Below are 288,358 nucleotides of genomic sequence, written 5' to 3'. Positions count from 1 at the left end.
GCTAAAAATAACATGGTGTTAATAGGTAGACATTCACTTTAACTAACAGTGTGTGAACAGGGCCAATGAAACGAGCACTGGCTTTCTGTGAGAGTTGTGGCTTTTGGCATCACATGTTGGAATGAATAAGATTTGGTGAGAGATGTTGGAACGCATGAGAAATCTTCATCCAGTGAATACTGCCGAGGACCAATAGAAAATAAGAGATAATTGGAAAACAATGTACTGTACTGTATTTCTACCGGGATGAGACCCCAACTATTTTATTCAAAACAAGGAAAATGATGGTATGAGGACAGGTCTCTTCCAGGCTATGTTCTCACATCTTCTTTTTAGATGAAATAACTAGAGATGAGCTAATCGCTTTGTTTGATCAGCGATCCACTGATCGAGCCCGCCAGCTATCAGTGCAGTTCTGCTCCCTGACGCTCCTCCCATTATGCCAGGAAAAGCTGGATACAATCCTGGAAAACTTCTTCCAGTTTCCCAGGATTGGAGCCAGCTTTTTGCAGCAGGGAGTGGAGCAGCACTGAAAGGCGGCGGGCTGGATCAGTGGATCGCTGATCAAACAAAGCGCTTTGCTTTGTTTAGATGAGCGATTCTCTCAACTCTAGAAATAACAGCCGTTGTTTGATAATGACAGCCGTAAATAATAATCACGGACATTAGAAGCGGCTGGAGTTTTTTTTTTGCCTGTGAACATAGCCTCAATCTGCTTCTTGTTTTATTATACAGTGTTCTGCAGTATGGCAGCATACAGCAGCATCCATTTTTACCATGTTTACCATCTATTATTCCATTTTTTGTTTATTTTTTTCCTTTTTAGGCTATATTCACATGTAGTAAAAGATTACCTAAATATGGCTGTAATTTTGAGTAAAAATAAAACAATATGTGAACAGGTGGAAAAAAAGGCACGCTCAAAATCACAAATGATTATGTTCATTAGTATATAAGGTTTGTGCACTGATGCTCAATTTCTCATTGACTTCAATGGAGCGCATTATTACATTATAAATACATTTTAGTAATTTTTTAATTGCCTAAAGGTATACATTAAACGGAAATACAAATGCACCTAGCCTAATAATAATAATGCTTTAAGTTGTATCCTCCTAGGTTGCTCTAAGTCCATGACCTGACAGATCCACCTTAAGAGTTGGTGACCCCATATAAAAGTATATATTCTATCTGTATATAAATCACTAGAGGGTTATTATCACATGATATAAGACTCTCTTGGGAGACTGCTTGGGGGGTTAAGATGACATTTCATCAGCAAGGCATTTTTCATCATCCTTTCAAGCTCCTGCGTTTCGCTCTGGGCCGCGTACTGAGTTACTAACATATCCAGGGTACATTTTGGCACGGCTAATGGAGTGAACTACTGTATTATGATGATTGCAAAAAAAAACCTCTCCTGTTCAACTCTTCCTAATTTACTGAAACGCTTATTCATCAACTTCTGTCAACACCCGATGACCGACTCAACCTACAGCACTGAGGATGAGGAAAACCGGGCTTCATCACAGCTCACAGGAAAAGTAGCATGAAGTCCAAGCTATAAGCTTCAAGTTTGCTAAGATGTGCCACCAGATTTTGACAATTTGCCCCCTTCACTGTATGTAAAGCCTCACCAGTGCTAAACTCACCAGTTATAACCCACTATCCACGCCATCCCACCATCCAAGCATTTGAACACCGAGGTATTACTGTACTTCAAGACTGGGTGCCGAAAAAGTGTTCGAGAACTGAACAAGAGTTTAAGATCTGAAGCAAACAGTAAGTGACATCACCATGGTATCCAGGAAGTGACATCACCATGGTATCCAGGAAGTGACATCACCATGGTATCCAGGAGGTGACATCACCATGGTATCCAGGAAGTGAAGCCTGAATTCAGTAGTAAGTGCAGGGAAAAAAGCACTTTATAAGCATTTCCTGTAATAAGTGTATATTGGTCATTGGGGGGGGGCAATACAATACTGCTTCTGTATATACTGCACCAATAAATTAAGCAGAATTCTACTAGGTGTGTCCCGGTATCCATTCTTCTATTGTTCTGGGACAAGTCCTACCATGAGCACCACCCGCTCCGCAGAGTGCAATCCTTCACAACTATACTACGGTATCCAGGAAGTGAGATCACCATGGTATCCAAGAAGTGGCATTACCATGTTATCCAGGAAGTGAAGCCTTGATGCAGTAGTAAGTGCAGGGAAAAAAGCACTTTATAAGCATTTCCTGTAATAAGTGTTTATTGGTGATTTGGGGGGCAATACAATACTTTAATAAAAATTTTCACCGGACTTCACATTTAGAGGAATTAATTCATTATACAGAGATAATTGCAGAATCTCTTAAATTTTAATCAGTAACAATGAGGAATGGACAAGTGTCTCTAGGGATGGAAATTGGAGGAGCTAATCGCCTAAAACTATCATCCGGCCCTGGGCCCCATGTGTCATAATCGGATTCCCAGATAACAGAACAGAACACGTCCTGCTTCTTTTGCTAATGCACCTGTATAATTCGGTCTGACATCCAATATTACTAATCACATATATCTGCAATATGTGAACAGCCGTGTCACTTTAATTTTCTTCTGAGTGAACAAGGATTGTAGTGTTCCAGCGTTAGATGCCGGCCTCATCACCCCGAGTGCTACAGACTAAATATTGCAGGCCTAGTTAATAACTGAACTGTGAGATGTGGCGTAAAGCCACTTACTGCTCTTTTATGTATATATTTTGGCTTGCTGCTATAAGCGCTTGGTGTATATTACTGTCTATTAGACGATTTATTTGGTCTTTTAATAGTATACGATAAAATCCCACTTCCTAGCAGACACCAAACTTCAAGCGCAAAAAAACACATTTGGCCAACCAGAAACTGTGAAGACGGATAAAAGAAGAAATGTAGAAAATAAACGAATTTTTTTTTTTTTTAAATACATACAATAACAGTTTGTGGTTTTCTATAAATTATCCCCCAATTTGTACAGACCTGCAACAATAAATGTAAAAAATTTACAATTTAAAAAAAAATCCAAACCTTTTTGGAAACAAAAACTATCCTGAAAATGTAAATAAATGTTGGGAGTATTTCACCCGTTTACTCCAGGATTGAAAATTTAAACATTTGCATACAAGATCTGATCAGTCAAGGAATGACCACTGGCTGATTCATCTGCTGATCGCTGCCCTTTTACACGGGGCAGTAATTGAAAACGCTCCTATGTCTGATGTCGACCAGTGTATGGCTATCTTCACACTATGCTTGAAAAAAAAAAAAATGACGGACGTCCAATGCACCTTGTGTATTAAATAACAGATGTTGTCTGCACGGACGTCAAAATAATTGTAATGACAACTATTTTCGGACATCTTTTTTTAACAGCGGATGTTATTTTTAAGTTGTTCATACGCAGTTCTTTTTTATCGTTTTTACTATTAAATTCAATGGACTTTTCAATTAAAGACACACCCAATGGATAATTAGTCCACCTAGACTAGAATAATTGCACTGCCGGCACAAAAATAGTGAAATGAAGGACGTAATTCTTTATTTTCAAAAACGGAGAGGAAAAAAAATAGTGTGAAGATAGCCTAAAAGGGATTTGACAAACACTGCTAAAATGTACTGTAAAATTTCTTATAAAAGACGATTCGGCCAGAGACCTGCCGTTCCATGACCCGGCCGGGTCACGGAATGGCCGGTCTCATACGACGTGTGAACTTAGCCTAATAGTGCAAATCCTATTGGCTAAACACAATGATTGACAGGGACCATACTTCCATTTAAAACTTTACCTTGAATTTTTTTACTACGCAACAGCAATTTTTTTCCCCTGAATTTAATAAGGCCAACGCACTGAAAGCTCGCTCAAAGCGGTTTAGCTACGCAACAGAAAGTTTGCTCAAAGAATTTTTTTTTTAACTGTATATGTTGAGCAACGAGATACACTGAATACGAAAGAAGTCCCGCAGTTCGTGTTCTTATTGTAAATCCAAATTGATTAAAAAAAAAAATTATAATAAATGATAAAGAAAGCTTGGAAAACGTTAACATAATAGGATATATTGAGTGTGAACATTTATAATATTCATAGATTGCGTACAAATATAAAAGGAAAAATACGCCCCCTACCAGAGGCAGAGAGAATGAGAAAAAAACATGACTCCCCCCACCTACTTAAACGATAATCTCTTGTTCATCGTTCCGTGCAATCACCCTGAAGCGAACGATCAACGAGGTCAGGACGACCGCAAGAACGACTAGAATTAAAGGCCGTCGTTCCACTGAATTGTGTGAAGCTCACTAAAGCAGTCGTTTGAGATCGTTTATCGTTAACGATTATCCGAACGATAATCGTTCCGTGGAATAGGGCCATTAGACTGAAACTCAACTGGCCCTAGGATGCGGGGGGCTGCCCCAATATAATCAATGTCCTAGGAAAAGAGGAAAAATATTGATATCCATCTGATAAAATTCTAGAAACATCTCCTGAGCAGGAGTATTCATTCTGGGTATAAACCAGATCCCTTTCTTGCAATCTCAGACAAACCTCCTTTAATTATTTTTTTTTTTTCTGTTATATCCTTTTTCCTTTGTATTTTCCATGATTGTTACATTCCCTAAAACTCCCTTATCCTCTTCTTCAAAGGCCGGACCATTTCTCCGTGGTTTAACTCTCCTTGGAGTCTGTCCATGTGGTTTTTCCTGTCTGCCATACAAAGCTCCCTCCTAAGAAACTCTTTACATCGAAACATTTTCCAATCATCTTTACATGTATTTTTATACTTCTTGAAATCTTCGGTTCACATCTGTTCTATGTTTTCTTTTTTTTTTTATTCAGCTCTCCCTTCTTTTTTTTAACATAGCCATCACTTTAAAATTAAAACTTTGATTTTGGGTACTTAAGGATTGTTGATATTTCCAATTGTTCATGATGTCTCTCTTCTATGCTACCCAATCATTGGCATCTTTTTGGACTATCTCTCGTGGATTTGGTTGTTTTTGTGTTTTTCTTTTACGTTTCTGGTATAGTTTGTGTTTTCTCCTCTCGTGTTGAAGCTCCACCTCTCGTTTTCTCTCTCTTTTCTCTCTCCCTCTCACTACCACATCCTTTGACTCTGGATGGCTGCCATATATCTTAGTCTCTCAGTGGTGGAGGATGCCAGTCGCACACACTGAGTTGCTATATATAGAAGCTCGAGGTTTATGAATTAATAACTGATTTCTTTACCCTCCAACAGAAATTAGTCACTTTAGAATGTCTCCCGGATTCTGAGAAGCAGACACAGGGTTGGCACCATTCCTTCTCACAGCTCCATGAATATATTACAGTGCAGCTCGGGTTCCGACACTTAGTTCAGGAACAGATTACAGGGCAGGGTCGCAGCATTTGTAGGATTATCCACGTACTCTCCTTTGGGGTCAACCTTAAATCGAATTTAGAACTTTTTGCTGAATATTCAGTTTCTAAGTTGTCTAAGCGGAAACAGAGTAGGTTTAGATTATAGGATAGACATATATCCTTATCAAAGCTGGTATAACAAGTTACTATATACCCCTCACCTTTTCAGAGCAATAACTCTTTTATTTTCCATATGAGGGCTTGTTTTGTTTTATTTTTTTTTTTTTTTGCAGGACGAATTGTACTTTGTAATATTCCCTTTTTCCATTTTACCATGAAACTGCATGGAAACTAAAAAAATATTATTTGTAGGGTGAAATTTGAAAACGAAATTAGTAACTTTCTGGTAACGTTCTGTTATTAATCGGCGCACTTTACAATAAAAATTACACTTTACTTTGTAGGTCAGTCTGATTACAACAATGTCCAGATTTGTATTACTTTATGTTTCTACTTTTTAATTTGCGCTGTTCACCATACAGGATCAGTAGCCTTATATTTTACTAGTTTGGAAAATTTCGCATTTTTTACATTTCAAGTTGACTAATGGGAAAAGGGGAATAACTAGATTTACTATTGGGGTATGCTTTTTTATTTTTAAAAACTTTTTTACACTTTTTAATTTCCCCTATGGAGCTTTTATGAACAATCATTGCTTATACTGTTCAATGTTATGCTATTGCTAGGCAGACTGCATTAGCAGATCACTCTGTGGCCAACGCGGAGACCTTTAGAAGGAGGTACCGAATGGTCATTTAAGGAGTTTACATCCGACATCAGCGTGATCACTGATGTCGGTCATTAACTGCAAGTGTTGGCTACAGCTGCTGAGCTTGCTTCATAGTGTATCAGTAGCTTCTTGAAGTACAGTTACGGCATAGTATGCCAGGGTCCTGGTGCATGTGCCATAACAATATTTCATATGTCCCCAAGGGGTTAAAGGGTTTTTTCCTAGATTATCACCTTTGCACAGGAAAGGTGACAGCTAGAAGACTGGTGAGAGTCTGACATCTGGGACCTCCATCAATCAAAGCAATGGAGGTCGCTCGTCCTCTAAGCCTCTGCTCCATTTACTCTCTTTGGAACATCAAATACAGCCTTGAGCTCCCTATGGAGAGTTTATAACTTTTAATCCAGGAATAATCCCTTTAAATTTCATAAACTAGAAACATAGTTCCTTGTGTGCACCCTTCCCTTGGGTCCAATGACCTCTCATGCAATGCTTTGTGATAATGCAGTAGATTTCTTAATAATTATATTACAAGGGTAAAATGAGGGGAATTAAAACCAAGAAATGTCGACTTCCCTCATCCAACGCTGCAGCAAAAACACATCCTCAAGCTTAATAACATTGAAACGTCTCCAAATCAGACATCGGTAAATGGTCACTGTCCTTTCCACAAACTCTGCATAAATCAATAGTGCAAGCAAAGCTGAGAAACTGCAAAACTTACAGAGGAAAATGCTTTTATTGCTGAGCTTAGCATTAAAGGGGTACTCTGGTGGGAAATAAAAGGTTTTTTTTTTAAATCAACTAGTGTCATAGTTATAGAGATTTGTAAATTTCTTCTATTAAAAAAATCTTCAGTCACCCAGTACTTATCAGCTGCTGTATGTCCTGCAGGAAGTGATGAATTCTCTCCAGTCTGACACTGTGCTCTCTGCTGCCACCTCTGTCCATGTCAGGAACTGTCCAGAGCAGGAGAGGTTTTCTATGAGGATTTGCTGCTGCTCTGGGCAGTTCCTGATATGGACATAGGTGGCAGCAGAGAGCTTTGTGTCAGACTTCACAGCACTTTCTGCAGAACATACAGCAGCTGGAAGACTTCAGGTTTTTTTTTAAATAGTTTATCTTTTCTCTGGAGTAGCCCTTACAGGCACCAAGTTTGCTTTAAACAGCTTTCCCATCCTAGATTAATACTGCTGGCTTAGCCTGTACACTTCTTTTCGACCCTTCTACCACTACACTGTATAGAGAAGAGCTCCGCACAGTGACCATATGACATCATTCCATCGATCCATTGTTACTAGTGTGCACAGGACAGGGTCATACATGTGATGTATGAAGAGAGAAGGGGACGCCATGTACAATCATGCACCAATGCTCACATGCTCTCTCGCAGGTTTCACTACTCCTTCAGCTAAGCCAAGCTTAAGAAGAAACTATTCTTTACGCCCCCATCTCTTCCCAAAACAAATGCATTTATGGAATGTGACTTTAAGGTCATGTAAAGCATGCTAAATTGGAGGAAGCAAAAATTTCTGTCTATTTTCACGCCTCACATTGCAGAACTAAATTAGTTACATTATAAAGATTAACGTGTTATTCCTCCTGCCAAAACACTGTGACCGCACGCAACATCTAAACTATATATATTTAGGAAAGATTCTCTGGGATATAATGAAATTTGTATGTATCAAATTGTGTTCCATTGTGGTCACTTGCAACAATATTACTATCTATGAGTCTGGGCCAAAAATCTGCTCCTAATAATCGACCGCCAATGTGTAGACTTAAAGGAGAAGTCCGGTGCGCCGTACCAAAAATATGTAAGATGGTGTCTGAATTTGGTTCCTTTTCGGGATTAAAAATGAATTGGGAAAAATCCTCTTTACTGCCTCTAGATGGAGATCACGACTCCCCGTGTCCTCCGGTTCATGTGCTGGGAGAAGGGGAGACACTGGAGTATTTGGGGATACGCATATCGACCGAAGTGTCCAGATTTAAAAAAGATAACTTAATTCCCTTCCTTAACAGGACGGAAAAAAAGTGGACTTTTGGTGCAAACTGCCCCTGTCTATGGCGGATAGGGCAGCTATTATTAAAATGATAGTTCTTCCACAAGCCCTCTTCTATCTGCACGCCTCTCCTCTCTGGATTAGCAATTTATGGTTTAAGAAGTTGGCGGTTTTACTTAATTTTTTGCTTTGGGGTCGGAAAAGGGCAAGGATTAAATATAATGCATGGACACAGTTGATGGGTGAGGGAGGGCTCGCCCTTCCGGATTTGCAGTGCTATTATTGGGCGCTAAGGGCACAAGAGTTAAAAAAATGGAACTCATCTGTAGTTCTTGTATATATAATGAAACAGCTTAAGTTTAAGTATAAGGATATTTTTGAAGCAGTTGAAGCGGGATTTGGGGGGAGCAGGTGTGCTACTCACCTCTATATGTATTGCAAAGTTTGGAAGGCACTACAGAGAATTTTTGGAATTAAAGGTAGTTTCACGTTTACCCCTTTGTGGGGGAATATGCATTTGAAAGAATTTGTTGGGATGCCTGAAACATCTTTTTGGGGAAATAAAGGTATTCGGTATGTAGCACAAATGGTGAATAATGGGAATTTGCGATCCTTGGCAGATATGAAGGTCGACTATGGTGAGGGTGGTTTTCACTTTCTGAGATATGGACAAATAAAAAACGCTTTTAGGTGTACACGTAATGTAGAGATTTGGCACATAAGTCAGCACGTTTTTTTTTACTATATTAGGGAACCTCCAAGGGGAGGTAAGGTTTTGAGAGGTATATATAATCAGGTAATTAGGGAGAGGGGAGGCGTGCAGTTGAGAAGGATTAAAAGCAAATGGGAACAGAAAGTAGGGTCGATGGGAGAGGGGGACTGGGAGTTGGTCCTCAGTAATGTTAGAGATGCTACAGTCTCACAGACTCCTCGAATAATCCAACTGAATATCTTATACCAACTCTATTACTCCCCGAAAGGGTTGTTAAATAGGGGTTGTAGAACTGATGCACTTTGTCCTAAATGTGGGAAAGATGGCGCAGATTTTATGCACTTATTATGGGACTGTGATAATGTTCAGATCTTGTGGAAGGGGATGGTGGAATTTCTTAAGAGTAAAATTAAAAATTTATTTGGATCTGGACACTTGGAAACTGGTCTTGTGTGGATTCCCGAATGATGGGGGGGGAAGGTACTCTTTGTAATAAAGCTTGTGTAAGCTTGAAAGTCATGATTGCTCGGTACTGGATGGGGCCGAAGGTGGCGGTGATAAAAAAAAATGGTGGTCCCTTATGGATCTGGGGAGGGAATATGAAGAAGTGCTGGCCAGAAAGATTTCTGTTAGAGCAGTTGGAAAGCATCGGAAGATCTGGGATGGATGGCAGAGTTTAGAAGGCTAAAAGATCTTAAAAATGGATTCCTTATCTCGGTTATTTGACTCTCCTGTTTTTTTTATACAAATCACGGTATGCAGGAAGTGACATCACCATGTTATCCAGGAAGTGACATCACCATGTTATCCAGAAGGTGACATCACCATGTTATCCAGGAAGTCACATCCCCATGTTATCCAGGAAATCACATCACCATGTTATCCAGGAAGTGACATCACCATGTTACCCAGGAAGTGACATCACTATGTTATCCAGGAAGTGACATCACCATGTTATCCAGGAAGTGACATCACCATGTTATCCAGGAAGTGACATCACCATGATATCCAGGAAGTGACATTACTATGTAATCCAGGAAGTGACATCACCATGTTATCCAGGAAGTGACATCACCATGTTATCCAGGAAGTGAGGCCTTGATGCAGTAGTAAGTGCAGGAAAAAAAGCACTTTATAAGCATTTCCCGTAATAAGTGTATATTGGTGATTTGTATAACTTTTAGGGGGCAATACAATACTTTATTAAAAAATTTTGCCAGACTTTTCCTTTAATAAAGCCAGTGCAATTAGGTAAAAATTGTATGGAATGATTTGTTAGTAAATGGCACTAATAATAGGAATCCATGAGATCTACAATACATAGGTGTTGTTATTTTAGGCATTGCATATATAAGCAGTAGTTAGAGGTATAATGTTCATTTTGCATTGGAACATACACAGAGACTCCCCAAGGGATTCCTTGCTAAGGGCTTAAAGGGGTTGTTCAACAAAAAAAAAATTCTTTCAAATCAACTGGTGCCAGAGATTTGTAATTTACTAATGTCAAGTCTTCCAGTACTGATCAGCTGCTGTACATCCTGCAGGAAGTGGCATCCTTTCCAGTGTGGAAATCAGGAGCGGTTTTCTATGGGGATTTGCTGCTGCTCTGGACAGTTCCTGACATGAGACTGGAGAGAATACATCACTTCCTGCAGGACATACAGCAGCTGCTAAGTACTGGAATACCCGAGATTTTTTAAATAGAAGTAAATTACAAATCTCTGGCACTTTCCGGGACCAGAAACATTTTTGGGTAATCAACCCCTTTAACCATATGAAATTCAACATTCACTAGTATGTGACTATACACAAAGCTGGGGCTAATCTTACATTGCACGGGGTCCTATGTTGGTGTAGGAAAAACTAACTGACCTTTGTATTATAGCGGTTCTGCTCTTTTTAGGGGCTATGTTGACAAGCTTGCTGACTGTTTCCACTAACAACCCGTGACTGCAGCTCTGGAGTATAATAACGGCCGGGAATCGGGACCAGGGACGTAATGTTTTTACTAAGTGACTCAGCTTTTTAATGTAGATCAATTCGATGTGTAAACTGTAAGATGGTGTCCAGAGACGCTCCAGATTTTACAAGTTCCCGTTTGGTTATTACGTCTGCGTATAAAGTCCCGGCGCACCATAACTAGTCCTAGTTTGTAATACATAATAGTATTGTACAATGGTGGTCGACGCTGCCAGTAATCCAGCAGTTAGCACATTAAGAGAGGACGAGAGGACCGAGCTGTCAGTGAGGACAATATGATGTGACAGCCCGCACCTTCACCCTTGTGCAGCCAAATACTCTCATTCCTACCCTGTAAATACTTACAATTCCTTTCTGGGATCTTGTTCTACTTTACTGAAGAAAACACTGTGAGCCGGAGAGAGTTACTAGAGGAGAAAAAGACCATGGAGCGTCCAGCCGGGGCACAGGATTGCATCTCCATTGGAATCCCTTATGTGACTGTGTTCCAGCCCTGGAACAGTGATGGCGGTCTATGACTCAAAAGCTCCGCTCACACACATCTCTAAGAATTGGCGGCCAGTGCTGACCTTACATGCCCTATCACAAATCACAACTATTCTAAGTAGGAATCTAAAGACTCTAATAGTATGTGATTAAGTTAAAGGGGTACTCCAAAGGTAAAAAAAAGTCAGAAAGCTATACAGACCGGTAATTTACTTCTGTGTAAAAAATGGAAGTCCTTATCAGCTGCTGTATGTTCTACAGGAAGTGGTGGATTCTTACAGCAAGTGGTGAATTTTTACAGGAAGTGGTGTATGATTTCCAGTACTTATCAGCTGCTGTATGTCCTGCAGGAAGTGGTGTATTCTTTGCAGTCTGACACAGTGCTCTCTGCTGCCACCTCTGTTCATTACAGGATCTGTCCAGCGCAGACCAGGTTAGATAATTGTTATCTCCTTTATGTACAGGAATAATTGCAGATTGATAGATGAGGTTATAATTATCCAACCTGGTGTAATAACACCTATCGCCTATATAAATGGTAACCACAAATACCCAGCTGGCCTTCTCACTGATGGGCTCCAGTACTGTTTCTATAACATCTGTTCATTACCCTAAGACATAACACTGTGCTGACAGATGGGGTTACATTATCAGTAAGAAAACAACCACTGAAGATCATATCCCTTCTCCACACTATTCCCTGATGAACCCATAAACATAATATGGGGGAAATGCGTCTGAAGGAAGTAGAATAAATCTTTCTTCAAATAGCAGTTATATCATCAACATAAACACTAGTTTTGTCTCTAATATATGAATGTGTCTATCTTCACTATTGTCCTGACTAATTCCATCATATCTCTGACCTCCCTTCGATATGACAGTCTCCGGGTGTAAGTGTTATCCCGACTAGTGTTGACGACACCTGACCCGGCGGTCCCCTAGTTTGATATAGGGCGACACCTCAGACTACCAGGGTCCCTACTCCCCCTACAAATTTTTTGTACCTACTGCATCTTTGCTCTTTACATACTTTTGCTGTGTAAATATATATTGTAATAATAAATATAGTTTTTTAACCCATAGCTGCACCAGGACGTTACTGAACGTCCTCATGCCGCTATGTAGCCCGGGATCGCGGCTATTAGCGGGCACGGTCCGATCGCCGTGCCCGCTAATTAAGTACTTAGAAGCAGCTGTCAAAGTTGACAGCTGCTTCTAAATACTTGCTCATATCCATCCCTGGTGGTCTAGTGGGGGGATGGCGTAATGGCGCTGATCCCGGCTCGGCATTCTATTGCTTTTGGCTGCAGCAGCCAAAAGTAATAGAACACCGATCTCATGGATTCATGCAGTATAACTATACTGCATGGATCTCTATGAGAGATCAGAGTGCATATACTAGAAGTCCCCCAGGGGGAATAACCCTAACCCCTGGGAGAATAACCCTAACCCCAGGGGGGCTTCTAGTATATGTGTAAAGTAAAAGAAAAATGTATTTTTAATAACACAAAATCCCCTCCCCTAATAAAAGTCTGAATCACCCCCCTTTCCCCATTTTATAAATAAAAATAAATTAATTAATTAATAAACAAACAAACATGTTTGCTATCGCCGCATGCGTAATCGCCCGAACTATTAATTAATCACATTCCTGATCTCACACGGTAAACGGCCTCAGCGCAAAAAAATCCCAAAGTGCAAAATTGCACATTTTTGGTCGCATCAAATCCAGAATAATTGTAATAAAAAGCGATCAAAAAGTCGTATATGCGCAATTAAGGTACCGATAGAAAGATCACATCATGGCGCAAAAAATTACACCTCACACAGACCCATAGACCAAAGGATAAAAGCGCTATAAGCCTGGGAATGGAGCGATTTTAAGGAACATATATTTTCTTTAAAAGGTTTTAATTTTTTACAAGCCATCAAATCAAATAAAAGTTATACATGTTACATATCGTTGTAATCGTAACAACTTTAGGAACATATATAACGAGTCAGTTTTACCCCAGGGCGAACGGAGTAAAAACAACCCCCCCACCCAAATTAAAAAAAAAACATTTTTTTTTCAATTTCACCACACATATAATTTTTTTCTGGTTTCCTGGCACATTTTAGGCAAAAATTACATCTGCCATAGCAAAGTACAATTAGTTGCGCAAAAAATAAGGGCTCATTTGGGTCTCTAGGTGGAAAAATGCAGGCGCTATGGCCTTATATACACGAGGAGGGAAAAACGCAAAAATGAAAACTGGCTGTGTCCCCTAAGGGTTAATACACTATATTGTGTGTCCACCACGTGTGTCATTCCCTTTTTAGACTAGTTTATTTGAAAACTATTTTTATTTACCCCTTTAAGTTAATGCAGACCATCAATATTTAAAATATTAGGAGCCATCAATGCTAACTATAAGAATTGCACTATTGGGGAATAAAGTGACACCGTACATTACACTGTTTTACATAGTTGTATGGCCTAAAGATTATACAGAAAAGAAAATTGCTCAATAAGCTGACTGTAAAACCACCTTTATGGCAGAATGTCCTGATAACATTAATACTTAAAGAGAATGGGACACCAGAAAGTGACATATTGGTTAAATCCAATTTTTGAGTAAAATTTTAAGAATTTGTGAATTTTAGTTGAACAAGTGTTTCTCGTGAAATGACCTCTCCAAAGGTCACAAAGTATGCAAAGTAACACTTCCCATTCATGTCAAGGGACAGCTTTATGAAAGTGGTCTTAAAGGTGATATTAGAAGAGTCATCTCTCCATTTCAAGGGGGTAGGAACAGAGTTATATGCCAGTAGTACACACCCAGGGCTTCCTTTACCTTGCTTCTGTAGCCAATCAAAGCCATGACATAGTGCTGGACTGAAAGGGTTAACACTGCCCTGTGAGATGACCTGCACAGTACAATACTACAGATGGCATGTGGAGAAAAAAAGTGGCTTACTAATGCACAGGGTGTGCTAGGTGCTATGTAAGAATAAAAGAAATAGCAGCATCACAGCAAGGAAAGAGTTACACTTAACTCTGAGCTGCTACTGTTGCGGCTAAGGAGCTAAAGGGAGAAGGGAGGATTACACTGCAGCACTGTGGACATACAGCAATAATTGACTGGTATTTATACAAAGGCCAGCTGTGCTGAGTTTATGTTAGGTGGGAGATGAGAGGGAAGCCTTGATTTACCTTTGGGGACAGTGAAGTTCATCTAGAGCGGGCACACTGACTCAGCTTGCAGGTACACAGCACAGGCTGTGGCCAAGACTTTGGAGTTGCTCTAGGGCAAGGAATCATTTTTGGAAAATTAATATATATAAATACACTATATATATATATATATATATATATATATATATATATATATATATATATATATATATGTCACATTGGCTATCAAACCGAGGGATGAGGTTTGCAATACTAGTGACCTTTTACTGTTTTCAACAGTTTTTCCCTTCCTCTAAAAGAAACCAACCCTAAACTACAAGGTCTATGACTGGATTTACATGATTCCAGCTGAGGATGAAAAACATGACCTCACAATGCTCCTTCTCCGCGCAATGTAGCCTTCACATGGGCAGGCCAGAGGAAACAATATGTTTGAATGTTTGTGGGAAACGCCTAAAAATAGTTGATATTACAATAAGAAAAAGAGCGGAAACCCCAAAGCATAGATAAATGAGACTAGTAATGATTCATACAGCTCTGTGAGAATTGCCTTGCTTCCAGAAAGCGAACAAACCTTCCAAGGACACCCACATAGGTTATATGTGAGTGATAACTTGTCTGCACTCAGTTATTAATGAATGAATACGTCCGGAAACAGGTCATCCCCAGCTTGTCCCATTCAGCCCCACCAATCAAAAACTGATGAATTGTCCATCGAAGTTAAATTTCCTGAAACCCCTTTAATATTTATCATTTAAAGGGATTTAAAGGGAAATGAAAATTGTCTTCACCATGTATTCTCTTCAAGATATTAACAAATGCTGGTGGAATGGGTGGTCCAGCCCTATAGATTATGTGACCCACCCTGCTAAACACATACATCATAACAGGCATAATAAAATTTTGGAGTACTAGATAAAACGTATTGAAAAAGTTTTAACTACTTATTTTGGGGTGAAAAAAAGCAATTAGATTCAAAGGGGGGAAAATGCAATTTGATTGTACAATTTTTTTATTTTTTTTTGGGGGGGGGGTTAGATTTACATTTATATTCTTTCAAGTTTTACTTTTTTGCAAATATTTCATTGCTTTAATTCTGGGTACATTGGACCATTCAGTTTCTTTATATTCCATTTTTGGACAGGTTGGGCAGACAGCAATTCTAACATTGTTTTTGATTAATTCTTACAGTAATAGCGTTATAGCTCAGGTTATGATGGATTGAACAATGCCAATAATACGTGAATTTAGAATAAAGCCATTTTTGTAATGCACATGTCAGCAAAAAGTTGCACAAGATGTATCAAGGCTTTTGTACCTAATGATAATTTTGGCGCAAAAAAATTAAAATTTTGGGAAGCCTATAAAAAGTACTACCTGCTGAATAACATGCACAGATGATTCATCTCCCCTTATATGTTTTATATTCCTTATTCTTTAATTGTTTTAACCACTTTCCATTCTTTTTTATCCTAATTCTCTGTTCTCATTCATGGCTTCCACGACTGCTATGACCGATTTCAGTGACTTACCATGGCATCAGGTTTCCTCCAATATTCAGCACAGCAAATTATGCTATTTTGGTCATCAAATACAGTGTATCCTCTGGAAACAAAAAGTGCCAATGTAAATAGAGCCTAAACTATCCCTCGCCATCTTCTCATGGCTTTACCATGGTTTTATTCCATTACATTCGGCAGTATGTAATATGAACATAGTCATAGAGAGAAATTATTTTCCTGTCACTCCATTATAAGTTCTCCCATCCCATAGATGAGTGCCCAGGACTCAAACACGGACGGCTAACTTTTTCTGATATGAGGTAATGTGAAATATATAATTAAGGTTTCGGACTGATGCGGTTAGGTGTCGCCTGACTCATTAGGGTCAATATTGGTTTTGTTAAACTGTTTTCATGTTAGATTCATTTATTTAAAAAAAAATCATAATATTATTGCTGGTAACTTAGTCCAAACCAATAGGATCTGCGTGAGAGATAGCCTGTTCTATGACAGGCCATAATAAAATGAACCTAGTGGGGGCAATAACTCTTCCTGAAGTGTCCCCCCCCCCCCCCTCAAATAAATCAGATCGAGAACAACTCGAGAACCTGTCATGTTGAATACAGGATCTGAGCTTCAGGCATCATGTTATGGAGCAGATTGATATATAGTTGTGCGGGAAAAGAACTGTAGAGCTTGTAATGTGCGGTGCTGTACAAAAGATTTAGGCAAGTGTGGAAATTTCTTTTATTTTTATACAATTTGTGTCATATTATGTAGGACTTCTAAGTTCACTTGCGGACAGCTCACTTGCTTTACTGTAAGCAATCGCCTATAGACGACTTTTGTCAGTGTACAATTGTAAATTTTTTGCACTTGTGAAATATCTGTACATTGTAAATAGAGACAATGTCATAGAGACATGTCAAAAGTCTTGATCAGTACACCATACTGATGGCGTGAACGATTGAGGAAACTACTGCGCTGCAGCGAGGAGCACTCCCAACTCTGTGTCAGTGAAAAGAGTCAGGCTCCATAGACCTACATTAGGAGCCCTACTCATCATGTTAGACAAACTCCTTCATTCCAACAACAGGATGCTGGGCGCAGGTCCAGGTAATCAGGAATCAATAGTGTATATTTAAAAAAAAGAAACACATATGAACTAGTCTGGTCTCTTTCTCAAGTGTCAACCCTCTTCTGAATACTCAAACCCAGACCAATAAAAACATCTCTCTATGACATGTCAAAAGTTTTTCATGACAGGTACACTTTAACCCTTAGGCGACCCTGGACGTACCCTTACGTCCAGGGCCGCCTCCCCGCGTTCAGAGCGGGGCCACGCGGCGGCCGCGCTCTGAACCGCCGCGATCCCGGGTGCCTCATGTAGCCCGGGATCGCGGCTGTTAGCGGGCACGGTCCGATCGCCGTGCCCGCTAATCAGGTAATCGGAGGCAGCTGTCAAAGATGATAGCTGCCTCCGATTACCGGCTGCATATGATCGGTGGTGGTATAGTGGGGAGATCGCTCCTTCGGGACGTTGTCCCGGAGGAGCGATCTCCGATACTGAAGCTGGCCGGGGACCGCTCCAAGATGGCGCCGTCCCCGGCTCGGCACTCGTTTGTTTCCGGCTGCAGCAGCCGAAAGCAAACGAGTGCCGATCTCATGGATCTCTGCAGCATATCTATGCTGCAGAGATCTCAATGAGAGATCACAGTGTATATACTAGAAGTCCCCTAGGGGGGCTTCTAGTATATGTGTAAAAAAGTAAACAAATAAATAAATAAACAAACATGTTTGCTATCGCCGCGTGCGTAATCTCCCGAACTATTAATTAATCACATTCCTGATCTCGCACGGTAAACGGCGTCAGCGCAAAAAAATCCCAAAGTGCAAAATTGCGCATTTTTGGTCGCATCAAATCCAGAAAAATTGTAATAAAAAGCGATCAAAAAGTCGTATATGCGCAATCAAGGTACCGATAGAAAGAACACATCATGGCGCAAAAAATGACACCTGACACAGCCCCATAGACCAAAGGATAAAAGCGCTATAAGCCTGGGAATGGAGCGATTTTAAGTGACGTATATTTGTTAACAATGGTTTGAATTTTTTACAGGCCATCCGATACAAGAAAAGTTATACGTTATATATCGTTTTAATCGTAACAACTTGAGGAACATATATAACAAATCAGTTTTACCCCAAGGCGAATGGCGTAAAAACACATACCCCCCAAATAAAAGAAATGTGTTTTTTAATTTCTATTTCACCACACCTTGAATTTTTTTCTGGTTTTGCAGTGTACTTTATGCAAAAATTCAGCCTGTTATTGCAAAGTACAATTAGTGACGGAAAAAATAAGGGCTCATGTGCGTTTCTAGGTGGAAAAATGCAAGTGCTATGGCCTTTTAAACACAAGGAGGAAAAAACAAAAATGCAAAAATTTAAATTGGCCGGGTCCTCTAAGGGTTAAAGGGGTACTCTGGCAAAAAAATTTATTTCAAATCAGCTGGTGACAGAATAGAAAGTACGCACCCATTCCTTTAAGGCAAATAGCTGAGACTGGAGATGTTTGAACAGAAGTAAATTACAAATCTAGATACCTTTTTGACACAAGCTGATTTGAAGGAAGAAATATTCAACGGAATATTCCTTTTCTAAAAAAAGAAAAAAAAATGGGCAAGGAATGACCAAACTCTGCTACAAAGGTTAGGTTGTGAAAGACAGTCTCACATTACAGGTCATACATCATGTGAAGACTGAGTACAACAACAAGCCGCTCTAAGCAGACTGGAGATTCAAGATTGGTCCAAGCTATTTTGTAATAGAAATAAAAGTGTTCAGCCGAGGAGACTGCTGCAGATCCTGCTTAATTCTCTTCAAAATCAGAACATGTCCAACAATGCTATCAGCACAGAACTAGGAATACATGAAGAAACAAGCCTATATCCAAAGAAGACAAGCGGTTAGTTCTCCAAGATGTTGGGTGTAAGCTGTCTGCAGAGTCATTCACTGTGTGTAAGTTACCTTGAAGGGTTGATGCTGACCTGAGACGGGCTGATAGTTGCCTCCAGTCCTCAGAGCGATAATCGTCTGAATTGGCCTGATTTGGCCGATTATCGCTCTGTGTAACAGGGCCCTAAGACAAGGGGTGGCCACTGGTGTTAAACTCTCTTCTGCTCATCCACTGTGCACATTGTTAGTGGATAAAAGTAAACTATTAATGGTCACCATACGAAGACCTCTAGGAATAAATTACCCTGAAGGTATGGAGCAGAGTAAAGAAAAACCATCGAAAACCAGATGAGCAACAATTCTCTCCAGTCGCTGCCCCTACCTTCAGCTAATGTGTGGCGTGGAGACCATCGATTTCTCACATTTACTACATTTTGTGGAATGTATAACGCTGTAAATTTTGGAAACATTTTTCTTAAAGGTATTTATCCCGCCCCTGAGTCCATGCTGTATTAACCTACTATCCATTTGAATGTTTTTAGGGAGAGATTAGTAGGAATGTTTTCGGATGTGATCATTCCGGATGTTTACCGAATTCTATTTCTATTTTCTATATTAAATGCTTCAAATACCTCTGCTGCAATCCGTCATGTAACAGTTCCACTTCTTGGCTGCCTCTTATACAATATAAATCTTTCGGCTGCTGTTGGCCGGGCTGCCCTGATGAGATGCTGTCTTGTAAGTAGCTGTATGTCATTGGGGACATCTCAGGAATGTACAGGATAAACAGCACATGTTTTATATAACCCAGGTATGCCATTTCATCACCTACACTTAAAAAAACACCTCTCACCTGCACAAAAGGAAGGCATAATAATAGCTATAGTAAAGTATAACATTAACTTTACCATCAGAAACTTTTTTTAATCAAGTCTTAATGTTAAGCAAATTTTTTTGAGAAATTTTGGTGGTTTTTCTAATTTTAATATTATAAAATAATTTAGAAATTTAGCAAGTTTTCCTTCCTAGTAATAAGCTGACACTTCCTGTTCTTGGTAGAAAATTTTTAAGCAACCTCCTTCCTATAATTATGGGCAATAAAAGGGTCACATAGATGAGATGGGGTGCAGCCATTCACAATAGGTATAATAAGTTCTACACAGGTCATGTAGTGTTCCTAGAACACTCTAACATAGGGTTAGCACCAGTCTGTTGCGCCTATTTCCAAAGGGCTTACTATAAAACATATCTCTAAATCCTGTTAATCGCAGCTCAGGCAAGATGGCTGCCCCCAAAATAACACACTAAATATGAAATAAATATTGAAATCAGAAAAAAATTATTAATTAGTATTTAATAATTATAATTATTAAATACTTTCATTTTATAGGAGTCTTCCAGGGATAAGCTCAGACAAGATGGCGGCCCCTATAATAATGTACTAAAAAAAAATACTAAAAAAAATGAAATAAATACAAGCAGAAAATAGAAACATTATCTTGCTCTAATAAGAAAATATATTCCCTTCAAAGGAGTCGTCCAATGAAATAAAATTCTTTATAAAGGAACAAGTATGTATTGCTTACCCTTAATATTTCATCTAGCTAGAAAATCCCTTTAATACTTTTAAAGTGGTTATCTTAGCAGGCTCGCCATTCTCCTACATGGACTGTACAGTCCAGCCAAAGTTAGATAAAGCACAAGTACATAAGCGAGGCACATCTTAAAAAATTGCAGATACTTTATTATGACTCTAGACAATCCCTGGGCAGAGAATGTACATATACTGTATGTCTGCAAAGTCCTAAAATTAAGAGAAAAAAACCTCTTTGATTCTCAAGAGTCATATTTCTGCTAAAGCACTTATCACTGGAGATTAGCGTACTTAGAGGACATTCCAGTTTGTCCAAACCCGAGGCATTTGGTTACCAGTGATTAAAAAAGTGCCTGTAAAATGGATACAGCATCCTACTTCTTCAGCCACCGTCAATCAGATGATGTGCATTCAGATGAACCAGAGCATCTCTCCTCGCTCATCTGTACTCATGGCCTATGCACTGGATAGTTGATAAATGCTAGACTTATGAGGGTTCAACCACTGGGACCTGACCACTCACACTCTGACTGGCCAAATAATACCACAACATAATGACCACATATTACCACCCCATAGTGACTAAATAATATGACCAATTTTACAACTAGACAGATAATACCACCACATCCTGACCACATTACCATTGCCTAATGAAAAATACCACCAATACTGCTACTGAATAAAAACCACTTCCATGTAGTGACAATATTGTTATTACAGTGCAGTTACATCCAGTAACTCACTGTGGCCGTCTTCTCTAGTCAGTCGTTCACTTTCCTTTTCTTCTCCATTCAGTCTGGGCCATCATGAAGACTTCTTTTACCCATGACCCACGTCCCTGCAGCATCTATCCGACAGTCATTTTAGGTTGCACTTTTCCAGCACCCTTCTCATCCCTATACAAAGTCCCCATCCATAGTTTCCTAAACATGAATAGTTTCAACTATTTAGGACCCATACAGTTAGCCCCGTCTGTTTCTCCACGCAGTAAATACCTCTCTTGTGTCCCCAAGTAACAATCGCCCCCCTCCTGTGTCCCCAAGTAGTAATACCCTCCCCTTGTGCACCTCAATCAATAATATTACTCACCTCTTTGCACCCAAATAGATATAACTACCTCCTGTGCCCCCAAAACTGCAATAATCCCCGCTCCTGTGCCCTAAGTAATAATAACCGACCTCATGTGCCTCCAGGTAGCAATAGAAATAACCCCACCTCCTGCGCCCTAAGTAATAATAACCGACCTCATGTGCCTCCAGGTAGCAATAATCTTCCCTTCTATGCCCCCAATTGACAAAAATCCCCACGTATTTGCCCCCAAATAGCACCTATCCCCTCTCCTGTTCTCCTTAGTAATAATCCCCCTTCTGTTTCCCCAAATACTAATAATCCCCCTTCTGTTCCCCCAAGAAGTAGTAATCCCCCTTCTGTGCCCCTAAATTGTAATAATCCCCTTCTGTCCCCCCAAGTAGTAATAACCCCCCTTCTGTTCCAAGAAGTAATAATCCCCTTCTGTGCCCCTAAATTGAAGCAATCCCCTTCTCCCCCTCCTGTGCCCCCAGGCAGTAATAACCCTTCTCCTCTACCCCAAAGTAATGATATTTCCCTTTCCTGTGCCCCCCAAGCAGTAATAATTCCCTCCTGTGTCCCCATCTTCTATATGTTTTATCAGTAAATTAAAAAAAAAATCTACTCACCTCTTCATTCGCTTCTTCTGTGTCCACTTGGACTCTGCCTGGTACAGGCTGGATACCAATCTGACGGAGCAACCTGTGCAAGACAGACATTGCCAGCTGCTAGATCTAGATCAATTCTAGATCACAGGTCTAATGCAGGCCACGGTCTAGAAGAGAAAGACATAGCGGAAAGCTGATGGCTTCCCGCTCTGTGCCTCCTGTCAGCTTTGTCTGCACCTACAGATGACAGCGATGGTGCCCGGTACAGGAGTAGGGAGTCCAGCATGACACGTGAGTCCCTGCTTACTGGGATAATTTGGGCCAGTCTTACAATTACATATACTACCTTCTTTGCTAGTCATGTGAACATGAAGTTACATAATAGGATCTACACATTGCTTCCATCACAAGGTTTGCTTACTGGAAAACTATCGTTTGTTAATAGCTAAATATCGGTAATATTTTCCAATCTACAAACCTATTTGGGTGACAAGATATTGTTAGAGAAAAAAAAAAGAAAAGAATGAATGGGGTAAATAAGAGTATTTTCCATCTGGCTTTGCTCAGATACTGCTTAATAGTATTTACATCTCCGCAAGTGCAATCCTTCAGAAGATGACGTCTTAAGACTTTATTATAAATTTTAGCACTAACCCAATCGATCAATGTAAAAGGATTACCTGTCTTGTCCACCACATACCGTAAGCCTGTACATAGCAGTCGATTATGCAAAGTTCAAAACAATATGTCACCGTGTACCTACACAGAACTTATTATAAGTATAGGAATACACCACTGGGAACAATGTGCAGGGTAAGGATGAAGATAATCTAGTCTAAATAATATATTATACATATAACATGTAGCCTTGCGATAGGTCAGCCCGGACTAATACATTACTTATATGATAAATAAATTAAAACATACTTTGAGGATTGTGATGACATGATTGGTATGTTTGTATATATATGTATATATCAGTCAGCTCATGTTCAGAGGTTGTGCCAGGGAGTTGCTGCCATTTTACAGCATGCAAGCCTGCTCCCTCCTCCACCCCTCCCTGCTTTCACTAGTAGCCGACCGAGCCTTGAACATCTATCAGCCAAGACAGGGAGGTGTGGGGAAGAAGGAGGTGTGTATCCTGTGGCTCGGCACAGTCTCCATGACGCTTGAACTCTAAGCATAATGTAGAGCTGATAGGACATCTATAGCTGATCAGGAGGGTGTCCACAACCGATACACCTGACATCCATCTGTTCTGCACAGCCACAGCACCAGATGTGAACACCGTGCAGAGATAAAAGCTCTAGTTCCATGCATTATGAGGTGGTGGTGGCGCCAGGTTACTACAGTGCGAATCCCATTGACGTCAATGGGAGTTACGCAGCCATTATTGGAAAATGTAGAAAGACCTCAAGGCTCCTGGCTCCACACACTGGGGGGAATTTATTAACACTTGTATGCCAGTTTGATGACGTAAAAAAAGTTGCTAATTTTTTCGGTGTTTTGAGCAAAAATGTAACGCATTGTAAATATTTTTTGTGCTAGTTTTCTGGTGTAGGCATTGATAGATGCCATTCACTGCGGTTACGTCCTAGGCTGTTGATGTACAGAATGCTACCAATGTTTTTTTCCCCTCGAATAAACCTTTAAACCCAAACTTTTTTTTTTTACTGATTAAAGCCAGATACATATCAATATTCTTTTTTCTGAGTTGTTTATTTTCCGATTGTAATTGTTCTGTTATCAGCAATTAGAGATCTGTAGTTATATAGACATAAGTAACAGCAGACTGTAGAGAACTCACTGACTTCTATGGGCGAGATTTCTAGGCAAACTCTGTGACCTGTGCAGGGATGCCTGTGATGACCATGGGGGACCTGCTAAGCAGATATTTCTACAGAGAAGAAAGCTTTCTTATTATCAGGCTTATTGGCCACAAAGAAAACTACGAGATTCGACAATTACTTTAAAGCAATGATAGAATGGAAAATGGTAAACTAAAAAAATAACATCACCAAAAATGTACAAAGATTAGACTAAAACAATTGGTCATTGTCCTTTTTACCCCGGGAGATCAGCAAGAGCTGTCAGGTCAGCGCTTGCTTGCTCCTCGTCCCCCGCTCACTGCCAGTGTTGTTAGACATATGTATAAGTGCAAGTGCAGGGAGCTGCGGGAGGGGCTTCCCGGACAATCTTCAGAACGTCCAGGGAGCCCATGGAAGATAGCAGCGTTCTGCTGCCGCAGCTCCTATTACGTAGAGCGACAGCAACAGATAATTGCTATCATGGTCATTAGTCTTTAAACATGTTGAAAGACAACGATCAGCCAACATCGTGCATGTCGGCTGATTGTTGCCCATAAATGGCCGATAATCGTTTATGTGCGGACGATAATAGGGCCTTATGGGACTGGCAAAGATAGCCATGCACTAAAAGATGAATGAAGTGACAGCAGGCACCATTCATATGAAGGGACACAGGACCCCCATTCATGTGAATGCTAAGGGTCCTATTCCACGGGGTGAGCAGGGCCCGAGCAAGGATGTAAACGAGCGCCGATCTGCTAGATCGGCGCTCGTTTACTGGGCCTATTCCACAGCCTGAAAATCGTTAGTGAGGGCTGCAGGGACATCGTTACCGATGTCCTTGCAGACCTTGCAGCATACATTACCTAGCAGGTCTTCTCCTCCGCTCCGTCTTCCTGCCCGGGTCCCGTGGCGCAGCATCAACTCCGGAGTGGCCTGACTGAGCTGTCAGACCGTTCAGCCAATCACTGGCGGCAGCGGTCCCGCCTCAGTCAGGCCGCTCCGGAGTTGATGCTGCGCTGCGGAACCCGGGGAGGAAGAAGGAGCGGAGGAGAAGCCCTGCTAGGTAATGTATGCTGCTTCTCAAATCGCCGGTCGCCTGCCGCGCACCGCTATTCCACAAAGCGATGCACGGTGGGTGACCAATGATTTGAGGTTTGGGCTTAAATAAATGATCAGCTGATGACACGATCATCGGCTGATCGTTTTCTCTATTCCACCGCGCGATAATCGGCCGAATCGACCCGATTTGTCCGATTATCGCTCCGTGGAATAGGCCCCTTAGGCTCTCAAGGATTAACCCACCAGATACTCATCACTTATCCACAGGACAGGTGATCAGTGTCCCTCCTGGGAAAAGCCCTTTAAATATTTCAGCAGAATTCCCAAAGAAATGAGGGAAGACGAAAGGCAAGAAGTCTGGGTAATGTTCAGCATATGCCTATGTCTTATGTCTCTCTGTCTACACTAATGTATTACCTACTAAGAACATCTCAGCAGCTTTACATCTGGAGACACCCCTCCTTCAAGCTAAGAGGCCCTCATATTGGTAGATATGCCTCCTATATCCCTTGAATTTTCCCATCTCCATACCAGGGACAACTGGGACTGCAAGACGTTATAAGTCCCCCTGCTGGTAGGTGCCAAGTATACAGTCTGTTTGTTGTTTGTTTTAGGGGATCTTTCCCCTTGATGTTGCATTGCTTTATATCCTCTTTTAACCAACACATGTTTTGGCGAGTTGCAACCACTGGAATCCTTATTGTTGAAACATAAAGAACACTTGAAGTATCTGACTCGGGGCCAGAAAAGAAAACTAGATCTGTATGACCTTTCTTTCTATTGTGCTCAGAAGTCAACACAGAAGCTGAACAGCAGGGGGCACCCCGACTAAACATCTAGGGTATGACTATGGGAACAAGGTTCAGAAGAGAAAAGCCATGAATGGTATACAACCTCCTCATGCCTAAGTAAGGCAAGACGGTGTTTGGCTCTCTTGGTTTTGACAAATTGCATGTTTCTTTACAATAAAGTTCTATCAATAAATGAGACAGTAGAAATATGCTTGCCTTTGTATTGATCACATGCACGGGACACAATGGAAAATAGAATACTACTTACAAAGGACTTCTACAAAGATGATAAATGGGGGCTCTTAATATTAACCATCAGCCTGGTGAAGCGACACTAATATAAGTCAGATTTCCTTTATTTTCGCTGATAATAAAGCAGAAACATTTAATTTTCCTTAACTTTCCTACAAGAGACATTGTGGGTCCACAACCTATGTCTAGGACCTATGAAGACCTATGAGGACTAGAGTCTATGTGTCTAGAACCTATGAAGACTATTTACAACAGGGATGGCAAACCTTCAGCCCTCCGGCTGTTGCAAAACTACAATTCCCATCATGCCTGGACAGCCTTATTGTTGCAAATCCACTTAAAGGGGCTGTCAAGGCTTAAAAAATATGGCCTTTGTCAGGTAGGGTACTGGAAAGACACGTAGACAAGTGCAGCCCTAGATTGGCACCCGTCCCAGCTGTCCCTACCTACTTGCCACAAACAGTACTAAGAATTACTGCGGACAACTGGTCGACAAACCTTACACTGAAATAAGTGCAACATAAAACAAAACAAGACAAGCAAACACAATAAGGGATAGTCAGGAAACTAAGTTAGCAACATCCGGGCAGCAAAGGTACAAAATCAGAATCCAGAAAGCGAGGTCAGGGTACGTAATCCAAAAGGTCAGAACAACAACAATAATCAGTCCGGAACGCTAGGTCAAGGCACAAGGCGAACAGGAACCAGATACTGACAACTGTCAATCACAATCATGGCAATAACACCTAATCCCGATCGGCTGGGGGTGGTGAAGCCCCAGCCGCGGCTACAATAAAATCAAAACAAAAGTTCAGCAGGCTGGTCGTTAGGGATGCTGCCCCAGCAACCAGCCCCGCTCATCACCACGGATGCCATTGGCGTCTCCAGGGGCCGTACGGGAGGCGGAAGTGCAGGGCCGCTGCTAGGGACGCCATCGTGACAACCCCTTTCTTGCCTGTGGAAGATTGCAGGTGTGGCTTTTGAAGCTCAGTTCCTTTGAAGTGAATGGAGCTGAGCACAGCGCCACGTAGAGCCTGAGGACAGGGGTGGCGCTGTTTTTGCAAGAAAGTAGTAGTGTTTTTTTCTAATCCTGTATAACCCCTTTAATCCTGCAAAGATTTTAATTTAAATGCACAGAAAAGATGAACAAGTTTTTTTTCCCGTTGGTCGTGTATACACACAAAAAAAAAAAAACAACTCTTGATATGTGTCTATAATATTGAAAGTTTGACATGATGGTTACACATGTATCTCAGCAAGGTCTAATTCTGCTAATGCACGTACGCCCAGAATTGTAAAGTGCGGCGGAATATGACGGTGCTTTATTATTAATACTATAATTTTTAAATATCGATCGTGAACATTATTTGTGAAAGACGGCCGTCATTTTTACATTGTGGGAACATAAGGCTATGTTAAAATGTTTGCGTCATGGGTTTACCGCGTTTTGCTGTAAATTACCAAAATTACAGCAAAAACAATACATGTCAACACAGACTAGCAGAAACCTGTCCGAAAATTCACGCTGACCTTATGAAGGGTCCAATGTGTGTCAATGCTGAAGTTCCACCAACAGTTGTGCTCAAAAGTTTACGTACCCCGGCAGAATTTTTGCTTTTGTTCTTTTTTGTCAGAGAATATGAATGATAACACAAAAACTTTTTTTTCACTCATGGTTAGTGGTCGGGTGACGTCATTTATTCTCACACTACTGTGTTTTCTCTTTTTAAATCATAATAACCAAAAACATCCAAATCAAAAGTTTACATACACCAGTTCCTAATCCCGTGTATGACCCCCTCTAACATTAATGGCAGCTTGAAGTCTTTTGTGGTAGTTGTAGGTGAGGCTCTCTATGTTCTTAGATAGTAAAGCCACCCATTCTTCTTGGTCCCTGTAAATTCCTGGCCTGTCTTGTATGAACTGCGCGCTTGACATCTCTCCATAGTGGCTGAATGATATTGAGGTCAGGAGACTGAGATGAACACTCCAGAACCTTCACTTTGTTCTGCTGTAGCCAATGACAGGTCCTTGTATTTTGGATGGTTGTCATGTTGTCACGTAAATAAACTTTTAATCAGGGTTATTTGGATGTTTTTGGTTGTCATTATGATTAAAAAAGAGAAAACACAGTAATCTGACAATAAATGGCTTCATGAAATCACTGACATTTAGTGGGAATTTTTTTTTTTTATGTTATTCAAATTCTCTGAAAAAAGGACAAGAAAACCAAAATTCTGCTGGGGTATATAAACTTTTGAGTGCAAACAATTCCAAACAAATTTTAAACAATGCCAAATATCACCAGGCAGAGCACATAATACCGCCTAGCAGCACCAAATACTATAGTGCAGTACAAAATACCTCCTAACCAATGCTAAACAACACTACTCCACCAGTACTTAAAGGGAACCTGTCACCCGGGACAAGGGCGCAGAGCCCGCCCGACCCCCCGGTGCAGCCGCGGATACTTACCTTTTCCTGCAAGTACCGCTCCTGGAACCGTCTCCGGGACGAAGATATCCCCGTCGGAAACTGATTAGTGTCGATATGTCCGTCCCGGGACCGGTTCCAGGAGCGGGACTTGGGGTCGGACAGGCTCTGCGCCCGCGTCCCGGGTGACAGGTTCCCTTTAACAATATTCACAGTGCAGCAGAAACTATCTCGCCACCAGTGCTAAACAAATCCCATATTACAGCACAGAATACCCGTCCTACAGTGCCATACAAATCCCATATTACAGCACAGAATACCCGTCCTACAGTGCCATACAAATCCTATATTACAGCACAGAATACCCATCCTACAGTGCCATACAAATCTCATATTACAGCACAGAATACCCACCTTACAGTGCCATACAAATCTCATATTACAGCACAGAATACCCACCTTACAGTGCCATACAAATCCCATATTACAGCACAGAATACCCATCCTACAGTGAAATACAAATCCCATATTACAGCACAGAATACCTGTCCTACAGTGCCATACAAATCCTATATTACAGCACAGAATACCCATCCTACAGTGCCATACAAATATCATATTACAGCACAGAATACCCACCTTACAGTGCCATACAAATCTCATATTACAGCACAGAATACCCACCTTACAGTGCCATACTAATCCCATATTACAGCACAGAATACCCATCCTACAGTGCCATACAAATCTCATATTACAGCACAGAATACCCACCTTACAGTGCCATACAAATCCCATATTACAGCACAGAATACCCACCCTACAGTGCCATACGCATCCCATATTACAGCACAGAATACCCATCCTACAGTACCATACAAATCCCATATTACAGCACAGAATACCCACCTTACAGTGCCATACAAATCCCATATTACAGCACAGAATACCCACCCTACAGTGCCATACAAATCCTATATTACAGCACAGAATACCCATCCTACAGTGCCATACAAATCCCATATTACAGCACAGAATACCCACCCTACAGTGCCATACACATCCCATATTACAGCACAGAATACCCACCCTACAGTGCCATACACATCCCATATTACAGCACAGAATACCCATCCTACAGTGAAATACAAATCCCATATTACAGCACAGAATACCCACCCTACAGTGCCATACAAATCCCATATTACAGCACAGAATACCCACCCTACAGTGCCATACAAATCCCATATTACAGCACAGAATATCTCTCCAGAAGCACCCAATAAATCCCACGGTACAGCACAACATACTTTTCTAGCAAAACCAGACACAATGCAGTTCAACATACTTCTTCAGCAACACCACAAAAAAACACAATGCAGCATAATATACCTCTCCAGCAGTGCCAAATATTAGAGTACAGAATAAAACCCTGATTTTCACCTTTTAACTCCCACCTATGAGGATGTGGTCCTCATTGCAGGGGCTGCATGGCTGCTACCTCTAGGAGTGGTCCTGGTGTAGGTGGCATCTGCCCCAAAGGGCCAAGAGACACCAGTGCAAGGCACAGAGGGGGCAGTTGAGGGCAACTCCAGGTACTGGCCGAGGTCTTTAGCTGGCAGTGTACATGCAAGGTCAGAGAAAGGAAAAAGGTGAGGATGGGCAGCACAACTGGTTTCCACAGGATGGTGATCACATTTACCTATTTATGAAAGTAATAATTATTATACGAGCTTTTCCTAAACTCTGTTACCTCTGAGGAAGTAGCCAGGAAACTGCGATACACGTGGGATTGAAAACATAAAATATTCTCTATTGGACTATATTTATTCCATCTTTATATTTACTATATTGAGGGATTTTTACCATATATGCAGTTTATTTGTACATGTTTGGGTTTATATATATAGATATATATATATGGTCGCACTTTATTGATGTGGTAATTTTTACAAGAATCTTTGATATATTTGGAGTATAATGTATTTGTATGTTGTCATTTCTAATGTTGTAATGCAAACATTTACATTCAATGGGTTCGCACAGGTGGAAAACCTTCTTGGTGGGGCTGGCAGGTGGTTCATCTCGGCCCAGTAGTGTCCTGTGCTCTCCAGATAGCTGCACTGCCCCCTAAGTGTAGGACCTGTGAAATCATGGTCATGTGACCATGATATCATCTCAGGGCCTCTACCCAATCTAACCAAAAAGCCTGTCCTAATAATTCCAGGCTGGCGTTATCAGTGCAGGTTCTGCTTTGGAGTCCCCGCTTTGTATCTGACACAGTTGTCAGGTACCTTGCACCTCACCAGAACATGGTCTTGTTTTGGCATTTTACAGGTCAGCACACCTTGTGGTTTGAAAAGCACAGCTTCAGAGAAATCGTACTTTTAACACTGGCTTTTGGCCAGTGCTAAGTGACAGGGTGGTAGGAAAGTGTCTGCCGGGCAGCTTTACCTCTGACATCTTACTATCCATCTCAGCATTACTGACAGATCTCTAAACAATTGACTTAGGGCCCTTTTCCACTGGACGATTATCGGCCAGATTATCGTTAAATCGTTCGAATCTAAATGATAATCGTTTGGTTGAAACGACCAAATGAGAAATCGTTGATCGCTTTATAAGACCTGGACCTATTTTATCGTTGCTCATTCGCAAAACGTTTGCAAATCATTCGCATTGAATAAGACGTTGTTCGCAGTAAATACGAACGCAATAGCAAGGAAAAAACTATCGCAAATACGATCATAAGTAACGATTATCGTTCCATGGAAATGAGTGAACTTTTTCAGGTCTTTCGCAATAGCGGTCGTTTGAGATCGTTAATCGTCCAGTGGAATAGGGCCCTAATTCTCTTTAACCCCTTGACTCAAATTCATGTACATGTACATCCAGGATTGGTGCCCTTAGTGCAAACCCCACATAAATGTACGTGAATGAGACAGTTGAGTGACATCGTCAAGTGGTGAGGGGTGATGGCATCCAGCCAGGGACCTATCAACAATCAACCTATCTAAGGATTGCTTTACAAGTGGACAAATAGCAGTGACAGCTCTCCTGGCCCTGATCTCCTCCTGTGTGTTTCAAATCTCCTCCTGTGTGTTTCAGATCTCCTCCTGTGAGTACAGAGTCGCAAGAGACCAGCAGTGTCACCAAAGTTATAGTAAAGTATAACACACACATAAATCCCTTCCTATCCCGACTGTTACCCCTGCCCTGTTGCTTCCCCTAATAGTGTTTCCTGCTGCTTGTTGCTTTGCCTGATCATCTAACCAGTCCCCTGTTGTTGTATCTGAAAGTCTTCATTGTCTTCCATTACCGTGCTTATAGTCACTCCTGTTAAGGCTCTATTACACACACACAGATTTATCTGATATATAAATCTGTGTGTGTAATAGGGCCCTTACTTTACCTGATATTTGTTCCTGTCCCTGTTACTGTATGTAACCGTTGCTCCTGTTACTATACCCGATTGTTGCCACTGTTAAAGCCCTATTTAACGGGTCGTTTAGAGGAGCAAACGAGCGCTCTCAGCGCTCGTTTGCTCCTCGTTTCCCGCTCGCTGCCGCCGCTATTCAACGTGGCTGCAGAGAGCGGGTGAGTGCGGGAGGGGCGGCGGGAGCTGTGGGGGGGCTGCTCGGGTGATCGCTGATCGTCCGGGCAGCCCATAGGATACAGCTATTCAACAGAGAGCGACGGCAGCAGATCGTTGCTATATCAGTCGCTTGTTTTTCAACATGTTGAAAAACAAGCGACTGCAACGATCAGCCAACATGAACAATGTCGGCTGATCGTTGCACTGTATTCCACGGGACGATTATCGTCCGTAGCGGCCGATATCGGCCGAATACGGATGATAATCATTCCGTGGAATAGGGCCTTTAGTGTACGTGAAATTTGAAAAATTTGCTGATAAATTCTAAGCCCTTCAACATCCTAAAAAGTAAAAAGACCTTTACCAACAATTGCCGATGTAGAGTAGACATATTTTACATGTGTTCATTTTAGAGTTTTTCACAAAGAAAATGTTAAAGGGGTTCTCCAGCGCTTTAAAAACATGGTCACTTTCTTCCAAAAACAGCCCCACTCTTGTCTCCAGATTGGGTGGGGTTTTGCTGCTCAGTTCCATTGAAGTGAATGGAGCTTAATTGCAAACCGCACCTGAACTGGAGACAAGAGCGGCGCTGTCTCTGAAAGAAAGTGGCCATGTTTTTGTAGCGCTGGATAACCCCTTTAATGTATTGACCAAAATTTACTACTAACGTGAAGTACATTTTGTCACAAGGGGGCATGGTTTCATGTTGGCTACTTTATTAGCCAGATTTATCACGTGCAATTTTTTAGTACATTAGCACATTAGTACTTCACTCTTACCCTGGTGTAGTTTTGTTAGCCAAAAAATTGCCAAGTGCACAAAAAATGTGCAAGATTCGTCAAGGCCTGTGCACCTAATGATACATTTTGAGCAAGGTCTGAGTTTTGCACAGCACAGACAAAGGGCCACATGTATCATCCGGCGAACGGATGATTTTCGGCGGAAAGTGCCGATTTGCGTATTATTTTATACGCAAATGGCCGATTTGCGAATAAAATATTCGCAAATCGGCACTTTCCGCCGAGTACGCCAGGGGGGCGGAAAGGGGGCGTGTAGTGGGCGGAACGGAGGGCGCGGACTCAGAGTCCGCGCGATTTCCCATCCGTTCCGCCCAAATATACGCCGAAAACCTACTCCAGTCCTCAGCTGGCGTAGGTTTTCGGCGGTGCGCACCGGCACGCATGGGATTTATGTAGAGGCAGTCCGCCTCTACATAAATCTCCGTAGCGCCGGAGCTGCGGGGGCATTTATAAGTCCGGCGTAAAAAACGCCGGACTTAATAAATGCCACCCATACTGTGCAGGTGCAAAAAAATATTACACAGATGATAAATGTGGTGATAAAAATGTTGCAAAGTTACTAGCAAATAAAATGAGACTGGTCAGATATGAAAAATAGAGCCTGGTCCTTAACACTAAAAGTGGCTGTGGAGGCAAAGGAGTTAAAGGGGTATTCCACTCAAACATAACTTTTGATATGTTGCTGCCCATGGTGAGACTAATAATTCCTTCCATACTTTTCTATTACAAATTATCTGTTCAGTTTCTATTCAGTCTCCTTCCCCCAGTTCTCAGCTGCTGCTTTCTGCTGAAAAGACAAAAATCTGTGTGTGAGCTTTTCTCTCTGTCTCCCCCCCCCCTCCCTTCTGAGACGACTGATGTAAACAAGTCCCTGGCTGGCTTTATCTGCAACATTGTAGCTTCTTTGTGCTGGACTACTGCACCTGCAACCTCACACAGCACTACTGTTCTTTTCAAGCGCAGTGCCTGTGTCGCTATTTCTGGCCATGTGACTACCCCAAAACACCAGGGTCCACCAGCTGCCAACACAGCTGCCTTCAGTATAGAATTAATTGTTCGTCTCACCATGGGCAACAACAAATCAAAAGTTTGGGTGGAATACCCCTTTACAATGAAGAAAGAAAATTATTAAATATTTCAGGATCCTCATCTCATCAGATTTGAAAGCAGTATGAAAGAGTGTCTTCCACATGTGTCTGCAGTGTTATCCTGGCTTCCACTTGTCTCGCTCTGTTTGTGCCCTTCTCTCATCCGAGACGTGAATCATGTGTCCTCCGTCTCAACAGTAGGACGGCTTAGTTACTTGCAAGCCAGCCCACTTCCGAGACGGAGAAGTGGAACGAGTTATTAAATATAACCCTGCCTACATACAAGATGGAGCTGGATGGAGGATGAAGGAATCACAAGGCAGAGGGAGGAATCACTATGAGAGAAGGGGAGGAATCAGGTGGAGGAGGAAGGAATCGGATGAAGGAGGGAGGAATCGCTATGAGAGAAGGAGAGGAATAAGGTGGAGGAGGAACAAATCGGATGAAGGAGGGAGGAATCGCCATGAGAGAAGGGGAGGAATCAGGTGGAGGAAGGAATTGGATGAAGGAGGGAGGAATCACATGGGGGATGGAGGAATCGCTATGAGAGAAGGGGAGGAATCAGGTGGAGGAGGAAGGAATCGGATGGAGGAGGGAAAAATGGCTAGTAGATGGAGGAGGCGCACTGCATAATAGGAGCTGTGGTCTCCTGGGTTGGGTCATTTGCATTCAAAGAAACTTGATCCGAGCAACGAAGGGTTTAAAGTTTTTTTAAGTGTCCATGATGGAATACCCCTTTAATGATAGAGTGGCACATTATTAGTTATGACTATTCTGATCTCATGACACGGCTTCTCCAGACTAAATCTTCAAGCTTTGAGAGATGACAAAAGGTATGTGAGAGAAAGTGAAGTGGAGACTAATAATGTATTACAATGAGCAAAGACAAACCGTAGCTCCCTCTGACCTAATACTCTGTGGCATGGAAGAAAAGGAATGAGATTTCACAAGACACAACAGCCCCTTGAGAAACAGACATGCATATCCTCTGCCCTAAAAGATAGGAAATCAGTATCAGTATCTGGCTAAAAACAACATCATGAAAGGGTTTTCCAAAAGTTAAAGTGAAAATCTACCTTTAATATCCTTCAAGGTATCCCTGTAACAAGAAAAATTATTAAAACGTCACAGGGATATTCAGTCCTATAAATCCTTGACCAAACTTGGCTCTATCTAATGGCTGTATTAGACTGACTGAGCCCATCTGTAAGGGCCAGTTTGCACAGAGTAAAAGAGGCGGAATTAAGCGACGGAACTCTCCACTGGGGAGGGGCCAGATATTTAATATGGGGGCGGGGACGTGTTCCTGATGGTGCCCCAGTGCTCCTAACAGTCTAATTGTGGAGCTAACATCTAACTGGACCGTAACATCGCTGAGGATGAAGGTAAGAGACATACCCTCATCCTCAGCATCTCCTACACAATAGGGGGCTATCAGCAGGTTACATTCGTCTAACCTGTAGATAGTTCCCCTTTAACTGTTGCTAAATCATTGTTATGCAATCAGCCGCACATCCACTATTACTCAGGGAGATGTTTGGGTGACATCCGAGGATTTTGCAGCAGGTTTCGGTCAGCTGATGAACAAGCGTCTGCCTATTCTTCGGCTTATCATTAGCCCTATTACACTTAGTGATATTGGCCTGTTCAGCCAAAAACTGTCCTGTGTAATAACCTAACGATCACTGGGATCTGTCAAAAGTGACAGTGCTTATTTACAAAAACATTGTAAACCTGTCAGAGAGTAACTGTCTCCTGCACAGTCATGTCACATGTGGTAAAGAACATAAAACAATAGAGATTTAGGAAATTCAATTATACTAGTTCTTATGACTTAAAAAATAATCACTTCATCACTTCAGTGAGATTTCACACTTAGGCTAGGTTCACACTATGAAAAAAATTATGTGCGGCATTCATAACAATGGCCGTCATTGTGAAAATAACATCCATTATTTTTAACATTTTTATTTACACAAGGCCATTGTTATGAAAGACGGACATCATTTTTATATAGTGTGAACCTAGCCTAAGGGTGCATAAGACCTAGTATAATTGGATTCCCTAAATCTCTCTATTGTTTTATTTGTCATGGCTGTCCAGAAGCTAGTTACTTTCTGACAGATTTAGGCTAAGTTCACACTATGTATAATTTCATTGAACAACGGCTGTAGCTGCAGTTTTGAAACCACGGATGTTATTTAATGAAATTACCGATCACATTAGAGTCTATGCAATTCCAAGCAGCCGCACAAAAAGCTGACGTTAGTTTTGTGCGGCCGCTATTCATTGAATAGCAGCCGCACAAGACTGACAAAGAACACAAGGTAAAGTCCGGCTCCCGCCACACTTTACGTAGTTGGCTATAGGGATTTGAAAGGTGGGCACAACGGAACGTGCCGCATTCCAAATCTAAAAAAATGAGGTTCATCTGGCTGGTACTGCAGTACCGGCCGGGATGAACTTTGCTGACACCAGCCATTCTGTAACACAACGTAGTGTGAACCCCGCCTTTTGCTATGTGCACACTAAGTATAACACCGGCAGTTCTGTGACCCGGCCAGACCACAGAATGGCTGGTGTTACTGAAGATCATCCCGGACAATACTGCAGTACCAGCTGGATGAATTTGCTGGATGATAAATTCACTGCTGCACACAATGGAGAGTGCGACTGGAGCCTCACGCTCCATTGTGTGAACTGACAGGTTCTCTGCTGCGACATGTCAGTTTTTCATGCGGCCGGATGGAATCTCGGCCAGAGTGTATACTATGTGTATATGCTCCGGTAGGGATTCCATTCATTACAATAGAAAGTGTGTTTTGTATAAATCACGGCCGTTGTTGCAAATTGCAACAACGGCTGTGATTTATACAAAACATACATTGTGTGACCATGGTCTTAAACTGTTTTTGTAAATAAGCATTGTCACTTTAAATTGTCCAAATAAAACTTTTAAAAATAATGGAAGTTATTTGCACAATGACAGCCGTTGTTATGAAAGATGGCCGTCATTTTTACTTAGTTTTAAACTTACTTAGTACTTTACATTTCCTAATGCCATGCACATTAGATCTGCTCTTTATCATCCCTGTCTGGTATACACTCCTTACAGACATTCGGAGATCATAACCTGGAGAAATATTTGCTGATACACATGTATTTTCACACTTTAGCTAAAGTAGGAATCCTCCATGCCACCTCCCTGTATGTGCAGTCTGGAAAACAGAAATGGGTGTTTTCCCAAATTTTGTAATTCACTTCAGTAAGGAAATTATGTTGCCAAAGCATCAAGACATGTTCATACTGGCAGCAAGGCTTCCACTTGATGGATATGACAGATCCATTGCCCATCACCAGCATGCTGTGCTATTCTGGTCTTTCACAAGCAGTACAACGCATACATGTGAATAGAGCCTTAAACTATTATCAGTGGAATTTTGCTGCGGATTCTGCTTTATGGCGAGGTTTTGAGAAGAAGACCATGCAGATCTTCAATGCTTTATTGATCCATTTGAAAATAAACTTGTTATTTATTCATGTAAACATTGGCTCATTCTGGGCTCAGTAGTCATGTGGGTGGTCCTGCTCAGTGATAAACAGATATCTTTACATAAGTACATTTAGAGAGAGCTGTCGATCACTGAATAGGACCGCCTACCTGACTCCATCATAGATTCCATTCAAAGATGAAAAATGGAGCTGGATGTTGGAACAGACACCAACAGATCCCATTGAATATCATTGAGTCGGTCAGGATTCTGTCTGATGTACGCTCATTTAGCAGGATTTGACCAAACAAAAAGAAAATACTTTTTTTGGTCCAGTTTAGTCACTTCTTAAAGGGAACCTGTCACCACAACTAACTTGTCTTTTTTAGTAACTGTATGTATTCCCTGGGAAACAACATATTAGTGGTGTAGGATAGTACCAGAACACTAAGCATCTGTGAAATATTCCTCCCCTTCCTAGATCAAGAATTACAAATTGTGACATCAATCTATTGCTTTTAAAGCAGAAATTTCTAGATTTCAGAGAATTCTTACTAGGTCATATAATTTCTTTACACCGGCCCTTCTTCCTTCCTTCCAAATGCACAGAGTGTCCAAGATTCTCACACCCTGTTCAACAAGAAGGACACTGATAATGAAGTTCAAGATACTAAATTGTGTAGAATCCTGTGTGTTGCGTTGATTAGGTCATAAAATTAGTGACCTCACAGAACTAGATAGTGCTGTATTGCTGCTATAATGTTAGAACCATTTACTGGTAACCAAGCAGCTTCTTACCAGCTTGGACATTATAAGGAAAACTTTGCTGTTACATGTTCAGCTATTCAGCAGATTGCAACAACGGCCGTGATTTATGCAAAACATAAGTTGTTTGAACATAGACTAATCCTGTAAATGCTGATCAAACAGCTAATCAGTACATACAGCTTTAGGCTATGTTCACAGCTTTTTTGGCCGTATTTCAGACGTCTTTTTGGCTGGCCATCATTCTGATGCAAAAAAAAAAAAAAAAGTATAACGTTAATTATGTCTGTAATTTGCATAATAAGGCCAAATTTCCGATTCATAATTATGGCCGAAATACAAGCGTGGAAAGAAGTTGTGTTTACATGACCTAAAAGAGGATTTTACTTTAAAATTCGTACAGTTATCAATTAACCCCTTCAAGGCAGAGCCCATTGATGCACCGATGTCCGGGTCAGATTAATACAATGTTCCTCCCCGCCTTCGAAGAGCCATAGCGCTTTTATTTTTCCACGTACAGGGCTGGTTGACTTGAGGTGTAATTTTTTGCGCCATAATCTCTAGTTTTTATTAATATTATATTGGTGTAACAGAGAAATTTTTATTAATATTTATTAATTTTAAATTTTTATTAATTTTTTCTGATATATAATTTAAAAAAATTAGCAATCTTGGTGTGTGTGTTTTGTTTACGCTGGAACAATACTGTTATATCTTAATAGACCGGACAATTCCGCACGCTACGATATACAGTGGGGGAGATTTATCAAACACGGTGTAAAGTGAAACTGGCTCAGTTGTCCGTAACAACCAAATTACACCTTTCATTTTCCAAAGAGTCTGTGAGGAATGAAAGGTGGAATCTGATTGGTTGCTAGGGGCAACTGAGACAGTTTCACTTTACACCATGTTTGATAAATCTCCCTCAATGTTTATTTTTTTTGTAATATTTTTATTTTTATGATGGGCAAGGGGGTATTTTAAACCTTTATTGGGAGGGGGGTTTATAAGGTCAGTGTTATCTGCGATCTATGGATAGAGCCTGCCTGAGAGCAAATTTTATGCATGGATGGCCGATCCAACAGGACAGAGGTAAGTGACTTACCCCCGCCCGTCGGTACAAGCGATCGGGACTCCCAATCACTCAGTGACAGGAGCTTGTCCTGTCACTGAGTAACTTAAACGCCGCAATCGCTCTAGATTGCGGCGTTTAAGGGGTTAAGGGATCGCAGCTGCCTCTCATTATCCTCAGCCCCGGACACACTGATGTGTGCAAGGCCGCTTTCACTGCAGCGGTCACACACACATCAGTTAGCCCCTGAAGTCAGACGTATATGTACATTCCTACTGCATGGGGTATGTGCAGTAGGAACTTACATATACATATTACTGACGTGAAGGAGTTAACAAAGTCTATAGTCACATCTTATACTTTTCTGCTGTATACAGTATAGTTTCTGACTCACGCGTGAATAATGCATTGAATGATATATGACAGATTTACAACTTTTAACGGCGGGATCCTGTACACTTATGTCACCTTCAGTATCTCACTGGACTGTTAAATAACATTAGAAATTAATATAAACTATAAATATATATATATACTTTACATGAATTTCTATTGTTTTTTTGCAAAACTGTGAGATACTGAAGTATGACATAAGTGTACGGGATACTGCCATCGGAAGCTATAACTCTGTCACATATCATATATCATATCATATGTCATATATCATTCAATGGAGCAAGAATTCTGGCTTTGGATACATATTACATAAAGACTACAGAGTGGCATGATTTGTTATTTCTTTGTGCATTTAAAGGGATAGTTCACCACCAAAAAATTCTTTCCAATCAACTGGTGCCAGAAAGTGCCAGAGATTTAATTTACTTCTATAAAAAAAAAAAAAAAATCTCAATTCTTCCAGTACTTATCAGCTGCTGTAGGTCCTGCAGACAGTCTGGAGAGCAGGAGAGGTTTTCTATGGAGATTTTCTACTACTCTGGACAGTTCCTGACTTGGACAGAGGTGGCAGCAGAGAGCACTGTGTCAGACTGGAGAGATTACACCACTTCCTGCAGGACATACAGCAGCTGATAAGTAGCGAAAGACTTGAGATTTGTTTAACAGAAGTAAAGTACAAATCTCTGGCACTTTCTGGCACCATGAAATTATGGTTGAACATCCCTTTTAATGTCCAAGAAGCTCCTCCTTCTCTACACTCATTACCTGCATTAATTGCACCTGTTTGAACTCGTTGTTAAAAAAAACCAACTAAGGGTACTAACACACACAGCAGATACGTAGCAGATACACAGCAGATTTGATACTGTGTTCAGTTATTTAGATCTAATCTGCTGCGTATTGCAGCAGTAAATACGCAGCGTATAAGCCGTGTGTGTTTGTACCCTTAATGTCCACACGCTCAATCACACTCCAGCCTCTCCACCATGGCCAAAACCAAAGAGCTGTTTAAGGACACCAGGGAAAAATTTGTACACCTGCATAAGGCTGGGATGGGCAACAGGACAATAAGGAAGCAGTTTGGTAAGGGGGCAACAACACTTGGTGCACTTATTAGAACATGGAAGAAACACAAAATGACTGTCAATCTTCCTCGGTCTGGGGCTCGATGCAAAATCTCGCCTCATGTGGTAAGGATGATCCTTAAAAAGGTCAGTAATCAACTGAGAATTACACAGGAAGACCTGGTCAATGATCTGAAGAGAGCTGGGACCACAGTCTCTAAGATTACCGTTAGTAACACATTATACTGTCACTGATTAAAATTCGTCATCACATGCAAGGTCCCCTCTGCTCACACCAGCACATGTCCAGGGAAGTTTAAAGTTCACCACTCACCCTCTGGATGATCCAGGGAGGCATGAAAGAAGGTCATGTGGCCAGATAGGAACTTTGCTATCAATACCACTCACTGTGTGTGGAGGAAGTAGGATGAGTACAACCCCAAACACCTAGTCCCAACCATAAAGCATGGGGGTGGAAACATTATACTTTGGTCGTGCTTTTCTGCAAAGGGGACATGATTACTGCACCGTATTGAAGGGAGTATGGATGGGGCCGTGTATCGCAAGATTTTGGTCAACAACCTCCTTTCCTTGGTAAGAGCATTGAAGATGGGTCATTGCTGGGTCTTTAAAGGGGTTATCCAGTGCTACAAAAACATGGCCACTTTCTTCCAGAGACAGCTCCACTCTTGTCTCCAGTTTGGGTGGGGTTTTGCTGCTCAGTTCCATTGAAGTGAATGGAGCTTAATTGCAAACCGCACCTGAATTGGAGACCGGAGTCATGTTGTCTCTGAAAGAAAGTGGCCATGTTTTTGTAGCACTGGATAACCCCTTTAAGCATGACTATGACCTGAAACACACAGCCAGGGAAACTAAACGGCTCTGTAAGAAGCATTTCAAGGTCCTGGAGTCTCCAGACCTGAATTCAATAGAATTGCCCAGTGACACCCCAGAAACCTAAAACATCTGGGGAAGATCTCTATGGAGAAGGGGGACAAAATCCCTGCTGCAGTGTGTGCAAACGTGGTAGAAAATTACAGAAAAAGTCTTATATCTGTAACCGCAAACAAGGTTTCTGTACCAAACAGGAGGTTCTGTTTTTTTCTATTATATTTAATACTTATTTCATGTAATAAAATGCAAAATAATTATTTAAAAAATCAATGTGATTTTATGGAACTTTGTACATTCTCTCTCTCACAGTTAGTGTACCTATGATAAAAATTACAGACCTCTTCATTCTTTATAGGTGTTAAAACATGCAAAATCGGCAGTGTATCAAATACTTATTTTGCCCACTGTGTGTGTGTATACATACACTCACCGGCCACTTTATTAGGTACACCATGCTAGTAACGGGTTGGACCCCCTTTTGCCTTCAGAACTGCCTCAATTCTTCGTGGCATAGATACAACAAGGTGCTGGAAGCTTCCTCAGAGATTTTGGTCCATATTGACATGATGACATCACACAGTTGCCGCAGATTTATCGGCTGCACATCCATGATGCCAATCTCCCGTTCCACCACATCCCAAAGATGCTCTATTGGATTGAGATCTGGTGACTGTGGAGGCCATTGGAGTACAGTGAACTCATTGTCATGTTCAAGAAACCAGTCTGAGATGATTCTAGCTTTATGACATGGCGCATTATCCTGCTGAAAGTCGCCATCAGATGTTGGGTACATTGTGGTCATAAAGGGATGGACATGGTCAGCAACAATACTTAGGTAGGCTGTGGCGTTGCAACGATGCTCAATTGGTACCAAGGGGCCCAAAGAGTGCCAAGAAAATATTCCCCACACCATGACACCACCACCACCAGCCTGAACCGTTGATACAAGGCAGGATGGATCCATGATTTCATGTTGTTGACGCCAAATTCTGACCCTACCATCCGAATGTCGCAGCAGAAATCGAGACTCATCAGACCAGGCAACGTTTTTCCAATCTTCTACTGTCCAATTTCGATGAGCTTGTGCAAATTGTAGCCTCAGTTTCCTGTTCTTAGCTGAAAGGAGTGGCCCCCGGTGTGGTCTTCTGCTGCTGTAGCCCATCTGCCTCAAAGTTGGCCTTACTGTGCGTTCAGAGATGCTCTTCTGCCTACCTTGGGTGTACCGGTTTGCTATTTGAGTCACTGTTGCCTTTCTATCAGCTCGAACCAGTCTGCCCATTCTCCTCTGACCTCTGGCATCAACAAGGCATTTCCGCCCACAGAACTGCTGCTCACTGGATGTTTTTTCTTTTTCGGACCATTCTCTGTAAACCCTAGAGATGGTTGTGCGTGAAAATCCCAGTAGATCAGCAGTTTCTGAAATACCCTTCTGGCACCAACAACCATGCTACGTTCAAAGGCACTCAAATCACCTTTCTTCCCCATACTGATGCTCAGTTTGAACTGCAGGAGACTGTCTTGACCATGTCTACATGCCTAAATGCACTGAGTTGCCGCCATGTGATTGGCTGATTAGAAATTAAGTGGTAACGTGCAGTTGGACAGGTGTACCTAATAAAGTGGCCGGTGAGTGTATATAAAGACGAGCGAAATATGTACCAAATGTATATAACCTGGCAAGATTCTATACATACATGAAATATTATAGAGCAGTATAGGTGTACAGAATGTGTACAGAGATACAATGGAGGTAATATGACCTCAGGGTGGTTTGTGCTTATCTGTAGCGCTCCCAGGTATGACCCTGCTCCTATTCTTATCTCTTTGTGCTATTTCATGTCACCGGAAATATGCCCTATAAATATCCCATTGTATGTTACTGGTGACTATACGGGCTATGCAAAAACCACCACCAGATCATCTGACATGAATACGAGATAAAGAGAGGTCCTATTTGGTTAACCTCATAAATATATGACACAATTACCTACCTCTACTTATATATATATATTTATATTTACCTAATTAAAAAAAAAATACTTTACCTAAAAAAATCTCTCTATCAGACATATATAATGTCCTCCAAAATGTATGTATTATACACACTTACCTCCCTGTACTTATCTACCATTTATTGTTACATTTAGGCTAAGTTCACACACCGTCAAAATGACGGCCATTTTTATTGGACGGACGTCATTTAATGGCATAACAGCCGTTATTATATATTAACGACCGCTCTTTGTATAATGGCCATTGTTATACCATGTGTACACTAACCTCAGCTGTTCTTACCTTAAACATTTTCTCTCATATAAATTAACCTTTATGTTTACCTTATATACACTCACCTAAGCTGAACTTACCTTACACATATTCCACATATATAATGGATCCCTATATGTTTACCTTATAAGCAGTTACCTGGACTTACCTTACACATATTCCACATATATAATGGCTCCCTATATGTTTACCTTATATGCACTTACCTGGACTTACCTTACACATATTCCACATATATAATGGCTCCCTATATGTTTACCTTATAAGCACTTACCTGGACTTACCTTACACATATTCCACATATATAATGGCTCCCTATATGTTTACCTTATATGCACTTACCTGGACTTACCTTACACATATTCCACATATATAATGGCTCCCTATATGTTTACCTTATATGCACTTACCTGGACTTACCTTACACATATTCCACATATATAATGGCTCCCTATATGTTTACCTAATAAGCACTTACCTGGACTTACCTTACACATATTCCACATATATAATGGCTCCCTATATGTTTATCTTATATGCACTTACCTGGACTTACCTAACACATATTGAACATATATAATGGCTCAATATATGTTTACCTTATAAGCACTTACCTGGACTTGCCTTACACATATTCCACATATATAATGGCTCCCTATATGTTTATCTTATAAGCACTTACCTGGACTTACCTTACACATATTCCACATACTGTATATAATGGCCTCCAAAATGTATGCCTTATATGGAAGTACTTCCACTGTACTTACCTCACATATATTCCAACATATATAATGGCCTTCTATATTCAACTTACCTGATATAAACACATATTCCTCATATATAATGGCCTCAGAAACAGACACAACACAACAGATGAGTAAACCCTACTGCGTATGGGGCACCGAAGCAGATGGATGGTCACTGCCCCTCTGCTTATGAAGTTGCATCAGCAGAAAAGCCCTCAGTTTTTATAGTCCAATCAGAATTAAACCTCCAATCATAGGCAAATAGTTATCTGCTTCACCAAATGAACAGGACGTTCTATGGTCCATTCTTCCATGTGGAGGCACTCTAAATCAATTTGGATATGAATCAATACTTGCAGATCACGTACACCCATATATACCGGTTTTCTTCCATAGGGCGGAAAGGATCTTCCAGCAAGACAATAAAACATATCACATGGCTAGAAAGGTCTGACTTCACAATACTACTGTGGCCCCCAATTCCTCAGACTTATTCCCACATATAGTTATATACATGATTTACCTCACACCTATTCCCCTCATGTACTTATATACATGATTTACTCCACACCTTTTCCCCTCATGTACTTATATACATGATTTACCTCACACATATTCCCCTAATGTACTTATATACATGATTTACCTCACACCTATTCCCCTCATGTACTTATATACATGATTTACCCCACACCTATTCCCCTCATGTACTTATATACATGATTTACCTCACACATATTCCCCTAATGTACTTATATACATGATTTACCTCACACATATTCCCCTCATGTACTTATATACATGATTTACCTCACACATATTCCCCTCATGTACTTATATACATGATTTACCTCACACATATTCCCCACATGAGTTTACTTTCTTCACATATATTGTTATATACTTAATCTACTTCACATACATAATGTACAAGATATTCTTCACACATAGTTATATACAGGATTTACATCACATATTTTATACATCACATATAATTATAGTGCGTGAAAAAGCAATATGGGATACATTTATCATGACTGGAGTATACATACGTTAGTCTTGGATGAAGCCCCGTCTCCTTTTCCCAGTCGAATTTATTAAGAGGTGCATGCCTCTTAGTAAAGCCGGAGTAGGCATTGCAGAAAAGTCTACACCTGTTCTGGAGCTGGTATAGATTTTTGTCTGGTTTACGCCTTTTTCTAGGCAAGCAGGGGTACTGTAGGCGTACGCCAGGGAGAAGGCAAAAATCTGCGCTTTCTCTGTAGTGTACAACAGGGGCACACTATTAATAAGTCTTCCCATATATTGTAATCCCTTTTCTTCTTCTTCTCCTGATTTTCAGAAGTTAATACAGCCCAAACTACTTTGCAAACAGACTCAATTCAAACTGCATTTTGAAACCCTACAATGACAGAAGTGCTATATATTTTTTGATTCAATGGGATTTGTCTTTTTTAAGAGATTTATGTTTAAAGACCAAAAATTTCCCCATAGAAATAAACGTTGGAATGTTCACAAATGCAAGAATCACACAGTACAGCATTAACCAGCCGATCACAGCACACATTAAAATAGCTAAAATGTAGCAGCCAATAGAAACTCACAGGTCCTTCACTCAATGCCTGACAACATCCACGCAGTCACATGTCCCTATTGGACAATATATGGTAGGTCCTTAGGATTTTGCCTTACTGACATAAATACAGATTTCCACAAGATTTTCATGGTAACTGAGCTATTTTCTTTCCTATTACAAGGCAGCTGTGGGATGTAACTGTTAAAGGGCAGGTATCAAAGTCGCTCTTAAAGGGTTGGCACCAAAGTCGATCTTAACCCTTTAATGACGGAGCTCATTTTCGTTTTTGCGTCTTCATTTTTTCCTCGTGTTTAAAAGCCCATAGCACTTTTTTCCCTTACAGACCCACATAAGCCCTATTTTTTGCGCCAATTTTACTTTGCAATGGCAGACTTAAATTTTGCATAAAATATGCTGCGAAACCCCCCGCAAAAAATTATATGCACGGTGAAACTGAAAAAAAACCCGCAATTCTTTTTATTTGGGGGGGGCTTCGTTTTTACGTCGTTCGTCCTATGGAAAAACTGACATGTTATATGTGTTCCTCAAGTCGTTACGATTGAAACGAGATGCAACTTTCATAACTTTTATATTATTTGGTCGCTTTAAAAAAAAAATAAAACCTTTTGCATAAAATAAACGTTCCTTAAAATTGCTCTATTACCATGCTTATAACGCTTTTATGTTTTGGTCTATGGGGCTGTGTGAGGTGTCATTTTTTGCGCCATGATCTGTACTTTCTATCGGTACCTTGATTGCGTATATGTTCTTAAAGGGCCTTACTGCATTTACTCTTAAAAGACCAGTACTCAATTCACTCTTAAAGTACAGGTACTGAATTAGCTCTTAAAGTGCAGGGTTAAAGTTTCTGTTAAGGGGGCTGTCTGGAAGTTACTGTTTATGGGGCACACTTTTTATGCACTATGGGGGAGATTTATCAAACATGGTGTAAAGTGAAACTGGCTCAGTTACCCCTAGCAACCAATCAGATTCCACCTTTTATTCCTCACAGACTCTTTGGAAAATGAAAGGTGGAATCTGATTGGTTGCTAGGGGCAACTGAGCCAGTGTCACTATACACCCTGTTTGATAAATCTCCCCCTACGTATTTTCTCCTGGAAATGCACATCTTGTTATGCACAGGATTTATTTTACACATGTTTTATATACAAATAAATATATGCCCATGTTCCCTACATTTAGTTATATACTGGATTTATTTTACACATGTTCTCCACATGTAGTTATATATACGATTTACGTAACGCATGTTATATATACAGGTTTTCCCTCACACATATAGTTATATACCTGATTTACCTCACACATATAGCAATACACAGGATTTACCTCACACATATAGGTATATATAGGACTTACCTCACACATATGGTTATATACAGGATTTATCTCACACATATAGCTATATACAGGACTTACCTCACACATAGTTATATAACTGATATACCTCACACATATTGTCATATACCTGATTTATATAATATATTATAACATATAATTAGTTTACTTTACATATATTGGCCTATACAATGATTTAACTAATATATATCCCCCATATATATAGTAGCAATATAGTGATTTACCTCAATCATATAGTTATTTACAGGATTTACCTCACACATTGTAATATACCTGATTTATATCACACATGGTATATACAATGTTTTACCTCATATATATTGGTATACAGAATAATTTTCCTCAATTATATATCCCCACATATACTTTAATGATAAAGTGACTTACCTCACATATATTGTCCTATACCTGACCTATATCACACAGTTTACCTCACATATATTGGTATACACAATGATTTACCTCATATATATTCCCCACATGTGATATAGTAATTTACCTCACACATTGTAATATACCTGATTTATATCACACATATAGTTAGTTACACATAATTTACCTCACATATATTGGTATATACAATGTTTTACCTCATATTGGTATACAGAATAATTTTCCTCAAGTGTATATGCCCACATATACTTTAATGATAAAGTGACTTACCTCACATATATTGTCCTATACCTGAGCTATATCACACATAGTTTACCTCACATATATTGGTACATACAATGATTTACCTCATATATATATTGGTATATACGATTTCCCTCAATTATATATCCCCACATATACCTCACATTTATTGGTATATAGTACAATGATTTACCTCATATATATTCCCCACATGTGATACAGTAATTTAAGTCACACATATTGGTGTCTACCTATAGTTATATACATTGTTTTACCTCACACATATAGTTATGTTGAAAATTTCTCACCTGTAATTTTCATTTCCTGGAGTCCGGAGGCAGCACACCAAGGGGTTAACTGGATCTCATCCACCCGGATAGAAGAGTAATTATTCCTAGCAATACAAGGAGAATAATTAATTATCCAATTAGAATAGACCCTGCCCTATAAGGGTTAGCTAGGACCTCAGATATACGTACAGTTTGTAGCAATGACATCATGGGGGGGATTATTGTGCTGCCTCCGGACTCCAGGAAATGAAAATTACAGGTGAGAAATTTTCAACTTCCTGATCGTCCTTCGGCAGCACACCAAGGGAATGCACAGCAATGACATAGAGGTGGGTCACACGGATGCTGCACTTTGGATCACTCCTTTACCAAAGGCTGATCCCTCAGCAGCAAATGTGTCGAGCCTGTAGTGTTTCATAAATGTAGTAGTTGAAGACCAAGTGGCAGCTTTGCAAATTTCTTCCAATGGGATGTTGGCTCGTTCTGCCCAGGAGGTTGCTGTAGATCTTGTAGAGTGTGCTCTAATGGATAGTGGACACTCCAATTCTTCTGTAGCATAGGCAAATTTAATCAGATCTTTAATCCACCTGGATAGTGTTGGTTTACTAGCTTTCGCACCCTGGTTAGCGGCCGCAAATTGGACAAAGAGCGCCTCAGATTTTCTACAGGTCGCTGTCTTTTCTAAGTAAACAGAAATAGCACGTTTTACATCTAATAGGTGTAGATTCGAGTCTTCCTTTAGAACTGGTAGAACAATCTCCTGATTTAAGTTGACCGTCGAGGAAACTTTAGGGAGGAAGCCTGGCATAGTCCGCAGTATGACAGCGTCTTCCAATACACGCAGATATGGTTCCTTGCAAGAAAGAGCCTGAAGCTCAGAAACTCTTCTGGCGGACGTAATGGCTATAAGGAACAAGGTTTTCCAAGATAAAAACTTAATATCTGCTGACTCCAATGGTTCGAATGGTGATAGACATAGAACTTTTAAGATCAAAGATAAGTCCCAAGATGGTACTGGGTTATGAAAACATGGTCTTAACTTTGCAATGGCCCTTAGGAAGCGTGAGACTAAGGGTACTCCTGTGAAGATACCTTCAAGATGAGCATTTATCGCTGTGAGGTGTACCTTCAGGGTGTTTAGCTTAAGCCCTTTGTCGTAACCATTTTGAAGAAATTGGAGAAGAGAGCCTACTTCGGTAGTGGATCTTGAAGAGTCTCTACACCACGAGGAATACAGTGACCAGACCCTGGAATATACTTTTACAGTACTAGGCTTTCTAGAGGCCAAAATAGTATTGACTACCTCTTCTGATAAGCCCCTTCGTCTTAGGGAGGACCTCTCATCCTCCATGCGGTTAGCTGGAGGTTGCTCACTCTGGGATATGTCATGCCCGCTTGAAGTAGTAGATCGTTGAACTGTGGAAGTTTCCAATATTCGCCTTTCGATAACTTCAATGCGAGCGGAAACCACGCTCGTCTGGGCCAGTGGGGTAGGACAAGGATCGCGTCTACCTTCTCCTGCTGGATCTTCTTCAGGATCCTGGGAATCATCGGAAATGGAGGGAAGGCGTACACAAATTCTCCCTTCCAACTGATCGAGAGGCCGTCTATGGCTACCGGATTCCCTTGCCTGAAGAGGGAGCAGAACCGTGGCAGTTTGGTGTTCTTGTGGGTCGCCATCACGTCTATCGTTGGTGTACCCCAGCGTCTTGAGATCAGTCTGAACACCTTGGTGTTTAGCTCCCACTCCCCTGGCAACATGAGATGTCTGCTCAACCAATCCGCTTGGAGATTTGAAGAGCCTTTTATATGGATGGCTGAGATCGATTGAACATTGTTCTCTGCCCATGACATTAGAAGGGCACACTCTGTCTGCAGCTGCGGACTCCTTGTGCCCCCTTGCTTGTTTATATAATAAACAGCTGCTAGGTTGTCCGATTGTACCTGAACATATTGGTCTTTGAGAAGATGACTGAAGTAAAGTAAGGCTAATCTGACTGCTCTGAGTTCCTTTAAATTGGACGACAGCCGGGTCTCTTCTGTGGACCATCTGCGTTGTACCCAATTTGTCTCTACATGGGCACCCCAGCCCCAATCGGACGCATCCGTCGTGATCACCATCGGAAGATGATGAAGGAGAGTCCTGCCCTGGCGTACGTGGTGAGAGGAACGCCACCAATGGAGACTGCTCTTGAGGGCTGGAAATATGGGCATCCGGTGATCCAGACCAAATGGAGACTTGTTCCAGAAATGAAGAATGTGGTTCTGTAGGACTCTGAAATGGGCTCTGGCCCATGGGACCGCCTCTATTGATGAAGTCAAGAGTCCTAGGATCTTCATCGCCACTCTCACTTTGCACACAGTGTTGTTTTCTAAGTATTGTACTGCTTGTGTGATCCTCAATACTCTTTCTTCTGACAACCGCAGAGTCATGTTCCTGGTGTCTATGATGTAGCCTAGGAACTGTATCCTTGGTGATGGTATTAGTGACGACTTCTTGTAGTTTATTAGAAAGCCGTGTGTAGTCAGACACTGTATGGTAGTCTGAAGATGTTGAGAAAGAATCTCGCTGGAGGGGGCTCTGAGTAGCCAGTCGTCTAGGTAGGGTGTAACGAAAATTCCCTTCAGTCTCAGAGCCGCTGCTAGTACTACTGTCACCTTGGTGAACACCCGGGGTGCTGAACTGATGCCGAATGGTAGGCACGTAAATTGCAGATGAATCACTCCCTGATGAGTTTGAACCGCTATTCGCAGGAACTTCCTGTGTGACTGGAGAATCGGGATATGCAAGTATGCATCTCTTAGATCTATCTTTGCTAGAACGTCCCCCTGCTGTATGGACATTGTGGCCGACAGAATAGACTCCATCTTGAAGTGTCTTTTTAGTATGTAGTGATTTAGGTAGGTCAAATCGACAACTAGACGCCAATCTCCTCCGGTTTTCGGAACTGCAAAAATTGGGGAGTAAACCCCCCTGCCCCTCTGGGATGTTGGAACTTCTTCCAGAGCCTGTTTCTGTATGAACTGGTGTAGTAAGTCCAAGATCACAGGCCTGACGTTTCTGTTCACCATGAAACGATTTGGAGGCATGTTCTGAAATTCTATGGAATATCCTCTGGTCACTGTTGATGTCACCCAAGCATCTTTTGATGTTACTGACCAGAGATTGGCAAAACTTAGAAGTCTTGCCCCGACCGGAGAAGTGGATGTGGCGTCAGAGATCGGAGCCCTTGCCATTAAAGGGCTTCTTCCTGGAGGTGTTTTGCTCCTTCTTGCTCTTGTAACGATTTTGTCTATTGTAGGGGCGAAAAGTACGCTGTCTGCGGGGTGAACTTCTCCCTCTACTCTGGTAAGTTCTAGTGGGTTTCTTTTTATTTGCCGCGGGAAAATTTATCCCCTTATCCTCATTGAGAGATTTAAGGATATCCTTCAGCTCAGGTCCAAACAAGGAAGATGGGTTGAATGGTAATGAACAAAAATTATGCTTGGAGCTTGCGTCTCCGCCCCACTGCTTCAACCAAATGGCTCGTCTGGCTACATTTGATGAGGCCATGACCCTCGAGGAGAATTTGAGACTGTCCATATTGCTATCACACAAAAAATCTGTGGCTAATTTCATTAAATAGACATTTTCCAGAAGATCATTTCTACTCACTTTTGATTGAATATCTTCCGTTAACTGACTCAGCCAAATCCTGAGAGCCCTGGCCACTGGAATCGAGGCTGAAGCTACCTTGGCCCCAGATGCTGCAGAGGTAAATGTGCGTTTCAACATGGTGTCTGCTTTCCGCTCCATGGGATCAGGAAGAAGTGAGGAGTCATCTGCGGGATAAATAGATTTTTTAGTCAAACGAGCCACAGGTAAATCTATCTTTGGTGTTTGATCCCAGTCCTTATAATAATCAGGCTCTAGATTATATATTGATTTGAATTTAGAACCTTGTTCAAATCTCCTTTCTGGCTTATTCCAATCCTTCTGTAGCCAATCCTTTATGATGGGGTGAGAAGGAAACGTCTTACTTGTACTGGGAGCAAATGTGAACAGCTGCTGCCTTTTGGAGTGACCCGAAACGTCCGCATCTGTTTCCAGGGTGTTTTTAACTGCAGAAATTAATTTCGGAACTTTGTCTCTATTAAACAGATATATATCATCATCTCTGTCTATTACTATTTCCTCGTTATCAGAGTGAGAGAAAGGCACTTCATCCGCCGAGGAGACAGGCGATAACTGATTAGGTTGGGAGCGAGAATGACCTTGCTTAATAGAGGTTTTAACCTCAGCAAAAGTATCCAGTAATTGACATTTAAACCAGGATAAGAACTGACTGGTTTCTGATTGCGGTGGTTGATCTTGCACTCTACAAGCATCACATATATCCTGCTGACATTCATCTGGTAGGGGTTGCTGACATGATGAGCAAATAGCATGCCTTGCTTTACGTTTTCGTTTAGAAGGAGGGCTCGACATCTAAAAAAAGAGCAGACATACAACTCCCTAAGTATTGCACCTCAGACACACACACACCGTACTGAACGGATACAATGACCATTCTGGAGGCCATTACTCACCCTGCACGCCTGAGGGATCAGCTGCCCAGGTAAGAGCAGCCCCCCAGACGTGCACGCCGGATCTTATCCTCTCTCCTCTGCCGGTCAGCGCGGCTCGATGGCGTCGCGTCACTTCCGGCGCTCGGGTTCCGTCACTTCCGGCGCCCGGATGACGTGACTTCCGGCGCCGGCGTCATGCATCGTCCGGAGCCGCCATCTTGGAGGAGGCAAGCCTGTGTGTGTGTCGCGGAGCGAGCGGGTAAGCCGGACGTGAAATCTGGTGGTGGGGGGAATCTAGCGCTCACCACAGCGAGTTAAATTCCGAGGTGGCGGACCTGAGCCCACACAGTGCATTCACCACGGCAACCATGGGAACAAGCACAAGGGCACTTTCCGCAGGCTGTTATAAGTCTATTCCTTAACCCCGTGTCAGCAGGGCAGAGGGAAAACTGGTCCGGACCAAACACCTGGTCTATAGCCACTAACAAAACCCCACAATTTACCTGTGAAGACAGGAAAAGGGTAAAAATATACATATACTTAAATAAATAAATAAATCAATAAATCTGTTCTGCCACAAAGTGGCAGCCCTTCTATCCTGAGAAGAGAAAAAAATACGTATATCTGAGGTCCTAGCTAACCCTTATAGGGCAGGGTCTATTCTAATTGGATAATTAATTATTCTCCTTGTATTGCTAGGAATAATTACTCTTCTATCCGGGTGGATGAGATCCAGTTAACCCCTTGGTGTGCTGCCGAAGGACGATCAGGAAATACAGAATTTCCCTCATGCATATTATACACCCATGTAATACAGTGCTTTACCTCACACATATGTAGTTATATTGATTTCTGGCACATAGTTATCTGTATACAGGAGGATTACCTCACATACATGGTGGTCTGCAATCGCTCACACTCCCTCACAGGGGAAGCCCGGGCCACTTTACTTGAGAGGGGTCCAGGACACGTATCCCAGCAACCCAGGAAATTGGTCACGTGACAGGACCTGGACACGCCCCCTGAGCGCTGAGCGCGGGCTCCCGGCTGCTCCTGGGTGTTACTGTCGTCTCTCTGTGAGTCTTGGTCTGGGGGCGGGATCTTATATAGCGGGCGTGGTTATGTGGGGGAATGTGATATGAGAGATTAATTAGATAGCGGCCATAGTGTTAATACAGATCTGAGATGGGTAATTGTATGGCTATAGATATGTGATAGTATAATGCTAGATGACAAGATAGATAAACAGCTGCTAGACAGATCTGAATTCATAGATAGAGGGGTGTATAGGTAGATTTGTAGATAGGAGATAAGTGATGGATGGATAGATAGATAGATAGATAGATAGGAGATAGATAGATAGAAGATAGATAGATTGATAGATAGATAGATAGATAGATAGATAGATAGATAGATAGATAGATAGGAGATAGATAGGAGATAGATAGATAGATAGAAGATAGATAGATAGATAGATAGATAGATAGAAGATAGATAGATAGATAGATAGATAGATAGGAGATAGATAGATAGATAGATAGATAGATAGATAGATAGGAGATAGATAGATAGATAGATAGATAGATAGAAGATAGATAGATAGATAGATAGATAGATAGGAGATAGATAGATAGATAGATAGATAGATAGATAGATAGGAGATAGATAGATAGATAGATAGATAGATAGATAGATAGATAGGAGATAGATAGATAGATAGGAGATAGATAGATAGATAGATAGGAGATAGATAGATAGATAGATAGAAGATAGATAGATAGATAGATAGATAGATAGATAGATAGATAGATAGATAGAAGATAGATAGATAGATAGATAGATAGATAGATAATAGATACATAGATAGGAGATAGATAGATAGGAGATAGATAGATAGATAATAGATAGATAGATAGATAGATAGATAGATAGATAGATAGATAGATAGATAGATAGATAGCTAGATAGGAGATAGATAGATAGATAGATAGATAGATAGGAGAGATAGATAGGAGATAGATAGATAGATAGATAGATAGATAGATAGATAGGAGATAGATAATAGATAGATAAGCGATAGATAGATTGTTGTACTTTCTATGTGTGATTCCTAATGTAGATATATTGTGATACGACTGCTGTGCCGCTTGGGCTATTTCCCATACTCTCTTTTCTTTTTGGTCAGGAGCCTATGCAGATGCCTGATGTAGATACCGTGCACCCAGGTAATTTATCATGTAGCTATGTATACACCTATTAAGTGCATAAAGCGCCTAGTCACTATTACATAGGCATATATACAAACATCATATACCATATTGTGACCTTGTACAGTGCTGTAATAGAAGGAGCTTATCACCACTCATCGCTGCTGTAGATAAGAGCCGACCCACGCGATGACGTGGTAAGTGTGAGGTCTCTGCTGGTGCGCCAGGGCCGGGCCTCACACCTCCAGTGCATGCGCTTTACAACCTGCATATTGCTTAGTGACAGGGGGCGTAGATTTGTTCTTGGCTTGTACCAATCACACACTGTGCAAACAATAACGTTATACACGCTTCACCACGGAATCATGGAGGGCACTACCAGACAACGAGGTCATCTGAAGGTCACAATTTGCTATAATATGGTTGTATATATGCCTATGTAATAGTGACTAGGCAATTTATGCACTATACTATGTTTTTGGGACACTTTGACAATAATTATTGATTGATACCACTTGATGTATAGATATATCTGTGCGCTCACCAGTTTGACGCTCAAGAAAGATTCATTGTGCAAATAACGTCCGTTATTTTTAAATAACAGCCATTATTTGCACAACGACAGCCTTTGTTATGAAAGTCGGCCATCATTTTTACATAATGTCAAACTAGCCCAGGAGAGTGCTGCAATATTTTGTCGAGTGCTGTTAGAAAAACCTGACCACTTTGTTATCTCTAGTTCAGGTGTAGTTTGCAATTAAAGGAGAACTCCGGGCTGGGGTGATTTTTGGCAGAGTGCTAGGGAGAGGAAGGATGAAAGAAGTAACATGCTCTCATCTCCCCTACTCTAGTGCTGGTGCCAGTATCCCCCATCTCTGATCCCGGCCACTTCTGGGTCTTAGTGGGGACCTGGGATGTGTTGTGCCAGGCCTGCTCAACCTGCACATAGCAGCAACATGTGAAAAGGAAGAAAACAAGAAAATACATCTACACCGACAAAACAGAATCAATGTTTTGATCTTTTGACTTTCGGGCTCCATAGGTCGCCATCCACTCTGAACATGAGACCACCCACCATCATTTTATATCGCTATCTCTTACATATCCGCATCTGCATTGGTATTGTTTTCCTCCCGGGGATAGAACAATCTTTTTCTTCTTCTATATTTTAAATCACAACCTGTTCTCACATTCCCTAATAGCTCTCTGTGTTATTAGAGTGATTCCCAAGCCAGAGGTCAGAGGCCAGAGGATTCCCCCCCCCAAAAAAAACCCCCCAAAAAAACCAAACAGTGCCATCCAGCTCATGAATAGCGGCCCTTAAGCCAAGAAAATCGCCATACTGCATCATGTGAGCGCCATGACAGTTAGAAGAATATGAAATGAAGGCTGTCCAGGTGGATGTCCAGGCAACGAGGTCGAAGGTGAAGAAGCCTTGACTTCAATATTGTCAGAAGAAGCGTTAGCTGGACATTGGTGACTTGGAGCGATACAATGAAAGTCAATAGACTGGGCTCTCATGGGTGCAAATGGGTCTTGAAGAATCAAGGGAAAAGGGGGTTAATGGATCAAGAAAAGGTGAGACTATAAGTGAAAAGTAAAAGACTGCAGCACTACAGATAATGTAAAAAAAAAAAAAAAGTGATATGTGAGTGTATTTACCCATAAGACATGCGACGTCTCAGCCCGTTTAATGTGGACTTTTCCCAAGCAGTGAACACACACAGTGGATTCACATGTCACACACACTCACACATGGTGTAGGGGACATAATTATACAGTCAGGATTATAATCATTAAAAGTATCTCCATACAAATGAAAAAAAGACTTCAAATACATTCAGTGCCGAATACTCCCATATTGTATTCTATATAAAGTCACCAATCGTGTGTGGCCACACTCCGTTTACAAAGCCTGTCTCCTAGGTGTACATCAGCAATAAGGCGCAGAAGAATTTGTAGAAACTGGCCACCCCAGACATAGACAGGTGATGGAACCCCTTAACGGTAGTTACCCCTCTTAAGGGTTTTAGCAGGGCATAATCCTGCTGAAGATACTTGTTAAGATAATAGTCTTTTGCAGGCACAAAATAGTTTTTTTTTTTTGAAGAGCCAGACGCTGAGGTAGCCCTCTCTTGTGCAGCAGACTTGTCAGGAACACAGCCATTAATCAATTACCCCTTAGACTAAGCAATACCCTTTATATAAGAGCTACATCTGTGCTAATCCCCTATTAGTAGAGGAACTGTGAGGCACCTTGATGTCCCACTGGTGGGAACTTTCTAGAAAAGGCTTCTAATAGGCTAAGGCAGTGAGATGTGGCTGGCAATCATACTCAGGCACTATAAAACAGCCTAAACATAGGATACAACATTCCCCAATGGACTTTTAATGGCCTGGCTTTTCAACATGGAAATACTCTCTGATGACATCTTGTGGTCAAAAGTGAATGCTACAGTTCTGAGAAACACAATACAGGGAAGCATTGGAACCGTCTAGAAAATACCTCAGTGCTGACTGAAAGAAACTAAAGCATAGTAGTGAAACATTGGTGCCGGGACACTACATATGGACTCCATTTTCGCAGTGGAATGAAAATCCGTTAAAATAATGGAGCGCCGTAGAGTTTAATGGTAATCAGATTCTTAACGGATTTTGCTGTGAGAAACTTTTTTTTTTTTTTAAGGGAGGCGTTATCTATTTAGATCAGAGTCTTAAATAACTATCCAATAGCAAGTGGTAATTCTGGATTCATATAGGGAAGCTCAGGTGTGTTAAATGGGGGGCATGCAGAGGTCATGTCCCCCTTCCTGTGACCTTGGCATGTTCACACCCACCCACGAGTATATGAAAAAATATATATATTTATGCAAAAAAACCTAGAGTAAAAATATAGCTGTGTTGTGTGCAGGGGCAGATTAACTTTACCATAGGCCCCGGGCTGTTCACCAAGCCTGGCCCCCCCCCCCCCCACCCCACTGTAACTATGGCAGCACTAGCCTGGCGTTCATAGTACAGGATAGATAATGTCATGATGTCCTGATTTGTGCAAAATTGCCATAAAAAACAGTGATTTTTTGCAAATCATGACGTAAGTGTAGCCAGGCGACAGTACACCACTGAAAGTATAAGTCTTTTTGGGTGGTCATGGACCCCCCAGGAGCTCAGGGCCCCGGGCTACCGCCTGAAACGCCCCTATTATAATCCACTACTGGTTGTGTGGCATATTGCTGAGGGAGGGCCAGCAGCCACAACACACCGGTCGTAGCGGAGGGTTAACCAGTTACAGTCCATAACTGTCACTAAAATCTGCGGGGCGCATTTACTAAAGGTGCGCCCCTGGCATACGCCACGGAGTAAGTCTAGATTGTGGCCTTCTCCATGGCATACACTTACCGTAACCCCCCGATGGGCGGGCAGGTGCGGAGCGGCAAGATGGAGAGGAGGTGGCCTCCTCCCGCACCTTATTTATTAAGGTTTATGCCTGAAAACAGACTTAAATCAGGCAAAAAATGACACCTGCTTCGGAGTGGGTGTAAATTTTTGCACAATTTTTGCCCCAAGCACAGGTCCTGCTGGATTCCCCTCTTAGTCAATCCACGAAGGTGAATGGGGGGGGACTTTATCGAAGACACATGACTACGCCAGTCTGGATAAATGTCGCCCTTTGTATTGCAGTCAGTGCTAGAGACATGGCATTTCTCCGCACATGGTCGCTGGTTGTTAATCGCTCTGTGATTGGTTGGTCGGCTGATGTCGGTATAATGGAGCGTTTGACCCATTATATCTATCTAGATATATCTATCTATCTATCTAGATAGATAGATAGATAGATAGATAGGAGATAGATAGAAGATAGATAGATAGATAGATAGATAGATAGATAGATAGGAGATAGATAGATAGATAGATAGATAGATAGATAGATAGGAGATAGATCGATAGATAGATAGGAGATAGATAGATAGGAGATAGATAGATAGATAGATAGATAGATAGATAGATAGGAGATAGATAGATAGATAGATAGATAGATAGATAGATAGATAGATAGAAAGATAGATAGATAGATAGATAGATAGATAGATAGATAGATAGATAGATAGATAGGAGATAGATAGATAGATAGATAGATAGATAGATAGATAGGAGATAGATAGATAGATAGATAGATAGATAGATAGATAGATAGATAGATAGATAGATAGATGATAGATAGATGATAGATAGATAGATAGATAGATGATAGATAGATAGATAGATAGATAGATAGATAGATAGATAGATAGATGATAGATAGATGATAGATAGATAGATAGATAGATAGATAGATAGGAGATAGATAGATAGATAGATAGATAGATAGATAGATAGATAGGAGATAGATAGATAGATAGATGATAGATAGATAGGAGATAGATAGATAGATAGATAGATAGATAGATAGATAGATAGATAGATAGATGATAGATAGATGATAGATAGATAGATAGATAGATAGATAGATAGATAGATAGTAGATAGATAGATAGATGATAGATAGATAGATAGATAGATAGATAGATAGATAGATAGGAGATAGATAGATAGATAGGAGATAGATAACAGATAGATAGATAGATAGATAGATAGGAGATAGATAGATAGATAGATAGATAGATAGATAGATAGATAGATAGAACATAGATAGATCATGATAACTCAGGATCAGTAATGTATGTACACAGTGACCCCATCAGCAGAATAGTGAGTGCAGCTCTGGAGTATAATACAGGATGTAACTCAGGATCAGTAATGTATGTACACAGTGACCTCACCAGCAGAATAGTGAGCGCAGCTCTGGGGTATAATACAGGATGTAACTCAGGATCAGTAATGTAATGTATGTACACAGTGACCCCACCAGCAGAATAGTGAGTGCAGCTCTGGATTATTATACAGGATGTAGCTCCTTGTACATCTTTTGTAGATTATATCTATATATGTAATGCTGGACGCTTGAAGTTATATGAATAATGTGAATATAACATTTTGTGACGGAACATTAAGAAGTAAGAATCTATAACTGTCCTATGATGGTGTGCGGCCGCCTGGCTATCTACCAGTGTTGGGAATGGCCGGGTGCCAGGATGTAGTTTTTATTTCTGTTAATATTTAAGGTCTCTTTTCCTTTTCATGAATCCAGTTGTGGTGGCAGCGGCCGGAGCAGCGGGATATGATGGATTCCTCTAATGTTTCAGTCTGCACTCTGTGTCTGCTGTACCAGAGATGTCCCCAGCGATAAAGACCGAACCCTTCAGAGATCAGAACAGCAAGTTTCCATGTTATTTACTGCATGAGCCTCATCCAATCCGTGCAGCAGTATACGGGACTGTATACACCACTGGAATCAGTCACAATACACACAAAGCTATTCGGACATATACAGCAGCCTGTCCATATACAGCAGCATGTCCGTATACAGCAGTACGTCTGTATACAGCAGCCTGTCCATATACAGCGGCCTGTCTGTATACAGCAGCCTGTCCATATACAGCAGCCTGTCCATATACAGCAGTACGTCCGTATACAGCAGCACGTCCATATACAGCAGCATGTCCGTATACAGCAGCACGTTCGTATACAGCAGCACATCTGTATACAGCAACACGTCCGTATACAGCAGCACGTTCGTATACAGCAGCACGTCCATATACAGCAGCATGTCCGTATGCAGCAGCACGTTCGTATACAGCAGCACATCTGTATACAGCAGCATGTCCGTATACAGCAGCATGTCTATATACAGCAGTATGTCCGTATACAGTGGCCTGTCCGTATACAGCAGTATGTCCGTAAGGTTTAACAGACCAAATCAAATCTTTTTGTGGTTAAAAGTATCGTTTTTATTTTTTGACTACCCAAAGAACCGCTCTGTCTCACTGTGGGTAGTGACTATCTATGTGGGCTGTCCCGGGACCCGGAGACACCATTGGATGGCACCATGAAGGCAACGGACAGGTAAAAATTACTTTTTTATTGTTGACCTGCGGTAGCCAGATGGTGTTAGTTATGTCAGGTGTTGGTGTACCTCTTCAGTACTTCTAGGTTGACTTGTACAAAAGATAGAGAGATACCAGGAGGACCTGTCTAGGCATTTCAGAACTCTGTCATGGTGACCATAAGACGTGAATCTTGATAGAAGAACACCCATACTCACAGTTTAGAGAAGAGATCATGGAGTGACAGATTTAGGAACATGAGCCCTGGGCTTTATAAACCTGGTGAAGCTAATCCCTCAAGGCAATTCAGCAGTAGACAGCGGGGTACTTCGGCTTTAGCCGAACACGCTGGGGACAGTTCTGGTCAGCTGAAGAATTTGTAGAAACTGGCCACCCCAGACATAGACAGGTGATGGAACCCCTTAACGGTAGTTACCCCTCTTAAGGGTTTTAGCAGGGCATAATCCTGCTGAAGACACTTGTTAAGATAATAGTCTTTTGCAGGCACAAAATAGGTTTTTTTTTTGAAGAGCCAGACGCTGAGGTAGCCCTCTCTTGTGCAGCAGACTTGTCAGGAACACAGCCATTAATCAATTACCCCTTAGACTAAGCAATACCCTTTATATAAGAGCTACATCTGTGCTAATCCCCTATTGGTGGAGGAACTGTGAGGCACCTTGATGTCCCACTGGTGGGAACTTTCTAGGGAAGGCTTCTAATAGGCCAAGGCAGTGAGATGTGGCTGGCAATCATACTCAGGCACTATAAAACAGCCTTAACATAGGATACAACATTCCCCAATGGACTTTTAATGGCCTGGCTTTTCAACATGGAAATACTCTCTGATGACATCTTGTGGTCAAAAGTGAATGCTACAGTTCTGAGAAACACAATATAGGGAAGCATTGGAACCGTCTAGAAAATACCTCAGTGCTGACTGAAAGAAACTAAAGCATAGTAGTGAAACATTGGTGCCGGGACACTTCATATGGACTCCATTTTCGCAGTGAAATGAAAATACGTTTAAAAAATGGAGCGTCATAGACTTTAATGGTAATCAGATTCATAGTGTATTTCACTGCAAGAAACTTGCTGCGTGAAATCTGCTGTGATCCAGTATTGTTACATATCCCTAATCTGAACTACTTCTATATAATACTATATTTCCCTAGTAGAGGGCATTGATATCACTACTTAGATCAGAGTCTTAATTAACTATCCAATAGCACGTGATCATGCTGGATTTATATGGGGAAGCTCAGGTGTATTAAATGGGGGGCATGCAGAGGTCATGTCCCCATTCCTGTGACCATGGCATGAGCTGTGAAAAATGGGTGTTTGGGGTAATTTTGCTACTATTGTGTGCAGAATGTTCGCACACACCCATGAGTATATGAAAAATATATATATTTATGCAAAAAAAAACTAAGCACTATATTAAAGGGGTATTCCGGACAAAGAATACTTTTTGAGAACATAACAAACAGCCTACTCTTTCCATTCTGTGCTCCCCCAGTGTCCTCCAGCATCATTGTCGGGTCCCCAGCTTAGTGATCCCATCTTCACTTCCAAGACAGACTAGTTTGGCGGTAAGAGACCACCCAGTCAATCACTGGCCGCAGTGCTTTCCTGGCCGCAGTGCTTCTGTCTCGGAAGTGAAGGTGGGACCACTCAGTTGGGGACCCGAAAGTGATATTGGAGGACACTGGGGGAGCACAGAACGGTAAGAATAAGCTGTTTGTTATGTTCTCAACAGGGGCAGCAACATATGAAAATTTTATTTTGGGCGGAATACCCTTTTAGCATTGTCACATTGAATTACATAGGTGTTTTTTTAATGTAAAGTTTGTTGGTTTTATTTTTATTATAATTTCAATTTAAGGAAAAGTCCATTCCCGGCAGATGATATATATATATATATATATATATATATATATATATATATTTTTTTTTTTTTCTTTTGCATTCTATAAAGGTGACAAAATCTAGAAATCAGTGGTAAGTATTACCAGAAGAGAGATTCGCCACTCATTTTTCCCTAATTCCTCGCGACCCCATAAATCCACCCACACCATAAATTCCAATGTATCCTGCATGTCGGAGGCGATCCCCAGATACCAGGCTGACAGTAGTTTAAAATTTTTAGCTATCTTCATGGAGTCAATGGAATAATCCTTAAAGGGATCATCCACCCGTGTGCCTGTGCAGCTGTGCGATGCTCTTATAAGGGAAAGTCACTTATACCGGGATGGGGGTCTTTTTTTTCCTTCCTTTTTCCGAATACACATTCTCCGCCTCACAAGAAACCTTTATTGAAGTGCACGCGTTCTTATACAGAAGGGAAGGGGGGGGGGGTCCTTACGAAAACCTTTAACACTCCTTGTATATGGTTAGGCGCTTTGAAGACCTGTGGTACAGTGGTTATATTGTTGGTCTTAAGAACACACGCTTGTGGTTGTGTTCTATCCCCAGCCACTTTGCAGCGTGACCACCCATCTGCCACAGGCAGCAAGTTTGTGGGAAGTTCTGCAAAGTAGTTGTGGTGCTGTAGAGGGAGGAAGGGCTGGCTGTAAGGACTCGCTCCCTCCGGAGAAGACCCACCTAAGGAGGGGGTGAGGGTGACAGGTGAGGCTCTGGTCCACTCCCCCTCCCTGCACCAGCTTCATACACTAGGTTAAAAGGGGTGGTAGTCACATGTCCCAACATCAATGAACCAAACATGACTGTTTAGCTCGAAAAGGGGAATGTGGTTTATGATGTCACAGTTTTGTCTTTATTAAGAGCTGACTGAGAAGGAATCCAGTTCTCCTCATACACAGCCAAAGGACACAGCTCCTTCCTGGAGTCCTGCGCTGCTGCATCGTATCAGTACTGGGATTACTACACACAGGACGCAGAGCACCAAGAGGAGCGGAGCACCCTACAAGTAAGTGCACAGGCTTCTACCCTGCAAGACCGAGTGCAGGAGAGCTGCCCCTCATTATAGGGGGTAGTACAGGAGAGCTGCCCCTGGGTATAGGGGGTAGTGCAGGAGAGCTGCCCCTGGGTATAGGGGGTAGTGCAGGAGAGCTTCCCTTGGGTATAGGGGGTAGTGCAGGAGAGCTTCCCTTGGGTATAGGGGGTAGTGCAGGAGAGCTGCCCCTGGGTACAGGGGGTAGTGGAGGAGAGCTGCCCCTGGGTATAGGGGGTAGTGCAGGAGAGCTTCCCTTGGGTATAGGGGGTAGTGCAGGAGAGCTGCCCCTGGGTATAGGGGGTAGTGCAGGAGAGCTGCCCCTGGGTATAGGGGGTAGTGCAGGAGAGCTGCCCCTGGGTATAGGGGGTAGTGCAGGAGAGCTTCCCTTGGGTATAGGGGGTAGTGCAGGAGAGCTGCCCCTGGGTACAGGGGGTAGTGGAGGAGAGCTGTCCCTGGGTATAGGGGGTAGTGGAGGAGAGCTGCCCCTGGGTATAGGGGGTAGTGCAGGAGAGCTGCCCCTAAGTATAGGGGTTAGTGGAGGAGAGCTGCCCCTGGATTTAGGGGGTAGTGGAGGAGAGCTGCCCCTGGGTGTAGGGGGTAGTGGAGGAGAGCTACCCCTGGGTATAGGGGGTAGTGGAGGAGAGCTGCCCCTGGGTGTAGGGGGTAGTGGAGGAGAGCTGCCCCTGGGGGTAGTGGAGGAGAGCTACCCCTGGGTATAGGGGGTAGTGGAGGAGAGCTGCCCCTGGGTGTAGGGGGTAGTGGAGGAGAGCTGCCCCTGGGGGTAGTGGAGGAGAGCTGCCCCTGAGTATAGGGGGTAGTGGAGGAGAGCTGCCCCTGAGTATAGGGGGTAGTGCAGGAGAGCTGCCCCTGAGTATAGGGGGTAGTGCAGGAGAGCTGCCCCTGGTCATAGGGAGTAGTGGAGAAGAGCTGTCCTTGGTTATAGAGGGAGTAGTGGAGGAAACCTACCCGGCATCTAGGGGGAGTAGTGGAGAAAAGCTACATTCGGATCCAGGGGGAGTAATAGAGCAAAGATACCTCTGCATCTAGGGGGAGTAATAGAGGAAAGTTACCCCTGCATCTAGGGGGAGTAATAGAGGAAAGTTACCCCTGCATCTAGGGGGAATAATAGAGGAAAGTTATTCATGCATCTAGGGGGAGTAATAGAGGAAAGCTACCCCTGCATCTAGGGGGAGTAATAGAGGAAAGTTACCCCAGCATCTAGGGGGAATAATAGAAGAAAATTACTCCTGCATCTAGGGGGAGTAATAGAGGAAAGATACCTCTGCATCTAGGGGGAATAATAGAGGAAAGTTACCCCTGAATCTAGGGGGAGTAATAGAGGAAAGTTACCCCTGCATCTAGGGGGAGTAATAGAGGAAAGATACCTCTGCATCTAGGGGGAGTAATAGAGGAAAAATACCTCTGCATCTAGGGGGAATAATAGAGGAAAGATACCCCTGCATCTAGGGGGAGTAATAGAGGAAAAATACCTCTGCATCTAGGGGGAGTAATAGAGGAAAGATGCCTCTGCATCTAGGGGGAGTAATAGAGGAAAGTTACCCCAGCATCTAGGGGGAGTAATAGAGGAAAGATACCTCTGCATCTAGGGGGAATAATAGAGGAAAGTTACCCCAGCATCTAGGGGGAGTAATAGAGGAAAAATACCTCTGCATCTAGGGGAGTAATAGAGGAAAGATGCCTCTGCATCTAGGGGGAGTAATATAGGAAAGTTACCCCTGCATCTAGGGGGAGTAATAGAGGAAAGTTACCCCTGCATCTAGGGGGAGTAATAGAGGAAAGTTACCCCTGCATCTAGGGGGGGGTAATAAAGGAAAGTTACCCCTGCATCTAGGGGGAGTAATAGAGGAAAGTTACTCCTGCATCTAGGGGGAGTAATAGAGGAAAGATACTAATGCATCTAGGAGGAGTAATAGAGAAAAGCTACCTTTGGATCCAGGGGGAGTAATAGAGGAAAGTAACCCCTACATCTAGGGGGAGTAATAGACGAAAGCTACCCCTGCATCTAGGGGGAGTAATAGACGAAAGCTACCCCTGCATCTAGGGGGAGTAATAGAGGAAAGTTACCCCAGCAACTAGGTGGGGTAAAAGACCAAAGTTACCCCAGCATCTAGGTGGGGTAATAGACCAAAGTTACCCCAGCATCTAGGTGGGGTAATAGACCAAAGTTACCCCTGCATCTAGAATAAGCAGTGGAGGAGAGTTAGTTCTGCAGTTACACTAAGTGACTATAAATAACTAAGGACATGAATTGTTGCCAATGTCATAGTGATGTATGTGGATAGCGATGATTATGATTTGGTTGTTGCATTGTCTGAAGTTTATTTTGTGTCCTTCAATGGTGACAGCGAAAGGGCAGCAAAGCAAAGTATATACATGTACTGTTATATAAGGAGAGTTGGAATATGCTTAATATCTATCATCTATCTATCTATCTATCTATCTATCTATCTCCTATCTATCTATCTCCTATCTATCTATCTATCTATCTATCTATCTCCTATCTATCTATCTATCTATCTATCTATCTCCTATCTATTTATCTCCTATCTATCTATCTATCTATCTCTCTATCTCCTATCTATCTATCTCCTATCTATCTATCTCCTATCTATCTATCTATCTATATATCTATCTATTTATCTATCTATCTCTCTATCTATCATCTATCTATCTATCTCCTATCTATCTATCTATCTATCTATCTATCTATCTCCTATCTATCTATCTCCTATCTATCTATCTATCTATCTATCTATCTATCTATCTATCTATATATCTATCTATTTATCTATCTATCTCTCTATCTATCATCTATCTATCTATCTCCTATCTATCTATCTATCTATCTATCTATCTATCTCCTATCTATCTATCTATCTATCTATCTATCTATCTATCTATCTATCTCCTATCTATCTATCTATCTATCTATCTATCTCCTATCTATCTATCTATCTATCTATCTATCTATCTATCTCCTATCTATCTATCTATCTATCTATCTATCTATCTCCTATCTATCTATCTATCTATCTATCTATCTATTATCTATCTCCTATCTATTTATCTATCTATCTATTTATCTATCTATCTATCTCCTGTCTATCTATCTATCTATCTATCTATCTATCTATCTATCTATCTATCTATCTCCTATCTATCTATCTATCTCCTATCTATCTATCTATCTATCTATCTATCTCCTATCTATCTATCTATCTATCTCCTATCTATCTATCTATCTATCTATCTCCTATCTATCTATCTATCTATCTATCTATCTATCTATCTATCTATCTCCTATCTATCTATCTATCTATCTATCTATCTATCTTTTATCTATCTTCTATCTATCTCCTATCTATCTATCTATCTATCTATCTATCTATCTATCTATTATCTATCTCCTATCTATCTATCTATCTATCTATCTATCTCCTATCTATCTATCTCCTATCTATCTATCTATCTATCTATCTATCTATCTATCTATCTATCTATCTCCTATCTATCTATCTATCTATCTATCTCCTATCTATCTATCTATCTATCTATCTATCTATCTATCTATCTATCTATCTCCTATCTATATATCTCCTATCTATCTCCTATCTATCTATCTATCTATCTATCTCCTATCTATCTATCTATCTCCTATCTATCTATCTATCTATCTATCTCCTATCTATCTATCTATCTACCTATCTATCTATCTATCTATCTATCTATCTATCTATCTATCTCCTATCTATCTATCTATCTATCTATCTAACGTCTATCTTTCTATGAATCAGATAGATATCAGAGTATCGGAGTAACTTTATTATTATTTCCGTATTCCCGGTGAATTGACTGGTTTCGCCCGCCCCCCCCCCCCCCCCAGCTGTCATACAGTCGGTTCTCAGGTGCCGCGGTTTCTGTAGTGAATTTGGGGTCATAACTCGAGCCGTCTGCCCCCTCTCACCTCCCCATGGAACACGCACAAACCTCAGTCTGATCCCGTTCCATGTGCAGTCGGCATCCAAAACTCACCAGTTTTCCAGGCTAAAATAATGATTGTTTTTCATGTGCAGATTATAGAACTATTTCGCTGTCCTCCCCCACGCGAGCCTAACGTCTGGAGTGCAGATACAGCGTCTATCACATATAGATCGGGGCTGGGGAGGATAAGAGCAGATACAGCGTCTATCACACATAGATCGGGGCTGGGGAGGATGAGAGCAGATACAGCGTCTATCACATATAGATTGGGGCTGGGGAGGATAAGAGCAGATACACCATCTATCACATATAGATCGGGGCTGGGGAGGATGAGGGCAGATACAGCGTCTATCACACATAGATCGGGGCTGGGGAAGATAAGAGCAGATACAGCGTCTATCACATATAGATTGGGGCTGGGGAGGATGAGAGCAGATACAGCGTCTATCACACATAGATTGGGGCTGGGGAGGATGAGAGCAGATACAGCGTCTATCACACATAGATCGGGGCTGGGGAGGATAAGAGCAGATACAGCGTCTATCACATATAGATCGGGGCTGGGGAGGATGAGAGCAGATACAGCGTCTATCACACATAGATCAGGGCTGGGGAGGATGAGGGCAGATACAGCGTCTATCACACATAGATCGGGGCTGGGGAGGATAAGAGCAGATACAGCGTCTATCACACATAGATCAGGGCTGGGGAGGATGAGGGCAGATACAGCGTCTATCACACATAGATTGGGGCTGGGGAGGATGAGAGCAGATACAGCGTCTATCACACATAGATCAGGGCTGGGGAGGATGAGGGCAGATACAGCGTCTATCACATATAGATTGGGGCTGGGGAGGATGAGGGCAGATACAGCGTCTATCACATATAGATTGGGGCTGGGGAGGATGAGGGCAGATACAGCGTCTATCACACATAGATCGGGGCTGGGGAGGATGAGGGCAGATACAGCGTCTATCACACATAGATCGGGGCTGGGGAAGATAAGAGCAGATACAGCGTCTATCACACATAGATCGGGGCTGGGGAGGATAAGAGCAGATACAGCGTCTATCACATATAGATCGGGGCTGGGGAGGATAAGAGCAGATACAGCGTCTATCACATATAGATCGGGGCTGGGGAAGATAAGAGCAGATACAGCGTCTATCACACATAGATCGGGGCTGGGGAGGATAAGAGCAGATACAGCGTCTATCACACATAGATTGGGGCTGGGGAGGATGAGGGCAGATACAGCGTCTATCACACATAGATCGGGGCTGGGGAGGATAAGAGCAGATACAGCGTCTATCACACATAGATTGGGGCTGGGGAGGATGAGGGCAGATACAGCGTCTATCACATATAGATTGGGGCTGGGGAAGATAAGAGCAGATACAGCGTCTATCACACATAGATTGGGGCTGGGGAGGATGAGGGCAGATACAGCGTCTATCACACATAGATCGGGGCTGGGGAGGATAAGAGCAGATACAGCGTCTATCACACATAGATTGGGGCTGGGGAGGATAAGAGCAGATACACCATCTATCACACATAGATCAGGGCTGGGGAGGATGAGAGCAGATACAGCGTCTATCACATATAGATCGGGGCTGGGGAGGATGAGAGCAGATACAGCGTCTATCACACATAGACTGGGGCTGGGGAGGATGAGAGCAGATACAGCGTCTATCACACATAGATCGGGGCTGGGGAGGATGAGGGCAGATACAGCGTCTATCACACATAGATTGGGGCTGGGGTGGATGAGAGCAGATACAGCGTCTATCACATATAGATTGGGGCTGGGGAGGATGAGGGCAGATACAGCGTCTATCACACATAGATCGGGGCTGGGGAGGATAAGAGCAGATACAGCGTCTATCACACATAGATCGGGGCTGGGGAGGATGAGAGCAGATACAGCGTCTATCACATATAGATTGGGGCTGGGGAGGATGAGGGCAGATACAGCGTCTATCACATATAGGTCGGGGCTGGGGAGGATGAGAGCAGATACAGCGTCTATCACATATAGATTGGGGCTGGGGAGGATGAGAGCAGATACAGCGTCTATCACACATAGATTGGGGCTGGGGAGGATGAGGGCAGATACAGCGTCTATCACACATAGATTGGGGCTGGGGAGGATAAGAGCAGATACAGCGTCTATCACACATAGATTGGGGCTGGGGAGGATGAGGGCAGATACAGCGTCTATCACACATAGATTGGGGCTGGGGAGGATAAGAGCAGATACAGCGTCTATCACATATAAATCGGGGCTGGGGAGGATGAGGGCAGATACAGCGTCTATCACACATAGATTGGGGCTGGGGAGGATGAGAGCAGATACAGCGTCTATCACACATAGATTGGGGCTGGGGAGGATGAGAGCAGATACAGCGTCTATCACACATAGATTGGGGCTGGGGAGGATGAGAGCAGATACAGCGTCTATCACACATAGATTGGGGCTGGGGAGGATGAGAGCAGATACAGCGTCTATCACACATAGATTGGGGCTGGGGAGGATAAGGGCAGATACAGCGTCTATCACACATAGATTGGGGCTGGGGAGGATGAGAGCAGATACAGCGTCTATCACATATAGGTCGGGGCTGGGGAGGATAAGAGCAGATACAGCGTCTATCACATATAGATTGGGGCTGGGGAGGATGAGAGCAGATACAGCGTCTATCACACATAGATCGGGGCTGGGGAGGATAAGAGCAGATACAGCGTCTATCACACATAGATTGGGGCTGGGGAGGATAAGAGCAGATACAGCGTCTATCACATATAGATCGGGGCTGGGGAGGATGAGAGCAGATACAGCGTCTATCACATATAGATTGGGGCTGGGGAGGATAAGGGCAGATAGAGTGTCTATCACACATAGATTGGGGCTGGGGAGGATGAGAGCAGATACAGCGTCTATCACACATAGATTGGGGCTGGGGAGGATAAGGGCAGATAGAGTGTCTATCACACATAGATTGGGGCTGGGGAGGATGAGAGCAGATACAGCGTCTATCACATATAGATTGGGGCTGGGGAGGATGAGAGCAGATACAGCGTCTATCACATATAGATTGGGGCTGGGGAGGATGAGGGCAGATACAGCGTCTATCACACATAGATTGGGGCTGAGGAGGATAAGAGCAGATACAGCGTCTATCACATATAGATTGGGGCTGGGGAGGATAAGAGCAGATACAGCGTCTATCACATATAGATTGGGGCTGGGGAGGATAAGAGTTGTCCTACCTGTTGGATTATAGTCTGTGATTGAGAAAGTTATAAGACTATAGAACTGCCAGACCTGGCCAGGACCGTCAATACAGTTATATAGTATGGGAATTGTCATCAGACATTGGCTGGTGGAGCACTGACCGCCCCTACGACTCACGGGCTCCTTATACTAGTAATGATAGTATATAGCACTACCTCCCGGGGGGGGCACGTACTTTAGCTCCAATGTCCACCTAGACAGGACAGGGTCAGGTGAAGACTGCGCAAAAGATTCCACTACAGTAATCCTCAAGCTTAAAATCATGCTACAAGGGCGCCCCCAATGGGCAGCACATGAGAACAGTCTAGGCCATAAAATGATTGCTATATGCTGCAAAACTGTCCGACCCGCAGCAGAGTCTGTCGCTGACTATACCTCAGCCCTGGTCACATAGATGAGTGGACGCTGGGGGTGGTAGTACCAGTTGTATACGTGGGATAGTAATATAATCTTCTCTGTCTTTTCAGGTTCCTTCTATTTATTCTGGAAAAAAATAAATTATCACATTGATAGGAAGTGCGGGAAATATTCAACAGGTAAGAGTATACGGCTGCATAGAGTATACGGATATATATATTCCATCCATTGCTTTCTGTTATCATATCATATACGGCTGTATACAGTATACGGATATATATTCCATCCATTGCTTTCTGTAATCATATCATATACGGCTGCATACAGTATACAGATATATATATATATATATATATATATATATATATTCCATCCATTGCTTTCTGTTATCAAATCATATACGGCTGCAGTATACGGATATATATATATATATATATATATTCCATCCATTGCTTTCTGTTATCATATCATATAAGGCTGCAGTATACGGATATATATATATATATATATATAGATTCCATCCATTGCTTTCTGTTATCAAATCATATCTGGCTGCAGTATACGGATATATATATCCCATCCATTGCTTTCTGTTATTATATCATATACGGCTGCATACAGTATACGGATATATATTCCATCCATTGCTTTCTGTTATCAAATCATATACGGCTGCAGTATACGGATATATATATCCCATCCATTGCTTTCTGTTATTATATCATATACGGCTGCAGTATATGGATACATAGATTCCATCCATTGCTTTCTGTTATCAGCCACTCCACAAGATGGCAGTAGTGTCTTATAGAAAACAATTGTCGGAAATCTCCTTTTCCTCCAGTATGCCCCCCCCCTAGACATTAGCTGCTCCTCTTATTACACTCCGCCACTATTATAAGGTTTATGCTTCTTTATCATGTGGTTCACCATAATTTCCCGTGGTGTTTAGATTCCGCCTATCTAACCGGGAGGGGGGGTAGTTGGTGTGTTAGCGGACAGACAGCCACCATGGCTCGGAGGCCGGTGTGGGGGGTCCGGCTCTTCCATTAAGAGATCAGACCTGTTGTCTGTAGTGCGGCTTGTCTTCGGGGTTCCTCCATAGCCTGTGATGTGGTTTATGATGTGCCGGCTTGTCTCCCCTCCTGACGGCTCTTCTCTTCCCGGCAGGTCTCGGTTATTCTCAGGATGTTGCGGAGCCTCCTACCACATTGCAGTTTGGCGGTGTTCATCTTAAGCTGCTCCTTCCCCGCTCACGGGAGACCGACGCAGGGGCTCAACGGCCGAGTGTAAGAGACTGGCTCTGTCCACATTACTTAGTGTATATATACAGTATACGGATGTCTGCATGTGAACGGGCAATAGTCCGCCTGCCTGCCGGCCGAGAGATGAGCAAGTAACAGAATCCTATTGTATGAACCCTTATCTGCCTCAGTCATAGTGTCACAGCGTGTCCATGGAAAGTATACGAGTGCTTCAGTATTACGTCCACGATACAGAGATACTGGACGTATAAAACGTGCATAATAGACGGAGCACAAAGGGTTTGCTAAGATTTAAAGGGATTTTCCTTTCAAATAAACTGGTGTCAGAAAATTATACAGATTTGTAATTTACTTCTAATTAAAAATCTCCAGTCTTCCAGTACTTATCAGCTGCTGTATGCGCTACAGGAAGTGGTGTATTCTCTCCAGTCTGACACAGTGCTCTCTGCTGCCACCTCTGTCCATGTCAGGAGAGGTTTTCTATGGGGATTTGCTACTGCTCTGGACAGTTCCTGACATGGACAGAGGTGGCAGCAGAGAGAACTGTGTCAGACTGGAAAGAATACACCACTTCCTGCAGGACATACAGCAGCTGATAGGTACTGGAAGACTGAAGATTTCTTAATAGAAGTAAATTACAAATCTGTATAACTTTCTGACACAAGTTGATTTCAAAGGAAAAAAAAGGTTACGTGACCATATGAAGATCGCATTGTCGCATTGTGACATTGCATCTAATGATTGTCACTGCGGTCACGTTGCTACTTGGGATAGAAGGCGAAAAGTTGCAGGTGACTTTGTCATCATTGACGTCAGGGCAACTATTTACTAATATCCGAATCGCAATTGCGGGACTGCAAGTCACATACAAGGTCACATACAAGTCAGACTCAGACGAGAGTTACTGTTACCCGACGTGTTTCACTTTATAGCTGTAAACTTATTCACCCTAACAGACCTGAGTCACCTCTAACAGGAATCCTACCATTCACTGACAGCAAGCAGAGATCTTAAAGTATATTAGAAAGTTGCTGGACCTTTTGTGACACGGCGGTGAGGTCACCGGTGCCTCAGCCGCTTTTATAGGCGCAGACGTTTTACGATGGTGTACGTACGATTATCGACACGTGCATAAAGCTTCCACATTATTATCAACCTCAGCCCTCTGGCGAGTCGGAGTGACACCCACATAAAGGGACTCATCCTGCCAGACGGATGCTACCGTAATTCTGCCGACAGGAATCAAGTGAGCACATGTAACTCCTCACGGGAGACGTGTAATTACATCTGCACAGCAGACAACCTCTCACTTTACACCACGGGGCAGGAACCCCCCCGGGGGCAAATCTTAGATAAATGCTGGATTGTGTGTGCCGGCTTCTTGGAAGGGAGGGAGAGGGTTTTCCAGGAGCCCATTAGTGCCGCACTGCCTGGGCACTACCCCAAAATCACCGCTCAGTACTAAAGGAGTGTCTACCCTCAGACTGCGTGGAATTATTTGGCTATACCATCCTGTAATTTGAGGGAGTGGAAGGAGAAAAGGTGTTGCAGCAGCACGTTAAAGTTGCATGAAGGTGAAAAACTAACTTTTATAAGGTAATAAATGCGGAAAAAAATGACTAGAATATAGTTATTAGCCAGTGCTGTGTCTCGGGCAGTATGCCCCTACACGCAGAGCTGTCCCCCCGTGCCCTATTTACATGGTAATCACTTGGCACACGGAGCAGACATCCAAGTTTTCTGCCTCTATAAACAATACTGAGTCCTGCAGTTCTGCCTTTTGGCCAGTAGAGGTCAGTGCACTAGTGTTGTTTTAGGGTATGTATATGAATGGGGTCGTTTCAGGGACAGTTGCTTTGACACTTACAATTTATGATGCATAATCTGAGGTGGGACAGGGGTGTAACAATGGCTACCGGCAGACTGTATATGGGATGCACAGGGGTGTAACAATGGCTACCGGCAGACTGTATGGGATTCATATGGGATGCACAGGGGTGTAACAATGGCTACCGGCAGATTTTATATGGGATGCACAGGGGTGTAACAATGGCTACCGGCAGACTGCATGGGGTTTATATGGGATGCACAGGGGTGTAACAATGGCTACCGGCAGACTCGATGGGGTTTATATGGGATGCACAGGGGTGTAACAATGGCTACCGGCAGATTTTATATGGGATGCACAGGGGTGTAACAATGGCTACCGGCAGACTGCATGGGGTTTATATGGGATGCACAGGGGTGTAACAATGGCTACCAGCAGACTGTATGGGGTTTATATGGGATGCACAGGGGTGTAACAATGGCTACCGGCAGATTTTATATGGAATGCACAGGGGTGTAACAATGGCTACCGGCAGACTCGATGGGGTTTATATGGGATGCACAGGGGTGTAACAATGGCTACCGGCAGATTTTATATGGGATGCACAGGGGTGTAACAATGGCTACCGGCAGACTGTATGGGGTTTATATGGGATGCACAGGGGTGTAACAATGGCTACCGGCAGACTGTATGGGGTTTATTTGGGATGCACAGGGGTGTAACAATGGCTACCGGCAGACTGTATGGGGTTCATATGGGATGCACAGGGGTGTAACAATGGCTACCGGCAGACTGTATGGGGTTTATATGGGATGCACAGGGGCGTAACAATGGCTACCGGCAGACTGTATGGGGTTTATATGGGATGCACAGGGGTGTAACAATGGCTACCGGCAGACTGTATGGGGTTTATATGGGATGCACAGGGGTGTAACAATGGCTACCGGCAGACTGTATGGGGTTTATTTGGGATGCACATGGGTGTAACAATGGCTACCGGCAGACTGTATGGGGTTTATATGGGATGCACAGGGGTGTAACAATGGCTACCGGCAGACTGTATGGGGTTTATATGGGATGCACAGGGGTGTAACAATGGCTACCGGCAGACTGTATGGGGTTTATATGGGATGCACAGGGGTGTAACAGTGGCTACCGGCAGACTGTATGGGGTTTATTTGGGATGCACAGGGGTGTCCTGAGGTCACACAGACATGGCTGCACGCTCAGACTCTCCAGGTATTCCTTTTCAAGATGTGCATGTCAGATGTGAAAACGCTTCGTCCCACATTAACATTCCTGACATCCGGGACCGTCCAGATCCGGGAGCTGCTGCTAGATTTACTCTCACTACAGCAATTCCTTAAAGGACTTAGTCACTTCGCAACTTCCTAATATACTTAACCTTTCGATTCCTCAAAATTTTTAAAAACTTTGCCATCAGTGAATGGCGCTGCTCTTGGCCTAGTCCGGCACGCGAAGATATAGCCATCACCTTGGAATCCCGGACTGGAAAGAGATTAGATAGTAAGATGTGATAGACACAAAGAGACCGAATCGGTGGATGGTGTGGTACCATAGCTGAGCGAGCTGCGGCCACCTTAGAGAGTGCTTACTCAATAGTGTGTGCACTAGGCCTTGCTCTATGGTGCACTGTGCCCCTATAGATTGGGACCTTGCCCCTGTAGGATGGTCATTGTCTGTGTAGGTTCTAGGTCATGATGGGTTCCTCTTTGTCTTTACTAGGTTTGTGGTTCCTTGATTGACACCTTTTGTTTCTATCTTTTAGGCGCCGGGCCGTCTCGGAACATCAGCTCCTCCATGATAAAGGCAGAACGCTCCAAGAACTCCGTCGTAGGATGTTCCTACAAAGCCTCATAGAAGGGGTGAACACAGCAGAGATTCGAGCGGCGCCAGATGAATCGCCGCGTCCCATCCCCAGCGTCAAGAACTTTAACTCCCTGCGGTTGGTGGGTGAAGAGGAGGCAGTCACAAGTCACTTGACTCAGGAGACACACAAATCTCTGAGCTTCAAGGATCCCCCACCCAAGATTCCTGGCAAGAAGAAGAAGGGCAAGCCAGGAAAAAGGAAGGAACAGGAAAAGAGGAAGAGGAGAGAGCGGTCGCCATTAGAAAGTCTACAGGACCCGCCCGGATCGGAACTTTGGTGGGAGGAACTGGGAATTAGGTCAGTACTGAGCACTGGGCATAATGGGTACACTGGGCATGGGTTTGATGAGATTTGTATTTATTACTGTCAAAAATTTATGTAAGGTGGATTTGAAACATAATAGGCCTACTAGGCAAAGGTTTGGTGGGAGGTCTGTTATGTGTAGAGTGGAACCGAAACGTTATGGGCATGCTGGGCAAGGGTTTGGTGGGAGGTCCATCCAGTACTATCGAAGGGGAAAATAGAGTGGAATCGAAACGTAATGGGCATACTAGGCAAGGGTTTGGTGGGAGGTCCATCCGGTACTATTGAAGGATCAAATTGAGTGAAATCAAAACGTAATGGGCATACTAGGCAAGGGTTTGGTGGGAGGTCTGTTATGTGTAGAGTGGAACCGAAACGTTATGGGCATGCTGGGCAAGGGTTTGGTGGGAGGTCCATCCAGTACTATCGAAGGGGAAAATAGAGTGGAATCGAAACGTAATGGGCATACTAGGCAAGGGTTTGGTGGGAGGTCCATCCGGTACTATTGAAGGATCAAATTGAGTGAAATCAAAACGTAATGGGCATACTAGGCAAGGGTTTGGTGGGAGGTCCATCCGGTACTATCAAAGGGTCAAATTGAGTGAAATCAAAACGTAATGGGCATTCTAGCCAAAGGTTTGTTGGGAGGTCTGTTACGTGTAGAGTGGAATCGAAACGTAATGGGCACACCAGGCAAGGGTTTGGTGGGAGGTCCATCCAGTACTATCGAAGGGGAAAATAGAGTGGAATCAAAACCTAATGGGCATACTAGGCAAGGGTTTGAAGGGATGTCTATCAAGTACTATCGAAGGGGAAAATAGAGTGGAATCGAACCATAATAGGCATACTAGGCAAGGGTTTGGTGGGAGGTATGTTATGTGTAGAATGGAACCGAAATGTAATGGGCATACCAGGCAAGGGTTTGGTGGGAGGTCCATCCTGTACTATCGAAGGGTCACATTGAGTGAAATCAAAACGTAATGGGCATACTAGGCAAGGGTTGGGATGTCTATTCAGAATCGAAAACTAACATAATAAAGGCTCAAGAAAGGTTTAACCCCCATCGCTAAATTAGAAAGACGAGAGTCCAAAGTCTGAACCCCCGAAACAGCTGGCCTTTGGGTTGTACAAGCTATCTATGGTTTATGTAGACAGTGCTAAGGGTAACACACTCCAACAATCTGGATCTCAGTTTGAGAAAGGAAAAGGGTGGCTAAGCTGCTCATCTCACTTTCTCCAAATTTGTAAAAAAAAAAAAAAAAAAAATAATAATAATAATAATAATAGTAACTAACACAATAATCAAAAAGAAATCATCACTCCCAAAATAAAATTGTTTAATAAAACTGGTGTGATCATGTCAAACACTCCAGCCCCCCCCCCCTCCCCCATGTGTGGGCCGACGCGTTTTGTGACTTTCCAAGCAAACTGCAAATTTTACTGCAAGGCGGTGAAATTTAAGTGCATTCTGGATGAGCGTCCTCCGAAAAACCACGACTAATACAGTCATTTATCCGCTGAGCGTAGTACAGGGCGATGCAGTTTCTGAGGAGAGTCGAGGGTTTCAAGACATTCCATCCTACCCCCAAATATGTCGGCAACAACAAATTTACATCTCAGTATAATGGAAGATGTTCTCCACACCTCCCACTCGCTGGAGGAAGTGGGACTGGTTTATTTTTCTTAGGGTTTCAGTATATAGTTGTGTTTCTTATTGAAGGAAATCTTTGTCTGGGCCTCTAGTGACCTCTAGTATGGATTACAGGATTTTTTTTAAACTTATTTAAAAATTATTTCTAGTGTATTGTGCAATTTATTTATTAATTTATTTTTACATGTTTTCTTACATTTTTATTGTAAAACAATTGACGGTTGTAAAAAAAAAAAAAAAAAACACCCCTTACGATGGCACACCAAATTCTCTTTTTATAGCTAGATAAGAAAAAAAATTATTGAATTGAAAAAAAAATTATATATAAAAAAAGTTAAAATAATTTTAAGATATATAAACAAACAAGAGGTTGCCATGGCTCCTCCCCTTTTACAAATTCTGCTGCCCTGTAGGTGTACAGCTAAAAGTGCATAGTGATTTTTGGGGTTGCAGTGTCCACTCCACTCTGGACCCTTAAGTCTATTGCCCCCCCATAACCGAGCCAATTCAGCAGTTTACAGAAGGCGTTATGGCCGTATATCTGTTTTTCTTCATGTGCTGTTTTATTTATTTTTTTGTTGTGTTAGTTTCATGTTCATTAGTTTTTATTTTACGCTTTGTTCTGTTGATTTTGCTTAGTTTTTGTTTTATGCTTAGTTCCATTGTTTTTGCTTATTTTTTGTTTTAAGCTTAGTTCCATTGTTTCTGTTTAGTTTTTGTTTTATGCTCAGTTCCGTTGATTTTGCTTTGTTTTTGTTTACACTTTATTCTGTTCATTTTGCTTAGTTTTTGTTTTAGTCATTGTTCTGTTAATTTTGCTTAGTTTTCCTTTTATGTTTTGTTCCGTTGATTTTGCTCAGTTTTTCTTTCATGCTTAATTCAGTTGATTTTGCTCAGTTTTTCTTTTATGTTCAATTCAATTGATTTTGCTTAGTTTTTCTTTTACGCTTAGTTCCATTGTTTTTGCTTAGTTTTTCTTTTTCGCTTTGTTCCGCTGATTTTGCTTAGTTTTTCTTTTACGCTTAGTTCCATTGTTTTTGCTTAGTTTTTCTTTTTCGCTTTGTTCCGTTGATTTTGCTTAGTTTTTCTTTTATGCTTTGTTCAGTTTATTGCGTTAAAGTTGTGTTTTATGCTTTGCTCAGTTTATTTTGTTTAATTTTTGTTCTTTATATTTATAAAAAAAATGTAATTTCAATATTAAATTAACCTGTTGTTTTTTTTTTCCCCCACAGCACACAATGAGAATTCAACTGGAGCTTCCACTTCTATTGAAGAGACATTACAAAGAAATTTAAAAAAAAAAATAATAAAACTAAAAGAGAGCGGGGAATGCAGCAGAAACAAAAACAATTCTGGACTTGCACATTTGTTATGTATTTATTTTCTGTAAATATCTAATGATCGGACCCCACGTGCGCTGTTCTCCCCCCGCCGTCTGTAATACTGCACAGCCGCCCCCTCTTGCGGCCCCCTCCCCTTATTTATTGGTTGAATTCTGTATTTATTGCGTTATATTTTTTTTTTATTCCTTGTGCTGCTGGCGTCCCGTTTCATGTTGCACTTTACGTCCAGAACTCGCCAAGATCTTATGTGTTTTTTTTTTTATTTTATTTTTTGATATTGAATTGAACATAATTATTATTATTATTATGGGTTTTTTTTCTCTTTTGTGCATGTATGAAATGTGGCGACTGGTGGAATTTGTACAGAATGTGTAATAAATCCAGTGTCCAAAGTAAGCAAAGCGCTGTCTGGTTTTGAACCCCAGGTGATTGGGGCCAAATTTACAACCCACGTCCTCATAAACACTTCGTATTAAAGGAAAAATACGTCGCTATTTATAGGAAGAGCGTTTTTTACTTAAAGAGACAGCTCATGCGCAGGGTGTGGATGGTAAATACTGTTCTGTTGTCATCCGGGCCTCATGCTGAGTGACAGCGGTGAATGGCGGCCATTGCTGCCTCCTGCATTCTTCTAAGTGTCAGGATTTACTGTAGTGCTATCATTCTATTCTTGAACCAGGAAGCTCAGGATGAACAAAGATTTGAAGGAACTGTCCCTCTAAGTAAAGTTGGTAAAGTCAGATGTGCTTTTTTATGTAAAGTAACTAACACCCCTGTACAGTTCTTCTCCCCCATGGCACAGATCACCTCCTGATTAAAGATCCTTTTACAGGCAGTGATTTGTCGGCCGCAGGAGAGACTGGCGATCATTTGCATTGCCTTTACACGGGGCATGACAAATCAAGCAGCCGGGCTGCATGAACGATCTTTGTATCATTTGTGCGGCCTGGGAAGCTGGGAACACAGATATATATATATATATATATATATATATATATATTATATATATATACTGTACATATAGGATATGTATATATCTGTGCTGTCAGTTTCCAGATCACAAGCAGCAATGTATACTTACCACCCACACTGCTTGTGAGCCAACATCTGGCTCTCCTATCCTCCGGCTTGTATCTTCAGGCCCCGCCTCCTCTGTTAGCTAATCATCCTGGAGGAGGAGGGGCCTTAAGATACAGCAGCAGCCAGAGGATGGGAGAACCAGATGGTGGTAAGTATGCACTGCTGCTTGTGATCTGGAAACTGACAGCACAGATATATATACGTATCCTGTATGTACAGTACATCCTATATACATATTTACGCTGTCAGTTTCCCTTTATCATCAGCCACAAATAACCCTGTTTACACAGGAAGATGTCCGGCAATATCGATAAATTTTGAAGCAGGTTCAAAAGACCCGATTAGCCGAGGATCAGACACCTGCCCGACCCTCAGCTGAATGCTGTCTCCTTTACACGGGCCGATTATCAGCCGGATGGGCGTTTCTAGCGACACACCCTACCGATAATCGGCCCGTGTAAAAGGCCCTTTGCACTCTGAACTGTGACCCTACTGTTACCATGCAACAGAGCACAAACGTTCCCACAATCCCCCTGCATGTGCGGTGGAGACCAACTGAGCATGCCCGACCACCTTATTGGGCTGTAACCGGGGGCAGCAGGAAAGCAAAACAATTCAGGGGATCAGTGAGGCTGTATCTTCAAACAGGCTTGTAATATTGTCAGACAACCGCTTTAGGGCCCATTGGATTATGGGAGACATTCTCCTTCCAGTAATCCTGAAGCAGTCAGTGACGTTCCTAGTCTTGTATGACATCATCAAACATGTGATGAGGTCACTAATTCTAAATGAGAATTGTAGTTTTGCAGCAGCTGGAGGGCCGCAGTTTGACACCTGTGTCGTAGTGGTCAGACTCCTACTCTTGCTCCATTCAACTCTAGAGGCCTGACGACAATAGCCGAGTACCATGAATACCCCACCAAAAAGTGAGGGGGGGGAGGGGCTACACAGTATGGGCCCCACTCGAGAGCCACAGGTTAGAGCCAATAGTCTATAATATACTGTTCTGTCCACCTTTGTATACAGTTCTGATGGGTCAGGAGATGACTTCTCTGTTATAAATCCATAAAGGGAGTCTCCACCTTGTCAGCATAACTGATATTATATGAGGATAAGAGCTCCACTTTTCTGTGCCAAATCTTCTGCATACAGTTACAGTATAATTCTAGCTACATACAGTCACCACCAGGGGGAGCTGAAGAGACTACTGTATACAGGTTATACATTGCACTGTAAGAAGGAATCTCCTCAGCTCCCCCTGGTGGCGGCTGCAGACACAACGTCTATTCAGTAAATGGCGCAGACAACACCTTTTTTTTTTTTATCAGACACAGGACATGACAGTTCCATGACAGTTGTCCCCCTGAATGGGATCTGAATTAAGTAACCCCAGAAATTAGTAAATTTAAAGGGTCCGTGTCACGTTGAATCAGGGGTATGATCTCCTGGCTTCATGTTGTGGAGCAAAAAAAACAAAACAAACAGATTGATATGTGTTTTTTTTCAATTACATTTATGTTCTGTCTATGATTTAGTGTCCAGTGGGTGGGCCCAAAAGGACTCTGCATACAGAGATAGTTGTCAGGCACTGTGTAGCACCGCCCACTTGACTCCTAAGAATAAAGAGAGCAGGGATGTAAGTGAATAAAATACAACCCTATTGATTATGATGTGTAATGCTGATTCTCTCCTGAGGAGGCGCTGCAGGGATACCTAAGGAACCTGTGATCCTCCGCGGATACCTCTCCACCGACTTCGAGAAAGTTCCGGCTCTTAGACTTGATCTCACTTTATCTGTTAACCTTAATTTTTTTTTTTAGTTTAAAAAGTTCTAAGCTGCAAACCGTGACCTGCAGTATAGGGAGCGCTCCTGGGATTAACCCTCTCCTGCCTGCAGCCCACCCAGCTAGCGTCAGGCCAGACTCCCATGTGTGTTTTCTCAGGTGCCCGCTAGGTCTGTGGAGCCAGGAGCTCTCTCCCTGGACGCTCTCGCACTCAGTTCAGATGGAACATCCAGCAGGGTCAATACTGACCGGAGTGTGTCTTATCTCGCCCGGCACAGGCGCGCTTTGAGCAAGTTCCAGATTTCTGGATGAAATACAAGCGCCCCTTCTATATAAGTCACAGAATGCGCCTTTGTATAAGGTTCCAGCTTAAAGGGGCCCTCCAACCCCTAACATCGGCTCCTTCAGCCTCTGTCTAATAAACCTTCAATAACTTTGTTGCTATATTCGCAGATTTTTCAGAGGATTTACATTGTGTTGCTTTATGGAAACCATCAGTAAGTTGCTGTTGACAGATCTGCAAATTTTATACCTCATCAGCATAGAACGCTCTCCTATGAGCCCTTCATTGGCTTCCATGGCTGAGCAGCTGCATGCAAGCCTTACAATACCGAACGCAATATACGTGGAAACCATCAGCAAGTTGCTGTTGACAGATCTGCTAATTTTATACCTCAGCATAGAACGCTCTCCTATGGGCCCTTCATTAGCTTCCATGGCTGAGCAGCTGCATGCAAGCCTTACAACACCAAACGCAATATACGAGGAAACCATCAGTAAGTTGCTGTTGACAGATCTGCTAATTTTATACCTCATCACGATAGAACGCTCTCCTATGGGCGCTTCATTGGCGTTCCATGGTTAAGCAGCTGCATGCAAGCCTTAAAATACCGAACTTAACATTTGTGGAAACCATCAGTAAGTTGCTGTTGACAGATCTGCAAATTTAATACCTCATCAGCATAGAACGGTCTCCTATGGGTGCTTCATTGGATTCCATGGTTGAGCAGCTGCATGCAAACCTTACATTCCTGAACGCAATATTGGTGGAAACCATCAGTAAGCTGGGAGATACACGGAATCTCCGGTACTTTATTTATTGAGACTGGTTATACACATGAGGACAGGCTCCAGCATATTATTGTGGTCCATAGAAACCATCAGTAAGCTGCTATTGTTCATGGAAACAATCATCAAACTGCTGTTGATGGATCTGAAACTTTTTTTTTTTTTTTTTTTTTTTTTAGTACTTTTCCTTTGTAATAGTGTCCTGCTGTGACTTGGTTCTAGGGCACATCCCATGTATCTCATGTACAATCATGGCTGTAGTAAAGGCTCCAGATACATTTCCTCTCACAAGATATGGAAACCATCAGCAAGCGCCCGTGTCCGATCCAAGTATAACATGGAATCTGCAAACATGTTGTTGTAGCGCTACGATTACTATCCTCAGACTGTAGGTGCCATTGGCTGGTGGCCATGTTAGTAGCCCCTGCATCCGCTGTCACAGACATCACTATAGCACCATGGACGCGTAGGGTTAATCCCGATCAGTCTGGGTGTTCCATACAGAAGATGAGAAGTTGTCACTTTGTTGCTGATAATATTTGCCCAATAGATTTGCCTGCAGCCAGACGGACTCGCTGACCTCCCTGTTATTCTCAATTATACTGAGCAGATGAAGAATTAGCTGTACCACAGCGCCCCCTGCTGTCCACAGACAAAACTACTGCGTAAGATTCCGCCTGCAGCCGGATTCATGGAGTATGGGAATAAACGAATAGCCCAGTGTGACCCAGCTGTTAGGAGATGATGGGGGTGGTAGTGGTTACATGGGGAACAGGCTTCCTTGTCCACCATCCAGACACCGGCCGTCCCGTCTCATTACACCTCCTGTCTCTGCCCGGACCACTTCCAGTCACCTAGAAGATTCGGTGCCCCATACAGAAGTTACCCCATAATAGTGCCCCATACAGAAGTTACCCCATATAAGTGCCCCATACAGAAGTTACCCCATATAAGTGCCCCATACAGAAGTTACCCCATAATAGTGCCCCATACAGAAGTTACCCCATAATAGTGCCCCATACAGAAGTTACCCCATAATAGTGCCCCATACAGAAGTTACCCCATATTAGTGCCCCATACAGAAGTTACCCCATAATAGTGCCCCATACAGAAGTTACCCCATATTAGTGCCCCATACAGAAGTTACCCCATAATAGTGCCCCATACAGAAGTTACCCCATATTAGTGCCCCATACAGAAGTTACCCCATAATAGTGCCCCATACAGAAGTTACCCCATAATAGTGCCCCATACAGAAGTTACCCCATATTAGTGCCCCATACAGAAGTTACCCCATAATAGTGCCCCATACAGAAGTTACCCCATATTAGTGCCCCATACAGAAGTTACCCCATAATAGTGCCCCATACAGAAGTTACCCCATAATAGTGCCCCATACAGAAATTACCCCATATTGGTGCCCCATACAGAAGTTACCCCATAATAGTGCCCCATACAGAAATTACCCCATATTGGTGCCCCATACAGAAGTTTCCCCATAATAGTGCCCCATACAGAAGTTACCCCATATTAGTGCCCCATACAGAAGTTTCCCCATAATAGTGCCTTATACAGAAGTTACCCCATATTAGTGCCCCATACAGAAGTTACCCCATAATAGTGCCCCATACAGAAGTTTCCCCATAATAGTGACCCATACATAAGTTACCCCATAATAGTGCCCCCACACAGTAATTATCCTGAATAGTGCCCCCACACATTAGGTGACCAATTATTTCCTCTATAGTAGATGACCCCCTCCTCTTTAGTCCCCCTATAATAGGTGGCCCCTCCTGTGTTATCCCCCTATTATAGATGGCCCACTCTCCCTCGTGCCCCCATATAGTTTGTTTTTTTTAAAAAAAACCTCCCGCCACTGCCCCCTGCTGGTGTGTTTATGTGGAGTACACACTGCCCCCTGCTGGTGTGTTTATGTGGAGTACACACTTTCCCCTACTGGTGTGATGATGTGGAGGATGCATTGCCCCCTGCTGGTGTGGCAATGTGGTGAATGCACTGCCCCCTGCTGGTGTGATGATGTGGTGAGGACATACTGCCCCCTGCTGGTGTAATGATGTGGAGGATATACTCCCCCTGCTGGTGTGACGATTTGGTGGATGCACTGCCCCCTGCTGGTGTGAGGATGTGGAGGACACACTGTCCCCTGCTGGTGTGTTTATGTGGAGTACACACTGCCCCCTGCTGGTGTGTTTATGTGGAGTACACACTTTCCCCTACTGGTGTGATGATGTGGAGGATGCATTGCCCCCTGCTGGTGTGGCAATGTGGTGAATGCACTGCCCCCTGCTGGTGTGATGATGTGGTGAGGACATACTGCCCCCTGCTGGTGTAATGATGTGGAGGATATACTCCCCCTGCTGGTGTGACGATTTGGTGGATGCACTGCCCCCTGCTGGTGTGAGGATGTGGAGGACACACTGTCCCCTGCTGGTGTGGGGATGTGGAGGACACACTGTCCCCTACTGACGTGATTATGTGGAGGACACACTGTCCCCTGCTAATGTGAGGGTGTCAGGACACACTGCCCCCTGCTGGTGTGATGATGTGGAGGACACACTGCCCCCTGCAGGTGTGATGATGTGGAGGACACACTGCCCCTTGCTGGTGTGATGATGTGGAGGACACACTGCCCCCTGCTGGTGTGAGGATGTAAGGACAAACTGCCCCCTGCTGACGTGATTATGTGGAGAACACACTGTCCCCTGCTGATGTGAGGATGTCAGGACACACAGCCCCCTGCTGGTGTGATGATGTGGAGGACACACTGCCCCCTGCAGGTGTGATGATGTGGAGGACACACTGCCCTCTACTGGTGTGATGATGTGAGGAGGATACACTGTGTGGTGTGATTATGTGGAGGACACACTGTCCCCTGCTGATGTGAGGATGTCAGAACACACTGCCCCCTACTGGTGTGATGATGTGGAGAGGACACACTGCCCCCTACTGGTGTAATGATGAGGACACACACCTCCTACTGGTGTGATGATGTGAGGAGGACACACTGCCCCCTACTGGTGTAATGATGTGGAGGACACACTGCCCCCTGCTGGTGTGATGATGTGGAGGACACACTGCCCCCTACTGGTGTAATGATGAGGACACACTGCCTCTACTGATGTGATGATGAGGACACACTGCCCCTACTGGTGTGATGATGAGGACACACTGCCCCCTACTGGTGTGATGATGTGGAGGACACACTGCCCCCTGCTGATGTGATGATGAGGACACACTGCCCCCTACTGGTGTGATGATGTGGAGGACACACTGCCCCCTGCTGATGTGATGATGAGGACACACTGCCCCCTACTGGTGTGATGATGTGGAGGACACACTGCCCCCTGCTGATGTGATGATGAGGACACACTGCCCCCTACTGGTGTGATAATGTGGAGGACACACTGCCCCCTACTGGTGTGATAATGTGGAGGACACACTGCCCCCTACTGGTGTGATGATGTGGAGGATACACTGCCCCCTACTGGTGTGATGATGTGGAGGATGCACTGCCCCCTGCTGGTGTGATGATGTGGGGAGGATACACTGCCCCCTACTGGTGTGATGATGAGGACACACTGCATCCAACTGTATCTCATCTAGTATCCAGGCTAGATTTAACCAACAGGGTCCTAGAGCCTGCGCACAATTGTACAGTTTTCCCAATTATCCTTTACACAGGTTATATATATATATATATATATATATATATATATATGTGTCCCAGCACAGGTGTCCCACTAACTTTCTATTCCACCAGTCAAAAGGTATCTCTATCAGGTATCTATAATATGAGCCTATCAGGTGTTTCTATATGTATATGTAAGCTGCAGACAGAAGGCCACTCACCTTTCTACCACTAGATGTCACTAGAGCCTATGTGATGTCTTGTATTCTCTATGCACAGCCGAAGGAAAGGGTTCTCTCTCTCTTTCTTTCTTTCTTTCTTTCTTTCTTTCTTTCTTTCTTTCTTTCTTTCTTTCTTTCTTTCTTTCTTTCTTTCTTTCTTTCTTTCTTTCTTTCTTTCTTTCTTTCTTTCTTTCTTTCTTTCTTTCTTCTTTCTTTCTTTCTTTCTTTCTTTCTTTCTTTCTTTCTTTCTTTCTTTCTTTCTTTCTTTCTTTCTTTCTTTCTTTCTTTCTTTCTTTCTTTCTTTCTTTCTTTCTTTCTTTCTTTCTTTCTTTCTTTCTTTCTTTCTTTCTTTCTTTCTTTCTTTCTTTCTTTCTTTCTTTCTTTCTTTCTTTCTTTCTTCTTTCTTTCTTTCTTTCTTTCTTTCTTTCTTTCTTTCTTTCTTTCTTTCTTTCTTTCTTTCTTTCTTTCTTTCTTTCTTTCTTTCTTTCTTTCTTCTTTCTTTCTTTCTTTCTTTCTTTCTTTCTTTCTTTCTTTCTTTCTTTCTTTCTTCTTTCTTTCTTTCTTTCTTTCTTTCTTTCTTTCTTTCTTTCTTTCTTTCTTTCTTTCTTTCTTTCTTTCTTTCTTTCTTTCTTCTTTCTTTCTTTCTTTCTTTCTTTCTTTCTTTCTTTCTTTCTTTCTTTCTTTCTTTCTTTCTTTCTTTCTTTCTTTCTTTCTTTCTTTCTTTCTTTCTTTCTTTCTTTCTTTCTTTCTTTCTTTCTTTCTTTCTTTCTTTCTTTCTTTCTTTCTTTCTTTCTTTCTTTCTTTCTTTCTTTCTTTCTTTCTTTTCTTTCTTTTCTTTCTTTCCCAGGAGTTAGACCCCATCAGCCTTATGTAGGTGCAGTTAGTTCCTGGTAGGAAGTCTCTTGTCAGTAGTGGTGTGGTGAGACCAAGACAACAGATCCCATAATAGCCCCCCCCCCCCCCACTGGAGTACCCCTTTAAAAGAGAGATTCTTCCTATGCAAGAGACTTATGTGCTAAACTCTCAGTAGGGGGAACCGTCCTCTAGGGTACACCTTGTTCACGTCAGGGATCCTTCTTCAAGTATTCTTAGGACAGTTACCAAAGCAAGGAATTGATCCCCTGTAAGACAAAGAGCAGCAAGCTGAAGTATCTTACTGACTATGCACAGCATCATGGGAGGTCTCGGGAAGTCTGCTACACCCAGTTGTAAAAGCCTGGCGCTTGTACTACCTCACAATGTGATCTCCAATATTGTGTAGGCAGAAGGCAGGCAGCTAAACGTGAGTACTCTTCACCTTCACCCTCTTCTACACTACAAATCCCGGCAGAGTACAGTACTACATTGGACAAGGCCCCTAAGACAGTCCCTACACAGTCTCCACTCTTCACCTCTATCACCGCCACCTGCTGAGTTCAGTGCCGTTATTCCCTGTATAGCACTGAAGTTTTCCTAAGTCCTGTACTCCCTCCTATTTTTGTGTTGCCGCACCTGCACCTACACGTACACCTACTTGGTCCAGGGCCGGCTCCAGGTTTTTGCGCACCCTTGGATGACAGAGCCTCAGTGGGCTCCTCATCTATCCATCCTCTATGCATAGTCACATACACATACACACACATTACTGACTGACACACACACACACATTACTGACTGACACACACATTACTGACTGACACACACACACACACTTACTGACACATACACATTACTGACTGACACACACACACATTACTGACTGACACACACATTACTGACTGACACACACACACACTTACTGACACATACACACACACACATTACTGACTGACACACACATTACTGACTGACACACACACATTACTGACTGACACACACATTACTGACTGACACACACACATTACTGACTGACACACACATTACTGACTGACACACACACACACTTACTGACACATACACACACACACATTACTGACTGACACACACACACACACATTACTGACTGACACACATACACATTACTGACTGACACACACACACATTACTGACTGACACACACATTACTGACTGACACACACACACACTTACTGACACATACACACACACACATTACTGACTGACACACACATTACTGACTGACACACACACATTACTGACTGACACACACATTACTGACTGACACACACACATTACTGACTGACACACACATTACTGACTGACACACACACACACTTACTGACACATACACACACACACATTACTGACTGACACACACACACACACATTACTGACTGACACACACACACACACATTACTGACTGACACACACACACACATTACTGACTGACACACACACACACACATTACTGACTGACACACATATTACTTACTGACACACACACACATTACTGACTGACACACACACTTACTGACACATACACACACACATTACTGACTGACACACACACACACACACATTACTGACTGACACACACACACACACACACATTACTGACTGACACACACACATTACTGACTGACACACACACATTACTGACTGACACACATATTACTGACTGACACACACACACACACATTACTGACTGACACACACACACTTACTGACACATACACACACTACTTGACATGCCCATCATTTCTGCCCTTCACAACATATAAAAGCTTGGTTTAAGCAATTTATGCTCGGATCTGTGCCGCACCTTTGTTTTAATGCTGCCAGGGCTTACTGAGAATAGGAGGACCATGTACAGAACTAGGTTCCTTCCCTCTCTCACAGACATGGCATCCAAAAATATGGCTGCTTCTGTTATAAGTATGTGGTATAGGCATCAATGGGGTCTTAAAGGGACAGGTCTCCTCAGGACTGGTGGGCGTCAGACCCCCAACAATCACCTACACTTGGTAGGAGGTAACTTTGGATTGTGGTATAACCCCAAGGCACAGTACATGAGTCCATACTCAGACTACACAGAGTTCACTAGTAGTCTGTTACCATGGAGACACATGGTCCTGTATAAGAGCTCTAGCCAAAAAATGGTGGCAGAATTTTTATCAAGACTATGGGGGAGATTTATCAAACATGGTGTAAAGTGAAACTCACCCAATTGCCCCCGGCAACCAAGCAGATTCCACCTTTCATTTTCTAAAGAGTCTGTGAGGAATGAGAGGTGGAATCTGATTGGTTGCCGGGGGCGACTGAGCCAGTGTCACTTTACACCATGTGCGATAAATCTCTCCCACAGTCTTTCTAAGGTTGTGTTTTTCTAAGGTTGAAAGATGATTTAATATGGATAATCACCTTTTATATAGCAGTACTTTATTGGTAATATATTACATCAGATGTCTTTAAATATTGAAATAAAATATGGTGGTATTACAGCTCGGCCTCATTCTTGTCAATGGTACGGAGCTGCTATGCCATATTCAAACTGAGGACCAAAGAGGCGCTGTTTCTGGAAAAAAAAAATCTGCTATATTTGCTCATCTTTGATAACCCCTTTAAAGGGCCATGCCTCAAATTTAATTGATACAAATCCACTTTAAGAAGGTGGGTCCCATGATCTTGGAAAATCCCAGATACCAGGATCCCCAAAAAGATAAGGAATGTGACAAAAACAGTGACCAATAACCTAGCTATGGCCTATAGGGCACATGGAATATGGGTGTCCAATATGGACAATCCCTTTAAGACAGTGTCAATGGTTGTAGTCTCCGGTGGGAGGGGCTTTTTCTTTTACTAGGACTACCCACAGTTGCAGATTTTTGGGGTCACTGTGGTAAACCTGCCCCTCAGCTGTTAAAGAGAGTGCGACAAGTACATGGAGAAGAGCTGCATGTTGTTGCCCTCAATCGGGGGCCCTCGTACGTACTCGCACACCCCAGTGAACACACAGTATTTGAGGAATATGCGGTGTTTCCCCACGGTGTAGGGGTTCATGTCCCTGCTCAGGATGTAGATCCCGTCGTTGTGGAGAGCGCAGCTGACGCTCAGCCCCGACTTTGAGGTGTTGACCTTCAGGCAGTTCCATTCTCTGGTGCTGGTGCTGTATGAGTGCACACTCAGCGAGTCCTCGCTCTGTCCAGACTGAGGGTCCCGTCTGAAGCCCCCAACCAAGAACAAGGTGTCCTCTATAGACACCATCTGCTGCTTTCGCGCGTGCTGCCTGCAGAGGTCAAACACCGACCACTCGTCTAGAGAAGGACAGTAACGCAACACGCTCATGTTCCGACCTGGAGAGAGAAGGGACAGACACCATGTTACTGAAGAGCACAACAGGCATCACTTTGTAGTCCAGTACTGATCCTGAGTTACATCCTGTATTATACTCCAGAGCTGCACTCACTATTCTGCTGGTGGGGTCACTGTGTACATACATTACATTACTGATCCTGTACTGATCCTGAGTTACATCCTGTATTATACCCCAGAGCTGCATTTACTATTCTGCTGGTGGGGTCACTGTGTACATACATTACATTACTGATCCTGAGTTACATCCTGTATTATACTCCAGAGCTGCACTCACTATTCTGCTGGTGGGGTCACTGTGTACATACATTACATTACTGATCCTGTACTGATCCTGAGTTACATCCTGTATTATACCCCAGAGCTGCACTCACTATTCTGCTGGTGGGGTCACTGTGTACATACATTACATTACTGATCCTGAGTTACATCCTGTATTATACCCCAGAGCTGCACTCACTATTCTGCTGGTGAGGGCACTGTGTACATACATTACTGATCCTGAGTTACATCCTGTATTATACCCCAGAGCTGCACTCACTATTCTGCTGGTGGGGTCACTGTGTACATACATTACTGATCCTGAGTTACATCCTGTATTATACCCCAGAGCTGCACTCACTATTCTGCTGGTGGGGTCACTGTGTACATACATTACATTACTGATCCTGAGTTACATCCTGTATTATACCCCAGAGCTGCACTCACTATTCTGCTGGTGGGGTCACTGTGTACATACATTACTGATCCTGAGTTACATCCTGTATTATACTCCAGAGCTGCACTCACTATTCTGCTGGTGGGGTCACTGTGTACATACATTACATTACTGATCCTGAGTTACATCCTGTATTATACTCCAGAGCTGCACTCACTATTCTGCTGGTGGGGTCACTGTGTACATACATTACATTACTGATCCTGAGTTACATCCTGTATTATACCCCAGAGCTGCACTCACTATTCTGCTGGTGGGGTCACTGTGTACATACATTACTGATCCTGAGTTACATCCTGTATTATACTCCAGAGCTGCACTCACTATTCTGCTGGTGGGGTCACTGTGTACATACATTACATTACTGATCCTGAGTTACATCCTGTATTATACTCCAGAGCTGCACTCACTATTCTGCTGGTGGGGTCACTGTGTACATACATTACATTACTGATCCTGAGTTACATCCTGTATTATACCCCAGAGCTGCACTCACTATTCTGCTGGTGGGGTCACTGTGTACATACATTACTGATCCTGAGTTACATCCTGTATTATACTCCAGAGCTGCACTCACTATTCTGCTGGTGGGGTCACTGTGTACATACATTACATTACTGATCCTGAGTTACATCCTGTATTATACTCCAGAGCTGCACTCACTATTCTGCTGGTGGGGTCACTGTGTACATACATTACATTACTGATCCTGAGTTACATTCTGTAATTCTTTTTATTAGAAAAATATAAAACTTAACAAGTATAACAACATAAACATAACCGCGGCTCCATCAGCCAGAACAGAAACAAATACAAAGCTTTTCTGCTTATAACAAAAACAACAAATTAATAAATTCTTAAACAATATCTTTACGGAAAGGAAATCCTCCCTCACACCTGCCTCACCGGCCAGTCCAGCTTCATTATAAGATAGTACCAAAATCCCCCAAACTTACAACTATTACTAACCCCACCACCGCTACTACCTACCCCACACTCACACCTCACAGCACACAGAAATTATATAGTAAAGTAAAATATAATAATAATAACAATAATAATAATAAAGTATACTAATAAACAATAATGCAAATAATAATAAAATTATAGCAATCAAATTACATAAACCTATCTAATATTCTAACTACAAACCCCATCATCCACACCCCAAATCTGGACATGAGTCTGGGTCCATAAGTTCAGTTCTTGTCCCTCAGTGACTCATGCCAGAACCCCATCCAAGGAAAAGCATACGATGTAAACCCCCCATCACCCCTCCCAACCTATCCTATACCCCATACCATATACAATAACTATAATCGTCCATAGGACTTATCCAGCCCTCAACTTACCAAACTACCTAAAACACCAACACCACAACACATAACAAGGCTCAAGTTCGGTAGCCTGTAAGCCCTTTACTGTTTATAACTGAATAGAAAATGAAAACAAAAACCTAAAGTGTCATGCACAGCCCCCCACCGGGATCGGAGGATGGCAGACCGGGTACCATAATAATTTATAACCTATCCCTGACTATTCTCCCTACCCTCTCCCTACTACTATCCCTAAATATTAATCTAACCCTCACACTCTCCCTACCTCTGTCCCTACCTACTCTGTCCCTAACCAGAATTATGGTCCCTCACCCAGTGGGCTCAGTACCTAGGGCACAGCAAAGGAAAACCCTCTCCACAGGAGAGAAGCCCTACTTGTACCCAGCCTGCCATACTCCAAAGACCTGATCTTCCCAAGGTCACCAGTGATGTTCCTACAGACCTCCACCTCGTAGAGGACTCTACGCTGTGTAGATACTAGACACCATGCGTTCCACGTGTGGTACCTAACTACTATGCTGACTAAGAATAACGTGCAGCAATCTCGGCCACCCAGGTTCCTGAATGCCCCATAAGCCCACTCCGGATAGGTGAGACTGACTAACTGACTCCAACCTATGGAGGCGCCCACCCTGGTGTAAACCCCTATATTGAAGGGACAATGAAGCAGGAAATGATCCATGCTTTCCAGCGTATTCCCACACTCCTCTCGGGGACACCCCCGATCATCGGAGCTCCTGCACTTCAAATTGTCCCTCACATATAGCTTCCCCTGGAAGCAGCGCCAGGCCAAGTCCCAAAACTTCTGGGGGATCCTCTTTGAATTCACAAGATTTAACCCAACCCTCAGATCCCGACCTGGGCAATCCCTGAGCGCCAGGGGCTTCTGGAAATGGGTCAACAGAACCCTTTGGTCAAGGAATTTCCTTGACTGAGTCCTGATCTCCCACATTCCCAGACCCCACCGACGTATCATCTTCAGAGTCGGGGTAGCGTAAGCCGGGAGATATCCATGGGGTGTACAAAGGTCCTTCACTCGCCCTCCTGTCTCCCATTCCTGGAAGAAAGGCCGAAACCATTCCCTGCAGGAGAGTACCCACGGAGGAGCCCTCTCTTTCCAGAGGTTTGCGATGTTAGCTTTCAAGAAGGTGTTCACTAAGAACACCACAGGGTTCACCATAGACAAACCCCCAAGTCTCCTCGTGCGGTACGTAACCTCTCTCTTGACCAGGTTCAGCCTATTCCCCCATAACAGCTGGAAGAACAGGCTGTAGATCCTAGTATAGGAAGCCTCTGGCAAGATACATACACTGCCCAGGTAGATGAACAAAGGGAGCAGGTACGATTTGATCAGGTGTACCCTTTCTCTTAAGGTTAAAGACCAACCTTTCCACTGGTCCACCTTCTGAGCGGCATTCTGGAGCCTACCATCCCAGTTTTTAGTGGGGTAATCACCCTGGCCAAATGTGATTCCCAATACTTTTGCTGACTCTTGGGGCTCTGGAAGGGTGCCCGGGAGATCAAACCTGGGATCTCCCCCTCCCAGCCCGAGACTCTCACACTTGTCCCGGTTGATCTTGGACCCGGACGCCTCTGAGTAGCGCTCCACTTCAGACATCACCACATCTGCCTCCCCTCTCAAGGATACAAAAACAGTGACATCATCAGCGTACGCTACCACTCTCAGGGTGGCTTCTGATTCCTCCAGGCTCATCCCGACCCCTGCCAATGGTCCACAACCAACCCTCCTAAGGAAAGGGTCGATCGCGAACACATACAACAGTGGGCTCAAAGGACAGCCCTGGCGAACACCAGACCCAACCTCAAAAGAGCGGCCAGACCAACCGTTCACCAGCGGGAAACTCTCTGCCCCTGCATACAAGATCTTAAGCCAATTGACAAAAGTATCTGGTAGGCCATATCTCAGAAGGACAGACCAGAGGTACTCATGGTTCACCCGATCAAATGCTTTGGCCTGATCCAGGGACAGCAAGTACCCCTTCCAAAGACCCGCACTACTCCGCTCCACTGCCTCCCTGACACTAAGGACAGCACTTAAGGTGCTTCGGCCTGGAACAGAGCAGTGCTGAGCCTCCGAAAGGAGCCGGGGTGCAAACTTCACCAACCGATTAAACAGTATCTTGGCCAGAATCTTCCTGTCCGTATTGAGAAGAGCTATGGGCCTCCAATTCTCAATACGGCTTGAATCTTTACCCTTTGACAGAAGAATCAGGGCTGACCTCCTCATTGACCTCGGCAGAGTGCCCGAGGAAAGACACTCATTGAAGACCTCGGTCAAGAGGGGAACCAAGAGGTCCCTGAAGGTCTTATACAACTCAGATGTTAAGCCATCTAGACCTGGCGACTTCTTCAGGGCAAGCCCTTCAATCGCCAGTCTAACTTCCTCTTCCCTGATCTCTTCTGCCAAAACATCAAGAGAGGGGTCTACCCCTGGCTCAGGAATGGCGTCAGCTCCCCTCCCCCGCTGAGGCAACCTCAGGGCTCTCCCCAGCTCGGGTGGCTGCAGCATAAGAGAAAGAACGGGGACACCTACTAAATGGGTGACCAAGGTCACCACACAGGTGGCACCTAATCCGGCCACAGGATGCAGCAAGATGACCCTCCGCACCGCACAGTGCGCACATCTGCTTAGAGCAGTTTGCGCTGAAGTGGGTGGGATCACTGCACCTGTGGCACAGCTTCGGTTGCCCCTGGTAAAAGACCTGGATTCTGTTGTGACCAAGGAAAGCGGCTGATGGTATGTGCGCAACAGTATTGCCTGAACGTTTTAGACGGACTGAGAACGTCCAGGCCCCAGACCAGATGCCATGCTGATCCAAGTTCTTCCGGGGAACGTCCGTCACTTCCCCGTACCTGCCCAACCAAGTCATGATGTCATAACAAGAAAGTGATTCGTTATGTGTCAAAACGGTCACTTTCTTTACCATGCTCTGGCGAGATATCGCTTTAACAACGAAATCTCGCCATCCGGGCTCGTCCTTCACCAGCTCATAATTGGACCAGAAAAGTTCAAGCCCCTCTGGTCTCACAAAGCTGATGTCGAACTCAGAGGAGCCGTAGGGGTGGATCAAGGCAAAGATGTCACTGGCCTTGAACCTCATCTGGAAAAGAAGCTCCACCACCTTTCCTCTCTGTGGGCACGCATCACTGCCTCTCCATACCAGACGGGCCACGTTCCTACGGCCCACCTCCTGCCCGGGTGTTGGAAGCGACCAGACCACTTCCCCATTGTTCTCTCGGAAGGCTCCAAGTCCATGTCTTTCTATGTAGAAGGTCAAGTAGACCTCCCTCCCCTCTACCTGGAGCGTTCTATCTCCTTTCCTAAGTGCCTCCAGAAGGCGTCGTTGCAAATGACCCTCCCCAGGGGGTGGAAGTAAAGATCTCCCTGGACCTCCGGCTGCCGCAACATTAGCGTAACTCCTGATGGCAGCCGGAGGGGCAGCCGGACCCGGCCCTGACTGACTAGTAACCGCATTACCAGAATATACCCCAGCAATATCTGCCCTGAGAATTGCCACTTCTCCAGTGGCACCTGAAGGGTTAACTTCACCACCCCTAGCACTCAAACCACTCACATCCCCATCATGCACACCACTACTACTCCCATCAATAACACCACTCCCTCCCCCAGTCTGCACAACATTCATACTACTACTACTCCCCCCATCCGTCACCTCCATACACTCAGTAGCTGGGCTGGCTTTATGGATCAGTGTGGCAGGTTTTAGCACTGTTTTTCGTGTCTCAGTCCCAACAGTCTCTTTAGCTGCGGATGCCATGACAGGTGACGCACATGGCCCCGCATCACCATGAACTGCGTTCCCAGAAGATGCGCCTTCCCGCTGCGATCCCGCAGAGCCCACAGCAGGAGACACGGCAACCGGAAACGCTGTCACTCCAGGTGGATGTGACATTCCGGAACCTTCTGCACCAGTCTCTGATGCCCAGGCACCCCCCACAGAGGAGCGTCCTGCAGCACCCGGGACTCCCGAGTGGCCCTGAACCTTCCTGTCCGGCCCTTCTTTACCTTTACTATGGCCGCCCCCACTACTGACACAAGCAGGAGCGGCTTTGTCCGCCATCTTGCCATCTCTCTCTCCTCCTTGCTGGCCCCATTCCACATCAGAAATGGGGACTGGCAGTGTAGAGGAGTCACCAGCCGCCCGGACTGACTTCTCAGCCGCCCCGGACTGCTGGAATGGAGTGAATACAAGACTCACACTCTCTTGCTTTCACCACAGTCCTCCTCCTTACACTCCACCAAGTCCTCAGCTTTCACAGCCTCCTCAGCCTCCATTTCTTCCTCCTCACCACTACTACTCTCCCCATCTCCTGCAGCATCACCCCCATCATCCGCTCTGCTGCTAGGAGATTTCATAGTGGCAAAGCGATCCTCATTGCGCAATTTCTCCCTGAACAGGTCGCTCCCTTCTAGGATGGCCGCCCTCCTCTCCTCTATCCCCTTTACCTGGGCGGCCGCCCTCCTCTCCTCTATCCCCTCCGGGGCGGCCGCCCTCCTCTCCTCTATCCCCTTTACCTGGGTGGCCGCCCTCCTCTCCTCTATCCCCTCCAGGGCGGCCGCCCTCCTCTCCTCTATCCCCTCCGGGGCGGCCGCCCTCCTCTCCTCTATCCCCTTTACCTGGGCACTCAGGGACTTGATCCTGGGAGAGAACTCGGGCTTCTTCCTCTTGGGAGCCGTATTCACCTGGTACCTGAGAAAGCGCAGATCCTCTCTTGCTGCCTTCAGTTCCTTCCCAAGCTGTTCGTATTCCGCAAACTTAGCGGTGATGCGGGAGCAGTATGTGCTGGCAGACTCCTTGGGGCCTCGCTCACCCCACATCTCCACCGGCTGACTCCTGGACACTGCTGGAGTTTTCTTAGCCCTTCCAGATCTCCTCAGTCCACAGGCTGGAGCGCTGGCCGGTAGCTTTTCCTCTCCACCCCCTGCCGGCCTGGTTCGGGAGATGGAGGTCCCGGGGATCCATGCTGAAAGCCTCTCCCAGGAGCCTGCCACACTCCCGGGAAAGGCAGGTGGAAAATCAGCCTCTCTCTCCGGAGCTCAGGAGCACAGACAGACACACTGAGAGTGACCACACCCGCCTATCCTACAGTCTACTCCAGAGCTGCACTCACTATTCTGCTGGTGAGGTCACTGTGTACACACATTACATTACTGATCCTGAGTTACATCCTGTATTATACCCCAGAGCTGCGCTCACTATTCTGCTGGTGGGGTCACTGTGTACATACATTGCTGATCCTGAGTTACATCCTGTATTATACTGCAGAGCTGCACTCACTATTCTGCTGGTGGGGTCACTGTGTACATACATTACATTACTGATCCTGAGTTACATCCTGTATTATACTCCAGAGCTGCACTCACTATTCTGCTGGTGGGGTCACTGTGTACATACATTACTGATCCTGAGTTACATCCTGTATTATACCCCAGAGCTGCACTCACTATTCTGCTGGTGGGGTCACTGTGTACATACATTACATTACTGATCCTGAATTGAGGGGATATTTATGACACTGTCTTATTGTCAGATTCTCCTTGTTGCCGAAAGCAACCAATCACAGCTCCCATAGCAGCCAATTACAGCGTAAGGCCCCGTTCCCACTAAGCAAAGCTAGCGGAGTTCCGCGACGGAATTGTCCGCCGCGGAATGCCGTTAGCCTCCCGCTCATAATGGGAGTCTATGGGAGGCGCGCGCTGCTGCTCTGTACGCGCTGAAGAATGAATATGTTCATTCTTCAGCGCGGACAGGGCAGGAGCGCGCGCCTCCCATAGACTCCCATTATGAGCGGGAGGCTAACGGCATTCCGCGGCGGACAATTCCGTCGCGGAATTCCGCTAGCTTTGCTTAGTGGGAACGGGGCCTAACATTCACTTCTACCATTGCTCTGGCAAAATTAAAGCTGAGCTGTCATTAGTTGCTATGTAAGCTGTCATTGGTTGCTATGGGCAACAGAGGGCCCCTTACTATCAGTCTGTTGCTATGGACACTGACCATGCGGGGTGTAGCCTCCGATCACATAGATCCTTCCCAGACATTCGCAGGCCGAGAACTCCACAAGCGTGTCAGGGAGGGGGGCAGCGAGCGTCCATGCGTTCTGTGCCGGGCTGAACAACTCCATGGTCTGTAAAGAATGGCCGCCAACCGCATACAGGCCTCCATTCACTGTCAGCAAGCGGAAGTTGTACCTAAAGAGAACAAGAAGACATAGTGGATGATATGTCACTATTTTCAAGATGTCTGCTTGCTGTCAGTGAATGGACATCCTGAGGCCGAATCCCTCAGTGTAAACCAGGGATGGGGAACCTACGGCCCTCCAGCTGCTGCAAAACTACAACTCCCATCATGCCTGGGCAGCCACCCAGGCTTGATGGGAGTTGTAGTTTTGCAAGAGCCGCAGGACTGTAGTTTCCCCTCGCTGGTCTAGACGAATCCCTGACGGCTATCATGGCGTAAACAAGGATTCTTCTATCCACTGACAGCAAGCAATGGTGATGAATTGATGCATATTATAGAGGCTTCATCTTCAGCTTCCGTAGAATACGCCATAGTTCCTGGCGGGGTTGCGCCATTCTGGCAGCACATACGGTTTCCATCACAGAGTGTATGATATAACATCCCTTATAGATGGCAGTCAGCGGGAGGTCCTTGTAAGGACAAGCGGCACTAACCCCAGGACGCCACATCTGGAAGCCTCCGGCAGCCGCTCCTCCTCTCACAGGGAGGAGGAGGAGGAGGATGAGTCTCCTCCATACAGAGCTCCTAATAAGGGAGCAGCACAGATAGCTGGCACCCATCCTGCTCACCATCAACTAACCCCACAGGCACAGCGCGGCCGGATGTAGCAGAGCTGAAGCTGTTCCTATGAGCGCAGATTATTGTTCGGACCATATATTTGTTGGATTGGTGGTAAATCTTGTCGTCTTTGGCCGGCTGATGAATGTAATAGCGCCCCCTGTATGTCACTGGGGCCGTCAACAATACTGATACTGATATAGGGGGCACTGGGGATGACGCCGATATAGGGGGCACTGGGGATGACGCCGATATAGGGGGCACTGGGAATGACATTAGGTGGAGACACCGATATAGGGGGCACTGGGGATGACTCCGATATAGGGGGCACTGGGGATGACTCCGATATAGGGGGCACTGGCGATGACGCCAATATAGGGGGCACTGGCGATGACGCCAATATAGGGGGCACTGGGGATGACGCCGATATAGGGGGCACTGGGGATGACACTAGGGGGCACTGGGGATGACACCGATATAGGGGGCACTGGGGATGACGCCGATATAGGGGGCACTGGGGATGACGCCGATATAGGGGGCACTGGGGATGACGCCGATATAGGGGGCACTGGGGATGACACTAGGGGGCACTGGGGATGACACCGATATAGGGGGCACTGGGAATGACACTAGGGGGCGACACCGATATAGGGGGCACTGGGGATGACGCCGATATAGGGGGCACTGGGGATGACGCCGATATAGGGGGCACTGGGGATGACGCCGATATAGGGGGCACTGGGGATGACACTAGGGGGCACTGGGGATGACACCGATATAGGGGGCACTGGGAATGACACTAGGGGGCACTGTGCCTAGGACTATTTTACAATGAATAGTACCTGACAGTAATATAGGGGGGCGCTGCAGCTGCCATTATTATGTGTTTTTTGGGGGGATACACTAGCCGTGTTTGGAGGGCTCTACACTGGGTGCACGCTCTATATATCAGTAAATCGGCTGCCCCTGGTGCCTTCCCCATGCCATCCCTTATATAACCAGAGTTGGGCAACAACCAATATGGCCACCATCACTGCACCATCTTTAATAGGTTTCGGGGCTCTAAGGGGCCTGGACAACAACCCCTGATAATGGCGGCCATGTTGGTCGTCAGAGGACAGGTTGGGGATTTGGTGGCGGTGGTGGTGTACCTCTTCTGGTTCATGGCGGGCTCCTCATTCCAGCATCCGGTGCTTGGGTTGTAGGAGTGCACGGCGCTGACCTCCTGTCCGTTCTCCCGGGTTCCTCCGGCCACATAGAGGTAATTGTTGAGGACTGTGGCCCCGTAGCCCTGCACCCTCAGCATGCTGGGAGGGATGGTCCCGGGCATCATCTGCCATCCACCACCTTCCTCAGAATAACGGAATAGCACCCAGGAGTCACAGCTCTGCTGTGCTAGCACCAGGAGAGCCGGTGCCCCCCGCAGTCTCTCCTCCAGAACCCGCTCCTTAAGGGACTCGGGGCTGTCCTGGAAGTCAGGCCTCTGCAACATCGCGTGGTAGTGCGTCGCCATATAGCGGAGGGACGCCGAGGCCAAATCCCACTGACCGTGTAACTGGGAGACGTCCAGGAGGTCCAGACATGTGTCCAGCGACAGGGAGGACTGCAGGAGGGACAGGAGGCCATGGACCTGGAGGTAGCAGGCGGCCTCCACCAGCGCCTGTAGGGGGGGCTGCTCCTCCGCTTCATGGCTGTAACCAGAGTCGTCCGCACTCGGGGTCAGGGTCTTCTGTCCACATTTGGGGTCTTCAGAGGGGATACAGTCTTGGAGGGGGCTGCCCGTGATGTGGCGTAGAACCCCCTCTAACCCCTCCTGGCTGAGGCCGTGTAGCGTCACCGTCTCCCCGCTGCTCTCACGCATCCCAGAGCGGAAGAGGGCCTGGAAGAAGCCGCTCTGGGCCACCAGCTGCTCCCGGGGCACGCTGTACGACCTGGAGCCCAGGAGGATCTGTACATGCTCCAGCGATGACATCACACCCACCGACTCGTCCCGGGAGTGACATCACACACCTGAGGAAGAACGCAAGGCGATTATACAATCGTACAACTCCGGGATATACAACCGTACAACTCCGGGATATACAACCGTACAACATGGGGGGGGATATACAACCGTACAACATGGGGGGGGATATACAACCGTACAACATGGGGGATATACAACCATACAACATGGGGGGGGGGATATACAACAGTACAACATGGGGGGGGGGATATAAAACTGTACAACATGGGGGATATAAAACCGTACAACATGGGGAGGGGATATAAAACCGTACAACATGGGGAGGGGATATACAACCGTACAACATGGGGGATATACAACCGTACAACATGGGGGGGGGATATACAACCGTACAACATGGGGGATATACAACCGTACAACATGGGGGATATACAACCGTACAACATGGGGGATATACAACAGTACAACATGGGGAAGGGGGATATAAAACTGTACAACATGGGGGATATACAACCGTACAACATGGGGAGGGGATATACAACAGTATAACATAGGGGATGTACAACATGGGGAAGGGGATATACAACCGTACAACATGGGGGGGATATATAACCATACAACATGGGGGGATATACAACTGTACAACATGGGGGGGGGATATAAAACTGTACAACATGGGGGGGGGGATATAAAACTGTACAACATGGGGGATATACAACCGTAAAACATGGGGAGGGGATATACAACCGTACAACATGGGGAGGGGGGGGATATACAATAGTACAACATATGGGGGGATATACAACTGTACAACATGGGGGATATACAACTGTACAACATGGGGGGGATATACAACCGTACAACATGGGGGATATACAACTGTACAACATGGGGGGGGGGGGGATATAAAACTGTACAACATGGGGGATATACAACCGTAAAACATGGGGAGGGGATATACAACCGTACAACATGGGGGGGATATACAACCGTACAACATGGGGAGGGGGGGATATACAACTGTACAACATATGGGGGGATATACAACTGTACAACATGGGGGATATACAACTGTACAACATGGGGGATATACAACTGTACAACATGGGGAGGGGATATACAACTGTACAACATGGGGAGGGGATATACAACCGTACAACATGGGGAGGGGATATACAACCGTACAACATGGGGAGGGGATATACAACCGTACAACATGGGGGGGATATACAACCGTACAACATGGGGAGGGGATATACAACCGTACAACATGAGGAGGGGATATACAACCGTACAACATGGGGGGGGGATATACAACCGTACAACATGGGGGGGGATATACAACCGTACAACATGGGGGGGATATACAATAGTACAACATATGGGGGGGATATACAACATGGGGGAGGATACACAACCGTACCACATGGGGGGGGGGGGGGATGGAATATACAACCGTACGACATGGAGAGAGAATAGGATCCCCAATAGGAGAGAGAAGGATCCCCTCCCCCACACTGCAGTATGATAGCAGGGGATACATCGGTGTCTGATGAGGATGTATCCGGTGTATCCGATCCCCCCTGTACCTTATATAGGATATCGGCTCCTATAGGTGAATATCAGGCGTCTGGCATCTCCCCGACCCCTCACCAGCAAACAGATCCCAGCACTACACTTCCTGCACCCTGCCGCCCGCCCCGAATCCCACCCCAAAGAGCCAGAGCCCTCCTCCCTACAGAGACATCCCTGTATACACCTCCCTGTACAGACACCCCCTGTATACACCGCCCTACAGAGACACCCCCTGTATACACCGCCCCACCCCAAAGAGCCAGAGCCCTCCTCATCACCGCCCTATAGTAACACCTAGAGACACCCTACACCCTACAGAGACACCACTCCATTATACAGACACCCCCTGTATACACCTCCAAATAGAGACACCATGGTATTCACCGCCCTATAGAGACACCTCCCTACAGAGACACCCCCTGTATACACCTCCCTATAGAGACCCCCCCTGTATACACCGCCCTATAGAGACCCCCCCTGTATACACACAACCCTGAATCACACCCCATCTGTATAAACACACCCCAGCCCCCTCCTCATCACCGCCCAATACCACCTCCCCTGTATACACCTCCCTATACAGACGTCTCTCCTGTATACACAGCCCTGGTGTAGGCACTGCACATATATACACCCCCCATCTGTATACACACACCTGCTGTGCACCAGGGTCTGCTCCATATATACAGTAACACATATAACAACATATACAGTAACACATATAACAACATATACAGTAACACATATAACACAACATATACAGTAACATGTATAACACAACATATACAGCAACATATATAACAACATATACAGTAACACATATAACACAACATATACAGCAACATATAACACAACATATACAGTAACACATATAACAACATATCACACAACATATATGGTAGCTGAGCTGTGTATCTAAACCTGTCACACATGATACCACTTGCTGAGCTGTGTATCTAAACCTGCCACATGTGATACCACTAGCTGACCTGTGTATCTAAACCTGCCACATGTGATACCACTAGCTGAGCTGTGTATCTAACCCTGTCACATATGATACCACTAGCTGAGCTGTGTATCTAAACCTGCCACATGTGATACCACTAGCTGAGCTGTGTATCTAACCCTGTCACATATGATACCACTAGCTGAGCTGTGTTATACCACTCTTGACCAGCAGGTGGCAGCCAGTCCATTGGTGTAATATTAGCTGTACAGGATGGACATGTGACCAATCCCCCTGTATACAGTGAGGGGGGGGGGGGGGGGCAGATACTTTCCCATCTCTCTATTATATTACACAGCTGCTGCGGACACCACATCTCTTATACGCAGAGTTTTTGATTATATTTTGTAGCCTCAGTCCAGCGCTTATAATAAGAGGGTCAGCCGATATCATGTATACATATATATTACTATAGAGCAGAGGGGGAGGGGAGGCTCCTGCTGTCACAGATCTGCACCTATGGCTGATAACAGGGAACAATAGCTTGTATTCAGCTCTTCTGTCTCAGATCAATGAGCCTCAGAATCCTGAGCGTGGGAACCGAGGCGGCGGACGAGCGACACAATGACAGCATGAAACCGTATGCGGGGGAGAAAGGCGCAGTCACCTGCAGACCGCGACACCAGGAGGATCCATAGAGACATCCTCATAGATGACAACCACAGCTCTGCTGGAACATCATTATATACTACAACCACAGCTCTGCTGAGACATCATCATATACCACAACCACAGCTCTGCTGAGACATCATCATATACTACAACCACAGCTCTGCTGAGACAGCATCATATACCACAACCACAGCTCTGCTGGAACATCATTATATACCACAAACACAGCTCTGCTGGAACATCATTATATACCACAACCACAGCTCTGCTGGAACATCATTATATACCACAAACACAGCTCTGCTGGAACATCATTATATACCACAAACACAGCTCTGCTGGAACATCATTATATACCACAACCACAGCTCTGCTGGAACATCATTATATACCACAAACACAGCTCTGCTGGAACATCATTATATACCACAACCACAGCTCTGCTGGAACATCATTATATACCACAACCACAGCTCTGCTGGAACATCATTATATACCACAACCACAGCTCTGCTGAGACAGCATCATATACCACAACCACAGCTCTGCTGGAACATCATTATATACCACAACCACAGCTCTGCTGAGACACCATCATACACCACAACTACAGCTCTGCTGAGACATCATCATATACCACAACCACAGCTCTGCTGAGACAGCATCATATACCACAACCACAGCTCTGCTGGAACATCATGATATACCACAACCACAGCTCTGCTGAGACAGCATCATATACCACAACTACAGCTTTGCTGAGACATCATCATATACCACAACCACAGCTCTGCTGGAACATCATTATATACCACAAACACAGCTCTGCTGGAACATCATTATATACCACAACCACAGCTCTGCTGGAACATCATTATATACCATAAACACAGCTCTGCTGGAACATCATTATATACCACAACCCCAGCTCTGCTGAGACACCATCATATACCACAACTACAGCTCTGCTGAGACATCATCATATACTACAACTGCAGCTCTGCTGAGAGACCATCATATACCACAACCACAGCTCTGCTGGAACATCATGATATACCACAACCACAGCTCTACTGAGACATCATCATATACCACAACCACAGCTCTGCTGGAACATCATTATATACCACAACCACAGCTCTACTGAGACATCATCATATACTACAACGACAGCATCATATACCACAACCACAGCTCTGCTGAAACATCATCATATGCCACAACCACAGCTCTGCTGAGACATCATCATATACCACAACCACAGCTCTGCTGGAACATCATTATATACCACAAACACAGCTCTGCTGGAACATCATTATATACCACAACCACAGCTCTACTGAGACATCATCATATACTACAACCCCAGCATCATATACCACAACCACAGCTCTGCTGAGACATCATCATATACTACAACCACAGCTCTGCTGAGACAGCATCATATACCACAACCACAGCTCTGCTGGAACATCATTATATACCACAACCACAGCTCTACTGAGACATCATCATATACTACAACCACAGCATCATATACCACAACCACAGCTCTGCTGAGACATCATCATATACCACAACCACAGCTCTGCTGAGACATCATCATATACCACAACCACAGCTCTGCTGGAACATCATTATATACCACAACCACAGCTCTGCTGAAACATCATTATATACCACAAACACAGCTCTGCTGGAACATCATCATATACCACAACCACAGCTCTGCTGGAACATCATCATATACCACAACCACAGCTCTGCTGGAACATCATCATATACCACAACCACAGCTCTGCTGGAACATCATCATATACCACAACCACAGCTCTGCTGAGACATCATCATATACTACAACCACAGCTCTGCTGAGACAGCATCATATACCACAACCACAGCTCTGCTGGAACATCATTATATACCACAACCACAGCTCTGCTGAGACATCATCATATACTACAACCACAGCTCTGCTGAGACAGCATCATATACCACAACCACAGCTCTGCTGGAACATCATTATATACCACAACCACAGCTCTGCTGAGACATCATCATATACCACAACCACAGCTCTGCTGATACATCATCATATACCACAACCACAGCTTTGCTGAGACACCATGGCATGCGACAACCACAGCTCTGCTGAGACATCATCAGATACCACAACCACAGCTCTGCTGAGACACCATCATATACCACAACCACAGCTCTGCTGAAACATCATCATATACAACAATTACATCTCTGCTGAGACACCATCGCATGCCACAGCCACAGCTCTGCTGAAACATCATCTTATACCACAACTACAGCTCTGCTGATACATCATTGTATGGCACAACCACAGTTCTGCTGATACATCATCATATTCCACAACCACAGCTCTGCAGATACATCATATGCTAGAACCACAGCTCTGCTGAGACATCATCACATACCACAACCACAGCTCTGCTGGGAAATATTGTATCAGTCCAGATTTCCGGCCTGTGGAGCTCACAGAGCATTGTCTAGATCAGTGCTTCTCAGCCTGTGCGGCGCCCCCTAGTTGTTGGTGAGGCCGAGCTGGGGAAGCAGTTTACACAAGGTAACTCTGATCTGCACCGTCCTTTCTAACAACATTATTCACTGTACTTTATTAGTATCCAGAGCTGGAGAGACGGGTGACAGAGGCCCAAGCAGGATCTCGGCTTTTATATCGACTTTTACTACAGGTAGTGAGGCCCAGGCCCTATTGGTCAGTCTGGTGAGGCCCAGGCCCTATCGGTCAGTCTGGTGAGGCCCAGGCCCTATTGGTCAGTCTGGTGAGGCCCAGGCCCTATCGGTCAGTCTGGTGAGGCCCAGGCCCTATTGGTCAGTCTGGTGAGGCCCAGGCCCTATCGGTCAGTCTGGTGAGGCCCAGGCACCCTATTAGTCAGTCTGGTGAGGCCCAGGCCCTATCGGTCAGTCTGGTGAGGCCCAGGCCCTATTGGTCAGTCTGGTGAGGCCCAGGCCCTATTGGTCAGTCTGGTGAGGCCCAGGCCCTATCGGTCAGTCTGGTGAGGCCCAGGCCCTATTGGTCAGTCTGGTGAGGCCCAGGCCCTATCGGTCAGTCTGGTGAGGCCCAGGCCCTATCGGTCAGTCTGGTGAGGCCCAGGCACCCTATTAGTCAGTCTGGTGAGGCCCAGGCCCTATGGGTCAGTCTGGTGAGGCCCAGGCCCTATTGGTCAGTCTGGTGGGGCCCAGGCCCTATTGGTCAGTCTGGTGAGGCCCAGGCCCTATTGGTCAGTCTGGTGAGGCCCAGGCCCTATTGGTCTGTTGGGTGAGGATCCAGTAGAAAAAGCTTGAGAAGCACTGGTCTAGACAGCAGTGTACGGCAGGAGCTCTGACTCTAGGGGGCAGCAGTGTACGGCAGGAGCTCTGACTCTAGGGGGCAGCAGTGTACGGCAGGAGCTCTGACTCTAGGGGGCAGCAGTGTACAGCAGGAGCTCTGACTCTGGGGGGCAGCAGTGTACGGCAGGAGCTCTGACTCTAGGGGGCAGCAGTGTACGGCAGGAGCTCTGACTCTGGGGGGCAGCAGTGTACAGCAGGAGCTCTGACTCTGGGGGGCAGCAGTGTACAGCAGGAGCTCTGACTGGGGGCAGCAGTGTACAGCAGGAGCTCTGACTCTGGGGGGCAGCAGTGTACGGCAGGAGCTCTGACTTTGGGGGGCAGCAGTGTACAGCAGGAGCTCTGACTCTGGGGGGCAGCAGTGTGCAGCAGGAGCTCTGACTCTAGGGGGCAGCAGTGTACGGCAGGAGCTCTGACTTTGGGGGGCAGCAGTGTACAGCAGGAGCTCTGACTCTGGGGGGCAGCAGTGTACGGCAGGAGCTCTGACTCTAGGGGGCAGCAGTGTACAGCAGGAGCTCTGACTCTGGGGGGCAGCAGTGTACGGCAGGAGCTCTGACTCTAGGGGGCAGCAGTGTACGGCAGGAGCTCTGACTCTGGGGGGCAGCAGTGTACAGCAGGAGCTCTGACTCTGGGGGGCAGCAGTGTACAGCAGGAGCTCTGACTCTGGGGGTCAGCAGTGTACGGCAGGAGCTCTGACTCTGGGGGGCAGCAGTGTACGGCAGGAGCTCTGACTCTGGGGGGCAGCAGTGTATAGCAGGAGCTCTGACTTTTTGGGGCAGCAGTGTACAGCAGGAGCTCTGACTGGGGGTCAGCAGTGTACAGCAGGAGCTCTGACTGGGGGTCAGCAGTGTACGGCAGGAGCTCTGACTCTGGGGGGCAGCAGTGTACAGCAGGAGCTCTGACTCTGGGGGGCAGCAGTGTACAGCAGGAGCTCTGACTTTGGGGGGCAGCAGTGTGCAGCAGGAGCTCTGACTTTGGGGGGCAGCAGTGTACAGCAGGAGCTCTGACTCTGGGGGGCAGCAGTGTACAGCAGGAGCTCTGACTCTGGGGGGCAGCAGTGTACGGCAGGAGCTCTGACTCTGGGGGGCAGCAGTGTGCAGCAGTGTACAGCAGGAGCTCTGACTGGGGGTCAGCAGTGTACGGCAGGAGCTGTGACTCTAGGGGGCAGCAGTGTACAGCAGGAGCTCTGACTGGGGGTCAGCAGTGTACGGCAGGAGCTCTGACTCTGGGGGGCAGCAGTTTACGGCAGGAGCTCTGACTCTGGGGGGCAGCAGTGTACAGCAGGAGCTCTGACTCTGGGGGGCAGCAGTGTACAGCAGGAGCTCTGACTCTGGGGGGCAGCAGTGTACAGCAGGAGCTCTGACTCTGGGGGGCAGCAGTGTACGGCAGGAGCTCTGACTGGGGGTCAGCAGTGTACGGCAGGAGCTCTGACTCTGGGGGGCAGCAGTTTACGGCAGGAGCTCTGACTCTGGGGGGCAGCAGTGTACAGCAGGAGCTCTGACTCTGGGGGGCAGCAGTGTACAGCAGGAGCTCTGACTCTGGGGGGCAGCAGTGTACAGCAGGAGCTCTGACTCTGGGGGGCAGCAGTGTACGGCAGGAGCTCTGACTCTAGGGGGCAGCAGTGTACGGCAGGAGCTCTGACTCTAGGGGGCAGCAGTGTACGGCAGGAGCTCTGACTCTAGGGGGCAGCAGTGTACGGCAGGAGCTCTGACTGGGGGTCAGCAGTGTACGTCAGGAGCTCTGACTCTGGGTGGCAGCAGTGTACAGCAGGAGCTCTGACTCTGGGGGGCAGCAGTGTACAGCAGGAGCTTTGACTCTGGGGGGCAGCAGTGTACGGCAGGAGCTCTGACTCTGGGCGGCAGCAGTGTACGGCAGGAGCTCTGACTGGGGGTCAGCAGTGTACGGCAGGAGCTCTGACTCTGGGGGGCAGCAGTTTACGGCAGGAGCTCTGACTCTGGGGGGCAGCAGTGTACAGCAGGAGCTCTGACTCTGGGGGGCAGCAGTGTACAGCAGGAGCTCTGACTCTGGGGGGCAGCAGTGTACGGCAGGAGCTCTGACTGGGGGGCAGCAGTGTACAGCAGGAGCTCTGACTCTGGGGGGCAGCAGTGTACGGCAGGAGCTCTGACTCTGGGGGGCAGCAGTGTACAGCAGGAGCTCTGACTCGGGGGGGCAGCAGTGTACAGCAGGAGCTCTGACTGGGGGTCAGCAGTGTACAGCAGGAGCTCTGACTCTGGGGGGCAGCAGTGTACAGCAGGAGACCTGACTCTAGGGGGCAGCAGTGTACGGCAGGAGACCTGACTCTAGGGGGCAGCAGTGTACAGCAGGAGCTCTGACTCTAGGGAGCAGCAGTGTACAGCAGGAGCTCTGACAGGGTCCTCCCACCATTATTGGGGGTCCCAGGCGTCGGACCCTCACTGATCAGCATTGCCCATTCATCCAATAGATCTGTTATCGATCCTTGTGATTGGAGAATGAGGATTGGTGCCCCCCTCTGGTCTATCTATATATATATTCATTGCAGGCGTCGTACGAAACCCCATGGCGGTACCCCAGAGATGATTTACAGCGATTACACTCCCATGCAATGTACAGGACAAGTGATAGTAGATGGAGACCCTTATTTTCCCTGATGCTATAAGCCACACCCACCTCCTATGAACCCGCCCCCCTTGACACCCTAACGTCACTCCACAGCTCACACTCTTGTCTACTTCTTTTTTTCTCCTTCGTTTCATTATAGTTGAATTAAAAGATTATTATGCCCCCCTTCCCCTCCCCCCCCCCCTTTAAAAAGTCCAGAAGAAAAGTTTCATGTTCCTGACTTTGGTTTCTTTTAAAGTTTCCTCCAATAAGGTGCGAGTCCCCCCCCCCCCCTCCTCCCCTCCCCCAGTATTAGAGTTACACCCCGTCCAGCCCCGAGGACAGGAGAGGACTGTGTGACCGAGCAAAGGAGGAGACATCCAGGGGGGATCCTGAAATCCGGAGGAGAGAAGAGAACCATGCGAGGGGGCGAGAAGCACCAGGAGCCGACACATGGGGCCGGGGGTGAGGGCGGCTCTGCAAAGGGTTAATGGGCACAAGACTTTAATGCTTTATCAGTGTTGCATGCTGGGAGGTGTAGTTTTGCAAGTTCTGAGATTGTCCGGACTGGATACAACTGCATCACTGACAGCAAGCAGCAGCTTATAGTGGACAGAAGGATGTGGTGACCCGGTATATCGCCCCCTCTGGTCATGGCGGTGAATGTGGAGTCGGTGACTCTCCTGCTCTTCTCCCTCCTGGACATCCCATGGATTCTGTGCCTGTCCAGCGCCCTGTGCCCGCACACCGCCTTCTACCATGGCTGCTGGATCAGACGCTTCCCCGGACTCTTCCTCAGCTTCTCTGGATCGGAACAACGTGGAGCTCGGGTGTTACAGCGACGTCCGGAGCCATCGGCTCAACTGTGTAGCCGCAAGTGCTGCCACCAAGGTGAGACACCTTCCTCCTGCCGGGGTACCGTGCCAATGGCTGCCCGCCCCACCATGACCATTGCCTCCCATGTTGTGGTCTTCCTTATACTCTTCTTATCATCTTCTCCTTCCATCCTCAGAGTCGTGTAACGTGGCCGTCTTCTATTCAGAGACCAGCGCTGAGAACGGGGACTGTCACCTGGTGCACTGCCCAGAGCCAGAGAGCTGCCTCCTCCAGCTGCAAAAGCGCAGCGTCCTCTACACCGTCACCGCTGGTGAGTCAGCCATATTGTATCTCATCTGTCACCCTGAAGATTCTCTCCTCTCTGCAATTACAATTAGAGAGTCCAATCCAACCCTGTTACTGCCTCAGAAGGTGAAGAGGAAGCTACCTCCCTGCCCCCTCATTCTGCATCACACAGGAAGTAGCTAACTTCTCCCCCTCATTCTGCATCACACAGGAAGTAGCTAACTTCTCCCCCTCATTGTGCATCATAAAGTAGGTAACTCACTGCCCCAGGAAGTAGCTAGCTCCCTGCCCCCTGCATCACAGAGGAAATAGCTAACTTTCTACATTACCCTCCATGTGCTTCAGATAGAGAGGAAGTAGCTAACTTCTCCCATTTCTCTTACTATGGGTCAGAGATTGGCTAACATCCCCTCATTTATCTCACTGCATTAGACAGGAAGAGAAGAAGTAGCTAACTCCTCCTCACCCTCACATGTAGGTGTCAGAGAGAGAGGAAGTAGCTAACTTCTCCTCACCCTCACATGTAGGTGTCAGAGAGAGAGAGGAAGTAGCTAACTTCTCTTCACCCTCACATGTAGGTGTCAGAGAGAGACGAAGTAGCTAAGTTCTCCTCACCCTCACATGTAAGTGTCAGAGAGAGACGAAGTAGCTAACTTCTCCTCACCCTCACATGTAGGTGTCAGAGAGAGACGAAGTAGCTAAGTTCTCCTCACCCTCACATGTAAGTGTCAGAGAGAGACGAAGTAGCTAACTTCTCCTCACCCTCACATGTAGGTGTTAGAGAGGAAGTAGCTAACTTCTCCTCACCCTAATATGTAGGTGTCAGAGAGAGAGGAAGTAGCTAACTTCTCTTCACCCTCACATGTAGGTGTCAGAGAGAGAGGAAGTAGCTAACTTCTCCTCACCCTCACATGTAGGTGTCAGAGAGAGAGAGAGAGAGAGAGAGAGAGGAAGTAGCGTACTTCAACTCACCCTCACATGTAGGTGTCAGAGAGAGGAAGTAGCTAACTTCTCACCCTCACATGTAGGTGTCAGAGAGAGGGGAAGTAGCTAACTTCTTCCCATTTGATTTACAATGGAGGACAGTAGAGCCTCTGCTTGGGACCTGTCAGGGTTTATCATGAACACACAGCAGTTCTTGTTCGTCTCTCCCGTCTCTATTTACATCCAATGTAAGAGTCTACCACTATGGTGCAGTGGGTGGAGCATGATGAGAGCTCAGGTGACTCCGATCACTGGATTACCTGCCGATTGGTTAGGTTGTTTGCTGCAGCTTTGGGTGTGAGTAGAGGATTAGATGTGATGATGCTCACACTATGATTTCCCTGTTCCAGGTGCTGATCCGGATCTGCTGGTGTTTGATAAACAGGGACACATCGACCTGAACCCTCGGTCATCCCTAAAATGGGAGCGTCTGAACATCTCCCGGGTGCGGCCGTCTTCACCTGCCACCACCATCTTACCCTCTAAGAAACCTCAGGATATCTCATTGGCCACCCGTCCTCCTCTGAATCCACCCACCCAGCATCCTCCTCCTCAGCCCCCATCCCCGGCAGACTCTCCTCTCCGCTCTTTGCCACCGACTTATCCTCCTCCGTTCACTTCTCAAGATACTTCTAAGACAACATTGGTCTCCACCCCAGATGGAGAACCCAAGGAGGCGCCGCCATCTTTACCCCCCTTGGACCAACCAGACTTACAGAGCCCGGCCCACCTGGACAGCAGCAAGCAGCACATGAACGAAACCAAGGGTCACAATGGTAGGAACCAGACTTACGATGGTGACTCTGAAGACTCCTCGGACACTCTGGCCAATCTCTGGCCCCTTCCAGCATTGCTCGGGTCCGCGGTGACCTTTTTGTGCTGCTGCTCTGGTCTCCTGGCATTTGGGTGCTGTAGGAGGAGACGGCGGGGTAGGTATCGGCCCTGGAGGGCACCAAGGACTGGCAGAGGGACCCTCATAACTTGCACTTTTCTCAAGAAGAACTGACCTTCCGGGTCCCTCAAAGCAATGGACTTTCCCCTAGTGGTAAGGGTCGGTACTGCCCATTATTACCACAACATCTACCACCTGTCTGGAGTTATAGGTGGCGCCTTCACCCCCAGCATTGCCGCCATAAGGCCGTGTTGTTTCTTGATGACCCTTCCCTCTGGGGCAGATGATAAAGACGGTTTGGGCCACCATAAATAGCGCAATTTGTTTTGCAGTAGTTGCACCTTATGGCATGTATACGTTTGCAAACTTTTCTTTTTTTGTTTTGTAATTACAACGTTACATAATTTAAAGTTAGTTTTGTGACAGTAAAAGAAGCTCAGACTACACAGGGTTTGTTTGTAGTCTGTTACCATGGAGACACACAGGTGTATATACAAAACCATACTAGAGTTTTTCCATAAAGACCAACAGGCAGCTGTTTGGGCATGCTGGGAATTGTAGTTTTTCAAAAAACTGAAGTTGAAGTCAGCTGACCTACTGACAGTAAAAAAAAGAAAAAGAAAAGAATAATCTGACTACGCAGGGTGTGTCTGTAGTCTGTTACCATGGCGACACAAAGGTCTGTAGAGAATCTGATAATAAACATCATAAAGTCTCATAATCCAGAATTTAGTGACAGGATTTTGTTTGTTTGGGGGAGGGGGGTGGGGTGGAATAGCCTTTCTGAGGATAACTGATAATCAGGTTCCATTGATGCCGGATTAAAGGAATTTTCCGGTATAATTCTGTTAGGCTCTTATGTTAGTCTGTAAGGCTGAGCTGTTTGCTTTGTGGCGGCTGAGCTGCGGTTAATGTATCCCCCCCTCCTCTTAGTTAGGTTGGGGGGGGGGGGGGCTCTGGTCTTTTGTCCCGGTCGTGCTGAATGGCTCCATTCTTCTGTAATGCGCTGTTTGGGTTGGCTCGCTCAGGGAGCGGCCTGTGAAGGTCACCGCCGCTGGATCCGGCCCAGGAAAGGGGATTTAGTGTCCTCAGATTAGAGGGAGGTCACCAAATGAGCCCTGAGCGAGAATTATACGGAGGAGCTACGTCAGCCGCGCCGTGACCCCGGGATTACGGCAAACGCCCACAACGGCCGAGCTCACAAGACGGGCGTGTAAGGGGTCAAAGGTCAGGGAACAGTCTCCCGGGACGATAGGATTACAGGATTAGAGCCTAATGGGCAGGTGGAGAAGATACAAAAACATTAGGGGGGGGGAGCAAGGACATCGCTACGGAATAGGAGGGCGATATCCAAATAAAGCCGGAGCAGAACCAGTACCATCGGGGCGTGTAAAACTATGTGAACCCCTTTACACCTCTCCAGCAGCCGCCTGGCATTGTGCACAGAGTGAGCTCAGTATTCTGCTGCCAAGCTACATTTCCCATCATGCCCGGACGGCCGAAGCTTTGGTTGTGTTGCAGCATCCCTGCTTTATGGCACCGCAGCAGCTGCCTGGCATTGAGCACAATGTGAACTTAAAGGGGTACTCTGGGGGGGGGGGTAAGTTTTAAAAGGGGTACTCCAGCTTAAAAAAATTATTTCAAATCAACTGGTGTCAGAAAGTGACTTACTTAAGTGAAGTACTTATAATCTGCTGTATGTCCTGTAGGAAGTGGTGGATTCTCTACAGTCTGGAGAGCAGGAGAGGTTTTCTATGGGGATTTGCTGCTGCTCTGGACAGTTCCTGACATGGACAGAGGTGGCAGCAGAGAGCACTGTGAATACATCACTTCCTGCAGGACATACAGCAGCTGATATGTACTGGAAGACTGGAGATTTTTGAGTAGCAGTAAATTACAAATCTATATAACTTTGAGACCAGTTGATTTAAAGAATAAAAAAATTCTTAGGAGTTCCCCTTTAAGCTTGTACTGCTTGTCCTGGGAAATCCCAATTCCTATATTGAATGAACGCATCTTTTTAGGCTGTGACCTCTACGCCCAAGGAAGGGGCTGCACAAACTTTAAAGGGGTTATATCGTTTTTTGTTTTTATTTTGCAAAATCGGCGCCACCCCTGTCCTCAGGTTGTGTGTGGTATTACAATTTAGCTCCATTCACTTCAATGGGAGTGAGCTGCAATACCCACACCTGACCTGAGGACAGAGGGGGCGCTGTTTCTGGCAGGTTTCTCTAATCTGGGATGCGTCGTATATAACGGTGGTGCTGTAATCCGGGGCCCCAGCACCTGCACTAAGTCCTTTATCTCCTCTCCCATCGCTCCGAGCCGCCGGTCACACAGTCTCCACCTGAAATCAATGCCGAAGCGGGTGCGGAGACAGCAGAGGCTGAACACTACACGCAGCGGATAAACTGCGCGCCCTTAAAGGGGGTATCCAGGATTAGAAAAACATGGCCGCTTTACCAAGAAACAGCTCTTGTGTGGTACTGCAGCTCAGTTCTATGGAAGTGACTGGAGACGAGATGTAATACCGCACACAACCTGAGGATGGGGGGGGGGGCGCTGATTATGAAAAAAAAAAGTGTCTGTGTTTTTCTAATCCTGGCTCTGAGGCCATCACAAGACTACAACTCCCAGCATGCTTTAAAGGGGTAGTTCACAAAAAAAAAAATTATTTTGTTTCTTTTAAATCAACAGGAGCCAGAAAGGGCCAGAGATTTACTTCTTTAAATCTCCAGTCTTCCAGTACTTATCAGCTGCTGTATGTCCTGCCATAAGTTGTGGTGTATTCTCTCCAGTCTGACACAGTGCTCTCTGCTGCCACCTCTGTCCATGTCAGGATCTGTCCAGAGCAGAAGTTTTCTTTGGACAGTTTCTGACATGGACAGAGGTGGCAGCAGAGCGCACTGTCTCATAGACCACTTCCTGCAGGACATACAGCAGCTGATAAGTACTGGAAGACTGGAGATTTTTAAATAGAAGTGATTTACAAATCTATATAACTTTCTGAAGTTGATTTAAAAGAAAACAACTTTCAGTGAACAATCCCTTTAAGTAAATATTTCCCATTTGGTAAAGTCTGAATCAGTATAATACAGAACACGGAGTTTTATTCTGGTTCAGTCCATATTGGGGGAGGGGACGGGTCATGTGACGCGGTCAGGCCACGCCCAGCAGCTTCTTGACGCTTTGCTTGTAGGAGTCGATGGTCTCCTCGCTCTCGCCCTGGTTGCGCAGGGTCAGCATGGCCTGGCGGTATTCCTGGAGGAGCTCGTCGCTGGGGGCGGAGTTAGCGGGATACCTGGCCAGCGTGTCCAGGATGCTCTGCTGGGACTTGCTGCCCTCCCAGATGTATTCCTCCATGTCGCCCTCCTCCTTCTCACTCTCCCAGGATTCTGTTTTCTGTCAGGACAAAAACAATACAGATAAGGAGCTGAAATCTCCCAGAATCCTCTGCTGGTTCAGTCTCTGAAGAGAACCATATTGCCTCTTCTACTCTGCCCGCAGCACCAGGCACATGATAAAATCCCATAATCCCCTGCACTGACTGTAACCACTACATCCCCCACAATGCACTGCAGCAGGACCTGCACTACTGAGTATGAGAGCATCATGGGAGATGTAGAGTCTATTACCAGTACATAGAGAGGAGGGTATAGTAATAATGCATAGTGATGGCGCCACCTGCAGGTCACACACAGGTACTGCACCCCCCAGATCACATCAAAAGATATCAGACATTCTCTGTTATCAGCCACTGCAGGTGGTGTTCTCTGTTATCAGCCACTGTATATAGTGTTCTCTGTTATCAGCCACTGTATATAGGGTTCTCTGTTATCAGCCACTGTATATAGGGTTCTCTGTTATCAGCCACTGTATATAGGGTTCTCTGTTATCAGCCACTGTATATAGGGTTCTCTGTTATCAGCCACTGTATATAGTGTTCTCTGTTATCAGCCACTGTATATAGTGTTCTCTGTTATCAGCCACTGTATATAGGGTTCTCTGTTATCAGCCACTGTATATAGGGTTCTCTGTTATCAGCCACTGTATATAGTGTTCTCTGTTATCAGCCACTGTATATAGTGTTCTCTGTTATCAGCCACTGCAGGTAGTGTTCTCTGTTATCAGCCACTGTATATAGTGTTCTCTGTTATCAGCCACTGTATATAGTGTTCTGTTATCAGCCACTGTATATAGTGTTCTCTGTTATCAGCCACTGTATATAGTGTTCTCTGTTATCAGCCACTGTATATAGTGTTCTCTGTTATCAGCCACTGTATATAGTGTTCTGTTATCAGCCACTGTATATAGTGTTCTCTGTTATCAGCCACTGTATATAGTGTTCTCTGTTATCAGCCACTGTATATAGTGTTCTCTGTTATCAGTCACTGCAGGTAGTGTTCTCTGTTATCAGCCACTGTATATAGTGTTCTGTTATCAGCCACTGTATATAGTGTTCTCTGTTATCAGCCACTGTATATAGTGTTCTCTGTTATCAGCCACTGTATATAGTGTTCTCTGTTATCAGCCACTGTATATAGTGTTCTCTGTTATCAGCCACTGTATATAGTGTTCTCTGTTATCAGCCACTGCAGGTAGTGTTCTCTGTTATCAGCCACTGTATATAGTGTTCTCTGTTATCAGCCACTGTATATAGTGTTCTCTGTTATCAGCCACTGTATATAGTGTTCTCTGTTATCAGCCACTGCAGGTAGTGTTCTCTGTTATCAGCCACTGTATATAGTGTTCTCTGTTATCAGCCACTGTATATAGTGTTCTCTGTTATCAGCCACTGTATATAGTGTTCTCTGTTATCAGCCACTGCAGGTAGTGTTCTCTGTTATCAGCCACTGTATATAGTGTTCTCTGTTATCAGCCACTGTATATAGTGTTCTCTGTTATCAGCCACTGTATATAGGGTTCTCTGTTATCAGCCACTGTATATAGTGTTCTCTGTTATCAGCCACTGTATATAGTGTTCTCTGTTATCAGCCACTGTATATAGTGTTCTCTGTTATCAGCCACTGTATATAGTGTTCTCTGTTATCAGCCACTGTATATAGTGTTCTCTGTTATCAGCCACTGCAGGTAGTGTTCTCTGTTATCAGCCACTGTATATAGTGTTCTCTGTTATCAGCCACTGTATATAGTGTTCTCTGTTATCAGCCACTGTATATAGTGTTCTCTGTTATCAGCCACTGTATATAGTGTTCTCTGTTATCAGCCACTGTATATAGTGTTCTCTGTTATCAGCCACTGTATATAGTGTTCTCTGTTATCAGCCACTGTATATAGTGTTCTCTGTTATCAGCCACTGTATATAGTGTTCTCTGTTATCAGCCACTGTATATAGTGTTCTGTTATCAGCCACTGTATATAGTGTTCTCTGTTATCAGCCACTGTATATAGTGTTCTCTGTTATCAGCCACTGTATATAGTGTTCTCTGTTATCAGCCACTGTATATAGTGTTCTCTGTTATCAGCCACTGTATATAGTGTTCTGTTATCAGCCACTGTATATAGTGTTCTGTTATCAGCCACTGTATATAGTGTTCTCTGTTATCAGCCACTGTATATAGTGTTCTCTGTTATCAGCCACTGCAGGTAGTGTTATCAGACCATCCATGCTAGAAACGTGTAGAGTATTATAGAGCAATAGCTAGCACTCTCTGCCATGTAACATAGACTGCTCTGCTGCATCCTGATGTGGAACCACATTTCCCAGCATGCCTGCCGCTGCCCTTACCCCTGTGAGTTCCTGTAGGTTGCTGATCAGAATAGGGTGACAGGTGCTCACCTGCGGGAATCCCCCCCTGCGCCCTGCAACCCAACACAGGTTGTCGCCCCGGATCATGGAAAAATCACAAGTGTCATAGAGGCTCATAAAATATGCAGAGCAATCAAAGGCGATTCATCCGACGAGCAGCCGCTGAATTATTCACCAGCTACTGAAAGGTAATGAAAGCGCCAGGAGGTTTGTGTACAGGGAACGGCCTGAGATCAGGTGGCCGAGCGCAGGACGGGGGAGGACGTGGTAATGACAAGCTACAGACAGCTGCATGTATGGAGGCTGCAGTACCGGCACACAGCCTGGAGGGGGCACTGCTGCAACTGGGTGATTCCATTCTATACATCGATCTGCCATGTAAAACAACACGGACTGTCCAGAGACAATGGCGGCTGTCAGGGCCGGACACACACAGCAGAGACGGAAAAACAAGCAACTGAGCAGCTGGTTAAACATTAGTCTACAGGGTCTATACAGAGCAATGCGTTTCTATGGTAACAGACTACAACGTCTGAAAAGTTGTCTCATTTTACATTCTGAAGGGACTGAAGCAATAAAAAAAATGGATTGTAGATGTGGGCATAGCCTTAAAGGGGGTATCCCATTTGAAAGTTATCTCTATCCAGAGTTCATCAGCAACTTGACCTCCCAACATTATAAAGAAGCTACAATGTTGCAGATACAGCCTGCCAGCGACTTGTTCAGCCATCTCAGAAGGGAGGAGGGGAGACAGAGAGAAGAGCTCACACACAGATTTTTCTGTCTTCAGCAGAAAGCAGCAGCTGAGAACTGTGGGAAGGAGACTGAATAGATAATAACAAGTATGGAAGGAATTGTTGGCCTCATCATGAGCAGCAACATATCAAAAGTTATGTTTGAGCGAAATACCCCTTTAAGATCACAGGGGGCCGCAGTGGTCAGCTAGCTATCCCCTATGTACAGAATAACAGATGAGAATACCCCTTTAATTAAGTTAGGCAGGATTAGAAAAAAAACATGCGACCCCTGTGCTCAGGCTGTGCTCGGTATTGCAATTCAACTTCATTCACTTCAATGGAACGGAGCTTCAAAATCCCCCCCACACCCAAGACAAGAGTGGCGCCTTTTCTGGTTGAAAGCAGCGATGTTTTCTATCTATTATCCTTCAGAGCTGCGCTCTTTCACATTGTGCTATCAGGTATATCTGCGTATCACTCACCCAGGACTCGTGGTAGAGGACGGTCAGCAGGTACATGGCGTAGTCCTGATTCTGCTTCCTGAGCGGACACCTGGGATAAAGCACAGCAGAACAGGATCAGCCGCGCGGCCCGCGTTCGGGGAGCAGCAGTGATCAGCAGTTTTATCTTACCTGTCAGTGCGGATGGTGAGGATGTCGTCTGTGGCGTTGTAGCGCGGCCCGACGAGCTTTATCAGCTTCCTCCTGGCGTGAGTGTCCAGATTTAGGCTGGAAAGCTTCACCTGATGAGAAGGAGATGCAATATTACAGGGGGTCAGGAGCCTGGGAAAGCTGGGTTATCACTACACCTGGGGAACCCTGCCACACTCTGGCTGTTGCAAAACTACAACTCCCATCATGCCCAGACAGCCAAGGCTTTAGCTAGATGGGAACTGTAGCTGTACAGTGCTCCACCCACCTGTAAGGTTACCGCCCTGGCCTTTGGGTTGCGGAGAGACGTTCCGGCAAACATGTAATCCACGGACTGGAGCTGGATGGGGAAATGCTGGGTGCAGTAGTCCTCGCTGGGGAGCGCCGCCGGCCACGGGGTGCAGAATTCTGGGGGGAAAGAAAATTCACAATATTCTCTCATGATCCTCAACAAGGGCCAGAATACACCTAGGTCTATGGTAAAGCAGGTGAGGGGGGAGCGGAGTACTGCGCCAGGTGAGGGGGGAGCAGAGTACTGTGCCAGGTGAGGGGGGAGCGGAGTACTGCGATAGGTGACGTGAGGGGTGAGCGGAGTACTGCGCCAGGTGAGGGGGGAGTGGAGTACTGCGATAGGTGACGTGAGGGGTGAGCGGAGTACTGCGATAGGTGGGCGGAGGGGTGAGCGGAGTACTGTAATAGGTGACGGGAGGGGTGAGCGGAGTACTGCGCCAGGTGAGGGGGGAGTGGAGTACTGCGCCAGGTGAGGGGGGAGTGGAGTACTGCGCCAGGTGGGGGGGGGGGGGGGGGTGAGCGAAGTACTGCGCCAGGTGGGGGGAGGGGTGAGCGGAGTACTGCGCCAGGTGGGGGGAGGGGTGAGCGGAGTACTGCGCCAGGTGAGGAGGGAGTGGAGTACTGCGCCAGGTGAGGGGGGAGGGGTGAGCGGAGTACTGCGCCAGGTGGGGGGAGGGGTGAGCGGAGTACTGCGCCAGGTGAGGGGGGAGTGGAGTACTGCGCCAGGTGAGGGGGGAGTGGAGTACTGCGCCAGGTGGGGGGGGTTGAGCGGAGTACTGCGCCAGGTGGGGGGAGGGGTGAGCGGAGTACTGCGCCAGGTGGGGGGAGGGGTGAGCGGAGTACTGCGCCAGGTGGGGGGAGGGGTGAGCGGAGTACTGCGATAGGTGGGCGGAGGGATGAGCGGAGTACTGCAATAGGTGGGGGGTGAGCGGAGTACTGCGTCTGGTGAGGGGGGAGCGGAGTACTGCGTCTGGTGAGGGGGGAGCGGAGTACTGCGCCAGGTGAGGGGGGAGCGGAGTACTGCGCCAGGTGAGGGGGGAGCGGAGTACTGCGCCAGGTGAGGGGGGAGCGGAGTACTGCGCCAGGTGAGGGGGGAGCGGAGTACTGCGCCAGGTGAGGGGGGAGCGGAGTACTGCGCCAGGTGAGGGGGGAGCGGAGTACAGCGCCAGGTGAGGGGGGAGCGGAGTACTGCGCCAGGTGAGGGGGGAGCGGAGTACAGCGCCAGGTGAGGGGGGAGCGGAGTACTGCGCCAGGTGAAGGGGGAGCGGAGTACTGCGCCAGGTGAGGGGGGAGCGGAGTACGGCTCTGAGAGGGGGGGGCACATTCCTCCGCTCCGATACCCATCTGGAACATTAGTCTGGGGAGCCGAGATGATACAGCGGATCGGATCGTCTCAGGTTATTTATAGAGACAAGAATATAAAAGTTATAAAAAAAACTGCGCCCCCTGCTGGCCGTTCTATAGGAAACAATGGAAACTTTCCTCTACTCCAGTCACATCCAAAGCTGCAATGGATTCTAAGTGGTTGGATCTGACCCCTAGTGGATAAACATGCTCTGCTGCGATGCATTGTGGGAGTTGTAGTGTTCAGTACCTTTCAGGACGGCGCAGTGCTTCTTGATGGCGGTCGGCGTCAAGTGCAGGAAGTTTGGTATCTGAAGGGAACAAATGAAAGGGCATGCTGGGAGTTGTAGTTTCACAGTAGATCAGTGATCTCTCTAAAGCTGATGTAAAACTACAACTCCCAGCATGCCCTGACAGCCGACGTTGTAGTTTCCCACTGATGACATTTACCTTCAGCAGCTCCAGGTTCCCGATCTTATCTGGGGGTGCCGCTTTCTTCTTGGGGTAACCCATCCTCAGGGGGAGCGGCACCACTGACGGCTTGAAGGAGGCGGCGGAGGGATAGACGTTACTCCACTCCTGCTCCGGCAGCATCTTCTCTGTGCGGGGCGGCGGCACCTGGAAGAGGTAACCGAGCAACAAAACGTTACTGGGACACAATGGATCCTGAGGGAAGTCATGTGACCTTTAAAGATATTGGGGGGGGGGGGGGGGGGCAGGCCTATGGACCCCCTGTGATCTTCTAAGGGGTTCTCATGGTCCACGGACAAGGGCAGGATCCACATTATAGACACAACAACCTTCATACAACTTAAGCAATAAATAAATACGGTGGTGTAAAGTTGGAAGTAGGTGGATATGGCTATGATATAGGTGTGTGTAGGGGGGAGGGGGTGATATGTGGGGGTGACATGGAGGCTACAGGGGGGGGGGGATGGGGGGTCTCACCTCCTTCCTCTGGGGTCCTCTCTGTCCAGGGCGACGTCTTCGGGCCGCAGCTGCAAAGAGACAAGAGGCCTGTAATTTATAATGAACAATGCTGGGGGTTGTAGTTGTATAGGAGAGATGCTGGGGTTGTAGTTGTATAGGAGAGATACTGGGGGTTGTAGTTGTATAGGAGAGATGCTGGGAGTTGTAGTTGTATAGGAGATGCTGGGGGTTGTAGTTGTATAGGAGATGCTGTGGGTTGTAGTTGTATAGGGGAGATGCTGGGGGTTGTAGTTGTATAGGAGAAATACTGGGGGTTGTAGTTGTATAGGAGTGATGCTGGGGGTTGTAGTTGTATAGGAGAGATGCTGGGAGTTGTAGTTGTATAGGAGATGCTGGGGGTTGTAGTTGTATAGGAGAGATGCTGGGGGTTGTACTTGTATAGGAGTGATGCTGGGGGTTGTAGTTGTATAGGAGAGATGCTGGGAGTTGTAGTTGTATAGGAGATGCTGGGGGTTGTAGTTGTATAGGAGAGATGCTGGGGGTTGTAGTTCTATAGGAGAGATGCTGGAGTTGTAGTTGTATAGGAGAGATACTGGGGGTTGTAGTTGTATAGAAGAGATGCTGGGGGTTGTAGTTGTATAGGAGAGATATTAGGGGCTGTAGTTGTATAGGAGATGCTGGGGGATGTAGTTGTATAGGAGATGCTGGGGGATGTAGTTGTATAGGAGATGCTGGGGGATGTAGTTGTATAGGAGAGATACTGGGGGTTGTAGTTGTATAGGAGATGCTGGGGGTTGTAGTTGTATAGGAGAGATGCTGGGGGTTGTAGTTGTATAGGAGATGCTGGGGGATGTAGTTGTATAGGAGAGATACTGGGGGTTGTAGTTGTATAGGAGATGCTGGGGGTTGTAGTTGTATAGGAGAGATGCTGGGGGTTGTAGTTGTATAGGAGATGCTGGGGGATGTAGTTGTATAGAAGATGCTGGGGGTTGTAGTTGTATAGGAGAGATGCTGGGGGTTGTAGTTGTATAGGAGAGATGCTGGGGGTTGTAGTTGTATAGGAGATGCTGGGGGTTGTAGTTGTATAGGAGTAATACTACTGAGGGAAGTAGTTACGCTGTATATAATGTTGGGGGTTGTAGTTGTATAGGAGATGCTGGGGGTTGTAGTTACGCTGTATATAATGCTGGGGGATGTAGTTACGCTGTATATAATGCTGGGGGTTGTAGTTACGCTGTATATAATGCTGGGGGTTGTAGTTATACTGTATATAATGCTGGGGGTTGTATATAATGCTGGGGGTTGTAGTTATACTGTATATAATGCTGGGGGATGTAGTTATACTGTATATAATGCTGGGGGTTGTAGTTATACTGTATATAATGCTGGGGGTTGTAGTTATACTGTATATAATGCTGGGGGTTGTAGTTATACTGTATATAATGCTGGGGGTTGTAGTTACGCTGTATATAATGTTGGGGGTTGTAGTTACGCTGTATATAATGCTGGGGGTTGTAGTTATACTGTATATAATGCTGGGGGTTGTATATAATGCTGGGGGTTGTAGTTATACTGTATATAATGCTGGGGGATGTAGTTATACTGTATATAATGCTGGGGGTTGTAGTTATACTGTATATAATGCTGGGGGTTGTAGTTATACTGTATATAATGCTGGGGGTTGTAGTTATACTGTATATAATGCTGGGGGTTGTAGTTATACTGTATATAATGCTGGGGGTTGTAGTTATACTGTATATAATGCTGGGGGATGTAGTTACGCTGTATATAATGCTGGGGGTTGTAGTTACGCTGTATATAATGCTGGGGGTTGTAGTTATACTGTATATAATGCTGGGGGTTGTAGTTATACTGTATATAATGCTGGGGGTTGTAGTTATACTGTATATAATGCTGGGGGTTGTAGTTGTATAGGAGATGCTGGGGGTTGTAGTTATACTGTATATAATGTTGGGGGATGTAGTTACGCTGTATATAATGCTGGGGGTTGTAGTTATACTGTATATAATGCTGGGGGTTGTAGTTACGCTGTATATAATGCTGGGGGTTGTAGTTATACTGTATATAATGCTGGGGGTTGTAGTTACGCTGTATATAATGCTGGGGGTTGTAGTTACGCTGTATATAATGCTGGGGGTTGTAGTTACGCTGTATATAATGCTGGGGGTTGTAGTTATACTGTATATAATGCTGGGGGTTGTAGTTACGCTGTATATAATGCTGGGGGTTGTAGTTATACTGTATATAATGCTGGGGGTTGTAGTTATACTGTATATAATGCTGGGGGTTGTAGTTATACTGTATATAATGTTGGGGGATGTAGTTATACTGTATATAATGCTGGGGGTTGTAGTTATACTGTATATAATGCTGGGGGTTGTAGTTATACTGTATATAATGCTGGGGGTTGTAGTTATACTGTATATAATGCTGGGGGTTGTAGTTATACTGTATATAATGCTGGGGGTTGTAGTTATACTGTATATAATGCTGGGGGATGTAGTTATACTGTATATAATGCTGGGGGATGTAGTTATACTGTATATAATGCTGGGGGATGTAGTTATACTGTATATAATGCTGGGGGATGTAGTTATACTGTATATAATGCTGGGGGATGTAGTTATACTGTATATAATGCTGGGGGATGTAGTTATACTGTATATAATGCTGGGGGTTGTAGTGTCCGGTGATCGCCGTGCTGTCGGGATCGCTGGGCTCAGTAGTTCCTCGGTCAGGCCGCCGCCCATGTGACCTGTGACCCCGCCCCCCGTATATAAGGCCCCTCACCCGCTCCGGACACCGCCAGCCCCGCACTGTAACACTGCACCCTCCGCGGGGCCACAGCGGACACCCCGGGGCCCCTGAGGGTCACACACGCCCGGCTCAGCATGGACGCCGCCATCTTGGTTCCTTGGTGACGGCGCGCGGCGAGGGACAAACTGCCAGAAAAGGCGAAGTGGTGCGAGGATACAGGAAGAATGGTGACGTGACGTCACTGCAGGTGGGATACAGAGCAGAATACACATATGTGATACACCACATATGATGTTATGTACAATTACTACTGAAAACCACCACACTACCCCCAGAATAATGATTTATAAAGGGGAACTCCAGCCTCAACAGCTGTGACACAACCAGGGATATAGTAAAAGGAATAAAGAGAGAGAGAATGAGCGGTATTATCCATGAGGAAAGATATATACACTCAGCGGCCACTTTATTAGGTACACCATGCTAGTAACGGGTTGGACCCCTTTTGCCTTCAGAACTGCCCCAATTCTTGGTGGCATAGATACAACAAGGTGCTGGAAGCTTCCTCAGAGATTTTGGTCCATAGTGACATGATGGCATCACACAGTTGCCGCAGATTTGTCGGCTGCACATCCATGATGCCAATCTCCCGTTCCACCACATCCCAAAGATGCTCTATTGGATTGAGATCTGGTGACTGTGGAGGCCATTGGAGTACAGTGACCTCATTGTCATGTTCAAGAAACCAGTCTGAGATGATTCTAGCTTTATGACATGGCGCATTATCCTGCTGAAAGTCGCCATCAGATGTTGGGTCCATTGTGGTCATAAAGGGATGGACATGGTCAGCAACAATACTCAGGGAGGCTGTGGCGTTGTAACCATGCTCAATTGGTACCAAGGGGCCCAAAGAGTGCCAAGAAAATATTCCCCACACCATGACACCACCACCACCAGCCTGAACCGTTGATACAAGGCAGGATGGATCCATGCTTTCATGTTGTTGTCGCCAAATTCTGACCCTACCATCCGAATGTCGCAGCAGAAATCGAGACTCATCAGACCAGGCAACGTTTTTCCAATCTTCTACTGTCCAATTTCGATGAGCTTGTGCAAATTGTAGCCTCAGTTTCCTGTTCTTAGCTGAGCGGAGTGGCCCCCGGGGTGGTCTTCTGCTGCTGTAGCCCATACTGTGTACTGTGCGGTCAGAGATGCTCTTCTGCCTACCTTGGCTGTAACGGTTGGCTATTTGAGTCACTGTTGCCTTTCTATCAGCTGGAACCAGTCTGCCCATTCTCCTCTGACCTCTGGCATCAACAAGGCATTTCCGCCCACAGAACGGCCGCTCACTGGATGTTTTTTCTTTTTCGGACCATTCTCTGTAAACCCTAGAGAGGGTTGTGCGTGAAAATCCCAGTAGATCAGCAGTTTCTGAAATACTCAGACCAGCCCTTCTGGCACCAACAACCATGCCACGTTCAAAGGCCTCAAATCACCTTTCTTCCCCATACTGATGCTCGGTTTGAACTGCAGGAGATTGTCTTGACCATGTCTACATGCCTAAATGCACTGAGTTGCCGCCATGTGATTGGCTGATTAGAAATTAAGTGGTAACGTGCAGTTGGACAGGTGTACCTAATAAAGTGTCCGGTGAGTGTATATATAGTATATAGAGGAATGAGCAGGATATATATGTATAGTGTATAGAGGAATGAGCAGGATATATATGTATAATGTATAGAGGAATGAGCAGGATATATATATATATATATATATATATATATATATATATATATATAGTATATAGAGGAATGAGCAGGATATATATATATGGGCCATTCCATCCAAACCGGACCATTTTCGTAACACCTGTAACACCTAGTTAAACTTTTTTTTAACAGCTAATTAAAAAACTGCAATTTAACCACAAAAGTTATAAATATACAATAAGACTCTTATATATATAAGATATATATATATATATATATATATATATATATAACACAAGGGCTGACAGAGACTGCAGGGAGCAGGAAGGAATGAGCAGGCAGATGTGGGCACATACATGCAGCACTCTCTGTCCGGGGAGAGAGGGGTTAAGGCCCTATTCCACAGAACTTTTTCGAACGATTATCGTTCATAAAATCGTCCAAACGACTGCACGTTAACGATATTCGTTCAGTGGAATAGCTGTAAACGAGCGAACGACAACAGTGAAATCGTCGTTGAGTCTTTCACTATCTTTTTTCAACATGTTGAAAAAAAATCGTTGGTCTTTGAACAATAATTCGCTAATCTTTTCGTTGAATAAAAAATCTTTAAGTCGTTCTTGAAATGTCTACCTACATTTCCCCACGTTTTAAACGACCATGTAACGATGTAACGACCGCAAAAAAATCGTTACACTACAGATATCGTTCACGTTCCCACACGTATTATGTGTTATCGTTTGCTTAAAAAAAATCGTTAAATGCTCGTTACCGAGCGGTCGTTTGAGCGAGTCTATGAACGATAATCGTTTCGTGAAATAGGGCTATTACAGCTATGGAGAGATTACCCCCACAGTCCTGTCCCCTGATGTAAGCCCCAGCCTGATGTGGATCTGCTATGATTTGGAAGGTGAGGGAGACTTCCTGGGTCAGAGTACAGTGCTGTAGACCCCGCTATGCAGGCCACGCCCCTCCCCCACTCCCCCTCCCACCCAGTACAGGGAGCTCTTACACCAAAGCAATGCTCTTACACCAAGTCACTATTTTGAAAAACTGTGAGCTCTTAAACCAAGTTACCACTGTATATATATGTAGTGTATAGAGGAATGAGCAGGATATATATATATATATATATATATATATATATATATATATATGCAAAGATATTCCGCAGCACACCAGCATAGGTGGAAAAAGGTGAAATATTTATTACAAAGGATGTAAAAAATACAGAGATGCGACGTTTCGACCCTCTCACAGGGTCATTATCAATCATGTGAGAGGGTTGAAACGTCGCATCTCTGTATTTTTTACATCCTTTGTAATAAATATTTCACCTTTTTCCACCTATGCTGGTGTGCTGCGGAATATCTGTGCTTATTATTGGGGATCCCCAAGCCGGGGGACTGACTTCATACAGCATCCGCTTCACGAAGTTTTGGACGTGCGGCTTTCTCCTGTATATATATATATATATATATATATATATAAATATACTGTATATATATTATATAAAGGAATGAGCAGTATATATATATATATATATATATATATATATAGTGTGTATAGAGAAATGAGCAGTATATATATATGTATATATATATATAGTGTATAGAGGAATGAGCAGGATATATATATATATATATATATGTTGTACTATCGCTATTGGGGGGATTGAATTTTGCCATGAAGCCCCCGATTACGTAACGTTACAGATCACTGATCACCCCCATAAATAAATCCTTTGTTCTGTTAGATATTCTGAGAATTTTCCAGAAAGGTCACAGCCGACGCTCGTGTCTGTATCTGAGGAAATCTGAGCGGAGATTGTCAGCGATATCTCATCACGTCTCCCATCCCAGACGTCCCCCCGGACCCCCCAGTCCTCATACACAGGGACTGCACCTCCCTCTCCTGCCTGGTGGTGGCGCTGTGGAGACCAGTCATCATAACTAAAACAGGTGAGCGCCATCTACAGGCGGCAGAAAGATTGTTCAAGAATATTCTTCACACTGATTGTATCACACATGACTGGCTTAGATACCACAGATCATCAACACATGACTGGCCCAGACACATCAACTCAATGTACAGTACCATATATGAGAGGCTTACACATCATAGGCTTAGACGCACAGGCCCTGCAGACAGTATCACACATGAGAGGCTTAGATACACAGGCTCTGCAGACAGTATCACATATGAGAGGCTTAGATACACAGGGGGAGATTTATAAAACATGCTGTAAAGTGACACTGGCCCAGTTGCCCCTAGCAACCAATCAGATTCCATCTTTTATTTTCCAAAGAGTCTGTGAGGAATGAAAGGTGGAATCTGATTGGTTGCCGGCGGCGACTGAGCCAGTTCTACTGTACATCATGTCTGATATATCTCCCTTACAGTCTCTGCAGACAGTATCACATGAGAGGCTTAGATACCAGGTCTCTGCAGACAGTATCACATGAGAGGCTTAGATACAAGGTCTCTGCAGACAGTATCACATGAGAGGCTTAGATACAAGGTCTCTGCAGACAGTATCACATGAGAGGCTTAGATACAAGGTCTCTGCAGACAGTATCACATGAGAGGCTTAGATACACAGTCTCTGCAGACAGTATCACATGAGAGGCTTAGATCCCAGGTCTCTGCAGACAGTATCACATGACAGGCTTAGATACCAGGTCTCTGCAGACAGTATCACATGAGAGGCTTAGATACAAGGTCTCTGCAGACAGTATCACATGAGAGGCTTAGATACAAGGTCTCTGCAGACAGTATCACATGAGAGGCTTAGATACAAGGTCTCTGCAGACAGTATCACATGAGAGGCTTAGATACAAGGTCTCTGCAGACAGTATCACATGAGAGGCTTAGATACAAGGTCTCTGCAGACAGTATCACATGAGAGGCTTAGATACAAGGTCTCTGCAGACAGTATCACATGAGAGGCTTAGATACAAGGTCTCTGCAGACAGTATCACATGAGAGGCTTAGATACAAGGTCTCTGCAGACAGTATCACATGAGAGGCTTACATACAAGGTCTCTGCAGACAGTATCACATGAGAGGCTTAGATACAAGGTCTCTGCAGACAGTATCACATGAGAGGCTTAGATACAAGGTCTCTGCAGACAGTATCACATGAGAGGCTTAGATACAAGGTCTCTGCAGACAGTATCACATGAGAGGCTTAGATACCAGGTCTCTGCAGACAGTATCACATGAAAGGCTTAGATACCAGGTCTCTGCAGACAGTATCACATGAGAGGCTTAGATACACAGTCTCTGCAGACAGTATCACATGAGAGGCTTAGATACAAGGTCTCTGCAGACAGTATCACATGAGAGGCTTAGATACAAGGTCTCTGCAGACAGTATCACATGAGAGGCTTAGATACACAGTCTCTGCAGACAGTATCACATGAGAGGCTTAGATACCAGGTCTCTGCAGACAGTATCACATGACAGGCTTAGATACCAGGTCTCTGCAGACAGTATCACATGAGAGGCTTAGATACAAGGTCTCTGCAGACAGTATCACATGAGAGGCTTAGATACAAGGTCTCTGCAGACAGTATCACATGAGAGGCTTAGATACAAGGTCTCTGCAGACAGTATCACATGAGAGGCTTAGATACAAGGTCTCTGCAGACAGTATCACATGAGAGGCTTAGATACAAGGTCTCTGCAGACAGTATCACATGAGAGGCTTAGATACAAGGTCTCTGCAGACAGTATCACATGAGAGGCTTAGATACAAGGTCTCTGCAGACAGTATCACATGAGAGGCTTAGATACAAGGTCTCTGCAGACAGTATCACATGAGAGGCTTACATACAAGGTCTCTGCAGACAGTATCACATGAGAGGCTTAGATACAAGGTCTCTGCAGACAGTATCACATGAGAGGCTTAGATACAAGGTCTCTGCAGACAGTATCACATGAGAGGCTTAGATACAAGGTCTCTGCAGACAGTATCACATGAGAGGCTTAGATACACAGTCTCTGCAGACAGTATCACATGAGAGGCTTAGATACCAGGTCTCTGCAGACAGTATCACATGAGAGGCTTAGATACACAGTCTCTGCAGACAGTATCACATGAGAGGCTTAGATACAAGGTCTCTGCAGACAGTATCACATGAGAGGCTTAGATACAAGGTCTCTGCAGACAGTATCACATGAGAGGCTTAGATACAAGGTCTCTGCAGACAGTATCACATGAGAGGCTTAGATACCAGGTCTCTGCAGACAGTATCACATGACAGGCTTAGATACCAGGTCTCTGCAGACAGTATCACATGAGAGGCTTAGATACAAGGTCTCTGCAGACAGTATCACATGAGAGGCTTAGATACAAGGTCTCTGCAGACAGTATCACATGAGAGGCTTAGATACAAGGTCTCTGCAGACAGTATCACATGAGAGGCTTAGATACAAGGTCTCTGCAGACAGTATCACATGAGAGGCTTAGATACAAGGTCTCTGCAGACAGTATCACATGAGAGGCTTAGATACAAGGTCTCTGCAGACAGTATCACATGAGAGGCTTAGATACAAGGTCTCTGCAGACAGTATCACATGAGAGGCTTAGATACAAGGTCTCTGCAGACAGTATCACATGAGAGGCTTAGATACAAGGTCTCTGCAGACAGTATCACATGAGAGGCTTAGATACAAGGTCTCTGCAGACAGTATCACATGAGAGGCTTAGATACAAGGTCTCTGCAGACAGTATCACATGAGAGGCTTAGATACATGGTCTGTGCAGACAGTATCACATGAGAGGCTTAGATACAAGATCTCTGCAGACAGTATCACATGAGAGGCTTAGATACCAGGTCTCTGCAGACAGTATCACATGAGAGGCTTAGATACAAGGTCTCTGCAGACAGTATCACATGAGAGGCTTAGATACAAGGTCTCTGCAGACAGTATTACATGAGAGGCTTAGATACAAGGTCTCTGCAGACAGTATCACATGAGAGGCTTAGATACAGTGACTCATCAGATCACACATGATAAGCTTGGATACACAGCTGGCACACATGATTGGATCGCCTATTGTTGGTTTAGATTCATCAGCTCTTCCAGACAGTATCATGGGCTTATGGTACTTTTACACGGAACGATAATTCGCCCGATCGCACGATTAACGATTGTGAATGAACGATGTTTTTTTTTATAACGATCAGCGTTTAGATACAACGATACATCGTACAGAAAAATCGTAATGCGATCGCTTAGGCCTATCTCACACATAGGTGAAATCATTGAAAAACTGTTTACACGGAACGATCTGCGAATTTTTTGCGAACGACCAACGATAATTTGAGAACATGTTGAAAGATCAAAATGAACGATTTCTCGCTCGTCGTTTGATCGTTCGCTGCGTTTACACGTACGATTATCGTTCGAATTTGATCGTTATCGTGCAAATTCGAACGATAAATCGTTCCGTGTAAAAGGACCATAAGATACAGCCCTTCACATGATAGGTTTATATAAATGAGCTCAACAGACTGTACCACACATGACAAGCTTACGTACATCAGCCCATCAGACAGTATCACACATGACTGGCTTAGATACATCAGCCAGTATGGGGCAGGTGGTTTTCATGTTACAGCTGTGGGTGTACATAGACTTGATCCACCATGTTTTACACTTTACCCTGGCACAAGGACGGCACATTCACAGCACTGGGTGCCCCCTCCCCCTTGCACCTGGGTAATACATTCACAACACTGGGTGCCCCCTCCTCCTGGCACCTGGGTAGCACATTCACAACACTGGGTGCCCCCTCTTCCTGGCACCAGGATGGCACATTCACAGCACTGGGTGCCCCCTCCTCCTGGCACCTGGGTAGCACATTCACAGCACTGGGTGCCCCCTCCCCCTGGCACCTGCGTAGTACATTCACAGCACTGGGTGCCCCCTCCCACTGGGTAGCACGTTCGCAGCACTGAGTGCCCCCTCCGCCCTGGCACCAGGGTAGAACATTGACAGCACAGGGTGCCCTCTCCCCCTGGGTAGCACATTTGCAGCACTGAGTGCCCCCTGGCATCGGGGCAGCACATTGACAGCACAGGGTGCCCTCTCCCCCAGGTAGCACATTGACGGCACTGGGTTCCCCCTCCCCCCGGCACAAGGGCAGCACATTCACAGCACTGGGTTCCCCCTCTCCCCGGCACAAGGGCAGCACATTCACAGCACTGGGTGCCCCCTCCCCCCGGCACCTGGGTAGCACATTCACAGCACTGGGTGTCCCCTCCTCCTGGCACCAGGCTAGCACATTCACAGCACTGGGTGCCCCCTCCGCCCGGCACCTGGGTAGCACTTTCACAGCACTGGGTGCCCCCTCCTCCTGGCACCAGGCTAGCACATTTGCAGCACTGGGTACCCCCTCCCTCCTGGCACCTGGGTAGCACATTCACAGCACTGGGTGCCCCCTCCTCCTGGCACCAGGCTAGCACATTTGCAGCACTGGGTACCCACTCCCTCCTGGCACCTGGGTAGCACATTGACAGCACAGGGTGCCCTCTCCCCCAGGTAGCACATTGACGGCACTGGGTTCCCCCTCCTCCCAGCACCTGGGTAGCACATTCACAGCACTGGGTGCCCCCTCCCCCTGGGGAGCATGTTTGCAACACTGAGTGCCCCCTCCCCCCTGGCACCGGGGAAGCATATTGACAGCACAGGGTGCCCCCTCCCCCGGGTAGCACATTGACGGCACGGGGGTGCCCTCTCCCCCCTGGCACCAGGATGGCACATTCACAGCACTGGGTGCCGCCTCCCCCCTGGCACCAGGGTAGCACATTCACAACACTGGGTGCCCCCTACCTCTTGGCACCAGTATGGCACATTCGCAGCACTGGGTGCCCTTTCCCCCTGGCACCTGGGTAGTACATTCACAGCACTGAGTGCCCCCTCTTCCTGGCACCAGGATGGCACATTCACAGCACTGGGTGCCCCCTCCCACCTGGCACCAGGGTGGCACATTCACAGCACTGGGTGCCCCCTCCCCCCTGGCACCAGGGTGGCACATTCACAGCACTGGGTGCCCCCTCCCCCCTGGCACCAGGGTGGCACATTCACAGCACTGGGTGCCCCCTCTTCCTGGCACCAGGATGGCACATTCACAGCACTGGGTGCCCCCTCCTCCCGGCACCTGGGTAGCACATTCACAGCACTGGGTGCCCCCTCCCCCTGGCACCTGCGTAGTACATTCACAACACTGGGTGCCCCCTCTTCCTGGCACCAGGATGGCACATTCACAGCACTGGGTGCCCCCTCCCACTGGGTAGCACGTTCGCAGCACTGAGTGCCCCCTCCGCCCTGGCACCAGGGTAGCACATTGACAGCACAGGGTGCCCTCTCCCCCTGGGTAGCACATTTGCAGCACTGAGTGCCCCCTGGCATCGGGGTAGCACATTGACAGCACAGGGTGCCCTCTCCCCCAGGTAGCACATTGACGGCACTGGGTTCCCCCTCCCCCCGACACACGGGCAGCACATTCACAGCACTGGGTTCCCCCTCCCCCCGGCACAAGGGCAGCACATTCACAGCACTGGGTGTCCCCTCCTCCTGGCACCAGGCTAGCACATTCACAGCACTGGGTGTCCCCTCCTCCCGGCACCTGGGTAGCACTTTCACAGCACTGGGTGCCCCCTCCTCCTGGCACCAGGCTAGCACATTTGCAGCACTGGGTACCCCCTCCCTCCTGGCACCTGGGTAGCACATTCACAGCACTGGGTGCCCCCTCCTCCTGGCACCAGGCTAGCACATTTGCAGCACTGGGTACCCACTCCCTCCTGGCACCTGGGTAGCACATTGACAGCACAGGGTGCCCTCTCCCCCAGGTAGCACATTGACGGCACTGGGTTCCCCCTCCTCCCAGCACCTGGGTAGCACATTCACAGCACTGGGTGCCCCCTCCCCCTGGGGAGCATGTTTGCAGCACTGAGTGCCCCCTCCCCCCTGGCACCGGGGAAGCATATTGACAGCACAGGGTGCCCCCTCCCCCGGGTAGCACATTGACGGCACTGGGTGCCCTCTCCCCCCTGGCACCAGGATGGCACATTCACAGCACTGGGTGCTGCCTCCCCCCTGGCACCAGGGTAGCACATTCACAACACTGGGTGCCCCATACCTCTTGGCACCAGTATGGCACATTCGCAGCACTGGGTGCCCTTTCCCCCTGGCACCTGGGTAGTACATTCACAGCACTGAGTGCCCCCTCATCCTGGCACCAGGGTGGCACATTCACAGCACTGGGTGCCCCCTCCCACCTGGCACCAGGGTGGCACATTCACAGCACTGGGTGCCCCCTCCCCCCTGGCACCAGGGTGGCACATTCACAGCACTGGGTGCCCCCTCCCCCCTGGCACCAGGGTGGCACATTCACAGCACTGGGTGCCTCCTCCCCCCTGGCACCTGGGTAGTACATTCACAGCACTGAGTGCCCCCTCTTCCTGGCATCAGGATGGCACATTCGCAGCACTTGTTGCCCTCTCCCCCTGGCACCTGGGTAGCACATTGGCGGTGCCCGGTGCCCCCATGGCTGCCCCCCTGCGCCCACACATAACACAATGACAGGACACTTAGAGTAATTGGGTGAGCGTCAGGTGACAGCAGAATTCCATCTAATCTCCATGGCCCCGGGGAGAGACACCCGATCCGCCCGCTCACACCGGCCCTCGCCTTTCATCGGCACAATGACACCAGCCACCGTCCCCAGGGCCCGCCACTAATAATACCCGGCCCGGGGGTCAGGTTCCCCGGGGGGCTCTCTGTACACACACACCGTCTCATGGTTACACGGTATACGGGGAGGATCCGCCACTCAGCTCTGCTACATCCCGCGACACTCACACTTATTGATTAGGGGTTGTAGTTTTCATATCGACCACTAGATGTCAGCATCATAGACCTGAAGGGCTGTCGTGAGACCTGGCAGTGCTGGGGATGGAGTCAGCCAGTCAGAGCTCTGAGCTGCAATACCGCCCACAGCCTGAGGACCAGGGGGCGCTGTCCCTACAACTCCCATCATGTGGAGGGAACCAGCACCATAAGCAATGAGGAACCCCACCAGATACACATCCTCTAGTCACAGCCAAAGCTGCGGTCACAGCTCTCCCTCTCCCTTGTGGGTAGCTTCCTCTGTGCCAGCCTAGTATATAGATGCACGCAGCTTTGAATGTGATTGGAGAATCAGACATGACACAGCTCCAGATGGGCACTATATGATGGGCACCAGACTCCAGCTGTTACCCTGATGCCAGCCCTGCTCTGTGTTGGTGTATGATGGGCACCAGCTCCGCTCTGTATGATGGGCACCAGCCCCGCTCTTTACTGGTGTATGATGTATGACGGGCACCAGCCCTGCCCTGTACGCTGTATGATGGGTACCAGGCCCGCCCTGTACACTGTGTGATGGGCACCATCTCCGCTCTGTACGCTGTATGATGGGCACCATCTCCGCTCTGTATCGCTGTATGATGGGCACCAGCCCTGCCCTGTACACTGTATGATGGGCACCATCTCTGCTCTGTATGCTGTATGATGGGCACCATCTCCGCTCTCTGTTATGGGCACCAGCCCTGCCCTGTACACTGTATGATGGGCACCAGCCCTGCCCTGTACCCTTTATGATGGGCACCAGCCCTGCCCTGTACACTGTATGATGGGCACCAGCCCTGCCCTGTACCCTTTATGATGGGCACCAGCCCTGCCCTGTACCCTGTATGATGGGCACCAGCCCTGCCCTGTACCCTGTATGATGGGCACCAGCCCTGCCCTGTACCCTGTATGATGGGCACCAGCCCTGCCCTGTACCCTGTATGATGGGCACCAGCCCTGCCCTGTACCCTGTATGATGGGCACCAGCCCTGCTCTGCACACTGTATGATGGGCACCAGCCCTGCCCTGTACCCTGTATGATGGGCACCAGCCCTGCCCTGTACCCTGTATGATGAGCACCAGCCCTGCTCTGCACACTGTATGACGGGCACCAGCCCTGCCCTGTACCCTGTATGATGGGCACCAGCCCTGCCCTGTACCCTGTATGATGGGCACCAGCCCTGCCCTGTACCCTGTATGATGGGCACCAGCCCTGCCCTGTACCCTGTATGATGGGCACCAGCCCTGCCCTGTACCCTGTATGATGGGCACCAGCCCTGCTCTGCACACTGTATGATGGGCACCAGCCCTGCCCTGTACCCTGTATGATGGGCACCATCTCCGCTCTCTATGATGGGCACCAGCCCTGCTCTGCACACTGTATGACGGGCACCAGCCCTGCTCTGCACACTGTATGACGGGCACCATCTCCGCTCTGTGCCACCCCGGGTCAGGTTATGATCCCACAGATAAGTCCTGGTGTTTGCAGATGTTGCGCAGATCTTCACCTCCCCCTAATCTCCCTGTGACCCTTCCATAATCTCCCAGGCTGTGGAGGGGGCTGCCATGTCTGATCTCTGCCCACACCAGCCTGGCACCCTGGCAGTGCCCCCCATAGCAGGTAGTCACGCTGACCCCTGGCGTCTTCCATTACAAGCTCACATGATCCCTGCAGGAAGAGATGTCGCCTTAGATTGGGACTCGCTGCAATCTGATGCCCAGCGGGCACTGCCACTCTGCAGAGGTGCAATGCTCTGCACACAACCCTTAGGGGCAGAGGGATTTTGCAAGAAAATGACTGAATTTCAATTGCAGGGTGGATGCACTTTGTAATGCTCCATCAGCCATCTGTCACCCCTGGTATTGCTGGGACTTGTGGTTCACTGATGCCTGAGGTGGCGCAGGTCGCCTGATCCCGCCTTACAGTGAGATACAATGGGCGCACAGGTACTGGCAGGACGACTATTGCCAGTGTGTGCAGGATGGACGGGGAGTGACTGTCACTGAGCGAGGGGAGGGGACACAGGCTGCAGCCAGGAGCGGGAGGCAGGTGCTGCCAAACTCCGGGACGACGCAGGGTCCTCATCTACAGGGGCTGATCTACAGGGGGTCCTCATCTACAGGGGTCCTCATCTACAGGGGCTCCTCATCTACAGGGGGCCCTCATCTACAGGGGGTCCTCATCTACAGGGGGTCCTCATCTACAGGGGCTGATCTACAGGGGGTCCTCATCTACAGGGGGCCCTCATCTACAGGGGGTCCTCATCTACAGGGGGTCCTCATCTACAGGGGGCTGATCTACAGGGGGCCCTCATCTACAGGGGGTCCTCATCTACAGGGGCTGATCTACAGGGGGTCCTCATCTACAGGGGGTCCTCATCTACAGGGGGTCCTCATCTACAGGGGGCCCTCATCTACAGGGGGTCCTCATCTACAGGGGGCTGATCTACAGGGGGCTGATCTACAGGGGTCCTCATCTACAGGGGCTGATCTACAGGGGTCCTCATCTACAGGGGTCCTCATCTACAGGGGGTCCTCATCTACAGGGGGTCCTCATCTACAGGGGCTCCTCATCTACAGGGGGTCCACATCTACAGGGGGCCCTCATCTACAGGGGGTCCTCATCTACAGGGGGTCCTCATCTACAGGGGTCCTCATCTACAGGGGCTCCTCATCTACAGGGGGCCTTCATCTACAGGGGGTCCTCATCTACAGGGGGCCCTCATCTACAGGGGGCTGATCTACAGGGGGTCCTCATCTACAGGGGGTCCTCATCTACAGGGGGCTGATCTACAGGGGGTCCTCATCTACAGGGGGCTGATCTACAGGGGGTCCTCATCTACAGGGAGCCGATCTACAGGGGTCCTCATCTACAGGTGGCTGATCTACAGGGGTCCTCATCTACAGGGGGTCCTCATCTACACGGGGTCCTCATCTACAGGGGTCCTGATCCGCATCTTTCCAGATGAAGAATTGATGGCAGCGAACTTCCAGGATTAGTGAAGAGACCGGGGACGGCAGCGGGCACAGTGCTTCAGGTAATGGCTAGATAGATGCCCTGAGCAATGCTCTGCAGAGATCTATGTACCATATGAATGGGTGCAATCATCTGTCTATCTAGGATAACATTAGTGGTTATGATGCATTTCATGTGTGGTGTAATGTTCTGCAGTGGGGGATCCCTGCGCTCACTACACAGGTGCAATCATCTGTCTGTAGTGAATGTAGGGGGCAGGAGAGTGGGATGGGTATCCTGGGATGGGTATACTGGGATGGGTATACTGGGATGGGTATACTGTGATGGGTATACTGGGATGGGTATATATATATGTGGTTATATATAGTGAGGACCCCCTCCACTCTGCATGATATGTGACTGGACGGTGCAATGCTCTGCAGATACTGGGAACATTGCTTTTTACATCCACAGACTTGATACAATGTATCTAACTGCTGACACTGTGTATCCAAGCTACGCACTCCTCTGCTAGATAGACATAAATCTCTCAATTCTGATACTTAGATACAGTATACCCCCATCCTGATAGTTAGATACAATGTATTCCCATCCTGGTAGTTAGATACAGTGTATCTTTATCCAATCAGTTAGATACAGTGTATCTTTATCCCATCAGTTAGATACAGTGTGTCTTTATCTCATCAGTTAGATACAGTATATCCCCATTCCATCAGTTATACACAGTGTATCCCCATCCCATAAGTTAGATACAGTGTATCCCCATTCCATCAGTTAGATACAATGTATCCCCATCCTATCAGTTAGATACAGTATACCCCATCCCATCAGTTAGATACAGTGTATCTTTATCCCATCAGTTAGATACAGTGTATCCCCATCCCATCAGTTAGATACAGTGTATCTTTATCCCATCAGTTAGATACAGTATATCCCCATTCCATCAGTTATACACAGTGTATCCCCATCCCATCAGTTAGATACAGTGTATCCCCATTCCATCAGTTAGATACAATGTATCCCCATCCCATCAGTTAGATACAGTGTATTCCCATCCCATCAGTTATACACAGTGTATCCCCATTCTATCAGTTAGATACAGTGTATCCCCATCCCATCAGTTAGATACAGTGTATCCCCATCCCATCAGTTAGATACAGTGTACCCCCATCCCATCACTTAGATACAGTGTACCCCCATCCCATCAGTTAGATACAGTGTATTCCCATCCCATCAGTTAGATACAGTGTACCCCCATCCCATCAGTTAGATACAGTGTATCCCCATCCCATCAGTTAGATACAGTGTATCCCCATTCCATCAGTTAGATACAATGTATCCCCATCCCATCAGTTAGATACAGTGTATTCCCATCCCATCAGTTATACACAGTGTATCCCCATCCCATCAGTTAGATACAGTGTATTCCCATCCCATCAGTTAGATACAGTGTAACCCTATCCCATCATTTAGATACAGTGTATCCCCATCCTGTCAGTTAGATAGTGTATTCCCATCAGTTAGATATAGTGTATCCCCATCCCCTCAGTTAGATACAGTGTATCCCCATCCCATCAGTTAGATACAATGTATCCCCATTCCATCAGTTATACACAGTGTATCCCCATCCCCTCAGTTAGACACAGTGTATTCCCATTAGTTAGATATAGTGTATCCCCATCCCCTCAGTTAGATACAATGTATCCCATCCCATCAGTTAGATACAGTGTATCCCATCCCATCAGTTAGATACAGTGTATTCCCATCAGTTAGATATAGTGTAGCCCCATCCCCTCAGTTAGATACAGTGTATCCCATCCCATCAGTTAGATACAGTGTATTCACATCAGTTAGATACAGTGTATCCCATCCCATCAGTTAGATACAGTGTATCCCCATCCCCTCAGTTAGATACAATGTATCCCATCCCATCAGTTAGATACAGTGTATCCCATCCCATCAGTTAGATACAGTGTATTCCCATCAGTTAGATATAGTGTATCCCCATCCCCTCAGTTAGATACAGTGTATCCCATCCCATCAGTTAGATACAGTGTATCCCATCCCATCAGTTAGATACAGTGTATCACCATCAGTTAGATACAGTGTATCCCATCCCATCAGTTAGATACAGTGTACCCTCATCCCATCAGTTAGATACAGTGTATCCCATCCCATCAGTTAGATACAGTGTATCCCATCCCATCAGTTAGATACAGTGTATTCCCATCAGTTAGATACAGTGTATCCTATCCCATCAGTTAGATACAGTGTATCCCATCCCATCAGTTAGATACAGTGTACCCCCATCCCATCAGTTAGATACAGTGTACCCCCATCCCATCAGTTAGATACAGTGTATCCCATCAGTTAGATACAGTGTACCCCCATCCCATCAGTTAGATACAGTGTATCCCATCAGTTAGATACAGTGTACCCCCATCCCATCAGTTAGATACAGTGTATCCCATCAGTTAGATACAGTGTATCCCATCCCATCAGTTAGATACAGTGTACCCCCATCCCATCAGTTAGATACAGTGTATCCCACCCCATCAGTTAGATACAGTGTACCCCCATCCCATCAGTTAGATACAGTGTACCCCCATCCCATCAGTTAGATACAGTGTATCCCATCAGTTAGATACAGTGTACCCCCATCCCATCAGTTAGATACAGTGTATCCCATCCCATCAGTTAGATACAGTGTATTCCCATCAGTTAGATACAGTGTACCCCATCCCATCAGTTAGATACAGTGTATCCCATCCCATCAGTTAGATACAGTGTACCCCCACCCCATCAGTTAGATACAGTGTATCCCATCCCATCAGTTAGATACAGTGTATCCCATCAGTTAGATACAGTGTATCCCATCAGTTAGATACAGTGTACCCCCATCCCATCAGTTAGATACAGTGTATCCCATCCCGTCAGTTAGATACAGTGTACCCCCATCCCGTCAGTTAGATAAAGTGTATCCCATCAGTTAGATACAGTGTATCCCATCCCATCAGTTAGATACAGTGTATCCCATCAGTTAGATATAGTGTATCCCATCCCGTCAGTTAGATACAGTGTACCCCCATCCCGTCAGTTAGATACAGTGTATCCCATCAGTTAGATACAGTGTACCCCCATCCCATCAGTTAGATACAGTGTATTCCCATCAGTTAGATACAGTGTATCCCATCAGTTAGATACAGTGTATCCCATCCCATCAGTTAGATACAGTGTATGACTCTTCTCGGTGCTGACCCGCTGGCTGACCTCCTGTTGTTCTCCTTGTTCGGCAGCTATGAGTGACAGCGGGTGACAGCAGGTGACAGCGGGTGACACAGCTGTGATCCTGTCTGCGGTGACTCTGATAAGAGGGATCAGGTCCCACGGGAGCTTGCAATCTAACACCGCCTCTCAGGATGTGAAATATTGATCACCAGCAGTCTGCGACATGTCGTGCAATTCGGGGGAGTGCAGGGGGCTCCCCCTCTACAGCCGCTACACAGCCCCCCCTGCTCCGGACCCCATGCATTACTCATCTGTGGCCCTCAGCGCAGACCCCCCCTTAAACAATGGCTCCGGGACCCCCTGCTCTGCTCAGGACCCCACGCTGCAGGTGAGCGGCCAGGCTGGGGGCGCCAAGGACCTCCATGCAGAATACTCCCCCAAGTGCTTCTACCGCCACTACCTGACCCGCACCAGCATGCAGGGCGACATCTACAACTTCCTGGAGAGACCCAGCGGCTGGCGCTGCTTCATCTACCACTTCAGCGTGTGAGTACATCTCCCATCTATCCAGCATCCATTATTCATTCAGCCGCACAGCAGAGATGAGCTTGTCGGATGTGGCAGCTTCATCAGATTTAGGGATACGGAGACGCTATGATGGTATAGAGAAGTGGTGTCAGATGTAGCAGAGCTGATATGATGGTATAGAGTAGTGGTGTCAGATGTAGCAGAGCTGAGCTTGTCAGATGTGGCAGCTTCATCAGATTTAGGGATACGGAGACACTATGATGGTATAAAGTAGTGGTGGTGTCAGATGTAGCAGAGCCGATATGATGGTATAGAGTAATGGTGGTGTCAGATGTAGCAGAGCTGAGCTTGTCAGATGTGGCAGCTTTATCAGATTTAGGGATGCGGAGCCGATATGATGGTATAGAGTAGTGGTGTCAGATGTAGCAGAGCTGAGCTTGTCAGGTGTCGCAGCTTTATCAGATTTAGGGATACGGAGCCGGTATGATGGTATAGAGTAGTGGTGTCAGATGTAACAGAGCCGATATGATGGTATAGAGTAATGGTGGTGTCAGATGTAGCAGAGCTGAGCTTGTCAGGTGTCGCAGCTTTATCAGATTTAGGGATGCGGAGCCGATATGATGGTATAGAGTAGTGGTGTCAGATGTAGCAGAGCTGAGCTTGTCAGGTGTCGCAGCTTTATCAGATTTAGGGATACGGAGCCGGTATGATGGTATAGAGTAGTGGTGTCAGATGTAGCAGAGCCGATATGATGGTATAGAGTAATGGTGGTGTCAGATGTAGCAGAGCTGAGCTTGTCAGGTGTCGCAGCTTTATCAGATTTAGGGATGCGGAGCCGATATGATGGTATAGAGTAGTGGTGTTGTCAGATGTAGCAGAGCTGAGTTTACCATTTGGCACCAGGCTTCAGGCTAGTTTTACACAGATAAACCTTAGGTGAGTTACCATGATAGGACTTAGGTTACCATATGAGCTCTGCTACATCTCCTCACATCACTATACACAGGACTGACCCACTCACACACACACCTCACTATGAAATCTAAGGACAGGAGGGTCCCCAGCAGCTCCACGCGGCTCCACCACCAGGACACAAGGATGCCCCTAACCCTGTATTACACCCACACCATTATTATTCTTAGTCTTAGTCTTAGGGCCCTATTACTCCAACAGATTATCTGACAGATTTTTTGGAGCCAAAGCCGGGAATGGATTACAAACAGAGAACAGGTAACAAAGGAAAGACTGAGATTTCTCCTCTTCTCAAATCCATTCCTGGCTTTGGCTTAAAAAATAAGCATAATAAGACAATTATTATGGTAGTCTGATAATATATATATATATACAGCGCATGGTACGGTGGTTGGAGCGCGCAGCGTCACATGATTATACACAGGAATGGACACGGCTTTGTCACTGACTCCTTACTGTTTCTATTGTGCTGCTGTGTGGCTGCAGTGTAAAGCAGGGAGGATGCTGGAGGGTTTGCTATGGTTACGTGACATTTATATACTGTATATTAGTAACACTGCTGTCTATACGTCTGCCGCTTTAGGTTATTTTCTACTTTCTATTGGATTTCGAGTTTATTGTTACTGTCAAATGTAATATTATATATGTGTGAGTGTGTATATATATATATATATATATATATATATATATATATATATATTATACACAGTATATTTATATAAATATACATATAATACACAGTATAATAATATATACATGTACACAGTATAATAATATATACATATACACATAGTACACAGTATAATAAAATATAAATATACACATAATACACAGTATAATGAGATATAAATATACATATAATACACAGTATAATAATATATACATATACACATAGTACACAGTATAATAAAATATAAATATACACATAATACACAGTATAATATATAATATACATATAATACACACTATAAAGAGATATAAATATACACATAATACACAGTATAATAATATATAATATACACATAATACACACTATAAAGAGATATAAATATACACATAATACACAGTATAATGAGATATAAATATACATATAATACACTATAATAATATATAATATACACATAATACACAGTATAAGGAGATATAAATATACACATAATACACAGTATAAACATATATAAATATACATATAACACACACACTATAATAACATATAATATACACATAATACACACTATAATGAGATATAAATATACATATAATACACCCCTAAACCAATACAGACCCCTGACCAGACCCCTAAACTAATACAGACCCCAGACCAGACCCCTAAACTAATACAGACCAGACTCCTAAACTAATACAGACTCCAGACCAGACCCCTAAACTAATACAGACCCCAGACCAGACCCCTATACCAATAGAGACCCCAGACCCCTAAACTAATACAGACCCCAGACCGGACCCCTAAACTAATACAGACCCCTAAACTAATACAGACCCCAGACCAGACCCCTAAACTTATACAGACACCAGACCAGACCCCTAAACTAATACAGACCCCAGACCAGACCCCGAAACTAATACAGACACCAAACCAGACCCCTATACCAATAGAGACCCCAGACCCCTAAACTAATACAGACCCCAGACCGGACCCCTAAACTAATACAGACCCCTAAACTAATACAGACCCCAGACCAGACCCCTAAACTTATACAGACACCAGACCAGACCCCTAAACTAATACAGACCCCAGACCAGACCCCGAAACTAATACAGACCCCAGACCAGACCCCGAAACTAATACAGACCCCAGACCCCTAAACTTATACAGACACCAGACCCCTAAACTAATATAAACCCCAGACCAGACCCCTAAACTAATACAGACACCAGACCAGACCTCTAAGCTAATACAGACCCCAGACCAGACCCCTAAACTAATACAGACACCAGACCCCTAAGCCAATAGAGACCCCAGACCGGACCCCTAAACTAATACAGACCCCAGACCGGACCCCTAAACTAATACAGACCCCAGACCGGACCCCGAAACTAATACAGACCCCAGACCAGACCTCTAAGCTAATACAGACCCGAGACCAGACCCCAAAACTAATACAGACCCCAGACCAGACCCCTATACCAATAGAGACCCCAGACCCCTAAACTAATACAGACCCCAGACCAGACCCCTAAACTAATACAGACCCCAGACCAGACCCCTAAACTAATACAGACCCCAGATCAGATCCCTAAAGTAATACAGACCCCAGACCAGACCCCTAAACTAATACTGACCCCAGATCTGACCCCTAAACTAATACAGACCCAAGGCCAAACTTCTGTGTTTACAGGCCTCCAGCTAGACACCCTGTATACACAGACCCCAGACCAGGCTCCAGTTTACAGACTATAGATGAGACACACCTTGTTTACTGACCCCAGACCAGATCCTTCCCTTTTACAGATTACATACCAGACCCCAAACTGCCCCTTTACAGACCTCAGATACTTACCTCTTCCCGTTCCTCCTCCTCTCCTCAGTGCAGAGGGAAGTGCAGGAGCAGGGAGAGGTAAGTATATGTTGCACTCGGCTCTTGCAGGAGTTTGGAAACTTTCCTGAACACTGCAGATGAATTGAGGAGTATGTGTGAGCTGTGTAGTCGGGTCTCCTTCCCCCTGGGTAGCTGTAGGTGAGTCTGTGCCCCCTGCCCCACCAGCCTGTCCCTCCCTCTCATCCATCTAGGATTTTGTGATGGTTTCCTGCCAAGTTTTGGGATCGGCCTCTCTTTCGAGGACAGAGGGCGGTAATCCCTGCGTGTGGATAAGCTGTGTCAGCTGTGCAGATGTTGCAGTGAGTGGCCGGGATAATCTGCGGCTTTATCCCCATGATGTGCGATGTGCGGGTGAGGATATTATCGGCTCCAGCGCGGCCTCTACGTGGCATCTGCCACCCAGCGCCCGCTCATCTCCACCGGGTGAGGCCATCGCGGCCTCCGCTCCTAAGATGGATGTAAATGGAGATTAATCCTGGTGTAATCAAAAGTTCCACAACTTTCCCATAGACTTTCTAGTAGAGGCCTGTCAGTGCATGGGAACATTACAGTACACAGTACAGGGATACCACACAGTGATGTCACAGTACAGGGATACTACACAGTGATGTCACAGTACAGGGATACTACACAGTGATGTCACAGTACAGGGATACCACACAGTGATGTCACAGTACAGGGATACCACACAGTGATGTCACAGTACAGGGATACTACACAGTGATGTCACAGTACAGGGATACCACACAGTGATGTCACAGTACAGGGATACTACACAGTGATGTCACAGTACAGGGATACCACACAGTGATGTCACAGTACAGGGATACCACACAGTGATGTCACAGTACAGGGATACTACACAGTGTGATGTCACAGTACAGGGATAATACACAGTGATGTCACAGTACAGGGATAATACACACAGTGATGTCACAGTATAGGGATAATACACAGTGATGTCACAGTACAGGGATACTACACAGTGTGATGTCACAGTACAGGGATAATACACAGTGATGTCACAGTACAGGGATACTACACAGTGATGTCACAGTACAGAAATAATACACACAGTGATGTCACAGTACAGGGATACTACACAGTGATGTCACAGTACAGGGATAATACACAGTGTGACGTCACAGTACAGGGATAATACACACAGTGATGTCACAGTGCAGGGATAATACACACAGTGATGTCACAGTACAGGGATAATACACACAGTGATGTCACAGTACAGGGATAATACACATAGTGATGTCACAGTACAGGGGGGATAATATACACAGTGATGTCACAGTACAGGGATAATACACACAGTGATGTCACAGTACATGGATAATACACACAGTGATGTCACAGTACAGGGATAATACACACAGTGATGTCACAGTACAGGGATAATACACACAGTGATGTCACAGTACAGGGATAATACACACAGTGATGTCACAGTACAGGGATAATACACAGTGATGTCACAGTACAGGGATAATACACAGTGATGTCACAGTACAGGGGGGATAATACACACAGTGATGTCACAGTACAGGGATAATACACACAGTGATGTCACAGTACAGGGATACTACACACAGTGATGTCACAGTACAGGGGGGATAATACACAGTGATGTCACAGTACAGGGATAATACACACAGTGATGTCACAGTACAGGGGGGATAATACACAGTGATGTCACAGTACAGGGATAATACACAGTGATGTCACAGTACAGGGATAATACACACAGTGATGTCACAGTACAGGGATAATACACAGTGATGTCACAGTACAGGGATACTACACATAGTGATGTCACAGTACAGGGGGGATAATACACAGTGATGTCACAGTACAGGGATAATACACACAGTGATGTCACAGTACAGGGATAATACACAGTGATGTCACAGTACAGGGATAGTACTGGCTGGTATAGAGCTCATGTAGCAGATGTGGGACCCCTGTGTGAGATCAGTATACGGACGCTTTGTTTGCTTGTATATTATAGAATCACAAAGCAGCTGCAGACCCGGCCTCCATGGTAGGTAAATCTGTAGACTGTAGTCTATGGCTGTCAGGGGATGCTGGGAGTTGTAGTTACATAACCGGTGGAGCTCCACAGGTTTACTGCTGCATTGTGCATGAGCATAGCTTCAGGGTGAGACCGTCCTCCCTATGGAGTCCCCAGCACCTTCAGTTATGGCCCCTAATACCCTATAATTACCTCCCAGGATACCTCGCCAGAATGGAAACATATTAAGATTTAATGCTCTGCCGGTGAGACAGCGGCCGAGCGCCAAGGAACAGCAGCCGTACTGATGGTTCTGGGGATAAGCTGGAGATGCTGAGACCTGCAGTGATCAGCAGCAACTAGTGTTCAGCACAGCGCCTCCGCAGGACGAGGGAGGGATGACACAATAGACTTGTATTGCTAGGATGTGCTGGGACCTGCAGAGGGAGAGGAGGCGCTCATTGTCCAGGCTCTGGATAATACATGACTGGAAAATCACCATGTTCTAAAATTTCATATATCACATGACCACATATAAAATCAGCAGACGACAGATTGGCGTATCCCGGGCCTGGCACCTCCAGCCGGGCACACAATCTCATAGATTACACTGGAGGATGGCTCAGTGATTAAGAGCTTATATTATTTGGCTGTATTTTATAGATCATGTGACACTGCCAAGACGTCTTTATACCAGAGGAATCATGTCATGTGATGTTAAATTTAAAGGGCCAGTCCTGGTAGAAGGACTGGTTGGAGATGGAGGTCACAGGACTGGTAGGAGATGGGGTCACAGGACTGGTGGGAGATGGGGTCACAAGACTGGTAGGAGATGGGGGTAACAGGACTGGTAGGAGATGGGGGTAACAGGACTGGTAGGAGATGGAGGTCACAGGACTGGTAGGAGATGGAGGTCACAGGACTGGTAGGAGATGGGGGTAACAGGACTGGTAGGAGATGGGGGTAACAGGACTGGTAGGAGATGGAGGTCACAGAACTGGTAGGAGATGGTGGTCACAGGACTGGTAGGAGATGGTGGTCACAGGACTGGTAGGAGATGGGGGTCACAGGACTGGTAGGAGATGGGGGTCACAGGACTGGTAGGAGATGGGGGTCACAGGACTGGTAGGAGATGGAGTCACAGGACTGGTGGGAGATGGGGTCACAGGAATGGTAGGAGATGGAGTCACAGGACTGGTAGGAGATAGAGGTCACAGGACTGGTAGGAGATGGAGTCACAGGACTGGTAGGAGATGGAGGTCACAGGACTGGTAGGAGATGGGGTCACAGGACTGGTAGGAGATAGAGGTCACAGGACTGGTAGGAGATGGAGTCACAGGACTGGTAGGAGATGGAGGTCACAGGACTGGTAGGAGATGGACACACAGGACTGGTAGGAGATAGAGGTCACAGGACTGGTAGGAGATGGAGTTATAGGACTGGTAGGAGATGGAGTCACAGGACTGGTAGGAGATGGGGTCACAGGACTGGTAGGAGATGGAGTCACAGGACTGGTAGGAGATGGAGTTAAAGGACTGGTAGGAGATGGAGGCACAGGACTGGTAGGAGATGAGGTCACAGGACTGGTAGGAGATGGAGGTCACAGGACTGGTAGGAGATGGGGTCACAGGACTGGTAGGAGATGGGGTCACAGGACTGGTAGGAGATGGAGGTCACAGGACTGGTAGGGGATGGGGTCACAGGACTGGTAGGAGATGGGGTCACAGGACTGGTAGGAGATGGAGGTCACAGGACTGGTAGGAGATGGAGCCACAGGACTGGTAGGAGATGGGGTCACAGGACTGGTAGGAGATGGACACACAGGACTGGTAGGAGATGGACACACAGGACTGGTAGGAGATGGACACACAGGACTGGTAGGAGATGGAGCCACAGGACTGGTAGGAGTACTACCCAAGTAGTACTGTGCTTTGCCGGGATGTTGGAGGATGAGGTAGAATACTTAGAAGAAAAAGAATACCTGTGCCCCTCTATTGACCTTTGATTAGTCTTCACACCACCTTATGCCCACTAGACTTGGCTGAACCTTCCTAGAGGGTGACACAGGCCCCAGACCTTGTTACCTGGGATGAGCGGAATGCTGAGGGTTCCCTGCTAACAACCGCGCTGCGAGATAGAGTTCCTAGGCTTATCACAACTTTGCTCCATCCGGACCAGGTCCTAGCTTCTCTGGTTTTTGTGGATACTGTCCTGCTCTGTTACTCTCCTTGTCCACGTCGTGGGTTGAGGTTGTCTCTGACTTGTCCTCTTCTAAGAAGGGTTTAACACTGCATAGTGCTGTGTAGCGTTACTAGTAAGAAAGTTATTAGAGGTGTACTGTCTTGCTTTCTACCCATACGAGGTTCTAGCTAAGACTGACTTACTATTCCTGTCTCCCATGTGACTTCCTTCCCCAGCGTAACTAACGTGCGCTGTGAGTGGGTGAAGAGTGCAGTAAAAGAAGTAAAGAGAGAGGTGATAGGAGAGAAGAAGAACAGATTCCTATTGGTCTGCAGATTCATGTGACATATAAAGAAACAATAACCCTTTACACACTTCAGCTGTGCGGCTTCCAAATACACATAACTAATGCATTAACGCAATAACAATCGCATTTGAGTGATAATCGTTCAGTGTAAACGCAGCAAATGATCAGACGACGAGCGAGAAATCGTTCATTTTGATCTTTTAACATGTTCTCAAATCGTCGTTCGTTCGCTAAAAATTTGCAGATCTCTTCGTGTAAATAGTCTTTCAAAGATTCCCCCATGTGAAAGATGGGCTTAAGTGATCTTAAAAACGTTCGCAATAACGATTTTTCTAACGATTTTTTCTTCTAAACGCTGATCATAATAAAAACAAGTCATTGCTTCAAAATTGTTAAACGATCGATTGGGCAAATTATCGCTTCGTGCAAACGCAGCATTATAGAGCGACATCTAGTGGTGAAACTTTAGTACGATTTTCATCACCACACTATAATAGGTACAGACTTTTAAGACTTTTATAGAACAGTAACACCCGTGGTAGGACACCACAAATCTCCCCCAAATGTCAGCCTATAGAGGACAGATAGACATTCCCTTTTTTAATATAGATTGTGTTAAGGTTATGTCCCATGCGTATGGTTGGTGGTTGGGTCATGTTGGGGGTTGTAGTGCTGTATGTATAGGGTATAATAGGACTGTATTATGGTCATGTGGTTGAGTCGTACTGGGGGTTGTAGTGCTGTATGTATAGGGTATAATAGGATTGTATTATGGTCATGTGGTTGGGTCGTGTTGGGGGTTGTAGTGCTGTATGTATAGAGTATAATGGGACTGTATTATGGTCATGTGGTTGGGTCATGTTGGGGGTTGTAGTGCTGTATGTATAGGGTATAATAGGACTGTATTATGGTCATGTGGTTGGGTCGTACTGGGGGTTGTAGTGCTGTATGTATAGGGTATAATAGGACTGTATTATGGTCATGTGGTTGGGTCATGTTGGGGGTTGTAGTGCTGTATGTATAGAGTATAATAGGACTGTATTATGGTCATGTGGTTGGGTCATGTTGGGGGTTGTAGTGCTGTATGTATAGGGTATAATAGGACTGTATTATGGTTGGTGGTTGGGTCATGTTGGGGGTTGTAGTGCTGTATGTATAGGGTATAATAGGACTGTATTATGGTCATGTGGTTGGGTCATGTTGGGGGTTGTAGTGCTGTATGTATAGGGTATAATAGGACTGTATTATGGTCATGTGGTTGGGTCGTGTTGGGGGTTGTAGTGCTGTATGTATAGGGTATAATAGGACTGTATTATGGTCATGTGGTTGGGTCGTGTTGGGGGTTGTAGTGCTGTATGTATAGAGTATAATAGGACTGTATTATGGTCATGTGGTTGGGTCGTGTTGGGGGTTGTAGTGCTGTATGTATAGAGTATAATAGGACTGTATTATGGTCATGTGGTTGGGTCGTGTTGGGGGTTGTAGTGCTGTATGTATAGAGTATAATAGGACTGTATTATGGTCATGTGGTTGGGTCGTGTTGGGGGTTGTAGTGCTGTATGTATAGAGTATAATAGGACTGTATTATGGTCATGTGGTTGGGTCATGTTGGGGGTTGTAGTGCTGTATGTATAGAGTATAATGGGACTGTATTATGGTCATGTGGTTGGGTCATGTTGGGGGTTGTAGTGCTGTATGTATAGAGTATAATGGGACTGTATTATGGTCATGTGGTTGGGTCGTGTTGGGGGTTGTAGTGCTGTATGTATAGAGTATAATAGGACTGTATTATGGTCATGTGGTTGGGTCATATTGGGGGTTGTAGTGCTGTATGTATAGAGTATAATAGGACTGTATTATGGTCATGTGGTTGGGTCATGTTGGGGGTTGTAGTGCTGTATGTATAGAGTATAATAGGACTGTATTATGGTCATGTGGTTGGGTCATGTTGGGGGTTGTAGTGCTGTATGTATAGGGTATAATAGGACTGTATTATGGTCATGTGGTTGGGTCGTGTTGGGGGTTGTAGTGCTGTATGTATAGAGTATAATAGGACTGTATTATGGTCATGTGGTTGGGTCGTGTTGGGGGTTGTAGTGCTGTATGTATAGGGTATAATAGGACTGTATTATGGTCATGTGGTTGGGTCATGTTGGGGGTTGTAGTGCTGTATGTATAGGGTATAATAGGACTGTATTATGGTCACGTGGTTGGGTCGTGTTGGGGGTTGTAGTGCTGTATGTATAGGGTATAATAGGACTGTATTATGGTCATGTGGTTGGGTCATGTTGGGGGTTGTAGTGCTGTATGTATAGAGTATAATAGGACTGTATTATGGTCATGTGGTTGGGTCATGTTGGGGGTTGTAGTGCTGTATGTATAGAGTATAATAGGACTGTATTATGGTCATGTGGTTGGGTCATGTTGGGGGTTGTAGTGCTGTATGTATAGAGTATAATAGGACTGTATTATGGTCATGTGGTTGGGTCATGTTGGGGGTTGTAGTGCTGTATGTATAGGGTATAATAGGACTGTATTATGGTCATGTGGTTGGGTCATGTTGGGGGTTGTAGTGCTTTCATGGTCATGCCCTGCTATCCATTTTGCACATATAGAATCCTATAGCAGTATGTGCCTCATGTATGGCTGAACGCACATTCCCCATCTGTCGGGGGAGCCCCCCGTCCTCCATGTCTGTCTCATTCCCTGTCTGTCAGGGCGTGTCGTATATCGATGACATGTCATACGTCTGTCAGATGTGCGTGTCACGGGCTGCATGTCATATGCCTCACCCTGACACACTGCGCCGCTCGGATTAGCCGTGTCCTGATCTCTTCATCTTTTATTTAGAGGTTACAGTTGTTCTAATCTAACATTACACACAGACAGGGCCCGAGTCCTGTACTTAACACAGCGTTGCCGCAAATCCTCCGAGGCCAGAGACCGAGACCCCCGATACAGCTACAAGACCTCCAACTCATACACCGCATCATCGCAAATCCTCAGAGACTTGTACCCCCCATACTGCTCCGAGACCCCACACTCATACACAGCATCACCACAAATCCTCCGAGGCCAGAGACCGAGACCCCCAATCCCTCAAAAGACCCCGAAATCATACACTGCTTCAGTGCACAAATCCTCCGAGGCCAGAGACCAGGACCCCCAACAATGCTCCAAGACTCCAAAATCATACACAGCATCACTGCGCAGATCACCTAAGACCTGAGACCCCCAAATCATACATAGTGTGACCGCAAATCCTCCAAGGACAGAGACCTGGACCCTTCATCCTTCCCTGAGACCCCCGAACTCATACACAGCATCACCATGCAAATCCTCCGAGACCTGCAGTCCCCATCCAACCCCAAAGCCTCATTTCATACATAGCATCACCACACAAATCCTCCAAGACGCCAAGGCCTGAAACCTTCACCCCCGACCGGCCCTGAGACCGATGTCACCACGTAAATCCTCTAAGACAATAGACCTGCACCCTCAAGACCTGAGACCTTTACCCCCAATCCAGCACCTAGACCCCCAGATCCCTCTGATCCTGTCACCGTGCCCCTGTGTCGGCCCCCTGATCCTGTCACCGTGTCTCTGTGCCGGCCCCCTGCTCCTGTCACCGTGCCCCTGTGCCGGCCCCCTGCTCCTGTCACCATGCCCCTGTGCCGGCCCCCTGCTCCTGTCACCGTGCCCCTGTGCCGGCCCCCTGCTCCTGTCACCCTGCCCCTGTGCCGGCCCCCTGCTCCTATCACCGTGCCCCTGTGCCGGCCCCCTGCTTCTGTCACCGTGCCCCTGTGTCGGCCCCCTGCTCCTGTCACCGTGCCCCTCTGCCGGCCCCCTGCTCCTGTCACCGTGCCCCTGCGACGGCCCCCTGCTCCAGTCACCGTGCCCCCTGCTCCTGTCACCGTGCCTCTGTGCCGGCCCCCTGCTCCTATCACCATGCCCCTGTGCCCTCCTGCTCCTGTCACCGTACCCCTGTGCCGGCCCCCTGCTCCTGTCACCGTGCCCCTGTGCCGGCCCCCTGCTCCAGTCACCGTGCCCCTGTGCCGGCCCCCTGCTCCTGTCACCGTGCCCCTGTGCCAGCCTTCTGCTCCTATCACCATGCCCCTGTGCCCTCCTGCTCCTGTCACCGTGCCCCTGTGCTGGCCCCCTGCTCCTGTCACCGTGCCCCTGTGCCGGCCCCCTGCTCCAGTCACCGTGCCCCTGTGCCGGCCCCCTGCTCCTGTCACCGTGCCCCTGTGCCGGCCCCCTGCTTCTATCACCGTGCCCTTGTGCCCTCCTGCTCCTGTCACCATGCCCCTGTGCCGCCCCCTGCTCCTGTCACCGTGCCCCTGTGCCGCCCCCTGCTCCTGTCACCTTGCCCTTGTGCCACCCCCTGTCACTGTGCCCCTGTGACTGCCCCCTGCTCCAGTCACCGTGCCCCCTGCTCCTGTCACCGTGCCCCTGTGCCGGCCCCCTGCTCCTATCACCGTGCCCCTGTGCCCTCCTGCTCCTGTCACCGTGCCCCTGTGCCGGCCCCCTGCTCCTGTCACCGTGCCCCTGTGACGGCCCCCTGCTCCTGTCACCGTGCCCCTGTGCCGGCCCCCTGCTTCTGTCACCGTGCCCCTGTGCCGGCCCCCTGCTCCTATCACCGTGCCCCTGTGCCCTCCTGCTCCTGTCTCCATGCCCCTGTGCCGCCCCCTGCTCCTGTCACCGTGCCCCTGTGCCGCCCATTGCTCCTGTCATCTTGCCCCTGTGCCGCCCCCTGCTCCTGTCACTGTGCCCCTGTGACGGCCCCCTGCTCCAGTCACCGTGCCCCTGTGACGGCCCCCTGCTCCTATCACCGTGCCCCTGTGCCCTCCTGCTCCTGTCACCGTGCCCCTGTGCCGGCCCCCTGCTCCTGTCACCGTGCCCCTGTGCCGGCCCCCTGCTCCTGTCACCGTGCCCCTGTGACGGCCCCCTGCTCCAGTCATCGTGCCCCCTGCTCCTGTCACCGTGCCCCTGTGCTGATCCCCTGCTCCTGTCACCGTGCCCCTGTGCCGGCCCCCTGCTCCTGTCACCGTGCCCCTGTGCCGGCCCCCTGCTCCTGTCACCGTGCCCCTGTGCCGGCCCCCTGCTCCTGTCACCGTGCCCCTGTGCCGGCCCCCTGCTCCTATCACCGTGCCCCTGTGCCCTCCTGCTCCTGTCACCATGCCCCTGTGCCGCCCCCTGCTCCTGTCACCGTGCCCCTGTGCCGCCCATTGCTCCTGTCATCTTGCCCCTGTGCCGCCCCCTGCTCCTGTCACTGTGCCCCTGTGACGGCCCCCTGCTCCAGTCACCGTGCCCCTGTGACGGCCCCCTGCTCCTATCACCGTGCCCCTGTGCCCTCCTGCTCCTGTCACCGTGACCCTGTGCCGGCCCCCTGCTCCTGTCACCGTGACCCTGTGCCGGCCCCCTGCTCCTGTCACCGTGACCCTGTGCCGGCCCCCTGCTCCTGTCACCGTGCCCCTGTGCTGCCCCCTGCTCCTGTCACCATGCCCCTGTGCGGCCCCCTGCTCCTGTCACCATGCCCCTGTGCCGGCCCCATACTTGTGCCCGGGTGCTGTGTACATGTTGGGGCAGTAATCCGGGAATGTGTGTAATCCCAGCTGTCTGGTTATTAATTGATGGGATGACTCCTAATCCCTGGAGCCACGTGACAGCTACTCCCCTCACAGACCGCCCGCCGCTGTCCCCGGGGGCTTGTTATAGAGCTCACCAGTGCAGGGGTTAAGTTCACGAGTGGTTAGTCACTTCCTTATTAATAATTCAGATTATTTTAATTACTTCTCCTCTGACGAGAGAAAGTTACGTCCAGGCCCGACCATTGGGAGCGCTGCCTGGTATTGTGCATCGGTAATGCCGGGGGCCATGTCTGCCATAACATTACAACCTGTGATTTGCATGGATTAGTCGGTGACCGTGGCGCCTGTCGGGGGGGAAATGATCGGTCAGGAAGAGGGAAATGGGCAAATGTAAGGACCTGAGGGCCTGTGACCAGGGCCTATTGATCACTACCTGACGGGGTGGCAGAATCTCCAGAGTGTCCGGTCTTGTGAGGTGTCCCTGGAATGTAGTGGTTGGTACCTCCTTCCAAGAAAGTACATCCGTGACCAGGGGAGAGCCAAAGGCTAGCCCATCTCCTAGTTGTTACCCTTTTAACTTCTTCTCACCGCAGAGGGCCACCAGGTGGCTACCACTAGGGATGGTCTCATTATTGTTGGCAGATGGGGGGCCACCAAGTGGCTACCTCCATGGATGTTTATATTATAGGTGGCAGATCGTCTTGTGGACCACCAGATGGCTACCTCTAGGGATGGTCCCATTATCGGTGCCAGATGGGGGGGCTCATGGGGACTACCTTTAGGGATTGTCCCATTATTGGTTGTAAATGGGTATGCCACCAGGTGGCTACCACTAGGGATGGCCCCATTATCAGTGACAGATGTGGGGTCCACCAGGTGGCTACCACTAGGGATGGTCCAAATATTGGTTGTAGATGAGTGTGCCACCAGGTGGCTACCACTAGGGATGTTCCCGTTATTGGTGGTACATGGGTGGGCCACCAGGTGGCTACCACTAGGAATGGTTCCAATATAGGTGGCAGATGCTCTTGTGCACCAGGAGACACCAGTTCAAACCATTAGCGGATCAGGTAGAGCAGAGACCAAGAACAGGCCGAGGTTGTGGGCTGAGTGTGTGGTCAATGGTTGATGGGGATCCTAGCAATGAGACCCTGACCTATCACAACTTTTGACATGTTTTGAGGTGGGTTCCCTAGGCACCAGCTCCTCAAGTCAAAGGGCGGGACATGGAGTATGGTTCTGCTGTGTACACTGTGTGATATGTTTGTTGCCTCTAGGGGTCCCAATTCGTGTGGGTCTCTAACCTAAATTCCATAGTGCCGGGCAGCGACCATTAACACCAATGGTCTGGCAACCCCAATGCTGAATATCTGGTATTTTTCAATGGGGAAGGAAGCAACCCTAGGCCCCTGCAGTGAGCCGGCTTAGAGAGTCTTTGGAGCAGTTGGCTGGGCCTCAGAGTGGGGTCTATAGAGGCAAGACCACCCAACTGTTTTGGAAGGAGATTTGGAAGCCAAAGCGAGGCCTGGTGGTGCCAGTAGAGACCAGTAGCTTACTGGGCAGTACTGGCGGGAGGACTTTGCCTAGGCCAGAGTCTTTGAGAACAGGGTGAGATACGGGGACTGAGATTGTGATTCTGTGTGAAGTAACCCAGACCAGAGCGGTTCTCCTGTGATCAGGACCTGCGTTAAAGGGGTTTCCAGCCTCCATGGGTTAAGGGGTCCGATCATGGTGGGGTAGGGTCAAAGTACTAGCGCCCCTCTGTGGTTAAGAGCCCCCACAATCAGAAAAGTATCCCCTGTCCCATGGATAGGGAATAGGTGTTAGAGGTCAGGATACCCCTTTAAATAACAGCTGCTCCAGTGTGAATGTAACCTCTAAGCTTTTGTGCCTCCATTGAGATCTCAGTATAGGTAATCTCTTGGTTGTTTGGCCCAGGTTCCTCCTCGTCCTCATCTGTCTGATCTTCAGCGTCCTGTCCACCATAGAACATTACTCTGAATTTGCCACAGGAACTCTATTCTGGATGGTAAGTAACAAGACGCACTACATATCCCAGGCTGTCCTGTATGCGGAGTGAGGGTCACTATTAGTATGTTGATACAGGGACCAGGATACAAATCTGCATAGGGCTTCATTACTGTTGTTACATGAACCTACTTGCTGATGGTTTCTAGATGATGCAACAACTATTAATGCCTACAGTGCCAACCAGGGAGGTCATCATCATACTATGTACTATGCTTCTGCCTTGCAGGAAATCGTGCTGGTGGTGTTCTTCGGTGCCGAGTACCTGGTGCGGCTGTGGTCGGCCGGTTGCCGCAGTAAATACGTTGGCTTCAAGGGGCGAATCCGTTTTGCTCGGAAGCCAATCTCCATAATCGGTGAGCGGTGATGGGAAGCCCTATAGGATTACCTTGTTATACGAGTGGATGTATAGGGAACACTGACAAATCCTGATGACTGATCCCCGCTGATCACACAACAGACGTACGTTGGGATTGGTGACAGACACTCACAGGTCCTATTACTTCTAGATAAACACATAGAACTATAGCTGTGAAACCCGAGCCCATGGGGTCTGATATCTACTGATGGGGTCTGATATCTACTGATGGGGTCTGATACCTACCCATGGGGTCTACCATGTTATATCTACCCATGGGGTCTACCATGTGATATCTACTGATGGGGTCTGATATCTACCCATGGGGTCTACCATCTGATACCTACCTATGGGGTCTGATACCTACCCATGGGGTCTACCATCTGATATCTACTGATGGGGTCTGATATATACCCATAGGGTCTACCATTTGATATCTACTGATGGGGTCTGATATCTACTGATGGGGTCTGATATATACCCATAGGTCTACCATCTGATATCTTCTGATGGGGTCGGATATCTACCCATGGGGTCTCCCATCTGATATCTACCCATAGGGTCTACCATCTGATATCTACTGATGGGATCTGATATCTACCCATGGGGTCTGATATCTACTGATGGGGTCTACCATCTGATATCTACTGATGGGGTCTGATATCTACTGATGGGGTCTACCATCTGATATCTACCTATGGGGTCTACCATTTGATATCTACCTATGGGGTCTACCATCTGAAATCTGTTGATAGGGGTCTACCATCTGATATCTACCCATGGGGTCTACCATCTGATATCTACCAATAGGGTCTACCATTTTATATCTACCCATAGGTCTATCATCTGATATCTTCTGATGGGGTCTGATATCTGCTCATGGGGTCTACCATCTGATATCTACCCATAGGGTCTACCATCTGATATCTACTGATGGGGTCTGATATCTACTGATGTTGTCTACCATCTGATATCTACTGATGGGGTCTGATATCTACTAATGTGGTCTGATATCTACTGATGGGGTCTACCATCTGATATCTACCTATGGGGTCTACCATCTGAAATCTGTTGATAGGGGTCTACCATCTGATATCTACCCATGGGGTCTACCATCTGATATCTACCTATAGGGTCTACCATTTTATATCTACCCATAGGTCTACCATCTGATATCTTCTGATGGGGTCTGATATCTACCCATGGGGTCTACCATCTGATATCTACTGATGGGATCTAAAATCTACCCATGGGGTCTGATATCTACTGATGGGGGTCTACCATCTGATGTCTACCTATGGGGTCTACCGTCTGATATCTACCCATGGGGTCTACCATCTGATATCTACCTATAGGGTCTACCATTTTATATCTACCCATGGGATCTACTATCTTATATCTACCCATGGGGTCTACCATCTAATATCTACTTATGGGGTCTACGATTTTATATCTACCCATGGGGTCTACCATCTGATATCTACCTATAGGGTCTACCATTTTATATCTACCCATAGGTCTACCATCTGATATCTTCTGATGGGGTCTGATATCTACCCATGGGGTCTACCATCTGATATCTACCCATAGGGTCTACCATCTGATATCTACTGATGGGGTCTGATATCTACTGATGTTGTCTACCATCTGATATCTACTGATGGAGTCTGATATATACCCATAGGGTCTACCATCTGATATCTACTGATGGGGTCTGATATAAAACCCATAGGGTCTACCATCTGATATCTACTGATGGGGTCTGATATCTACTGATGGGGTCTACCATCTGATATCTACTGATTGGATCTGAAATCTACCCATGGGGTCTGATATCTACTGATGGGGGTCTACCATCTGATGTCTACCTATGGGGTCTACCATCTTATATCTACCCATGGGGTCTACCATCTTATATCTACCCATGGGGTCTACCATCTTATATCTACCCATGGGGTCTACCATCTTATATCTACCCATGGGGTCTACCATCTGATGTCTACCCATGGATTCTACCATCTAATATCTACCCATGGGGTCTACCATCTGATATCTACCCATGGGGTCTACCATCTGATATCTACCCATGGGGTCTACCATCTTATATCTACCCATGGGGTCTACCATCTAATATCTACTCATGGGGTCTACCATCTTATATCTACCCATGGGGTCTACCATCTTATATCTACCCATGGGGTCTACCATCTGATGTCTACCCATGGATTCTACCATCTAATATCTACCCATGGGGTCTACCATCTAATATCTACCCATGGGGTCTACCATCTGATATCTACCCATGGGGTCTACCATCTTATATCTACCCATGGGGTCTACCATCTAATATCTACTCATGGGGTCTACCATCTGATGTCTACCCATGGGGTCTACCATCTGATATCTACCCATGGGGTCTACCATCTTATATCTACCCATGGGGTCTACCATTTTATATATGTCTAGGGGGTCTACCATCTGATAGCTACCCATGGGGGGTGACTTTGAGGGGATCTTTATGTTGCGTTATTCCTTTTACCATCTTTTACTATACTTCCTGTATTGATTCCTCACTGTTTTCAGGATCTCTGCTTCCTTTCATACAGTCCCTTCCAGTGGATTCCGATCAGCTGTGGTCATGTGATGTCACAGGGGCGGGGCTAATTACACTTTATAGAGCTCTGCACCTGTGTGTCCATCACATGATCAGTCTTTTTCTCTTGTGGCATATATGTATATTTTCGGCTGTTAGGACTTGCACTCATCCATTGCTGGGCTCCCTGGTGCCAGTCCGTTTACTACATCATCACATGACCTGTGAGTCAAGAGAGGTGACATGACATTTCCCTCTAAATAAGATGCTAAGGTGTCAGGTGGGCGGGGTCACATCGCTGGGTGCCACTGCCTTATGTCCTGCATATCCCTCCTCCATAGACTTATAATTCCTGATGTAACTTTCCTCCTCCAGATCTCATTGTGGTCATAGCGTCCATCATCGTCCTCAGCGTCGGCTCCAACGGACAAGTCTTCGCCACATCTGCCATTAGGTTGGTGAGTTTGTTGGCCTCCAGGATTCCTCAGGTCTGGAAGTCAGATCCATTACAGATCCCCAAATAATACCGCCAAGTAACTCAGGATCAGTAATGTAATGTATGTACACAGTGACCCCACCAGTAGAATAGTGAGTGCAGCTCTGGGGTATAATACAGGATGTAACTCAGGATCAGTAATGTATGTACACAGTGACCCCACCAGCAGAATAGTGAGTGCAGCTCTGGAGTATAATACAGGATCAGTAATGTAATGTATATACACTGTGACCCCACCAGCAGAATAGTGAGGGCAGCTCTGGGGTATAATACAGGATGTAACTCAGGATCAGTAATGTAATGTATGTACACAGTGACCTCACCAGCAGGATAGTGAGTGCAGCTCTGGGGTATAATACAGGATGTAACTCAGGATCAGTAATGTATGTACACAGTGACCCCACCAGCAGAATAGTGAGTGCAGCTCTGGAGTATAATACAGGATGTAACTCAGGATCAGTAATGTAATGTATGTACACAGTGACCCCACCAGCAGAATAGTGAGTGCAGCTCTGGGGTATAATACAGGATGTAACAGTATCAGTAATGTAATGTATGTACACAGTGACCCCACCAGCAGAATAGTGAGTGCAGCTCTGGGGTATAATACAGGATCAGTAATGTAATGTATGTACACAGTGACCTCACCAGCAGAATAGTGAGTGCAGCTCTGGGGTATAATACAGGATCAGTAATGTAATGTATGTACACAGTGACCCCACCAGCAGAATAGTGAGTGCAGCTCTGGGGTATATAATAGGATGTAACTCAGGATCAGTAATGTAATGTATGTACACAGTGACCTCACCAGCAGAATAGTGAGTGCAGCTCTGGGGTATATAATAGGATGTAACTCAGGATCAGTAATGTAATGTACACAGTGACCCCACCAGCAGAATAGTGAGTGCAGCTCTAGGGTATAATACAGGATGTAACTCAGGATCAGTAATGTAATGTACACAGTGACCCCACCAGCAGAATAGTGAGTGCAGCTCTGGGGTATAATACAGGATGTAACTCAGGATCAGTAATGTATGTACACAGTGACCCCACCAGCAGAATAGTGAGTGCAGCTCTGGAGTATAATACAGCAGTGTAATGTATGTACACAGTGACCCCACCAGCAGAATAGTGAGTGCAGCTCTGGAGTATAAGTAATAAATGAAGAGTCTGTGTTTTTCCGACTTTGTCTCATTCTCTCCTCCTCTTCTTCTTCAGGGGGATCCGATTCCTGCAGATCCTCCGGATGCTACATGTAGATCGTCAGGGAGGGACATGGAGACTTCTGGGATCTGTAGTGTTCATTCATCGTCAGGTAAGGACACAGTCATCCTACAGCGGTGCCCATCTATCCGCTCTTCTTCTCTATGACACCTCTAGATCCTCACAGACTGATGGAGACTCAGCGGTGTCACCCACAGGCCGGGGCAGTCGCTGCGTTACAATCCCATCAGGCACAGTGACTGCTCTGTAATAATCCCCCATCCCACCATTCTAGCTGTATTACTAAGGGGCTGAGTCTTTCCTCTCTTTCCATGCCGTGATCTTGTGGATGCCCCTTCCCGCAGGAGCTGATCACCACCCTGTATATCGGATTCTTGGGGCTGATCTTCTCTTCGTATTTCGTCTACCTGGCAGAGAAAGACGCCGTAGATGAAGAAGGGAGGACGGGATTCTCCAGCTACGCTGACGCCCTCTGGTGGGGAGTGGTGAGTATGACAGCCTCCGTTTATATTGTGACTTCTCTGTGTATAATATAAGGAGGAAAGAGAAGACCCATAGCAAATATAAACAATATCCACCTTCTCTAGTCACATCCAAAGCTGCACTGACAGATCTGATGGTTTCCTGTTAGAGACCAGGATGTGAGATCACGTAGCTCTGCTGCCCCCTGCAGGTTTACATAGCAGGATATTAATGTTGTTGCTGGTTGTTCTGCCTGGTATCCCGCTGTATGACTCGCCTCAGTTTCCTGTTGCGCAGGTCACAGTGACAACCATAGGATACGGGGATAAAGTTCCACAGACCTGGATCGGGAAAACCATCGCTTCCTGCTTCTCCGTCTTTGCCATATCGTTCTTTGCTCTTCCAGCGGTGAGTACCATCAGCGACCAACTCCATGAGTATACAGAAGTGATCAATGTAGGACAGAAGAGAGGTTACCGCTTCTAATGTGTTTAGCTCACAGAGGATTGTCTGGGCTGGATACATTGTAATAAACTAGAAGGAAGCAGGCTGATGTGTTTAGCTCACAGAGGATTGTCTGGGCTGGATACATTGTAATAAACTAGAAGGAAGCAGGCTGATGTGTTTAGCTCACAGAGGATTGTCTGGACTGTATACATTGTAATAAACTAGAAGGAAGCAGGCTGGTGTGTTTAGCTCACAGAGGATTGTCTGGGCTGGATACATTGTAATAAACTAGAAGGAAGCAGGCTGATGTGTTTAGCTCACAGAGGATTGTCTGGACTGGATACATTGTAATAAACTAGAAGGAAGCAGGCTGGTGTGTTTAGCTCACAGAGGATTGTCTGGACTGTATACATTGTAATAAACTAGAAGGAAGCAGGCTGGTGTGTTTAGCTCACAGAGGATTGTCTGGGCTGGATACATTGTAATAAACTAGAAGGAAGCAGGCTGGTGTGTTTAGCTCACAGAGGATTGTCTGGGCTGGATACATTGTAATAAACTAGAAGGAAGCAGGCTGATGTGTTTAGCTCACAGAGGATTGTCTGGGCTGGATACATTGTAATAAACTAGAAGGAAGCAGGCTGGTGTGTTTAGCTCACAGAGGATTGTCTGGGCTGGATACATTGTAATAAACTAGAAGGAAGCAGGCTGATGTGTTTAGCTCACAGAGGATTGTCTGGACTGGATACATTGTAATAAACTAGAAGGAAATGTGCTGATGTGTTTAGCTCACAGAGGATTGTCTGGACTGTATACATTGTAATAAACTAGAAGGAAGCAGGCTGATGTGTTTAGCTCACAGAGGATTGTCTGGGCTGGATACATTGTAATAAACTAGAAGGAAGCAGGCTGATGTGTTTAGCTCACAGAGGATTGTCTGGGCTGGATACATTGTAATAAACTAGAAGGAAGCAGGCTGGTGTGTTTAGCTCACAGAGGATTGTCTGGGCTGGATACATTGTAATAAACTAGAAGGAAATGTGCTGATGTGTTTAGCTCACAGAGGATTGTCTGGACTGTATACATTGTAATAAACTAGAAGGAAGCAGGCTGATGTGTTAAGCTCACAGATGATTGTCTGGACTGTATACATTGTAATAAACTAGAAGGAAGCAGGCTGATGTGTTTAGCTCACAGAGGATTGTCTGGGCTGGATACATTGTAATAAACTAGAAGGAAGCAGGCTGATGTGTTTAGCTCACAGAGGATTGTCTGGACTAAATACATTGTAATAAACTAAAAGGAAGCATGCTGGTGTGTTTAACTCACAGAGGATTGTCTGGACTAAATACATTAAAACAAAGTACCATGAAGTGTGCTGATGTGTTTAGCTCACAGAGGATTGTATGGACTGGATACATTGTAATAAACTAGAAGGAAGCATGCTGATGTGTTTAGCTCACAGAGGATTGTCTAGACCGGACACGCTGTCAGGCAGGATACATGTTATACCTCTAATGAGTTTAGCTCACAGAGGATTGTCTAGACCGGACACGCTGTCAGGCAGGATACATGTTATACCTCTAATGAGTTTAGCTCACAGAGGATTGTCTACACCGGACGCACTGTCAGGCAGGATAAATGTTATGACTCTTATGAGTTTAGCTCACAGAGGATTGTCTAGATGGGAAGCATTGTCAGGCAGGATAAATGTTATACTTCGTTTGTGTTTAGCTCACAGAGGATTGTCTAGACCGGACACACTGTCAGGAAGGATGAATGTAATACCCTGTATGTGTTTAGCTCACAGAGGATTGTCTAGACCGGACGCACTGTCAGGCAGGATAAATGTTATACCTCTTATGTGTTTAGCTCACAGAGGATTGTCTAGACCTGATACAGTATAACAGGCAGGATAAATGTTATACCTCTTATGTGTTTAGCTCACAGAGGATTGTCTAGACCGGACACGCTGTCAGGCAGGATACATGTTATACCTCTAATGAGTTTAGCTCACAGAGGATTGTCTACACCGGACGCACTGTCAGGCAGGATAAATGTTATGACTCTTATGAGTTTAGCTCACAGAGGATTGTCTAGATGGGAAGCATTGTCAGGCAGGATAAATGTTATACTTCGTTTGTGTTTAGCTCACAGAGGATTGTCTAGACCGGACACACTGTCAGGAAGGATGAATGTAATACCCTGTATGTGTTTAGCTCACAGAGGATTGTCTAGACCGGACGCACTGTCAGGCAGGATAAATGTTATACCTCTTATGTGTTTAGCTCACAGAGGATTGTCTAGACCTGATACAGTATAACAGGCAGGATAAATGTTATACCTCTTATGTGTTTAGCTCACAGAGGATTGTCTAGACCGGACACGCTGTCAGGCAGGATACATGTTATACCTCTAATGAGTTTAGCTCACAGAGGATTGTCTAGACCGGACGCACTGTCAGGCAGGATAAATGTTATACCTCTTATGTGTTTAGCTCACAGAGGATTGTCTAGACCGGACACACTGTCAGACAGGATACATGTTATACGTCTTATGTGTTTAGCTCACAGAGGATTGTCTAGACCTGATACAGTATAACAGGCAGGATAAATGTTATACCTCTTATGTGTTTAGCTCACAGAGGATTGTCTAGACCTGATACAGTGTAACAAGCAGGATAAATGTTATACGTCTTATGTGTTTAGCTCACAGAGGATTGTCTAGACCTGTTACAGTGTAACAAGCTATCAGGACAGGGAAGAGATTTATGCTTCTAATGTATTGACTCGCGGAGGATTTTACATTGTAACAAACCGTCAGCTGTGAGGAATATAACAGCCACAGTTCTCTCCCTGATCTCTTTTTTCTCATCTCTTAGGGGATTTTGGGCTCTGGTTTCGCTCTTAAGGTTCAGCAGAAGCAAAGACAGAAGCACTTCAATAGACAGATCCCGGCAGCGGCCTCGCTGATCCAGGTACGGTACGGGTGGTGGAGGGGATGAGGGCCGCAGAGTATCTCACCTTACTGACTGTCTCCCTGCAGACTCTATGGAGGTGTTACGCTGCTGAGAAGTCCTACAGCTCCACAGCCACATGGAAGATCTACCTGACTCCTCCGGATCAGGGAAACAAGACGGCAGCGGCGCCGCTCAGCCCGGGCACACGGAGACAGGTCTGGGCATTCCTGCCAGCCTCAACCTGCACACTCTATGAACTCCAACTCCCAGCATGCCCTGCTGCCAGCTCCTGTAGAATATCCTGCTTCTGAACTGTCTGGTGACTGAAATTCCTTGCTCTTCCCCCAGAACAGAAGATGTAAGAAGAAGACCAAGTCTGTGCACGAGGCCCTGGTCACCCCCACCAGCCCCACGCTGGCCCCGCTGTGCCTGTCCCCCATCCCGCCGAGCCCCAGAGGGGGCGCCCCCCCGGAGAACGCGCTGTCTGTACCTCACATCACCTATCAGCGCAGCGAGGGCGAGAAGAGAGACATGAACTTCCAGGGGCCTACAGGTAGGGGGCAGACGTGTGCTGCATACAGATGAGTATATAACCCAGAGATACTCCGCTATATACTCCTCCCTGCTTTCACCTTCTGTCTCTCTCTCTCCTGCTCTTCTTCCTCCCTGTAATAGGTCGCTCTCGATCTTGGTCCACCCTCTCTATCTGCACGTCCATTAACTCCACAGTACAAGGTACAAGTGTACGGCAAATCCTAAAAAGAAAGTAAAATCTCTTCTTCTCTGTTCACATCCAAAGCTGCATTCGCAAACTTCTTTCCTGTTACTGTTGGTTAGTGCATTAAGGGAGCTTAGATTGCACATAACCAATTAGAGCTGAGCTTTTAAGTCACATATCTGACAGCAGGATGGAACTAGACCAGTGCACTGAGGGAGCTTAGACTGTTAATCAAAGGTCACATGACTGACAGCAGCATAATACTAGACTAGTGCAGTTAGGGGACTTAGATAGCATAAAGAGCCTAGATAATTAGTTATATCTGAGCTGCTGTCTGACAGCTGGGTGTAACTATACTAGTGCATTGAGGGAGCTTAGATTGCATTTACCCATTTAGCGCTGAGCTGTTAGATCACAAAGATAACAAGGGGTGGAGCTAGACTTGTGCATTGAGGGAGCTTAGATTGCATTTACATATTTAGCGCTGAACTTTTAGATCACATAGATAACAGGGGGTGGTGCTAGACTAGGGCATTAAGAGAGCTTAGATTGCATTTACCACTGAGCTGTTAGGTCACATATATAACTGGGGGTGGAGCTAGACTAGTGCATTGAGGGAGCTTAGATTGCATTTACCCATTTAGCGCTGAACTGTTAGATCACATAGATAACAGGGGGTGGTGCTAGACTAGGGCATTAAGAGAGCTTAGATTACATTTACCACTGAGCTGTTAGGTCACATATATAACTGGGGGTGGAGCTAGACTAGGGCATTGAGGGAGCTTAGATTGCATTTACCCATTTAGCGCTGAGCTGTTAGGTCAAATTTATAACTGTGGGTGGAGCTAGACTAGGACATTGAGGGAGCTTAGATTGTATTTACCCATTTATCACTGAGCTGTTAGGTCATATATATAACTAGGGGTGGAGCTAGGCTAGGACATTGAGGGAGCTTAGATTGTATTTACCCATTTATCACTGAGCTGTTAGGTCATATATATAACTAGGGGTAGAGCTAGGCTAGGACATTGAGGGAGCTTAGATTGTATTTACTCATTTATCACTGAGCTGTTAGGTCACATATATAACTGGGGGTGGCGCTAGACTAGTGCATTGAGGGAGCTTAGATTGTATTTACCCATTTAGCGCTGAGCTGTTAGGTCATATATATAACTAGGGGTGGAGCTAGGCTAGGGCATTGAGGGAGCTTAGATTGTATTTACCCGTTTAGCGCTGAGCTGTTAATTCAGATGTCGACCAGCATGTGGAGCTAAAGTTATTTTTTACACAAATTTATCTTCTATTCTATTACCTATTTATTTGTCCCTTTAAGCCTTAGTATCCATATAGAATATCATTTCATCATGACTTCTACTCCAGTCCCTACCAAAGCTTCAGGCAAATCCCCTCTGACTACCATTGGGAATCCATCAGCACTGCCCTAATAGACACGGCCTTATATTCTATAATCTGCTATTTTCTGGGAGATGTAGTTCTTCCAGGCGTCTGTACACTGCAAGCTGAAAACACTACGTCTCCAAGAATGCAGTGCAGCAGATTGTGTGCTGAGCAGGAACCAATAGAATTCAGCTTTGGCTGTGATTGGAGTATTGTATAAGTAAGCATTTAACCCTTCATTGCCCTGCAGGGAGGAGTCGGCCGGGTGAATCTCTGCCGGATATCTCCAGGACTAATAGCTACACTGATGACATGGACGCCATGAGCGAGGAGAGCCCACTGCCGGCGGTAACAGATTTAGCACAGTAAGGCTCAGGCAGCTGTGGGTGGGGGGTGACATTGTGCCAGTATCTGTTAAGGGGCACTAAGTCAAAGCGGCATGCCCCATGGTACAGGTCTATTCCTATACTAATGCATAGTATGTACAGCCATAGCCCAGAAACAGCACCTCTCATGTCTGTGATGGCCGTATCCGGTATTGCAGCTCATGGAATGCACCTGAACTGAATATAAAAGAGCTGCAATACCAGATACGGCCACATTGACAGAAGTGGCGCTGCTCCTGGATAAAAGTGAGCCAGTCAACCTGGACCTTTTGCTCAGTGCCCCTTTAACCCTTTAAATGTGTGCCAAGCCTGATGTCCGCCCGGTGTAACCATTCTTCTTTGTCTCCCCGGCAGCAGTATGAGCAGGTGAGGGTGTGCGCAGGCAGAGGCTGTGTAAAAGTGGAACGCGGATCTGTCCATAACCACTTTCTAATAGGCTTTGTGCCAGTTCTTTACCTTTTGCAAGATCTCTGCTTGCTGTCAGTGAATGGGAACATCCAAGTCCTGCTAATGCTCTGTGAGCTAAGTGCAGCTGCATATATATATATATTCTTACAGCAAGCAGAGATGGTGGAATAAGGAGAGGGGGATTGGGATTATGTAGAAGCAGCTGTAAATAATCCACTTTCACACATGGACTCCTGCAGGTGTGCGGTAAGTGTGCCCCGAGTGTGCATGCAGTGTTGTGTACCCTCAGCCGTACTGTGTGTGAGTGGCCACAGGATCAGGCTATTCCATTTTACAGCTGTGAGACCTGGACCCCATTCCTCTATGGTCCTACTGAACTGAATATAGGGAACTAGATTCAATTCATTGGGACCACCACTAGGGGGAGCTCACTGCATCTGATCTCATTCCTGTATCCCCATCTGATGGCAGACAGGTGGTTTTCATGTAAATCGGTAAATGTGAGTGTCCACATTTGTGTGTGCTGCAGTACTGACCTGTGTGTGTGTGTTTCTGTTCTGCAGTACTGACCTGTGTGTGTGTGTGCGTTTCTGTACTGCAGTACTGACCTGTGTGTGTGTGTGTGTTTCTGTTCTGCAGTACTGACCTGTGTGTGTGTGTGTGTTTCTGTACTGCAGTACTGACCTGTGTGTGTGTGTTTCTGTTCTGCAGTACTGACCTGTGTGTGTGTGTGCGTTTCTGTACTGCAGTACTGACCTGTGTGTGTGTGTGTGTGTTTCTGTTCTGCAGTACTGACCTGTGTGTGTGTTTCTGTTCTGCAGTACTGACCTGTGTGTGTATGTGTGTCTGTGCTGCAGTACTGACCTGTGTGTGTCTGTGCTGCAGTACTGACCTGTGTGTGTATGTGTGTCTGTGCTGCAGTACTGACCTGTGCGTGTCTGTGCTGCAGTACTGACCTGTGTGTGTATGTGTGTCTGTGCTGCAGTACTGACCTGTGCGTGTCTGTGCTGCAGTAATGACCTGTGCGTGTCTGTGCTGCAGTACTGACCTGTGCGTGTCTGTGCTGCAGTACTGACCTGTGCATATCTGTGCTGCAGTACTGACCTGTGTGTGTCTGTGTTGCAGTACTGACCTGTGTGTCTGTGTTGCAGTACTGACCTGTATGTGTCTGTGTTGCAGTACTGACCCGTGTGCCTGTGTTGCAGTACTGACCTGTGTGCCTGTGTTGCAGTACTGACCTGTGTGTGTCTGTGCTGCAGTACTGACCTGTGTGTGTCTGTGATGCAGTACTGACCTGTGTGTGTCTGTGCTGAAGTACTGACCTGTGTGTGTCTGTGCTGCAGTACTGACCTGTGTGTGTCTGTGCTGCAGTACTGACCTGTGTGTGTCTGTGCTGCAGTACTGACCTGTGTGTGTATGTGTGTCTGTGTTGCAGTACTGACCTGTATGTGTCTGTGTTGCAGTACTGACCCGTGTGCCTGTGTTGCAGTACTGACCTGTGTGTGTATGTGTGTCTGTGCTGCAGTACTGACCTGTGCGTGTCTGTGTTGCAGTACTGACCTGTATGTGTTTGTGTTGCAGTACTGACCCGTGTGCCTGTGTTGCAGTACTGACCTGTGTGCCTGTGTTGCAGTACTGACCTGTGTGTGTCTGTGCTGCAGTACTGACCTGTGTGTGTCTGTGCTGCAGTGCTGACCTGTGTGTGTCTGTGCTGCAGTACTGACCTGTGTGTGTCTGTGCTGCAGTACTGACCTGTGTGTGTCTGTGCTGCAGTACTGACCTGTGTGTGTATGTGTGTCTGTGCAGCAGTACTGACCTGTGTGTGTCTGTGCTGCAGTACTGACCTGTGTGTGTCTGTGTTGCAGTACTGACCTGTGTGTGTCTGTGTTGCAGTACTGACCTGTGTGTGTCTGTGCTGCAGTACTGACCTGTGTGTGTCTGTGTTGCAGTACTGACCTGTGTGTGTCTGTGTTGCAGTACTGACCCGTGTGCCTGTGCTGCAGTACTGACCTGTGTGTGTCTGTGCTGCAGTACTGACCTGTGTGTGTCTGTGCTGCAGTACTGACCTGTGTGTGTCTGTGCTGCAGTACTGACCTGTGCATGTCTGTGCTGCAGTACTGACCTGTGTGTAATCTTCCTGCATGTCTTGTTTGCACAATTATCCTGAGAATTATCAGTAATCCGGCCATCACAATGCTGAGCCCCCCCGGCCGGGTAAGATCCCCCCCCCCACTCTCCGCCTCCCATTACCAGTACTAATACCCCCATTATGATGTCACTATTGATGTGTTGCAGACTGACAGACGCGCACCGGACGGCAGTGAAGGTCACCCGCCGCATGCAGTACTTTGTTGCCCGCAGGAAATTCCAGGTACCGGGAAAGTGAAGCTTCCTGCAGTGCTAGAGTATTCTAGAGCAGCTTCTCCTGAGCTCCCAGCATCCTCTGCTGGTTCAGTGTCTGCACACTGCTGTAACAGTCTGTCTGCTCAGGGTTCAGTGAGTCCAGTTGCAGCTTTGGCAGTGACTGGAGTAGAAGTGATGATAGATAGCAGAGTGATGTCATCCATATCCCCCCGCCGTCCCTGATATATCTCTCTATGGTTCCTCTCCTCCCCACGCTGCCAGCAAGCTCGCAAACCCTACGACGTCCGGGACGTGATTGAGCAGTACTCCCAGGGTCACCTGAACATGATGGTGCGGATCAAGGAGCTGCAGAGAAGGTGACGGCACGAATCCTGTGGGGGGATAAGTGTATGGGAGAAGCTCTGCTATATATATATATATATATATATATATATATATACTGCCTGCTGTCAGTGAATAGAAAACCTGTCCTGCTCATCTCCAGGAGAGCGGTGCTGCTCACTGACATGAAGCATGGCGTCAGGGCTGCAGGCCGCTCTCCTGGCTCCATATTTGCTATGACTTCTTGTTCTCGTTACAGACTGGACCATTCCCTGGGCAAACCGGGCCTCTTCCTGCCAGGTATCTCAGCCATGTGTGTATGTCATGTATCCGAAGAATCAGGGGCCCGAGGGCCGTTATACCAGATAGGTTGTATAAACTGATCTGGACCCAGAATATACGGAAAAGAATAAATAGGTTCATAGGCCCCCCCCCCCCCGCGCCAGGTCCAGGGCTACATATTGTGTCCATGATACTGCAATACACAGCCTACAAAATACTGCCATAGAGCGCACACATCATACCGCCATAGAGCGCACACACAATACCGCCATAGAGCGCACACACAATACCGCCATAGAGCGCACACATTATACCTCCATAGAGTGAACACATCATACCGTCATAGAGTGCACACATCATACCGCCATAGAGTGCACACATCATACCGCCATAGAGCGCACACACAATACCGCCATAGAGTGCACACACCATACCGCCATAGAGTGCACACATAAAAATACCATAGAGTGCACACACCATACCGCCATAGAGTGCACACATAAAAATACCATAGAGTGCACACATCATAGTGCCATAGATTATACTCATAATACTACCATAGAGTGCACACATAATACTACCATAGATTATACACATAATACTACCATAGAGTGCACACATAATACTACCATAGAGTGCACACATACTACCATAGATTATACTCATAATACTACCATAGAGTGCACACATAATACTACCATAGATTATACACATAATACTACCATAGAGTGCACACATAATACTGCCATAGATTATACACATAATACTACCATAGAGTGCACACATAATACTGCCATAGAGTGCACACATAATACTGCCATAGATTATACACATAATACTACCACAGATTATACACATAATACTACCATAGATTATACACATAATACTACCATAGATTATACACATAATACTACCATAGAGTGCACACATAATACTACCATAGATTATACACATAATACTACCATAGAGTGCACACATAATACTACCATAGAGTGCACACATACTACCATAGAGTGCACACATAATACTACCATAGAGTGCACACATAATACTGCCATATATTATACACATAATACTGCCATAGATTATACACATAATACTACCATAGATTATACACATAATACTACCATAGATTATACACATAATACTACCATAGAGTGCACACATAATACTACCATAGAGTGCACACATAATACTGCCATAGAGTGCACACATAATACTGCCATAGATTATACACATAATACTACCATAGATTATACACATAATACTACCATAGATTATACACATAATACTACCATAGAGTGCACACATAATACTACCATAGATTATACACATAATACTACCACAGATTATACACATAATACTACCATAGATTATACACATAATACTACCATAGATTATACACATAATACTACCATAGAGTGCACACATAATACTACCATAGATTATACACATAATACTACCATAGAGTGCACACATAATACTGCCATAGATTATACACATAATACTACCATAGAGTGCACACATAATACTGCCATAGAGTGCACACATAATACTGCCATAGATTATACACATAATACTACCACAGATTATACACATAATACTACCATAGATTATACACATAATACTACCATAGATTATACACATAATACTACCATAGAGTGCACACATAATACTACCATAGATTATACACATAATACTACCATAGAGTGCACACATAATACTACCATAGAGTGCACACATACTACCATAGAGTGCACACATAATACTACCATAGAGTGCACACATAATACTGCCATATATTATACACATAATACTGCCATAGATTATACACATAATACTACCATAGAGTGCACACATAATACTACCATAGAGTGCACACATAATACTACCATAGAGTGCACACATAATACTACCATAGATTATACACATAATACTGCCATAGATTATACACATAATACTGCCATAGAGTGCACACATAATACTACCATAGATTATACACATAATACTGCCATAGATTATACACATAATACTACCATAGAGTGCACACATAATACTACCATAGAGTGCACACATAATACTACCATAGAGTGCACACATAATACTACCATAGATTATACACATAATACTACCATAGATTATACACATAATACTACCATAGAGTGCACACATAATACTACCATAGATTATACACATAATACTACCATAGATTACACACATAATACTACCATAGAGTGCACACCTAATACTACCATAGAGTGCACACATAATACTGCCATAGATTATACACGTAATACTGCCATAGATTATACACATAATACTACCATAGAGTGCACACATAATACTGCCATAGATTATACACATAATACTACCATAGATTATACACATAATACTACCATAGATTATACACATAATACTACCATAGAGTGCACACATAATACTACCATAGATTATACACATAATACTACCATAGATTATACACATAATACTACCATAGAGTGCACACATAATACTGCCATAGATTATACACATAATACTACCATAGATTATACACATAATACTACCATAGAGTGCACACATAATACTACCATAGATTATACACATAATACTACCATAGAGTGCACACATAATACTACCATAGATTATACACATAATACTACCATAGATTATACACATAATACTACCATAGATTATACACATAATACTGCCATAGAGTGCACACATAATACTGCCATAGATTATACACATAATACTACCATAGATTATACACATAATACTACCATAGATTATACACATAATACTGCCATAGATTATACACATAATACTGCCATAGATTATACACATAATACTACCACAGATTATACACATAATACTGCCATAGATTATACACATAATACTACCATAGAGTGCACATATAATACTACCATAGATTATACACATAATACTACCATAGATTATACACATAATACTACCATAGAGTGCACACATAATACTGCCATAGATTATACACATAATACTACCATAGATTATACACATAATACTGCCATAGATTATACACATAATACTACCATAGAGTGCACACCCGTATGCTAGAGTGCCGTATAGTCTATATAATAGCAGATAATCGAGCGCTTTTCTTCTCCCTAACTGTGATCCTCCTCTCCGCAGAGAAGGGAGTGGATAAAGGCTACTACACGGTGGGATCGCGGCTCATGCGTCTGGAGGAGAAGGTGCCACGTTCTTTTTTTTCATCTGGTCATTCTTAAAGGGGAAGTCCACCTTCATGAATGGCTGATTTTGTCTCTGTGAGGTGTGATTCCCCTTTAAGCTGCAGCCCATCTGTCTCGATGAGCCCCCCTAATATCAGATGTTGTGTGTGATCCCCCGGACCCCTCGCCATCCCCCTCCCTGGCACAGTTACATTTTCCCAGGATGAGGACCCAGCCTGGCACAGGGAGGGCAGAGCAGGGGACACCGCACACTCCCCCTCCGACCATTTGCCTCTTGTTCCCGCAGCTCAGAGACCCTCTTGGGTGTTTCATTGTGGGGTCTCGCTGGCTACTGAGCTGGCACAAGGTCTGCTCACTTGGCAGTGCCAGGCGGGTCTGGGCAGCGGCACGGGCTGAGTGCGCCCATTGTCTGAGCGTCCTGGAATCAGCCAGACGCCCAGCAGAACGCGGCCCCCCATCACCGCAGCATAATGAGCCCCTCTAATTATTCTCCTGTCCCCGGATCACCCCTGGAGAGTGTCAGCATGGCCGCCCGCTGGGGGCAAACCAGGACAAGCTTAGATACATCAGGGCTGTATCACAGGGTAGGATAAGATACATTAAGCAGGCTTAGATACACTGAAACAGCATTGTACATTATAGGTTTAGATACACTTGGCTGAGCAGACAGTATCACGCGATAAGCTAAGATACACCAGGACAGTATCACAGAAGGAAGGCTTAGATACAAACATAAACTGACAGTATCACACATGATGGGCTTCAGTGCACAGTGGCTCAGTAGGCAGGATCAAACAAGATTAGATACACCCCCAGCAGGGAGTATCACGTGATATACTTAGATACACAGATTTATCATTGCAGTATATAGGCCCATGGTTTTCTCTCCCCTCCTGTTCCCCTGGTGTATTATGGGGTGTCAGGCTGTAGACCCCCATGCCTTGCACTGCGCGGTCTCCTCTCCCCTCCTGTACCCCTGGTGTATTATGGGGTGTCAGGCTGTAGACCCCCATGCCTTGCACTGTGCGGTCTCCTCTCCCCTCCTGTACCCCTAATGTATTATGGGGTGTCAGGCTGTAGACCCCCATGCCTTGCACTGTGCGGTCTCCTCTCCCCTCCTGTACCCCTGGTGTATTATGGGGTGTTGGGCTGTAGACCCCCATGCCTTGCACTGCTCGGTCTCCTCTCCCCTCCTTGCACACAGTCCTCTTCTCCTGGTGTATTATGGGGTCTCGGGCTGTAGACCCCCATGCCTTGCACTGCTCAGTCTCCTCTTCCCTCCTCTTCTTCTACTGTATTATGGGGTCTCGGGCTGCAGACCCCCATCCCTTGCACTGCACGGTCTCCTCTCCCCTCCTCTTCCCCTGGTGTATTATGAGGTCTCGGGCTGCAGACCCACATGCCTCGCACTGCGCAGTCTCCTCTCCCTTCCTCTTCTCCTGGTGTAGTATGCGGTGTCAGGCTGCAGACCCCCATGCCTTGCACTGCTCAGTCTCCTCTTCCCTCCTATTCTTCTACTGTATTATGGGGTCTCGGGCTGCAGATCCCCATCCCTTGCACTGCACGGTCTCCTCTCCCCTCCTCTTCCTCTGGTGTATTATGAGGTTTCGGGCTGCAGACCCCCATGCCTTGCACTGCTCGGTCTTCTATCCCCTACTCTTCTCCTACTGTATTATGGGGTCTCTGGCTGCAGACCCCTATGCCTTGCACTGCTCGGTCTCCTCTCCCCTCCTTGCACACAGTCCTCTTCCCCTGGTGTATTATGGGGTCTTGGGCTGCAGACCCCCATTCCTTGCACTGATCGGTCTCCTCTCCCCTCCAGGTCTCCCAGATGGATAACAAGTTGGATGAAATCCTTCGTGTCTTCCGAGCTCAGTTGGTGCCAGAGGAGGATCGGGTGTTGCCCCCTGAGCCCGCCTCACCGTCCCCCCACCGGCTGCACCCCTCTCACAGCTCCCCCACCCCCAGCCGCCCATTCTGAGACCCTCCGTCCATCTGCTCCAATGGTCAAGAGACAGAAGCGGCTGCCACCACCTGGCACCCAGCGGTTGTGACAGTGGCAGATGCCCCATAAGAGGCTTCCCACCCAGCGGGGGTCCAACGAGGGTCCCAATGGGCACACAGATGCCCCATAAGAGGCTTTCCACCCAGCGAGGGTCCCATCGGGCACAGAGGTGCCACAGAAACCCACAGGTGGTGCCATGCGTCCACCAGAGCGGAGGACATAGACTACATTGAGGGAGAGACCCTCCCAGGTGTGCAGCCATGGCCGCCCGACTCCTCCTGGACCGGCTCATCGGGATCTCATGTCATGAATGTCTCTGACTCGCCTCAACTATGCAGAAGGATGCACAGTCCACGAGCGGGGGTCCCCCGAGGCGGTGCCCCCCAATGTCCTCACTGAGATTGTGTCACAGCCGGTACACACAGTACATGCCACTCCGGCCCATCTGGGAGGGGTCCACACGGGTTGTTGACCCATTTGCCTTATATTGTCTATAGCTGCCCCCCTCCCCTGTGTAACCATACCCCCCCCCCCCCCCCCATCATCCTTGTCTCATCAGAGGTGGGCGTGTACAGAAATATGCTAATGTATGCAAATGAGTCTGAAAGGGAATAAAGACTAAAGTAGCAAAACATCTGGGATTGGCTGAAAGCTTTAAAGATCTGCGGCCAAGACCGGACAAGACCGCAGCGTGTACTGAGGCGTGCAGCAGCTGCAGGACCCGCACACAGAAGGTCACATGACCAGAACTTCTTAGGTCCTCAAACCAAAGGATGGCAAATTAAACAGGTCTGGGGTCTGTATTAGTTTAGGGGTCTGGTCTGGGGTCTGTATTAGTTTAGGGGTCTGGTCTGGGGTCTGTATTAGTTTAGGGATCTGGTCTGGGGTCTGTATTAGTTTAGGGGTCTGGTCTGGGGTCTGTATTAGTTTAGGGGTCTGGTCTGGGGTCTGTATTAGTTTAGGGGTCTGGTCTGGGGTCTGTATTAGATTAGGGGTCTGTATTAGTTTAGGGGTCTGGTCTGGGGTCTGTATTGGCTTAGGGGTCTGGTCTGGGGTCTGTATTAGTTTAGGGGTCTGGTCTGGGGTCTGTATTAGTTTAGGGGTCTGGTCTGGGGTCTGTATTAGATTAGGGGTCTGTATTAGTTTAGGGGTCTGGTCTGGGGTCTGTATTGGCTTAGGGGTCTGGTCTGGGGTCTGTATTAGTTTTGGGGTCTGGTCTGGGGTCTGTATTAGTTTAGGGGTCCGGTCTGGTGTCTATATTAGTTTAGAGGTCTGGTCTGGGGTCTGTATTTAGGGGTCTGGTTGGGGGTCTCTATTAGTTTAGGGGTCTGGTCTGGGGTCTGTATTAGTTTAGGGGTCTGGTGTCTGTATTAGTTTAGGGGTCTGGTCTGGTGTCTGTATTAGTTTAGGGGTCTGGGGTCTGTATTAGTTTTGGGGTCCGGTCTGGGGTCTGTATTAGGTTAGGGGTCTGGGGTCTGTATTAGTTTAGGGGTCTGGTCTGGGGTCTGTATTAGTTTAGGGGTCTATTCTGGGGTCTGTATTAGTTTTGGGGTCTGGTCTGGGGTCTGTATTAGTTTTGGGGTCTGGTCTGGGGTCTGTATTAGGTTAGGGGTCTGGTCTGGGGTCTGTATTAGTTTTGGGGTCCGGTCTGGGGTCTGTATTAGTTTAGGGGTCTGGGGTCTGTATTAGGTTAGGGGTCTGGTCTGGGGTCTGGTCAAGGGTCTGGTCTGGGGTCTGTATTAGTTTTGGGGTCCGGTCTGGGGTCTGTATTAGTTTTGGGGTCTGGTCTGGGGTCTGTATTAGGTTAGGGGTCCGGTCTGGCTTTGGTATCAGGGGTCTGGGGTCTGCAGCTATGTAGGGGTGTCATACAGAAGTGTTTGGTCTCCCCTCTCTATCTGCCATCTTGGTGCCCGTTGGCCGCTGTGGCACTGTGGGCATCTCCATAGACCCCGCTGTGGGTGGGCACGCTGGCATTCTCAGGGTGACCATAAAAGGGAAGAAATGGGAAACCTCCGTGACTTTCCCCCCCGGGCACATTATTCACATAACTGACTGCTCACCTGATGGCGGACTACACGCCCCAGGTTTACCTACTAAGAGGCTCCATGTGATGGCCGGTAGTGGCCGGGATACATGAGCCGTGCTGTGTGTAGGAACTGGGTGATGAGGAACTACAACTCCCATCATGTTACTGACGGTCTCCTCTAAGACCTGGGAGTTATATAGGCCGGATACAACTGTACCAAACCCTCAGCTCTGAGAACTGTCAGATATAGGGGCGGCGTATCACGTATCTAAGCCACTACACTCCTCTCCTGTCTGTATGGGGGGGGGGGAGGGCAGAGAAAACAGGTGTGAGGCCAGAACACAGGGGGCCTTGTTATAGGGAAGGTAAAGAATTAACCCCTTGTATCCTGCCCAGAGAGAGGGAGGGGCCTGTGTACACCGCAGACAGGGGAAGTGGTACTGTGCACTGTATATATATATACTGAGGATTACACCCAGCATACAGGACAGGAGAAGTGCTACTGTGCACTGTATATATATATACTGAGGATTACACCCAGCATACAGGGCAGGAGAAGTGGTACTGTGCACTGTCCATATATACAGGAGAGGAGAAGTGGTACTGTGCACTGTCCATATATACAGGATAAGAGAAGTGGTACTGTGCAGCCCCCATATATACAGGATAAGAGAAGTGGTACTGTGCACCATCCATATATACAGGATAAGAGAAGTGGTACTGTGCACCATCCATATATACAGGATAAGAGAAGTGGTACTGTGCAGCATCCATATATACAGGATAAGAGAAGTGGTACTGTGCAGTGTCCGTATATACAGGATAAGAGAAGTGGTACTGTGCACCATCCATATATACAGGATAAGAGAAGTGGTACTGTGCAGTGTCCGTATATACAGGATAAGAGAAGTGGTACTGTGCAGCGTCCATATATACAGGATAAGAGAAGTGGTACTGTGCAGCGTCCATATATACAGGATAAGAGAAGTGGTACTGTGCAGTGTCCGTATATACAGGATAAGAGAAGTGGTACTGTGCAGCCCCCATATATACAGGATAAGAGAAGTGGTACTGTGCACCATCCATATATACAGGATAAGAGAAGTGATACTGTGCAGTGTCCGTATATATAGGATAAGAGAAGTGGTACTGTGCAGCGTCCATATATACAGGATAAGAGAAGTGGTACTGTGCAGCATCCATATATACAGGATAAGAGAAGTGGTACTGTGCAGTGTCCATATATACAGGATAAGAGAAGTGGTACTGTGCAGTGTCCGTATATACAGAATAAGAGAAGTGGTACTGTGCAGTGTCCATATATACAGGATAAGAGAAGTGGTACTGTGCAGTGTCCATATATACAGGATAAGAGAAGTGGTACTGTGCAGTGTCCGTATATACAGGATAAGAGAAGTGGTACTGTGAAGCGTCCATATATACAGGATAAGAGAAGTGGTACTGTGCAATGTCCATATATACAGGATAAGAGAAGTGGTACTGTGCACCATCCATATATACAGGATAAGAGAAGTGGTACTGTGCAGCATCCATATATACAGGATAAGAGAAGTGGTACTGTGCAGTGTCCATATTTACAGGAGAGGAGAAGTGGTACTGTGCAGTGTCCGTATATACAGGATAAGAGAAGTGGTACTGTGCAGCGTCCATATATACAGGATAAGAGAAGTGGTACTGTGCAGCGTCCATATATACAGGATAAGAGAAGTGGTACTGTGCAGTGTCCGTATATACAGGATAAGAGAAGTGGTACTGTGCAGCCCCCATATATACAGGATAAGAGAAGTGGTACTGTGCACCATCCATATATACAGGATAAGAGAAGTGATACTGTGCAGTGTCCGTATATATAGGATAAGAGAAGTGGTACTGTGCAGCGTCCATATATACAGGATAAGAGAAGTGGTACTGTGCAGCGTCCATATATACACGATAAGAGAAGTGGTACTGTGCAGTGTCCATATATACAGGATAAGAGAAGTGGTACTGTGCAGTGTCCGTATATACAGGATAAGAGAAGTGGTACTGTGCAGTGTCCATATATACAGGAGAAGTGGTACTGTGCAGTGTCCATATATACAGAATAAGAGAAGTGGTACTGTGCAGCATCCATATATACAGGATAAGAGAAGTGGTACTGTGCAGTGTCCATATATACAGGATAAGAGAAGTGGTACTGTGCAGTGTCCGTATATACAGAATAAGAGAAGTGGTACTGTGCAGTGTCCATATATACAGGATAAGAGAAGTGGTACTGTGCAGTGTCCATATATACAGGATAAGAGAAGTGGTACTGTGCAGTGTCCGTATATACAGGATAAGAGAAGTGGTACTGTGAAGCGTCCATATATACAGGATAAGAGAAGTGGTACTGTGCAATGTCCATATATACAGGATAAGAGAAGTGGTACTGTGCACCATCCATATATACAGGATAAGAGAAGTGGTACTGTGCAGCATCCATATATACAGGATAAGAGAAGTGGTACTGTGCAGTGTCCATATATACAGGATAAGAGAAGTGGTACTGTGCAGTGTCCGTATATACAGGATAAGAGAAGTGGTACTGTGCAGTGTCCATATATACAGGATAAGAGAAGTGGTACTGTGCAGCCTCCATATATACAGGATAAGAGAAGTGGTACTGTGCAGCATCCATATATACAGGATAAGAGAAGTGGTACTGTGCAGTGTCCGTATATATAGGATAAGAGAAGTAGTACTGTGCAGCATCCATATATACAGGATAAGAGAAGTGGTACTGTGCACCATCCATATATACAGGATAAGAGAAGTGGTACTGTGCAGTGTCCATATATACAGAATAAGAGAAGTGGTACTGTGCAGCATCCATATACACAGGATAAGAGAAGTGGTACTGTGCAGTGTCCGTATATACAGGATAAGAGAAGTGGTACTGTGCAGTGTCCATATATACAGGATAAGAGAAGTGGTACTGTGCAGTGTCCGTATATACAGGATAAGAGAAGTGGTACTGTGCAGTGTCCATATATACAGGATAAGAGAAGTGGTACTGTGCAGTGTCCGTATATACAGGATAAGAGAAGTGGTACTGTGCAGCCCCCATATATACAGGATAAGAGAAGTGGTACTGTGCAGTGTCCATATATACAGGATAAGAGAAGTGGTACTGTGCAGTGTCCGTATATACAGGATAAGAGAAGTGGTACTGTGCAGTGTCCATATATACAGGATAAGAGAAGTGGTACTGTGCAGTGTCCATATATACAGGAGAAGTTGTACTGTGCAGCATCCATATATCCATATATACAGGAGAAGTTGTACTGTGCAGTGTCCATATATACAGGATAAGAGAAGTGGTACTGTGCAGTGTCCATATATACAGGAGAAGTGGTACTGTGCAGTGTCCGTATATACAGGAGAAGTTGTACTGTGCAGCATCCATATATCCATATATACAGGAGAAGTTGTACTGTGCAGTGTCCATATATACAGGATAAGAGAAGTGGTACTGTGCAGTGTCCGTATATACAGGAGAAGTTGTACTGTGCAGCATCCATATATACAGGAGAAGTGGTACTGTGCAGTGTCCGTATATACAGGAGAAGTTGTACTGTGCAGCATCCATATATACAGGAGAAGTGGTACTGTGCAGTGTCCGTATATACAGGAGAAGTTGTACTGTGCAGCATCCATATATACAGGAGAAGTGGTACTGTGCACTGTCCGTATATACAGGATAAGAGAAGTGGTACTGTGCAGTGTCCGTATATACAGGAGAAGTTGTACTGTGCAGCATCCATATATACAGGAGAAGTTGTACTGTGCACTGTCCGTATATACAGGAGAAGTTGTACTGTGCAGTGTCCGTATATACAGGAGAAGTTGTACTGTGCAGCATCCATATATACAGGAGAAGTGGTACTGTGCAGTGTCCGTATATACAGGAGAAGTTGTACTGTGCAGCATCCATATATACAGGAGAAGTGGTACTGTGCACTGTCCGTATATACAGGAGAAGTTGTACTGTGCAGCATCCATATATACAGGAGAAGTTGTACTGTGCAGCATCCATATATACAGGATAAGAGAAGTGGTACTGTGCAGTGTCCATATATACAGGATAAGAGAAGTGGTACTGTGCACCATCCATATATACAGAATAAGAGAAGTGGTACTGTGCAATGTCCATATATACAGGATAAGAGAAGTGGTACTGTGCAGTGTCCGTATATACAGGATAAGAGAAGTGGTACTGTGCAGTGTCCGTATATACAGGAGAAGTTGTACTGTGCAGCATCCATATATACAGGAGAAGTTGTACTGTGCAGTGTCCGTATATACAGGAGAAGTTGTACTGTGCACTGTCCGTACGCTCTTCTTCTATGTTCTGGACCTCGGGGCGGATTGAGCGTACGTGACCAATCAGAAGGGAACAGAACACAATTCCAATCTTCCACCTTAAGTGTTTGTCCCGCCTCCTCTCAGCTTAACTACTAACCCCCAGGCCCCGCCCCCATGTTGTATTCTTATTGGTTTCTTCTCATGTCAATCAATCAGGCTAGAAAAGGAGTGAAGAAAAACTGAAAAACAACCGGAACATGGAAGAAAAACAAGCGGCGGCGATCAGGATCCATAGAGAGCTCAGCACAGTCACAGGCTTTCCGCCCTGTTCACACCTACAGGTTTTATTTGCAGTTACTGAATACAAAGTTGGAAAACGTCTCCCTCCATCTGATCCATTACTGAGTGTTCCGGAAAGTTGGCTGACAGCCCTTCCAGCCCTCACAGGTCACTCAGCTTTCCTGGAGCCCTGAACGGCATTCAAAAGGACGGATCACAAGGTAACCTGTCTGTTTGCCTTTCAGGACTCTTGGAAAGCTGGGTGACAGGTACTCAGGGCCTGCAGGCTCCAATCCTAAGTAGTTATGGCGCTTTCTTCTAGAAACAGCGCCCCTCTTACTCTCAGTCTGGGTGCGGTATTGCAGCTCAGATCCATTCGGGTGAATAAAGACGCTTTTTCTCACTCTGGATAACACCTTAAAAGGGAACTCCAGCAAAAATTAAAAAGATTTGTAATTTACTTCTATATGAAAATCTCCAGTCTTCCAGTACTTATCAGCTGCTGTATGTCCTGCAGGAAGAGATGTATTCTCTCCAGTCTGACACAGTGCTCTCTGCTGCCACCTCTGTCCAGAGCAGGAGAGGTTTTCTATGAGGATTTGCTGCTGCTCTGGACAGAGGTGGCAGCAGAGAGCACTGTGTCAGACTGGAGAGAATACACCACTTCCTGCAGGACATACAGCAGCTGATAAGTACTGGAAGACTGGAGATTTTTTAATAAAAAAAAATAATCTACAAATCTATATAACTTTCTGACACCAGATAGCTTTTTTTTTACCGGAGTTCCCCTTTAATTAGACTTTTTTTTATTTTAATTAAATCCCCGTTTGTTCCACGTCTCGTGTGTCGGAATAAAAACACATTCACAGTTTTTTTTTTTGTGCATGAATTTACTATTATTTTTTATGATTGCATGACGTCAGAATACAAATCAAAGAAATTTCAAACTTTACCAACAAAAAAAAAATATACACACATACATATATTTTTTTTCTTCTCCGGCATCTGGCTCAGTCTGCAATCCTTGCTCTACTGCCAAATTATTACAAAAAAAAGTAAAAAAAAAAAAAAATTATAAAAAAAAATTCCTGCTACAATAAGAAACAAAATAGACGCTTATATATAAACAGCATTTACAGATGCACAAAATCTGCCACTTTGGCTTTTTGGAAAAAAAAAATAAATTTTTTTTTTTTTTTTTTTTTTTTTTTACTAGATTAAACAATTTTTTTTTTCTTTTAGAAACATAAATAAGTTAGTAAAAGGTTTCAGTGTCTTTACACAGCAATTCACATACACACCTCAACATTGGTCACCAGAGAGTTTGCTACATACAGACACCACGCGCAGACGGCGGGGGAGGAGCAGAGGGTTCTGGCTGCCGGGCACAGCTGGACCCGCTGCCCGGGAAGTGCTGCTAGGATAGAAGCCATTGGCTGTTATGACGGGCGATGATGCATCTGAAAATTTGACCTAAAATTATATACGGATACGGTGATTGGAAAAAAAAAAACCCCAACATGATTGAGTAGTAACTACTGGTTTATAAAACTTGTGACACGTCAGTAGGTCTGATCGCTGGGGGTCCAGGTGCAGAGATCCCTACTATATAGGGAGCTGAGCCCATTTGGTTGTGCATGATTCTCCTCAGGGGCGGGGTTAATTCTGTTGAACACAGGTCTACTCAAGGGCGGGGTTAACTCAGTTGTGCTCAGTTATCTTCAGGGGCGGGGATAACTCAGTTGTGCTCAGTTATCTTCAGGGGCGGGGATAACTCAGTTGTGCTCAGTTATCTTCAGGGGCGGGGATAACTCAGCTGTGCTGTTATCTTCAGGGGCGGGGATAACTCAGTTGTGCTCAGTTATCTTCAGGGGCGGGGATAACTCAGTTATCTTCAGGGGCGGGGATAACTCAGTTATCTTCAGGGGCGGGGATAACTCAGTTATCTTCAGGGGCGGGGATAACTCAGTTGTGCTCAGTTATCTTTAGGAGCGAGGATAACTCAGTTGTGCTCAGTTATCTTCAGGGGCGAGGATAACTCAGTTGAGCTCTGATCTAAGGGGTGGGGATAACTCAGTTGGGCTCTGATCTCCTCAGGGGCGGGGATAACTCAGTTGAGCTCTGATCTAAGGGGTGGGGATAACTCAGTTGGGCTCTGATCTCCTCAGGGGCGGGGATAACTCAGTTGGGCTCTGATCTCCTCAGGGGTGGTGTTTACTCGTGTTAAGATCTACTCAACTGCTGGGTTAACTCAGTTGTGCTCAGTTATCTTCAGGAGCAGGGATAACTCAGTTGGGCTCTGATCTCCTCAGGGGTGGGGTTAACTGTTGTATTCAGATCTAATCAAGGGCGGGGATAACCAAGTTATGCTCTGATTTCCTCAGAGGCGGGGTTAATTCAATTATGCTCAGATCTCCTCAGAGGCGGGGTTAATTCAATTATGCTCAGATCTCCTCAGAGGCGGGGTTAAATCAATTATGCTCAGATCTCCTCAGAGGCGGGGTTAACTATGAATAATAGACTGATATACTCAATAATGTACTGGCTCCTAGAAGTCTATCTACTAGGGTAGAGCTGCAATGAAGCATTTTCCAGGTACTTTAGGACAGAGACAGCACTGCGAACAGGGTCCGGAACACTTTCTCCACCTGTAACTGATGTAGTAATCAGATACCCCTCTTAATGATAACCACATCTACTGGAGGAGATTTCCACTGTAGCACACTGTTCCTTTAAGACAGAAAATGGGTAGAAAGCCATCGCTCCTCAGAGGCGGGGTTAGCTGAGCACAGATTCTATAAGGTTACACAACAATTATACTATCTACTAGAGGAAGGTTGTACTGCAGCGTTCTGTTACATTAAGGCAAAGATAACGCTGAGATAAGGACACTTAGTAGCAATCAGATTTTTGAAGTCATTGATGGAGACTCCTCAGGGGCGGGGCTAGCTGCACAAAGATACAAAGAACAGTGTTAACCTGAATATTTCAGCAGGGGTCACAATGTTTGACATGTCAAAAGTTTTATAAAACACTACTTACCCTCTAACCCCTCCCTACAAGCTGAGTGGGAGGGGAGCAAAAATGGCGCTCTGTACTGTGCGGACATCATTTTTTTTTTATATATATATATATATATAACGGAAATGCAATGGTTGAATGAAAAAGATAAAGCTTACAACCAGACAATATTTTTTTTTCTTCACACAGCATGTGGCCAGTGTTCACAAAAAAAATCAGATTTTTTTTTCCTCAATTTCAAACCTTATTACAAATTAAAAAATAGATATATTTTTATTTACAGAACATAAAAAAAATTGTAATAAAAAAACAAACAAAAATAAAATACTGTGGAGCCGTCTTCCGGCAACGAAAGGTCTGAACACATCGGTTACAAAAAAAAAAATGGAAAGGGGAGGGGAGGGGTTATATTCCCAATTTTTAAATTTTTGTAATTTTAATTAAAAAAAATTAACTCTATAATAAAAAAAAAAAAAAGTTTTTTTTTTTTTAAATCTGATTTTAAAAAAATTCAAACAATAAATTGGTCAGATTTTTATATATTTTTTTACTTTGTTCTTTATGTTGGGGGCAAAAATCACAGGCAGCCTGTAGGTGGCGCCATGCCGGAGCCGTATATGAAGATGGACAAACAGGTTCCCGCCCTCTTGACCCTTTCAGTCCCTGGGATTTCACTATGTAAGCCACCCATGAAATAAAAACAAATTTTGGTTAGTCAAGGTGCCCATGTGACGGGCACTGCCCCCTCCCCCGATGTGTTGCAGACCTGGCCTTACGGAAGAATTCACAGATCAGCCGGGTGACCTCGTGTGCCAGCTCCAAGGTTTCTCCTCACTCAGATCTGTGTGAACCCGTCTCGCGCTCTGCCCCTCTCTAAAACGTTTTATGTGCTACACAAGGGGGCGACGGCGGGCACACGGGTGGTAAGAGAATACGAAGGTGCCTCGTTGCACAATGCTACATGTCATGCCCGGGGTAATTAGTGTTACTCTGTATCAGTGCTTGCAGGGTTCTCCCACCAGTGACAGAGTCCACGGGCCGACTGGGCAGGAGTCAGCCGACACTGGAGGAAGATGAGCCTGGTACCTGCGGGGGAGAAGAGGAGGAGAAGTCAGCAACAATATATACACTACACATATATAGCAGTACAGCACATGACACTGTATACCCCGAGACTGCACCTGTATTATAGTAGTATATTCCTGTATATAGGAGCAGTATTATAGTAGTTATATCCTGTATATAGGAGCAGTATTATAGTAGGTATATTCTTGTATATAGGAGCAGTATTATAGTAGTTATATTCCTGTATATAGGAGCAGTATTATAGTAGTTATATTCCTGTATATAGGAGCAGTATTATAGTATATTCCTGTATATAGGAGCAGTATTATAGTAGTATATCCCTGTATATAGGGGCAGTATTATAGTAGTTATATCCCTGTATATAGGAGCAGTATTATAGTAGTTATATTCCTGTATATAGGGGCAGTATTATAGTAGTTATATTCCTGTATATAGGAGCAGTATTATAGTAGTTATATTCCTGTATATAGGAGCAGTATTATAGTAGTTATATTCCTGTATATAGGAGCAGTATTATAGTAGTTATATTCCTGTATATAGGGGGCAGTATTATAGTAGTTATGTTCCTGTATATAGGAGCAGTATTATAGTAGTTATATTCTTCTATATAGGAGCAGTATTATAGTAGTATATTCCTGTATATAGGAGCAGTATTATAGTAGTTATATTCCTGTATATAGGGAGCAGTATTATAGTAGTTATATTCCTGTATATAGGGAGCAGTATTATAGTAGTTATATTCCTGTATATAGGGGCAGTATTATAGTAGTTATATTCCTGTATATAGGAGCAGTATTATAGTAGTTATATTCCTGTATATAGGAGCAGTATTATAGTAGTTATATTCCTGTATATAGGGAGCAGTATTATAGTAGTTATATCCTTGTATATAGGGGGCAGTATTATAGTAGTTATATCCCTGTATATAGGAGCAGTATTATAGTAGTTATATTCCTGTATATAGGAGCAGTATTATAGTAGTTATATCCCTGTATATAGGGGCAGTATTATAGTAGTTATATTCTTGTATATAGGAGCAGTATTATAGTAGTTATATCCCTGTATATAGGAGAAGTATTATAGTAGTTATATTCCTGTATATAGGAGGCAGTATTATAGTAGTTATATTCCTGTATATAGGAGCAGTATTATAGTAGTTATATCCCTGTATATAGGGGCACTATTATAGTAGTTATATTCCTGTATATAGGAGCAGTATTATAGTAGTTATATTCCTGTATATAGGAGCAGTATTATAGTAGTATATTCCTGTATATAGGAGCAGTATTATAGTAGTTATATTCCTGTATATAGGAGCAGTATTATAGTAGTTATATTCCTGTATATAGGGGGCAGTATTATAGTAGTTATATTCCTGTATATAGGGGGCAGTATTATAGTAGTTATATTCCTGTATATAGGAGCAGTATTATAGTAGTTATATTCCTGTATATAGGAGCAGTATTATAGTAGTTATATTCCTGTATATAGGAGCAGTATTATAGTAGTTATATTCCTGTATATAGGGGGCAGTATTATAGTAGTATATTCCTGTATATAGGAGCAGTATTATAGTAGTTATATTCCTGTATATAGGAGCAGTATTATAGTAGTTATATCCCTGTATATAGGGGGCAGTATTATAGTAGTTATATTCCTGTATAGGAGCAGTATTATATTAGTTATATCCCTGTATATAGGGGCAGTATTATATTAGTTATATCCCTGTATATAGGGGCAGTATTATAGTAGTTATATTCCTGTATATAGGAGCAGTATTATAGTAGTTATATTCCTGTATATAGGAGCAGTATTATAGTAGTATATTCCTGTATATAGGAGCAGTATTATAGTAGTATATTCCTGTATATAGGAGCAGTATTATAGTAGTTATATCCCTGTATATAGGGGCAGTATTATAGTAGTTATATTCCTGTATATTGGGGCAGTATTATAGTAGTTATATTCCTGTATATAGGAGCAGTATTATAGTAGTTATATTCTTGTATATAGGAGCAATATTATAGTAGTTATATCCCTGTATATAGGAGCAGTATTATAGTAGTTATATTCTTGTATATAGGGGGCAGTATTATAGTAGTTATATCCCTGTATATAGGGAAGCAGTATTATAGTAGTTATATCCCTGTATATAGGAGCAATATTATAGTAGTTATATCCCTGTATATAGGAGCAGTACTATAGTAGTATATTCCTGTATATAGGGGGCAGTATTATAGCAGTTATATTCAGGATACAATATGGAGAGTACAGGATTCCAGCCTCCTCCTATCACTGGTGATGTTACTATTATCTGTGACTGGACCTGCCCTTTAATTTTCATGTGACAACCACAGAGTAAACAGTAGTAGCGGAGTATAATCTATCATCAGACACACGTGTTGTGTAGTACTCTCTCGCCCGCAGCTCATAGTATGACTGGAGGGGGTGGGGGCGGTTTGTTTTCAAACACCAGCGTAGGGTGTCACCGGCGTGTTCCGCAGCAGACCACTTCCTGACCCCTCCCCCCATTTCCGCTATATGTTGTTTACAGCTGTGACTTCCAGATACTTGTCTGATAGTAATGTGACGGTGTACGGTACTATGCCGGTGACATCATGGACGGACCGCCATCAGGCTTTGCTTTCTAGGGGTTGTCACCAACTCTGTGTCCCAATCCTTAAAGGGCTTGTCCAGTTTTATGAATCATGACACATTTTATAAGCTTCTGATGTAACAAAGGGGTCGGAGTTCCCCTCTAGGTGGTGGGAGGATGGGGGGTCTTCTTACCCATCGCTCTACGTGCTGGGTCGACTCTTCTTGGGGGTCTTCTCAGGCGAAGGCGCCGAGCTGCCCCCCACGGTGTCTCCAGTCTCTGTCCTGTGGGATTTCCTGGCGTTGGATGAGGGGGGGTCTGCAGGAGAGAAGGGCGACCATGGTCAGGTGACGCACATTGGGGGTCATTCACCAAAAACGCCATTCACTTTGGTATCCAAAACCTTGTCAGTAGCTGCGCCCCCTCCTCTAATATCACCCAATGCATGAGGGGGGGGGGGGGCCTGGAGCATCACATTCCCGACTATACCGCAATATGACCACCACCTAGCCCCTCCCCTTTATTAGGGATCTAATACAACTGTTAGTATTGATACAGGATCGGATACAATGTATCACGTCAATCTGATGGCAAAACCGACAGATCCCTGCATGTCCCAGTCTCTGACTACTTCTACCCTGCCGCCCCCTGACAACTTGTACCTCCTAAATACCTACAGGTCTAGTATTATACACCCTGCCACCCCCTGACAACTTGTACCTCCTAAATACCTACAGGTCCAGTATTATACACCCTGCCACCCCCTGACAACTTGTACCTCCTAAATACCTACAGGTCTAGTATTATACACCCTGCCACCCCCTGACAACTTGTACCTCCTAAATACCTACAGGTCTAGTATTATACACCCTGCCACCCCCTGACAACTTGTACCTCCTAAATACCTACAGGTCTAGTATTATACACCCTGCCGCCCCCTGACAACTTGTACCTCCTAAATACCTACAGGTCCAGTATTATACACCCTGCCACCCCCTGACAACTTGTACCTTCTATATACCTACAGGTCCAGTATTATACACCCTGCCGCCCCCTGACAACTTGTACCTCCTAAATACCTACAGGTCTAGTATTATACACCCTGCCGCCCCCTGACAACTTGTACCTTCTATATACCTACAGGTCCAGTATTATACACCCTGCCGCCCCCTGACAACTTGTACCTTCTATATACCTACAGGTCCAGTATTATACACCCTGCCGCCCCCTGACAACTTGTACCTCCTAAATACCTACAGGTCTAGTATTATACACCCTGCCACCCCCTGACAACTTGTACCTTCTAAATACCTACAGGTCTAGTATTATACACCCTGCCGCCCCCTGACAACTTGTACCTCCTAAATACCTACAGGTCCAGTATTATACACCCTGCCACCCCCTGACAACTTGTACCTTCTATATACCTACAGGTCCAGTATTATACACCCTGCCGCCCCCTGACAACTTGTACCTCCTAAATACCTACAGGTCTAGTATTATACACCCTGCCGCCCCCTGACAACTTGTACCTTCTATATACCTACAGGTCCAGTATTATACACCCTGCCGCTCCTAAATACCTACAGGTCTAGTATTATACACCCTGCCACCCCCTGACAACTTGTACCTTCTAAATACCTACAGGTCTAGTATTATACACCCTGCCACCCCCTGACAACTTGTACCTTCTATATACCTACAGGTCCAGTATTATACACCCTGCCGCCCCCTGACAACTTGTACCTTCTAAATTCCTACAGGTCTAGTATTATACACCCTGCCGCCCCCTGACAACTTGTACCTTCTATATACCTACAGGTCTAGTATTATACACCCTGCCGCCCCCTGACAACTTGTACCTTCTATATACCTACAGATTCCAGCATGTCATAGCAATCTCTTCTATACACTGCCACCCTCTGACAACCTGTACCCTCACAGTCCGCCACAACACTCTCTTACATACCATGCTATTCTCTGGCTAATTTCACACCATCACCCTCTGACAACTTGTTCATTCCTATTTCCTACAGATCGAAGCATGCCACAATAACAATCTCTTCTATCTCCCCCGACACCCTCTGACAACTTGTATTCCCAATAAGCCATAACAATCTCTTCTATCTCCCCCGACACCCTCTGACAACCTGTATTCCCAATAAGCCATAACAATCACATATACCCGGGCACCCTCTGACAACCTGTATTCCCAATAAGCCATAACAATCACTTATATACCCCGACACCCTCTGACAACTTGTATTCCCAATAAGCCATAACAATCTAATATACCCCGACACCCTCTGACAACCTGTATTCCCAATAAGCCATAACAACCTCTTCTATCTCCCCGACACCCCGGGTCTGATGAGAAGTCTGCGGGTTACAGAGCGTCCCTCGCTCTCCAGCTGGTGTGTGACTACAACTCCCAGCATGTCTGCTGTATAGTGGGAGGAGGGTTGTGCAGCAGCTGGAGATACAGATCCACCTTAAGAGACAACAGAAACAATGTAACAAAACAATCAGCTACAATGTATCAGTCAGATAGAGGGACGGATCTCCCCCGACTACACCGGGACCAGTCGGACGCCCGGATTCTGGTTAGAAGCCCCCGGGTAACCTCCGCCCTCCCCGTGACAGTTAGGTGTGCCCACATAGCGGAGGCCCCGCCCCCTGGCGGGCGTCTGGCCGCTCTCACCCGTCGCTTCTCCGCTCCTCTTCTTCCCCCGGGCCTCCGGCTCCTCCTCGGCGCCCGCTTTTAGGTGTGGCCCCCGGCGGTAGAAGTCGGGTGTGTCGGGCCCCGCCACCTCCCAGCTCAGGGCGCCGTCTAGCGGGCGTTCGTTGTGGAAGTCGAAGTTCCAGCGCTGCCGCTGCTCGTCCTCCAGCTCCTGGCGGCACCGGGCCAGCTCCCGGGCCAGGCTCTCATGGTCTACCGGCCCGAAGAGGCATCGGCGGGCGGCGGTGCGGGGCGAGCCCGGGGCCCGGGACACCCGCTCCACGCCCGGAGAGCCCGGGGACAGGCGCACGCCCGACATGGGGCCCAGGAGTCAGCTCAGCGGGTCACCGGGTAATCCTGCGCTGCCCAATATGGCGGCCGTGCGAGCCAGCGCCCGACGGGGGGATTTAAACGCCCCCTGCTGGTGATTGGCTGCAGCGGAGATCCTCCCGGTTAAGGTGGAACGGGAGAGATGTGGGTGACCCGCTGCGCCCGGCTGTGTAATGGAGGACTACAGGGGCCAGCATGCCCACAGGAGGACTACAGGGGCCAGCATGCCCACAGGAGGACTACAGGGGCCAGCATGCCCACAGGATCTGTAACAGGAGGACTACAGGGGCCAGCATGCCCGGCTATGTAACAGGAGGACTACAGGGGCCAGCATGCCCGGCTATGTAACAGCAGGACTACAGGGGCCAGCATGCCCAGCTATGTAACAGGAGGACTACAGGGGCCAGCATGACCACAGGAGGACTACAGGGGCCAGCATGCCCAGCTATGTAACAGGAGGACTACAGGGGCCAGCATGCCCGGCCAGGATCCGCCATCACACGAGGCCTCAGCCTGGATCCTACAGCAGCACAGAGCTCAGCTTCCAGTAATTACAGCTGCATCTACTGGGGGAACTACAAAGCCCAGAACCCTGACACCCTCTGACAACTTATACACCCCCACCCTCTGACAACCTGTACCATCCTCTCTGGTCCCTCATACACTGCGCCCTCTGACAACTTATACACCCCCACCCTCTGACAACCTGTACCATCCTCTCTGGTCCCTCATACACTGCGCCCTCTGACAACTTATACACCCCACCCTCTGACAACCTGTACCATCCCATATACCTGGCTGGCCATCCTCTCTGGTCCCTCATACACTGCGCCCTCTGACGATTTGAGCCTTCCCACTTCTTACAGATCCCATTATACTGTATTATCATACTGTCTTACATATGGAGCCGCCCTCTAACAACTTGTACCTTCCCGATCTATACACCTCTCTGTATGTCATCATCTCATACATACCCTCCACCCTCTGGCAACTTGTACCATCCAAGCATGGAGCATCCTATATACCTGGCCATCCTCTCTGGTCCTTTACACACTGCACCCTCTGACAACTTCTTTCTTCCCACTTTCTATAGATCCTAGAGTAATATCATACTGTTGTAAATTTACCGCACCTTCTGACAACTTGTACCTTCCCGATCCATACACCTCAGCGCGCCATCATCTCTTACATACCCTCCACCCTCTGGTCACTTATACGGCGACACCCTGTGGCCTCTTCACAGTCAGTACCTTCAGTTTCTGCAGATCCCAGTGTCTCATAGAACCCTCTTACCGCTTGCACACTGTAACCATCTGACCATCCAAGTTCCTGCCCTACAACCCTACGACAACTTGTACCTTTCTAGTTCCTACAGATTCCAGTATGTGACCATAATTTCTCACCCTGCCACCCTCTGGCAACTTATACACATCTATACAGCAGCCAGCACCTTCCCCATTACTACAGATCAATCCACTGCATACCCTCCACCCTCTGGGCACTTCAACATTAACACCCCCACCGCCTGTCTCCAATCTGCTATATACCCTGCCACCCTCTGACAACTTGTACATTCCTAGTTTCTACCGATCGCTATTAGACATAATAATGCGTTACATACCAGCCACCCTCTGATAACTTCTACCTTTCAAGTTTCTATACATCCCAGTATGTCATAACAATATATTACATACTCTCCACCCTCTGACAACTTGTCCCTTCTCAGTTTCTACAGATTACACTATGTCCTAACAGTTTATTACATGACCTCCACCCTCTGGCCACTTAATCACTGACAACCTCCATAGTGTCTACAGACTCTGCTATGTCTTCCAATCTCTTCTATATCCTGCCACCCTCTGACAACCTGAGCCTTCCCAGTTTCAAATCTCTTCTATACCGCCACCCTCTGACAACTTGTACCTTCCTCTGTGATGATGCTGAAGTGTATGAAATGTGAGGGGGAATAAAATCAGAAAACTTGACGTTTGGTCAAAATACAGTCGTTTTATTGTCAAAATCCACAATATAAAAATTCCATCATTAATCTTGTTTGGAGTTCAGCGGGTGGGAGGGTGGTGGGCGGAGCTTGGCGCCATAAGCGGAGGACTCCCCATGATAGAAGCGATGAGCCCCCCATATAACTCTAGCCCCAGGCTCCCAGCGAGACCTTCCTGCGCTCAGCCACCAGGTGGCGTCACCGAGCTGTAGCCTCCAATCACAGAGACTGGAGATTGTAGAACTACAAGTCTCAGCAGAACCGCAAGGCATGATGGGATCAATATTATCGTACCACCCGGACGTGCGGGACGTTGTATCCATCAGACTGGTATCTAGTGATACAAAGCGGAGGAGAAGGCGCTCAGGGAGGGCCAGATGCTCCGCCCACCTGTCAGCCCGTTCAGCCAATCAGATGTCAGCTTACATTTCTAACCTTCCCTTTTATACATACTGAAATCTGATTGGCTGTCACTGGGCACCATGAACCCAACCCTCCCCATCTGTACACGGCTGCAGGCAGTATACACAGCGCTGTACATGAGGCTGCAGGTAGTATACACAGCGCTGTACATGAGGCTGCAGGCAGTATACACAGCGCTGTACATGAGGCTGCAGGTAGTATACACAGCGCTGTACATGAGGCTGCAGGTAGTATACACAGCGCTGTACATGAGGCTGCAGGCAGTATACACAGCGCTGTACATGAGGCTGCAGGCAGTATACACAGCGCTGTACATGAGGCTGCAGGCAGTATACACAGCGCTGTACATGAGGCTGCAGACACTATACACAGCGCTGTACACAAGGCTGCAGACACTATACACAGCGCTGTACACAAGGCTGCAGATACTATACACAGCGCTGTACACAAGGCTGCAGGTACTATACACAGCGCTGTACACAGGGCTGCAGGCAGTATACACAGTGCTGTACACAAGGCTGCAGGCAGTATACACAGCGCTGTACACGAGGCTGCAGGCAGTATACACAGCGCTGTACATGAGGCTGCAGGCAGTATACACAGCGCTGTACATGAGGCTGCAGGCAGTATACACAGCGCTGTACACAATGCTGCAGGCACTATACACAGCGCTGTACACAAGGCTGCAGATACTATACACAGCGCTGTACACAAGGCTGCAGGTACTATACACAGCGCTGTACACAGGGCTGCAGGCAGTATACACAGCGCTGTACACAAGGCTGCAGGTACTATACACAGCGCTGTACACAGGGCTGCAGGCAGTATACACAGCGCTGTACACAAGGCTGCAGGCAGTATACACAGCGCTGTACATGAGGCTGCAGGTAGTATACACAGCGCTGTACATGAGGCTGCAGGTAGTATACACAGCGCTGTACATGAGGCTGCAGGCGGTATACACAGCGCTGTACATGAGGCTGCAGGTAGTATACACAGCGCTGTACATGAGGCTGCAGGCAGTATACACAGCGCTGTACATGAGGCTGCAGGTAGTATACACAGCGCTGTACATGAGGCTGCAGGTAGTATACACAGCGCTGTACATGAGGCTGCAGGTAGTATACACAGCGCTGTACACAAGGCTGCAGGCAGTATACACAGCGCTGTACACAAGGCTGCAGGCAGTATACACAGCGCTGTACATGAGGCTGCAGGTAGTATACACAGCGCTGTACATGAGGCTGCAGGCAGTATACACAGCGCTGTACATGAGGCTGCAGGTAGTATACACAGCGCTGTACACAAGGCTGCAGGCACTATACACAGCGCTGTACATGAGGCTGCAGGTAGTATACACAGCGCTGTACACAAGGCTGCAGGCAGTATACACAGCGCTGTACACATGGCTGCAGGCACTATACACAGCGCTGTACATGAGGCTGCAGATACTATACACAGCACTGTACACACGGCTGCAGGCAGTATACACAGCGCTGTACACAAGGCTGCAGGTAGTATACACAGCGCTGTACACAAGGCTGCAGGCACTATACACAGCGCTGTACACACGGCTGCAGGCACTATACACAGCGCTGTACACAAGGCTGCAGGCACTATACACAGCGCTGTACACAAGGCTGCAGACACTATACACAGCGCTGTACACGCGGCTGCAGGCAGTATACACAGCGCTGTACACAAGGCTGCAGGCACTATACACAGCGCTGTACACATGGCTGCAGGCACTATACACAGCGCTGTACACATGGCTGCAGGCACTATACACAGCGCTGTACACATGGCTGCAGGCAGTATACACAGTGCTGTACACATGGCTGAGGATAAGGCTGCAGGCAGTATACACAGTGCTGTACACATGGCTGAGGATAAGGCTGCAGGCACTATACACAGCGCTGTACACATGGCTGAGGATAAGGCTGTATCCATACAAGTTACTGTACATAAAGCTAATATAAGGCAGCAGCAGCAGATATACCCAGTGCTGTACACGGAGGAGCTCACACACAGCGCTGTACAGGTCAGTCCATGGTCTACAGGCGGTTTCTGTGTAAGCGGGGGGGTTGGGGTCACACACAGTACAGGACGCGACCCCGGATGGCGGCTCCTTCTGTACATCGCTGTCGGGACACATCAGCCAGGGTTGGCGGGGCGCAGGCTACACGGACAGGGGCGGCCGCCGCTCCCCTCACTCACACGCCAGCTTACTGTCAAAACTAGAGAGGGCAACGGAGAAAGCCTGGAGGGCGCAGAGCGGGTAACTGTAATCCAGGGTGAAGAGGTCCTCTGCCACCCGGCCAAACTGCATGACAATGTACTCCGCTGTGGAGGGGGAGGGGGACAGAGGTCAGGGGGAGCAGAGGACAGAGGTCAGGGGGAAGGGGACAGAGGTCAGGAGGAGCAGAGGTCAGGGGACAGAGGTCAGGAGAAGCAGAGGTCAGGGGGACAGAGGTCGGGGGAAGGGGACAGAGGTCAGTGGGAGGGAGAGGAGAGGCAGATCAGTGGGAGCAGTCGAGATATATGGGGGGGGGGGGGAGACAAGAAACAACAGTTGGGGGAACCAGGGGTGGTGGAGATACACAGGGTAGACACAGAAGGGGAGGGGGGCGGCATAGATACATGGAGGGGAGACATACACGGGGGGGACACAGAGGGAAGGGGGGCGGCAGACATACACGGGGGGGACACAGAGGGGGAGGGGGGCGGCAGATACATGGAGGGGGGACATACACGGGGGGACACAGAGGGAAGGGGGGCGGCAGACATACACGGGGGGACGGACGGACAGAGGGGAGGGGGGGTATAGATACATGGAGGGGGGACATACACGGGGGGACACAGAGGGAAGGGGGGCGGCAGACATACACGGGGGGACGGACGGACAGAGGGGAGGGGGGGTATAGATACATGGAGGGGGGACATACACGGGGGGACACAGAGGGGAGGGGGGCGGCAGACATACACGGGGGGACACAGAGGGGAGGGTTATAGACAAACATGGAGGGACACAGAGGGGAGGGTTATAGACATACACGGGGGGACACAGAGGGGAGGGGGGGCGGTATAGACACACGGGGGGACACAGAGGGGAGGGGGCGGTATAGATACACAGGAGGACACAGAGGGGAGGGGGGGCGGTATAGACACACGGGGGGACACAGAGGGGAGGGGGGAGGTATAGACACACGGGGGGACACAGAGGGGAGGGGGGCGGTATAGATACACAGGAGGACACAGAGGGGAGGGGGGAGGTATAGACACACGGGGGGACACAGAGGGGAGGGGGGCGGTATAGATACACAGGAGGACACAGAGGGGAGGGGGGAGGTATAGACACACGGGGGGACACAGAGGGGAGGGGGCGGTATAGATACACAGGAGGACACAGAGGGGAGGGGGGAGGTATAGACACACGGGGGGACACAGAGGGGAGGGGGGCGGTATAGATACACGGGGGGACACAGAGGGGAGGGGGGCGGTATAGATACACAGGAGGACACAGAGGGGAGGGGGGAGGTATAGACACACGGGGGGACACAGAGGGGAGGGGGGCGGTATAGATACACGGGGGGACACAGAGGGGAGGGGGGCGGTATAGATACACAGGAGGACACAGAGGGGAGGGGGGAGGTATAGACACACGGGGGGACACAGAGGGGAGGGGGGGCGGTATAGACACACGGGGGGACACAGAGGGGAGGGGGGCGGTATAGATACACAGGAGGACACAGAGGGGAGGGAGGCGGTATAGACACACGGGGGGACACAGAGGGGAGGGGGGCGGTATAGATACACAGGAGGACACAGAGGGGAGGGAGGCGGTATAGACACACGGGGGGACACAGAGGGGAGGGGGTCGGTATAGATACACAGGAGGACACAGAGGGGAGGGGGGGCAATATAGATACACGGGGAAACAGAGGGGAGGGGGGCGGTATAGACACACGGGGGGACACAGAGGGGAGGGGGGCGGTATAGATACACGGGGGAGACACACACACACACACACACACACAGAGGGGAGGGGGAAAGTATAGACACACGGGGGGACACAGAGGGGAGGGGGGGGCGGTAGAGATACACGGGGGGACACAGAGGGGAGGGGGGCGGTAGAGATACACAGGGGGACACGGGGGAGGGGGGCGGTAGAGATACACAGGGAGACACAGGGGAGGGGGCGGTAGACACGGGGGGAGCGGTCCCACTCACGGTCATTGTCGTGGACGATCTGGAAGTTCTTCACAGAGGCGTGGGTGACGCGGCCGTGGAAGTTGAGCACGTAGGACTGGGTGTCGTCGTTCCACACGGGCGCCTTGTTGTGCAGCTCGATGATGTTCTCCTGACGCTTGCTCTGCCACCGGGACAGAAGACTCTCCGACTCCTGCCAAACAGATCAGTGTGTAAACACAGCGCCAGTCTCCCCCATGTGGTTGTATCTGGTACTGCAGCTCCTCATTTAGAGGGGCCCTGTGCCATATCAGGTCCTGGCAGGGAGGGGGTTAAAGGACGTACGTTTTGTGGCTGGAAGGGAATGCGTTCGTGGTTGATGTTCATTCCCGGTATTAACACGGACATCTTCCGGGGCCCCTTGAAGCCGAGCACGTTGGTCTCCTGTGAGATGAGACGACATTGGGGATAAGTGATGACGATAAATGGAGGAGGCGACTGTGACAGCCCCCCGATACTTACATAACACACCGCCGCCAGCTCCTGCCGCACCCCACTGCCGACCTCTGACCCCCGAGTCTTGGTCGGATTCTCTCCATTGTCGTATACAGTGAACTTGGTTCCCATCAGGTTGGATCTGAAAGGAGGAAAACAGGAGGGTCACAGCTATACAGCGGGGGTCACAGCTATACAGGGGGGGTCACAGCTATACGGGGGGGGTCACAGCTATACAGAGGGGGTCACAGCTATACAGGGGGGGTCACAGCTATACAGGGGGGGTCACAGCTATACAGAGGGGGTCACAGCTATACAGCGGGGGTCACAGCTATACAGAGGGGGTCACAGCTATACAGAGGGGGTCACAGCTATACAGCGGGGGTCACAGCTATACAGCGGGGTCACAGCTATACAGAGGGGGTCACAGCTATACAGGAGGGTCACAGCTATACAGAGGGGGTCACAGCTATACAGAGGGGGTCACAGCTATACAGAGGGGGTCACAGCTATACAGAGGGGGTCACAGCTATACAGGGGGGGTCACAGCTATACAGCGGGGGTCACAGCTATACAGAGGGGGTCACAGCTATACAGAGGGGGTCACAGCTATACAGAGGGGGTCACAGCTATACAGGGGGGGGGGGGGGGTCACAGCTATACAGGGGGGGTCACAGCAACAGGGGGAGGGGGTGAAGGATCCTGAGTTCACGGATCAGAGTGAGCGATCACCATGAAGCCCAGCAGCAGGGGGCGCTCTGCAACCTGAAAGTCCTCATATAAAACCAGTAGAAGCCCTCCCACCCATGATCCTGACTGAAAACCTCCTACTGTTTAGTGTACACAGCTCATATGCAGACCTATGAGTCTCCTTGGTAACAGACTACAAACAAAACCTGTAGTCGTGTCTGTCTCTAGGAGGCAGCGGAGTCTGTAACCATGGAGACACATAGATCTGCACTGGCAGCAGGATATGTACAGAGCTGAGGGTCTCTTGTGTGACCTCATACACACCGGAGTTTCCCTATAAAGCTGCCCCCCTCCCGGGACATGTCGATGGGGTCGATGGAGATCAGGTAATTGGAGGTTTTGCTCTTTTTCCTCTTTCTTCCGGCCAGAAGGAAAACCTGCAAGAGAAGGAGATGGTGTAATGCCTCATCTGCCCTGTGGGGGCACTATTCCTCCACTGATGGAGGTCTGTGACCTCTGACCTTGCGGCTGTCCTCCCTCTCCAGGTGCATGTAGTAGGTAGGATACAGCCCGCGGTCCATCCCCTTCTTGTCGCGGCTGATCCGACATCTTATGGTGACGCCCCGAGGTGCCGGGCGGAGAGCAAACTCCTTCAGTTCTCCCACATCCACTGCATCTCCGGGGGGCGCTGCTGGAGCGGGGTCTGCAGAGGCCGAGTCCTGTAACCAGCACAGCAAGGGTTAATAAGGGAGACACCGGCAGCTGATCCAGAACCCGAATCCAGAACCCAACACTCACTGTCAGCGACTTCTTACTGGAGGACGAACCAGGACGAGTTCCCCCCGACTCCGTCTCCCCCTCATCCGAGGATTCCTCATCAAACCGCAGACTGTCCGATATCCCTGCAGGAGAGACGACTACATCCAGGAGACTGCCCCCTGCTGTACACACCCCACCCCCACCAGCAAAGTATAATACAGCATGTAACTCAGGATCAGTAATGTATGTACACAGTGACCCCACCAGCAGAATAGTGAGTGCAGCTCTGGAGGATAATACAGGATGTAACTCAGGATCAGTAATGTAATGTATGTACACAGTGACCCCACCAGCAGGATAGTGAGTGCAGCTCTGGGGTATAATACAGGATCAGTAATGTAATGTATGTACACAGTGACCCCACCAGCAGAATAGTGAGTGCAGCTCTGGAGTATAATACAGGATGTAACTCAGGAACAGTAATGTAATGTATGTACTTTAAAGGGCGATTACAACTAGAAGGTTGGGAACCAGCAAAGAGGTGGTTGATAGGGGTATGGAGTGATGGCCGTCCAGGGAAAAATAAGAATATTCCAGTAAGGAAGCTTCTGATGGTAATGAGGCTGATGGTGGCCAGAAAATGGATGTCTAGAGATAGCCCCACCCTTAGGGAGTTTTGGTTAGAAGAACGATTAATTTTGAGTTTTGTTTGATGGAAAAAAGAGGGAGGAGGGAGAATTTTTGTAAGATCTGGGAGCCGTGGTTGTATAAAATGGGTCAACAAGAGAGGATGGGATTGGTTGCTGGTTTAAGAGGAGGAGGCGGCTGAGGAGTCCTCTCCTCTTTTTACTTTATATTTATTTGCTGTTTCTTTTTTTCTCTTTCTTTTTGTCTCTGCACCCAGAGGGGGGGTGGGGTGGGCGGAGGGGATAGTAGGGGGGAAAGGGGGCGGGGTAGTAGTGTTAAGACCATGTCTGGGCACCTCTGAAAAGCAATAAGCAGAAAATGCAATAGGAGAGATGTTAATTGTAACCGGGAGGTGTGGTTCCTGGACGCCAATAAGAAACGATGGAGATGGGGGACAGGTGTCGTGGTTGGTCTCCGATATCGGGGTGGGAGGATTGTGGGGGTTTGGGCTCGGGGCCCTATGTCGTGAGGCTTGGGAGCTCCCACAGGGGGTTAATGGTATGTAGTATGTATGAAGTATGTACAAGGCCGGACACGAGAATAGTAAGGTTTATAGTTTGGGGCGGTTTTTTTTTCTTTGATGCTGGTGATGGTACTCCCTCAGGAGCCTGGGGGGCGAGGGGGTTACCCGAGTGTGTGGGGGCGGGTTCTCTCTCCTGCGGTCCCCTGCACCATGGAGGAGACCGGCTGGGATACAAAGGTGTAAGGTAGTTAAAAAAAGAGAGGTAATGAATTGATGGCGTCCATGGACACGCACCCTCCGGAAGGAGAAATGTTATGTTAACCTTTTTGAATTGTTATGGGGTGAAACGCCTAAGAAGATATTTGGTTTAAGATGTGGAAAAATAGCGGCGGTATCCAGACACGGAAGGAGTCGTTTTTAATGGTTCTATGGTTAATTGTGTAATAAAGGAAATTAAAAAAAAACAAAAAAAACACAGTGACCCCACCAGCAGAATAGTGAGTGCAGCTCTGGAGTATAATACAGGATCGGTAATGTATTGTATGTACACAGTGACCCCACCAGCAGAATAGTGAGTGCAGCTCTGGGGTATAATACAGGATCAGTAATGTAATGTATGTACACAGTGACCCCACCAGCAGAATAGTGAGTGCAGCTCTGGGGTATAATACAGGATCAGTAATGTAATGTATGTACACAGTGACCCCACCAGCAGAATAGTGAGTGCAGCTCTGGGGTATAATACAGGATGTAACTCAGGATCAGTAATGTATGTACACAGTGACCCCACCAGCAGAATAGTGAGTGCAGCTCTGGGGTATAATACAGGATGTAACTCAGGATCAGTAATGTATGTACACAGTGACCCCACCAGCAGAATAGTGAGTGCAGCTCTGGAGGGTGTGGTTACTGGGTGTGTCTGCGTTTGCTCCTGAGCTCCACACATCCAGACTTCCAGGAGGAGAGAGGCTGATTCACCACCTGCTTCCCCAGGAAGGTGGCAGCTTCCTGGGAGAGTCTTCAGCATGGATCCCCTGACCTCCACCTCCCGGTCAAGGCCGGCGGGGGGTGTAGAGTGTAAGCTACCGGCCAGCGCTCCGGCTGGAGGGGTAAGAAGATCCAGTAGGGTTCGCAGCAATGTGGACCCAGCCCTTCCAGCGACGGGTGGGAGCTGCAAGGCTCCAAGTATGCAAGGAAAGCCTGCAAGCAAGGTGAGCGGAAGACGGGGTGCAGGTGCAGCTGCACGGAGGGGCTCCCAGGAGAGTCAGGTGGTGGAGCAGTGGGGTCTCAGGGGGCCCAGGGAGTCTGCAGCCACCTATGGCTCCAGGATAGCTGCAAAGCTAGCTGAATATGAGCAGCTGGGGAAAAAGCTGAAGGGGTTAAAAGAAGACCTGAAGTTTGCAAAACACAGAGCCAGCTCAGCCCCCAAAAAGCAGAAACCTGGACTCACAGCAAAAGTGAAGTCTCTGCAGCAGGAGGTGAGAGAGCTGGAGCTGCAGAGGATGACCATCCTGGAGGGCAGCGATGTCTTCAGGGAGAAGTTGCTGAATGAGGACAGGTTTGCCAAAATGAAGTCCCCAAAGAGAGAAGAGGATGAAAGTGATTGCTCAGCAGATGAAGAGAGCAGTGGTGGTGATGATGATGATGATGATGATGATGATGATGAGCAAGACATGGAAGCTGAATCAGCTGAGGTCTCTGTGGCAGCAAGTGGGGAAGCTGTGGAAGCTGAATCACAGCCTGTGCAGAGTGTGCAGAGTGTGCAGAGTGTGAACACGTCCCAATCCAGCATTCCTGCAGCACAGGTGGCGCTACCATTATCCGATGAAAGTGGTGGTGAGGAGGAGGATGGCGGAGGTGCGCTGATGGCCCAAATTGTCAGCATGGAGTCCCCGATGCACTTGGATAATTTCAGTTTTGGAGACGACTTGGGTGAAGATAAAGTTGCTAAGAAGAATAGACCAAAAAAACCATCACAGCAAGTAAATCTTGTTTATGTCCCTTTTGTTCCCTCTGAGCCGACTGCAAAGTCAGTTCAGGGAGCAGCCCCCGGTGGTCTGCCCGTCCCTGCTTCTACAAATGTGGAGCGGGGCCAGAACACTGGGAAGAAAACAGTAAAGATGGCGGAGAGCGCCAGCCCCACTTGTCAAGGTAGTGAGGCTGGTGCAAGTGCAGGGACGGCCGAGGGGCCGGACAAGGTTGCGGACAAGGTGGCATGCCTCCAACCAGGGGGCTTTGGTGGTGTACGGCACTCCTCTGCAGGCAAGGGGGGGAGTGCCCAGGCACCAAAGGGTGATGTGGAACTCGGGCGGCCGGGCAGCAGTGGAGACAAGGGAGCGGGCGGCTCCCATAGCGGGTCTGGCGCTGAGAGATGCTCCTCTGCAGGCGGAGGGGGGAGTGTCCAGGCGTCTGGTGCGACGCTCTCAGCAGTTTCATCCGCGGTGCCTGTCCCTGCTCAGTTGCAGCGCTGCGGTGGGGCTGTTGGGGGCGGAGCTAAAGACAAAGTAAAAACTGGTGGCATTTCACAAGAAAACGCCTTGGCAGCTACCGGACTGGTACAGCAGGAACATGGACATAAGAGTGCGGATGATACCAACCTAGCAATGCTGCTGGCTGTTAAAGAAATTGAAGCAGGGGTATTGGCTGAGGCTGAGGGCAAACACGGTGACAAAGTAGCTTCCTCCCACTTTCCCAAAGGGAGGACTGCTGCAAAGTCCCATGAGCCCAAGGATGCCAGGGATGCCAGCGTGACAGCCAGCAGCAGCAGAAATATACTAAAGCCAGCCAGATTACACCCGGGTCAGTCCACTATAGCTAGGCAGGAGGAGATTTCTTCTAGTGTTGTGTCTCCTGTTGGTTCTGATTCTGTAAATGTAAATATTATTTCTGCTAATGTTTCTGTGGGGAGTGGGGGTGGTCCGGCTGCCCCCCCGGCAGTGGCCGCTCCTTCCAGGAGCTATGCAAATGTCACTGCTGGGGGTCCTAGGGGATCCTCATCTCTAAACCCTGGGGAAGGTAACTTACAACGACGCCTCCTGGAGGCTTTGCGTAAAGGGGATAGAACGCTCCAAGTAGAGGGGCGGGAGGTCGACCTGTCCTTCTATATAGAAAGACATGGGCTTGGGGCTTTCCGAGAGCAAAATGGGGAGGTAACCTGGTCCCTCCCTACAAATGGGCAGGAGGTGGGCCGTAGGAATGTGGTCCGTCTGGTATGGAGAGGCAGTGATGCGTGCCCATCCAGAGCAAAGGTGGTGGAGCTTCTCTTCCAGATGAGATTCAGGGCGAATGACATCTTTGCCCTGATCCACCCCTACGGTACCTCTGAATTCGACATCAGCTTTGTGAAGCCAGAGGGACTTGAGCTCTTCTGGTCCAATCACGAGCTGGTGAAGGATGAGCCCATGTGGCGGGATTTCGCTGTAAAGGCGGTATCCCGTCAGAGTTCTGTCAAGAAAGTGACCGTTCTGACGCGTAACGAGTCACTTTCTTGCTATGACATCATGACCTGGCTAGGCAGGTTTGGGGAAGTGACGGATGTCCCCAAGAAAAATCTGGATGAGCATGGCATATGGTCTGGGGCCTGGACGTTTTCCGTCCGTCTCCGACGTTCAGGGAACACTGTCACACACATACCATCGGCTGCTTTCTTGGGTCGCGACAGAATCCAAGTCTTTTACCAGGGGCAGCCGAAGCTGTGCCACAAGTGTGGTGATCCCACCCACTTTAGCGCAAATTGTACTAAACTGATTTGTGCATTGTGCGGTGCGGAGGGTCATCTGGCTGCCAGCTGTGGCCGGATTCGCTGTAACCTGTGTGGTGACCTTGGTCACCCGTTTAGCCGGTGTCCCCGCTCATTTTCCAATGCTGTGGCCGCCCAGGATGGGGAGAGCCTTGAGATTGCCTCACCTGGGGAGGGAACCAGCAGAGGAGAAGGGGCACCAGGGCCAGTGAAGAAGGTGAAAAACAAGAGCCCCTCTAAGCTCAAACGAGAGGAGAAGCGCAGAAGGAGCAGGGACCTTGGAAGTTCCCTGGTGACAGGGGTAGTCAGTGGTCCTGCTCCTGGCGCTGGCTCAGAGAGAACAGCTGAGGCTCTGGGGGATACCGAGTTAGGCGAAGAGATGAGGAGACTTCGTAAGGAAGAAGCCAAGAGGGCCATTTCCTCAAGTTCCTCCCAATATGAAAGTTTGGATGAGGATGGTGGGAAAGGGCAAGATGAAAGACCTAAGTGTGGCAAAAGGAGGCAGGGTCAAGGAAAGTCATGTGCTTCCTCTAAATCCTCCTCTGGTGTTACGGGCCATGTGTCTAAGGAAGACCCGACTAACCCCCCTCTGATCGTTCTATCCAATAGGTACCAGACCCTTGGAGAAGGGGGTTTGGAGGTGGAGGAGCTTCCAGGGGGCGCCGAGCCTGCTCCTCCAGAGGCAGTTTCCTCGGGAGGTCAGGTGGCCCCAGGGTCTGGAGATGAGGATCCAGGGATGGATTTGTCTACATCCTTAAAAAGGATTAAAGAAAAGTCTAAAGGGTCATCCTCTGATGGGGAGGGGGGTAAGAAGAAAGGGAAAAAGTAAATAAGTAAGGCTGTTTAACTCGATCACCCATGATGGCGGCACTCACCCCATTGACTCTGGCATCCATTAACTGTGCCAGCATTAAGTCGGATACGGCTAGATTTGCAGCCTTTCATTTTCTCGGTCGTATTAACGCCGACATTTTGTTTTTGCAGGAGACCAGGTTGACAGACCAAGCCTTGCTAGTAAAAGCCAAGCGAGAGTGGAGGCATGGGCCTTCACACTGGTCTCTTGCGGCTGAGCCGTATAGTGGGGTCGCGGTCCTTTTTACCGCTCCTGTAGAATGCAGACGGGTTATTGAGTTAGAAATGGGGAGGTGCCTGATCTTGGATGTCCTCATGAAGGGGCAAGAGCTCAGGCTCATTAACATCTATGCCCCACAAACTAAGTGGGACCGTAAAAGCCTCTTCATGAGGATTAAGCCCTTTCTTTTTACGAGTCGGCAGGTGATTTTTGGTGGAGACTTCAATACTATCACGAGGTCTCAGGACAGGAGAGGCGCCAAAGACAAGCTGGCTTATGATAGCATGGCCCTGATTAGTATAGTTAGGGAAGCTCGCCTAGAGGATGCCCACATCCGGACCCCCTCGGGCCACGCGGGTTTCACCTATCATCGAGGTAGCTGCAGGTCTAGATTAGACAGGTTTTATTTAAAGGAGGAAGCCGTCTCTTCCGCAGTGTCCGTGGTTGAGGTGGAGTTCTCCGATCACTGTCTAATTTTGTTTTCCCTGAATGTTTCAGAGACCCCCCGGATGGGTAGAGGCTACTGGAGGCTGAATTCGTCCCTCCTGGAAGAAGCAGAGGTAAGACAATCCTTTGAGGATTTTCTTCAGAGTCAGGTACCTCTACTGGGCCTATGTAGTAGTAAGTCAGAGTGGTGGGAGATATTCAAGAAGCGGGTTGCGAGGTTCTTCCGCCAGCTCTCGAGCCTCAGGTCCCTGAATAGGTATCGTGTGTATCAGGGCCTGAGGAGGAAACTCGAGCATCTCGTCTCGACTGGAGGTAGTAGAGAGGAGATCTCCAGAGTGAAAGCCTTGCTCATGAGGTGTCAGTATGATAGGCACGCATCTTTAGTTTTTGAGAGGGACTTCGGGAGGTACCGCTCGCCCGACCCCTACAGAAACTGTAAGATGTCAGTGAGTAGTAAGATCGTGACTGGACTGGTTGATAGTACGGGATCTCTGAACCGGTCCAGATCAGGGATCCTGGAGGTCGTCAGATCCTTTTACTCACACCTCTTGGGGAGGAAGGATCTAGATCGGGATGTGATGTCGGGTTTCCTGGCTGAGACCATTCCTGAGCCAGGGGTAGACCCCTCTCTTGATGTTTTGGCAGAAGAGATCAGGGAAGAGGAAGTTAGACTGGCGATTGAAGGGCTTGCCCTGAAGAAGTCGCCAGGTCCAGATGGCTTAACATCTGAGTGGTACAAGACCTTCAGGGACCTCTTAGTTCCCCTCTTGGCCGAGGTCTTCAATGAGTGTCTCTCCTCGGGCACTCTGCCGAGGTCAATGAGGAGGTCAGCCCTGATTCTTCTGTCAAAAGGTAAAGATTCGAGCCGTATTGAGAATTGGAGGCCCATAGCTCTTCTCAATGTGGACAGGAAGATTCTGGCCAAGATACTGTTTAATCGGCTGGTGAAGTTTGCACCCCGGCTCCTTTCGGGGGCTCAGCACTGCTCTGTTCCAGGCCGAAGCACCTTAAGTGCTGTCCTTAGTGTCAGGGAGGCAGTGGAGCGGAGTAGTGCGGGTCTTTGGAAGGGGTACTTGCTGTCCCTGGATCAGGCCAAAGCATTTGATCGGGTGAACCATGAGTACCTCTGGTCCGTCCTTCTGAGATATGGCCTACCAGATACTTTTGTCAATTGGCTTAAGATCTTGTATGCAGGGGCAGAGAGTTTCCCGCTGGTGAACGGTTGGTCTGGCCGCTCTTTTGGGGTTGGGTCTGGTGTTCGCCAGGGCTGTCCCTTGAGCCCACTGTTGTATGTGTTCGCGATCGACCCTTTTCTTAGGAGGGTTGGTTGTGGACCGTTGGCAGGGGTCGGGATGAGCCTGGAGGAGCCAGAAGCCACCCTGAGAGTGGTAGCGTACGCTGATGATGTCACTGTCTTCGTATCCTCGAGAGAGGAGGTCGATATGGTGATCTCAGAGGTGGACCGCTACTCAGAGGCATCTGGGTCCAGTATCAACCAGGATAAGTGCGAAAGTCTCTGGCTGGGAGGGGGAGATCCCGAGTTTGATCTCCCGGACACCCTTCCAGAGCCCCAAGACTCGGCAAAAATCCTAGGCATTACATTCGGCCAGGGTGATTACCCCACTAAAAACTGGGATGGTAGGCTCCAGAATGCCGCTCAGAAGGTGGACCAGTGGAAGGGTTGGTCTTTGACCCTCAGGGAAAGGATACACCTGATCAAATCATACCTGCTCCCTTTGTTTATCTACCTGGGCAGTGTATGTATCTTGCCAGAGGCTTCCTATACTAGGATCTACAGCCTGTTCTTCCAGCTGTTATGGGGGAATAGGCTGAACCTGGTCAAGAGAGAGGTCACGTACCGCACGAGGAGACTTGGGGGTTTGTCTATGGTGAACCCTGTGGTGTTCTTAGTGAACACCTTTTTGAAAGCTAACATCGCAAACCTCTGGAAGGAGAGGGCTCCTCCGTGGGTACTCTCCTGCAGGGAATGGTTTCGGCCTTTCTTCCAGGAATGGGAGACAGGAGGGCGAGTGAAGGACCTTCGTACACCCCATGGATATCTTCCGGCTTACGCTACCCCGACTCTGAAGATGATACGTCGGTGGGGTCTGGGAATGTGGGAGATCAGGACTCAGTCAAGGAAATTCCTTGACCAAAGGGTTCTGTTGACCCATTTCCAGAAGCCCCTGGCGCTCAGGGATTGCCCAGGTCGGGATCTGAGGGTTGGGTTAAGTCTATTGAACTCAAAGAGGATCCCCCAGAAGTTTTGGGACTTGGCCTGGCGCTGCTTCCAGGGGAAGCTATATGTGAGGGACAACTTGAAGTGCAGGAGCTCCGATGATCGGGGGTGTCCCCGAGAGGAGTGTGGAAATACGCTGGAAAGCATGGATCATTTCCTGCTTCATTGTCCCTTCAATATAGGGGTTTACACCAGGGTGGGCGCCTCCATAGGTTGGAGTCAGTTAGTCAGTCTCACCTATCCGGAGTGGGCTTATGGAGTATTCAGGAACCTGGGTGGCCGAGATCGCTGCACGTTATTCTTAGTCAGCTTAGTGGTTAGGTACCACACGTGGAACGCACGGTGTCTAGTATCTACACAGCGTAGAGTCCTCTCCGAGGTGGAGGTCTGTAGGAACATCACTGGTGACCTTGGGAAGATCAGGTCTTTGGAGTATGGCAGGCTGGGTACAAGTAGGGCTTCTCTCCTGTGGAGAGGTTTTTCCTTCGCTGTGCCCTAGGTACTTAGCCCACTGGGTGAGGTACCATAATTCTGGTTAGGGACAGAGTAGGTAGGGACAGAGGTAGGGAGAGTGTGAGGGTTAGATTAATATTTAGGGATAGTATTAGGGAGAGGGTAGGGAGAATAGTCAGGGATAGGTTATAAATTATTATGGTACCCGGTCTGCCATCCTCCGATCCCGGTGGGGGGCTGTGCATGACACTTTAGCTTTTTGTTTTCTAACAAGTAATAAACAGTAAAGGGCTTACAGGCTACCGAACTTGAGCCTCGCTGTTATGTCATAATGTGTTGGTGTTATGGGATATTGTTATGGTGTATACTTTATTTTTAGGAACATTGGTAAGTTGAGGGCTGGACAAGCCTTATGGACAATTATAGTTATTGTTTAAGTTCTGGGGTATAGGATAGGTTGGGTGGGGTGATGGGGAGGGGGGGGTTGTTTTTCCCTGGATGGATACTTGGAGTTCTGGCATGGGTCACTGAGGGACAAGAACTGAACTGATGGACCCAGACTCATGTCCAGATTTGGGGTGTGGGAAGTGGGGCTTATAGTTAGGTTCATGTGTCATATGGTTGATGTACTTTTATGATTTGTATTATTATTATTTTATTATTATTATTATATATATATATATTTTTTTTTTTTTTTTTTTTTTTTTTTTTTTTTTTTTTTTTTTTTTTTATTTGTGTCCTATAAGGCAGCCGGACCTCATATTATTAAGTTGGTATTGGGATATTTTCTTTTCTGTTAAAGTTGTATAGTGTGTGTGGTGGTTGGATGAGAGTTAAGTATCTGGAAGGGGGGGCTTGTTGGGTGAATTATGCTGGTATGTGTGTGTGTGTGGGGGGGGGGGGGGGGGGGGCTTTTTTGTGTTGGGTTTGCAGGGTAAGGTGTGTGTGTGTGTGCGTGTTTTAAAAAGGAAAAAAAAAAAAAAAAAAAAAAAAAAAAAAAAGTCCAAACTGGGACTATGTTGAGTTAGAGCCGAGAATGGCTCAGAGCATGTTATAGATTCTTGGTTTGGTCTAGACAGAGTGTCTTTACTATATTATTTCTGTGTGCTGTGAGGTGTGAGTGTGGGGTAGGTAGTAGTGGTGGTGGTAGTAATAGTAGTAGTAGTAAGGGTAAGTTGGGGTGGTAGTGTTTTATTATGAAGCTGGACTGGCCGGGTGAGGCAGGTGTGAGGGAGGATTTCCTTATAGAAAATATGATTATTATTTCAGAATTGTTGTTTTTGTTATAAGCAGAAAGCTTTGTATTTGTTTTTGTTCTGGCCGATGGAGCCGCGTTTATGTTTATGTTGTTATACTTGTTAAGTTTTATATTTTTCTAATAAAAAGAATTACAGGATCAGTAATGTAATGTATGTACACAGTGACCCCACCAGCAGAATAGTGAGTGCAGCTCTGGGGTATAATACAGGATCAGTAATGTAATGTATGTACACAGTGACCCCACCAGCAGAATAGTGAGTGCAGCTCTGGGGTATAATACAGGATGTAACTCAGGATCAGTAATGTATGTACACAGTGACCCCACCAGCAGAATAGTGAGTGCAGCTCTGGGGTATAATACAGGATGTAACTCAGGATCAGTAATGTATGTACACAGTGACCCCACCAGCAGAATAGTGAGTGCAGCTCTGGGGTATAATACAGGATGTAACTCAGGATCAGTAATGTAATGTATGTACACAGTGACCCCACTAGCAGAATAGTGAGTGCAGCTCTGGGGTATAATACAGGATGTAACTCAGGATCAGTAATGTAATGTATGTACACAGTGACCCACCAGCAGAATAGTGAGTGCAGCTCTGGAGTATAATACAGGATGTAACTCAGGATCAGTAATGTAATGTATGTACACAGTGACCCCACCAGCAGAATAGTGAGTGCAGCTCTGGGGTATAATACAGGATGTAACTCAGGATCAGTAATGTATGTACACAGTGACCCCACCAGCAGAATAGAGAATGCAGCTCTGGAGTATAATACAGGATGTAACTCAGGATCAGTAATGTAATGTATGTACACAGTGACCCCACCAGCAGAACAGTGATTACAGCTCTGGATGTGTGATGTTCCTGCGCAGGGACACTCACCTCTCTCCTGCAGCATTTCTTGGAGGTCCCGTCTGGACACGTCCGGCTTTCCCGGGGTCTCCTCCTCCTCCTCAGAGCCTGGTCCGGCTGTAGGTTCTCTCTGAGCCACAGTATAGGTCCTCACCTCCTTTGCGGCGTTCTGGGTGTTGCTCGGCTTGGTCGCAGGTAATCGAGATTTGCTTTTGCGTTCCTTTGAGGCGGAGGGGGGATTGCCCTGAACGGATTCAGCCCGGCCGTTCACCTGGCTGGAGTCGTCGGACGGAATCTCATCTGGACACGTTTCTCCCACTGACAGAATGTGAATCTTGTATTCCAGGTCCTGACTCTCTGACGTGAGGAACGCCGCTGGGCCGTCTATCCCTATGTGAGGGTTACACTGTATTATTAGAGCAGAAGACACTGAACAAGCAGAAGCCGCCCGCTCAGGTCCATCCAGGGGGCAGAGAAGACCCCTTATTCCTGCAGCATCAGCCTGTACTGTGCTCTGTGTGCTGCCACCTACAGGAAGTCACCTGTAACATCAGGCTACTCACTGTCTGACCACTGGCCCCGATATCTGGGGGCAGGAGGACATTTCTGGGGTCATTTCTCACCATGTAAGGCGACATCCGAGGTGGCGGATCTGGGGGTCTGGCTCTGCACCAGGGGGGCTTGCTCTTCGCTCTTCTTGGCTTTTCCACGTCGCGCTCGGGGTTCCTGGTTTGGCTGCACCATGAGGGGCTCCTGCCGCTTCCTCCTCTGCTTCTGCTCCAGGAGGGCCCGCTACTCACAGGAGACAGAGGAGACACATTACAGAAGGTGCCGGGTCCCAGAGACACATTACAGAGGGTGCCGGGCACAGGAGACACATTACAGAGGGTGCTGGGCACAGGAGACACATTACAGAGGGTGCCAGGTCCCAGAGACACATTACAGAGGGTGCCGGGCACAGGAGACACATTACAGAGGGTGTCGGGCACAGGAGACACATTACAAAGGGTGCCGGGCACAGGAGACACATTACAGAAGGTGCCGGGCACAGGAGACACATTACAGAAGGTGCCGGGCACAGGAGACACATTACAGAGGGTGCCGGGCACAGGAGACACATTACAAAGGGTGCCGGGCACAGGAGACACACTACAAAGGGTGCCGGGCACAGGAGACACATTACAGAAGGTGCCGGGCACAGGAGACACATTACAGAAGGTGCCGGGCACAGGAGACACATTACAGAAGGTGCCTGGTACAAGAGACACATTACAGAGGGTGCCGGGCACAGGAGACACATTACAGAGGGTGCCGGGCACAGGAGACACATTACAGAGGGTGCCGGGCACAGGAGACACATTACAGAGGGTGCCGGGCACAGGAGACACATTACAGAAGGTGCCTGGTACAAGAGACACATTACAGAGGGTGCCGGGCACAGGAGACACATTACAGAAGGTGCCTGGTACAAGAGACACATTACAGAGGGTGCCGGGCACAGGAGACACATTACAGAGGGTGCCGGGCACAGGAGACACATTACAGAAGGTGCCGGGCACGGGAGACACATTACAGAGGGTGCCAGGTCCCAGAGACACATTACAGAGGGTGCCGGGCACAGGAGACACATTACAGAGGGTGCCGGGTACGGGAGACACATTACAGAGGGTGCCGGGCACAGGAGACACATTACAGAGGGTGCCGGGTACGGGAGACACATTACAGAGGGTGCCGGGCACAGGAGACACATTACAGAGGGTGCCGGGCATGGGAGACACATTACAGAGGGTGCCGGGCCCCGGAGACACATTACAGAGGGTGCCGGGCACAGGAGACACATTACAGAGGGTGCCGGGCACAGGAGACACATTACAGAGGGTGCCGGGCACAGGAGACACACTACAAAGGGTGCCGGGCACAGGAGACACATTACAGAGGGTGCCGGGCACAGGAGACACATTACAGAGGGTGCCGGGCACAGGAGACACATTACAGAGGGTGCCGGGCACAGGAGACACATTACAGAGGGTGCCGGGCACAGGAGACACATTACAGAGGGTGCCGGGCACAGGAGACACATTACAGAGGGGGCCGGGCACAGGAGACACATTACAGAGGGTGCCGGGCACAGGAGACACATTACAGAGGGGGCCGGGCACAGGAGACACATTACAGAGGGTGCCGGGCACAGGAGACACATTACAGAGGGGGCCGGGCACAGGAGACACATTACAGAGGGTGCCGGGCACAGGAGACACATTACAGAGGGTGCCGGGCACAGGAGACACATTACAGAGGGTGCCGGGCACGGGAGACACATTACAGAGGGTGCCGGGCACAGGAGACACATTACAGAGGGTGCCGGGTACGGGAGACACATTACAGAGGGTGCCGGGCACAGGAGACACATTACAGAGGGTGCCGGGCATGGGAGACACATTACAGAGGGTGCCGGGCCCCGGAGACACATTACAGAGGGTGCCGGGCACAGGAGACACATTACAGAGGGTGCCGGGCACAGGAGACACATTACAGAGGGTGCCGGGCACAGGAGACACACTACAAAGGGTGCCGGGCACAGGAGACACATTACAGAGGGTGCCGGGCACAGGAGACACATTACAGAGGGTGCCGGGCACAGGAGACACATTACAGAGGGTGCCGGGCACAGGAGACACATTACAGAGGGTGCCGGGCACAGGAGACACATTACAGAGGGTGCCGGGCACAGGAGACACATTACAGAGGGGGCCGGGCACAGGAGACACATTACAGAGGGTGCCGGGCACAGGAGACACATTACAGAGGGGGCCGGGCACAGGAGACACATTACAGAGGGTGCCGGGCACAGGAGACACATTACAGAGGGGGCCGGGCACAGGAGACACATTACAGAAGGTGCCGGGCACAGGAGACACATTACAGAGGGTGCCGGGCACAGGAGACACATTACAGAGGGTGCCGGGCACAGGAGACACATTACAGAGGGTGCCGGGCACAGGAGACACATTACAGAGGGTGCCGGGCACAGGAGACACATTACAGAGGGTGCCGGGCACAGGAGACACATTACAGAGGGTGCCGGGCACAGGAGACACATTACAGAGGGGGCCGGGCACAGGAGACACATTACAGAGGGTGCCGGGCCCCGGAGACACATTACAGAGGGTGCCGGGCACAGGAGACACATTACAGAGGGTGCCGGGCACAGGAGACACATTACAGAGGGGGCCGGGCACAGGAGACACATTACAGAGGGGGCCGGGCACAGGAGACACATTACAGAGGGTGCCGGGCACAGGAGACACATTACAGAGGGGGCCGGGCACAGGAGACACATTACAGAAGGTGCCGGGCACAGGAGACACATTACAGAGGGTGCCGGGCACAGGAGACACATTACAGAGGGTGCCGGGCACAGGAGACACATTACAGAAGGTGCCGGGCACAGGAGACACATTACAGAAGGTGCCGGGCACAGGAGACACATTACAGAGGGTGCCGGGCACAAGAGACACATTACAGAGGGGGCCGGGCACAGGAGACACATTACAGAGGGTGCCGGGCACAGGAGACACATTACAGAGGGCGCCGGGCACAGGAGACACATTACAGAGGGTGCCGGGCACAGGAGACACATTACAGAGGGTGCCGGGCACAGGAGACACATTACAGAGGGTGCCGGGCACAGGAGACACATTACAGAGGGTGCCGGGCACAGGAGACACATTACAGAGGGTGCCGGGCACAGGAGACACATTACAGAGGGTGTCGGGCACAGGAGACACATTACAGAGGGTGCCGGGCACAGGAGACACATTACAGAGGGTGCCGGGCACAGGAGACACATTACAGAGGGTGCCGGGTGCGGTGCGGGCAGTGTTCTACAGGTGTGAACAGTACCTGCCTCCTCCCTGCCTACCTGGTTGTGAAGCTTCAGCTGGCGGAGTCGGGAACTCTCATCATCCAGGATACTGCAAATAGCAAGGAAAAATCTGTGTATTAGAGCAGGGTGATGATGATGATGATGGGGTCTGTGTATTAGAGCAGGATGATGATGATGATGGGGTCTGTGTATTAGAGCAGGGTGATGATGATGATGGGGTGTATTAGAGCAGGGTGATGATTATGATGGGGTCTGTGTATTAGAGCAGGGTGATGATGATGGGGTCTGTGTATTAGAGCAGGGTGATGATGATGATGATGATGGGGTCTGTGTATTAGAGCAGGGTGATGATGATGATGATGGGGTCTGTGTATTAGAGCAGGGTGATGATGATGATGATGGGGTGTGTGTATTAGAGCAGGGTGATGATTATGATGATGGGGTCTGTGTATTAGAGCAGGGTGATGATGATGATGATGATGGGGTGTGTGTATTAGAGCAGGGTGATGATTATGATGATGGGGTCTGTGTATTAGAGCAGGGTGATGATGATGGGGTGTGTGTATTAGAGCAGGGTGATGATGATGATGGGGTCTGTTTATTAGAGCAGGGTAATGATTATGATGGGGTCTGTGTATTAGAGCAGGGTGATGATGATGATGATTATGATGGGGTCTGTGTATTAGAGCAGGGTGATGATGATGATGATGATGATGGGGTCTGTGTATTAGAGCAGGGTGATGATGATGATGATGATGGGGTGTGTGTATTAGAGCAGGGTGATGATTATGATGATGGGGTCTGTGTATTAGAGCAGGGTGATGATGATGATGGGGTCTGTTTATTAGAGCAGGGTAATGATTATGATGGGGTCTGTGTATTAGAGCAGGGTGATGATGATGATGATTATGATGGGGTCTGTGTATTAGAGCAGGGTGATGATGATGATGATGATGATGGGGTCTGTGTATTAGAGCAGGATGATGATGATGATGATGGGGTCTGTGTATTAGAGCAGGATGATGATGATGATGATGGGGTCTGTGTATTAGAGCAGGGTGATGATGATGATGATGATGGGGTCTGTGTATTAGAGCAGGGTGATGATGATGATGATGATGGGGTGTGTGTATTAGAGCAGGGTGATGATTATGATGATGGGGTCTGTGTATTAGAGCAGGGTGATGATGATGATGATGATGGGGTCTGTGTATTAGAGCAGGGTGATGATTATGATGATGGGGTCTGTGTATTAGAGCAGGGTGATGATGATGATGATGATGGGGTCTGTGTATTAGAGCAGGATGATGATGATGATGGGGTCTGTGTATTAGAGCAGGGTGATGATGATGATGGGGTGTATTAGAGCAGGGTGATGATTATGATGGGGTCTGTGTATTAGAGCAGGGTGATGATGATGATGATGATGGGGTGTGTGTATTAGAGCAGGGTGATGATTATGATGATGGGGTCTGTGTATTAGAGCAGGGTGATGATGATGATGGGGTCTGTGTATTAGAGCAGGGTGATGATGATGATGATTATGATGGGGTCTGTGTATTAGAGCAGGGTGATGATGATGATGATTATGATGGGGTCTGTGTATTAGAGCAGGGTGATGATGATGATGATGATGATGGGGTCTGTGTATTAGAGCAGGATGATGATGATGATGATGGGGTCTGTGTATTAGAGCAGGATGATGATGATGATGATGGGGTCTGTGTATTAGAGCAGGGTGATGATGATGATGATGATGATGGGGTCTGTGTATTAGAGCAGGGTGATGATGATGATGATGATGTTGGGGTGTGTGTATTAGAGCAGGGTGATGATGATGATGATGATGATGATGTTGGGGTGTGTGTATTAGAGCAGGGTGATGATGATGATGGGGTGTGTGTATTAGAGCAGGGTGATGATGATGATGGGGTGTGTGTATTAGAGCAGGGTGATGATGATGATGATGATGATGATGATGGGGTGTGTGTATTAGAGCAGGGTGATGATGATGATGATGGGGTGTGTGTATTAGAGCAGGGTGATGATGATGATGATGGGGTGTGTGTATTAGAGCAGGGTGATGATGATGATGGGGTGTGTGTATTAGAGCAGGGTGATGATGATGTTGGGGTGTCAGGCTGCGGCCCCCGTCCCCCCCGGTACCTTGTTCCGGTTCCCCAATCTCCGCCGGAGTCCATTTCGCAGCTACTTTTCCCGACAGAATCCCGATTCCAGTCCCTTAGCAACCAGCCTGCTCCTAACAACCGCACCCGGCAATGTCCTGCCCTCCTATTGGTCCGCAGTCTCACCGTATTGGTTACAGTAACGGCCTAGCGTCCTAGGGGCGGGGCCAGGAGTGCGGAATGAGGGGCGGAGCTAAGTAAGCACTGGGGGAGACTCGGCAGTTCTTGGGGTTGAATATGTCAAACTTTATGTGTAACACAAAACAGAACAATTATATCTGCATGATACAGACCCTGCTACATGACTATATCTGTAATACAGACCCTGCTACATGACTATATCTGTAATACAGACCCTGCTACATGACTATCTGTGTGATACAGACCCTGCTACATGACTATATCTGTAATACAGACCCTGCTACATGACTATATCTGTAATACAGACCCTGCTACATGACTATCTGTGTGATACAGACCCTGCTACATGACTATATCTGTTAATACAGACCCTGCTACATGACTATATCTGTGTGATACAGACCCTGCTACATGACTATATCTGTGTGATACAGACCCTGCTACATGACTATATCTGTGTGATACAGACCCTGCTACATGACTATATCTGTGTAATACAGACCCCGCTACATGACTATATCTGTAATACAGACCCTGCTACATGACTATCTGTGTGATACAGACCCCGCTACATGACTATATCTGTGTGATACAGACCCCGCTACATGACTATATCTGTGTGATACAGACCCCGCTACATGACTATATCTGTAATACAGACCCCGCTACATGACTATATCTGTGTGATACAGACCCTGCTACATGACTATATCTGTAATACAGACCCTGCTACATGACTATATCTGTAATACAGACCCTGCTACATGACTATATCTGTAATACAGACCCTGCTACATGACTATATCTGTAATACAGACCCTGCTACATGACTATATCTGTAATACAGACCCTGCTACATGACTATATCTGTAATACAGACCCTGCTACATGACTATATCTGTAATACAGACCCTGCTACATGACTATATCTGTAATACAGACCCTGCTACATGACTATATCTGTAATACAGACCCTGCTACATGACTATATCTGTAATACAGACCCTGCTACATGACTATATCTGTAATACAGACCCTGCTACATGACTATATCTGTAATACAGACCCTGCTACATGACTATATCTGTAATACAGACCCTGCTACATGACTATATCTGTAATACAGACCCTGCTACATGACTATATCTGTAATACAGACCCTGCTACATGACTATATCTGTAATACAGACCCAGCTACATGACTATATCTGTAATACAGACCCAGCTACATGACTATATCTGTAATACAGACCCAGCTACATGACTATATCTGTAATACAGACCCCGCTACATGACTATATCTGTAATACAGACCCAGCTACATGACTATATCTGTAATACAGACCCCGCTACATGACTATATCTGTAATACAGACCCCGCTACATGACTATATCTGTAATACAGACCCCGCTACATGACTATATCTGTAATACAGACCCCGCTACATGACTATATCTGTAATACAGACCCAGCTACATGACTATATCTGTAATACAGACCCAGCTACATGACTATATCTGTAATACAGACCCCGCTACATGACTATATCTGTAATACAGACCCAGCTACATGACTATATCTGTAATACAGACCCCGCTACATGACTATATCTGTAATACAGACCCTGCTACATGACTATATCTGTAATACAGACCCAGCTACATGACTATCTGTGTGATACAGACCCCGCTACATGACTATATCTGTGTGATACAGACCCCGCTACATGACTATATCTGTGTGATACAGACCCTGCTACATGACTATATCTGTAATACAGACCCTGCTACATGACTATATCTGTAATACAGACCCCGCTACATGACTATATCTGTAATACAGACCCCGCTACATGACTATATCTGTAATACAGACCCTGCTACATGACTATATCTGTAATACAGACCCAGCTACATGACTATATCTGTGTAATACAGACCCTGCTACATGACTATATCTGTGTGATACAGACCCTGCTACATGACTATATCTGTGTGATACAGACCCTGCTACATGACTATATCTGTAATACAGACCCTGCTACATGACTATATCTGTAATACAGACCCTGCTACATGACTATATCTGTAATACAGACCCAGCTACATGACTATATCTGTGTGATACAGACCCTGCTACATGACTATATCTGTGTGATACAGACCCTGCTACATGACTATATCTGTAATACAGACCCCGCTACATGACTATATCTATGATACAGACCCTGCTACATGACTATATCTGTGTGATACAGACCCTGCTACATGACTATCTGTGTGATACAGACCCAGCTACATGACATGTATGATACAGACTCCGCCACAGGATGTATATGTAATACTATGGGGGAGATTTATAAAACATGCTGTAAAGTAGAATTGTCTCAGTTGCCCCTAGCAACCAATCAGATTCCACCTTACATTCCTCAGACTCTTTGAAAAATGAAAGGTGGAATCTGATTGGTTGCCGGGGGCGACTGAGCCAGTTTCACTTTACACCAGTTTGATGAATCTCCCCCTATGTGCCCATCAGAGTATACGGCCACTACAGTACTGTATGCATTTTCGGGGTCCGATCACGGTGACGGCAGCTCAGGTATAATAATAATAATACAAACGTCTATGGCGCCTGATGCAGTTGGGGCGCGGCTCTGCTATTGTATATAATCTCCTGATCACATGGGATCTAGTCATGTACAGACACCGTCCGGGTGATCCCAGGTCACGCATCATCATGGAGCCGAAACTACAGATAAGAATCATCACCTCTCCAGGAGCCGGATACCTGATGGATCCCCAGCCCTCCGGACCCCCGTCTTATCACAGCTGTATGGCGTCTGGAGGGTCCTCAGTCAGCTGACATCACTCCTGCACTGATACATTGTAACAAACACACAGGAGGGGCAGAGGCGAGGGGCCGCGCAGGGGGCAGAGGCGAGGGGACGCGCAGGGGGCAGAGGCGAGGGGACGCGCAGGCGGCAGAGGCGAGGGGACGCGCAGGCGGCAGAGGCGAGGGGGCGCGCAGGCGGCAGAGGCGAGGGGGCGCGCAGGCGGCAGAGGCGAGGGGGCGCGCAGGCGGCAGAGGCGAGGGGGCGCGCAGGCGGCAGAGGCGAGGGGGCGCGCAGGGGGCAGAGGCGAGGGGGCGCGCAGGGGGCAGAGGCGAGGGGGCGCGCAGGCGGCAGAGGCGAGGGGGCGCGCAGGCGGCAGAGGCGAGGGGGCGCGCAGGCGGCAGAGGCGAGGGGGCGCGCAGGCGGCAGAGGCGAGGGGGCGCGCAGGGGGCAGAGGCGAGGGGGCGCGCAGGGGACAGAGGCGAGGGGACGCGCAGGCGGCAGAGGCGAGGGGGCGCGCAGGCGGCAGAGGCGAGGGGGCGCGCAGGCGGCAGAGGCGAGGGGGCGCGCAGGGGGCAGAGGCGAGGGGGCGCGCAGGGGGCAGAGGCGAGGGGGGCGCGCAGGGGGCAGAGGCGAGGGGACGCGCAGGGGGCAGAGGCGAGGGGACGCGCAGGGGGCAGAGGCGAGGGGACGCGCAGGGGGCAGAGACGAGGGGACGCCCAGGGGGCAGAGGCGAGGAGACGCACCGAGGGCGGGGACAGAGGCGACGAGACGCGCAGGGGGTAGGGACAGAGGTGACAAGACGCGCAGGGGGTGGGGACAGAGGCGACGAGACGCGCAGGGGGTGGGGACAGAGGCAAGGAGATGTGCAGGGGGCAGGGACAGACAGAAGTGACAGAGGTGAGGACACAGTGTGGTGTCCCACCACGGGTGTTGCTATTGGTTACACCCCTCGCAAAAGGCTGTACTTTTAATTGTGATTGGTGATGTAGTAGTACCAGAGTTTCAATTCAAAAAATATGTTCAGCAGCACTAGAAAAAAATAGCAATGTGCGGGTGCACGTCTCACCAAACCGGAGCCGGGTTCGTATAGAGTATCCAAAGAGAAGATGGAGACCGCACTTCCAAAAAGAATTCACACTTTATTCACACCAGATGCAACGTTTCGGCTCAATGTGTAGCCTCACTGCTTGAGAAAGGCTACACATTGAGCCGAAACGTTGCATCTGGTGTGAATAAAGTACCAGAGTTTCGCCACAAGATGTCGTTATTGCAAGAACGTATAATCAGTTACTGCACAGCTGTAGTACTGAAAGGGTTATTGTTTGTTTGTGCACCACATGGATCTGTACGCCAGTGAGTTCTTTCCTCTTCTCATTTATTATCTATTTTTACTTCTCACATATGCACTCCTCACCCACTCACAGCGCACCTTACAGGGGCTGTAGGAAGGAAGTCACATGGGTAGAGAACGTGTAGGCTCTTTTGTCTTCAAACTCTGTAGAGGAAGGACAACAACCAGAACACTCTCTACAGCGATCCAGTTGGGCCCTGGCTCCTGCCAGGTCCCCAATCTAAGTTGTGGTCTAGACGCAGGACACATGTATCTAGACACAGTTTCTTCTCCAGTAACTCCACACATCACTATGCAGTGTTAAGCTTCCACTAGAGAGGACCAGTCAGATATCATCTCACCCACGCCGTGGACAAGGAGAGTCACAGTACAGGACAGTATCCATATAGAAAGTAAAGGAACTGATCTGGATAGAGCAAAGTTGCTAGAAGCCTATGAACTCTATCTCGCAGCGCGGGTGTAAGCTGGGAACCCTCAGCATTCCGCTCATCCCAGGTAAAGAGGTTACCTCGTGTCACCCTCTAGGACGGGTCACTCGACACTGGTGGGCAATAGGTGGTGCAAAGAGTCAAAACACAGGCACAAGTATTCTTCTATTTCTACCTCAGAAGTTCCGGCAGAGCACAGTACTACTTGGGTTGGGACTCATCGTCGTTGACATCGTCCTCTCTACTCTTCTGATCCTCTCTTCCACTTCTCATCACGCAACTCAGTCGGCACGACTCTATCACTCTCTCTATACCTGTGTGCCCCACCGGCAGTGGCGTCACGACATAACATCACTGGGCCCGGCTATATGTCGGCCAACTACCATAGAACTGGCGTCACACCTCACCATCTGGTAAGTGAGCACATCTCCCAGCATGCACCACCTCTATACAGACACTTGGGGCAGCAGGTTACACATCTCACACTTTTATTGATGGCTATAGACACAATGTACAGGGGGGTCCGGCCCCTCACGGCTTCACCAGGATCTCGCTGCTCTTCAGCCGCCCCCGGGACTTCAGGTATCTCATCAGCCGCTGCCGCCTCCTCCAGGTGGGGCGTATACCGTATTCATGCTCCGGGGTGTCCTCCGCCAGTACACGCCCGGGGTCCTGTGTGTCACAGGGATCGTCCCATCTCCTGGAGAGGGGGGTCTGGATCTCTGCACCTTCCCCAGCGGGTGGGGGGTTGGGCTCTGGGGTCCGTATATCGGGGGGGCTGAAGCTGGCAGCGGGCGGTGAGGCAGGCGCTGGGATGGGCTCAGTCCGCTTCTGCTCCGGCCGCCTCTGTGTTGTGCAGAATGACTGAGTCTCTAGAATCTCAGCAGCAGAAAATGATAGAGAAGGAAACTTGCAGACGCTTGGCTTCCTCCCCGCCGCCCTCTGCTGGCCCCTGGTCACACCGCAACTCTGCACCGTGCTGTTACTGGAGACATGGCGGCAGCGGCGGGGCTGGCGAGCCGGGAAGTGGAGCTCTACCACCTGATCAAACTGTGGGGACACCTGTGTGCAAAAGAGAGGGGTCAGAAGGCGGCGGGCGGAGCAGAGGGGTCAGAGGACAGCAGGCGGGGAGGGGAGCAGAGGAGTCAGAAGACGTCGGGCGGGGGGAGAGCAGAGGGGTCAGTAAACGTCGGGCGGGGGGAGAGCAGAGGGGTCAGAAGACGTCAGGCGGGGGAGAGCAGAGGGGCCAGAAGACGTCGGGCGGGGGGAGAGCAGAGGGATCAGAAGACTGCAGGCGGGGGACGGGAGCAGAGGGGTCAGAGGACGGCAGGCGGGGGACGGGAGCAGAGGGGACAGAGGACGGCTGGAGGGGAGCGGGAGCAGAAGGGAAAGAGGACGGCTGGAGGGGGGCGGGAGCAGAGGGGACAGAGGACGGCTGGAGGAGGGCGGGAGCAGAGGGGACAGAGGACGGCTGGAGGAGGGCGGGAGCAGAGGGGACAGAGGACGGCTGGCGGGGGGGGGGGAAACAGAGGGGTCAGAGGACGGCAGGCGGGGGGGGGGGGAGCAGAGGGGTCAGAGGACGGCAGGCGGGGGGGGAGCAGAGGGGTCAGAGGACGGCAGGCGGGGGACGGGAGCAGAGGGGTCAGAGGACGGCAGGCGGGGGACGGGAGCAGAGGGGTCAGAGGACGGCAGGCGGGGGGCAGGAGCAGAGGGGTCAGAGGACGGCTGGAGGGGGGCGGGAGCAGAGGGGTCAGAGGACGGCAGGCGGGGAGGGGAGCAGAGGGGTCAGAGGACGGCTGGCGGGGGCAGAGGGGTCAGAGGACAGCTGGCGGGGGGGCGGGAGCAGAGGGGTCAGAGGACGGCAGGCGGGGAGGGGTCAGAGGATGGCTGGCGGGGGGCGGGAGCAGAGGGGTCAGAGGACGGCTGGAGGGGGCAGAGGGGTCAGAGGACGGCTGGCGGGGGCAGAGGGGTTAGAGGGCGGCTGGCGGGGGCAGAGGGGTCAGAGGACGGCTGGCGGGGGGCAGGAGCAGAGGGGTCAGAGGACGGCTGGAGGGGGGCGGGAGCAGAGGGGTCAGAGGACGGCTGGAGGGGGGCGGGAGCAGAGGGGTCAGAGGACGGCAGGCGGGGAGGGGAGCAGAGGGGTCAGAGGACGGCTGGCGGGGGCAGAGGGGTCAGAGGACAGCTGGCGGGGGGCGGGAGCAGAGGGGTCAGAGGACGGCAGGCGGGGAGGGGTCAGAGGATGGCTGGCGGGGGGCGGGAGCAGAGGGGTCAGAGGACGGCTGGAGGGGGCAGAGGGGTCAGAGGACGGCTGGCGGGGGCAGAGGGGTTAGAGGGCGGCTGGCGGGGGCAGAGGGGTCAGAGGACGGCTGGCGGGGGGCAGGAGCAGAGGGGTCAGAGGACGGCTGGAGGGGGCAGAGGGGTCAGAGGATGGCTGGCGGGGGGGCAGGAGCAGAGGGGTCAGAGGACGGCTGGAGGGGTCAGAGGACGGCTGGAGGGGGCAGAGGGGTCAGAGGATGGCTGGCGGGGGCAGAGGGGTCAGAGGACGGCTGGCGGGGGCAGAGGGGTCAGAGGATGGCTGGTGGGGGGGAGCAGAGGGGTCAGAAGGTGGCAGGCGGGGGAGCGGTGTACAGCAGTCAGTTACCCAGGAGGAGGAGGCGCCGGGCTCCAGGGCTTTGCTGGGGACGCTCTTGGTCTTCTCGGCTCGGGGTGGGGCGGGCCCATAGTCGTGGACGGCCCCCTCTAGCGGGCTCTCCAGGAACAGCAGGCGAGGCTTACGCGGGTTACAGGCTGTCCGTTTCCTGGGCGGCATCAGCGCTGAGAAGCCGAGAGGGTGAGAACCGCATGATGGAGCCAAGCGGAGGAACAACGGCCAAAACCTGGAGAAAAAGCAAGTAATGGCACCCTCATAGTCTACTATAGTAACAATGACAGCACTTAAAGGGATTCTTCAACATAAATTGTCTCTCAAATCAACTGGTCCGAGCACGTGCCAGAAACTTGTAATTTTCTTCTATGTAAAAATCTCGTCTTCCAGTACTTATCAGCTGCTGTATGTCCTGCAGGATGTGGTGTATTCTCTCCAGTCTGACACAGTGCTCTCTGCTGCCACCTCTGTCCAGACTAAAGAATTATTTCGTGAACAACCCTCTGCTCCTCTGCACTGGGATTATAGCAGACAGACTGGGAATTAGGGGTGTACCCCTTTAAAATTTACATTTAATTCCATAAATTACCCGGATACTTATGGAATCACTCTCAAAGAAAAGGAGCGTATACCGGAATCAGACACCCGGTCCTCCCCGGTTTCGTTCCCGGTCGCTGCCTCCTTCCCGACGTCCCGCACGCTCACACCGGCCAGCGCTCTCTCTCATTGGCTTCTCACAGAAACTCTCGCTCCTGATTGGCTGAGCTTTCTCACCGTCCCAACGGCCGCGCCCTGATTGGCCGGAAGCGAAGAAGCTCTAAGCGGCTTAGTTATTGGCCGAGCGAGGGTGACGTCGAGCCGAGACGACAATCATTGGTGGGAGAAGGTCACGTGCCGCAAAGCGCGCAAATTCAAATTGCTGCAGGAGCCGACAGACGGGAGCGGAGGAGAGACGGCGCTTATAGCGGTATAAGAACGCAGCCCGGTACCGTGCGCAGTGTGAACAGTGGCTGGAGGGGAGGGTGGTGGTTGGATGGTGTCGGGATAGCTGGAGGCTTTGGTGGGCTGCCAGGCCGCGGCTCCTTATGTGACAGGCCTAATAGGCGGGGGCGAATCAGCTGCTGCCATCACAGCACAAGTCCCAGCATGCCCTGAGGTCCACTCTGCAGCCTCTGTGGTGTCCACTTATATTAGGCAGTGGCTGAAATTTGCTGCCAGTACTTATCAGCTGCTGTATGTCCTGCAGGAAGTGACGTATTCTTCCCAGTCTGGAGAGGTTTTCTATGGGGATTTGCTGCTGCTCTGGACAGTTCCTGACATGGACAGAGGTGGCAGCAGAGAGCACTGTGTCATAGACCACTTCCTGCAGGACAGACAGCAGCTGATAAGTACTGGAAGACTGGAGATTTTTTAACAGAAGGGAATTACAAATCTCTATAACTAACTGGGACCAGTTAATTTGAGATACATTTTATTTGGAGAAACTACCCCCTTAATAGAACAACAACTCCCATCATACCTGGAGGCAGAAACATTATACAGGCCCCCAAACTGGCTTCAGTCATCATGTTCATGTTGCAAAACTACAATTCCCATCATGCCTGGACAGCCGAAGGCTGTCCAGGCATGATGGGAGTTGTAGTTTTGCAACAGCAGAAGGCTTAAGGTTTCCTATCCTTGCAAAACTACAACTCCCATCATGCCCGGAGGCAGAAACATGATATAACAATTAATAGTTACAGTCTTTCTTCTTTTTTCAGGATCTGTTTTGTACCAATGGCAACGTCACCATGAGATCCAGTCCCCGCAGGCCGCTTATACTGAGGAGGCGCAGGCTCAACCTTCCCAACCAAGATGGCGTCCGTAGCCCGGAGACTTCTGAACAGAGGCCGGCCGCCGTGACTGACGCAAAGCTGAAAGCAGAGATCAATGAGCCACCGTCAGTCGCTCCGAGCCAGGGCGCCGGTGAGGTAACGGCCGTGTGTCCGGCTCCCGCTCTGTCCGGGGTAAAGGTCATGGGTCACCCCACCATCCCGGACACTCAGCTGGTGGTCATCCCTACGGATTCTGACGTGGAGAGTATCATCCAGGCTCTGACCGTACGCGGGAAGGAGAGCGGCGGCCCCAACAAGTTCATCCTCATCACCGGGAGCAGCTCCTTCCATACACAGGTGGAGAAACTCCAGAGCAAAGCGGAGGCGGCTGAGACAGCCGGACAGCTAGAGGGCGCCACTGCCGCCACCGCCTCGTCTCATCCCCCCCAGACCGCGGAGGAGCAGGGCCACGGTAAGTACACGGCTCATCCAGATAAAGCTGCGCCGTGAGACTCTCTGCCTGCTGTCGCTGCATGGTCACCTGCTATAGGCATCACATCCTCTGGTTCCTCACAGCAGCACAGAGGATGTTATATCCTGACCATTGGTTTCAGAGACTTCACAGCAGCACAGAGGATGTAATATCCTCACCAAAGGTCTCAGATTCCTCACAGCAGCACAGAGCATGTAATATCCTGACCAGTGGTCTCAGATTCCTCACAGCAGCACAGAGGATGTAATATCCTCACCAAAGGTCTCAGATTCCTCACAGCAGCACAGAGGATGTAATATCCTGACCAGTGGTCTCAGATTCCTCACAGCAGCACAGGGGATGTAATATCCTGACCAGTGGTCTCCGGCTCCTCACAGCAGCACAGAGGATGTAATATCCCGACCAGTGGTCTCCGGCTCCTCACAGCAGCACAGAAGATGTAATATCCTCACCAAAGGTCTCAGATTCCTCACAGCAGCACAGAGGATGTAATATCCTCACCAAAGGTCTCAGATTCCTCACAGCAGCACAGAGGATGTAATATCCTCACCAAAGGTCTCAGATTCCTCACAGCAGCACAGAGGATGTAATATCCTCACCAAAGGTCTCAGATTCCTCACAGCAGCACAGAGGATGTAATATCCTCACCAAAGGTCTCAGATTCCTCACAGCAGCACAGAGGATGTAATATCCTCACCAAAGGTCTCAGATTCCTCACAGCAGCACAGAGGATGTAATATCCTCACCAAAGGTCTCAGATTCCTCACAGCAGCACAGAGGATGTAATATCCTCACCAAAGGTCTCAGATTCCTCACAGCAGCACAGAGGATGTAATATCCTCACCAAAGGTCTCAGATTCCTCACAGCAGCACAGAGGATGTAATATCCTCACCAAAGGTCTCAGATTCCTCACAGCAGCACAGAGGATGTAATATCCTCACCAAAGGTCTCAGATTCCTCACAGCAGCACAGAGGATGTAATATCCCGACCAGTGGTCTCCGGCTCCTCACAGCAGCACAGAGGATGTAATATCCTGATCAGTGGTCTCAGATTCCTCACAGCAGCACAGAGGATGTAATATCCTGACCAGTGGTCTCCGGCTCCTCACAGCAGCACAGAGGATGTAATATCCTGACCAGTGGTCTCCGGCTCCTCACAGCAGCACAGAGGATGTAATATCCTGACCAGAGGTCTCAGATTCCTCACAGCAGCACAGAAGATGTAATATCCTGACCAGTGGTCTCCGGCTCCTCACAGCAGCACAGAGGATGTAATATCCTGACCAGTGGTCTCAGATTCCTCACAGCAGCACAGAGGATGTAATATCCTGACCAGTGGTCTCAGATTCCTCAAAGCAGCACAGAGGATGTAATATCCTGACCAGTGGTCTCAGATTCCTCACAGCAGCACAGAGGATGTAATGCCCTGATGATTTGGCAGCAGCAGTGCAGACATTACATCCTCTGTGCTGCTGTAAGGACCCTTATAGTGCCCTGCTCTCTGGTTCAGTAGCTCTCGTGTTTCATCTGCAGCTTCTAAGGAGGGGCAGGAGCTGGACGGGAGCCTGACCAACATCCACTGGCTGGGGAAGATGAGCTCCGATGGGCTGGGACCATGTGACCGCAAGGCCGAACCTGCAGAGAAGGAGACCTGCACCCCTGGGACGGACTCCATTAAGGTGAGCTGTTGGGAGTAGTTGTAGCTCTCTGGGGGGGTCTACATGTTTTCTGGAGGTCATGTGACATTTTGACTCTTGGGTATCCTGTTACGCCCTCAGGTGGAGGAAGAACCGGAGGTGTCGTCAGCCTCTCAGCCCTGGCCGGCCGGGGCACACGAGCGGCCGCCATACTCCTACATGGCTCTCATCCAGTTTGCCATTAACAGCACGCCGTCCAAGAGGATGACGCTGAAAGACATCTACACCTGGATCGAGGATCACTTCCCGTACTTCAAACATGTGGCCAAGCCCGGCTGGAAGGTGCCGTACCCCGATGTGGAGGGAGGATGCGGGACAGTAATAAGTATGGCTGCTGATCATCTCTGGATATTGTTCCTCCACAGAACTCCATCAGGCACAACCTCTCCCTGCATGACATGTTTGTGCGCGAGAGTCTGAGCAACAACAAGATCTCCTACTGGACCATCCACCCCCAGGCCAATCGCTGCCTGACCCTCGATCAGGTGTTCAAGGTGCGTCACGTCATAGAACCATTACCTGGGTTACTTCCTGTATTATACTCCAGAGCTGCACTCACTATTCTGCTGGTGGGGTCACTGTGTACATACATTACATTACTGATCCTGTATTATACCCCAGAGCTGCACTCACTATTCTGCAGGAATGATGCCACATGACAGACACTAATAGCAGGGGATGCTGGGTGGGGACAGTCAGTCCTTTCGCTTTGTTATCCTTGGCAGCTATAAATAAAGTTTTATGAGGAGTGATTCACAGTGAGGCCTCAGACCTGGGTGATGGATGAAGCAGTCGGTGACTCTGGGTACATGGCAGCCTGGATGTACGTGTATACATGATACAGATTACAGGGAGGCTGGGGGTATTATATAACACCTATATAATCCTCATAACACCTGACTCACTGCATAATTATATGTTATTACCCATCCTGAGCTGCAGCCGTATACTTCACAGCTGCACTCACTATTACAGATGTACATTACGTTACTGATCCTGAGTTACATCCTGTATTATACCCCAGAGCTGCACTCACTATTCTGCTGGTGAGGTCACTGTGTACATACATTACATTACTGATCCTGAGTTACATCCTGTATTATACCCCAGAGCTGCACTCACTATTCTGCTGGTGGGGTCACTGTGTACATACATTACATTACTGATCCTGAGTTACATCCTGTATTATACTCCAGAGCTGCACTCACTATTCTGCTGGTGGGGTCACTGTGTACATACATTACATTACTGATCCTGAGTTACATCCTATTATATACCCCAGAGCTGCACTCACTATTCTGCTGGTGGGGTCACTGTGTACATACATTACATTACTGATCCTGTATTATAACCCAGAGCTGCACTCACTATTCTGCTGGTGGGGTCACTGTGGACATACATTACATTACTGATCCTGAGTTCCATCCTGTATTATACCCTAGAGCTGCACTCACTATTCTGCTGGTGGGGTCACTGTGTACATACATTACTAATCCTGTATTATACCCCAGAGCTGCACTCACTATTCTGCTGGTGGGGTCACTGTGTACATACATTACATTGCTGATCCTCCAGAGCTGCGCTCACTCTTCTGTAGTAATGGTGCCCTTCTCTTCCTCAGGCCTCCTCCAGCTCCTCCTCGGCTTGCAGTGAACCAGTAAGGATGAGTGTTCTGCTGTTTTCCGTCTCTCCCGTCAGTCGTGCTTCCTCCATAGACTGTGACTTGTTCTCCCTTCTCTTTCAGCAGCAGCAGAGGAGTCTGACCCCGGAGATGGGTAAGAGCCTGCAGAGCGCCCCCACTCACACCAAGGGTGAGTTCATGGCTTTTATCCTTTTGCAGCATCTGCTGTAAACTGAGACTTACCCCAGACTCGTCGTCTTCTTCTCTCTAAGCTCCAGAGCGGAAGATGAAACCTTTGCTGCCGCGGGTCGACTCCTACCTCATCCCCGTGCAGTTTCCGGTCACGCAGCCCCTCATCTTCTCTCCTGTGGAGGCGTTCAGTACAGATCCTGTGGTCTCTGACGGACCCCGCAGCAGCAAGCGGGTCAAAATCCTTCCTACGGTGAGTCCATGTGTTTAGTGTCTGAGCTGCAGTACCGGTCACCACCACACGGGTCCAGACATGGTGTGAATGACTTGTTTCTCTTCCAGGTTGTGTGGGAGACGGACGACCCTCCCCCGCTGGACTCGATGGACCCTCTTAGGCCAGAACCGGTTTTCTTGAGTGTGCAGACCCCCATCCCGGCTCAGTGCCCGCGGGTGAATGCATCGCGGAGGAAGCAGCAGCTGGTGACCCCCCGATGCCAGGAGCCTGAGCTGCTTCTCCCCGACACCAGCTGCTCTGACTCCGGCCTGGACACGGACTTCTCCTTGGGGCAGGACACACAGGCCCAGGAGGGTCCGTCCCAGCTCACCCACGACGAGGGCTACTCCTTCAAGACCCCTGTAAAGGAAAAGTTTGTGAAGCCCCCCGCCTCCTCAACTCCAAGCAAACCAATGAGCGAAGCCATCTGCCTACCGCCTTGGGAGTCCGAATCCCCCCTCACCCGAGACTCCCTGCCGGAGATCAGCCCGGTCCGGCTCCCCCGAGGCTCTGCTCTCACCCCCTTTAAGGACAACTATGGGACTCTCAGTTTTTGGGAGACTCCCTTTAAGGACCTGCCTTACTTTGGATCCCCCCCAGATGTCATGGGCACCTGCTCGCCCCCTTCCCCCCAGACAGAAACACTGGACACCCCCACTGGAGCTCGCAAACATAGACGCTGCTCCAAGGAGCTGCAGGTAGGGGGCTCCACTAACCGCTCGCTGCTGGAGGGGCTGGTGCTGGACACGAAGGACGAGAGCCTCAGCAAGATCTTGCTGGACATCAGCTTCAGCGGGATGGAGGAGGACAATGGGATCGGCACAGACACCTCCTACTGGGGGCAGCTCCTCAGCGAGCTCCGATAGACCCATGAAGTAGTCAGGACTAAGTATCCCCTCCCCCGAAATCATGTAAATATCCACTGGGAAAGCTGGGTGGTCAGTGACGCCATTGTGGTTCCTATACGCGTAGGCCAGTCAGGAATCTGGGAAAGCTAAGTGACTCCAATGATCATTATGGCTCCCCAACTTTCCCAGGCTGCTGTACAGATGATAGTGGTGACTTTCAGGGTTCTGGGAAAGCTGGGTGCCCCCATTATATGGCTCCGCAGCTTTCCTAGGTTCCTGGTCCCACAAGGGTGACTGTTCAGCTTTCCCAGGGTCCTGGAGGGTACATCTGCCTTGTTAGGCCCCCTGGTGGCAGGTTGTGCAGAATGGCAGAGCGCAGTAGTCTATAAGGGGGGGGGGGGGGGGGGGGGGGGCGGGGATGGTGGTGACTATGGGGCCTGCGCTTCATGCTGATTGGTTATGAGTGGGGGGCTATATTATATATAATGTATCAGCTTTTGTATACCAGTATTTATGTCGCTGTGTATATAGTGTATAGGTTCTCCGGCACAGACGCCATCGCAAGTCACTTTATTAACCCCATATAAATCACGAGAGAGATGGAGAGACTCCTCCCCCATTCCCGGATGAAGTGGCAGCGCGATTGTAGTCTCCACCAGACTGGCTGATAACAGGGAGCACTAGAGAGCATCTATCCCTTCCATTAGCCTCTCCATAGCGAAAGTGGCTGATAACAGGGAACAATAGCTTCTAGTCAGCTGGGGCCTGCAGGTGTTCTGTCCCTTTAAATCCCTTCATTGTCCAGGGCGGTGAATGTTCTGTATATGGAGGGTTATCAGATTTGTGTCATATATTTTGGTGTGGAGTATATGTATATAGTGTTAAATCCCCCCCCAAATTATACTCAGCAGCGGTGTCACCAGATTGTGTCCATTGTCAACCGGCTCTCATAGACTCATTATTTATATATATATATATATATATATATATGTGTGTGTGTGTGTATATGACTCTTTCCATAACTGGCCACTAGATGTCAGTACAGAGACCTCCAACATTCCAGAAAGCGTCTCGCTTTACAGTCTGCTGCAAAACAGAATCTTAATACTAGCTCGGAGACGGCTCTAATTCTGCCTGAGCCTAGATAGACAGGTGCTCACACTGACAAATGACAAAGGGGGGAACTTCCTGGATACTGGGGGGAGAATAGACCTGTGGTCACTGATCCCCATGTTACCAGTGACAAACCCCAGCATACAGAGAGTGACAGGTTGTCGGCTCCACCCCCTCCCCTGCCTAGGACGAGTGGCAGGTTTCAGCCCCGCCCCCTCTGGCACGGAGTGTCAGCTCGTCAGCCCCGCCCCCTCTCTGGCAAGGAGTGACAGGTTGTCAGCCCCTCCCCCAGCATACTGAGTGACAGCTTGTCAGCCCCTCCCCCAGCATACTGAGTGACAGCTTGTCAGCCCCGCCCCCAGCATACTGAGTGACAGGTTGTCAGCCCCTCCCCTAGCATACTGAGTGACAGGTTGTTAGCCCCACCCCCTCCCCTAGCATACAGTGAGTGACAGGTTGTCAGCTCCGCCCCTTCCTATCATTGCTGTAGTATATTCTGGTTTATGGTTCTTGTCTGTATCACATTATCTACAATAAAAGTTATCTCTACCCCAGCTGCATCTCCAGTCCTTGGATATAACCCCCTCAGGGGGGTAGCAATGTCATGTGACCATGTGATGTAATACTCCACAATACTTCTAGCAGGTGTACAAAGATGGCCGACTTGGGGGTTCTCAGTGGGATTGCAGGGGGCTTCCTCCTCCTGTCTAACACATAAGTCCCCATGGGGGGGGGGGACTGTAGCCGGACCCTCCCCGACGGATGGCCGTAACAGAACAAAGGGAAAACCAGAGGAGCAGATGAGGGGGGGTAGAGGAGTCTGCATGTGACATAGTGGTCTGGGGATAGAGGAGTCTGCATGTGACATAGTGGTCTGGGGGGGTAGAGGAGTCTGCATGTGACATAGTGGTCTGGGGATAGAGGAGTCTGCATGTGACATAGTGGTCTGGGGGGGGTAGAGGAGTCTGCATGTGACATAGTGGTCTGGGGATAGAGGAGTCTGCATGTGACATAGTGGTCTGGGGGGGTAGAGGAGTCTGCATGTGACATAGTGGTCTGGGGATAGAGGAGTCTGCATGTGACATAGTGGTCTGGGGGGATAGAGGAGTCTGCATGTGACATAGTGGTCTGGGGGTAGAGGAGTCTGCATGTGACATAGTGGTCTGGGGATAGAGGAGTCTGCATGTGACATAGTGGTCTGGGGATAGAGGAGTCTGCATGTGACATAGTGGTCGGGGAGGTAGAGGAGTCTGCATGTGACATAGTGGTCTGGGGATAGAGGAGTCTGCATGTGACATAGTGGTCTGGGGATAGAGGAGTCTGCATGTGACATAGTGGTCTGGGGATAGAGGAGTCTGCATGTGACATAGTGGTCTGGGGGGGTAGAGGAGTCTGCATGTGACAGTGGTCTGGGGATAGAGGAGTCTGCATGTGACATAGTGGTCTGGGGATAGAGGAGTCTGCATGTGACATAGTGGTCTGGGGATAGAGGAGTCTGGATGTGACAGTGGTCTGGGGATAGAGGAGTCTGCATGTGACATAGTGGTCGGGGAGGTAGAGGAGTCTGCATGTGACATAGTGGTCTGGGGGGGTAGAGGAGTCTGGATGTGACATAGTGGTCTGGGGATAGAGGAGTCTGCATGTGACAGTGGTCTGGGGATAGAGGAGTCTGCATGTGACATAGTGGTCTGGGGATAGAGGAGTCTGCATGTGACAGTGGTCTGGGGATAGAGGAGTCTGCATGTGACAGTGGTCTGGGGATAGAGGAGTCTGCATGTGACATAGTGGTCTGGGGATAGAGGAGTCTGCATGTGACAGTGGTCTGGGGATAGAGGAGTCTGCATGTGACATAGTGGTCGGGGAGGTAGAGGAGTCTGCATGTGACATAGTGGTCTGGGGATAGAGGAGTCTGCATGTGACATAGTGGTCTGGGGATAGAGGAGTCTGCATGTGACATGGTCTGGGGATAGAGGAGTCTGCATGTGACATAGTGGTCTGAGGATAGAGGAGTCTGCATGTGACATAGTGGTTGGGGAGGTAGAGGAGTCTGCATGTGACATAGTGGTCTGGGGGGGTAGAGGAGTCTGGATGTGACATAGTGGTCTGAGGATAGAGGAGTCTGCATGTGACATAGTGGTCGGGGAGGTAGAGGAGTCTGCATGTGACATAGTGGTCGGGGAGGTAGAGGAGTCTGCATGTGACATAGTGGTCTGGGGATAGAGGAGTCTGCATGTGACATAGTGGTCTGGGGATAGAGGAGTCTGCATGTGACATAGTGGTCTGGGGGGATAGAGGAGTCTGCATGTGACAGTGGTCTGGGGGGTAGAGCAGTCTGCATGTGACATAGTGGTCGGGGGGTAGAGGAGTCTGGATGTGGTCTGGGGGGGTAGAGGAGTCTGCATGTGACATAGTGGTCGGGGGGGTAGAGGAGTCTGGATGTGACATAGTGGTCTGGGGGGGTAGAGGAGTCTGCATGTGACATAGTGGTCGGGGGGGTAGAGGAGTCTGGATGTGACATAGTGGTCTGGGGGGTAGAGGAGTCTGGATGTGGTCTGGGGGGGTAGAGGAGTTTGGATGTGACATGGTGGGTTGGGGAGTAGAGGAGTCTGGATGTGACATGGTGGGTTGGGGGTAGAGGAGTCTGGATGTGACATGGTGGTCTGGGGGGGTAGAGGAGTCTGGATGTGACATGGTGGTCTGGGGGGGGTAGAGGAGTCTGGATGTGACATGGTGGTCTGGGAGGGGGGGGTAGAGGAGTCTGGATGTGACATGGTGGTCTGGGGGGGTAGTGGAGTCTGGATGTGACATGGTGGTCTGGGGGGGGTAGAGGAGTCTGGATGTAACATGGTGGGTTGGGGGGTAGAGGAGCCTCGATGTGACATGGTGGTCGGGGGGGGGGGGGGGGAGTAGAGGAGCCAGGATGTGACATGGTGGTCTGTGGGGGTAGAGGAGCCTGGATGTGACATGGTGGGTTGGGGGGGTAGAGGAGTCTGGATGTGACATGGTGGGTTGGGGGGGTAGAGGAGTCTGGATGTGACATGGTGGTCTGAGGGGGGTGGGGGGTAGAGGAGCCTGCATGTGACATGGTGGGTTGGGGGGTAGAGGAGTCTGGATGTGACATGGTGGTCTGGGGGGGTAGAGGAGTCTGGATGTGACATGGTGGGTTGGGGGGTAGAGGAGCCTGGATGTGACATGGTGGTCTGGGGGGAGGGGGGTAGACGAGTCTGGATGTGAAATGGTGGTCTGGGGGGAGGGGGGTAGAGGAGTCTGGATGTGACATGGTGGTCTGTGGGGTTAGATGAGTGGATGTGACATGGTGGTCTGTGGGGGTAGAAGAGTCTGGATGTGACATGGTGGGTTGGGGGTAGAGGAGTCTGGATGTGACATGGTGGGTTGGGGGGTAGAGGAGTCTGGATGTGACATGGTGGTCTGAGGGGGGGGGGGTAGAGGAGCCTGGATGTGACATGGTGGTCTGGGGGGGGGGGGGGGTAGAGGAGTCTGGATGTGACATGGTGGTCTGGGGGGGGGGGGGGGGGGTAGAGGAGTCTGGATGTGACATGGTGGTCTGGGGGGTAGAGGAGTCTGGATGGGAGGGGCTGTAGTTCTGTCCGGTGTCTTGCCTCTCCCGCTCCTTTCTTGTCCTACCAGTTCTCCCCTCCCCCAGCCAGCGTCTCCATGGAGGAGGTGTACACACAGCACAGTGCCTGCTCTGCTGCCTCTGTCGGGGATGATGGGAGCCGTTGTCCTCCGCTAATCCGGTGAGTTCCTCTCTAATCTCATAATGGTGGGGAATCCTCCATATCCTCAGCTCTTCTCTCTATTCTCTCACAGCTCTTCTCTCTCTTCTCTCAGCTCTTCTTCTCCCTTAGCTCTTCTCTATCAGCTCTTCTCTCTGAGCTCTTCTTCTCTCTTCTTTCTCAGCTCTTCTCTCTCAGCTCTTCTTCTCTCTCAGCTCCTCTTCTCTCTCAGCTCTTCTCTCTCCGCTCTTCTCTCTCAGCTCTTTCTCAGCTCCTTCTCTCTCAGCTCTTCTTCTCTCTCAGCTCTTCTTCTCTCTCAGCTCTTTTCTCTCTTCTCTCTCAGCTCTTTTCTCTCTTCTCTCTCAGCTCTTTTCTCTCTTCTCTCTCAGCTCTTCTCTCTCTTCTCTCTCAGCTCTTCTCTCTCTGCTCTTCTCTCTTCTCTTCTTCTGTCTCAGCTCTTCTCTCTATTCTCTCTCAGCTCTTCTCTCTCAGCTCTTCTCTCTCAGCTCTTCTCTCTTCTCTCTCAGCTCTTCTCTCTCAGCTCTTCTCTCAGCTCTTCGCTCTTCTCTCTGTTCTTCTCTCTCAGCTCTTCTCTCTCAGCTCTTCTCTCTGTTCTTCTCTCTCAGCTCTTCTCTCTCAGCTCTTCTTCTCTCTTCTCTCAGCTCCTCTTCTCTCTTAGCTCTTCTCTCTCTTCTCTCTTAGCTCTTCTCTCTCAGCACTTCTCTCTCTTCTCTCTCAGCTCTTCTTCTCTCTTCTCTCTCAGCTCTTCTCTCTCAGCTCTTCTTCTCTCTCAGCAGCTTCATGCTCTCTCTTTGCTTTCAGTAAATGGGAACAAGTCCTGAAGCCAAAACCCCTGATAGTTCTCACAGCTGATGGCATGGTGCACTGCTGGAGAACAGCGCCACCCCTGTCCTTAGGCTATGGGTGGTATTACGACTGGGTGCCATTTACTGCTATGGAACTGAGCTGCAATACCGCACCCAAACTGAGGACAGCTCTTCTCTCTGAGCTCTTCTTCTCTCAGCTCTTCTTCTCTCTCAGATCTTAGCTCTTCTTCTCTCTCTTCTCTCTCAGCTCTTCTTCTCTCTCAGCTCTTCTTCTCTCTCAGCTCTTCTTCTCTCTCAGCTCTTCTCTCTCAGCTCTTCTCTCTCAGCTCTTCTTCTCTCTCTGCTCTTCTCTCTCTGCTCTTCTCTCTCTCAGCTCTTATCTCTCTTCTCTCTCAGCTCTTCTTCTCCCTCAGCTTTTCTCTCTCAGCTCTTCTCTCTCAGCTCTTCTCTCTCAGCTCTTCTCTCTTCTCTCTCAGCTCTTCTCTCTTCTCTCTCAGCTCTTCTCTCTTCTCTCTCAGCTCTTCTCTCTCAGCTCTTCTCTCTTCTCTCTCAGCTCTTCTCTCTTCTCTCTCAGCTCTTCTCTCTCAGCTCTTCTTCTCTCTCAGCTCCTCTTCTCTCTCAGCTCTTCTCTCTCCGCTCTTCTCTCTCTTCTCTCTCAGCTCTTTCTCAGCTCCTCTTCTCTCTCAGCTCCTCTTCTCTCTCCGCTCTTCTCTCTCTTCTCTCTCAGCTCTTTCTCAGCTCCTCTTCTCTCTCAGCTCCTCTTCTCTCTCAGCTCTTCTTCTCTCTCAGCTCTTCTTCTCTCTCAGCTCTTCTTCTCTCTCAGCTCTTCTTCTCTCTCAGCTCTCCTCTCTCAGCTCTTCTCTCTCTCCTGTCTCAGCTCTTCTCTCTCAGCTCTTCTCTCTCAGCTCTTCTCTCTCAGCTCTTCTTCTCTCAGCTCGTCTTCTCTCTCAGCTCGTCTTCTCTCTCAGCTCGTCTTCTCTCTCTTCTCTCAAAGCTCTTCTCTCTCAGCTCTTCTTCTCACTCAGCTCTCTCTCTTCTCTCTTAGCTCTTCTCTCTCAGCTCTTTTCTCTCTTCTCTCTCAGCTCTTTTCTCTCTTCTCTCTCAGCTCTTTTCTCTCTTCTCTCTCAGCTCTTTTCTCTCTTCTCTCTCAGCTCTTTTCTCTCTTCTCTCTCAGCTCTTTTCTCTCTTCTCTCTCAGCTCTTTTCTCTCTTCTCTCTCAGCTCTTTTCTCTCTTCTCTCTCAGCTCTTTTCTCTCTTCTCTCTCAGCTCTTTTCTCTCTTCTCTCTCAGCTCTTTTCTCTCTTCTCTCTCAGCTCTTTTCTCTCTTCTCTCTCAGCTCTTCTCTCTCTTCTCTCTCAGCTCTTCTCTCTCTGCTCTTCTCTCTTCTCTTCTTCTGTCTCAGCTCTTCTCTCTCTTCTCTCTCAGCTCTTCTCTCTCAGCTCTTCTCTTCTCAGCTCTTCTCTCTTCTCTCTCAGCTCTTCTCTCTCAGCTCTTCTCTCAGCTCTTCGCTCTTCTCTCTGTTCTTCTCTCTCAGCTCTTCTCTCTCAGCTCTTCTCTCTCAGCTCTTCTCTCTGTTCTTCTCTCTCAGCTCTTCTCTCTCAGCTCCTCTTCTCTCTTCTCTCTCAGCTCCTCTTCTCTCTTAGCTCTTCTCTCTCTTCTCTCTTAGCTCTTCTCTCTCAGCACTTCTCTCTCTTCTCTCTCAGCTCTTCTTCTCTCTTCTCTCTCAGCTCTTCTCTCTCAGCTCTTCTTCTCTCTCAGCAGCTTCATGCTCTCTCTTTGCTTTCAGTAAATGGGAACAAGTCCTGAAGCCAAAACCCCTGATAGTTCTCACAGCTGATGGCATGGTGCACTGCTGGAGAACAGCGCCACCCCTGTCCTTAGGCTATGGGTGGTATTACGACTGGGTGCCATTTACTGCTATGGAACTGAGCTGCAATACCGCACCCAAACTGAGGACAGCTCTTCTCTCTGAGCTCTTCTTCTCTCAGCTCTTCTTCTCTCTCAGATCTTAGCTCTTCTTCTCTCTCTTCTCTCTCAGCTCTTCTTCTCTCTCAGCTCTTCTTCTCTCTCAGCTCTTCTTCTCTCTCAGCTCTTCTTCTCTCTCAGCTCTTCTTCTCTCTCTGCTCTTCTCTCTCTGCTCTTCTCTCTCTCAGCTCTTATCTCTCTTCTCTCTCAGCTCTTCTCTCTTCTCTCTCAGCTCTTCTCTCTTCTCTCTCAGCTCTTCTCTCTTCTCTCTCAGCTCTTCTCTCTTCTCTTTCAGCTCTTCTCTCTTCTCTCTCAGCAGCTTCATGCTCTCTCTTTGCTGTCAGTAAATGGGAACAAGTCCTGAAGCCAAAACCCCTGATAGTTCTCACAGCTGATGGCATGGTGCATTGCTGGAGAACAGCGCTACCCCTGTCCTTAGGCTATGGGTGGTATTACGACTGGGTGCCATTTACTGCTATGGAACTGAGCTGCAATAACGCACCCAAACTGAGGACAGCAGTGGCGCTGTCTTTCTACTCCTGAATCGCCCTTTTAAGCTTCCTTCTCTCCCCTATAACAATCCTAGGCACAGAACTCTACGTGTAATGGCTGATAACAGGGAACAATAGATTATAGAATACTATGGGGGTGGTTTATGTGGTTGCACAGCCTCATTGAAACGTGCCGAATTTTCAGGCGTACGCTGCGCTTTTCTCTCAGGAATCTAATGCACCATCTGATGCTCTCTCTGCCCTAACTACCCACCTCCTCCTCTAGGTGGCACTAGAGAGACATTCTCCCTTCTCATTAGCATACTGTCCCAGAATGCATTGCCTGCAAGGTGGTGATCTCCACAAGGAGAGACGGTACCGATATAATGTCTGTATATGAATGGCCGGGGGGCTGTATATTGTCTGTATATAAATTGGGGGGGGGCGGTATATTGTCTGTATATAAATTGGGGGGGGGGCGGTATATTGTCTGTATATAAATTGGGGGGGTGGGCGGTATATTGTCTGTATATACATAGCCGGGGGCCGGTATAGTGTCTGTATATAAATGTCTGCCCACTCTCCTTCCAGGTGCCCCCCACCATGTCCTGCACCCCGCACCCCGTCCCCTTACTGTCAGACCCCCCCGTCCACCTCTCCGGCTTCGCGCCCCGCGGCCTCCACAGGATAACTCTGCAGCGCCCCCCATGTACTGATGTAAAGTTGGAGCTGATGACTAGGCTGAGGCGCCCCCTAGCGGCAGAGCAGCCGCCGCCCCCAACCCGGGGCTTCCTCACCTGGCTGGAGGTGAGCAGGCTGCCCCCCCTGCTTTCCCTGCGCCAGGATAGACCCCACAACAGCGACATCTGGAGGCGGATCAGTGTAACTGCAGCCGGAGCCGGTGACGTCATCCCCCCGCCCTCCCGCATGGAGGAGAACACGTGGGACAAGTATGTGCGGTGCAGCAGACTCCAGCGGAGCGAGGCGGACACTAGGACCCTGCGGATACTGAGCCAGGGGAGAGCGCCCCCTACTGACAGACACGGCAACATCCTGCCGCCAGAAGGCTTCAGACGGTAAGAGAGGGATGTGTCATATAGAGGGCGGTCATCTCCCCTGTGCAGTCTCTCAGTGTACACATAGGGGGCGATCATCTCCCCTGTGCAGTCTCTCAGTGTACACATAGGGGGTGATCATCTCCCCTGTGCAGTCTCTCAGTGTACACATAGGGGGCGATCATCTCTCCTGTGCAGTCTCTCAGTGTACACATAGGGGGCGATCATCTCCCCTGTGCAGTCTCTCAGTGTACACATAGGGGGCGATCATCTCCCCTGTGGAGTCTCTCAGTGTACACATAGGGGGCAGTCATCTCTACTGTGCAGTCTCTCAGTGTACACATAGGGGGCAGTCATCTCTCCTGTGCAGTCTCTCAGTGTACACATAGGGGGCAGTCATCTCTCCTGTGCTGTCTCTCAGTGTACACAAAGGGGGCGGTCATCTCTACTGTGCAGTCTCTCAGTGTACACATAGGGGGCGGTCATCTCTCCTGTGATGTCTCTCAGTGTACACATAGGGGGCGGTCATCTCTCCTGTGATGTCTTTCAGTGTACACATAGGGGGCGGTCATCTCTCCTGTGATATCTCTCCGTGTACACATAGGGGGCGGTCATCTCTCCTGTGCTGTCTCTCAGTGTACACATAGGGGGCGGTCATCTCTCCTGTGCTGTCTCTCAGTGTACACATAGGGGGCGGTCATCTCTCCTGTAATGCCTCTCAGTGTACACATAGGGGGCGGTCATCTCTCCTGTGATGTCTCTCAGTGTACACATAGGGGGCAGTCATCTCTCCTGTGATATCTCTCCGTGTACACATAGGGGGCGGTCATCTCTCCTGTGCTGTCTCTCAGTGTACACATAGGGGGCGGTCATCTCTCCTGTGCTGTCTCTCAGTGTACACATAGGGGGCGGTCATCTCTCCTGTGCTGTCTCTCAGTGTACACATAGGGGGCAGTCATCTCACCTGTAATGTCTCTCAGTGTACACATAGGGGGCAGTCATCTCTCCTGTGATGTCTCTCAGTGTACACATAGGGGGCGGTCATCTCTCCTGTGCTGTCTCTCAGTGTACACATAGGGGGCGGTCATCTCTCCTGTGCTGTCTCTCAGTGTACACATAGGGGGCGGTCATCTCTCCTGTGATGTCCCTCAGTGTACACATAGGGGGCGGTCATCTCTCCTGTGCTGTCTCTCAGTGTACACATAGGGGGCGGTCATCTCTCCTGTGCTGTCTCTCAGTGTACACATAGGGGGCGGTCATCTCTCCTGTGCTGTCTCTCAGTGTACACATAGGGGGCGGTCATCTCTCCTGTGCTGTCTCTCAGTGTACACATAGGGGGCGGTCACCTCTCCTGTGATGTCTCTCCGTGTACACATAGGGGGCGGTCACCTCTCCTGTGATGTCTCTCCGTGTACACATAGGGGGCAGTCATCTCTCCTGTGCTGTCTCTCAGTGTACACATAGGGGGCGGTCACCTCTCCTGTGATGTCTCTCCGTGTACACATAGGGGGCGGTCACCTCTCCTGTGATGTCTCTCCGTGTACACATAGGGGGCGGTCACCTCTCCTGTGATGTCTCTCCGTGTACACATAGGGGGCAGTCATCTCTCCTGTGCTGTCTCTCAGTGTACACATAGCGGCAGTCATCTTTCGTGTCGTCTCTCAGCAGATATACGGCACCAGGTATCACAGCAGCAGTTGGATCAGAAATGACCCTCGTCCCTGTGAACTCTGGACTGTACAGCGCCCCCCAGTTCCCCCACACACCCCGAAAACTCACCCTGAAGAATCAATCGCCCAAGTACCAGGAGATTCTGCAGAAGTATCGGGAACTGCAGAGAGGAGCGCGGAGTGTCGCACCGTACAACAGCCGCCTTACCACCCCCAGGACGGCGACACAGGGGGCCCGGGCCGAACCCCCCACATGACCACCCCCAGGGCTGCGACACAAGGGGCCTGGGCCGGAACCCCCACATGAGCCCCCCGAGGACTGCGATACAGGGGACTGGACCCTCCACATGAGCACCCCAGGACTGCGACACGACCATGGTGCTGTCTAGAGCACCTGAGTAAGTCACTATCAGTGGGAGATGTAGTACTTTGTTTTCCCCACTAGGTGTCACCACTGTTTTTGTGTCTTCTATGCACAGCTAAAGTCAAGGGTTAACTGTTTTATACCATGGGCAACTAAGACAATTCTACTTTACACCAGTTTGATAAATCCCCCCCCCCATATGCTGATCAGGCACAGGTGCTCTTTCCTCTAAACCTATCCTGTCTGTCCTCTCTCTCACCACATTCAGCCCCACATCTCACAAGAGGGTTACATTTTGCCCCTGAAGGAGGGGTTAGTTCCTGGTGGGAGGAAGTTAGTAGTTGGAGATCCAAGCAGACAGAAGTGTGAGATACTAGCTCACTACAGAGTTTTCCTGCTATACACTATGTTCACTATGCAGTGCTATTAGGGGAGAGAAGCCACATAGGATAACCCTTGCCCACGCCAGGAAACTTTCTAAAATGTGCAGGGCAGTTTCCTGACACTAGAGAAACTGACCCCAGTAGGACAAAGCTACCAGGGAAAAGGTCTACGTATCCTACTGCACAGTGCAGGACAACTGGGAAGTCTTGGCAACCTGCTACACCCGGAAAACCAACGACTGGGGCTCGTACTACTACCTAGGACAGGTTCTACGCAACTAGGGTGCATTGGCAGTTCAGAGCCATAACTAGGCCTCCATAAGTACGAGTATCTTCTTTATCTCTACCTATACACTTGCTCCGACAGCGTACATTCACTACATTGGGCAGGGCTCCTCTGGCAACTCCTCTCCTCTTCCTTCTCTCTACACAGCACCAACTCTCACAAGCACTGGTTCTACCTCACTGTCAGCCACAGCGTTTGCTGAACCAAGATCTGGACTGTTGTGTTGTGTGAACTGTTCACCTCAAGCCGTACTCAGTAAAGTTTTCTATTTTTATTGAACGCACGGGACTCTGGTCAAATCTGTCAGCACCTGCACCCATGCACACCACCGAACACTTGGGTTATTTCCCCTTTCTGTGGGGGGTGGTACCAACTACCCGGGTGGGTCTGCTACCACTCCAGGCTGCCGTGAACAAGTGCCCAAGTGACGCTAAACGCTCCCGGAGATTACCGACCATTGGGGACATAAACTGGCCAAACAGGTATCAACATCACACCTGTATACACCTACACCTGAGACACTAGAGTATCACAAAGGGGCCCGGGCCGGACCCCCACATGACCACCCCCAGGACTGCGACATAAGGGGCTTGGGCCGGACCCCCCACATGACCATCCCCCGGACTGCCACACAAGGGTCCCAGGCCGGACCCCCCACATGACCACCCCCCGTACTGCCACACAAGGGGCCCAGGACTGCCACACAAGGGGCCCGGGCCGGACCCCCACATGACCACCCCCCGGCCTGCGACACAAGGGGCCCAGGCCGGACCCCCCACATGACCACCCCCAGGACTGCGACATAAGGGGCCCGGGCCGGACCCCCCACATGACCACCCCCCGGACTGCCACACAAGGGGCCCAGGCCGGACCCCCCCACATGACCACCCCCAGGACTACGACACAAGGGGTCGGACCCCCTACATGACCACCCCCAGGACTACGACACAAGGGGCCGGACCCCCCACATGACCACCCCCCGGATTGCCACACAAGGGGCCCGGGCCGGACCCCCCACATGACCACCCCCAGGACTGCCACACAAGGGGCCCAGGCTGGACCCCCCCACATGACCACCCCCAGGACTGCCACACAAGGGGCTCAGGCCGGACCCCCCACATGACCACCCCCAGGGCTGCGACACAAGGGGCCCAGGCCGGACCCCTACATGATCACCTCCAGGACTGCCACACAAGGGGCTCAGGCCGGACCCCCCACATGACCACCCCCAGGGCTGTGACACAAGGGGCCCAGGCCGGACCCCTACATGATCACCTCCAGGACTGCCACACAAGGGGCTCAGGCCGGACCCCCCCCCCTTACATGACCACCCCCAGGACTGTGACACAGGGGGCCCGAGCCGGACCCCCCCATGCAGTGTCCCAGAACATGCAGACTACTACTCCTATTATGGCCATTTCTATTGCTGTGTCAATGCCTGTTCTGGTAAGTGTTTGCACTGCAACTGCTGCTGGTTTTCCCCTAGTATTCTCTGGTAATGTGCATTCTCATGTGTATTCTCATGTATTCCTGTGTATTATTACAGTGTACAGTGGTATGCAAGGCTGTTGATCACATGACCTGTAACCATGGTTCCTCCAATGGCCGACTAGCCCTGGCCAGGAGCAACCATGTGACCTCCCACTTCCTCCTAACAAGTTAGTCTTCCCCCTGCTTCCAGGCAAGGAGGATGTGTGTCGTCCCTCTCCTGCCTCAGAGGAGTTGGGCTTCTTCTCTGCAGCTCCCACTTCACCACTAGAAGTGTGGATCAGGTGCTCTGCTGTATTCAAGTCTTCAGCTGTATCTGCCTGCTCAAGTGTCCGGAGTCTTCTCTCTCATCTGGGTGTCATTCCGTTATCTCTCCTCATCGCTACAAGGATTCACAGCAAGTATTACTCTCAAGCTAATCCACCCAGCAACACTATTTCTCTCATACTCCTACTCCCATCATCCGGCACGTATTCTCACAGCCTATGCAGCACCACTCCTGCTTTATTTGTCAAAGCCTGCTATATACCCGGTTGCATCCGGAGAGACTGTTGCTACTAGTTACCTCATCTATAATAAAACCGCTGTTACTGAACCCTGGCATTGGTGTCCACTAACTGGTGCCCTGACTAAGTGCAGCGAGGAATCGCATGCCCATCATCACCCGCAGATTCCACAGACCGGCCCTACAGCTGTGCCGCCCTCAGGCCTATACCGTGACAAGTATACACCCTGCAGCTGCCCCGGTCATTGCCCGCTCATAACACCAGCACTGCGGAAGTGGCCCCCAGGGGCCAGGGCATTGCACCCATATGACCACCCCCAGGACTGCCACACAAGGGTCCCACGCCCCACCCCCCACATGACCACCCCCAGGACTGCCACACAAGGGTCCCACGCCCCACCCCCCACATGACCACCCCCAGGACTGCGACACAAGGGGCCTAGGCCGAACCCCCCCCATGACCACCCCCAGGACTACGACACAAGGGGCTCAGGCCGGACCCCCCACATGACCACCCCCAGGACTGCGACACAAGGGGCTCAGGCCGGACCCCCCCCACATGACCACCCCCAGGACTGCCACACAAGGGGCTCAGGCCGGACGCTCCACATGACCACCCCCAGGGCTGCGACACAAGGGGCCCAGGCCGGACCCCCCACATGACCACCCCCAGGACTGCGACAGAAGGGGCCCAGGCCGGACCCCCCACATGACCACCCCCAGGACTGCGACAGAAGGGGCCCAGGCCGGACCCCCCACATGACCACCCCCAGGACTGCCACACAAGAGGCTCAGGCCGGACCCCCCACATTACCACCCCCAGGATTGTGACATAAGGGGCCCGGGCCGGACCCCCACATGACCACCTCCAGGACTGCGACACAAGGGGCTCAGGCCGGACCCCCCACATGACCACCCCCAGGACTGCGACACAAGGGGCTCAGGCCGGACCCCCCACATGACCACCCCCAGGACTGCGACACAAGGGGTCGTACCCCCCACATGACCACCCCCAGGACTGCCACACAAGGGGCCCAGGCCGGACCCCCCCCTTACATGACCACCCCCAGGACTGCGACACAAGGGGCCCGAGCCGGACCTCCCCACATGACCACCCCCAGGACTGCCACACAAGGGGCTAAGGCTGGACCCCCCACATGACCACCCCCAGGACTGCGACACAAGGGGCTCAGGCCGGACCCCCCACATGACCACCCCCAGGACTGCCACACAAGGGGCTCAGGCCGGACCCCCCACATGACCACCCCCAGGACTGCGACACAAGGGGCTCAGGCCGGACCCCCCACATGACCACCCCCAGGACTGCCACACAAGGGGCTCAGGCCGGACCCCCCACATGACCACCCCCAGGACTGCCACACAAGGGGCTCAGGCCGGACCCCCCACATGACCACCCCGAGGACTGCGACACAAGGGGCTCAGGCCGGACGCTCCACATGACCACCCCCAGGACTGCGACTCAAGGGGCTCAGGCCGGACCCCCACATGACCACCCCCAGGACTGCCACACAAGGGGCCCAGGCCGGACGCTCCACATGACCACCCCCAGGACTGCCACACAAGGGGCCTAGGCCGAACCCCCCACACTACCACCCCCAGGACTGCGACACAAGGGGCTCAGGCCGGACCCCCCACATGACCACCCCCAGGACTGCGACACAAGGGGTCGGACCCCCAACATGACCACCCCCAGGACTACGACACAAGGGGCTCAGGCCGGACCCCCCACATGACCACCCCCAGGACTGCGACACAAGGGGCTCAGGCCGGACCCCCCACATGACCACCCCCAGGACTGCCACACAAGGGGCCCAGGCCGGACCCCCTCCACATGAGCACCCCCAGGACTGCGACACAAGGGGCCCGAGCCGGACCCCCCCACATGACCACCCCCAGGACTGCGACACAAGGGGCTCAGGCCGGACCCCCACATGACCACCCCCAGGACTGCGACACAAGGGGCTCAGGCCGGACCCCCCACATGACCACCCCCTGGACTGCGACACAAGGGGCCCAGGCCGGACCCTCACATGACCACCCCCAGGACTGCCACACAAGGGGCCCAGGCCGGACCCTCACATGACCACCCCCAGGACTGCCACACAAGGGGCTCAGGCCGGACCCCCCACATGACCACCCTCAGGACTGCGACACAAGGGGTCGGACCCCCCACATGACCACCCCCTGGACTGCCACACAAGGGGCTAAGGCCGGACCCCCCACATGACCACCCCCAGGACTGCGACACAAGGGGCTCAGGCCGGACCCCCCACGTGACCACCCCCAGGACTGCCACACAAGGGGCTCAGGCCGGACCCCCCACATGACCACCCCCAGGACTGCCACACAAGGGGCTCAGGCCGGACCCCCCACATGACCACCCCCAGGACTGCCACACAAGGGGCTCAGGCCGGACCCCCCACATGACCACCCCGAGGACTGCGACACAGGGGGCTCAGGCCGGACGCTCCACATGACCACCCCCAGGACTGCGACTCAAGGGGCTCAGGCCGGACCCCCACATGACCACCCCCAGGACTGCCACACAAGGGGCCCAGGCCGGACGCTCCACATGACCACCCCCAGGACTGCGACACAAGGGGCTCAGGCCGGACGCTCCACATGACCACCCCCAGGACTGCGACACAAGGGGCTCAGGCCGGACCCCCCACACTACCACCCCCAGGACTGCGACACAAGGGGCCTAGGCCGAACCCCCCACACTACCACCCCCAGGACTGCGACACAAGGGGTCGGACCCCCAACATGACCACCCCCAGGACTACGACACAAGGGGCTCAGGCCGGACCCCCCACATGACCACCCCCAGGACTGCGACACAAGGGGCTCAGGCCGGACCCCCCACATGACCACCCCCAGGACTGCCACACAAGGGGCCCAGGCCGGACCCCCTCCACATGAGCACCCCCAGGACTGCGACACAAGGGGCCCGAGCCGGACCCCCCACATGACCACCCCCAGGACTGCGACACAAGGGGCTCAGGCCGGACCCCCACATGACCACCCCCAGGACTGCGACACAAGGGGCTCAGGCCGGACCCCCCACATGACCACCCCCTGGACTGCGACACAAGGGGCCCAGGCCGGACCCCCACATGACCACCCCCAGGACTGCCACACAAGGGGCTCAGGCCGGACCCCCCACATGACCACCCTCAGGACTGCGACACAAGGGGTCGGACCCCCCACATGACCACCCCCTGGACTGCGACACAAGGGGCCCAGGCCGGACCCCCACATGACCACCCCCAGGACTGCGACACAAGGGGTCGGACCCCCCACATGACCACCCCCTGGACTGCGACACAAGGGGCCCAGGCCGGACCCCCACATGACCACCCCCTGGACTGCGACACAAGGGGCCCAGGCCGGACCCCCACATGACCACCCCCAGGACTGCGACCGGACTGCGCGGTCCCAGAACGAATTATACTCCTAATCCAAGGCACCACAGGAGATATATATATATATATATATATATATATATATATATATATATATATATATATATAACATGACTTACAGGAGTATATACTGTATATATATATATATATATATATATATATATATATATATATATATTCTTTGCAGGCTCAGATCTATGTCTCAGCAGGTGATATAATAATGAGTTGTGCACAGTATAATTATATGTGGACTCCGGAGGGTTAATATCGGATGACATCATTGGGGGCCCCATATACAGAACACGTCTTTGTTTCTCGTCTTCTCGGCCGCTGGGGAGATGAGTGAGCGGCAGATGAATTCCCCCGATCCCCGGACCCCTGAGACGTCTCTGTATCTTCTATCCGTCCTTCTCTGAGTTATCGCCATAGTGATCACATACAGCAGCTATGCTCATCCAGCTTTCCCTGAACCCTGAATGGCATGTATAACCGGGATGACAGCTCTTCACAGTCATAAACAGCATCTCGGCCGCCTGCAGCCACCACTAGGGGGAGCTCCCTGCACTCTGGGGGATGTCACCTCTATAACATGGGGGTCACTGCCTGCAGCCACCACTAGGGGGAGCTCCCTGCACTCTGGGGGATGTCACCTCTATAACATGGGGGTCACCGCCTGCAGCCACCAGTAGGGGGAGCTCCCTGCACTCTGGGGGATGTCACCTCTATAACATGGGGGTCACTGCCTGCAGCCACCACTAGGGGGAGCTCCCTGCACTCTGGGGGATGTCACCTCTATAACATGGGGGTCACTGCCTGCAGCCACCACTAGGGGGAGCTCCCTGCACTCTGGGGGATGTCAGTCGCTCGCTGATGATGTCATCAGGTGATATGTTCTGGGTGATGTCATCAGGTGATATGTTCTGGGTGATGTCAGCCGCTGGCTGATGATGTCATCAGGTGATATGTTCTAGGTGATGTCATCAGGTGATATGTTCTGAGTGATGTCATCAGGTAATATGTTCTGGGTGATGTCAGCCGCTCGCTGATGATGTCATCAGGTGATATGTTCTGAGTGATGTCATCAGGTGATATGTTCTGGGTGATGTCAGCCGCTCGCTGATGATGTCATCAGGTGATATGTTCTGGGTGATGTCATCAGGTAATATGTTCTGGGTGATGTCAGCCGCTCGCTGATGATGTCATCAGGTGATATGTTCTGGGTGATGTCATCAGGTGATATGTTCTGGGTGATGTCATCAGGTGATATGTTCTGGGTGATGTCATCAGGTGATATGTTCTGGGTGATGTCAGCCGCTGGCTGATGATGTCATCAGGTGATGTTCGCTCTCCTGTATTACAGTCAGGATTGTTAGGTTTAATCTTCAGCTCTGGTTTGGCTCAAAGTCACATGACCTGAGAGGCGGGGCCGGGGGGAGCAGAGCGGAGACGCTGCGTATAAACGGTATATACAGCGACCTCCTGGATATAATAATAGAGCTGTCATCCCGGAGCGTGGGAATCATCGCATCCGCATCCTCCACAACCCCGGCTAAATATTTGCACTCTTGGCTGACGGCCCCTGGCAATCGTTAACCCTTCGTATCCACCGAGACCCCCAAATCCCCCCGATATAGTGACGGTACTTCTGCAACAACAAAAAAATCCTTTAAATCAACTGGCGTCAGAAAGTTATACAGATCAAAAAATCTCAAGCCTTCCAGTACTTATCAGCTGCTGTATGTCCTGCAGGAAGTGGTGTATTCTCTCCAGTCTGACACAGTGCTCTCTGCTGCCACCTCTGTCCATGTCAGGAACTGTCTAGAGCAGCAGTAAATCCCCATAGAAAACCTCTCCTGCTCTGGACAGTTCCTGACATGGACAGAGGTGGCAGCAGAGAGCAATGTGTCATACACAACTTCCTGCAGGACATGCAGTAGCTGATAAGTACTGGAAGACTGGAGATTTTTATATAGAAGTAAATTACAGATCTCTGGCACTTTCTGACACCAGTTGATATGAAAGTAAATGTTTTTCACTGGAGTTCCCCTTTAAGAAACAACAACTGTTCATATATGAAGTAATGCCATTTCTCTTTAAGCAATTTTTTTGATTCCTCATATCTTATATACTGTACTAACAGCTGATTTTTGTTTCTTGAGAATCACTTTAATCTGGAGTTCCCCTTTAAGAAATGTGCTATTGCTTGACACCAAGTATGTTCAGAATGGAATTGTCCTTTAAAGGATTGTCTATTGTTATCAAACTGATACGGTTAAAAAGTCAGTTTCCCTTTAAGCGGAGTAGCTTCTAGATGGAATTCCCCTTTAAGCGACCCAATATGTATTCAGAGAGAATTTTCTCATTTTTATCATCACTTTCATTGGAATTCTTCCGATGTGGAGTTCCCCTTTAAGCAAATTACCATTGACTGACATAAGTATATTCGGAATGGAATCGTCCTTCGAGGGATTGTCCATTTTTATGATATTGATTAGTGCTGTAGGATAAAAGAAAGGTCAGTTCCCCTTTAAGCCAAGCAGCTCCTAGATGGAATTCCCCTTTAAGCCCTCAGCTATTGGCTGCTGTAGGATTGGCGCTGCAGAATTGCGGCTGCGTCCGTGATGCTGATCCAGGGAGGAGGGGAGCGGGGAATCTCTGCAGAGAGGGAGGAGGGGGCTCCATAGAGGAATCCCCAGAATACCAGAGAGGAGGGAACAAAGGCAGTAAGACAAGGGAGGGTGACAACCGCAGCACTGTGCAGGGAAGAGAGTCAGGAGCACAGCAAGTTGAAGGAGGGTGCAGTCACTATGAGCTTCCAGAGGCCGCCCCTGGGGCTGGGGGCAAGAGGTTCCCCCCAAAAAGAGCAAGACCTGAGGGGTTCAGCCATCCTGCACCAGCAGAGGCGCCTCAAACAAGCCACCCAATTCATCCACAAGGATTCAGCCGACCTGCTGCCCCTGGACCAGCTGCGTAGACTGGGAACCTCTAAGGACCTGGTAAGTGGATCAGTGGCTAAGAGAGCCTGACCCTAGCGGGACAGGCCAGGGGGTCACACTGCGCAGTCTGCTATATACAGGGACCAGTATTCAGATGGATCGGTGGGGAAGGGGTTAAGAGTGCAGCAAGGCGGCGGATCAGTGGTAATGGGTTGTAGAGAGTCTCAGCATGAAGCCGTGGATCAGTGGTAAAGGGTTACATTACAGTTCATGAACGAACAGGTGGATGGTGGCTCAGTGGTCAAGTGTCACTACGTAAGATCGCTGGTCAGGTACATCAAGAGATGGATCAGAAGTCAAATGTCACTATATACAGATATTTTCTATCAGGTAAGATCTCTGGTCGGGATCAGTGGTAAAGGATCTCAGCGCTATTCAGATATTAGCTACCAAGAGGGATCTGATAAAGATAAACCATATTAAGATGGATCAGTGGTAAAGGATCTCAGTACCAGTCAGATATTAGCTACCAAGAGGGATCTGTTCTGATCGGATCTGATCATGAGAGGGATCAGTGGTAAAGGGTTGCAGTACTATTCAGATACCAGCGGGATTAGTGGTAATGGCACAGACGATAAGCATGACAGTATGGTTCAGTGGTTAAGGGTCATAGTATCATTCAAATATTAGCTATAAAGTGAGATCAGTAGTAAAAGAGAAGCTTTCTAGAGAGGGATCAGTGGTAAAGATCTCTCTCTATGGATTAACATGTAACTCCGTGATACAAAACAGATTAGATGTTAAATATCAAGAAATGGATCAGTGGTAAATAAACACAGTGTGTTATACGCTGGGTCAGTGATTAAAGGTTGGAGGTAAAGGGACATAATACAATTTAGATGTAAAGTATCACAGGTCCGATCTATGGTAAAGCGGCACAGTATGGGTTAAATGTAAAATATGTAGAGCTGGATCAGTGGTAAAGGAGTTATAGGCAGAAGTGGTGGCATAAGAAGATGGATCAGTGGTTACAGTCCATCTACAGATACTGAATAGGTAAAAAGAACCATCTATAGGGAGGATCCTAAAGTGACTTGAGGAGAGGAGTCAATGCATGTGACATGGATCAGTGGGTAAAGGTACCGGACAAGAGTTTACACGCTTTGTGTTATGACTTCAGCAACCTCACACTGTGATCCAGAGGCGTCTCATGGGAGGCAGCCCAGTGAAAGAAACCAGCGGATTAGCACAGGACCCCCTGTTGTGTGCTCCAGGGGCCCGATCCCCCAGTAAGGAGACAAGCCCACCCAAACTGGATAATGAAAACCCAACTCCGGTGCCAAGTCAGATGCTGCCGACCAAAGAACCTGAGGAGGTGCTAGAGGAGGGCTGGAGAGGACACGTCCTACTTGTCCCCTGTAAGGTGAGAACCACAGAAACCTCAATGTGTCACTAAAACCATCTAATTAGTGATGTTTCACAACAGGCTGTAAAGTGAGAAGCTGCTTTGAATTTTCTTCTGTTGTACTGACATCTAGTGGCTATAGGAGTTATCACACACAGCTAGAACCAGAGATCCCTGATAACATGATTGCTGCACTTCCCACCTCCGTCCAGTAGATGGTGCTATTTATTCCCATCTCCATACAGAGATTCCTTATAGGCTCAGTGGGTAAATGTTCCTGATTTATGTCGTTCGTCTTTCAGGTCGGTAACTGGGACATTTGTGCCAAGTTGTCCACTGAGCGGCGAGAAAACCTTATCTCTAAATCCTGCGTGAAAAGATTGGGGTAAGAGTGAAACTGTAAAGAAAAGAGCTGCACCCGCTGGTCTTAAGCGGAATTGCACTGTGGAGCTCCCCTTTAAACTCCTATTCTTGATGTACAATTTATTGAGTTATATTTTAATCCAGGTTACAGGCCACAAATGGTCCAGAGGAGAAGATGATGGTGGACATTGAGCTGGGCGGAGCCACGCTGACCTGCAAAGCTGCGATTGTGGGTGAGGGTCAATCATTCAGTATGAAATCCCCATTGATTCTATTTATTGGGATCACCATCCACATCAATGTTCACACATGTACTTATTCAGGCGGGAGATAGTTACTGATGGCTTTACATGTCATTGATTCCTCTAATTTTATTGTGATCACCATCCACATCAATGTCCACACATATACTTATTCAGAGCAGACAGGATGTAGATATTTATGGATGTACATGTCACTGATCCCATTTATTTCGATCACCATCCACATCAATGTCCACACATCTACTTATTCAGACCAGGAAGGATGTAGATATTGATAGGTTTACATGTCATTGATTCATTTATTCTGCAGGGATCACCATCCACACATATACTTATTTAGACCAGGAAGGATGTAGATATTGATGGATTTACATGTCATTGATTCATTTATTCTGTGGGGATAATCATCCACATCAATGTCCACACATATACTTAATCAATGCAGGCAGGATGTAGATATTGATAGGTTTACATGTCATTGATCCTATTTATTCTAAGCAGCATCCACATCAATGTCCACACATCTACTTAGTCAGGCCAATCAGGATGTAGATATTGATAGGTTTACATGTCATTGATCCTATTTATTCTAAGCAGCATCCACATCAATGTCCACACATCTACTTAGTCAGGCCAATCAGGATGTAGATATTGATGGACTTACATGTCATTGATCCCATTTATTCTAAGCAGCATCCACATCAATGTCCACACATTCACTTATTCAGGTCAATCAGGATGTAGATATTGATGTGAATGGTGATTTGGATCTATGACATCGCTGCACCTGACATCATCAGAACCTCTCCGTAGTGCAGTAAGTGATCCGATCTCGCTATATATGTTATGTTTGCGATCTCCGGCCTCTCTGCTGGGTGTTGTAGTTCCACCAGGTTATATATTATTGTTACGTTGCCTCTAGATGATGACACTGCTGAGTTGTGTGTGGGGCTGGAGACACTGATATCACTCAAGGTAAGTTCACTGTGTGCTATACACCACGGTGTCCAATAGGGGGCAACACTGATGCATAGGTTAATCCTTTTTTTTTTTTAACCCTCCCAGACTTGCATTGACCTGGAGCGCGGTGTCCTGAAGACCCCAACCCGAGTGATCCCATTCCTGAACCATCCCTCCGCCCCCACAGAGACTGAAGCTGTGAGCAAGCAGTAGACTGCCCCCTACTGGTCAGATGGAGGAACTGCAAGTGAAAGCACAGATACAGAGCTGGGGGCCTATAGGAGCGCCTCCCATGATCTGCCGTTACTATGGAGACGCTCGGACTGAGATGAGCGGCATCAGGACCACCATTGTTGACAAGCTCCTCCCCCTTTTGCGGTCTGGGGATCAGGACAGGTGGAGGGGATTTCTTTACTGTTTTGTAATGGCTGAATGTCGTCGTCAGTGTCGCCTATGTGTTACGTGTGACTTTACCATGTACATTCTGGGGGCGACACCTATTGCCCCCCCATCTGCTTGTACCCAGAAACAATTGCCCCTTCATACATTGCAAGAGACTTGATTAGGGCGCCACCTGCTGGTCTTTATAAGCCAATAATGGTTTGTGTATTAGAAGGAGATGTGTCGCGTGTTTATGGGGGGGAGAAGCAGAGGGGGCAAAGATGTGAGCGGTCGTATGTGTGTGACCGCTCTCTATAGATGTGTGCGGTTATAATGTACGGGCCGTATGTGTGTGACCGCTCTCTATGGATGTGTGTGGTTATAATGTACGGGCCGTATGTGTGTGACCGCTCTCTATAGATGTGTGCGGTTATAATGTACGGGTCGTATGTGTGTGACCGCTCTCTATAGATGTGTGCGGTTATAATGTACGGGCCGTATGTGTGTGACCGCTCTCTATAGATGTGTGCGGTTATAATGTACGGGCCGTATGTGTGTGACCTCTCTCTATAGATGTGTGCGGTTATAATGTACGGGCCGTATGTGTGTGACCTCTCTCTATAGATGTGTGCGGTTATAATGTACGGGCCGTATGTGTGTGACCTCTCTCTATAGATGTGTGCGGTTATAATGTACGGGCCGTATGTGTGTGACCTCTCTCTATAGATGTGTGCGGTTATAATGTACGGGCCGTATGTGTGTGACCTCTCTCTATAGATGTGTGCGGTTATAATGTATGGGCCGTATGTGTGTGACCTCTCTCTATAGATGTGTGCGGTTATAATGTACGGCCGTATGTGTGTGACCGCTCTCTATAGATGTGTGCGGTTATAATGTACGGCTGTATGTGTGTGACCGCTCTCTATAGATGTGTGCGGTTATAATGTACAGCCGTATGTGTGAGACCGCTCTCTATAGATGTGTGCGGTTATAATGTACGGCCGTATACATGTGACAGCTCTCTATAGATGTGTGCGGTTATAATGTACGGGTTGTATGTGTGTGACAGCTCTCTATAGATGTGTGCGGTTATAATGTACGGGCCGTATGTGTGTGACCGCTCTCTATAGATGTGTGTGGTTATAATGTACGGGTCGTATGTGTGTGACCGCTCTCTATAGATGTGTGCGGTTATAATGTACGGGCCGTATGTGTGTGACCGCTCTCTATAGATGTGTGCGGTTATAATGTACGGCTGTATGTGTGTGACCGCTCTCTATAGATGTGTGCGGTTATAATGTACGGCTGTATGTGTGTGACCGCTCTCTATAGATGTGTGCGGTTATAATGTACAGCCGTATGTGTGAGACCGCTCTCTATAGATGTGTGCGGTTATAATGTACGGCTGTATGTGTGTGACCGCTCTCTATAGATGTGTGCGGTTATAATGTACAGCCGTATGTGTGAGACCGCTCTCTATAGATGTGTGCGGTTATAATGTACGGCTGTATGTGTGTGACCGCTCTCTATAGATGTGTGCGGTTATAATGTACAGCCGTATGTGTGTGACCGATCTCTATAGATGTGTGCGGTTATAATGTACGGGCCGTATGTGTGTGACCGCTCTCTATAGATGTGTGCGGTTATAATGTACGGCTGTATGTGTGTGACCGCTCTCTATAGATGTGTGCGGTTATAATGTACGGCTGTATGTGTGTGACCGCTCTCTATAGATGTGTGCGGTTATAATGTACAGCCGTATGTGTGAGACCGCTCTCTATAGATGTGTGCGGTTATAATGTACGGCTGTATGTGTGTGACCGCTCTCTATAGATGTGTGCGGTTATAATGTACAGCCGTATGTGTGAGACCGCTCTCTATAGATGTGTGCGGTTATAATGTACGGCTGTATGTGTGTGACCGCTCTCTATAGATGTGTGCGGTTATAATGTACGGGCCGTATGTGTGTGACCGCTCTCTATAGATGATGTCACTGCTCTCTATGGTTTGTGACCGCTCTCTATAGATAATGTCACTGCTTTCTAGATGACGTGACTGCTCTATTGATGATGTGACCGTTCTCTGTTGCCTTGTAAACATGTGATTTCCTTTCTGGGTAACCACTCTATAGGTTATGGTTGCCTAGTAACCATGTGACTTCCTGTCCTGGTGACCACCCTATAAGGTTATGGTTGCCTAGTAACCATGTAACTTCCTGTCCTGGTGACCACCCTATAGGTTATGGTTGCCTAGTAACCATGTGACTTTCTGTCCTGGTGACCACCCTATAGGTTATGGTTGCCTAGTAACCATGTGACTTCCTGTCTAAGTGAACACCATGTCCACACCGACCCTGCAGTCCCCTTTTCTGTCCGGGACAGCGCCCCCTTTCCTATATATGGTTATTGTCAGAGCTGAGCTTTCTGTGCATTGTAAGAGTAAATTACCCATAACCCCCGGCTGCTCGCAGATGATTTCTCCACCGTCCCTTAAACGGAGGAAGAAGATTGAGAACATAATATGAAGAGGAGACAAATAGAGCCGGAGGGAGCACTAAATGGCGGTATAATAATAAGAAGAGCTAGGAAAACAAATGTCCTGATGTAGCAAAGCCGGAGGGGGAGAACCGCACGGCCATCTGTCACTGCCTGACATTGCCCCCGCAGGCTGCCGCTAATATAGGGTGATAAATAACACTGCACCCCAGCGTCAGGCAGGGATCACAGGGGATAAAGGGGGGCTCTAGCATCAGGAACCTTAGATCCACAGGGGCCAAACATCTCCATTCTTATATACATCCTCACCGATCTATCAGTCTCATCACACACACCTCAGCTGCTGCAGCGTCTCATCATACGTACCTCAGCTGCTGCAGCGTCTCATCATACATACCTCAGCTGCTGCAGCACCTCATCATATGCACCTCAGCTGCTGCTGAATCTCGTCATACACACCTCATGCTGCTGCAACACCTCATCATATGCACCTCAGCTGCTGCAGCACCTCATCATATGCACCTCAGCTGCTGCAGCATCTCGTCATACACACCACAGCCGCTGCAGCACCTTATTGTATGCACCTCAGTTGCTGCAGCACCTCATCATACACAGCCGCTGCAGCACCTCATCATATGCACCTCAGCTGCTGCAACATCTCACACACCTCAGCCACTGCAGCACCTCATCATATGCACCTCAGCTCCTGCTGCATCTTGTCACACACCACAGCCGCTGCAGCACCTTATTGTATGCACCTCACCTGCTGCAGCACCTCATCATACCCAGCCGCTGCAGCACCTCATCATACCCAGCTGCTGCAGCACCTCAGCTGCTGCAACATCTTATACACACCTCAGCTGCTGCAGCACCTCATTGTATGCACCTCAGCTGCTGCAGCACCTCATCATACCCAGCCGCTGCAGCACCTCATCATACCCAGCCGCTGCAGCACCTCATCATACCCAGCTGCTGCAGCACCTCAGCTGCTGCAACATCTTATACACACCTCAGCTGCTGCAGCACCTCATTGTATGCACCTCAGCTGCTGCAGCACCTCATCATACCCAACCGCTGCAGCACCTCATCATACACAGCCGCTGCAGCACCTCTTCCCGTAATCGCTTTAGTCGAGCCCATGATAATATAGACGTTTATTTATTATTTACAGGAAATCAACATTTTACAAATTTGAAAAGAAAAGAAAAACAAAACACAAAGTTGCTGCCTCAAAATTCAAGTCAGGTGAGGGCCCCCCCATATCAGGTGAGCCCCCCAGTATCAAATGAGCCCCCAATATCAGGTGAGGGCCCCCCCAGTATTAGGTGTGCCCCCCCCCCCCCCCAAATATCAGATGGGAGGCCCCCAAGGTCCTGTATTGAGCCTCCATGGGGCAAGCATGTAGAAGAGTCAGGACAAAGAGGTTGTCCAACCCACTCCCTACCAAGCAAAGAGGAGCCCCCCCCCCCCCCCCCCGGGTGCTGTGTCCACTAGGGGGCGCTGCTGTGTGAGGTGGAGGCAGAAATCCTGAGATATAATGAGTGAAGAGGCTGGAATGAAGAGATCGTGTACGAGGCCATGGCTGGCAGCTCAGTCCGGAGAGAACCGCGTAATATCCCTTTAAATAAAGTCTTCCCCTCTCCCATCCCCCGATGTGCTGCAGGGGCAGAGCGCATTCTAGTGACGGGCCCCGCTACACCTCTGAGGCTGCGCTTCCTGGCGCTTCGCTCTGCTGTGTTTCCTCCTTTCCGTCGCTCATCTCCACATCACCGGCTGGCGGCTCCTTTATGACTTTTGCCGATTCCTGTAGTGAGAAGAACAGAAAAGTAATGAAAGCGAGAAACACGGCGGAGGACAGCGGCGTGAAACACAGCGGAGGACGCTACCAAGAAGCATGGCGGAAGAAGACACTCAGAAACACGATGGAAGAAAACACAGAGAAACATGGCGGAAGACAATACAGAGAAACGCATCTGAGAAAGATGCAGAGAAACGATTCTGAGAAAGATGCAGAGAAACACGTCTGAGGAAGATGCAGAGAAACAGTGAAAGAAGACACCGAGAAAGACAGCGGAAGACAATACAGAGAAACACATCTGAGAAAGATGCAGAGAAACGCGTCTGACAAAGATGCAGAGAAACACAGTGAAAGAAGACACCGAGAAACACAGCGGAAGACAATACAGAGAAACACGTCTGAGAAAGATGCAGAGAAACGCGTCTGACAAAGATGCAGAGAAACACGTCTGAGGAAGATGCAGAGAAACACAGCGGAAGTCAATACAGAGAAACATGTCTGAGGAAGATGCTGAGAAACACAGTGAAAGAAGACACCGAGAAACACAGCGGAAGACAATACAGAGAAACATGTCTTGAGGATGATGTAGAGAAACACAGCAGGAGACGCTGGCTAGAAACACATCTTGAGGATGATATAGAGAAACACGGCGGAAGAAGACACTGAGAAATACAGCGGAAGACAATAAAGAGGAAACACGATGGAAGAAAACACAGAGAAACATGGCGGAAGACAATACAGAGAAACACATCTGAGGAAGATACTGAGAAACACGTCTGAGAAAGATTGAGAGAAACACAGTGGAAGACGACACAGAGAAACACAGCGGTAGACAATACAGAGAAGCACGCCTAGGAACGTGGCCGACAAACACGGCGGAAGACGCCGTCGAGAAACATGGTGAAAGACGACACAGAAAAACTCGTCTGAGGAAGACACAGAGAAACACGTCAGAAGATGACACAGAGAAACATGTACAGGCAACCCTGAGGGAAGTGACGACCCCTACAGACTGAGCAGAGCCACAACCTCCTCTCAGCACCCGGCTATTTTCTTTACGTGACAGTGCCCCCCCCCCCCATCCACAGGTTGTGTTTGGTATTGCAGCTCCTCCCCATTCATTTCAGTACAGCGGACCTGTCACACCAGTCGCCCCCTCTGCCCCATGGTCAGGGCTGGGATTACACTCTGTGCCCCTCACCTTCTCCTCCTTCTCGGCCAGTCGCTGGAACATGTTGGCGTAGATCTTCTTCTCGCGCTGGTGCTGCTCCCGTATACGCTGCTGGCAGTGCGTCAGGTGCGCCCGTGCCGCTTTGTTGCCCGGGTACAGCTGGATCACCTTCACCAGGTCGTCCTTGGCCAACTCCAGCTCGTTCACCCCCATGTATGACTCCGCTCTGCGAAACAGGCCCTTCTCATTGTTGGCGTCAAATTCCAGAGCCTGATGGAGGACGGAGAGGGAAAGGGTTAAGGGGGCAAATACGCAACAACCCCATGACAGCGCCACAAGTGTCCTCATAGGGAACTGCCATTTATGAACCGGGGTCACATGACACTCCCACCCAAGCTATGTAACGTTCTAATACAGAATCCCCATGCAGGATAAGAAAAGCAAAGAAACAGCGCCCCCTGTGCTCAGGCTGTGCGCGGTATTATAACTCCACTCTGGAAATAAGCTGCAGTACCACACACAGACTGAGGGAAAAGGGGGCGCTGTTTTTAACCCGGAATAACAGGATTACAGGAAAGTGGACTGAGAAATGTGTGAGGACTTGCCTTATTACAGTGGTCCAGGGCCGGCCGATGCTCGTTCACCTTCAGGTAGCAGGCGGCCAGGTTCAGAGACGCTGCCAGCAGCAGGGACTTGGACTTGGTCGCTTCCTCCTCCGATAGTCCGGACTCGTGCTCCAGCCACTGGATGATCTTCTTGTACTGTATGATCGCCTGGCGGTAGCGTCCGGCCTGTGAGGGGCGACACAGAGTTACTATACTCTACTGCACTACGGATGGTGCCACCAGAAACCACTGTAATGTGTGAACACAAAGTCAGCTTAAAGGGGAGCTCCGGCAAAATCTTTTTCTTTCAAATTAATTGGCGTCAGAAAGTTATATAGATTTATATTTTACTTCTAATTAAAAATCTCCAGTCTTCCAGTACTTATCAGCTGCTGCATGTCCTGCAGGAAGTGGTGGATTCTCTCCAGTCTGACACAGTGCTCTCTGCTGCCACCTCTGTCCATGTCAGGAACTGTCCAGAGCAGCAGCAAATCCCCATAGAAAACCTCTCCTGCTCTGGACAGTTCCTGACATGGACAGAAGTGGCAGCAGAGAGCACTGTGTCAGACTGGAGAGAATACACCATTTCTGCAGGACACACAGCAGCTGATAAGTACTGGACAACTGAAAATTTTTAAATAGAAAAAGATTTTTGCCAGGGTATTAAAAAAATAGCTGCCATCTTCCAGAAACAGCACCACACTTGTCCTCAGTTTGTGCCTGGTACTGCAACTCAGCTCCAGCGAAGTAAATGGAGCAGAGTTGTAATACCACAGGCAGCCTGAGGACAGGGGTGGCGCTATGCTTTAGTAGTCCTCCCCAGAATCCCGTTGGATTTACCTTGAAGTACTGCGTCCCCCGCTCCTTGACCAGCGCCCCCTGCTCCAGCTTCTCATCCGAGTTCATCTCCCAGGATTCTTTGGCCTGAGGAGAAAGAAAAGTGAATCTGTTTAAAGGGATTGTCCAGGATTCTGTACACATAAATACTCATTCTAGAGACAGTACCACCCCTGTTTGCGGGCTATGTCTGGAACAGCAGCTCAGTCATTAATCGAGCTGAGCTGCAATACCTCATACAACCTGCTTACAAGGGGGGGCGCTGTTCTTGTAAGAAACCTACAAACCTTCTCAAAACTCCTCAGTTTGATTTCATACTGAAGATCGGCGTTGGGCGGGATCTGATACGGCTCATAACCGGCGCTGCCGAAGCCGTACCTGCAAAGGAAGGGAGACGGTAAGCTTAATAGACTATAACCTATTTTTCTCTGTTATCAGCCTCACGATCCCTATATTAATGTATGTGATAGATATCAGCCACTATAATGTCCCTGTAAGAGACTTTAAGGCTACCGGCCCTTTAAATGGACTCACTTAGGCTTCAGGTAGAGCACGGCCTCTTCTCCTTTCTCCATCTGTTGCAGGGCAGTCTCCACACCAGAGGGGATTCCGAGACCCTCTCCCTCTCCGACCTCGAACCGCACGTCTCGCTCATCGAATACGTGGCCGTTGTGGGACCCCTGCAGCCACACTGTACGGGAAAATACAATATAAGCAATTGTGGAAACCATCAGCAGGCAGGTTCATTCTACTGTATAGTTCTTGCTGACAGTTTCCTGCCAGAATATGTCTGTGCAGCTGCAGGTCACAACACAAAAGGAAAAGAAACCATCAGCCATAGATCATTCACCTCCTTGCTGATGGTTTCCACATAATAAGGGGCAATGATCACTATAGCAACAGGACCTACTATGGGAAACTGGCACCATGCCCTCACCTTCTACCACCGCACCCTCGTTGGGTTTGGAGTAGCCTTCACCCTTCACTCTGATCCTGCGGATAATGCCGCCATCCTCCTCTGTGGAAAGATCTTCACCTTGGAAGTCGAAAAATTCAATCTATCAATAGAACAAAGGTAAAGAATGAAATGTCTGAAGGCTGCCCCCTGCTGGCCAATACCCCGCACAGCAGGAGAAACAAGTGACTGCAGGACCTGACTACACAGTGTGTTTGTAGTCTGTTACCATGGACACACACATAGGCCTTCATAGGAGCTACTGTGGGACTGGGACCTGACTACATAGTGTGTTTGTAGTCTGTTACCATGGACACACACATAGGCCTTTATAAGAGCTACTGCAGGACCTGACTACACAGTGTGTTTGTAGTCTGTTACCATGGACACCCACATAGCCCTTCATAAGAGCTACTGCAGGACCTGACTACATAGGGAGTGTCTGTAGTCTGTTACCATGTACACACACATAGCCCTTCATAAGAGCTACTGCAGGACCTGACTACATAGGGAGTGTCTGTAGTCTGTTACCTTGTACACACACAGGTCTTCATAGGAGCTACTGCAGGACCTGACTACATAGGGAGTGTCTGTAGTCTGTTACCTTGTACACACACAGGTCTTCATAAGAGCTACTGCAGGACCTGACTACATAGGGAGTGGTAGTCTGTTACCATGGACACACACAAGTCTTCATAGGAGCTGTATACATCAAATAGTAGATTATATTGTTATTCAAGACTACGGGATGTGTCATGATCTGATGGGAATAACCTATAACCCCTATGCTGGCCTAGACCACCAGGGATGATGTCTTTAACCCCTCAGCTGCCCTAGCCCTCCAGGGATGGACCCGCCTTACCTCAAATATCAGCACAGCATTAGGGGGGATTTTGGGGGGGCTTCCTGATGCCCCATAGGCATATTCCGGTTTACAGGTTATCCGGCAAATCTCTCCCACCTTCATGGTGGCCACAGCGATGTCCCACGCCTTTATCACTTGTCCTATAATATAAAAACTGATCAATGGCAAGAAGAAGGGGGCGCTATACACAGAAAGGGCGATCAGGATTGATCAGTCATCCAGGATATCAGGATCGATCAGTCACACAGGATATCAGGATCAATCAGTCACACAGGATCGATCAGTCACATGGGATATCAGGATCAATCAGTCACACAGGATCGATCAGTCACATGGGATATCAGGATCAATCAGTCACACGGGATATCAGGATCGATCAGTCACACGGGATATCAGGATCGATCAGTCACACGGGATATCAGGATCGATCAGTCACACGGGATATCAGGATCAATCAGTCACACGGGATATCAGGATCAGTCAGTCACACGGGATATCAGGATCAGTCAGTCACACGGGATATCAGGATCAATCAGTCACACGGGATATCAGGATCAATCAGTCACACGGGATATCAGGATCAATCAGTCACACGGGATATCAGGATCAATCAGTCACACGGGATATCAGGATCAATCAGTCACACGGGATATCAGGATCAATCAGTCACACGGGATATCAGGATCGATCAGTCACACAGGATATCAGGATCAGTCAGTCACACGGGATATCAGGATCAGTCAGTCACACGGGATATCAGGATCAATCAGTCACACAGGATATCAGGATCGATCAGTCATCCAGGATATCAGGATCGATCAGTCACACGGGATATCAGGATCAATCAGTCATCCAGGATATCAGGATCGATCAGTCACACAGAATATCAGGATCGATCAGACATACAGGATATCAGGATTGATCAGTCATACAGCCACTAGGTGGCGCTGTCCTGCAGCAGTCTATAGAGATCAGACACCCAGGAGACACCGCACCTTTCCCCAGGTCAAAGGTGAACTTGTCCTTCCTGTCTCGGCTGGAGTCAAACTTGGTCCCGTCCAGCAGCCAGCCGGTGTAGTGGACGCTGACCTTGTCGCCGATCATGGGGGCCTCCCCGCTCCCCTCCTGCTTAATCTCCTGCGGATCAGAGGACAGACAAGGTGTTACCGCTCAGTGATCTGCGGATCATTCACTGATCTATAAAGAGCAACAGAAAGCTGCAGATATATGTTATATTGTTATATGTGATGTTATATTATTATATATTGTATTATGTTATATTATATATGTGATATTATATATTGTATTATGTTATATTATATATGTGATGTTATATTATTATATATTGTATTATGTTATGTTATATATGTGATGTGATATTATATATTGTATTATGTTATATTATATATGTGATGTTATATTATTATATATTGTATTATGTTATATTATATGTGTGATGTTATATTGTTATATATTGTATTATGTTATATTATATATGTGATGTTATATTATTATATATTGTATTATGTTATATTATATGTGTGATGTTATATTATTATATATTGTATTATGTTATATTATATATGTGATGTGATATTATATATTGTATTATGTTATATTATATGTGTAATGTTATATTATTATATATTGTATTATGTTATATGTGTGATGTTATATTATAATATATTGTATTATGTTATATTATATGTGATGTGATATTATTATATATTGTATTATGTTATATTATATGTGTGATGTTATATTATTATATATTGTATTATGTTATATTGTTATATGTGATGTTATATTATTATATATTGTATTATGTTATATTATATGTGTGATGTTATATTATTATATATTGTATTATGTTATATTGTTATATGTGATGTTATATTATTATATATTGTATTATATTATATGTGTGATGTTATATTATTATATATTGTATTATGTTATATTGTTATATGTGATGTTATATTATTATATATTGTATTATGTTATATTATATGTGTGATGTTATATTATTATATATTGTATTATGTTATATTATATATGTGATGTGATACTATTATATATTGCATTATGTTATATTATATATGTGATGTTATATTATTATATATTGTATTATGTTATATTATATGTGTGATGTTATATTATTATATATTGTATTATGTTATATTATATATGTGATGTTATATTATTATATATTGTATTATGTTATATTATATATGTGATGTTATATTATTATATATTGTATTATGTTATATCAGGAAAACAATAAAAGCCAAGAGCTAGAACAGTCTAGAACATGTGAGGAGTCATGAGGGCTGAGCAGACACTATACATAGTAACCCCCGGGTCATCCTTATATAACACCCATCACTCACACACAGCATCAGGCCGGCAGCTCTCAGGGCATGCTGGGATATGTAGTTCTACAACAGCTGTAGGAGCACAGACCAGAGATCACAGGACTAGAGAGCGAAGCTTCATGTAAAGGGGAAATATGTCCGGCACCCCGAGAGTCCGACTGGAGGGGCTACAGATACAGGGAGCCAGCGAGGAGACCACCCCCATACACAGGGACACCCACCCCCATACACAGGGACTACAACCCCCCATACACAGGGACTACAACCCCCCATACACAGGGACTACAACCCCCCATACACAGGGACTACAACCCCCCATACACAGGGACACCCACCCCCATACACAGGGGAGACCACCCCCCATACACAGGGGAGACCACCCCCATACACAGGGGAGACCACCCCCATACACAGGGGAGACCACCCCCATACTCAGGGACTACAACCCCCCATACACAGGGGAGACCACCCCCATACACAGGGACTACAACCCCCCATACACAGGGACTACAACCCCCCATACACAGGGACTACAACCCCCCATACACAGGGACTACAACCCCCCATACACAGGGACTACAACCCCCCATACACAGGGACTACAACCCCCCATACACAGGGACTACAACCCCTCATACACAGGGACTACAACCCCTCATACAAAGGGACTACAACCCCTCATACACAGGGACTACAACCCCCCATACACAGGGACTACAACCCCCCATACACAGGGACTACAACCCCTCATACACAGGGACTACAACCCCCATACACAGGGGAGACCACCCCCATACACAGGGACTACAACCCCCCATACACAGGGACTACAACCCCCCATACACAGGGACTACAACCCCCCATACACAGGGGAGACCACCCCCATACACAGGGGAGACCACCCCCATACACAGGGACTACAACCCCCATACACAGGGACTACAACCCCCCATACACAGGGGAGACCACCCCCATACACAGGGGAAACCACCCCCATACACAGGGACTACAACCCCCCCATACACAGGGACTACAACCCCCCCATACACAGGGACTACAACCCCCCATACACAGGGACTACAACCCCCCATACACAGGGACTACAACCCCTCATACACAGGGACTACAACCCCCCATACACAGGGACTACAACCCCCCATACACAGGGACTACAACCCCTCATACACAGGGACTACAACCCCCCATACACAGGGACTACAACCCCCCATACACAGGGACTACAACCCCTCATACACAGGGGACACCACCCTCATACACAGGGACACCCACCCCCATACACAGGGACTACAACCCCTCATACACATGGACTACAACCCCCCATACACAGGGACTACAACCCCCATACACAGGGGACACCACCCTCATACACAGGGACTACAACCCCCATACACAGGGGACACCACCCCCATACACAGGGACTACAACCCCCATACACAGGGGACACCACCCCCATACACAGGGACTACAACCCCCATACATAGGGGAGACTACCCCATACACAGGGACTACAACCCCTCATACACAGGGACTACAACCCCCATACACAGGGGAGACCCCCCCATACACAGGGACTACAACCCCCATACACAGGGGAGACCACCCTCATACACAGGGACTACAACCCCCATACACAGGGACACCCACCCCCATACACAGGGACTACAACCCCCCATACACAGGGGAGACCACCCCCATACACAGGGGAGACCACCCCCATACACAGGGACTACAACCCCCCCATACACAGGGACTACAACCCCCCATACACAGGGACTACAACCCCCCATACACAGGGACTACAACCCCCCATACACAGGGACTACAACCCCCCATACACAGGGACTACAACCCCCCATACACAGGGACTACAACCCCTCATACACAGGGACTACAACCCCCCATACACAGGGACTACAACCCCCCATACACAGGGACTACAACCCCCCATACACAGGGACTACAACCCCTCATACACAGGGGACACCACCCTCATACACAGGGACTACAACCCCCCATACACAGGGACTACAACCCCCCATACACAGGGACTACAACCCCCATACATAGGGGAGACTACCCCATACACAGGGACTACAACCCCCATACACAGGGGAGACCACCCCCATACACAGGGACCCCCCCCCATACACAGGGACTACAACCCCCATACACAGGGGAGACTACCCCATACACAGGGACTACAACCCCCATACACAGGGGAGACCACCCCCATACACAGGGACCCCCCCCCCATACACAGGGACTACAACCCCCATACACAGGGGAGACTACCCCATACACAGGGCCCCCCCCCCATACACAGGGACTACAACCCCCATACACAGGGGAGACCACCCTCATACACAGGGACTACAACCCCCATACACAGGGACACCCACCCCCATACACAGGGGACACCACCCTCATACACAGGGACTACAACCCCGCATACACAGGGGACACCACCCCCATACACAGGGACTACAACCCCCATACATAGGGGAGACTACCCCATACACAGGGACTACAACCCCCATACACAGGGGAGACCACCCCCATACACAGGGACCCCCCCCCATACACAGGGACTACAACCCCCATACACAGGGGAGACTACCCCATACACAGGGACTACAACCCCCATACACAGGGGAGACCACCCCCATACACAGGGACCCCCCCCCCATACACAGGGACTACAACCCCCATACACAGGGGAGACTACCCCATACACAGGGCCCCCCCCCCATACACAGGGACTACAACCCCCATACACAGGGGAGACCACCCTCATACACAGGGACTACAACCCCCATACACAGGGACACCCACCCCCATACACAGGGGAGACCCCCCTCATACACAGGGACTACAACCCCGCATACACAGGGACTACAACCCCCATACACAGGGACTACAACCCCCATACACAGGGACTACAACCCCCCATACACAGGGACTACAACCCCCCATACACAGGGACTACAACCCCCCATACACAGGGACTACAACCCCCCATACACAGGGACTACAACCCCCCATACACAGGGACTACAACCCCCCATACACAGGGACTACAACCCCCCATACACATGGACTACAACCCCCCATACACAGGGACTACAACCCCCCATACACAGGGACTACAACCCCCCATACACAGGGACTACAACCCCCATACACAGGGACTACAACCCCCATACACAGGGACTACAACCCCCATACACAGGGACTACAACCCCCCATACACAGGGACTACAACCCCCCATACACAGGGACTACAACCCCCCATACACAGGGACTACAACCCCCCATACACAGGGACTACAACCCCCCATACACAGGGACTACAACCCCCCATACACAGGGACTACAACCCCCCATACACAGGGACTACAACCCCCATACACAGGGACTACAACCCCCATACACAGGGACTACAACCCCCCATACACAGGGACTACAACCCCCCATACACAGGGACTACAACCCCCCATACACAGGGACTACAACCCCCCATACACAGGGACTACAACCCCTCATACACAGGGACTACAACCCCCCATACACAGGGACTACAACCCCCCATACACAGGGACTACAACCCCTATCACTCAACCTTCTCCACATAAGGCCCTATTATACCAAAAGATGTCTGACAGATTATTTTACAGATTTTTTTTCTGTCAAAGCCAGGAATGGATTTGAAAAGAGGAGAAATCTCAGTCTTATCTTTATGACCTGTTCTCTGTTTATAGTCTGTTCCTGGCTTTGGCTGAAAAAATCTGTCAGATATCTTTTGGTGTAATAGGGCCCATACTATACTTATCGGTATTATACTCCAGAGCTGCACTCACTATTCTGCTGGTGGGGTCACTGTGTACATACATTACATTACTGATCCTGCGTTCCATCCTGTATTATACTCCAGAGCTGCACTCACTATTCTGCTGGTGGGGTCACTGTGTACATACATTACATTACTGATCCTGAGTTACATCCTGTATTATACTCCAGAGCTGCACTCACTATTCTGCAGGTGAGGTCACTGTGTACATACATTACTGATCCTGAGTTACATCCTGTATTATACTCCAGAGCTGCACTCACTATTCTGCTGGTGGGGTCACTGTGTACATACATTACTGATCCTGAGTTACATCCTGTATTATACTCCAGAGCTGTAATCACTATTCTGCAGGTGAGGTCACTGTGTACATACATTACTGATCCTGAGTTACATCCTGTATTATACTCCAGAGCTGCACTCACTATTCTGCTGGTGGGGTCACTGTGTACATACATTACATTACTGATCCTGAGTTACATCCTGTATTATACTCCAGAGCTGCACTCACTATTCTGCAGGTGAGGTCACTGTGTACATACATTACTGATCCTGAGTTACATCCTGTATTATACTCCAGAGCTGCACTCACTATTCTGCTGGTGGGGTCACTGTGTACATACATTACTGATCCTGAGTTACATCCTGTATTATACTCCAGAGCTGTAATCACTATTCTGCAGGTGAGGTCACTGTGTACATACATTACTGATCCTGAGTTACATCCTGTATTATACTCCAGAGCTACGCTCACTCACAGAATAAATAATGTATGTACACAGTGTCCTCACCAGCAGAATAGTGATTACAGCTCTGGAGTATAATACAGGATGTAACTCAGGATCAGTAATGTAATGTATGTACACAGTGACCTCACCAGCAGAATAGTGAGCACAGCTCTGGAGTATAATACAGGATGTAACTCAGGATCAGTAATGTAATGTATGTACACAGTGACCTCACCAGCAGAATAGTGAGCACAGCTCTGGAGTATAATACAGGATGTAACTCAGTATCAGTAATGTAATGTATGTACACAGTGACCCCACCAGCAGAATAGTGAGTGCAGCTCTGGGGTATAATACAGGATGTAACTCAGGATCAGTAACATAATGTATGTACACAGTGACCTCACCAGCAGAATAGTGAGTGCAGCTCTGGGGTATAATACAGGATGTAACTCAGGATCAGTAACGTAATGTATGTACACAGTGACCTCACCAGCAGAATAGTGAGTGCAGCTCTGGGGTATAATACAGGATGTAACTCAGGATCAGTAATGTATGTACACAGTGACCCCACCAGCAGAATAGTGAGTGCAGCTCTGGGGTATAATACAGGATGTAACTCAGGATCAGTAATGTAATGTATGTACACAGTGACCCCACCAGCAGAATAGTGAGTGCAGCTCTGGAGTATAATACAGGATGTAACTCAGGATCAGTAATGTAATGTATGTACACAGTGACCCCACCAGCAGAATAGCGAGTGCAGCTCTGGGGTATAATACAGGATGTAACTCAGGATCAGTAACGTAATGTACATCTGTAATAGTGAGTGCAGCTGTGAAGTATACGGCTGCAGCTCAGGATGGGTAATAACATATAATTATGCAGTGAGTCAGGTGTTATGAGGATTATATACAGGTCATACATGATGATTAGTGGGGAGGATGTGATGGCTATGTAGGCACTTATACCATGTATACACTATATACAGGGTGAGGAGGGTACACTGTATACACAGACACTATATACAGAGTGAGGAGGGTACACTGTATACACAGACACTATATACACACTATATACAGGGTGAGGAGGGTACACTGTATACACAGACACTATATACAGGGTGAGGAGGGTACACTGTATACACAGACACTATATACACACTATATACAGGGTGAGGAGGGTACACTGTATACACAGACACTATATACACTATATACAGGGTGAGGAGGGTACACTGTATACACACAGACACTATATACAGGGTGAGGAGGGTACACTGTATACACAGACACTATATACACTATATACAGGGTGAGGAGGGTACACTGTATACACACAGACACTATATACACTATATACAGGGTGAGGAGGGTACACTGTATACACACAGACACTATATACACTATATACAGGGTGAGGAGGGTACACTGTATACACAGACACTATATACACACTATATACAGGGTGAGGAGGGTACACTGTATACACAGACACTATATACAGGGTGAGGAGGGTACACTGTATACACACAGACACTATATACACACTATATACAGGGTGAGGAGGGTACACTGTATACACAGACACTATATACACACTATATACAGGGTGAGGAGGGTACACTGTATACACAGACACTATATACAGGGTGAGGAGGGTACACTGTATACACAGACACTATATACACACTATATACAGGGTGAGGAGGGTACACTGTATACACAGACACTATATACACACTATATACAGGGTGAGGAGGGTACACTGTATACACAGACACTATATACAGGGTGAGGAGGGTACACTGTATACACAGACACTATATACACTATATACAGGGTGAGGAGGGTACACTGTATACACACAGACACTATATACAGATGAGCAGTAGTATACAGCAGGGTGCTCTCACCTTCAGGACCCCCTGGTCCCCCTTAGGACTGATGTCCGTCCCCTCCATGGAGATGTCCTGGGCGCCCGGATCACTCCTCACCTCCTCGGCTGTCATGGTGCAGGGGCTGAGATGCTCTGCAGGCCGGGGCTGTGTGTGTATGATGCTCTGCAGGCCGGGGCTGTGCAGTGTGCGGTGTGTATATGTGAGAGAGATGCTCTGCAGGCCGGGGCTGTGTATGTGAGATGCTCTGCAGGCCGGGCCTGTGTGTGTGTGTGTGTGTGTGTGTGTGTGTGAGATGCTCTGCAGACCGGTCTCTGTGTGTACGATGCTCTGCAGGCCGGGGCTGTGCAGTGTGCGGTGTGTACAGGGCTGTGCGGCCTGGCTGCTCCTCCCCCCCCGCACTGTCACCAGGAGGAAGAGGAGGAGACGCTGCCAGGATGTGCAAGAAACTTCTAGAGGCTGCACGGCTGGGACTGCTGTAATATACCCCTATATACTATACAGAGACCCCTATATACTATACAGAGACCCCCTATATAATATACAGAGACCCCCTATATAATATACAGACACCTCCCCTATATAATATACAGAGACCCCCTATATAATATACAGAGACCCCCTATATAATATACAGAGACCCCCTATATAATATACAGAGACCTCCTATATAATATACAGAGACCTCCCCTATATAATATACAGAGACCTCCCCTATATAATATACAGAGACCTCCCCTATATAATATACAGAGACCTCCTATATAATATACAGAGACCCCCTATATAATATACAGAGACCTCCCCTATATAATATACAGAGACCTCCTATATAATATAGAGACCTCCTATATAATATACAGAGACCCCCTATATAATATACAGAGACCTCCCCTATATAATATACAGAGACCTCCCTATATAATATACAGAGACCCCCTATATAATATACAGAGACCCCCTATATAATATACAGAGACCTCCTATATAATATACAGAGACCTCCCCTATATAATATACAGAGACCTCCCCTATATAATATACAGAGACCTCCCCTATATAATATACAGAGACCCCCTATATAATATACAGAGACCTCCTATATAATATACAGAGACCCCCTATATAATATACAGAGACCCCCTATATAATATACAGAGACCCCCTATATAATATACAGAGACCCCCTATATAATATACAGAGACCTCCTATATAATATACAGAGACCTCCCCTATATAATATACAGAGACCTCCTATATAATATACAGAGACCTCCTATATAATATACAGAGACCTCCCCTATATAATATACAGAGACCTCCCCTATATAATATACAGAGACCTCCACTATATAATATACAGAGACCCCCTATATAATATACAGAGACCCCCTATATAATAATACAGAGACCTCCTATATAATATACAGAGACCTCCCTATATAATATACAGAGACCTCCTATATAATATACAGAGACCCCCTATATAATATACAGAGACCCCCTATATAATATACAGAGACCCCCTATATAATATACAGAGACCTCCTATATAATATACAGAGACCCCCTATATAATATACAGAGACCCCCTATATAATATACAGAGAGCCCCTATATAATATACAGAGACCCCCTATATAATATACAGAGACCCCCTATATAATATACAGAGACCCCCTATATAATAATACAGAGACCTCCTATATAATATACAGAGACCCCCTATATAATATACAGAGACCCCCTATATAATATACAGAGACCCCCTATATAATATACAGAGACCCCCTATATAATAATACAGAGACCCCCTATATAATATACAGAGACCCCCTATATAATAATACAGAGACCCCCTATATAATATACAGAGACCCCCTATATAATATACAGAGACCCCCTATATAATAATACAGAGACCCCCTATATAATATACAGAGACCCCCTATATAATATACAGAGACCCCCTATATAATAATACAGAGACCTCCTATATAATATACAGAGACCTCCCTATATAATATACAGAGACCCCCTATATAATATACAGAGACCCCCTATATAATATACAGAGACCCCCTATATAACATAGAGACCTCCTATATAATATACAGAGACCTCCCTATATACTATACAGAGACCCCCTATATAATATACAGAGACCCCCTATATAATATACAGAGAGCCCCTATATAATATACAGAGAGCTCCTATATAATATACAGAGACCTCCCCTATATAATATACAGAGACCCCCTATATAATATACAGAGACCCCCTATATAATATACAGAGACCTCCTATATAATATACAGAGACCTCCCCTATATAATATACAGAGACCTCCCCTATATAATATACAGAGACCTCCTATATAATATACAGAGACCTCCTATATAATATACAGAGACCCCCTATATAATATACAGAGACCTCCCCTATATAATATACAGAGACCCCCTATATAATATACAGAGACCTCCCCTATATAATATACAGAGACCTCCTATATAATATAGAGACCCCCTATATAATATACAGAGACCCCCTATATAATATACAGAGACCTCCCCTATATAATATACAGAGACCTCCCCTATATAATATACAGAGACCCCCTATATAATATACAGAGACCTCCCCTATATAATATACAGAGACCCCCTATATAATATACAGAGACCTCCCCTATATAATATACAGAGACCTCCCCTATATAATATACAGAGACCTCCTATATAATAATACAGAGACCCCCTATATAATATACAGAGACCCCCTATATAATAATACAGAGACCCCCTATATAATATACAGAGACCCCCTATATAATAATACAGAGACCCCCTATATAATATACAGAGACCCCCTATATAATATACAGAGACCCCCTATATAATAATACAGAGACCTCCTATATAATATACAGAGACCTCCCTATATAACATACAGAGACCCCCTATATAATATACAGAGACCCCCTATATAATATACAGAGACCTCCTATATAATATACAGAGACCCCCTATATAATATACAGAGACCCCCTATATAATATACAGAGACCTCCTATATAATATACAGAGACCCCCTATATAATATACAGAGACCCCCTATATAATATACAGAGACCCCCTATATAATATACAGAGACCTCCCCTATATAATATACAGAGACCTCCCTATATAATATACAGAGACCTCCCCTATATAATAATACAGAGACCTCCTATATAATATACAGAGACCTCCCTATATAATATACAGAGACCTCCCCTATATAATATACAGAGACCTCCTATATAATATACAGAGACCCCCTATATAATATACAGAGACCTCCCCTATATAATATACAGAGACCCCCTATATAATATACAGAGACCCCCTATATAATATACAGAGACCTCCCTATATTATATACAGAGACCTCCCTATATAATATACAGAGACCCCCTATATAATATACAGAGACCCCCTATATAATATACAGAGACCTCCTATATAATATACAGAGACCTCCCCTATATAATATACAGAGACCCCCTATATAATAATACAGAGACCTCCTATATAATATACAGAGACCTCCCTATATAATATACAGAGACCCCCTATATAATAATACAGAGACCCCCTATATAATATACAGAGACCCCCTATATAATAATACAGAGACCCCCTATATAATATACATAGACCCCCTATATTATATACAGAGACCTCCCTATATAATATACAGAGACCCCCTATATAACATAGAGACCTCCTATATAATATACAGAGACCTCCCTATATACTATAAAGAGACCCCCTATATAATATACAGAGACCCCCTATATAACATAGACTGTCTCTAATACACAGTATGTATGTGTGCTTATATGACCAGGTATTAGAGGAATTCTCCACACACTTCCTTTTAGGTCACACCGTGCAGTATAACTTATGTGAACACTTAGAGGGCTGTTAGAGAGGAAAGCCTTTACACAGAAGATTATAGGATGTATATACACTGTAGTCACTGGAGACAGGCTCCGCCCACACTCAGTGACGCAGGCGCACCGGAGATCTAAACATCTTCCCTCTATAATAGCAACACTGACGTCACGGGGTATTGTGCTGCTCATTCATTGGCTGCTATTACGTATTATAAGGACTCGTTGCTCAGGAAGCAATCCTTTTCGCTATTGGCTGATCGTCCGATGGAGGGCGGGGACATTGCGTTCTAGGGCCATGTGATTGGCTAATTGGTGGCGCGGGAGATTGTGTTTTTGTCGTGGAGCACGTTGGGTGTTTCCGGCGCTGCCAGTGAGTATTCTTCGTCCTATCGGGGTATAAGAGCGGCGTATATTACTGATAGCGATACCCGGCGGCAGGGGGCGCTCACGTATCATCCCTGTCAGTGCAGTGTACACGGCCCCCTGATACTCCTCAGTATACAGGACCCCCCCCTCATACTCCTCAGTATACAGGACCCCCCCCCTCATACTCCTCAGTATACAGGACCCCCCCCCCCTCATACTCCTCAGTATACAGGACCCCCCCCCCCTCATACTCCTCAGTATACAGGACCCCCCCTCATACTCCTCAGTATACAGGACCCCCCTCATACTCCTCAGTATACAGGACCCCCCCCCTCATACTCCTCAGTATACAGGACCCCCCCCTGATACTCCTCAGTATACAGGACCCCCCCCCTCATACTCCTCAGTATAACAGGACCCCCCCTCATACTCCTCAGTATACAGGACCCCCCTCATACTCCTCAGTATACAGGACCCCCCCCCCTCATACTCCTCAGTATACAGGACCCCCCCCCTCATACTCCTCAGTATACAGGACCCCCCCTGATACTCCTCAGTATACAGAACCCCCCCCCCCCCCCCTCATACTCCTCAGTATACAGGACCCCCCCTCATACTCCTCAGTATACAGGACCCCCCCCTCATACTCCTCAGTATACAGGACCCCCCCCCCCCTCATACTCCTCAGTATACAGGACGCCCCCCTCATACTCCTCAGTATACAGGACCCCCCCCTCATACTCCTCAGTATACAGGACCCCCCCTCATACTCCTCAGTATACAGGACCCCCCCTCATACTCCTCAGTATACAGGACCCCCCCTCATACTCCTCAGTATACAGGACCCCCCCCCCCTCATACTCCTCAGTATACAGGACGCCCCCCTCATACTCCTCAGTATACAGGACCCCCCCTCATACTCCTCAGTATACAGGACCCCCCCTCATACTCCTCAGTATACAGGACCCCCCCCTCATACTCCTCAGTATACAGGACCCCCCCCCCCTCATACTCCTCAGTATACAGGACCCCCCCCCTCATACTCCTCAGTATACAGGACCCCCCCCCTCATACTCCTCAGTATACAGGACCCCCCCTCATACTCCTCAGTATACAGGACGCCCCCCTCATACTCCTCAGTATACAGGACGCCCCCCTCATACTCCTCAGTATACAGGACCCCCCCTCATACTCCTCAGTATACAGGACCCCCCTCATACTCCTCAGTATACAGGACCCCCCCCCCCTCGTACTCCTCAGTATACAGGACCCCCCTCATACTCCTCAGTATACAGGACCCCCCCCCCTCATACTCCTCAGTATACAGGGACCCCCCCCCCCCCTCATACTCCTCAGTATACAGGACCCCCCCCTCATAACTCCTCAGTATACAGGACCCCCCCCCTCATACTCCTCAGTATACAGGGACCCCCCCCCTCAATACTCCTCAGTATACAGGACCCCCCCCCCCCCTCATACTCCTCAGTATACAGGACCCCCCCCCTCATACTCCTCAGTATACAGGACCCCCCTCATACTCCTCAGTATACAGGACCCCCCCCCTCATACTCCTCAGGTATACAGGACCCCCCCCTCATACTCCTCAGTGTACAGGACCCCCTCATACTCCTCAGTATACAGGACCCCGCCCTCATACTCCTCAGTATACAGGACCCCCCCCCTCATACTCCACAGTATACAGGACCCCCCCCTCATACTCCTCAGTATACAGGACCCCCCCTCATACTCCTCAGTATACAGGACCCCCCCCTCATACTCCTCAGTATACAGGACCCCCCCCTCATACTCCTCAGTATACAGGACCCCCCCCTCATACTCCTCAGTATACAGGACGCCCCCCCCCCCTCATACTCCTCAGTATACAGGACCCCCCCCTCATACTCCTCAGTACAGTATACAGGACCCTCCCTCATACTCCTCAGTATACAGGACCCCCCCCCCCCTCATACTCCTCAGTATACAGGACCCCCCCCCCCCTCATACTCCTCAGTATACAGGACCCCCCCCTCATACTCCTCAGTATACAGGACCCCCCCTCATACTCCTCAGTATACAGGACCCCCCCCTCATACTCCTCAGTATACAGGACCCCCCCCTCATACTCCTCAGTATACAGGGACGCCCCCCCCCCCCTCATACTCCTCAGTATACAGGACGCCCCCCCCCCTCATACTCCTCAGTATACAGGACCCCCCTCATACTCCTCAGTATACAGGACACCCCCCCCCCCCATACTCCTCAGTATACAGGGACCCCCCCCCCTCATACTCCTCAGTATACAGGACCCCCCCCCCCTCATACTCCTCAGTATACAGGACCCCCCTCATACTCCTCAGTATACAGGACCCCCCCCCTCATACTCCTCAGTATACAGGACCCCCCCCCTCATACTCCTCAGTATACAGGACCCCCCCCCTCATACTCCTCAGTATACAGGACCCCCCCCTCATACTCCTCAGTATACAGGACCCCCCCCTCATACTCCTCAGTATACAGGACCCCCCCCTCATACTCCTCAGTATACAGGACCCCCCCCTCATACTCCTCAGTATACAGGACGCCCCCCCTCATACTCCTCAGTATACAGGACCCCCCCTCATACTCCTCAGTATACAGGACCCCCCCTCATACTCCTCAGTATACAGGACCCCCCCCTCATACTCCTCAGTATACAGGACCCCCCCCCTCATACTCCTCAGTATACAGGACGCCCCCCCCTCATACTCCTCAGTATACAGGACGCCCCCCCCCCTCATACTCCTCAGTATACAGGACCCCCCCCCCCTCATACTCCTCAGTATACAGGACCCCCCCTCATACTCCTCAGTATACAGGACCCCCCCCCCTCATACTCCTCAGTATACAGGACCCCCCCTCATACTCCTCAGTATACAGGACCCCCCCCCTCATACTCCTCAGTATACAGGACCCCCCCCCCCTCATACTCCTCAGTATACAGGACCCCCCTCATACTCCTCAGTATACAGGACCCCCCCCCCCTCATACTCCTCAGTATACAGGACCCCCCCCCCCTCATACTCCTCAGTATACAGGACCCCCCCCTCATACTCCTCATTATACTGGACGCCCCCCCCCTCATACTCCTCAGTATACAGGACGCCCCCCCCCTCATACTCCTCAGTATACAGGACCCCCCCCCCTCATACTCCTCAGTATACAGGACCCCCCCCCTCATACTCCTCAGTATACAGGACCCCCCCCCCCTCATACTCCTCAGCATACAGGACCCCCCCCCCTCATACTCCTCAGTATACAGGACCCCCCCCCCTCATACTCCTCAGTATACAGGACCCCCCCCTCATACTCCTCAGTATACAGGACCCCCCCTCATACTCCTCAGTATACAGGACCCCCCCCTCATACTCCTCAGTATACAGGACGCCCCCCCTCATACTCCTCAGTATACAGGACCCCCCCCTCATACTCCTCAGTATACAGGACCCCCCCTCATACTCCTCAGTATACAGGACCCCCCCCTCATACTCCTCAGTATACAGGACCCCCCCCTCATACTCCTCATGTACAGGACCCCCCCCCTCATACTCCTCAGTATACAGGACGCCCCCCCCCCCTCATACTCCTCAGTATACAGGACGCCCCCCTCATACTCCTCAGTATACAGGACGCCCCCCCCTCATACTCCTCAGTATACAGGACCCCCCCCCCCTCATACTCCTCAGTATACAGGACCCCCCCCCTCATACTCCTCAGTATACAGGACCCCCCCCTCATACTCCTCAGTATACAGGACCCCCCCCCCTCATACTCCTCAGTATACAGGACCCCCCCCTCATACTCCTCAGTATACAGGACCCCCCCCTCATACTCCTCAGTATACAGGACCCCCCCCCCCTCATACTCCTCAGTATACAGGACCCCCCTCATACTCCTCAGTATACAGGACCCCCCCCCTCATACTCCTCAGTATACAGGACCCCCCCCCTCATACTCCTCAGTATACAGGACCCCCCCTCATACTCCTCAGTATACAGGACGCCCCCCCCTCATACTCCTCAGTATACAGGACGCCCCCCCCCCCCTCATACTCCTCAGTATACAGGACCCCCCCCTCATACTCCTCAGTATACAGGGACCCCCCCCCCCTCATACTCCTCAGTATACAGGACCCCCCCCCCTCATACTCCTCAGTATACAGGACGCCCCCCTCATACTCCTCAGTATACAGGACCCCCCCCCCTCATACTCCTCAGCATACAGGACCCCCCCCCCTCATACTCCTCAGTATACAGGACCCCCCCCCTCATACTCCTCAGTATACAGGACCCCCCTCATACTCCTCAGTATACAGGACCCCCCCCTCATACTCCTCAGTATACAGGACGCCCCCCTCATACTCCTCAGTATACAGGACCCCCCCCCCCTCATACTCCTCAGTATACAGGACCCCCCCCCTCATACTCCTCAGTATACAGGACCCCCCCTCATACTCCTCAGTGTACAGGACCCCCCCCTCATACTCCTCAGTATACAGGACCCCCCCCCTCATACTCCTCAGTATACAGGACCCCCCCTCATACTCCTCAGTATACAGGACCCCCCCTCATACTCCTCAGTATACAGGACCCCCCCCTCATACTCCTCAGTATACAGGACCCCCCCCCCCTCATACTCCTCAGTATACAGGACCCCCCCCTCATACTCCTCAGTATACAGGACGCCCCCCTCATACTCCTCAGTATACAGGACGCCCCCCTCATACTCCTCAGTATACAGGACGCCCCCCTCATACTCCTCAGTATACAGGACGCCCCCCTCATACTCCTCAGTGTACAGGACGCCCCCCTCATACTCCTCAGTGTACAGGACGCCCCCCTCATACTCCTCAGTGTACAGGACCCCCCCTCATACTCCTCAGTATACAGGACCCCCCCCCCCCTCATACTCCTCAGTGTACAGGACCCCCCCTCATACTCCTCAGTATACAGGACCCCCCCTCATACTCCTCAGTGTACAGGACCCCCCCTCATACTCCTCAGTATACAGGACCCCCCCCTCATACTCCTCAGTATACAGGACCCCCCCCTCATACTCCTCAGTGTACAGGACCCCCCCCTCATACTCCTCAGTATACAGGACCCCCCCCTCATACTCCTCAGTATACAGGACGCCCCCCCCTCATACTCCTCAGTATACAGGACGCTTCCCTCATACTCCTCGGTACAGTATACAGGACCCCCCCCCTCATACTCCTCAGTATACAGGACGCCCCCCTTATACTCCTCAGTACAGTATAGACCAGTGCTTCTCAATCCCAGTCCTCAGGCCTCACCAACAGGTCATGTTTTGAGGATTTCCTTAGTATTTCACAGGTGATATAATTATACTCAGGGCATCAGGTGGTATCACAGGGGATCCTTGTATGGGATATCCTCAAAACATGACCTGTTGGTGAGGCCTGAGGACTGGAATTGAGAAGCACTGCTATAGAATATAGATGCTCCCCTAATAGTACAGTACAGATCACCTCCCTGTTGCTTTGAATCCTATAGTAATTACAAGTGATGGATGTGTCTGTGGTCGCTATAAGACCTGTAACATCCGGGAGGTTTAGACATTCCGTCTATATTACTTATAAGCTCCACCCATTTATATAGGACACGCCCAAGTCCTAAAGCATGTGATATTAGAGATACCAGACCCCTAAACTAATAC

The 288,358-nt window shown here is 47.7% G+C and overlaps 14 protein-coding genes across 27 annotated transcripts in view; 7 read left to right on the top strand and 7 right to left on the bottom strand.

The window, feature by feature from the left end:
* Positions 1–55,411: 55,411 nt before the first annotated feature.
* PTHLH (parathyroid hormone like hormone) lies at positions 55,412–80,688 on the top strand. Of its 4 annotated transcripts, none has more exons than XM_069951642.1 (6): positions 55,412–55,451; positions 64,196–64,340; positions 72,135–72,203; positions 73,195–73,313; positions 76,907–77,305; positions 80,195–80,688. In XM_069951642.1, exons 4-6 carry the CDS (start codon positions 73,213–73,215, stop codon positions 80,202–80,204), a joined length of 510 nt encoding a protein of 169 aa, XP_069807743.1. In that variant the 5' UTR covers positions 55,412–55,451; positions 64,196–64,340; positions 72,135–72,203; positions 73,195–73,212; the 3' UTR covers positions 80,205–80,688. The 4 variants fall into 4 exon arrangements, with proteins under 4 accessions (XP_069807743.1, XP_069807763.1, XP_069807752.1 ...); XM_069951662.1 differs by lacking the exon at positions 55,412–55,451 and adding an exon at positions 61,412–61,433; XM_069951651.1 differs by lacking the exon at positions 55,412–55,451 and adding an exon at positions 63,397–63,412.
* Positions 80,689–91,401: 10,713 nt separating this feature from the next.
* Positions 91,402–104,912, bottom strand: KLHL42 (kelch like family member 42). The gene is made up of 4 exons (XM_069951629.1): positions 104,806–104,912; positions 102,402–103,260; positions 100,450–100,643; positions 91,402–92,337 (listed from the first exon to the last, which is right to left on the bottom strand). Exons 2-4 carry the CDS (start codon positions 103,220–103,222, stop codon positions 91,904–91,906), a joined length of 1,449 nt encoding a protein of 482 aa, XP_069807730.1. The 5' UTR covers positions 103,223–103,260; positions 104,806–104,912; the 3' UTR covers positions 91,402–91,903.
* A 7,734-nt stretch (positions 104,913–112,646) lies between these two features.
* Positions 112,647–116,096, top strand: MANSC4 (MANSC domain containing 4). Its single transcript, XM_069965541.1, has 3 exons — positions 112,647–113,258; positions 113,380–113,514; positions 114,824–116,096. The coding sequence occupies exons 1-3, from the start codon at positions 113,021–113,023 to the stop codon at positions 115,477–115,479; spliced, it is 1,029 nt and encodes a 342-aa protein (XP_069821642.1). The 5' UTR covers positions 112,647–113,020; the 3' UTR covers positions 115,480–116,096.
* A 2,362-nt stretch (positions 116,097–118,458) lies between these two features.
* On the bottom strand, positions 118,459–131,712 carry MRPS35 (mitochondrial ribosomal protein S35). Of its 2 annotated transcripts, none has more exons than XM_069965563.1 (8): positions 131,690–131,712; positions 125,106–125,155; positions 124,608–124,775; positions 124,408–124,468; positions 122,791–122,930; positions 122,505–122,614; positions 122,355–122,424; positions 118,459–118,767 (listed from the first exon to the last, which is right to left on the bottom strand). In XM_069965563.1, exons 1-8 carry the CDS (start codon positions 131,694–131,696, stop codon positions 118,525–118,527), a joined length of 849 nt encoding a protein of 282 aa, XP_069821664.1. In that variant the 5' UTR covers positions 131,697–131,712; the 3' UTR covers positions 118,459–118,524. The 2 variants fall into 2 exon arrangements, with proteins under 2 accessions (XP_069821664.1, XP_069821654.1); XM_069965553.1 differs by lacking the exon at positions 131,690–131,712 and adding an exon at positions 127,899–128,053.
* LOC138788037 (potassium voltage-gated channel subfamily KQT member 1-like) lies at positions 128,044–181,141 on the top strand. Of its 5 annotated transcripts, none has more exons than XM_069965494.1 (20): positions 128,044–128,112; positions 131,331–131,535; positions 141,417–141,513; positions 144,749–145,226; positions 160,782–160,872; positions 161,101–161,227; positions 164,198–164,276; positions 165,537–165,633; positions 165,887–166,027; positions 166,302–166,412; positions 169,330–169,425; positions 169,494–169,622; positions 169,756–169,960; positions 170,083–170,142; positions 171,774–171,888; positions 174,613–174,688; positions 174,943–175,037; positions 175,262–175,302; positions 178,453–178,514; positions 180,337–181,141. In XM_069965494.1, exons 4-20 carry the CDS (start codon positions 144,904–144,906, stop codon positions 180,493–180,495), a joined length of 2,007 nt encoding a protein of 668 aa, XP_069821595.1. In that variant the 5' UTR covers positions 128,044–128,112; positions 131,331–131,535; positions 141,417–141,513; positions 144,749–144,903; the 3' UTR covers positions 180,496–181,141. The 5 variants fall into 5 exon arrangements, with proteins under 5 accessions (XP_069821595.1, XP_069821619.1, XP_069821629.1 ...); XM_069965518.1 differs by having other exon boundaries at positions 164,198–164,280; positions 165,957–166,027; XM_069965528.1 differs by lacking the exon at positions 169,494–169,622.
* A 7,201-nt stretch (positions 181,142–188,342) lies between these two features.
* On the bottom strand, positions 188,343–197,004 carry CDKN1B (cyclin dependent kinase inhibitor 1B). The gene is made up of 3 exons (XM_069965482.1): positions 196,576–197,004; positions 194,069–194,192; positions 188,343–191,278 (listed from the first exon to the last, which is right to left on the bottom strand). The coding sequence occupies exons 1-2, from the start codon at positions 196,910–196,912 to the stop codon at positions 194,077–194,079; spliced, it is 453 nt and encodes a 150-aa protein (XP_069821583.1). The 5' UTR covers positions 196,913–197,004; the 3' UTR covers positions 188,343–191,278; positions 194,069–194,076.
* A 3,356-nt stretch (positions 197,005–200,360) lies between these two features.
* On the bottom strand, positions 200,361–222,890 carry TULP3 (TUB like protein 3). The gene is made up of 11 exons (XM_069951616.1): positions 222,747–222,890; positions 220,617–220,668; positions 217,318–217,486; positions 216,725–217,084; positions 205,517–205,620; positions 205,240–205,437; positions 205,043–205,155; positions 204,056–204,170; positions 203,879–203,977; positions 203,576–203,747; positions 200,361–201,688 (listed from the first exon to the last, which is right to left on the bottom strand). Exons 1-11 carry the CDS (start codon positions 222,779–222,781, stop codon positions 201,555–201,557), a joined length of 1,551 nt encoding a protein of 516 aa, XP_069807717.1. The 5' UTR covers positions 222,782–222,890; the 3' UTR covers positions 200,361–201,554.
* Positions 222,891–227,991: 5,101 nt separating this feature from the next.
* Positions 227,992–230,909, bottom strand: RHNO1 (RAD9-HUS1-RAD1 interacting nuclear orphan 1). Its single transcript, XM_069951604.1, has 3 exons — positions 230,754–230,909; positions 230,162–230,396; positions 227,992–228,582 (listed from the first exon to the last, which is right to left on the bottom strand). Exons 2-3 carry the CDS (start codon positions 230,327–230,329, stop codon positions 228,052–228,054), a joined length of 699 nt encoding a protein of 232 aa, XP_069807705.1. The 5' UTR covers positions 230,330–230,396; positions 230,754–230,909; the 3' UTR covers positions 227,992–228,051.
* On the bottom strand, positions 229,462–229,892 carry LOC138771011 (uncharacterized; the record flags this gene model as incomplete). Its single annotated transcript, XM_069950415.1, has 2 exons — positions 229,462–229,566; positions 229,827–229,892. Coding segments are annotated over 2 exons (171 nt in total), but the record flags the coding sequence as incomplete, so codon positions are not given.
* Positions 230,910–231,059: 150 nt separating the features above from the next.
* On the top strand, positions 231,060–237,511 carry FOXM1 (forkhead box M1). Of its 3 annotated transcripts, none has more exons than XM_069965469.1 (9): positions 231,060–231,131; positions 231,925–232,450; positions 234,006–234,151; positions 234,251–234,451; positions 234,535–234,663; positions 235,791–235,826; positions 235,917–235,980; positions 236,063–236,232; positions 236,322–237,511. In XM_069965469.1, the coding sequence occupies exons 2-9, from the start codon at positions 231,955–231,957 to the stop codon at positions 237,117–237,119; spliced, it is 2,040 nt and encodes a 679-aa protein (XP_069821570.1). In that variant the 5' UTR covers positions 231,060–231,131; positions 231,925–231,954; the 3' UTR covers positions 237,120–237,511. The 3 variants fall into 3 exon arrangements, with proteins under 3 accessions (XP_069821570.1, XP_069821552.1, XP_069821560.1); XM_069965451.1 differs by having other exon boundaries at positions 235,914–235,980; XM_069965459.1 differs by having other exon boundaries at positions 231,074–231,149; positions 235,914–235,980.
* A 4,399-nt stretch (positions 237,512–241,910) lies between these two features.
* On the top strand, positions 241,911–248,304 carry TEX52 (testis expressed 52). Its single transcript, XM_069950945.1, has 3 exons — positions 241,911–241,972; positions 245,825–246,309; positions 247,957–248,304. Exons 2-3 carry the CDS (start codon positions 245,837–245,839, stop codon positions 248,213–248,215), a joined length of 732 nt encoding a protein of 243 aa, XP_069807046.1. The 5' UTR covers positions 241,911–241,972; positions 245,825–245,836; the 3' UTR covers positions 248,216–248,304.
* An 8,842-nt stretch (positions 248,305–257,146) lies between these two features.
* On the top strand, positions 257,147–260,972 carry NRIP2 (nuclear receptor interacting protein 2). Its single transcript, XM_069951590.1, has 6 exons — positions 257,147–257,426; positions 258,547–258,789; positions 259,074–259,156; positions 259,279–259,367; positions 260,320–260,372; positions 260,463–260,972. The coding sequence occupies exons 1-6, from the start codon at positions 257,238–257,240 to the stop codon at positions 260,568–260,570; spliced, it is 765 nt and encodes a 254-aa protein (XP_069807691.1). The 5' UTR covers positions 257,147–257,237; the 3' UTR covers positions 260,571–260,972.
* Positions 260,973–264,697: 3,725 nt separating this feature from the next.
* FKBP4 (FKBP prolyl isomerase 4) lies at positions 264,698–278,724 on the bottom strand. Its single transcript, XM_069951574.1, has 11 exons — positions 278,555–278,724; positions 278,351–278,472; positions 270,460–270,601; positions 269,462–269,604; positions 268,582–268,702; positions 268,179–268,335; positions 267,932–268,022; positions 267,648–267,731; positions 266,808–266,993; positions 266,233–266,472; positions 264,698–265,037 (listed from the first exon to the last, which is right to left on the bottom strand). Exons 2-11 carry the CDS (start codon positions 278,444–278,446, stop codon positions 264,927–264,929), a joined length of 1,371 nt encoding a protein of 456 aa, XP_069807675.1. The 5' UTR covers positions 278,447–278,472; positions 278,555–278,724; the 3' UTR covers positions 264,698–264,926.
* Positions 278,725–278,791: 67 nt separating this feature from the next.
* DDX11 (DEAD/H-box helicase 11) overlaps positions 278,792–288,358 on the top strand; it is a 54,626-nt gene continuing 45,059 nt past the window's right edge. For 2 of the 4 annotated variants that reach the window (XM_069965334.1, XM_069965364.1), the window contains exon 1: positions 282,565–282,647. The gene's annotated coding sequence lies outside the window, so the exon portion shown is untranslated. Of the gene's footprint in view, positions 278,811–282,559; positions 282,648–288,358 lie in introns of those variants that run through there. The other 2 variants (XM_069965342.1, XM_069965352.1) reach the window with 2 other exon arrangements.

Source organism: Dendropsophus ebraccatus, chromosome 1 (genome assembly GCF_027789765.1).
Source record: "Dendropsophus ebraccatus isolate aDenEbr1 chromosome 1, aDenEbr1.pat, whole genome shotgun sequence".
NCBI lineage: Eukaryota > Metazoa > Chordata > Amphibia > Anura > Hylidae > Dendropsophus > Dendropsophus ebraccatus.
Note: the sequence above shows the minus strand (reverse complement) of the source record. Positions and strands in the feature narration are given on the sequence as shown.

Excerpts from the sequence above, each read along its gene's own strand:
- RHNO1 (XM_069951604.1), bottom strand. The coding sequence starts at position 230,329 with ATGCCGCCCAGGAAACGGACAGCCTGTAACCCGCGTAAGCCTCGCCTG. Across the intron at positions 228,583-230,161 it reads CCGGCGCCTCCTCCTCCTGG|GTGTCCCCACAGTTTGATCA; the intron begins GTAACTGACTGC and ends TTTTGCACACAG.
- PTHLH (XM_069951642.1), top strand. The coding sequence starts at position 73,213 with ATGTTGCGGAGCCTCCTACCACATTGCAGTTTGGCGGTGTTCATCTTA. Across the intron at positions 73,314-76,906 it reads CAGGGGCTCAACGGCCGAGT|GCGCCGGGCCGTCTCGGAAC; the intron begins GTAAGAGACTGG and ends TCTATCTTTTAG.
- NRIP2 (XM_069951590.1), top strand. The coding sequence starts at position 257,238 with ATGAGCTTCCAGAGGCCGCCCCTGGGGCTGGGGGCAAGAGGTTCCCCC. Across the intron at positions 258,790-259,073 it reads TCCTACTTGTCCCCTGTAAG|GTCGGTAACTGGGACATTTG; the intron begins GTGAGAACCACA and ends TTCGTCTTTCAG. Across the intron at positions 260,373-260,462 it reads AGACACTGATATCACTCAAG|ACTTGCATTGACCTGGAGCG; the intron begins GTAAGTTCACTG and ends TAACCCTCCCAG.
- MRPS35 (XM_069965553.1), bottom strand. The coding sequence starts at position 128,013 with ATGGCGGCGTCCATGCTGAGCCGGGCGTGTGTGACCCTCAGGGGCCCC. Across the intron at positions 124,469-124,607 it reads GGAACCTGGAGCTGCTGAAG|ATACCAAACTTCCTGCACTT; the intron begins GTAAATGTCATC and ends TGTTCCCTTCAG. Across the intron at positions 122,931-124,407 it reads GCACTGCGCCGTCCTGAAAG|AATTCTGCACCCCGTGGCCG; the intron begins GTACTGAACACT and ends CTTTCCCCCCAG.
- FKBP4 (XM_069951574.1), bottom strand. The coding sequence starts at position 278,446 with ATGACAGCCGAGGAGGTGAGGAGTGATCCGGGCGCCCAGGACATCTCC. Across the intron at positions 266,473-266,807 it reads CCCTGGACCACTGTAATAAG|GCTCTGGAATTTGACGCCAA; the intron begins GCAAGTCCTCAC and ends GTCCTCCATCAG. Across the intron at positions 265,038-266,232 it reads TGGCCGAGAAGGAGGAGAAG|GAATCGGCAAAAGTCATAAA; the intron begins GTGAGGGGCACA and ends TTCTCACTACAG.
- FOXM1 (XM_069965451.1), top strand. The coding sequence starts at position 231,955 with ATGAGATCCAGTCCCCGCAGGCCGCTTATACTGAGGAGGCGCAGGCTC. Across the intron at positions 234,452-234,534 it reads TGGCCAAGCCCGGCTGGAAG|AACTCCATCAGGCACAACCT; the intron begins GTGCCGTACCCC and ends GTTCCTCCACAG. Across the intron at positions 235,981-236,062 it reads CGCCCCCACTCACACCAAGG|CTCCAGAGCGGAAGATGAAA; the intron begins GTGAGTTCATGG and ends CTTCTCTCTAAG.
- KLHL42 (XM_069951629.1), bottom strand. The coding sequence starts at position 103,222 with ATGTCATCGCTGGAGCATGTACAGATCCTCCTGGGCTCCAGGTCGTAC. Across the intron at positions 100,644-102,401 it reads CCCGCCATGAACCAGAAGAG|GTACAACTTCCGCTTGCTGA; the intron begins GTACACCACCAC and ends TGTTCTCTTTAG. Across the intron at positions 92,338-100,449 it reads CGGAGGCTACACCCCGCATG|GTCGGAACATGAGCGTGTTG; the intron begins GTCAGTGTCCAT and ends TTCTCTCTCCAG.
- LOC138788037 (XM_069965494.1), top strand. The coding sequence starts at position 144,904 with ATGTCGTGCAATTCGGGGGAGTGCAGGGGGCTCCCCCTCTACAGCCGC. Across the intron at positions 169,961-170,082 it reads GAACTTCCAGGGGCCTACAG|GTCGCTCTCGATCTTGGTCC; the intron begins GTAGGGGGCAGA and ends TCCCTGTAATAG. Across the intron at positions 175,303-178,452 it reads ACCGGGCCTCTTCCTGCCAG|AGAAGGGAGTGGATAAAGGC; the intron begins GTATCTCAGCCA and ends TCCTCTCCGCAG.
- MANSC4 (XM_069965541.1), top strand. The coding sequence starts at position 113,021 with ATGGCGGTGAATGTGGAGTCGGTGACTCTCCTGCTCTTCTCCCTCCTG. Across the intron at positions 113,259-113,379 it reads CCGCAAGTGCTGCCACCAAG|AGTCGTGTAACGTGGCCGTC; the intron begins GTGAGACACCTT and ends TTCCATCCTCAG. Across the intron at positions 113,515-114,823 it reads CCTCTACACCGTCACCGCTG|GTGCTGATCCGGATCTGCTG; the intron begins GTGAGTCAGCCA and ends TCCCTGTTCCAG.
- TULP3 (XM_069951616.1), bottom strand. The coding sequence starts at position 222,781 with ATGGACTCCGGCGGAGATTGGGGAACCGGAACAAG. Across the intron at positions 217,085-217,317 it reads CTCGGATGTCGCCTTACATG|GGATAGACGGCCCAGCGGCG; the intron begins GTGAGAAATGAC and ends ACCCTCACATAG. Across the intron at positions 204,171-205,042 it reads AGCTTTATAGGGAAACTCCG|ATCCAACCTGATGGGAACCA; the intron begins GTGTGTATGAGG and ends TCCTCCTTTCAG.
- TEX52 (XM_069950945.1), top strand. The coding sequence starts at position 245,837 with ATGTCCTGCACCCCGCACCCCGTCCCCTTACTGTCAGACCCCCCCGTC. Across the intron at positions 246,310-247,956 it reads CCGCCAGAAGGCTTCAGACG|ATATACGGCACCAGGTATCA; the intron begins GTAAGAGAGGGA and ends GTCTCTCAGCAG.
- CDKN1B (XM_069965482.1), bottom strand. The coding sequence starts at position 196,912 with ATGTCGGGCGTGCGCCTGTCCCCGGGCTCTCCGGGCGTGGAGCGGGTG. Across the intron at positions 194,193-196,575 it reads GAGGAGCGGAGAAGCGACGG|ACCCCCCCTCATCCAACGCC; the intron begins GTGAGAGCGGCC and ends TCTCTCCTGCAG.